This window comes from Xiphophorus couchianus, chromosome 8 (assembly GCF_001444195.1).
Source record: "Xiphophorus couchianus chromosome 8, X_couchianus-1.0, whole genome shotgun sequence".
NCBI lineage: Eukaryota > Metazoa > Chordata > Actinopteri > Cyprinodontiformes > Poeciliidae > Xiphophorus > Xiphophorus couchianus.
This window is the reverse complement of record NC_040235.1, coordinates 4,642,102-4,874,129: the sequence shown is the minus strand read 5'-3', so window position 1 is coordinate 4,874,129 and position 232,028 is coordinate 4,642,102. Positions and strand designations below refer to the sequence as shown.

At 41.0% G+C, this 232,028-nt stretch overlaps 4 protein-coding genes and 2 long non-coding RNA genes across 13 annotated transcripts; 1 reads left to right on the top strand and 5 right to left on the bottom strand.

Moving 5' to 3' along the window:
- Positions 1-1,005: 1,005 nt before the first annotated feature.
- tgfbr1b (transforming growth factor, beta receptor 1 b) lies at positions 1,006-35,096 on the bottom strand. 2 transcript variants are annotated; one of them, XM_028025884.1, is made up of 9 exons: positions 34,977-35,096; positions 21,093-21,341; positions 19,288-19,548; positions 14,907-15,137; positions 14,466-14,633; positions 14,057-14,213; positions 4,615-4,739; positions 4,365-4,495; positions 1,006-1,918 (listed from the first exon to the last, which is right to left on the bottom strand). In XM_028025884.1, exons 1-9 carry the CDS (start codon positions 35,038-35,040, stop codon positions 1,793-1,795), a joined length of 1,512 nt encoding a protein of 503 aa, XP_027881685.1. In that variant the 5' UTR covers positions 35,041-35,096; the 3' UTR covers positions 1,006-1,792. The 2 variants fall into 2 exon arrangements, with proteins under 2 accessions (XP_027881685.1, XP_027881686.1); XM_028025885.1 differs by having other exon boundaries at positions 19,288-19,545.
- Positions 35,097-53,529: 18,433 nt separating this feature from the next.
- On the bottom strand, positions 53,530-126,959 carry reck (reversion-inducing-cysteine-rich protein with kazal motifs). Of its 2 annotated transcripts, XM_028025854.1 has the most exons (21): positions 126,732-126,959; positions 111,340-111,398; positions 100,385-100,459; positions 93,205-93,241; positions 91,287-91,372; positions 91,106-91,153; positions 89,789-89,822; positions 89,320-89,517; positions 88,438-88,702; positions 88,188-88,361; positions 84,649-84,861; positions 83,352-83,488; positions 82,132-82,275; positions 81,865-82,053; positions 80,234-80,344; positions 79,917-80,088; positions 71,080-71,269; positions 67,724-67,934; positions 67,570-67,643; positions 63,522-63,677; positions 53,530-56,295 (listed from the first exon to the last, which is right to left on the bottom strand). In XM_028025854.1, exons 1-21 carry the CDS (start codon positions 126,943-126,945, stop codon positions 56,083-56,085), a joined length of 3,000 nt encoding a protein of 999 aa, XP_027881655.1. In that variant the 5' UTR covers positions 126,946-126,959; the 3' UTR covers positions 53,530-56,082. The 2 variants fall into 2 exon arrangements, with proteins under 2 accessions (XP_027881655.1, XP_027881656.1); XM_028025855.1 differs by lacking the exons at positions 67,570-67,643; positions 67,724-67,934 and having other exon boundaries at positions 126,732-126,939.
- On the top strand, positions 71,281-72,925 carry LOC114149847 (uncharacterized). The gene is made up of 3 exons (XR_003596612.1): positions 71,281-72,177; positions 72,270-72,433; positions 72,502-72,925. It is a non-coding gene; the product is annotated as an uncharacterized LOC114149847 (long non-coding RNA).
- An 18,227-nt stretch (positions 126,960-145,186) lies between the features above and the next one.
- palmdb (palmdelphin b) lies at positions 145,187-179,396 on the bottom strand. Of its 3 annotated transcripts, none has more exons than XM_028025850.1 (8): positions 178,966-179,151; positions 173,354-173,404; positions 171,926-172,006; positions 170,297-170,427; positions 168,343-168,457; positions 146,903-149,180; positions 146,732-146,823; positions 145,187-145,801 (listed from the first exon to the last, which is right to left on the bottom strand). In XM_028025850.1, the coding sequence occupies exons 1-8, from the start codon at positions 179,134-179,136 to the stop codon at positions 145,718-145,720; spliced, it is 3,003 nt and encodes a 1,000-aa protein (XP_027881651.1). In that variant the 5' UTR covers positions 179,137-179,151; the 3' UTR covers positions 145,187-145,717. The 3 variants fall into 3 exon arrangements, with proteins under 3 accessions (XP_027881651.1, XP_027881652.1, XP_027881653.1); XM_028025852.1 differs by lacking the exons at positions 145,187-145,801; positions 146,732-146,823; positions 146,903-149,180 and adding exons at positions 160,539-162,116; positions 163,644-163,751; positions 165,681-165,705 and having other exon boundaries at positions 178,966-179,396; XM_028025851.1 differs by lacking the exons at positions 168,343-168,457; positions 170,297-170,427; positions 171,926-172,006; positions 173,354-173,404; positions 178,966-179,151 and adding an exon at positions 158,597-158,925.
- A 1,958-nt stretch (positions 179,397-181,354) lies between these two features.
- plppr4b (phospholipid phosphatase related 4b) lies at positions 181,355-226,227 on the bottom strand. 4 transcript variants are annotated; one of them, XM_028025865.1, is made up of 9 exons: positions 225,732-226,223; positions 216,178-216,363; positions 214,811-214,940; positions 214,470-214,665; positions 211,307-211,364; positions 210,279-210,452; positions 206,242-206,334; positions 189,089-189,193; positions 187,275-189,017 (listed from the first exon to the last, which is right to left on the bottom strand). In XM_028025865.1, exons 1-8 carry the CDS (start codon positions 225,801-225,803, stop codon positions 189,137-189,139), a joined length of 966 nt encoding a protein of 321 aa, XP_027881666.1. In that variant the 5' UTR covers positions 225,804-226,223; the 3' UTR covers positions 187,275-189,017; positions 189,089-189,136. The 4 variants fall into 4 exon arrangements, with proteins under 4 accessions (XP_027881667.1, XP_027881666.1, XP_027881664.1 ...); XM_028025866.1 differs by lacking the exons at positions 187,275-189,017; positions 189,089-189,193 and adding an exon at positions 181,355-181,889 and having other exon boundaries at positions 225,732-226,222; XM_028025863.1 differs by lacking the exons at positions 187,275-189,017; positions 189,089-189,193 and having other exon boundaries at positions 199,068-206,334; positions 225,732-226,227.
- Positions 226,228-227,814: 1,587 nt separating this feature from the next.
- LOC114149943 (uncharacterized) lies at positions 227,815-229,069 on the bottom strand. The gene is made up of 2 exons (XR_003596634.1): positions 228,549-229,069; positions 227,815-228,044 (listed from the first exon to the last, which is right to left on the bottom strand). It is a non-coding gene; the product is annotated as an uncharacterized LOC114149943 (long non-coding RNA).
- Positions 229,070-232,028: the final 2,959 nt, after the last annotated feature.

The window sequence follows — 232,028 nt, the reverse complement described above, 5'->3', positions numbered from 1 at the left end:
ATCTAACACTAAAAGAGATTATAGTATCAAACACACCCCTAACATCCATCCTTTGTTTACTCTTCATTCAAATGAAAGGAAGTGTATCAAAGCTCAGGATGTTGGCTTCTAAGTGTACAGTGATCCCTTGTTTTTCGCGGGGGTTACGTTCCAAAAAGAACCCGTGATAAGCGAAATCCGCGTAGTAGGAACCTTTATTTTTTTAACAATTATTATACAATGAAATACTCCATAATACATTTAAAACAAAGAACAAAACCTTTTTTACAGGGCCAAGCATTTTTTAACAAATAAAAGTACTGTATAAACGTTTTTCTTTTTTTTTTAATAAATAACTACTATACTGAAAAATAATCCTTTTAATCATCAATACGAAGTGAAGGCTTCAAATTGCGGAGATCAGCACCGCCCCACCGCGACCTGAGTCATTGGATTAGAACGGGAAAAAAATTATTATGAAAAAAAATACAAAGTACAGTGGGACAAATAGTGACTCACATGTATTTCATTGCTCTTCTAACTGAGCCGCTGCATCCTGACTCCGCTCTGTAGCGTTTTTTTTCTTTTTTCTTCTAAAACCCGCGGTGCAGGTGTGTTTTTTTTGAGAGAAGAACATAGTTATCGGTAGCTGTTGTCGCTCTTTTTTCTTCTGGGCAAAATAATTCTTATAAACCGACATGCCACCATCGATTATGTTAAATCTGGCAAGCTGTATTACGTACGTGTACATATTAATTCACAACCTTTTTGACACACAGGTTGAGAAGAAGCGGAGAGACTGTTTAGCCAATCAGAATGCAGAACACAAAGCACGATGCAAATCCACGAAACAGCGAGAACGTGAAAGATGAACCGCGAAATAGCGAGGGTTCACTGTAGCCAACAACCTGCACTTAGGATGTTGCAGGATGTTGTTTGCAGTAAATAAGTTTGTTTACTGCAATAAACTACTATTTATTGCAGTAGTTTATCTGCAATAAATAAAACAATCTAATCTATTGATCAGAGTTGATTGGGTATTTTCAATGTCTGGCTCTTTGACTGGAACATGTGTAATCAAGCTGACCCAAACAGCTGCTGTTCATTCCATTCTTCCCATGATGCATATCATGCATCAAAGCATCATGGCATGGTATGCATCATGGGTCATCATCTGTTTCTCCAGATGATGACCCAGTCATGACCCAGGCACCTTGAGGAACTCCGCCAGTTTGGACACAGGTGCTGTCTGGCTCATTGAGTAAAATAATGCGACATTTCCTGTCCTGTAATGCATCTCAGTGGCCACACAGAGTAGTCCGTGGAGCAGCTGTCACATCCCTTACAAGCTGATGACACTCTAGGCTTCTTGAGAGTTGCTATAGCAACGATATGACACAAGGTCAGTGTCCCAATAAAAAGCACATTCAATGCTACTTAGAAAATCACAAGTTCTTTCCCTAACATCTTCAGAGCTGCAGCCTTACTGAGGGGAAAGGTTTGGATTGTTTAAAGAAAGGTTTATGGTGATGATTGAAGAGGATGCTCTAATGAAACGTCAGTGATAGAAGGCTTCCTTACACATCTCTACCATCCCCCCAGGCACAGACCTCCTCCATCAGATGTCTCCACTAGACATCAACGCACCTGCCCAGCAGGAGACCAGCCTCCTCAGGCGGTGAGTGAGACACAAAATGTCCTCAGCTTCCCTTCAGGACAGGCTGAGGGCTCGTCAGGACACAGATGTGTAATGCTAATGGTATAGATCCCAGTCAGAGATGTGTGTGTGAGTGTGTGTGTTTGGGAGCTGGGTCTACATCTTGATTCCCTCCTGCTGGCTGAGCTGAGACAGTGTCTTCTTGATCCGTAGCGCGGTGAGCCGGGCGGCACCGTTGGCGTACCAACACTCCCTCATGATCTTAGCCATGACCCGCAGAGCCTGCACACAGGTAGAGACACACATCAGCAGCTTGTCCCTCTCCTCACACACACTGAACCTGCTCGGGTTGCTTCCAGGGACCAGAGGGAGGCTAAGGGTGCAGCGACACCCTGAAGGCTTCCACATACACACACTCCAACAACACACCATCAGCTGCTCTACCAGAGGTGGAAATTGGCACCTGCCAGCGGCCAAATACAGGTAAATGTAATATTGTTGTAGTGCACACATTTTCCCTTCTGTGCAGCATCCAGGTCTGTTTACCAGTTCTGAGACTCAACCAAAACCCCTGAGTGTCATCACCTTGAGAAATGAGATTTGGTTCAGTATAAACCAGGTTTTAATGTTGAAAATGATCAAATGTTAAAGTCATATGAATAGAACAGATACAGAGTGACATTCAGCATCCAGCGCTGGGCTTCATTCAGCTCACCTTAGGGTGACACGGAGTGAAGTAAAGATTGTAGCGACTTCTGCTTTTATCTTCTCCTCATTCTGCTACCTCTCTAAGGAGTGTTGGTCTGATTTACCAGCTTTTGTTTATGTGTGACTATCGCCAGTCTTACATGTTATGGTTATGTAATCGTGCAGCAGTGTGCATGTAAGCAGATAAATGAGACAGAGGAAGGACACAGAGTCATTTATCCATAACAGTCTGAGATGTGCAGATTGTGGAAGCGGTCGGGGTACAGTGAGGTCATCATCTGCTGGGAGCAGCTAGCACCACATGGATTCAGCATCTCTACTCAGCTGCACTGTGCTTTCAAATAACATTCAAACATCTGCCCACAATCATCAGCAGCCTGGATCAATCATAGAGGCCGGGTGGAGAAGGTTGTCATGTCTACTAGACATTTTGTGGAGTACAGTTTTCCTGAGCCTATTGTTAGCTTCCTGTTAGCTGACCTGAGTGGAACGTGGTGTGGTCAGCCTCAAGTTTAGTGTGCTTTGTGCCCAGAGATTATGTTCTTAAAATCTTGGTTGTAAGGAGTGAACATTTGAGTTCCTGTTGCCTTTTAATCTTGGCCACATGAACGAAGCCTGAAGTCCACCCAGCTGCTGACAAGACATTCTCTCTGGTAACTCCTGGTTATGATGTTTCTGCACTGGATCATTTCTGATGGACTCAGACAAACCTGTCTGGTATCAACAGTCACCATGTCACTCTGATGCTTGCTTTGAGTAATCTTTTTTTTTTTTTTCTTCCATTTTTTTCTCCGAAGAGTTTTTGCGGCGCTAGTGGCTCGTATTTTTTCTACAGTAGGCAGACAGGAAGGAGGGTGAGGAGAGGGGGGAAGACATGCGGTAAAGGTCGTCGGGACCGGGAGTCGAACCCGTGACGTCCGCGTCGAGGACTAAGGCCTCCAAACGTGGGGCGTGCTAACCCCCTGCGCCACCACAGCACGCCCCTGCTTTGAGTAATCTTAATTAGTCACTACAATCTTACATTTCTCACCTTTCAAGTTGAGAATTGCGAAAACACAGAAATTATTATAATGAGCCAGTGTTTTCCATTTTGCTGTTTATTTGTTACTTTGGTTTAGAATACAGCTGTGGTTGGAGGCTTTGACGTTTGTCATATTTGTACTGTAAGGTCAGGTTTGAATGATTGCCAATCAATATCATCAATGCTTATTTTGCTACCATGTTTTGGTGCAACAAATACATCAGTGACCTTTCACTGACCTGTTCTGTTTACCAGAAACAACAAGCTCCTGTTAGAATTTTAAGCAGTAATTTAAAAAGAGTTTAATAAACGGTTGATCTTTCCTCTAACAAACAGATCATTTGTTAAAAATAAGCTCTGTAAGCCCAGACATCCCAACGATCTGCTGAAAACTGGTCCAGCAATCAGACCAGAGCTGGGGATATAAACAGCAGCTGCTTTCTCTGAGTCAGAGTGTGTGTGTGTGTGTGTGTCAGACTGTCTACTGAGACCATAGTACTACATCCGAGGGCTTCCTTCAGTCCTCATTAACACAGTCTCCATCCATTAGCCACGTTAGAGTCAACAGGCATAACAACACCCACACAACATCTTCACACTTCTACTGCCGGATAACGCATAGATAGATGGAACTGTGGAGCTCTTCTCCTCACAGTTACATATTTTCAGCCATTAATTGAATATAGCTGTTGGATATAAGGGAGCAAAGAAGAAAGGAGAGAAATGTAACCGCTCTGCAAATGGAATGACTAAATTCTGTTGCAGTTTAGGATTTAAAATAGTAATGCGTTAGATTACTCATTACTGAAAAAAGTGATCTGATTGACATCACTGATCACAACATATTTCAAATGAACACAACAGAAACCTGAAAGTCATGTGACAGTTAATCATGGTAGTGTGGTGGTGCGAGGCTGTGTTCCAGCAGAAGTCCAGCACATCACTGGTTCTGGTTCTGTTCAGAAAGCAGTGATTCAGACTCAGCCCCCTCCAGCCTACCTCACAGCTCTGCCAGCGGTTGGGAATATTTGGTCGAAGTTTCTGCTCGCAGACCACCTTTTTCATTTCCTCCACTGATGGATCTGACTGGACCAGGTCATAGTAGGGTAGCTGGTAGTCCTCATGAATGCCTGACAAAAAAAAAAGCATGGAGTCAAAATAATTAGCAATATTCATTCCTGTATCCAAATCTTTCTAAACTTTGAGCGTTTGGGTCCGCTGTAACCAGAATTTTTGGTGCAGTCCTCACCTCCCACAGAGCAGCGGCTGGCAATCTCCCAGAACACCAGGCCCATGGCGTAGATATCGGCCCGTTTGAACGACTCAAAGTGCTTCATGTTGATGGAGTCATCCAGCACCTCTGGAGCCATGTATCTGACAGGGAGCAACATGGACCGTTACCCAACACATTCCTCAGCATGGAATCAGGATACATTTCATACACAATCACCAGATAGTGACTGGTGTCAGTACTTCATTCATCCATAATGCTGCAACCCATAAAGCCAAATATCTGACATATTTCAGCCTGTGTACATTCTGACTGGATGCTTCTCACTTTTAACATTCTAGTAGTGAATGTATTTTAACCAGATTGGACTAGAACTGAATAAATGTCTTCTCTGCAACAGAAACCATGTCCATGAAACACCCGCTGAAGCTCCTGGTTGCTTTAATGTACAGTAATGTTTGGTTACAAACACACTCCGTACTTGGAGTAAACATCTTTCATTCTCAGCCTAAGAAAGGAAACCATTTCAAGACAGCAAATGCCTGCGTTTGGAAAGGATTTGCTGTGAAGTAAATACTCCGGCACAGAGCACACTAGTCATCAGAACTGCTCTTGTTCTTACAGGGCCATGTTTGCACATCATCAAGCGAAGCCAGCAGGAAAGAAGCTAGAGAGCATTCTACCGTTAATAATGTGAACACTGCAACTCTGCAGCTAGAAGCCGTGATTCAGCTCTTTCTGTCATTAAATCATTAAAACAGTATTAGAGTGCTGCTGTTAACTAACAGCTTCCTCCACGTCTGGCTGGATACATGCGCTACTGGCTCAATACCAAAAACATCAACATAGACTGAAACTAGTTCACTAAATGTTTGTTAGATGAAACTAAAGACAATATATATATATATATATATATATATATATATATATATATATATATATATATATAAACACACACACACACACACTTTTAATTTTTGTGTGGTTTCTCCCTTTGAGGAGATATTTCATAAAACAGACGACTGTAACGCAGCTAATTTGGGACTAGCACTCTGGTTTTGGGAGAAGAGGTTATAATCAGGTCAGAGTTATCTAGTCGCGGACCGGCCCTTTTCTATTATTTTTAATAATTCTTTTGAATAAAAAAGATCAAGTCCAGAGATAGTGGTGGTGCTTTTTAATCTCTTCTCAGTATGATCAGGCAAACTTTATCAGATAAAATTTTTTGACCTTTTATTCCATTCCAATTTATTAAATGTGTGATGCGTAACTGCAGCATAGTTTTTCCTGTCAGTCTGAGTCAAATTAAGGAGGGAAGTAAGTAATTAAGTAAACTTTATTTATATAGCACCTTTCCCAGTCAAAGTGCTGCACAGTAAGAAGTAGTAAAAAAAACAGTAAAAGCAATTAAACAGGCAGATTTTAATTTTTGTTTCATCAAACACATACACTGCCTACACGAAGAAAAGAAAGTTAACACCAAAAGCAAACAGATTACAAACGCTAATGTTCTGTTGGACTGCCTTTAGCTTCGATTAAGACACTCATTTGCTGTGGAAATGGTTCAATAAGCTTCTACAAAGTTACAAGATTTATTTCCATCTAGTGCTGCAGCCATTTTTCAGAGGGTGAGACGGCAGAGGGCACAGTGCAGCCTGAGAACGGCCCACCATGAAAAGATGAATGTCCCGTTGGGAGGTGAAAACAGAAAGACCCTCACCTGCTCTGCTATCAAGCATAAATTAGAATGTTAGCTAACTTCATCTGAGAGCAGCACACCCTGCACAACACATGTTCAGTTACATTCTTCTGTCACTTACTGACATTTATCATCTGCATTATAACTTGGCAACAGATGAGACAGTAGGTATTCTTAACAAATGTAATAATGATTACAAAACAACAGAATGAAATCAACAGACAGATAAAGGCAAAAGAAAATAAATACAAAACATACCATTAAATCCCCCCTGAGTTAAGGTGGTCCACACATTCTTAAGCACCATGGTATTTTAGACCGACCCAAGAGAACACACAAGTGCAAAAGGGCAATCCTGTAATTGTGTCACTGAAATAATAACGGTATGACAGAGCTCCACCTTATATTAACAACTGTTATTTGAAGCCTTAAGGAATATGTGATTTCTTCCATCAAATGAATGTCCCAAACTTTTTGTATCCATGTGTGTAGGAGGTCCTGGCTTCAGCCATCTCATAGTTATACATTTCAATGCTGCTGTGAGCAAGATTCTTAGAAGAATCTATCATCCTTCCTGTATTCCATTGGGTATTACTCCCAAAATTGCCACCAAGGGGTTTTTTGGAACATTTCTTCTGAAAATTACCTCGAGAGCTTCAAAAATGTCCTCCCAGAATACACTTAGTTTAGGACAAGCCCAAAAGATATGCGTATGATTTGCATTCTGCGTCCCGCAGTTTCTCCAGCATGGACTGGGTTGTGTTGGATTCATTTTACTGGTTATTGCTGGCATTCTGAAAAACAGGACTATTACCGTATTTTCCACACTATAAAGCGCACCGCATTATAAGGCGCACCTTCAATGAATGGCCTATTTCAAAACTTTTTTCATATATAAGGCGCACCGCATTATAAGGCGCATAGTATAGACGCTACAGTAGAGGCTGGGGTTACGTTATGCATCCATTAGATGGGACTGCACTAAAGGGAATGTCAACAAAACAGTCAGATAGGTCAGTCAAACTTTATTAATAAATTACAAACCAGCGTTCTGAAATCTCCGTTCATTCCCAAAATGAATAAATAGCTGTTTTATTATTTTCCCCGAGGTAAATTAAGTGATGTGGTATTTTCGTGACACAGTTTATCTTTTAACAACAGCAAGGTGTAACATATAGTGGAGGGGAACTTTTCCTTGATTCAATAAACACGTAAAAAAACAGTCTGATACTGTTACGGTAAATCAAACGTTAGTGCAATCACAATATATATCCACTTCTGCACCATTGATTCGTTCATGTTAAATTCTCTCGCTGCTGCTCTATTCCCGTGTTCTACTGCATGACTGATCGCCTTGAGCTTAAACTCTGCGTCTCTTAATAGGAGCCATTTTGGGGTCTTTACACAAAACCCAGCGTGCACCGCGCGCTTCTTCTTCTACGGGGGAAAACGAAGTCGGCGGCTGCTTACCGTAGTTGCGAGACCTGTTGTGGCTCAATATTGGTCCATATATAAGGCGCACCGGATTATAAGGCACACTCTCGGCTTTTGAAAAAATTGAAGGTTTTTTGGTGCGCCTTATAGTGGGAAAACACGGTACTTTCCATTTGAATTCTCTCCATGTATTAGAATTTGCTGTTAATTGTGCTTCAGTACATATTTCTTCCCATGTGTCCCCTGCTACTGACTCCTGCAATTCTGTCTCCCATTTATGCTTTATGTTTGTGGAATCGTGCACATTTATGGACAGAAACAGGTCATATATTTTACTAATTACGCTATTATTTTCCTTTCCCCTTTGTATGTCCATTAGGAAATTTTCTATAGGTGTAGATTCAAGAAGTTTAGTCCAATTGTTGTGTGTCGTCACAAAGGTTCTAATTTGTAAGTATCTCTAGAAGTCCGTCTTAGGGAGGCCAAATTCACTTTTTATCTGCTCAAAGGTTTTGAAATTTCCCTTACTAATTAATTGGTGGATTTGAGATAGTCCATAATTAGACCAGTTTTTGAACCCAGAATCTAAATTGTTCGGTGTAAATGTCTTCATATATCCTATATTTGATAAAAGTGAAATCTGTTTTGATAATTTAAAAGCCGATTGTATTTTGTTCCAAACTTTGAGGTTGTTTTTTGTCCAGATTGTCATTTCCTTTGCAGGAGCATCTAAGAAAGGTAATGTTTGTAGTGGTATTGAGCACCTGCTTTTCTCTATTTCCAGGCAACGAGTATCTGCAATATTTTGTAGCCATACTAATAAGGGTTTAAGTTGTGCAGCCCAGTAATAATATTTTAAGTTTGGGAGTTTGAGGCCCCCTTTGGGGTTAGGTAACTGCAGGGTTTTCAATCTGATTCTAGGTCGTTTTTTGCCAAGTGAATCTAGGTATCATTTTATCTAAAGTGTCAAAAGTAGATTTGGGACTCTCCACCGGTGGCATCTGGAATAGATAGAGTAGTCTTGGTAAAACGTTCATACGGATACTTTCAACACGACCTATCAGAGAGATAGGGAGTGTATCCCAATGCTCCAGGTCATTTTTAATGACTCGTAGAAGTTTGCTATAGTTTGCCTCATAGAGGTCACATAGAAGTGGAGGTATTTGAATACCCAGATATTTGATACCGTTCTTGGGCCACTTAAAGCCACTCTGTACTTTTATGAAGTCTGAAATTGTGCCATTTATATCCATAGCTTCCGTCATTTCTATGTTGATTTTGTAGCCTGAGTAAAATCCATATTGAGAGATGAGCTCTTTCACGTGGGGGATTGTTTATTTAGGTTCCGTCAAATACAATAATACATCATCAGCATATAATGAAATTGTGTGTACTTTCTTGTTAATTTCTATCCCTTTAATATTAGCATCATCTCTAATGATTTGGGCTAACGGTTCAATACTAATGGCGAACATAATGGCGAACAGAAGGGGCACCCCTGTCTTGCACCCACATTCTAATGACAATCTAGCAGACCTATAGCCATTAACTTTAACTGCTGCCTGTGGAGAGGAGTAAAGTGTTTGCACCCAGTCAACAAAATGTGGGCCAAATCCAAAACGTTTCAAAGTATGAATTAAGTATTTTCAGGACACTCTGTCAAACGCCTTTTGGGCATCTAAGGATATGATTGCTGATTCAATCTCTCTCTTTTTGAATGCTTGTTAGGTTTAGTAAGCGCCTTAGATTATCAGCATAGTACCTGCCTACAATAAATCCTGTCTGATCAGGATGTATGATTTGGGTGATGAATTTGTTAAGTCATCTTGCTAGGATTCCTGTGAGTATGCGTGAATCTGTATTCAACAGTGATATAGGTCTATAGGACTGGCAGTTTGTAGGATCCTTACCCTCTCTGTGGATTACTACTATAGTGGCTTCTGTCCAAGATGGTGCCATAGTTTTGGATTTTAAAGCATGGAGATATGCTTTTAATAGCAGTGGAGCCAGAAGTTCTAGAAAGGTTTTATAAAAGTAATTTGTAAATCCATCTGGGCCTGGACTTTTGTTGTTCTTTAGTGATTTAATCATTTGCTTGATCTCCCATTCCTCAATCGGTTGATCTAAGTTCAGTGCCGCCTCATCCGTTAAGTGGTTCAATTTTATATTGTTTAAAAAAATCTGTGAGCTCTTGGTCATTATTACAGGTATTGGTGTTTGTATATAATAATTTGTAAAATTTTGCAAAGGCCTCTGCTATTTTGTCAGGTCTTGTCTCAATAGACTCTTGGGATTTTATTTTGAGTTGGAGGACTGTTGTTTCCTCAATCTAAATGCCAATAACCTACTAGCCTTCTGGCTATATTCATAATATTTTTGGTTAGTGAACCTCAAGTTGCCCTCTACTTTATCTGACAATAGGCTGTTTAGTTGTCTGCAGGTTGCATTTAATTCCTTCAAGATTTTAGCTGAAGCGTGTCTTTTATGTTTAAGCTCTAATTCTTTAATTCTTTAATTTTGTCCTCCAAATCTTTTTGTTTAGCATTCTTCTGTTTTTTCCTCGTAGATGTGAAGGATATTATGCGGCCCCGAAGGAATGCTTTGGCACAGTCCCATAATATCAGAGGTGTTGTTTCTGTAGATGTATTAGTTTCTAGGCATATCTTGAGCTCCTCTGTAATAAATGCAATGAATACTTTGTCGTTAAGCAAGTACGTTTTAAGCCTCCATTGTTTAGATGTTAGCCTATGTCCTATATTCCATTTTAATAAGACAGGTGCATGGTCAGAGATAGTAATAGGTAATATTTCAATATCTACTATTCTGTGCAGTTCTGACTTTGGGGTAAAGAAATAGTCGATCCTAGAGTAGGATGCATGACTGTTTGAGTAGAAAGTGAAGTCTTTAGTTCTGGGAAACCTGCTTCTCCATACGTCTACAATACCCGTCTCTATAATCTGATGTTTAAGCATCCTACTAATTGTAGAGGGGGGGTTTTTGGAGTGGGTAATCTGTCCAATATTTGTGACAGAATACAGTTGAAGTCCCCACCCAGCAACAACAGCCCAGTACTGTGCTGTAATATTACCTTAAACAGTGACTTTATGAAATCAGGCGCATCCGTGTTGGGTGCATACACATTTACAAGCGATACATCTATGCCATCAATTGTACCATTAACTAGTACATATCTTCCCTCTGTGTCTCTATGTAGCAACGTTTGTGTGAAATTAATCTGCCGGTGCACAAGTATGACAACACCCTTTTTTTCCCCGACTGGTGGGATGAGTAGAAAGCCTTATCTGCCCAAGATTTGTTTTAATTTTTCATGGTCTGTATCAGATAGATGGGTTTCTTGCAAAAAAGCAATGTGACAGTTAATTTGTTTTAATTGATTCAATATTTTCTTTCTTTTGGCTGGATTGTGGAGCCCTATTACATTATAAGTTACGATTTTAAGTGGGTCACCCATTATCTCTATGTGGTCTATGTTTAGACATCTCAGAATATATCATAAACGGCAACAAACCCTTTATGCATAACACTGTCTTATCTGTGTGGGGTCTAAGGAATATGTACACAATGTCCACAGAACCAAACAGAGAGGGATAAAGCAAATTTTTGACAACTGTGACCAGCATTTCTAGTCTCACAAAATGAGTATGAGCAAGTAATGAGGCAAAATGATGATAATAACAGAAACAAAATAAGTTTGCAAAAAGAATTTGCGCAGGGTCCCCAGGGAACAGAGGGATCAGAACTAGAAAAACATAGAACAGGTAAATACAATGTTTGAATACTTGGGACATAGTTCCCAGCAGCTAAAATAAGCCGCTAAAATGCACAACCAAGATTGAATATATATGCTGTAGGTGCGCTTAGATATGTACACAAGGTGGGAAGTAAGCCAAAGTCATAATGGGGAAAATAATATAACCACGTAAGCGTCAAATAAAAGCGGGGAAACTCCATACATTTGCGCTTTTTCATGTTGGTGGCGTACTGACAGCCACGCTATCTATCTGATTAAGAACAGGCCTGCCCACACTGACGCGGCTCAGGGATTACGTGACACGCAGCGCCATGCGCAGTGCCCTAGTGCCTGTAAATTTAATGGTCCAATGTAGGAAATAAAAAAAAACAGGACATTTCCTCACTTTCTAAAAAAACCCGGGACGCCCGGGACAGGACGTGAAATACGGACATGTCCCGGGAAATACGGATGTTTGGTCACCCTAGTTTTTCGGCCATTCAGGATGATTATGTTCGGATTGTCCAGCTGTTTATGACCCTAAGGTTTTCTCTCGAGTTTTTCAACAGATATTAACGTGGTTAATGCTGTTTTCTTCTTTTTTTTATGCAATTAAAACAGATTTTGCAGGAGCTCTGAAAAGTACATCCTATGCCATATCTTGCTCACCAGCGCCCCCCCACTAAACCTTCTTTTAATAAAAAAGGACAGTTGAGCATAGTTGAGAGCAAAGCACCAGATTGTAGACTTTTATCATCCAGTTTTTGGTAGAAAGAGAGAAAAGATTCAAATGAAAAATCATGCAAATGGAAATTATTGAGCTCGTTTTAATTTATCATGCAATTAATTGATTTATTGCTTATTGCAACAGGTCTACATGTTCAACAAAACATTCCTAAGGAAAAAACAAATAAAAAGTGTTTTATTCTTTATTGTTTTACTCATCTTCTAGGTGTCAGATAGTGTGCAATGTTGACTGGACCAAAATGTAGCAGTTTCATACGGCTCAGTATGAAATGGAATGAATATTTAATACACCCTGTGCATGCAAAATGATAATAAAGTCAGTCTACGTCTAATGAAGAAACTTCTGGAGCACACAAGGGAAGCGTAGAAAACAATTAACGGAGAAAACAGTGAGGAATACTGCAATCTGAAGAAACCACAAGAGCTAATCACAGGTGAGTAGATGCAGCTGGGGGAGGGAGGTAGAGATACATGGGAAACTGCTGGAAGACCAATTTCTATATCTATTTTCATTTCTATTGTCTATGTTGTTTGTTTGTCTGTCTGTCTCTTTAGCTCAGGGGTCGGGTACCTTTTTGACACAGAGAGCCATGAAAGCAAAATATTTGGAAATTTATTTCAGTGAGAGCCATATAATATATTTTAAGACTGAATTCAACTAAATGTGAGTATAATAAGCCTCTGAATTTATTCTTTTAAATAATGTTGTTATAATACTCACCATTAATGCGACTTCTGGTGCTGCATGAATTTGCTGATGGCTTTGTAGTCTGATTGGTACTTGGTAAGGTTAAGCTTCATGCAAGCGCTGAGGCTTTCATCCGTTAAACGTGATCGTAGGTTGGACTTGATGTTGTTAAGATGTGAGAATGACTGCTCACATGCATACGTAGATCCAAACATGGTCAATACAGCAATACTCACACGCTGCAGTGTGTGGTATGTGACAGGAAGCACGTTCCAAGTTTTGATAATCAGCTGGTCTTCGGGTTGAAGTTTTTTCATTTCTGTCCACATGTGCTTGCTCGCCAACTCCGCTTTCTGTCGTGCAATTCTTTCCAAATCTTCATTCAGTAACTTGAATTTTTTCACCCACATGTCTGAGGCCTTCAAGTCAGCCACTTCTGCTTCAAAATCTCTGACGGAGACACCAGGAATGTAACACAGGTCGACTGTGTTCAGTGAACACTCGTTTGGATGGGTGATGAACTTGAAAAGACGAGTGTGCTCACGAAATTCTCCAAAGCGTGCTTTGAACGACTGTAGGAGACTGGATGTGAAGCCAGCTAGCTGGTGGAGATCAAAGTTTTGAGTGGGCTCACTTGCTGTGCATGCATCTTTAAATTGTCTCAATTTTTCAAAATGTAGTAAACGACCTGTTTCAAGATCCATGATAAAGAGCTCCAGCTTGTTTTCAAAAGCAAACACGGCTTGTTGAAGGGATAAGACTGTATTTCCAGTGCCTTGCATTTTCACGTTGAGCTGGTTCAGATGTTCAGTCATATCCACGAGATAATAAAACTTGAGGAGCCACTCAGTTTCGGCTAGCTCAGGATGCTCGATGCCTTTCATTGCAAGGAAAGTCCAGATTTCGTCCAGGCAAGCCGCAAAACAGCAAAGCACCTTCCCTCTTGATAACCAACACACATTGCTGTGCAAAAGCAGACCGTGATAGTTATTTCCAACTTCATCCAGCAGTGTTCTAAACTGGCGATCATTTAAGGCTCGGGCAACAATAAAGTTGATCACACGAATGACATCACTCTCGGCTTTTGAGAAAATTGAAGGTTTTTAGGTGCGCCTTATAGTGCAGAAAATACGGTACTTACCTTTTGGTTCCCACTCTGTGGTTTGGAGCGATGTCGATGGTGTCGGTGGCGGAGTCGTGTCGAACAGCCAGACCCAGGTCAGCGATGCAGCAGGTCCCGTTCTTCTTCACCAGGATGTTCTTGGACTTTAGATCTCTGTGAGCGATAGCTGGCTTTCCTGCACACACAGTTAGAACGTCAACAGTTGCTAACAAGTTGTGGTCACCACAAGAATCAATCTAGGTTTTAAATACGATACAGAGTTAGTCAAAGATTATTTTAACAGAGCGTTCTGAAACTGGAGGATTTAAATCAGTGAGATAAACTTGAATTTCCACAGCAATTTTAGAGTTTAGATCAATTAAAAAGAAAATATGTTCGTATTAATTGATGTTTGAACGCTATTGTGAAGCTGTGTGTAGCGGCTCACCTTGTGTCCCTACAATCTCCATGTGAAGGTGGGCCAGGCCGCTTGCGGTGGACAGGGACAACTTGATCATGCCCTCCACAGTGACCGTGTAGCGGTTCAGGTAGTCAAACAGGGAGCCGTGTTCATGGTAGTCTGACACCAGCCACAGCTGAGTCCAGGTTCCGTTATCTGTCCACACACACACAACCATCATCCACAGGATGGACTAGACTAGAACACCCTCCCAGCCCCCTTCGCTGTGAGAGGTGCTGTTCTGATTGGAGAAATCAAGGTGAGCTGATAATCCCACACTAATGTGTAGAGAAGATGGGTCTCCATTGTTTATTGTGTAAGTTCTTAAACTTTAATCATTTTCATCTTCACTCAATGTCTTGCTAAACATTCCTTTGACTGAGTTGCTGGTATAGTTTTCTCACAGAGGCTGCTGAGACCTCAGCTCACCTTTGTTATCGGCAGCGATAAAGCCCAGGATGTTCTCGTGGCGCAACATGACTGTCTGGTAGATCTCAGCCTCACGGAACCAGGAGCGCTCTTCTCTGGAGGAGAATATCTTCACCGCCACCTCCTCACCACGCCACTTACCCCTCCACACCTCGCCAAAACGTCCCTTCCCAATGCTCTCCTGCAGGATGATGGTTCTGGCGATGGTCCTCTGGACCAGCAGAGGCAGGCCTGCAAGGAAAACCCACAAAACACAGGAGAGGCTCACAGAGCTGAAAGGCTCTGTTCCTGTTGGACTCAGCATCTTTTCTGAGCTGCCAGATACAGAAAAGAAAGGAAAAACATCCAAGTGTTTGTCTTCTTACATTGAGACTGATCCTCTTTGCTGTTGCTATGTGCACACTGTGGATGCACAACAGCAATGCTAAATGTGCAGAAATCTATAAATGAATGAAAACTACCAAGTACTTCACAGCTTCACCTCTTGAAGTTAAACTTGACATTCTTCTTCCACATGAACATAAACAACTGAAAGTAAAACCTTGTTTTTTTATTGTGATTATTTCCTTTATTTAACCAGGTAAAACCCCAGTGAGATCCAGATCTCATTTTCAAGAGGGGCCTGGGCAGAAACCTGCAACACACAACGACCTGGATACACAAAAGTAAAACTAATTAAAACATACGCACAAGTTTAAAACAAATTAAAAACAGTTTAAAAGCAATGACACTGAATCATGTTGCATGTTTTTAAAACTGCTAGAAAAAGAAATAAGATCCAAAATTTTTAGTTTATTCCGTGCTGTAGGAGTTATTACACTAAATGCTTGCTTCCCTTTTTCTGTGCAAACACATGGAACATGCAAAAGAAAAATGTTATTGGAGCGTAAAGAATGCAAAGTAACAGATCATTGTAGGAGAGAATTTAAGTAGGTTGGAGACAGTAGTAGAGTTTTATAAATTGGTATCATCAAGTGATTGTGTCTCCGTATGCTCAAAGGAGGCCATTCACGTTTTGCATGCAACTCAGTGATTTGCCAGTAATGAGAGATGGTTCAGATGCTCTCAGACCAGCTCTTTAGCATCTCAGTTCTTTAATCTGCCATCTGTAAGGACTAGGCAGCCTAAAAATGAGCAAAAGTTGGACTTAGTCCCAACCGTCTCTAAAAGTGAAACGCTGCTGAATTCAAATGTGGTACTTTCTTATGATTTATATAGGGAAATGTATTACCAATGATTAGACAGACATCTTCTCCCGCTCCGAGACAAACTCTGAGCATGTCTTGGAGTGCCGCATGCGAGTTAAAGTAGGAGGTGATGGGTGGCAGTGGTAACAAAAACACGTAATTAGTAAGTCGCGTTATTGCTTGGATTTGAATCCTTATGTTTTGCATCAACTGAAAACAAGGATGTTGACAAATAAACCAGACAATATGCTGACACTTAGGTGATACACTTGTGGTCTTGAAATAAAATCCAGAGTCCTCAATGTCCTAGACAAGACTGAGACCAAATGCGGCGGAGTCCAAGTCGAGACCATCAAAAAGTGATCTCAAGACTGGTCTCGATTACTACAACACTACAGCATGGAGGACATCTAGCCTGAACGACTGCATGAAAAATGGCAAAATACCAGTGAAACATGCAAACCATTTATAGCTGGTCAGCAGCTATAAATGAGCCAACGAATAGCTTGATATCAGTGAAATCTTTTCTATAATGGGTGGGTGATCGCACTATCTCTGATTGGGTTAGAGTGCTATATGGGCCTAATGCAGGGGTCTCAAACTCGCGGCCCGCGGGCCAACTGCGGCCCTCGGGACGATAGTTTGTGGCCCCCGCCTTAATATGAAAGTTTAATGTTAGTGCGGCCAGCGAGTTTGATATAATTGGCACTTTTCAGTGTTGTGTGCGGAGCTGAACGAACTTACCAGTCACAGTGGAGTATATTGCTCTCGGGGGCGGGACATCAGCCGGGCCTATTTGCATTTTCTATTTGTTATTATTTGCATGCGGTGCATGCGCAATTTCCGCGGCCACTCCCGCTTCACGTGCTTCAGCATCCAGTCTAGACCCGGAAGTTGCTGATCAGTGTAACGTAATTAAGGTTAAGCGCTGTAACGCTTTGGTTGTGTTTAAGGGAGGAGAGGAGGCGGCAGATTCGTCAGGACGGTCAAAAACTCACAACCACACTGGTACTGGGAATTCCACAGTGTTGTCTTTTAATAAACACACTCTTCACCAACCTTACAAAGCTCGGTTGAACGGCTGCTATATTATCAGACATGAAAATTGAGCAGCGTCCAACAACCCGTAACATTACTAAAAAGCAGTGGCGGGCCGTGCATATCACACCTAGGCCTTCAGTAGTGCGCCGTCTGAATCAATCCAACCCTCAATAACTATTTTATGGCTATAAAACTTCTACTGCAGGTACAGCTGCGACACACATAAAAAAAGCATCAAAAATAACCTAATAAAATTGCAATATTATTTAGGAATATAGCAACATTTTACTCACCAAAAATCCTGATTATTTGTACACAAAATCCATCCTCCTTTCTTTCCTCAAGAAGATTTCAATTACTCTGTTGTGCAGATTATCCGTGTGTTTCACTTCCATGAAGAAGTCCTTTTCTATCACCATCGAACCTAATGCTGAAAGTCGAGCCTGCCCTGTCGTATTTCTGGCATAAGTTTTAGTTAGTAGACTGAAAGTGGTGGACAAATCCTTTTCCCGGTTGTGACAGGCTCGCTAGCTTCGGAGTTGCCCGACCTTGCTTAACAATGTCCAGCTTTTCTTAAAAAGTCCGTCTTGAAAATGGCTTTGACAGTAAATCTCCAACCAAATCCATTTCTTCTCCTGCTTCACCCATTGTGGGTTGACAAAACTGCTATTAAATCAACACAACAATATCTTTGCTTGTGCAGCTAGCTACAGATGCAGTTTGCTAGCTCTGGCTAGTACACTCTTTGACTATCCAATCAGAGCGTGTGAATACGCTGACTTTTCCGCACGCCTGCTAGAGGGCCTTGGTGTCGCCAACTCAAAATCTCATTGGTTGAAGCAACAGTTTGATCGACATTTATTTTATGCTACAGGGCCCGCAGAACTGATTGTGAAGGCCTCCAGGCAGACTTCTTTGACCCTGGCAACAAATAGTGGCTGAAATGTGATTGGTTAAATGCTTAAATATGAAAATACACGTCTGGAAGCAGCGCAACCAGGAGACTAGCAATGAAAGGAAGCGGACAGACCATTTGGATTTATTTAATACGTATTCATGGACAAAATATAATTAACATCAGTCTGTGATTCAGATATTTTTAGGCCAGCAAAGAAGGCCTTGCAGGCCCTGATGGCCCACCACTGCTAAAAAGTTAGGGAGCTAACATGTCCGTCTAGCACGTTTCTCCCACGCTCTCTACAGAGAAGCCGTGGCGCATACTTCTGACATCATTAGCAATAGAGTATCTTAAAGAGACACTACACAATTATGGCTGTTACAGCGCCTGACTACGGCCAAATATGGTAATAGGCAATCAGAAAGGTTCGGCTGAGGAGACAGTGTGTGTGAATGCGGCCCAGCCTCACCCAGACTCTACCTCCAGTGGCCCCCGGGTAGATTGAGTTTGAGACCCCTGGCCTAATGTATTCTTGTTGAACCTCAGGGAAGCTTTCTGTGTTCAGAGGGATTTTTATTTCAGAAGAACTTGTTGCATAACTGCAACGTCAGGCTTGTTTCAGCCATATAATTAAGAAACTAGGTCAAGTTTGTGACTAACTTGATGGCACTCTGGAGCTCTGTTCCAGACAGATTTCTCATTAAGTCACCAGATAATAATCACACACAATGAACAGCTGGTCATCAACAAGGCCCAGTTTAGCTGCAACATAAAGCCTGACGTTATGGTGACATCCTGAAGCCTTCCCACTCTGAGGCTTCAGGAGAGGCAGGAAGAGGACAGAATTCCAAACAGTGAGGACATCAGCAGTTATCCTAAACTGGACGCCTTGCAGACGGGTATTTGTTGTGAACTGGTGCCATATTAATAAATAAAAATAAATGAAAAGCAAAAAGCTTTCTGCTCCTCAAATTGAAAAAAAATTGTGATCAACATTCCAACATGGCAATAGAAACATATGTACCTAGTTTTACATCTGCATTCAAAGCCAGAGGGGGAGAGCTATTTGGCCACACCCATTTTTGAAACTTGCACTTCTTTTTCAAGGAAGTGCAATCTTATTAGTTTGACCAATAAGAGGTCAAACTAATAAACACAATGATACAAGGATTCCCCATAGTCGTTTGGGGAAACACATGAGTATTTTTGCGAATAGTTAAAAACTGAAATGTAAGTGCAGATAAGTGAGAAGTACCTGATCCAGAGCCGGATGTGGTCATGTCATAGATGAGGTCTTTGAGTGTTGTTCCAACAGTAATGAAGGGGTGATCCATGGAGGGGTCCTCCTCATTGGGCACACGGTGGTGGAGGGCCCCTGCTCCGCCAGCACCCAGACCTCTTTGGTTGTGGCAGATGTAGAATGCCAAAATGAGCAGCAGACACAGCACACACACTGGGCATGCAATCACCGCAGCGAGGGCCACGGGGCCCAAAGACTGGGGCTTTTCTTCTTCTGCTACAACACACAAAGAAGAAAGCAGAGGAATATGTCATGTCTTGGGCCCAGACATGGCGGAACAAGAAAAACTGAAGAGCAACAGACAGGTAAAAACTCACAGCATTTAAGCTGTTTATGCACAGCTCCCAGAAGGGAGGAGTCACAGCAGGACTTCCTGTGACGTCACAGAAGAACAAAACTCTGCTCTAGTTTTTTGAGTCACTAGAATCCCTGTCAGCAGTTGGATTGTTTTTGGAAGTACTTCCCCACAGCTGAACATATTCAGATCCAAGTGAGATCTCTGAATCCAGTTATTAACATCACACATTGCAGCTGTTTGTGTGCTGCTATTTTAGCAATAGCAACAAGACTGCATCATCTGCATATATGTACATCTGACCATCATTCTGTAAGTCATTAATGAACAACAAGGTGAAAAGCAAAGGTCCCAACACGGACCCCTGTGGCACCCCATAGCTGTTCTGTACCCTCATACACTTTGTTAAACATGAAATTAATGCAGTTTAATCCACCTAAAAGAATAGATCAAATAAGACAATTTATTAAGCAATACATGATGTTGAAAGCTTTCTGGAAATCAATAAAGATAGCACCAACACCAACTGTATCCAAATTTGATTTCAGGTTTTCCACATCACCGTTTCAGTTGAGTGATCTCGATTACTACAACACATATGTTGAGTAATCGAGTATTGTTTCTAAAACATATGAACTATTACTAAAGTGCTTAGCATTAGTTTTGGTGAGCCAGGTAAAGATGAAATCTCTTGTTAACAGGAGATTTTCTTCTTTGTGTCACATTCTTTAAGCATAGTAAGTGTTGTTGACATCTGTGGTGAGAGAGAAATCTTAAGACCGATAATAGACCGATACGCTATGTTCACTTACTCGATGGTAAGTGAACATAGCTGTTCTATTAAACGACACTTTCTATTCCCCCACACAAACACACACACACCCCTCTGTTCTAAAGATATCATGGTGTGGCACATTCACAGGTGGGATATTATTATTAACCAGATCTCAGACAAACAGAGAACTTCAGACATGGACTTCCAAAATAAATTATGGATCTGATCACACTTTGGTGAAATGCAAGCTAGGCCTTCAGGCTTCCATGGTGGGTTGATGGGTTCATTAAGATTAAAGGTGACATACAGATCAGTGAATCAATGTCAGGATTTCTATGCAGGACTCTTTGGTACTCACCCACTTGAATTCTGTTAAAAGTCTGCCTTTATAATTTCATTTCTGTGATTGTGTGTCCTTGGCCCAGCTCTGTTTGAAGAGTCTCAGGTGAAAAATGTTCCATCTTTAAAGAGGTCACAGTCTGAGCTCTTTATCTCCCCAAAGCTGGTTTCACTACAACAGGCCTAAATCCAAGGCAACCAGACATTCAGTCATTTTAATTCAGCCCTTTATTCAAACACATCTGTTTATTCCCAGATGAGTTTGGTCACATCGGCTGGATTATTTTTGTTGAAAAGTCTAGAAGCTGTACGTAAGCAGCTGTTGTGTGAGGTGTTGGTGTGGATACCTACGAAAGACTGTGAAATTCGGCTCCTTGTTGCAGTAGTCAGACGAGCAGCACATGGGGAAGATGCCGGTGTCCGTTCTGGAGTTTGGGGCGCATACAAAGGGTCTGTCTCGAGGGATCAGTTCGCTGTCATGTATGCACTGACGCTGTTCTGAGATCTGCTGGCTCCCCGACTTCTTAATGGCCACAAAGCAGACGCCATCTGTGGTGCAGCTGGAGTTGGAGCTGCAGCGGTCACAGTAACACTGGAGGGCTGCAGAGGGATCCAAGAGCAAGGTTACACCTAAAGTCTGTGCAGCATGGCACAGGAAACATATTCTACAAAGCTCTTCTCTTTTTCAGCCACACAAACTAAAGGAAACCTGAGGAGAGGGAACATATCCATCCAGTCATGACTGGGAACAGCTGAAGGAGCAGGGCAGCTAGAATATGAATAAAACCATAACTCTGATTTATTTATCTAATAGTGATTAAATACAGTTGGAGGGAAGGAGGAGACTGTAAAAAAAATCAAACATTCTTTGCTAAACAAAAATGTAGGAACATGCTAGTGTTTGTGGAAATAAACATTGATGCTAATGGTGGAGCTTATCACAAGATTAGATCGACCAGTTGGAGCTTATCACAAGCTCCAACTTCTTATAGTTGTTATCCAACCAGAGCCAGCACATTAACAACTTCATCCTCATTATCGTCCATCATGGTTGTTGTTTTTCTTCACACCTTCAGTGATGTTTGTCAAGTGTTAACAATGTTCAGGTTGGATGAATGGCTGTACAGACATTGGTCAACTTTGAAAAGGTCAGATACATATCAGACTTAAAACCACATATCAAAGTGGTCTGGGTTGCATTTCTAAAAATCCGAGCTGTATTGTTTAGACTGTTGTAAAAAGATCAGATACAGGTCGCATTATGGTAAAAATGAGATTTGGGTCACTTAAAGCTGCAGTGTGAATCAAGCCTACTACTAGTTCAGTGTCAAACAGGAACAAACTAAATGTCATCTTATTTGCATTAAAGGTTGAGCTGAAGGTTTAATTTGATTTTGCTACCAATTTCTTCTCTTTAGTCACATTTTTCTAGTTACATGTCTGAAAAAGGAAAATAGAAATTTCAATTTGGAAAACTGGTCATTTCTCACCAGCTCAGACCCTCAAATCCAACATGGCTGATGGCTTCAGTTATAACACAGTTCATGTGCTCTTCTGTTAGAATATGAAGTCCCTCCCCATGATCAATGCCCTGGAACAATTCATATTCCTAGTTTGCTTTACAGCACAGCTTGGCTTCTAATCATCCAGTTGCTCATATTTGCCTGGTAAATAGTCAACAGTGACATTTTTTTGAGAACCACTGAACGCAGCACACATCCCAGCAGCGGTCCTCATACCACAGTTTGAGGAGCATAGCAGTTTTCTCTGACCCCCACCAGCAGGCAATGCGGGTGAACCCTAAAAGTGTTCTTGATGCTCAAAGACACGACAGAGCAACCCACTGGCTCCAGGACGAATCCCTGCCACCTGGAAAGCTCTGATTCATGCCTCTTCTCATGCCTGCCTTACATCTGATCAATCACTGATCGACTTCCAGACAGCGTCAGAATATTTCAGTGAGTCTCAGAAAACCATACAATCCTGAAGTCAGAAACTCTTCAGACCATCCAGTGATGCATCAGCTGGGTTGGAGATGGGGATAAAATGCATTCTGGTCTGCGTCTCCAGACAGGGGCCTGGACCGGCCCAGACATGCTTCCAGTATGAAACACAGTGTAGTAGAGCTCACATACTAGAGTGTGTGAGTTTCCATCTGCTACACTCACCGCCCACTCCTTAGTCAGTTAAACCAAGTCTGTTTTGATGAAAAACTGATAGCTTCTCTTAAGGTAGTGCATTAAAGCATCATGTCAGACATGGTCTGCCGGTGCCATTTCTGACATTTGCTACAGAACTGCTGGTTTCTGTCGACAGGATGTATGCAGTGGTTCCAGTATATTAGCCCACCTTTCTGCCAGGTAGCTCAGACTAACGGACTTTCAATTTTATCACTATATTTTGTAGGACTACTCTGATAACGACTAAAATTATTGTCATGAAGCGGTGTGTTGAGGTGATGAGGCAGACGCTGTAGACCCAGGATGTGATAAATGAATGATTTTAATGGGGAATGTCCAGCAAAACACAGTCCAAAATAACGGGCAGCACGGCCAAGCGGAAACCAGGGCTCGACGCCGGTAGCAACCGTAAAAAGGAATGGACAACAGAAACAACACGAACGCACATTAGACGATTGCAAGACAAGGACCCGACAAGGAACAAGGAACACAGGTGGAGTTAAATACACAGGGGGTAATCACAGAACGAGACACACCTGGGAACAATCAAGGGGAAGACAGGACAACACTGAGACACAGGAAACTCAAAATAAACACACAGAAAAACACGGAACATGACAATTATGTTGTTTTTTTTTGTTTTTTTAAACTACCACTTCCATTTTAGCGAACTGCAGGCACAGCATTCACAAAGATAAATGATGGTCTTGGAAAAACATTCCCATTTAAAATGGGTTCCTTTAGGACACTGCACATTTAAAGAAGTGTGATTTATATCACTAATTTGAACACAGAGACTTTATTTCATCATATTTGCAAACAAACTTATTTTTATTGATGATCTTGTAAAAAAAAAAAATATATATATATATATATAAAGAAATTTGGGGAGAAAATAATAAAATTAGCATTTTGGTCAGTGTTTTAAACATTAACTGAAATTTATTGTGACAACAATAAATCAAAATTCTTATCATGACAAGAAATTTTTCAGTATAAAAAATAAAACGATATGATAAATGCCCACCACTAGCTCAGACTCACCTAGTGCTGTTGTTGGTAGAGATACACAAAATATTGGCACATACATCAGTGTTGACATATCGGTATTGGTCCGATAAATAAAAGTGGACCGACATTAAAAACTGATATTTATTTCCAACTTGTTGCCGTTTGGATTGGAGGAGGTTGATCATGTGACAGTTATGTCAGAGCAGCGCTGTGAGGACAGAGAGGTTTGTCCCTGCTAGCTCAGCCAGCTGTGCTGCTCAAATGGCTACTATACAGCCTTCTGCTAATAAAATAAATCCAATATAGAAATCCTGATTTCTTTTCTCTTCTTAGTGCAGACATATTGCTGGTAATTCATGTATAAAGGATTCAGATGAGATGTAAAAACACTTAAGCAGAGCTTTCCGTTGACAGTAATGGCCACAAACTCTTCAGCAGGATCTAAACTGTAAATCCCCCTGTTTCCCTGGCCTAGGCTGCTTTATGTGTTATGGTGAAGGAATGAAATGGATATTGATTTGATCCATGTCAACTCACTGTGTTTGACCATTTCTCTCTGCTTCCTGGCCTCTGCTGAGAGTCCATGGATTAGATTAGATTAGAACAGACTGCATCCCAACTTTTCATTTCAGTCATCTTCTAGGCTCCTTGCACTCCCAAGTACTGCCACATACATTTATCTTGCTTCCCCTTCACTCGCTCCAGCCCACTCATCATAATCAGCTAAATGGTTGCTGCATACTGCCTGCTTCAGGTTGGCCACAAACACATTAGCTGTAGTGGGGGAATGGAGATGCTTCATGACTCCTGGTAATAAACACAAAGCTGCACATGTCCCCTGGAGGACACTTCACACCACATTATGTGGAGGCAGCCCAATCAGATGAAGCTGAGAGCAAATGAAATAGAAGGTGTGGCAGAAATGAGCAAAAGGACGGAGATTAGATTGATTTCATTCAGCTGTTTGCATACTTAACACATCAACTGCTTAGCTGCTGCTTCATCCGCTAAAGTCTTCTGGTTATGACTCAATGTAAATGTGTGTCTCTGTGTGTGCATGAGGCCTTGTTTATGATATAGTGTAAAGGCCATTTTCCTAAAAAATATTCCACATTGTGGGGACCAAACCTGGAGACCCCATAAGAAGAGATGCTGTTTATGGGTTAGGGATTAGGTTTAGGACTAAGGTGTAGGTTGAGGTCTCCACCAGGGGTTTCCACCTCTGGCTCTTAAGGTTAGGGTGAATCGCCAGATATTACAGGGCAGTAGCAAAGGCTTGCAGAAGCAGCGTCCTGGTCTAGAATAGAATAGAATTCAACTTTATTGTCATTGCACTGTCACAAGTACAAGCAACGAGACGTAGTTTGCATCTATCCAGAAGTGCTCTACGAGATATAAATATTTATTTACAGATGTACAAGACTATGTATGTATGGACTATAAGGGGTTATAGCAAAGAGATATAGATATTGTGTATAAATATAAATATGGGAGCTATATGCACAGATTATACAGAATATACAAGAATGTTAGGGAATGGATTATATATGTATATAATATAATACAAGATAAATAATGGCAGAAAAAATTTACAGGTTGTATGTGTGTGTGAAGAAAACAGTCCGTGATGTGTGTGTGTGTGTGAGGATAGTCCATGTGTTATTGTGGTATGAGAAGATAGGGGAGTACAGTCCTTATAGTTTATGTTTTATGTCAGGAGGCGTTCAAAAGCGTGACAGCTGTGGGGAAGAAGCTGTTTCGGTGCCTGGTGGTTCTGGTCCGTAGGCCTCTGTAACGACTCCCAGAGGGCAGGAGGGAAAAGAGTGTGTGTGCTGGGTGAGTGGAGTCCTTTGTGATTTTCCCAGCCCTTTTCAAACATTGCTTCCTGTAGATGTCCTTGATGGCAGGGAGCAGTGCCCCGGCGATATACTGGGCAGTTTTCACCACCCTCTGCAACGCCTGCCGGTCGGATACAGAGCAGTTCCCGTACCAAGCTGTAATACAGTTGGTGAGGATGCTCTCAATGATGCAGTGGTAGACGTTCGTGAGGATCTCTGAGGACAGGTGGTTCTTCCTCAGGGTCCTCATGAAGAAGAGGCGCTGATGCGCCTTCTTAATGAGTTTGGAGCAGCTGGTCGTCCAGGTCAGGTCCTCGGAGATGTGGACTCCCAGGAACTTTAAGGTGTCCACACGCTCCACCACTGTCCCTTTAATGTGGATGGGTGGATGTAGGTCAGCGTTCCTCCTGAAGTCCACGATAAGCTCCTTGGTCTTCTCGGTGTTCAGCTGCAGGTTGTTTTTGTCACACCACTCAGCCAGACGGTCTACCTCCTCCCTGTAAGCGGCCTCGTCATTATCTTTGATGAGGCCGATCACCGTGGTGTCGTCTGCAAACTTGATGATGGCGTTAGAGCCATGGACAGGTCTGCAGTCGTAGGTGAAGAGGGAGTAGAGGAAGGGACTCATCACACAGCCTTGTGGCACTCCAGTGTTTATGATGATGGTGGATGAGAAGTGGTTGTCCGGCCGGACATGTTGAGGTCGACTGGTCAGGAAGTCGAGCAACCAGTTACACATGAGTGAACTGATGCCGAGGTCTGTGAGTTTGGTAATGAGTTGTGATGGGATGACAGTGTTGAATGCTGAACTAAAATCTAAGAACAGCAGTCTGGCGTAAGTGTTCAAACTGCTAATCCAACATTTTCAGAGCAAAAAGCCTCTGATGAAACTCTCATCTTGTCTCTAGAACATTTTCTAACATCTCAGTGAAGAGTCAGAAGAAGCTGGTCCAGACATCTTCCAACACTCTCTGTTGAATGAGTCCCAAGTGCACCAGTCCTCTAATGGGATTGTTATTAGTTCAGCTATGAGGAGCAGAGTGTAACATCAAGTCCTTGAAGCTGCTGTGTGTGTGTGTTCAGAACACACTGTTGTTCCTTTATCTAAAAGCAGAGATGAATGGACTCAGAAATGCTCTGCCTCAAGTTAATGAGGAAGTGAAAGCTGAAATCATGCCACAGTGTTTATATCCTGTGACTGTGTTCTTCACATCATGTGATGCCTGACCACTGACCACTGGTCATATGAAGAGGAAACAGCAATAGCCATCTGGAGAGAAAAACTTTGGGTTTTCAGCGTCTACATTCCCCAAAATAACAAGACTTAAATGACTGACATATTTCACTCTATGTAGGATACATTCATACAAAATATGAGCCCCTTTCTGTAATGAGTGACAAACATGCTAAACTCCATGCTATTCTAATACTGCACTTGTGTTATTTGAGAGTTCACTGCAGAACACATTCTATATCATGTGGAATGTAGAACTAGCTGTTGGTTACATTCCACTGAGTCTGGAGATGTTGTATAATCAGAGCAATACAGAGCCATGGCTTAACCACATCACATCAGAGCAATCTTTCAAACAGCTACGATGGATGTTTGTGTGCTGTGCTGCCTGTGTGTGGGCGTGTGCGTGTGTGTGTGTGTGTGTATGGTCTGGGCTTTCTGAATCAGTCACTTCCTGTCTGTCTGAACGCTGAGCTTTGTCATGACAGAGATTGTGTGACCCAATGCTACTTGCTCAGACAACTGCCCCTCATGCAACTTAGTTTGTCAAAATACAGATACAGATGATGCTTTCAACAACAGACTGAACTGTAGTATCTTGCTGCAAACCATGAACTATCTCAGCTTGCTCCAGTCTGCTCTGTCCCTTCTAGATGAACAAGGATGTCAAGAATCATGTCTCAACATGTAAAAAGGATGGTATTTACCTGTGCCACTTTATTTATAAAAGAACATTGGGTGGTACAATTTGTAAGGCTGTAGTAATTCCTCAAATGATTACAATACTGTGATTATTAAAATTCCTCAAGGCAAATTATCTGCCTCAAAGCTTAAATTATATTTTACGTTTTAGCCACCATATTCCAGACGGATGATCATTTGCATTGTGCCACATTCTCACTTCCGCCTATGAGTTGTTGATGAATAAGTGAATAAAGGGATTTTCATTGATTTCTCACAGGACCAATAGGCGTTCTGTGAAAAACTTAGAAAAATAAATTTCCTACCATCCCGGTCGCAACATATGAGTGGCGGTACATAGCTGGCAGATGTGTTTCTGTGTGACGAAGTTACCAAAGATATGTCGCTCATATGGACACAAAACTATAAATGTCTGGGCAAAGTGAAAGTTCATCTATTAAACTGACAGAAGAGTAAGACATAAATCAAAAGCAGAATTATTAGAAGTCTCTTTGTGACACTTTGTGTGTGCTTTATTATTAAATTTAATATAATTTATGATTTTTGAATAATTTGCGTCCAGGTTAACTTAAAAATTGAGCTATAATTGCTACAAGTTAATTTTCTAAACTACAGAGAAGTAATTATTAGGGATGCACAAATATAAAAAATTGGGCCTATGTTGATATCCAATATTAATACTGCCAATGTGACAGTATGTACCAATATCTAACTTTATAAATTTTTTTATTCGATTACTCGATTACTAAAATAATTGTTTACAACAGTCCTAATTAAAATAATTTACTTTCTAGCTGCTTCAACAGATGATCAAATTAATTAATTTGCATGTCTCACAAGCATCTTGAAAAGATTTGAATTCATCAATTCAAATCTTTACATGAGTTTGATAAAAAAAAAAAGGCCTCAAAGAGGCAATTTACTTGCATACCGTTAGTTCCAGAGGCTCTAATTGCTGTTAAACGTCCAGTGTTACATTCATATTAAATATATGAAACTGAAGTTCTTAATTTGAATCTATTATCTTGTCATAAATCCAACGTGATAATTTTATTAATTCTGATGCCTAAATGTGGACAAATAAATGAGAAACATATTTAAAAGTTTGACATGCACATGGTGCCCTCCCCCCCATCCACACGCGCACACACACACACTCGTGATCATTGTGTTCAAATGAGAGTATCTGTGTGTGCAAAAGAAAGAATACATTTCTCTGCACCAGCCTGCCTTTTATAACCTCAAAAAATTTCCATAGGCCATGACCCCCATCCAACCCCCATCTGCCCATTCTGGTCAGACCTTTGTCTGTACTAGATGTGATCGATTTATGCTGAGAATGGGGGCCCTCAGCCACAGACACGCATGACCCCATCCACCCCTCACTCCCACCGAAACAACTAGTGAAGCGGTAAGGTTGCTATCTGCTCTGCTCAATTGTTTTCTCCTATGTCCAAACTGGAGTGAAAGATGAGCAACACATACCAGATGTTCCTTATAACACACATACTCACACGCAACCCCCCCCCCCCCACACACACACACACACACACACCCCCACTCACCCCCGCCCACACACTGCTTTATTCAGAGTAGAGTGCAGATGAGGAGCCAGACAGGACAACAGTGGGTCTGGTTTTAAAAAGCCCAGACGTTCTACAGTGAGCCTTTACTCTCTAACTTTAATAGCTCACTAATAAACGAGGATATGGAGTTCCTGTACCTGCAGAGAGCTTCAATTGTTCCAACCAATCATTATGAAAACTATTAAATATCACAAATCCAGCCTGTCAAGAGAAACAGCTGAGACCAATGGACAAAGAGAAGGACAGATGGACGGACCAGCCCGGGGAGGACAAGGTAGAGCATCTGTCTCCTCTTATAAATATACAGAAGTCTGACCTAAAGGATAGACAGCTGCTCCAGCCCACACACAACACAGACTTGCATAACTTAGTACTTTATAAGGGAAAAAAGATTCAACAAATAAGGTCAAACAAATTCCAGGCAGCCTCTTTAAAACATCCACCTCATGTTGTCCTAGAGTCTCCAGGTTTGCCAGATCCGGTTTCTGTTACCAGGTTAGTCCTCAAATGGAACACTATAGAAGAACTTCCATTAAGAACTGACCAATCAGAGTCAATCGTCAGCAGCATCTTGTTGGCTTCATCACACCAACTGATACAGGACTGGTTGTTGGGATGTTCAAAGATTATTTCTAAAATGCTGTGCAAATATCCATGTCAGTGACAAATGAAATTAAAGAACACCCCCCCCCCACACACACACATAATTACACATAGAGAGAGAAGTTGGCAGAATTGAGAAGGGAATGTGGGATGTGAGCAGCAGAAGTGGGAATGTTTGAGGCAGATGAGTCGTAGTTCACCCAGGCTGTCTGGGTCCTGCAGCGCCATCCCACTGTCCCACTGTGTCCTCCTCTGTCCTCAGCCAAGTTGTCTCTGTTACACCCACCAGGACCTCCACAGTCAGCCTCTTGTTCAGGTTGACTAAAGGCCCTGAAGTAGCTGCTTCACACTTTGCTGTCAACATTGAAGCTGACTTAAGTTGGTGTTTGTCAAAGGGAACACTGGCGGCCATGCTGTCATTTCCTTCCACGAAGGTTTGGACAACCAGAAACACATACGATACATGTATTCTATTGAACATTAACTAATAGGTTAAAACCCAGTTATGTCCAGATTAACACTAAATGATCAGCTGAGGAGGAGATCTGAAACACACCTAGCAACTCTGTTGTTGCTAGGTGTTACCCCAGCAACAAGGTAAACCACACCTAGCAAATGGGCATATGGTTTCTACAAAAAGCATAATAATAATTATCTTCAGTCTGCATTAAGTCAAGGTAAAACCATTCTAAGGATAATCTGATCTGATGAAAGGTGTCCAGTATGAGAACAATATCTGCTTCTGTAGGAGCAGGCTTACCTGAACTTTTACAAAGAGAGCCCGTCTCTGTGGAGCTCAAACATTCATTTACTCCTGGGCCTCATTATTGCATTTGTCCCTTTGGATCCAGCAGCTACTAGCATCTAGAAAACCCTTCTAATTAGTTGTGGTTCCTGCACTTAGACAACAGGCAGCCGGGGTCGCCCACATGCCTGACATTCCTCCACTCTGAGACACTGAGTGTGCTGACACACACGTACACACACACACACAAGGAAAATGCTATACAACACAAGCATTTGGTAGAATCACATAACACATGCAATGTTGTCTCCCAGGAGAAGAAACTAAAACATCCCAGATAACATGAGAAAAATATTCATCTACTTTCACATGATGCAGTCAGATGAGGTCACAGGTAGTCAACAGGTGACATGAGCAAGCTGGAATCAAACCTACAACCTTGTAACTGCACCATGACTACAATCCCCACTGAGACAGATGAAATGTCCCATGATCACTAAGAGCTATTGCATCACATTACTGATCACCACATCAAATCACTTTTAGTTTTCTTCTTTTATTGCAGAAGACGCATCACATCTGAAAACTGCCTATAACCATAGCAACAACCAGTCCAAAGCACTTTGTTTTGAGCTCAGTTGGAAAAAGAATCCCAAAAAGACTAAAAGAATGAGATAAGGAACAGAAATGGAATAATCCTGGACTCTTTCCATGTTTTTTAAATCCTAAAGTCAGACCTCTAAGGAAACTGAAACCCATTTCAACATAAGACGAGTGGCAAACAGTAGCAGAAATTCACTCGGGGTAAACACGAGAAAAGTGAACAAAAGTTAACATTCTTCAACAGATGTGCCCAGGTAAGCGCATCTACATGCAAAAGCTCAAGGACAAGAAACTGTCACCTCTCCACACAAGTTCCATAGCAGATGAGTGGAGAGGGAGTGGCACTGGTCTCGTGTGCCGAGTCCATAAGGATGAGTGAACTCTGGCATCAGTTACCTGCCAGGCTCATGGTCCAGTACAGAGTGCAGCATTAAGCCCGGTCAGGAGGAGCGAGTCAGAGAAACGCTGGTTTAAAAGCCGAACGTGACAGTCTGAATGAACCTGTGTCGTAAAACTGTAGCAACTGAACACGGCAACACAACAAACATGTATCTGTACCTAAACTGTAATCATCCAATGGATGTTTACCAGCTTGGTGAACAAAACTTCAAACAATGGGCTTTCACCATCTTACTGACAGTCCACAATCACTGAGGTGTTTAATCAACAACTAAATACAAACAATGAAACAGTGTGCACCAAGACAAGTTGCTTAATCCCTGAACAGATGATGCCCTTTAATCTAATTAATAAACCAGATTTTCAAAGGATCCTGCAAACATTTGACACCCAGCACACAGTAAGTTTGCACTTTTTTCCCATTTAAAGTCCTACCTGGCAGTTTAGCCAGTATATTTTATAGGGTAAGTTTGTTTACAGAGACTTCATAATCTATTTTATTTATTTATAGTCTGCTTATGTATTTTGAATATTTAAAATATCTTCCAAGTTCCAGTGTTAAATGTTCTGTAGAAATTAGTTTATTGATCTTTTAGAGAGCGTGCTTGTATTTAGGGCTGTTGCAATTCCTCGAATGATTCGAGTACCTCGATTATTAAAATTCCTCGAGGAAAATTTATCTGCCTCAACGCTTCATTAAATTATGTTTTATTATTTAGCATAAAATGTTCCGGTTTTTAATATGGACACAAGAGCTATAAATGGCTGGGCAAAGTGAGAGTTCATTTATTAAATTGACTGAAGATGAATACATAAACTAAAAGCTGGAGCATTGACATTTTTTATAAGCGTATTTGTAGGCCTGCCTCATGATTATTAAATTGAATATAATTTCAGATTTCTGTATAAATTTTCTTCAGGTTAACTAAGAAAGTGAGCTATTATTGTTAATTTTCTAAACTACAGAAAAGTGATTGTTAGGGATGCTCAAATATGAAAAATTAGACTGATGTTGATAGTAACACTGCTGTTATGCTAGATTTACCGATATTTTATTTCATCAAAAAAAATTTATCCGATTACTCGATTAATTATTCTTTCGATTAATCGTCTGGTCCAGGACAGCAGCTCAGCAGTGAGCTGACTGTGCAGAGGAATGAAGTAATGACATGGTGCAAACAGAGGAAGTCAGCCAGACGTGAGTCATTCTCTGGACATCTACAGGAGCAGTTCCTCTCTGGTAGCTCTAGAAGCAGTCTGTGTTAGCATGAGGAGAATCCCATGTAGCCCACCGATGCTGTGTGTGTGTGTGTGAGTGCTGGTGCTGCTGCAGGGTGTGGTGCTGAGCAGAACGTGACGGTGGGGCCAGCAGAGATCTGATGCTTCAAATAAGGGCAGCATCTCCTGGCTCTGTCCTCATCAGAGACAGCACACTGGGCTCTAGTCAGGTGGAGATGGCTGAGCTCCATGCTGCCACGCACCAACCTGCCGTGACAGTCCTGATGCTGGACAAAGACGAGGAATTCCTTCCCTCCCTCCCTAAATTGAACCAACAATTTGGTTCATTGAAGAGCCAGCCAGCAGCTGCTTTGACTGAGATTGTTCTGCTTGCTGATGGAAAACCTCCCTCCTCCATTCATGCTGACGCTTCCTCGCCCGCCCCGTCTCTTTTTCTCTCTACACAAAGGAAACATGTTAGTCTCCAAATTAGTTAGAGAAAATTTATACTGTCTCTTAGTATACATGTTCATGTGAGGCACGTTGGGTCTGGAGAAGGGAAAACTCCTCAGCATCGTGTAAACCACCCACTGGAATGTGACCAGATTGAGATGCAGACACTTATTTTATCTCCAAGGAAATTAAATGTTGCTCATCTATAACCCAGATAACGCCAGACCCTTCACAGTCTCCATACTCTTCCAGCTAAATTAGAGCAAACCAGGCTCTGCTCTCCATTGTCCACAGAGATCCACGCTTACAGAAATGTGTGTGTTCACTGGGATTACCAACAGGTTCTACTGGGAGGAGATCACTGGTTGGGATCCTACGATCAATACTTACAGTGAAATTAAACCAACATATCTCCAGAGTGCTGATGTAAACATTTGACAGGCAGATCTTGGCCTGTTTCATTGTTTTTTTAGGACACAACAACTGTTTATTCTGGTTTAGATTAAAACCTAGTATATTCTGCAAACAAAAACATGATCTGTGAAACATTACTCTATCCTGTAAAAACATAAAAGGCCTATTTCAAATAGTCTTATGCATTTAACCTAAAGATGCAGGGTCACATATAAGAACCTTCATGAAAACAGTAACATGCTTAAACATTGTTTATCAACCAAGTCAAAACAGTTTTTATCTGCTTAGTACCAAATTACACCAATGTGAAAAAAGTTCCGTATTATTTCATTTTAACAAGCACTATTACCGGTATTTATTAACATTTTAAGTTTGTTAATGGGTTTTATCAATACATTCTGTAATAGCCGGTCCTTTGAGAACATTAAATACCTTGATATGGCTCAAAATGAAGATGAGTTGGAAGCACCTGCTTTAGTCCAATCAGAAGCTAACTTCAACTCAGTGGTTAATAAGCTCAGAGCCGAACTGAACAAGGAAACCTGCTGAAAATCAGCCCTCTGGTGGGTATTAAACAGTAACAACTGGTTCATGTGTAAACAGTAATAATTATTTAATAGCTCGTTGGATATCAAAGAGCACTCAAAGCTTTCTGCAATCTCCACAACAACGCGGCAGGGTGAAATGAAGAGATGTGAAATGAGTAACTGCGGTAAGTTAGAAACAATCGCTTCGCACTGAATTATACACACACACGCAGGTATTCATGTCTCGAGAGCAATATCTGGAGCTGAAATGTCTACCCGAAGCAACGATCCGACCACAAAGTCAATAAGCAACTTCTACCTCACAGAATCAAACATCACATGAGAAATCCAGACAACTTTGTGTTAGCTAAACTGCCGACAACTCCCCTGAACAACAGCGGACCCGAACGCTCTTTGTGGGCGAACTGAGTCCAGACACCGGCCAGTTTAGCCACAGCGCGAACAGCAACACGGCTTTTAACTCCGGGTTTGATTAAAGCTCCCTGCTTGTCCCCCCCCCAATCAGCCAGACAATAAACATTCCTGAGACAGGCGGCAGCGGGCTGGCCACAGACCCTGCGCCATCTTAGTTGCATACACTCCACGTTTTACGGGCTTCTTCAACAAAGAGCTTTACTAGCGAAGCTCTCCGGGCAGAGAGCGAAACCCACAAGTACACTTCAAAGCGGAACGAACAGCTCCAAAATCTCCATGACTCTTACCGTCAATATCATGTAACCTTGTCCAGGACAGAAGGACCATCAGAAAGCATGCTATTGCATCCATCGTGGCTACAGACCAGACTGGCACCCGTCTGCTAACTTCACTAAGCTCAGAGGATGGTTAGCGCCTATTGGCTGACAGAGCATCTAGTCCCGCCTTCACAGCGCCTGTTCCAGTGAAGGCATAGGCTGATTGGTTGAGGGACTAATACCCCGTCCCATTGAATTAGAAGCGTACCACCCCTGTAAACAAACACTTGCAGTTCACTGTAATGGCAACATTTTAATCCAAAAATGTGAGTTATATGACTCATTTCAAAATCCATCCATAAAGTGTCAATTCATAGTAAATTATATTCTGAGTAACTTTACAAGACAAACAGCTCTAATACATTGTTTGTCTTATTACTCAAAAATGCTACAGTAATAACTGTGTGTGGGATGAGAGGAGGTTGTGTGGGCGTGTGTGTAATCTAAAAGAAACGTTTCAAAAACCTAAAATCAAAAGGAACGTTTTGGGATAAAATCTTTATAATTTATTTCCACACAATCAATGTTGAAACTGAAAACATCCAGACTTGTCCTGAGGACACAGGATTGTCACACACGTATTTTCAAGCCAGGAAAAGAGAACTATGTCAGTGTCTCTACAAGTCAACACATAAATAACTGACACAGTCACTGGCTGCCACAGCATTTGCTTGAGAAAATATTTACAAGGACAACCCTATTTTTACTAACACAAAATCTTACCAATTTCTGTACATTTAAATAGATCAATTGACAACTATTATATCACTAATTTAGCAACCTCCCAGATCAATCAGGTATTCTGGTTCTGTATCTCTATTTCCCCAGAACCAAATATAGAAAGCAGCATCCATTCAGTTTTTATGCTCCCCTAATCTAGAAATTCTTTTAAAAAAAAAACATCAGAAATGCTTTAAATCAAGAATAAATTAGCATTTGTTCAGAGCTCCTTCCAATAAATAACTGGAACATCAAAAGGTCTGTTCTTTTAACCTTTCATTTATTTCCCTGGCTTTGTTACTTGTAATGTTTTAGCTTGCTTATTGTTTTATTTTCCTTTTAATCATGTGAAGCACATTGAATTGACTTGTTCCTGAAAATGTGCTATAGGACTAAGATTGCTTTTCCTTGACCTCCTAATAGAAAAAACTATATCTGAATATTATTTAAAATTGATTTCCGAATCTTTTAATGATAAAAAAAAAAAAATTGGGAAACACCTCAAATCATTGGAGATACAGATGTGACTGATAGCCATTCTAATAAACATTTTCTTTTTGTTTAAAAAATCCCATGAAAATCACATGTGATCACATAATCCACAAAAAAAATCACGTGATTCCCATTTCCCACATGTGGGTCATATTTTCCACATGTGGTGAAGTATTTTGTTCATGTGTTCAATGTTCCTTGCATCTTGTGATCACATAATTTTTTTCACATGTCAATATCATTAAATTGCCTGTCATACCCACATTTCTCAATATTTTTAAGTACTTGAATGTATTATAGTTATACATTTAAGATATATTTAATGAATGTACAACATATATATTCACATTTAATATTTTGAAATGTTATATGTCAACAATGGAATACATCTGATAAGTAAACACTCATGTCACGAAGTGGTGCGGTGAGGGTGAGGCAGATGCTGTAGACCCAGGTAAGATGAATAGTTGAATTTAATAAAGAAAAACACAGTCCAAACAACAGGCAGCACGCACATTAGACGCATTGACAAGGACCCGACCAGGAACAAGGAACACAGGTGGAGTTAAATACACAGCGGGTAATCACAGAACGAGACACACCTGGGAACAATCAAGGGGAAGACAGGACAACACGGAGACTGGGGACACAGAAAACTCTAAATAAATACACAGAAAACAGAGAACATGACAACTCACACCCATCTGTAATGTAATTCAATTTTTATTTTTTTAACATTGAAATATTTTTTTTTGTTTATTAAAAATTGAACAATGCATATTAAGACCTTACAAAAAATCTTTAGCATTAGCACAAGCAGATCCGCGGATGCCGTTACTCTCTTGTTCTCCAACGCCAACTTGTTGTGCGGGGCAGAGGTACCGTGTCATTTCGCAAGTATTTTTTTATAAATCCTGCTTCTCTTTCTTGAAGACTCCATTTGATTTTTTTCGGTTCTCCCATAAGATATCAAAACAGTTAAATCAAGTGAAAATGTGTTTGTTGTGAGTTTTGCTGTTAACCAATGTAATAGGGTCAGTACCGCTTCCAATGGTATTTAGCTTATACTTATCTGCATACAATTAATCTGTGATTGGATGAGCTGAAATGCCCATCCAATCATGTTTCATTTTACTGACGTCTCGAATTCCTCATTACATATATGTAAATCTCGCGCAAGTTTATGTAATAGTGATGGGATTTTCGGCTCCTTTTCGAGATGCGGCTCTAATGGCTCTTCTTACTGTGGAGAGCCGGCTCTTTCGGCTCTCAAACGGCTCCCCATATATATTTTTGACATTATTAATTAATTAATAGCTTAAACCTAATTTTGTAATATTTTGTTTCATTATTGACATTGTTAAGCACTTATGATGAGTAAAAATGCCGCATAACAATGCTATAGCAATACCGATGCGTGTGATGTCCGCATGTGCAGGTTGTTTGTCGAGCCTGCACGATAGGAAATGCTGACTTTGCACAGTCTGCACTCTGCCCTGGAGCTTGATGTAGCATTAAAATGAGTCCAAATCTTGCTCCGTTTTCTGTCACTCATTTATTTTCACCTATTCAGTTCTCACACTGACTCCCCTTCTTTCTGTCGTGCTTCTTGACCGCTGAGTGAGTGTCTGTACATAAACACCTGCCAACGAACGCTATACAGCTTGGCCAATTGCCTGCCGTTTCCACAAAAAAAGTGGAGATAAACTTTTTTTTCAGTGTTTTCCCGCCACATTATTAATTGAAACTATGTGTGATTGGTCAGATATGTGGAGCACAGGCTTGACATGAGGGCAGTGGACCGACCGAGGGAAAAAAACTCTCCGCTCTAGCACTGGCAGAAGAGCAAAACGTGCAAGGAGAGGGAGAAGGAGGGGAGAGACAGCGAGGCACCGCGGGACAAAAAAAAAACGATGTGGGGAAAAACTATCGGCTCTGGCACTTGCAGAGCACAAGCACAACGACAGGGAGGCGGAGAGACAGCGATGTACTGTAGAAAAAAACCCGGCTCCCAAATAGGATCCTGAAACGGCTCCCATTGTGGAGCCGGTTCCAATCGTTCAATTCAAAGAGCCGGCTCTTAGAGCCGGATCGTTCGCGACCGACACATCACTATTACGTAGAAAAGAAATCGTACCTGAGGCTGCAAGCTTTTTTGTGGTAGCAGAACTAAAAAGAAAATATGTATGTTTTAATCAGGTGGGTTAAAGAAAATAAGGTCAGTGTGGGCAGTGACACATTTGTGGAAAACAAAAAAATGCTTTTTGACCCGAAGAGGATCGGCTGGGTGGAACATGGGGTCATTGGGAAGAAACCACCTAAGGATGGTTGGAAAGCCTTTCCGGCTCAGATTCTCAAAGTAAATGGTAAGAACATATTTTTAGTAATGTGTCCTTTTTCTCACTAAACACAAATGAATGAAATATATCACTTTTCTTGATTCTTATTCAATACTTGTACTGTTCTTTTGCTTTTATGTATACATATAACAGAAAGTCTCCAGGTCATTCGGGACGCTGAGAAACGCTGGATAGAAAACAAAAAAATCCGTCCACAAAATTCAAAGGTATGTATATATATATATATATATATATATATATATATATATATATATATATATATATATATATATATATATGTGTGTGTGTGTGTGTGTGTTTTATGTTCGAAGATCATTGTTAACAGACTGAATGGTTTGTTCTCTCAGCTCTTAGTAGAGACGACTTAATGCTAGCTTAGCTGAAACAGGTGCTCGCGCTGCTGTTGAGCGACCGTTAACTCAGCAACAGCGCGAGCTCGGTTTTTTTTCTCTAAAGGGAGCGGGCGGGGGGAGCCCCACCCCACCCATCCTTACTCTTCGATCGAAGTTGAAATCTGCCTGACTTCACAAATGAAATAAACCAAGCAAAGCGCACTTCTGAGCTGCTTGTGTGTTCACTGAAAAAACTGTGATCAGGGTTAATTAATATTTACTAAATAAATAAGAGCAAACTATACATAATAAAAAAGACTGTGTGCAGTTTGGAATCTCACTGAGCTGAATTAACCAAATTTGAATATTTTTTAATTGCATTTTACTCTGTTTTTATTTAAATAAAATCAGCAGAAAAACAATAAGTAGAATTTATTTATTTTCATTGGTAAAGTCAAAAGTGCAGAAAATTGATAAATTTTACTTATTGAGAGGCCTTGATTTTTCCCGCCCAAGGCATTTTCATCACAGGAACATCGAATCTGCTTGGCATTTCATGGACTACCGTTTGCTTAAAGGTAAGGCATGTTTTAATTGTTCTTAGTTAAACAATTCAAGTGTCTGTAGCAGTTAAACATTGTCTTAAGTTACTGCAAATTACCAAACATGGCAACTTTACTGTACAGCAAGTCAATTAAGTTATTTGAAGTCAGTCTACAGTCGTCTTTGATTTGACTAAATGCATTGCAATGATTGAAAAAGTAGTCTCAATGTCACAATTTAATGTGACTAACGTAATACCGTTATATAGTGGCCGTAGAATACAAGCTACTCTTTTATTTAATTTAGTTTTTTGGCCTCAGCCCAAGCTCACCCTCCCCCACCTTAACAAGCTAGCTAGCATGTTTGGGCACCATAATGGAGGAACAGACGTTGTTTTCAACGGTGAGGAGGCTAATCGTTTAAAGTTACTGCATTTAGTTTTTACAATTAAAATGTACTCAAGTAACATTTTTACTCAAGTAGCATGTTAAAAGCAGATTTCTAATCAGTTTTTATAACGTTACACATTTCGGAAGAAAAATCAGCCGTTTTGCATAGTTACATTTTGAGACAAAGTGCGCTGTTTCTTCTTTCTTCTTTTAATTTGGCGTTATTTTCATCGAAAGTCTGTTATTGTGTTTTGAGCACAATGGCTGCTGTTTTGCTAAACCCAAGTTCACCGGCTCTCACTGAGGCAATCCATTAACGTTATGTTAGTTACATTCAGATGGCACAAACGGCTTCCTCGTTTTTTCCTATTTTCTCGGAAAAACGTTATGCTTTCAAACTGTGGTTGCAGCTCACACTGACAGATAAACAGTTACAGTGAGATGCTGAATGTTGGGTTGAAATCAGTACGTAGAGCTTCGTACTGACTCTGATCTGCCACAGAGAGAGTGAGAGAAATGTTTCGTTAGTCCGTTTTGGGCATCTTTGATTTTAATATTTATTGTTTTGCATTTGTTGATGTGCATATTACCTTAAAATCTGTTTCATATTTTTGTCTAACATTTTAAAACGATAGTTCATTTTTTGAAGTGGGATTGGATTCATCCATAGTTGGTATATTATAGAGCTGGATGATTTTGAAAAAACACTTAATTGTGATGATCTTTTCAGTGACATTACAGTTGCGACATGATTTGCAATTTCTGAGGGAAATATAATTTTGTATAATTGTTTTCTTATTTTCATTGAAAAAATTAAGATGATTATGGTGCGATTCTTGCAGGGATGTGTAACGGATGTTTGTTTTTTTAAGCCAATCACCCAGTATAGAGGACATCAAAGCCAGATGGCCCGCTCTATTTGGAACATCTCACGTGAGTTATAAGTGCATGCTAATCAGAAATATTCCTAGTCAATGTGAAGGATTGCATTTGTGATTCTGCATTTAGCTATTTGATACAAAATGTGTTACGTTACTGTCATCTATTTTATAGATCAAATTTGATCCATCTTCTTGCTTTTGAAAAATGTCGTAAGAACAGTATGTATGCTTGTAATATTTGAGGCTTTAAAACTGGTTTCATGATTTGTCTTTCAGATCCAGGATGAGTTTCACAGAATCACAATGGTGCATCTTGAATCAAAGTTCATGTCCAAACTGGATGAATATACTCCTCTACTTCTGAACCTCTTCCACTCCAAGGGCGGAAACATGGGGTTGAGATTGCAGGCTGTCCTACTCAAGGTATCCTTCATTGAGCATTATGGTTGCTAATATTTTATTCTCAAAATTTTGTGTTTAAACTTCTGGAATATCATTACTTAAATTTACTGGAGGTTAGCCTGTGATTCTCTTTATAAATGGAATATGAAGTAATCGCATGAGAATTTGTTTCAGTAGTGTTTTATTACACTGGTCCCCAAGGCAGCACAGGAAGGATCCTTGAGCTTATTAACAGTAATATAAACCACCTGCTGTTTATTTTTTTCGTTTCAGACTCCAAGCAATCCTGACATCAACATGACCAGAGATGTTATCATTCGATGTTTGATGCTGTACCTTGGGGAATCTACAGATCAACTCTTAAAAGAGTACGATGTAAGTTGAAGTAGATGTTAAAATATAAAGTAGGTGATTTCTCTCATCTCTTCTACTTGGTATTCGTTGGAAAGTCAAATCACAAAATAGTCATAACTGTATTTCTCCCAGTAGTTCTTGGCAAGCTATATCATTGTCCTCTGTTAAGTGTGTTTAAATTTTTATTTTCCATTAAGGAATTTTTAAGTGCTAGTGCAGAATGCTATCTCAATTTGATTTCACCAACTGGCATAATTTAAAACTTGTCAGTAATTTATGTAATTTTTTTCCTAAGAATGCTTTACCTAGCCATAACTTGATTTTTTTTAAGTCTTTGCAATTTGTCCCTAAAAGCGAGCTAAGAAATGATGGACATGACGCTGCTTTGTGAATACAAAGACATTTTTACAGAAAGACTGAGGCAATGCAGAATAAGATATTCATCAAGACAGTGCCAGGAAGAAATAATAGTGTAATGGATTGATTTAATTTCAGAAACTTCATTTAGAAATATTTGTAACTGTTCAGCTCATCATTGTATAATTGATTATATTATAATAATATAATATATTATTATGATTGATTTATATTTGGGTTTTTTTTCATTTTTAAATTATGTGCGTTTTTTTTAGTGTTATCTCAGATTTGTCTAAAACACTGACATAAATAGAGTGCATTACAAGCAACGTCTGACAAACTCCAGATTTTCTTGTCCAAACAGTTGTAAGCAATTTGGGAAATGGAACCTTCTCCTTTGGCTGTATTGTCTGATATGCACAATGTTCTTGCTATTACAGGATGCTGATGAAGACAGTGTGTCACAGGACCTTGCTGTTCAAAGCCTTGGAGTATAATGAAGCACGAGTCGGACATTTAGAAATTCACCGCGTTAACCCAGTGCGGCCCTCTACAATACCGCTAGTTTGCCGCACATTTATCGTCAACAGAAAGACAATCGAATGAGCGGATCATTGGAAAGGCAAGTCTGGATTCTTCGCTTCTGCTTGGAACAGTTTGGAAGCGGTAATGGAGCACGCAGCACTGCGTCATCAGTTAATTGAATGAGATTCCTTCACTGCAGCTCAATCAAGTTCCCTGGAACTGAGGTATGGACAAATACACTGAATCGCTTTGTCTGAAGAGGAGTTGTTAAAACCAAACAACGGGAAATGGAGTCAGCTGGATCTAAATCGAGTTCCGTTGTAAGCGGTAAAGATGAAAAAAGACAACCAAAATTAACTGTCAAAGCATTACAAAATAAAATTGAGAAGCTTCAAAAGGATCTCAAAACAAAGGTTCATAAAATTAAAGGAGAAATAAACATTATTAAAGAGCTTATGAAAAATGAAGAAAATCTTGAGTGTTCAGTCTCACTGTGATGATTTAAAACTAATGCTTGAAAATGCAAAACAGCTGTATGAGTCTGTTATTCCACTGTTTCCTGCTGAAGAACAAGAAAGACAAAACACTTGGTTTTCAAGCTTGTGTAAATATAATTCTGAATTTATACAAGAAGTTGAAAAATGGCTTTCAGGTGCAGAACAACTCAACAATGCAGCTCAAATGGGTGAAGAAGCTGAATTAAATCAGGCTCAATTGTCCAGTGTTGATCTCTGCGTGAATAAAGAGCATTTAGAGTGTGATGAAAATGCTGATGTTGAGGATGATGTAAAGCCAAGTGACAGTGTTTCTAATGTTGACAGCAGAAGGTCTAGAGGAAGTCGTTCATCAAGAATTAAGTCCTCTGTGTCTTCTACATTTTCAGCTCGTGTTAAAGCAGAAGCAGATATGGCTGCATTAAAGGCACGACACAAACTGTTGAAACAAAAACATGCTTTAGAGGAGCAGGAGGAACAGCTAAGGAAAAAGAAAGAAGAACTGGATTTGGAGATTGAACTTGCAGCCTCAATGGCTAAAGTTAAGGTGTTTCAGGGCTCTGTCTGTTCTCAAGTAACTAGTGCTGCACAGATTAGATCTGATGGCATGAATTCATATTTTGAGCATGAAAATAAAAGATCTCAAATGTTGAATGTGGATGCAGATACATTTGTACATACAGCAGCTGGAACTGACTGTCATGTGTTACATCCCCAAGGCAGTCTAGGGGTTTTGGAGGGGGGGGGGGCTGTAACAATAGATAAGCCAGGAAAAATTAAGAGACAAAAACCAGGAGGGTAAAATTAAAGGGTTTATTCTGGGGGATCCAGAGAAAACTCAAAGATGAAAATGAAAACCTACAAGAAAAGAAAAGGAAGAATAACAATGAAAACCAGGGTTTCTAGTAGACCAAAATCCTCATTTGCAGCACCACAAAGCTGCAGCACACATGCTGCCCAATTGGCCAAGAGGCCCCGAAAGTCAGTTTCCCAGCTAGTTTTATACTCTGCTCATCAAGAGACAGAGTGAAACCAGCTGGGCCTGCTTAACCCGCCGGAGCTCAGCAGCAACCCGAACTGGGAGGAATCCCACATGCAGCCACCACTGCATGTAACACCCCCTCCCATAAAATCCAAGCCCTGGGAAGAAAGAAAACAAATAAAAATTATACCAAATAGCTCACCAGCCTCTATAACTAAGATCAACCATACACACGGGATAAGGCATCTGCCACCACATTCTCCGAACCCTTCTTGTGCTTAATTATGAGGTTAAATCGCTGTACCATCAATGACCAGCGCATCAACCTTTGGTTGTGGTTGTACATCTGTGACAAGAACACAATGGGGTTATGATCAGTAAACACGGTCACTGGAGAAGAAGAACCAACATACACCTCAAAGTGTTGTAAGGCCAACAGCATTCCAAGAGTTTCCTTTTCAATGGTGGAATAATTCATCTGGTGAGTTTTGAACTTAGCAGAAAAGTAACTTACAGGATGGCACACCCCATCCTCACCGTCTTGAAGTAGAACAGCACCAGCACCTTTAGCACACGCATCCACTTCCAGCTTGAATGGCTTAGTGACATTAGGAGCAGCCAGGACTGGAGCACTGCAGAGAAGAGATTTAGCTGCAAGGAAAGCCTCTTCACACTCACTGGTCCACACAAAAGGGACTGCAGGGCTACACAAAGCTGTAAGGGGAGTAACCACAATAGAAAAGTTCTTCCAGAAACATCGATAATAGCCAACCATTCCTAGAAAACGTTTCAAATCACGCCTTGTTAACGGGACAGGATATGCCAGTATCGCATCCACCTTAGCCTCCACTGGACGCACCTGCCCAAGGCCAACTTTCTTGCCAAGGTAGGTAACCATGGCCTTTCCAAATTCACATTTTGCAAGGTTAAGCGTTAGAGATGCTCCACGTAACCTTTGAAACACAGTTTTCAAAATGGAAACATGCTCATCCCAGTCATTGGAAAAGATGACCACATCATCAAGGTATACTTTGCAGTGGGGAACATCTCCCAATACCATCTGCATAAGACGTTGGAAGGTGGCAGGAGCATTTCTCATTCCAAAAGCCATGACAGTATACTGGAGGAAGTGGTCAGGAGTCACAAAGGCAGAGATATCAGAGGCTCTCAGGGTTAAAGGAACTTGCCAATATCTCTTTAACAGATCCAACTTGGTGATAAATGCCGCGGGACCAACACTGTCAATACAGTCTTCCATGCGAGGGAGAGGAAAAGAGTCAGGCACTGTAACCACATTCACATTACGGAAATCAGTACAAAATCGTAGAGTACCATCAGCTTTCGCAGTTAACAAACATGGGGAACTCCATGGACTGTGGCTGGACTTTGCCAGTCCATTCTCCAGCAAAGAAACTTCTTTTTTCATCTGTTCCCGTTTCTCTAGGGAGCAGCGATAAGCATGTTGCTTCACTGGAACTGCAGCACCCACATCAATATCATGTTCGATCACACAAGTTCTAGATGGAACATCACCAAACAGAGAGGGGAAACCTTGAAGCAGGGCACATATGTCATCCTGCTGAGCGGGAGCCAGGTACAACAGCTGAGCTTTAATATCAGCCAGAACCTCAGAGTTCCCCAACCTTCCTGAGTGGGGAACTCTGGGCTTCATCATTTCAGTGATGCAAGCGAGAATGGATATGGAACAGTGAGCTACCTGTTGCAGTGTAATGCTGATGGACAAGTGCATTGTGCATTTGTAATGGGTAAAGCCCGTGTAGCTCCACTGAAACCCATCACCATCCCTCGCATGGAGTTGACTGCTGCAGTGGTTGCAAGCCGTATGGATAAGCTGTTGAAGGAGTTAAGAATGGAACTACAAAACTCAGTATTTTGGACTGATAGTACTTCAGTTTTGAAGTACATCAAGAATGAAAGATTGAGGTTTAAGACTTTTGTGACAAATCGAGTTGGAGAGATACTCAATTTGTCAAACCCCTTACAGTGGAGGTACACTGCTACCAGTATTAATCCAGCAGATTTGGCAACCAGAGGAACAAGTGTGGAGTCTCTTTTGAAGGCTAATACCTGGGTGTCTGGACCAAAGTTTCTTCATGACCCTGAATGGAAATGGCCTGTAAATCCTGAGGACATTAGTCATTTTGCTCTGGAGGATCTAGAAGATCCAGAGGTCAAGACATTCGTTTCTGTTAATGCGACATGCACTAATGAACAAGTGGATCCAATTATGGACTTCATTCATTCATTTTCCTCTTGGGACAAACTGAAAACAATGGTTGGGTGGCTACTCAGGTTTAAACAATTGCTGTCCAAACTGGCTCAGAAGAGAGCACAACTGAAGTTGGACCTTGCAAACTCCAAACTTGATGATGTTAAATTTCAAGAAAGATTGAAGAAAGAAATTAATGTGTTCAAGAAAAAGGTTGCATTGGGAGCCTTATCAGTGGAGGAGTTTGGAAAAGCTGAGAGTGCCATCATCTGCTATTGTCAAAAAAAGCGATATCCAGAGGAAATAACAAGTTTACAGAAACGTAAAGGTGTGAAGAAAACAAGCCAGCTCTATAAGCTTGATCCTATTCTTGAAAGTGGTGTACTAAGAGTTGGCGGAAGGCTAAGCAAAGCAGCTATGCCTGCTGAAGCTAAATACCCAGTTATATTGGCTAAAGACCTTCACATCTCCGAAATTTTACTGCGCCATATACATCGTCAGACAGGCCATGGTGGACGTAATCATATGCTGGCGGAACTGCGTCAAAAGTATTGGATCCCAGGTGCCAGCGTTGCAATCAGAAAGACTCTATCAAAATGCATGACTTGTTGACGACTCCATGCTGCACCAGGAAGTTAAAGGATGGCAGACCTTCCACAGGAGCGAGTGTATCCAGACAAACGCCCATTTACTTGTGTGGGTGTGGATTGTTTTGGTCCCTTTGAAATTAAGCATGGAAGGAGCCTGTTGAAACGATATGGAGTCATCTTTACCTGCATGGCAATAAGAGCAGTTCACCTTGAGATGTTGTCATCACTGGATACTGATTCCTTCATCAATGGTCTCCGAAGATTTATTGCTAGACGTGGTCAAGTGCTGGAGCTGCGTTCTGACAATGGAACCAACTTTATAGGAGCTGAACGCAAGTTAAGAAAAGAAATTGAAAGATGGAATCAAGCTCTAATCAATAACACTCTCCTTCAGAAAGGAATAAAATGGTCTTTCAATCCTCCTACTGGCTCACACCATGGAGGTGCATGGGAAAGTCTTATTAAATCTGTTTGGAAAGTGATAAATTCTGTTTTGAGAACACAGAGTCTTGATGAGGAAAGTCTTCGGACAGTTTTCTGCGAAGTTGAGGCTATCATCAATAGTCGACCTATAACCAAAGCCTCTACTGATGCCCACTACCTGGAAGCACTAACTCCAAATCATCTTCTTCTCTTAAAGACCATGCCTTCATTGCCACCATGAGTGTTTTCCAAGAATGATGTCTACGCTCGGCGAAGATGGAGACAGGTGCAATATATGGCGGATCTCTTCTGGAAGTGTTGGTTAAAGGAATACTTGCCTCAACTACAAGAGCAGCAGAAGTGGCAAAGAACAAGACGGAACCTTCTTCCAGGAGATGTCGTCCTCATCGTGGATGACTCTGCTCCACGCAACTCTTGGTTAATGGGTAAAGTTGTGGACATTGTTCCTGATAAAGGAGGACTTCTGCGGTCAGTTCGCATCAAGACAAAGACGAACTATCTGGAAAGACCCATTACCAAGTTGTGCTTGCTTCAGGAGGCGGAGACGCCTTGAACATTTCATGACCTTTTCTCTCTGTTCTAATCACCAGTGACTTCCTTTTCTCTAGTTGATTGCTTAGTCTAAAAGATAGATTAAAATAAATTTGATACTGAGCAAATTTATGACTATTTGTTTCTTAGGCTTGTCTCTTACAGTGTTAACATTTCAGATAATTATCTTTGTAATAATTAGGGGCTGGAATGTAAGAGCCTTATGGTTGAAATGAGCAATTACTGATGTGGCAGGAGCACACGGCTTGGATACTTGGGTGGTGGGTGTGTCGAGGTGGGCGTGACTGTCACTAAGGTATGAATGGGAGCCATACCGGCGCGCTGATTTTGTATGAATGAGGAAGCGGGTGCGCCGTTGGTGGTCATAATTTCTGTTGACCGTGCTGTAATGTCGTTTATTGTTAGCCACATTGTATGGTTTAGCCTGGTCAGTATGTCTCAGTCCTTGTAAAGTCTGAAGTATGGCTGTCAAAGTGGAATAAATTGATGATTGCAACAACTGAAGCGACTTGGAGTATAATGAAGCATGAGTCGGACAGTTAGAAATTCACCGCGTTAACCCAGTGCGGCCCTCTACAATACCGCTAGTTTGCCGCACATTTAACATGTATAAACATTTGTGATTTTTTTTAAATCACATGTGAATCACATGTGGAAATGTGTGAATCACATGTGATTTTACCACGAAACGTTCCAAAATCACACGTATACATGTGCTTTCACATGTGATTCACATCATTCACATGTAAAAATTTGTATGAACCACATGTGTGGTTTTCATGTGATCACATGTGATTTTCACATGTCATGTCATTTCATGGGATTTTTTTGTAAGGGCACCTCAACCTGAATTCTAGAATCTCGGACTGCATTCCTGGAAAAGAACGTCTTACCAGTAGTGAACCCATGGTTTGGGAAACTTTACTGCATGAGCAACAGGAGAGTTCACTCCTGCAGTCTATTTTACGGTTTTGGAGAAAGAATGAAAGAAAAACCAAAAGCTGACATAGAACTGCACCCTGCAGCATGACAATTACCCAAAACAAACAATAAAATCCAAGAACTGGTGAGTATTAAGTCATGGAAGATGGGGAAAGTCAAAGCTTAGATCTTGATGACCCTAGGGCAGTGCTTCTCAATTCCAGTCCTCAGGCCCCCCTGCTCTGCATGTTTTAGATGTGCCTCTATTCCAGAACAGCTGATTCAAATGATTGCATGACCATCAAGTGCTGCAGAAACCTGTTGATCACCCATAGATTCAATTCAGGTGTGTAACAGAAGGGAAACACCTAAAACATGCAGGGCAGGGGGGCCTGAGGACTGGAATTGAGAAACGCTGCCCTAGGGTGACTTAAAACAGTCGGTACATGCTAGAAACCCCTTTCACCAAAATGGCAAACATTGACACAGTCTCCTGATGTAGAAAAGTCTACATAAAAACAGAAGCCAATGAATTAATCAGCAATATGACTGCAAACAAAACAGTTAATGAAGCTGGATACTGACTGCTTTCAGGCAAGGATAATCTTTTGCATCAAACAAACACATGCGCGCACACACACACCGATTAAGCATTTGAAACAGTTTGGCATTTCTTGTTTCAACAACTTTACCTCCAAGGTGTTGAATGACCCCCCCCCCCCTGTGATCAGGATCATCTGCACTGCTATTTGAGCTAGACATTCATTACAAATCAAACAAAATTAAAACAGGTAAAAATCAATATACACTTGGTCTGTACCATGAGTTCTGCAGGTTTTATACCTTCTTGTAACTCAACAAGTCTGTTTGTCTGTTGTTGAGAAATATTTCATTCCTGTAAACATGCAGAGAGGAGCATAGCTGAGAAATACTAGGAGAGAACTGGGTTGCTTTCAAAAATGGTACTCAGCCATAATGACAGGTAGCATCAGGATCAGTCTTGGTGCTAAATTTCTAAATGTTCTCTCCTTGTTCCATCTAGACATGTACAAAGAATCAGAATCCAGAGTTAAGGTCAGGGAACAGACTGTTTCATCCAGGGACCCTCTGTTACTCCATCATATCTGTATGCTGGAGGAGCTCTGCCTGTTATTCTACTCCTCTGCTTTTTTCTTAGACATAGTTCCATTCTCACAAAGAACTGCAACAGTGCATATTTCAAATCAATGTAAAAACACATAAAATGTGTAACTTCACATTCATCTACCAAGTGGAGACTCGGTGTACAAAGAAAGATCAAAATCAATGATGTTTAAATATTAAACTGCCTTGCCATCTCTATAAAACAAAAATATGTATACACATATATTTACCCACCAAACTTCACATTTCAAATTCTCTTTCTTCTTCGCTGCTGGTTGCCCTCTCTTTACATTTTCTGTTTGAGCCAATTTATCAGTTATTCACAATATGAGATATGGAGACCTTCAAACAACTTGTCACAAATCTTTCTTGTCTTTAATTATTTGGTTAAGGCAGAGAAAAAAAAATACCTAAAGAAATATAATGTCCTTAAAGCAGTTAAAACTTGTCTTACAAACTCTGTGACTATAGACACATCTTTCACATCTTCACATCTTGTGAAATGTCCTGATTATTTTCCCAAAAAAATACTAAAGAACTTTCAGAAAATCTAGAGAAATATGGATAATTTTATATATAAGAAGATTTGACTGCCTTGAATGAAAGGTAGAGATTTAGAGGCGATATAAATCATTTGTACAGCACTGATTATTCACTTAAAACAAAAACTAACTTACCTTAGGCAAATATAGCCACTGTGATTTTTAGCTTGCACACAACTCAGCTATCACCTGTTAGAGAAAAGGAAAAACAAAACACTTGCATCATATTGCATAAAAAATATGTGAACTCTAACAGCTATTGACCTTTAAACAGCCAGATACTTTGACTCCTAAAGAGGACTTTCTCTGGTCATTTCTGTATGTCTATCCACATCCAGAATGCACATTTCTAGGAACAGCAGTGGAGAAGAAGTCAAGGCTGTGAAAGCAAGGCTGCCTCAATCTGAAACAATTTGTTTTCAACCTTCTGATTAGAATTTTAGTGTTAAAAGTTTGACATCAATATAAATGATTCATAAATGTATCACACACACTATCAACATTACAATAAATATGTCATTGACTAATAAATAACTACCAAGCTGGATATAACCACTAAGGATATATTACAACAATGTATAGACCTAAGGTTTCACACATATTAAAGGGGCAGTGTCAGTGGCAGATTCTGATATGGGCAACGTGGTTTGAGCTGACAGAACGGCAACAGTTTCTCAAGTAACCACTCGTTATAACCAAGGTATGCAGAAGAGCATCTCTGAATGCACAACATGTCGAACCTTGAAACAGCAGAAGACCACACTGGGCGCCACTCCTGTCAGCTAAGAACAGGAAACTGAGGCTACAATTCACACAGGGTCACCAAAATTGGACAGTAGAAGACTGGAAAAACATTTCCTGGTCTGATGAGTCTCGATTTCTGCTGCGACATTCGGATTGTAGGATCCCTTGAAGGTTTTCTATGGCAGTAGTGGTATTTATTTACCAGTAACTTGACAGGAAGAGAGGGAGAGAGAACGAGAAGACATGCAGCACATGGTCCCAGGCTAGGAATCAAACTGGGCACAGCAGCCTCAATATGTGGTGCCATTCTGAGTCATGCCAAGAACAGACACTTTGATTTTAAAGGTTTTATCGGCTCTCGTGGCCTTTATTTGAGGGTGGTCCTCTCTCACATCAGAAAAGGTTGTGAGAGAGGAAGGAAAGATGTGGAAAAGGTCAACTGGCTGGGACTCAAACCTGTGACTGGGGGCCTCTGTATGAGGGGTCATGCGCTCTGCCACACTGCCCTCGCAGCGCACCAAACAGACACTTTTAAATGGGAGTCTAAACTCAGAGCTGAAAAAAAAAAACAGCAACCATTTTTACTTTTCTGTAATTATGACTCTATTCTGGATTACAGAATAAATGGTAATTATTTGTTACTGGGATGCATTATAAACTATGTTGGTTACAATGTGGTTGGTTGTAAATTAATTATGTATTTTTAATTAATATTCATGCTTTTAATGCCTGATATATTTTCTTAATTAGCTGAGAACATTAAGGTCTGCAGAGCATTATTAGAATAAGTGCATCACAATCACACAAGCAGTGGCAGAGTATGGGTGCTTTTGACTGAGATAAACTCACTCTGATGGATACTTGATTGGCTCATAAGCATGCTTTTAGAATCAAGATCCCTGCAAAATCTTAACTTACACTGAAAGCAACTGTTTTAGCCCAGTTCCTGTTTAGAAACAAACAGTGACGTTCCAACAGATTTAATCTGCAACTCTGAACAGAAATGACGAAAGAGGAGTGAAAGGAAGCAGACTTTGTCATCAAATACAAGCAGTGGTTGATGTGGCTTATTTCTGCAAACACGGACTGTGCTCTGTTTGCCAAGCTGAAGTCCTTTCTAAAATTAGTGAAACTATTAAATGAGATGATTTGTGTTGCTGTGAAAATGATGATGAAGTTGTGACTTTAAAACAAAAAGAGGAGTATCATTATCAAGTTAAGTCAAGAGCAAGATTCTTTTGGTGAGTGGAATCCAATTCAGTTCACCAAAAAAGATAAATAAATAGGTGAAGTCTGAAGTGCTAAGGTTTTACAAAGCGGTGCTCGTTTCTCTCACTGCAGAGATAGACATCAACAAAGAAAAGCTATTAGGATCAACAGGATAGATGGAAAGAAAGTTCCGAAGTATCCAGTTGAAAATCAAAAAATGAGTAGGGGAGTCAAAGGTGTTGAAGAAATTCAAAAAATGTAAGTGGAGGTGAAATGAAAGAAATCAAATGGTTAAAAACAAGTAATGGAGAAAGATGTGATAGTCTTTCGGCCATGATCAAATTCCAGGGAGAATGTGTATGGAGTAAAGTTTTCACTGGATATATGAGTTATGATGTTAAACATTTGAAATGCTTCAAATGTCAGATATTTTTACATCTAGCAGCAATTTGCAAAGGAAAGCAATGATGTGGAAGGTGTGCTGGTGAGCATGAATATGTGAAATGTGAAAGGGCAGCTAAAGATCGAAGGCTGTAACTGTGGAGAACACACTGCTGCTTATTGTGGGTGTGAAGTAAGTAAAAGAGAACAGGCAATCCAAAGAGTGATGCTTGCTCAAGGGATTACTTATGCTGAAGCTGCAAAAAAACCCAACAATTCAACGAGGAAGGCTGAATGTGAGACCAAAAGCTTGTGATGGATGCTCTAAAATTGTTAATATCTCATTGATAGTAAAAAAAGATTTTGTGCTATTTATGGTGGAAGTGATTCGTTGTCGGCTCAGACAGTAAAGAAAAGCAAACAGATCAAAATTACAGTGAGGGCTGCATAAAAGCATGTTGGTGTTAAAGAGCTGGATAGGAAGCTGTTGAAAGGTAGCTTTCAACAGCTACCTTTTGAAAGTTATTGAAAGCAGAACTTCTGAGTAACACATACTCAGAAGTTCTGCCTGGACATAAGAATATTTCAGTGGAATGTTAGAAGTGTCATCTCGATTGGGCAAGGTTTTAATTATTCCATTTCAAAATTACTATAATACCTCAGGTTACTTATATTCAAGAAACTTGGCTAAAACTAGAGCTAGACAGAGGTAATGGAAGAGGTGGAGGAATGAGGATATTTATACAAAACAATATTTTCTAAAGCCTAGTTAATATGAAAATAACATTTATATATAACTATAAACAAGTATGGATGAAGCAATAAATATAATGCATGTAAAGACTTAAAGAGGTAGCATTATGTTTATTATAGCACAATCAAATAACTATGCTAACTATCATTGAATCCAAAATCATCCAAAGAACAGAGTCAAGATTCAGATTTTAGAACTTTATATAGTAATAATAAAAATGAAAACAATAACAGATGGAGGAAGCATGGCCAGAGTTCCCTGCTACAGAGCTGCCCAACACAATAATACTGATAGAGATAGGAACACATTATGCTGGGCAGGCGGACAAACACGGGAACAAGACAACGTACACTGGAGTACACACCTGGAATTAAGATATTTTCATCATGCAATAATAATAATAATAATAACAATAATAATAATAATACCAGCTGGTTTTACAAACATGAGGCATCATTACAAATCATTATCAAGTCTATTGCAAATACAGACATTTCTAAACAAATACAGATTTATTGCATCTTCAATAATACTTCATGTAAGACTACATGCAAGGCAACCTGTGAAAAACAAAACTTCTCTAGCCCACATGTGCTCCAGGTAGAACTAGCTGATTGTCCTTTTGTTATTTTAATGGCTTCTCATTCTTAATGTCTAAAGAGACAGTCCGTTCTCTTCAGAGATATAGCACCAACAAAGGGACAGGAATTCCAGCCTTTATATGGTCATGGACCATTCACCTGGTGATAGAACACAAGGAGAGGCTTTTGTTTGAGATGGTGCTCATCAACTATAAAACATTCCTTAGTTACAATCAGAATTCACTGATGTAGCTTCACACATTCAGACTGCAGTTTTGTTTTTAAACTTTATGAGCCCCACATCAGATGAGGCGTTCGCTAAAAGCTCAAAGTCACCATGGAAAAATGACCAACTCTCTCTTTATCAGGTGACCTGAAAAATGTTGTAAAGTCTGCAGCAGATCCGGGCCTGCATTCTTCATCAGTTTAGATTAGTATGGAACAACAGCAGTGCCACAAAAAAAAAGATAAAATATGAGGAAATACACTCTGTAAATAAATTAATGTGTAAATAAAAGTAAAAACAATTAAAGAAGAAAATACCTATAAGAGCAAGAGTAAGACATAAGAGAAAATTGAAGACTGTGAAAATATTTATATTTTTTACTACTGTATAAAACAAGCATAGATACACAGCTATGAAGAATGGTGCAACTTGAATGCGAATTTATTAGCCCCGGGAACAGGTATTTCAATGACTTAATACGAGGAGAGCTCTAGAAGAGCAACATAAAGTATTACTCACAAGCTAACCAATAAATTCCCCAAGCAATATGGCTGACATGCTTCATACAAGCCGAGTGATGCTGTTTATTACAACTACCAGGCTTCCTGTGTCTATTGAGCTCTGATATTTTACAAGCAGACACTTCAGCAAAGGCCTGCAATACATCACTCCACTCATCATGCCACGGTTAATGCTTCGGCTCCTTGAAAATTAAATCATTTACAAAATCATTCTGAGTGCCAAGAAATCCTCTGGAAACATGACAAAGCAATGACATTTCTTTTGTCTGTCAGTACAGTTTTTCTTACCATTTTCACAGGAATGAATAAATCTCTTTTGCTGTTTCAAATAATTTTAATTTTAGCTCATTTTTCAAATGAGCCAAAAAAATGTTTAGTTAAATTTTTGTCTTTTTATTTTTCTACATCTTGAGCTCATACATCTTTTTTTAAAATGTCATTGGTCTTTGTTTTTATCATTTGTTTTCTACTGTTCTTTCCATTTTTCTGCAGCACTTTTGTTGATCTGAACAGAAAGGTTTATTTGAGATCAGAAAAGAAAGATAAGACAGTAAACTAAAAAGAGGTAGATCAGGAGAGACTGTGAAAACCTAAAATGTAAAATTGGAAGATAAAATAAAAACAATTAAAAAATATATGTAAAGAATATTCAAAGTACATTAAAATAAAATTATAACATGTTTCTTAAGAAAACTAATAGTTGACATTAAATAAAGTTTTTTTTAACACATCTTTCTGTATCTACATCTATTGATACTATTTATTGCTACTTGCATATTTTGTATTTGTGTGTATATGCTCCCTATATTTTGTGGCACTTTAAGCATTCCATAATTTTAGTTGCACTTTTGTTTGATCAGAAATGGGGTCTGATTTTAAAGGCTGGATCCGTTTGCTGGACCTGAACCGGTCCATAACACTGCTGAGGTTCAAACACTAGGTCCACACAGACGTCACATGCATGGGCGCTGTACATGTGGTCAACATTGAGGTTTCATCACACACATGATGAGGTCACTTTTCCTCTATGGATCCGCGACCAGACATACTCGCACACACATGCACGCAAAGAGTGTGCCATCAACCTTAACACCTTTCAAAGAGTCTGTTCCTGACATAACACTGTTGATATAAAGCTAGGTATTTCTTAGAGGTCAAGCACACGGACACACACGCCCGCACACACCCTCCACTGAGGGGGAAACCCAGTGAGTAACTCATCAATTAATAATACTTTATAGATGGTCTATAATAAGAATTTTTTCCCCAGCTTGATTGTTTAAGACTCAGCAGTCAATAGGAATGATTGTCAGAATGGTCTCCTTGTCCTTTTCCATGGCAACCCAAACAGTCTCAGAAACAGGGCACTTTGGGGAAAAAAACAGGAGGAAGAATCAACACTTAAAGCTACAGGAGTCTAGGAGCCACCATGATAATGAGAACCAGGCAGAAGCAGAGGAGTATGGGTACAGGTGCCAGCAGAGAGCCCCCAGAGTGGATGGACGAAGTCCTGATCTCAGAGCTGAGGAAGGCGGACAATGGAACGTGGGACACCAGAGTGGGGCTAGCGTAGTTGATGAGAGAATCAATCTTCTCGGCCTCCTTACTGCAGGCCTCAACCTGAAAAACACAAGAGTTTTGTTGCTTTCTGTGGGAGTCAGCACTGCACGATTCTTTAACTATTAATGTATTTTTAATTTCACTTGTCTTTAAAAGCACAGGGAGTAAGTAAATAATGGTTCAAAGTAGGTTTGTGTGAAAAATGTTTTCACAATAATAAAAATAAACTTTTCAGAAAAAGTAAGGTTGTTTATTATTATTATTTTATTTTTGCAAAATGCTTTTTAAATGCTGCCACAAAAATAAGAAAGCTTTATGGGTTGAGCAGGATGGTGGAGAGGAGCCGTAAAAACATCCTCTAAAAATATTTATTTCCCTGCAAACATTTCATTCTTTCTCCCAGCAGGTTTGTAAATGAATTTATTTATTTATTTAATAAAGTATTTATGAATTTCAATTTAATTGAATAATGTCCTGTCTTCTGCACACTCGCTTACTATATTTAGAGATTGTTTTTGGATAATTAATATTTTCTTCAATTTTTATAAGCTGCAAGTTTCTGTTTTCTATTACAGAAAAATTTGGAATTACTTTTGAGTGTTTATGCTTGTTTTTATAACGACTCCATTAGCTGCCAGGTTCAAAGCAGTCAGCTTCCTTCTCTCAGAAACAACCCACACTGAGTCCGCAGAGAGTCCTTGGCATTAGAATCAAGCTGTCAATATACACCATCCATATACATCAGGATGGGACTAAGAGAAGTCACTCAGAGCAGGTGAAACCATTTCCTGTGCTCTGCCAATGAGTTGTGCTTCTGAATGACTAAAAGCTTTAATCATCTGGAGCATTTTGTCCAAAGTTTTCCTGTAAAATGAACAGCATTCAAACAAAATTTGAAATGTACAAAGGACGTCCGTTTAGGAATGTTTATCAAATAATTAAAACTAGCAAATGAGGCTGTTGCTTGGCAACAGGCAAAACTAAAAGCTGAGCTGCAGAGGATTGTCTTAACTGTAGAGACTGTTCATGGGCATCAACTTTAAATGCTTACATTTCTTCCTAGGTTTCTCCTGAGCCTTTGTGTTTGTGAAATCCTACTGCTCAAACTGCATCCTCCCAGCATTCATAGTACTGGACACCATTTTTGCTGACATTGTGAAGGTGATAAATGTATCAGGCTTCAGATATTCTGGGTCTTTTCTCAGAACACAGGCCTGATATGAGGCACAGATTTACACATGGATTAGTTTTCTTCTAAACTGGAAGGAAAACTTTCAAAACCTGGATCTGCTGGGGGTGTTAATAATTTCATGCTTAACTCAACATAAACAATTATGACATGATTCAGATCAGAAAAAAAACAACAAAAAAATAAAACTAAGATTCCTGGAAAGCACAAAAGCATTTAATCTTTGATACCGTTGCATAATTGAAAGTCTGGCAGAAATTTGAAAGTTTTACTCCATTCTTAGGAGAGCTAACATTGAGCTAGCAGCTAACACTGGATCCTGATTGGTCCAGCCAACAGGGACAAACAGCACAACTGCTCCTAGAAACAGATGTTGCTCAGCTGGATGGAACAAGACCAAACAAACAATTTCTGTTATGAACTTGAACATTAATATCCACTAATACAGTGTTGTATCCCACTGTTATGTATATTTTACAACTGCAAGAATTTATTTGAATTTGAACAAAGACATAGGATGCCTTTCTACCACAGATTATAGAACAAATAGAACGTTTTCTTACAAATAACTACAGTAAAATAATCATTGCAATCATCAATACAAAGTACAGTAGGAGAAATTGTGACTCGCGTATTTCACTGTTCCTCTGACTGTGACGCTGCAGCCTCACTCCACTCTCCAGTGTCTTTTTCTTCTGAAGCCTGTGGTGCAGGTGTGTTTTTTCGAGAGAAGAACATAGTTATCGGTAGTTGTTGTCGCTCTTATTTCTTCTGGAGAAAAATATTTGCCAAAGTTTGCCAAGCTGTATTACGTATATTTAAATACTGTAACGTTATTGGCACGCAGGTAGAGAAGATGTGCAGAGACTGTTTAGCCGATCAGGATGCAGAACACAATGCATGATTACAATGATTATTTTACTGTAGTTATTTGAAAGAAAACGTTCATAAAACAAGATGGCGGCGCGTGTAGACGCTGCGGCTCGGAGCTCCCGTGTTTTCGTTTTCTTTAGCCTGTTTTTATTGATGTCTTCGCTCAACACACTACTGGAAGCCGTTACAACTTACAGCAGATTAGAACTGTGGGACATAGGAGCACAGTTTGGACTTCACACACCCACCAAGCTGGACTTTATTCCTCCAGAGCTGCTACGAACACCTGGGACTATGATCATTCCCCCCCTGCTGCCAAGGCGACGGAGGAGGCAGCGCAAACAAAAGAGGGGTAAGAGAGCCGGCGTGCGGGCTAGGCTACAAGCTAGTCCTCATAAACCGGCCCTCCCCAGCCTCTTCCTCGCCAATGCCAGGTCCCTCGTCAACAAAATCGACGAGATGCGACTCCGGATTACTTCTCGCCGGATGGACAGCTGTGTGACTGTTGTCACAGAGACCTGGCTGGAGGATAACATCCCGGACGCAGCGGTGGAGATAACGGGGCGCGCTCTGTTCCGGGCGGATCGGACTGCAGCTTCGGGTAAGGGCAGAGGCGGAGGTTTGGCATTGTATGTACACAATGCCTGGTGTACAGCCACACACTCTGTCGGAACATTCTGCTCTCCTGACTTGGAATATCTGGCGGTGAAATGCAGACCCTTCAAGTTGGTGAGAGAACTCTCGTCCATTGTGATCGTGGCCGTCTACATACCACCGAGGGCTAATGCTAAGCTAGCATTAGAGGAGCTGTACTGCCTGATCAGCGTGCAGATGAACTCCAACCCGGAGGCGGCCGTGATTGTGGCGGGGGACTTCAATCACGTGGAACTGAAGGCTGTGTTTCCCAAATTCCACAAATCCATAAACTTTCCCACCAGAGACAATAACATTTTGGACCAGGTCTACTGCAATATCCCCGGAGCCTACAAGGCTGTAGCAGCTCCACATCTGGGCATGTCTGACCACATCTCAGTGGAGCTGATTCCTGTCTACAAGCCTCTGGCCTGCAGAACTAAGCCGACCACCAGAATAGTTCAGGTCTGGACTGAGGAGGCCTCCTCTGCACTTCAGGACTGCTTTGAGCATACAGACTGGAGTGTGTTCAGGGACGGCGCAGACTTGGAGGAATACTCATCGTCTGTTCTGTCCTATGTTCAGTTCTGCACCGACGCTGTCCTCCCTGTTAAGACCATAAAAGTGTTTCCAAACCAGAAACCATGGCTGGACAGCACAGTACGGGCCCTGCTGAAAGCCCGGGATGCTGCCTACAGGTCTGGAGACAGGTTGGCTTATAGCAGGGCCCGGTCGGAGCTGAAAAAAGGTATTAAGCAGGCCAAGCTCCAGTACAAACAGCAGATTGAGGAACATTTCATCAACAACAACCCCCGAAGCATGTGGAGAGGCATCAGAACCATGACGGACTACAAACACAGCACTCAGCTGACCAGCCGCGACCCCACCCTGCCTGACACCTTAAACAGTTTCTTTGCCCGCTTTGACACGGCGGGCAGCAGAGAAGCTGTACATCTACCCCAACTGGAAGAGCAGCACCAGCCCCTCGTCTTACAGAAGCATCAGGTGACGTCCACCCTGAGGAGGATCAACACCCACAAAGCTCCAGGACCGGACAAGGTGTCAGGCCAGACGCTGAAAACCTGCGCCGACCAGCTGGCAGGAGTGTTTCTGGACATTTTCAATCTGTCCCTGCAGCTCGCCATGGTTCCTGAGTGCCTCAAGTCTTCCACCATCATCCCTGTACCGAAGAAGAGGTCCATCACCAGCCTGAACGATTACCGGCCCGTCGCTCTGACCCCGGTGATCATGAAGTGCTTTGAGAGGATTCTTCTGAGGTACATCAGAGACTTCATCCCCGCAAACCTGGACAGCCTTCAGTTCGCCTACAGAGCGAACCGGTCAACAGAGGATGCTGTCTCCATCACTCTGCACACAGCCCTGACCCATCTGCAGCATCCCAACACCTACGTCAGGATGCTATTTGTAGACTTCAGCTCAGCATTTAATACCGTCATCCCAGACAAGCTGGTGCTGAAGCTACTCGAGGTGGGGCTGCCCGCTTCACTGTGCCACTGGATCAGAGACTTCCTCACCAACAGGCCTCAGGTGGTGAGAATAAGTAGCTCAACATCGTCCCCACTGGTCCTCAACACAGGCACGCCGCAGGGCTGTGTGCTCAGCCCAGCTCTCTTCACCCTGTTTACACACGACTGCGTGGCCATCCACCCCACCAACACAGTCGTGAAGTACGCGGACGACACAACAGTAGTGGGTCTCATTTCAGACAACAACGAGACCCACTACAGAGAGGAGATTCTGCAGCTCACTCAGTGGTGTTCAGCCAACAACTTGGTGCTGAACACAGGGAAGACCAAGGAGGTCATTGTGGATTACAGAAGGTCCAGGAGGTCGGCTCACACTCCCCTTCTCATAGATGGAGAAGTGGTGGAACGTGTGGACAACATCAAGTTCCTGGGCCTCCACATCACGTCTGACTTCTCCTGGAACACAAACACCTCCCACCTGGTGAAGAAAGCACAACAAAGGCTCTTCTTCCTCAGGAAACTGAGACGGGCTGGACTTTCCTCACGGCTGCTCGTGAACTTTTACAGGGCGACGATCGAGAGCATCCTCTGCCTCAACATGACTGTGTGGTATGGTAGCTGCACAGCACTGGAGAGGAAACAACCGACACGGGTGGTGAGAACAGCACAAGGCATTGTGGGATGCCCCCTCCCAGACCTGGACTCCATTTACACAGACCGGGTCAAGATGAGAGCTGGATCCATAGCGATGGATTCCAGCCACCCGGGCCACAGACTGTTTTTGCCGCTGCCATCAGGCAAGCGGTACAGGAATATATGGACTACAACAAATAGACTGAGAAACAGTTTCTTCCCCACAGCCGTCAGAGCCATTACTCCCTGCCGCCCCCCCCTCCCACACATATCATAACCTCGCAGTCACACATACATATCCCCCACCCCCACACAGCCACACTGTTCTGACCTTTGCACTGTCACATCATCTGTACTTTGCCATAATTGGACCTGCTGCTACTTCTTTGGTGTGGTTGAGTGCCTTTAGTTAATTTAGTTGTATATATTGTTATTATTATTATTGTGTGTTTGCTTATTTATACTGTATATATTTGACCTTTTGCACGGGAGCTGCAATGGAAATTTCGTTGAATTCTGTTCAATGACAATAAATGCTATCTATCTATCTATCTATCTATCTATCTTCTATTTGTTAAAAAAATTCTTAGGCCTGAAAACAGTTTTTGTTCTTTGGTTTCAATGTAGAGTATTTAATTATGCTGTATAATAATTGTAAAAAATAAAGGTAACTACTTCATTTCGCCTATCACGGGTTCTTTTTGGAACGGAACCCCCGCGAAAAACGAGGGTTCACTGTATATCTACACTGTGATGGACTGCTGACCCGTCCAGGGTGTCCCCGCCTCTCGTCCGTTGACAGCTGGAGATAGGTGCTCATCTCACTGGGATAAGTGTGTTGGATGAGTGTGTAACTGTTATTGTTAAGCTCACATTATTGTTGTTAATACCCAAAATAATTCTTCATATGTATGTTTGTGTGTCACTCAGAAAATGGTAAGGGCACTTATAGAAACATTCATAGCTTTCTATTTTTTCATTGTATTTTTCCTGCATTGGACATTCTCTTCATAAGTCAAATGTATTGATACTGAAATAAATGGATTGTTTATAGGCACAACAACTAGCTGTGCCTATAAATGATTTTTAAAGACCCCAGCTGGCCTTTTTCTTTTTTTAGCTTGGCATCATCAACTTTAATTCATATTAATAGAGGCCTGTTAGTTTTAGACTGTTATGAAAAGCAGATTATGCAGAATTTAAATGTTAGCAGTGGTGCAGTCAGTCTTTTCTAATAATTGCAGAGCACATATTTACAACGCAAAAGACCAAAAATCTGAATAAAAATAGAGAGTTGAGCTGAAAACAGCAATATGCTGTTTGCTTCTCAGCAAATGCCACTAGACATAAATTTATTATTGTTTCACTAATCTCGAAACACAGAGATTAGTTTTTTTTCTCTTAGGATTCAAACACTTTCTGTAGAACAATTCTTTGTTCCAAGTAGAAAGGCAGGAGTGGTATCTGGCTGTGAGAACATGAGAAAGAATTCAATCATATTCAGATAAAGATTGAACTCAAAAGACAAAGGAAGTAGACTTGTTGGGGACGATTCTGAATATAACTTTAACCTAGGATCTCAGATATATTTTGTGATTTAGTAAAAAATAGCTGTGGTTTGAAAATCTTCAAACTTGACTTTAACAGCCATGAAAACCACTTAGTAATGACGAGGAAAGAATGGCAACGAAATGGAGAAAAGGTAAAGAGACAAAGAAGACAGATACGTTCTCATCCCTCCAGCAGCAATCAGTGATCATGAATATTTTTGATGAGAATAATTAACAGTAAACCAGATTGTGTTGGCAAGGTGTTTGAGTTATTGTAAATAAAACAAATTAGACACTGAAAAAGCACCGTTAGGCAAAGCAACAAAAAAACTCTGGTTCCACTCAACTGTCAAAGACATTCATGTTTTGTTTCCACACAGAGTGTTCAATCTTTTCCTGCTTGAGGAAAACCTGCGAATGAGATGCGGCCGCTTGTCTATGTTGTGCACAGGCAGGGTGTGATTACGCTGGATCATGACCGAACCAGTTAAAAGGTAGATCCCACTGGTAGGTATGGGAAGACTGGTGGGTAATCCCAAGGAAAAAGAAAAGATTCACTGTGTGATGCTGCCATGTCCAGATGGAATCCAGTTTTCAGCAGAATGAAAAACCTTGTTAATCCACCAGGGGTCTCAGCAGGAAGTGGGGTGGTTGTCCCATCAGACGGTCAGTTTCCAAAACCACACACACACACACACACACGCACACACACACACACACACACACCCACACACACACACACGCACCCATGCACGCCCACACCCCCCACCCCTCACACACACAAAAAAACCTCATAAAAGCGCACATGGGGTCATGTGACCTAGATTATGATGTGCTGGGTACTCCTTGGAGGAGAAAATGGGAATTTTTTTTTTTAAACACACTGCCATCATTTTGAACAAAACTTTATTTGTGTATCACCTGCAGAAGTGTTGGTTGGTGGTCCACTGGGGCAACAAGAACCACCAGCCTGTTGTCAATGCTCAGGTAGCCAAAGACGTCACACTGCGGTACAGAGATGTGAAGCCGGAGGATCTGCAGGACGTCGTAGACGGCCACCGGCTGGTTCCTGTTCAGCTGCACAAAACACACCATCAAACACTCAAACTGCTACCAAACCCTTTCCTCTCTTTGAAAATGTCAGCTCAGAAGAGCTGTCTGTAAAGTGTGTTCTTGCTCCATATTTATTCACTAAAAGCCTTGTTCAGAGAAAAAAAAGAAGAAAAAAAAAACACTTACTACTCATTCAGCTAAACAAGACCAGGAATGTTAAAAAAATATATTTTCATAAGTCTTTCATGATTTAAACTCTTTAGTCTGCAATCAGAGCAAGCAAAACAAAATCTGAAATCGTTATAAGAAATTATTAATATGAGAAACTGATATGAGAAAAATAGCTTTTCATGTTTTGAGAGTAAATGAAATGATAAGTGGCCAGCATGTGCACGGTGCTGTATTAAGGCTGAGGTCTGCTTCTCTACACAGACGTAGCCAGTCGACCAGCTAAGCTGAACCTTGTTTGCTGGAACTCTCCTCAAGTAAGAGGCGTCCGGGCTGAGATAAAATAGCTTAAACAACTTACGTTTTATGTTTATTGTGCATTTCATTGTACTGGCATTAATGCTTCAAACTGTTCCAAGAGCAGCAGGCTTACAGTATGCTGCAGCTGAGACTAGCAGTGATTCAACAATTTAAACTGAATTTAAGTTTGATCACTGTTTAGGGCCAATGGTCTACACATCTTTTATAAGGGCACTCACTGATGAAGACTCATTTGGTGTTTTTAGTCCATTTTACCAGAGTTTCCCTTCTAGCTGAGTTAGAGGTAGCTAGAGATATTTTAGGACTCCTTTATTCCAAACTGTTTTTTCTGATCGTGCATTCAGCTGTAGATTATTTAAAACAGCAAAATAATAAATAAAAATTTATGCTCATTTAAGACACATTCCTATTGAATTTTCCCAGCATTTTTACAGCTGTGACTGATGAATAGATTAACAATCAATTATCCAAAAGGTTTTTCAATTCTAATTTAGTCAAAAATTAATAAAGCATTACTTTATTAAAGTAATAGGTATTTTTTCACAACACTGTTGTGCATGATTTATGCCACATTAAATTGGGATGAAGTTTGGAACGTATTATTAATCATAAACTAATTGTAAGTCTCAAAAACACTGGAATGAGAAATCATTCCAGGAAGAAGAGAATAACAAATATTGACTCAGGCCCGGCGAGTTTCACAGGTGTGTGCTACAATTTTGGCAGCAAACCAGCAAAATGCAAAAAACTTTGCACAGTTTTTTCCCCCAAACTAACCAAGTGAGTTGAGTAATGCTGTTCAATGCAGGTAATGTTAGCTAAATGATGTCTAGCTAATGCCAATATATCACGTTAAGATTGTTAACATGTACAGACTACTGATTTTATCTATGTTCAAAAGTGGGTACTACAGGCAGGGTCGACCCAAGTCAAGCAAACTAAGCAGCCACTTAGAGCCCCAGGGCCACTAACGACTCCCCTCAGTGGCCCTTTTTTTCACTTTTAGTAATAATTTCTATTGTTGTTGAGGCAAAAACTTGGGCGTGGGAGGAGTTTGGAAAGGCCATAAGGAAAGACTTCCGCACGGCGTCGAGGAGATTCTGGTCCACCATCCTGCGTCGAAGGAGTGCTGGTGCAGTGCAGCATCAACACTGTTTATAGTGGGGATGGTGTGCTGCTGACCTTGACTAGGGACGTTGTGGGCTGGTGGGCAGAGTACTTCGAAGACCTCCTCAATGTCACCAACATGCCATTGAAGAAGCTGAGCCTGTGGACTCTGGGTCAGGCTCTTCAATCTCTGGGGAGATTCGTTCTGGGTTCCTTAAGGCTCTCGATGTTGGAGGGTTGTGTTGGCTGACGCGACTCTGCAATATTGCATGGACATCAGGGGCTGTTCCCCTGTATTGGCAGACTGGGGTGGTGGTCCCCTGTTCAAAAAGGGGGACCGGTGGGTGTGCTCCAATTACAAGGTGGTCACAATAGAATACATCCCTGAATAGACCCTAAACCCCGGAGGAGTGGAGGAGTTCAAGTATCTCGGGATCTTGTTCACAAATGAGGGAAGAAGGGAACGGGATAGTGACAGGTGGATTGGTGCAGCATCTGCAGTGAAGCGGGTGCTGTACCGGTCTGTCGTGGTGAAGAGAGAGCTGAGTCAAAAAGCGAAGCTCTTGATTTACCCGTTGATCTACGTTCCTACCCTCATGTATGGTCATGAGCTATGGGTCATGACCGAAAAAACAAGATCGCGGATACAAGGGGCCGAAATGGATTTTCTCCTTAGGGTGTCTGGGCTCTCCCTTAGGGATAGGGTGAGAACCTCGGTCATCCGGGAGGGACTCAGAGTAGAGCCACTGCTCCTTCACGTTGAGAGGAGTCAGTTGAGGTTGCTCAGGCATCTGGTTAGGATGCCTCCTGGACACCTGTAAGTATGTAAGTATCGACCAATCACAATCCCCCAAAATTAAGGAAATCAGCGCCCAGAAATCAACTGGTCGATAAATCAACTGGCCAATAAATGTATAATATTATACATGTATTTAATGTAGATTGGGCTGCTGATTGCTGCCAGTCCACATTGTTAGCAGAACTAGAGGGCTCCAAAACCAAATTTTGCTTAGGCCCACATTCACTTGAGTAACTTTTTGAGAAAAAAGGGTACTTACAGTATATTAGTAGTTTTACTGCACTGTACAGCACTATTGTTATTTACTTGAGTAATATTATTATTGCTACGTAGATTGATTTTGCATTTAAAGAAACAAACTTCAGCGATTAGAAACATTAGATTCTTAGATTTTTGCATGTTTATGCAAATTTGAACATAATTACTCAACATTTTATACATGTCACTGTTTACATCCTTATTGTTTATTTTGTACTAATTAACATGGTTATTTTATTTGTTACATACAGGTTTGTTTATGTATGTATATTAAAGTAACACCTTGTTTACCCCGCCCGCCTGAAAACAAGCCCCGCCTGCTAAACTCGTCTGGAGACTAGGCTACATTGACTCCTAAAAAATGATGCTTTGGCTAATAACATATAAAACTGATAACATTTTTTAGCTGTTTTTCATTTTTATCACAGGCATGACACAAAATATTGAAGCCAAACAAGCATGACAATTGGCCATGCCAATGGGTTTGACACATTTTGGAGTCATGGCACCCCCAAGTGGATACATTAAGAAATGACAACCTCCAACCTTTGCAGGCACACAATGCAAACACGTTTTGTTCTTTACTGTTCTTTCAGTGAATAAAAATAAAGAAATATTTTTAATAAAAGAAACATACTTGTTGTGAAAAAACTATTTAATCTTTATTTAACCAGAAAGGAAAATGTACAATTTCAACCTTTAGATATTTTACAATAGACTTTGTCCTATTTATTATGCAGTAATACACAGGCACATAGTGTGCATTTTTTTAAACATTATTCTTCTCAGTTGTACATTTCTTTGATTGGAATGTGCTATTTTAATAACTGCACAGTATTTTCTCATGGAGCAAATTTGTATTCTACAGTTTGTTATTTTTTAGATTTGATGTTTTTGTTGTTTTTTTTCTGTGTAAATATATATGATTTGACTTGCCTGACACTTTGCTGTTGATACAACTGAGTTTCCCCATAAACAGTTAATAAAGGCAACTTATACTCTATTCCATAGGTTTTTAAAAAAGTCACAAAAATGTAGATTTTCTTCTTGAAGAAAAAAAAATTATATGCTGTTTATATCAGTCGCAGGTAATTTAAGGTACCTTAATCTTAAATTAAGGTTTAATCTTATTTGCTTACGATTCACTTAGGCAAAAAAGGTCAGGAGCATCCAGATGATTGAGTTTGTGGAGTTATCAGATGGAATATCTATGCTGATATGATAACAGATGGACCCTACAGCTCAGCTGGAAGCCCCTCATACCTTTGAGAAAGTGCTAATCTGCTTCTGGCTCCAGAGGATCTGCAGCATGCTGGCACATATAGGACAACAGGCTCCTGGAAAACAAGTCAAACATCAGGGACCACACTGTCCCTTGTGGACTCTTCTAGCTACTGCTTAGTGTTGCTATGCTCACCAGGTGGGATTAAAGGGTGGCAGCCTGGGCTTGATATCGGTGAACAGGACACCTCACTACACACAGAATCTAGAGCCAAATCGGACAGGGCCCCTACGGCACGACAGGGGCCTTCGTAGTCAACAGCCACCCGGTCAGAGAAGGCCTCACACACCGTGTTGTACGTCTCACCGTTGTGACCACAGACTTCTTTTTTCTTCTTGCAGGCCTCCTGAGGACAGAGTTTGGGTTAGATTTTCTAAGCTCTAAAAAACCAATCATAGCAGCAGCTGTGTAATTTGTTACATCAGTAAGGTTTTTATTATATTCAGAATGTTGCATGTCTGGTAAATTTCTTGGATCTCCACTGGCAACCATTCAGGGTGTCTAAACACCTGGTAAAACAAGGCACAGTTTATTTACCCAAAGCTCCGCTAACTTACCAAAAGGTCCCCCTTGGAGCTGCAGTCAACTCCACAGAAAACTCTTTCCCTACTAAGCTCCTCAGACTAGCAGCAGCAATTAGTAAATACTGATGGAGCTGTCAGTCCCCTGAGCTGACCTAGGATCAATGTTCGGCATGGAGAAAGAAGCATTGTTGTGATGGCTAACTGAAGGGGGAGGGTTGGAAAGGACAAGAGGTTCTTAACCCCTTAACCCGCACCGGAACGCTCAGGTGCTGTTTTTCCATTGTATTTTCAGGGGCTGAGATTTAAGCGTTTCAACTCTGCTGGTGTCCATTATGATGCTTTTATTGGGCAGCCTAGAGCCCTCCCCAGTTTTTGATTGACACCGCATTCGACTAATAATGTTAAGAAATGGCTTTTTCCGAGCCAATAATATCCAGAGAGCGACTTGAGCTCGTTTTGACATGCTTGTATTCTTTCTGGAATATTTCTGACTGATTAACTCGGAGACTAAATCTAAAGCCACTGATGTGTAGCCAACACATGACCTGTCATAAGCATATAAGGCATTTTGGGGTTTGTTTTGACATGAATCCACCAGCTGCATGCGTAATCATGAGTAATCTGTGCACCTGTGCTGTGTAAAAGTCAGGCTCTGTACGCCCTCATGCGTAACGGTGTTTACAGGACTTTTTCTCACCAAAGGAGAGACATGTTGTCAGAACATGTCAAAACTGGATGTATTAATCCAACAGAACTTCACAACTCACGGGAGTGGATGACTATGGCCGTAAGAGCTGACATAGTTTTGGATTTGAGAATACCAGAAACCTTTAGTCGTCCGCTGCTATAGACAGAGTGAGGTGAGTAGAGCGTACGGAAAAGCGAGAATGGGGGACCGAGGGAATGGTGGAGTGGGAAGAACGGGGGCGGGGGCATTTCAAAGAAGGAGAGAAGGTGGGGGGCGGACTGGCGGGGGGACTAACGTATCATTAGAAAAAGGGGGGGCAGGGGCACAGAAGAAGGTGGGGGGGAGGAGAAACATTGAGGGCCCCCTCTCCCAGGCCCCCCAGCCAGATATGCAATTCTATTTATATAATTATAAGTAATTTCCACTATCAGTAATAATGTGTCTATCTGAGGATTCCTCTGGTCATTATCTTTCATTAGAACCCTCATTGATGACTGTATGTTGAAGCACTGTAACTCTACAGTCATTAGAAGTTTATATAGCAGATGTTGTCCAAGTGTGACATTTGGAGATTCCAAATGTCACACTTGGACAACACCTGTATATCCTCATGAATAAACATGTCCAAAATGACATTTCTTTTTGTGCTATTTTGATCAGTCTTGAAATCCACGAGCAGAGTACTTTATTCTACAGATTTATTGTATTTTCCAGTCCATATCGGTACTCAATGCGCATTTACAAGAAATAAAAAAGAAAAATCTGGGTGAAGCAACATTTTTCACATATTTTTGTGTTACAAACGTAATAGCTACAAACTACAATAGACAATTTAGCTTGTCATCTTCATAAAGAGACCAAGCTTTTGCATGTACTCCAAATTGTTCAAGAACAGCAGCTGATTTATTTTGGATATACCTTTTCAGCCGTTTTTGGTGATTTAGGGGGCGAGCGTTAAGGGTTTAAAGCATAGGTGTCAAACTCTGGCCCGCGGGCCAAATTTGGCCCGCAGTGTAATTATATTTGGCCCGTGAGGCAATTTCAAATTAATATTAGAGCCGGCCCACTGGTATTATACAGTGGCAACGCTGTGACGCCGCATTTGCCACTTATACTACAAATCCCATAATGCTCTGCTGTTTTTTTGGCGCGTCAATCAGGACAGAGGCAGACCCGCCTCCTCCTCTGTGTCAGTAGCACTTATGGTAGCGGACATGGATGTATTAGGAAGGTGGTGATCCGTCTTTCACTCCTTCGGTGAAAGCCCCGGCGCACCCCGCATCCCCGGGCCTCTCCCCCAAACCACACTGCGACCTCAAACTACAGCCGTCACTGTGTTACCCTACCAAAAAATGGCGAAAAGAAAGACAGAAAATAGAACTTTTCTGGACAGGTGGGAGGCAGAATATCTGTTTACATATGTATGTGAGCAACTTTTCTCCTCAGTGAAGATGACGAAAATGTCTCACAGGAGACGTTTGACTGACGAACACCTTTGTTCGATAATGAAGGTTTCCTCAGCTCAAACTCTGGGCCCCGACATTGATGAACTGGCATCCAAGAAAAGATGCCAGATATCTGACTTTGGCCGCATCAGAGTAGATCAGTGTGTCGCAAAATGAGCAATAAATACGTTTTCTATGCACCTTTTCTTGTTACTCCAAGGCCTGAATGGTTTATTCATAGTTTAATTAATGATTTATTCATAGTTGTTATGTTATTTTATTTTCTAATTTATTAGCCTGTGTACAAAGCTAATTTTGACATTTACCTCAGACAGGAGGAATTACATTTTTTTTTTATATTCCATTTATATGTTTTATTATTATTTTTAGCAACTCAATTTTGCACGCCTGCATTTTTAAGTTATATAAGCCTTCCTTGTTCAATATTTATTGTTAAATCAAAACTTGTTTGGGTCCATATTAAAAGATTCATTTGTTCAACCTTGGCCCGCGGCTTTGTTCAATTTAAAATTTTGGCCCACTGTGTATTTGAGTTTGACACCCCTGGTTTAAAGAGACGGAGGCCAATTTGAAAGCATCAGATAGCTATGATGTCACGTTAAATTTATTTTTTTTAAATTTCTGATATATACAACATTTTCATAACAACTGAAGTTAACATATCCCTTATGGTCATTAGTGTGAAGGTGAAAGAAAATAACATTTTTACAGATGATCAGGACTTTGTGCTATTACAGGGCCTGTTAAAGTAAATGATCCAGCTGTTTCCTGTAGGATTCCTACAGGAGTCTTCCTCAGTCCTGTGTCTCCTACCTGGCAGTGCCCCATGTAGGCCAGCATCTTTCCGGATTGCTGCAGATGGCACAGGCTGCGATGCACCCGGCCCTCAATGTCACAAGCCGGCTCCATGCTGTTTCTGTCGCAGACTGCTGGCCGACTAACACACTCATACTGCGGACAATCCGAAGAGTCGCTCAGACAAACACGCCGCCTCGGGATGCACCTGACCAAAACACACAAATCCAACGTTTTCATCTTCAGCCATGATAAAGCAAATAAAACATAAGTTTAGTTCTAAGGTTTACATCTTAGTTCATAATAGATATGTTCTGATTTTTTAATCAAGTTTTGAAATAAGATTGCATGTTTTTCCTAAAACTGTATCTTTAACAAAATTATTTTGTATCAACTTAGTTATTAACCAAATCAGTTGATTTTTTTTCTGCTAACTTTAAAATGTCCTTTCCATTTTCACTCCACAGGGTCCTTTGGATACAAGAAAAAATTCTCTTTCAGTGTCTGAGAATATTTTGTATTAACATTTTCTTGTCAAATTCAACTCATAGAAATCAGCACTGCTTCCTGATAACAAAGAAGGAATCCAAAACTATCATCATTTCCCTTTGTATACTTAAAAAATAAATGCAAGGCCTCTTCTGTTATTGCTATCACTGTGGAGACGAATACTAAAAACATTCATATAAACAATAGAACGTGCAGCTTCATCTGAAGCCAGGCTTAGAGGCGTGTAGTAAAAAGGGAGTGTCGTCTTGACCAATGATGAATCACATTGCATGGGCCAGTGACTGCTTCATTTTGTGTGTCGGTTTTCAAAATAAAAGCCGATGAGTCATAACTGACATGCTTCATGGCATGGGTTACTGTATTTGATTGCGCATCAGAGGAGTATTTGTTTTCAGCAGTGGCCAAAATAAAAGGAACGTTTTATAGTTTATGTGTCAGGGTTCCTGTGTGCGTGTGTGCGAGTGCGAGCAACACATCTCTTCCAGCGAGGATCTTGGTGGAGAGCCTGGGCAGCCTTCACAGGTGGAGCTCATCAGCCTCATCAGAGTGCTGGGGATAAAGGAGCAGCAGAGCCTTCACTCAGCGCTGGATGATTAACGTCTACTGGTAGTCACTCTGGCCACCTCTTGTTGTCGGCTATTTTTAGCTTTTGATCAGTCTCTTGAGAAGTTCATAGTTCTTGTTTTTGCTTCCTTTAGGTTTTTGTCACTGGATCTCTCTAGAAGAATCAGTTCAACCGTTTTCTCCTCCTGTGAAACTCCCCAGCAAGTACCTACCTGCCTGCCTGCTTCATCGTTCCCCCTCATCTCCACACAGGACCCCTGGGCAACTTTCTTCCACGCTTCACCAAGTCCATTCAAAAGTAAGCCTTTTTTACATTGCATCTGATCAACTCATTACAGGCCACCATTAACCCAACTCTCATTCCAGACGCCACGGATCGCATGACACTGCCACTCCCTGATACATCAAGGAAACCTGTAAATTGTTGCTTGTTTAAAAGAAATAAAACCTATACCTAATTGAACTTGTTGATTCTGCATGTGGGTCAGAAGATTAAATCCGAACATGTCATTATGTATATTAACAATTTTGATGATGGCACTCATCAAAATGTAATGTTTGTTACCGGTTTTCTCAATTGGTGATCATGGTGTATTTTATTACTTTTTATTTGTGTGTTTTTATTATGTAAAGCACTCTGAAACTGCATTGTTGCTGAAATGTGCTACACAAATAAACTTGATTGAAATGGAGCCAGGAAGAAGAAAAAAATTGACATCTGGGAATACTTCGAGATGATCACTCACAACATTCTTAAATAAAAATAATTAACCCCTTCCCCTCCAAAATTCTCACCTTCTTGAAATGTTCACTATGTGACAATATTGCATTTACAATTTTTTTTTAAGTATGTCTATCTGAGTGACAAGGCTGCCACAGTTTCAACAGTAGATGTCACTAGTGCAGATCACGACCTGATGAAGCCAAAAGGACCACATCGTCTGCAAAAAGCAGAGATGAGATCCTAAGGCCACCAAATCGGATCCCCTCAACACCTTGGCTGCACCTAGAAATTCTGTCCATGAAAGTGATGTACAGAATCGGTGGCAAAGGGCAGCCCTGGCGGAGTCCAACTCTCACCGGAAACGAGCCCGACTTACTGCCGGCAATGCGGACCAGGCTCTGACACCGGTCATACAGGGACCTAACAGCCCGTATCAAAGGGCCCGGTACCCCATACTCCCGGAGAACCCCCCACAGGGCTCCCCGAAGGACACGGTCGAACGCCTTCTCCAAGTCCACAAAACACATGTAGACTGGTTTTGCGAACTCCCATGCATGTTGGTGGGATTGAGGAGGTCTTCGAAGTATTCTGCCCACCGGCCCACAATGTCCCGAGTAGAGGTCAGCAGCACACCATCCCCACTACAAACAGTGTTGGTGCCATACTGCTTCCCCCCCAACCTCCCGAGAAGCCGGATGGTGGACCAGAATCGCCTTGAAGCCGTACAGAAGTCTTTCTCCATGGCCTCTCCAAACTCCTCCCACGCCCGAGCTTTTGCCTCAGCAACCACCCGAGCCACATGCTGCTTCGCCTGCCGGTACCCATCAGCACCTTCCAGAGTCCCACAGGCCAAAAAGGCCAGATAGGACTCCTTCTTGAACCTGACAGCATCCCTCACCGAAGGTCTCCACCAACGGGTTCGAGGGTTGATGCCGCCACAGGCATCGACAACCTTGCGGCCACAGCTCCGATCGGCCGCCTCAACAATGGAGGCACGGAACACGGTCCACTCAGACTCCATGTCCCCCACCTCCCCCGGGACGTGTTCGAAGTTTTGCCGGAGATGGGAGTTAAAGCTCCGTCTCACAGGGGATTCCGCCAGACGTTCCCAACAGACCCTCACAACACGTTTGGGCCTGCTAGGTCTGACCAGCTTCCTCCCCCACCACCGGAGCCAACTCACCACCAGGTAGTGGTCAGTGGACAGCTCCGCACCTCTCTTCACCCGAGTGTCCAAGACATATGGCCGCAGATCCGATGAAACGATGACAAAGTCGATCATTGAACTGCGGCCTAGGGTGTCCTGGTGCCAAGTGCACATATGGACACGCTTATGCTTGAACATTGTGTTCGTTATGGACAATCCATGACGAGCACAGACATCCAACAACAGATCATCGGTTGATTTCAGATCGGGGGGCGTTCCTCCCAACCACGCCCCTCCATGTCTCACTGTCATTGCCCACGTGAGCGTTGAAGTCCCCCAGCAGAACAAGGGAGTCCCCAGTAGGAGCACTCTCCAGTACCCCCTCTAAGGACTCCAAGAAGGGTGGGTAATTTGAACTGTCGTTCGGCCCGTAAGCACAAACAACAGTCAGGACCCGTCCCCCCACCCGTAGGCGGAGGTAGGCTACCCTCTCGTTCACCGGGGTAAACCCCAACATACAAACTCCGAGAAGGGGAGCAACACGTATGCCCACTCCTGCCCGATGCCTCTCACCTTGGGCAACTCTAGAGTGGAAGTATGTATAGCCCCTCTCAAGGAGACTGGTTCCAGAACCAGAGCCATGCGTCGAGGTGAGACCGACTATTTCTAGCCGGAACCTCTCGACCTCACACACTAGCTCCGACTCCTTCCCCACTAGAGAGGTGACATTCCATGTCCCAAGAGCCAGCTTCTGCATCTGGATTAGACTGCCAGGGTCCCCTCCCTCGGCCGTCACCCACCACACAATGCACCCGATCCCTTTGGACCCTCTCACGGGTGGTGGGCCCATGGGAGGGGGGGGGCATGTTTCCTCTTCGGGCTGAGCCCTGTCGGGCTCCATGGGTAAAAGCCCGGCCACCAGGCACTCGTCATTGTGCCCCCCCTCCAGGCCTGGCTCCAGAGTGGGGCCCCAGTGACCCGGGTCCGGGTGAGGAAACACGAAGTCCAATGGTGCCGTTCATCATTGGGGTCTGCTTTTTGCAGACGATGTGGTCCTTTTTGGCTTCATCAGGTTGTGATCTGATCAGCTGAGGGTTTTTTTTTGGCGCTGGCACAGCTGGCTGCTTGCAGACGCTGCTCCCGTCGTGTGTGTTAATCTGTGTATATTTGCTGTAACCGATTAAGGATCCGTGCATAGACCATCAGTTAAGATTTCCACAATGGCTGGATGTGGTTTTGTCACTGTTCTCCGCGTTCTTCTGCTGCTTTTTCTACTCTTTGTCACGGAGAACCTCGCCGAACAGAGTAGCGGCATTGTTTACACGCGTGAACAGCTGATTGCGCTGTGTAAGCCCCAGAGACAGGCCTGTGGTCCCAGAGGAGTTACAGAGGAGACGCCGGGGCTGCAGGTCTGGAGTTAAACGGAGGGAGAAGAGGAGACGGCACAAACCAGCGGTACCGGCGATTATTGTGGGGAACGTGGGGTCTTTGGGGAATAAGACGGACGAACTCACGGAGCTGGTGAGGACCCAGAAGGAGTACAGGGAGTGCAGTATCTTCTGCTTCATGGAAACCTGGCTGCACTCGCTTATTCCGGACTACAGCGTGGAGGTCCCTGGATTTTCCTTGGTGTGGGGGGACAGGGACTTTTCCAAGAGTCGGAAGAAGAAGGGCGGCGGGATTGCACTTTATGTGAGTGAGAGGTGGTGTAATCCCGGTCATGTTAACGTGAAGGAACAGATTTGTAGCCCGGACATTGAACTTCTGGCTGTGGGAATGCGGCCGTATTATTTACCGAGGGAGTTTACGTCCGCCATTTTGATCGCTGTTTACATTCCCCCATCAGCTAATGCCAAAGATGCATACAGCGCCACAGCCCTGCCCCCCTTTGGCAGGTCGGACCACATCTTGGTAAGGATGACTCCCAAGTATGTGCCTCTAGTGAGTAGGCAGCCTGTGCGCATCAGGACGATGAGGAGGTGGACACAGGAGGCAGCTGAGGCACTGCAGGACTGCTTTGGGTCGGTAGACTGGGATGTGCTCTGTGGGCCTCATGGGGAGGACATCAACAACATGTCTGACTGCATCACGGACTACATCAGATTCTGTGAGGACACTGTCATGCCAGCCCGGACAGTGCGCTGCTTCTCCAACAACAAACCCTGGATTACCAGTGACCTGAAGGCACTTCTAAACAAAAAGAAGATGGCTTTCAGGTCTGGAGATAAGGAGGAGCAGAGGAGAGTCCAGCGTGAACTCAGAGTTCACTTGAGAGGGGCTGAGGACATGCAAGGACAACTACAGGAGGAAGCTTGAGTCCAAACTCGAGCAGAACAGTGTGAGAGATGTGTGGAAAGGAATGAAGAACATCGCTGGAATGAAGGGGAAGGACACACAGATATCTGGGGGCCGGGATAGCGCAAACCAGTTTAACCAGTTTTTCAACAGGTTTAGCTCACCTCCTGCTACTCCCATACCACCACCATCCCCCCACACATCCACACTGTCCCAAGTTGTTCAACCCACCTACCAGCATTCTCCTGCACACCATCTCTCCTTCAGCCCCCCCATCTCCACTGCAGACAACAACACCTACCCCCAGCTAACGGTGACTACAGGCCAGGTTAAGAGACAGTTGGAGCGATTACACCAGGGGCAGGCTGCAAGGCCTGATGGCATTACACCACGGATCCTGAAGACCTGCTCCGGCCAGCTGGCCCCTGTACTGGCACACATGTACAACCTGAGCTTGAGGCTGGAGAGAGTCCCGCTGCGGTGGAAGACATCACATGTGGTTCCTGTTCCCAAGAAGCCAAGGCCATCCAACCCAGAGGACTACAGACCAGTTGCTCTCACATCTCATGTGATGAAGGTCATGGAGAGACTGGTCCTGGCCCAGCTGAGGCCTCAGGTGAGGACGTTTCTAGACCCCTGCAATTTGCCTACCAGCTCCACTTAGGAGTTGACGATGCCGTCATCTTCCTGCTGCAACGAGCACCTTCGCACCTGGATGGTGGAGGAGACACTGTGAGAATCACATTCTTTGATTTCTCCAGTGCCTTCAACACCATCCAGCCTCTGCTACTGGGTGAGAAGCTGCGGAGGATGGGTGTCAATGACTCAGTGATCTCCTGGGTTACTGACTACCTGACAAGCAGGCCACAGTTTGTCCGTCTGGGCAGTGTCCTGTCTGGTGTGGTGGTCAGTGACGTAGGAGCTCCACAGGGAACTGTGCTTTCTCCCTTTCTCTTCACCTTGTACACCACTGATTTCCAGTACAACTCTGACTCATGTCACCTACAGAAGTTTTCTGATGACTCAGCGGTTGTCGGGTGTATAGGGGATGGAGGGGAGGGGAGTACAGGACACTGGTGGACAGCTTTGAGGAGTGCTCTGACCAGAATCACCTGAGGCTCAACATTAGTAAGACCAGAGAGATGGTGATTGACTTCAGAAGGAAGAAGACACCTTCACAGCCACTGAAGATCAAAGGGGAAGTGGTGGAGGAGGTGGAGGATTACAAATACCTGGGAGTTGTAATTGGCAACAGACTGGACTGGACATCTAACACTGACGCTATGTGCAAGAAGGGGATGAGCAGACTCTATTTTTTAAGGAAGCTGAGATCCTTCAATGTGTGCAGCAAGATGTTGGAGACCTTTTATCACAGTGTTGTTGCCGGTGCCATCTTCTTTGCTGCTGTGTGTTGGGGAAGCAGCATCAGAGCCAGCGACTCTAATAGACTAGACAAAATCATCAGGAAAGCTGGCTCTGTACTGGGACTAAGGCTGGAGTCCCTGGAAACTGTGGTGGAGAGGAGGACACTGAAGAAGGTTCTGTCTATTATGGACAATAAACAGCACCCTCTCCACCACATAGTGGACAGACAGCGAAACACCTTCTCACATAGGCTGCTCCAGCTCCGCTGTCGTAGGGACAGATACAGGAAATCCTTCCTGCCACATGCCATCTAACTGTACAATAAAAGCTAAATCATTGTTCTGCACTAATCAGTCCAATTTTGCACAGCTCCACTGTGGCACACTTGATGTACATACAGTATATTTACATATACATATCTGCATTTTTTGAATCTTGTAAGGACTGCTCTTAAGTTGCTTTTTATATTAACAGCATTTCATATTTTTACAATTTATAGCATTTTATATCTTATTTTTTATTTTTATTTTATCTACAACTACTACTCAGTGGTAGTTGTTATTGTGTCTTGTCTTTATGCTGTAACTGCAAAGTAATTTCCCTGCTGGGATGAATAAAGTACTTCTATTCTATTCTATATATTCTCGCTGGAGCGGTTCGCAGCCGAGTGTGAAGTGGCCGGGATGAAGATCAGTGCCTCCAAATCCAAGGCCATGGTCTTAAGCCAGAAAAGGGTAGAGTGCCTTCTGCGGGTCAGGGGGGGTGTCCTGCCCCAAGTGGAGGAGTTCAAGTATCTCGGGATCTTGTTCACGAATGGGGGAAGAAGGGAGCGGGAGATCGACAGGCGGAATGGCGCAGCGTCTGCCGTTAAGCGGGCGCTGTACTGGTCCGTCGTGGTGAGGAGAGAGCAGAGCCAAAAAGCAAAGCTCTCGATTTACCGGTCGATTTATGTTCCCACCCTCATCTATGGTCATGAGCTTTGGGTCATGACCGAAAGAACAAGATCGCGGATACAAGTGGCCGAAATGGGTTTTGTCCATAGGGTGGCTGGGCTCTCCCTTAGAGATAGGGTGAGAAGCTCAGTCATCCGGTAGGAACTCAGAGTAGAGCTGCTGCTCCTTCACATTGAGAGGAGCCAGTTGAGGTGGCTTGGGCATCTGATCAGGATGCCTCCTGGACGCCTCCCTGGTGAGGTGTTCCGGGCACGTCCCACTGGGAGGAGGCCCCGAGGAAAACCCAGGATACGGTGGAGGGACTATGTCTCTCGGCTGGCCTGGGAACGCCTCGGGATTCCCCCAGAAGAGCTGGAAGAATGTGGCCAGGGAGAGGGAAGTCTGGGCCTCCCTTCTGAAGCTGCTTACCCCCGCGACCCGACCCTGGATAAGCGGAAGAAGATGGATGGATGGATGGATGTCACTAGTGAGAAATTAATGAACCACCGAGTAATGAACCTTTGGGTGAAGCAATGGGCTGGGATTGCTTCCCACCCATTGATGGGAAGCCAGCAATGACGCGGTTATACAAAAGCCTCAAGGCAAGGAGAACTTTAATTTTTTTAATGAATTTCTGATGACTTTTCAATTTGGCTATCACTACTGGCTGGAGGTTCTCAAGCCACTTGTCACTAGAGAGAGACATCCAGGTAGACCCAGAACTCTGGACCTGGCTCTAGAGTACTGAGGCCTCACCATTAAATTAGCTGCAGTGGTACCAGGGACAGGAAAATCACACACCATTTGTCCTTGTTAAGTGGAAGAAATGTACCCAAGTTCATGAATGGGTGGTGTTATATTGTTTTGTGGTGACAATAATCTGTTAAAGGACCTGTGATTATTTATACAATACATGGTTTTATCTAGAATTGATGGCACTTCAGCTTACATGAAATAAACCCTCAAATGACTCCAGGGAAAAATAAGTGGGTGGTCTCAGTCTAACATAATCAAATTTTTTGGCCTTTTTCATTTGTGGTATCTGAGATCCACAAATCTGTAGAGGCAAGGAAGCTTTGAAAGCCATAGAGCATTTGTTTTTAGGGTGAGGAGGCTAAAGAGAGGAGACCGGGGACATCAGAAGATTTGTGAATGAAATGGGGTCAGTTGGTCTGCTTAGACAAAATCAAGCCACCTGAAATAACAACCAGGATGTCTGTCCAGGGAGGGCTGAGGGACAGAAAAGGTTTGAAAATAGAAGTGCTTTCCTGTGTGTTAAGGAGTTTAAGCATCTGTTCTGGTCGTTTACTGAACCCACCTCTGGTTCCTCTGGCAGGTTATGTCAGAGCAAGGTTTAATGGAATGGCAGGGGCCAAAGACATATTGGTGGTCTTTGAATCCCATACAACGAGCCACACATCCACTGGGATAGGTCCGCCCGTTGGAGGCACACACTGGGATGAAACGATATGGGCAGTTACAGGGAAGATCTGAGAGACAAAGAGGGAGAGAGAGAGTTAAAACTCACAGATCAGGACACATAAACACGTGAGCCAATGAAAAACTGACAGTTTATCTATTTGACAACCTCGTCGAATATTCCCCAACCCAAGTGAAATCATAAAAGACGCCAACCAGTAGAAGTCCAATGGACACTTTCTGTGGGACATTTCCTGGTAGAGCAGATTGTTTCTCCAGCAAAGCAGGAACATGTGTTGCAATCAGTCCTAAAGCTCGTCCCGTGGTCTGAAGGTGGAGTAAGCAACAAAAGACAAAGGAACGACTTATTGAAAGCTTCATTATTTCACAAAAAGATAGTTTAAAGTTTTTGGTCCTCTGACTTTGCATATAAAACCAGGGTACCGTACTGGAGACAGAGTCATTACAGTAATGTTACCAAATGACAAGGGGCTCAAAGTCATACTGCAGAGTTACACAGAATAAATGTTTTTCAGCAGCTATGGCCGCATGATGAAACTTAATTCAATACTGCGCTAGTAGGATCCATATATTGGCACTAATCAGCATCAGTCTTGAAGTTCTAGCCTAGGTGTTGTTCAGTAATAGCTTTGGATAACTAATAAGTGGCAAATTCAATTATTAACAAAGGTAGTCATTATAATCACAATAACCAAGTTGTGGCACCATCTGACTATCATGGTATAGTGAAATAGCTCTCAGTCAATTATTGTTTATGAATACCTGACTTGTGATGTATAGTGTTATAGAAAAATAGATAAGAGTGGGAATTTACACAGTGCCATAATAATTCAATCAATCAACAATTTATTGCTGTAGCCCTTTACACATCATCTATAATGGTCACCAAAGTGCTTCACAAAAAAGAAGACATATCAGTTGGCTAAAAGCTAGCCATCACAAAATTTCCATCACGCATTGGAGAATTAGAAGCCTATCTAAATAAAAAAGCTTTGATGGAAACATGTACACCATAAACACAACGACTTCTCTCCAAAATGTACAAATTAAGTCATAAAATTGTTCAACTTCCAGTTAAAATACTTTTGTCAAGAAACTCTAATGTAGTAACATTTAACTAAACTAAGTAAAAATGAAAAGAATAAGAAAAACAACCTTCTGACAAAACAGAAAACAAAACATTTTAATAAAATAATATTTTCACATTTGGTGTTGTCCTACACTGGGTCTGGAATGGGGGTACTGCAGCTGCCAGAACTGCAGTGGGGGTGGGTCATGGATTGCTGCTGCTGGTTCAGGTTGGTGGACTGTCCTCTGGTCCTCCTGAGTTCCAGATAAGGCAGCTGTCTGGTGCATTGGGTTGGGTGGTCAGGTGGGAGGAGGTCTCTCCTGCTTTGTCACGAACTATCTTGCTACCAGGGGGTTATCCATCCATCTCCCATTATTCTAGCATTTAGCAAAGAGAAAATGCCAAATGCTAATTGTTATGAGTACATAACGTCTCATAACTAACGTTATGTACATAACCGATGTACTGTACATGTACTCATAAACAAAACCATTCCTTTAGTCTGTGTCCTGCATGTTGTTGTTAGCAGATCCTCTGCAGAACCTTGACCTGCTGAGGAGGACGTTGGGCCTTTTGAATTAGCTGTGTTGGAGCAGACACATCTACACCTGGAGGGACATCGGCCCTGGAGGACTGGAGCTGGATACCCAGAATCTAGTTTTTATTCAGTGTTCTATTTACTGCTGACTGAATAGAACTTATATTTAAAACCATAAGTCTTATACCTCTTATGTCTTTTAGAAGACATAAGACTTACTCTTTCGTTGCCCCTCTACAATGCAGCCCTTGTCTGTTTCCACACAGGGTATCTCCACGCAGTTCTCCAGACGCCCACTGGTGCCACAGCTGCACATCTCGTAGCAACTGGGAGCTCCATCACGAGTTGGAACTTGGATGAGAGTGTCCTGCTGCACCAGAAATTCAGAAGCCTCTCCCATTTTACAACCTGAAACACACCAAGATCTCAGACACCAAGGTAGAATGCCTAACAGCTAGCAAACACTGCAACAGCAGTGCCCCCTACCTGGCACACAGAGATATGGTTGACAGTTGATTTCATCAAGACAGCCCTTTCTGTTAACCTGGCATAAGTGGTTGCTTTGACATGGATTAGGGTTGCATGGATGGATGATCTCCTCCACTATGGTGGTGCTCAGTGGACTTTGTGCTGGAGGGATTGAAGACCTGAGTCAATTTGTGTTGACAGATTTCATCCAGCATAAAAGCATATCTGTCTGTCTGTCTATAACACAGTTCTATGCTTCTTCAAGAGTTGCTGTTTTAAAATTTCGTCATGCTTTTTTTTTTGTGAACAATTAAAACATTAAAATGAATTTTTATCTGCGTTTTGATAAAGATAATTATGCCCTAAAATGATAATTAAGAGTAGAAAGGAACATGACAGATGTTTATGCATTACATTAAGAAATAAAGTCATAAAAAAACTCAGAAAGTCAAAAGCAATCTTTTTTATTTATGCTACTAGCAATTCAAAGGAAACATTAACAAGAGATCAGGCAGAACTTACAGAAATTAACAGCAATAACCAAAACAACACAACTAAATATAGATCATGATGCTGGTGTAGTTACTCATGTATTTAAACAGTATTTCATCAATGCAAAAAAATTAATAACTCAAAACGGTTATATCTAATTATTCAAAGAAACTACTAAACATCAACATACACTGAACTTTCAAGACGTGACAAGAGACTAAAACAGAGACATAAAATAAAGTTTATGTGTGGATATTGGTGTACATCTTTTGACTGTGCTACCTAATTCCAAGAGGTTGTTTAAAAAATAAAAATTGTCTAATTTAATTTTATAAAATAGTTTTATGCAGAAAGTAGATGATTTAACTTACTGTCTTAAAGGTGGTGCTTAGTTTACTCATGACCGTATTTGGACTGATGGGATCTTCTTTATTTCCATGACAGGATTTTATTATAGTGACGACTGACAGACTGTGCTGTGCCACTATCACACCACAGAAAAAATACCAAATAACATTTTTTCTTAAAGAACAATTGCAGCCAGTCTGACAATTAAATTTTCAATTAATTTATTGAATCAAATATTGCTGGTACTTTCTCAGTAACTGGCTGGAAAGCAAAGATTGGCAAAGTGGCTAACGCTTGTCAGAATGTTCCTGACTGAAGGAGGCTCCTTTAATAAAACTAGAGCAAAGAATAGCTCATTCCAAACAATGGAAGATAAAATATCATAAACAGCAACTTACTGAGATATCTGTGGAGGGGGATGCAGCGCTCAGGGTCATCGATGGGAGACAGCACCTCACAGAGCCTCTCTGGGGTTTGTCCTTCATGAAAGCGTTTCTTATCCCCACACTTGGTCAGAATGTCCACACAGTCTGACCTGAGAGCAGAAGGAAAGTCAAAAGAAAATACAAGATGACATTCAAATTGTTTAAGTGGGAGTATTATGTATTTTCCAAGCACATAGTGCCATTTTATACAACCAACTATGTCACCTTGAGCTGTTATAAAGATGCTAAGTATATCAAACATCACTTAAAAGAAATTTTGCCGCATGTCTCTGATCGCTGAAGACTAGGGGTGCACCCGTTGCAGTTTTCTGTCCAATTGCCAATCATGATCTTTAAAAAGCCTGATCTGCCAATTTTGGTGGATAAGATCGGCTTCACGTTTAAGTATCAACCGATCACCAATCTGATTTATTATGCACCTCTCCTGGAGACATAAATGTAAATGTTCCGTATCACTGAAAACCAGCTCTGTGTAAACGGAGCCTTAGTCAGAAAAGCTTTAGAACTAATTTGAATTTTGACTAAATGTAACGTTTCATAGCTAAGAATGTAGATGTGGTTAAACCTTTCTGAGACGACCTGTTGTGAAACAATGCTATATAAGTAGACTTAATTGAGCTGAATTAATAAAGGATTCCATCTTAAAATAATGTTTGAAGTTTGTAAAACACTCCCCTGTCAATGATAGCAATTCATTTTCAAAGCAAAACTTATTTACTGTGCACTAGAAAGACTGAAATCAAGTAAGCACAAATGGAGAAAAATACTGAGGTATTTTTGTTTGGTGCAGAGGGCAGAAGCCCTCATGAGATTGCAGCACAGTGGAAGTTAATACCTGACAGCTGTGGGATTTCAGCCATAGTGTTTCTGCCTCTCTGTGTCCTTCTAGTCCTGCAGCCACTTTGTCTGTGCAGCCAGGTCTTAAACTTTCCATGAAAGAATCATGGATTCTCCATATGTCCTATGCCTTTTATTTGCCAGAAATCTCACATTCCCCATTAAGACTAAGGGAAGATAAGTTAAAAGTTTGTTCCAGTTGCTCTTTTGCTCCTCTGCTATAGGAACATTATTTCCTCTTCAAGTTAATCAAGATTCTGGGTCATTTTTCATGCTTTATCCCTGTTAAATAGTCACCAGTTTTAACTAGTTTTTACAAAGTCTTGTAACAACTTTGTAACAACTGCTCCAAGATATATGACATTTGAGATTTTCTCCTGGATTTTGATATTGTAGTGATCAGTAGACCTACTTGCATATGACGCTCCCCCTGGATTTGCTGTGGCAGGGTTTGATCTGCAAAGAGCAGGCCACTGCCTTCCACATGTTTGGCAGACACTTCCTGATGTCCAGGACTGGGATGTTCATGAAGGGCATCTTGATCGTCCCGTTGGACCACAGCTTGATGTCGTTCATGGCACCTTGGTCTGATTGCATGTTACAGCTACGGAACAGCTCTGTGGGCCTATAGATACACCCACCCACCCACAAACACACCTTTTTAGAGTAAGTGAAAATGTCTGTTAAATTTATTTTAAAAGTTTTAAGAAAAAATATGGCAGAACTGCAAAACTGCATCTAAAACATGAAACTTCTGGATAAATGACATTTGGACAACTGGGACCAAGTTAATGTGTGACCATAAAGCATAGCTCTATATTTGGAAAAACAAACATCTTGTCCCAAGTGTCAGATGTGATGATTCTAGCTTATTTTCCGGCCACATGAACACCTTGAAGTCCCAAAAGGCCAAGACACACCACTTGAATCCGACTTCTTCCTGATGCACACGATATGACTTCTGGGTCTAGTGTGTCGTTCATGCATGTATAATTTGTTCACTTCAATGAATGAACTAAAGTGAATGACTTCACTGACTGATTTGTTCATTTCTCAGTTCAGGTTAGGCTAGTGGAAGCATGCCACTTGAATGGAACTTCCACATTTTGTGACTCAGAATAATAAAATAAAGATTCATCCTCTTCAGAAGTGTACTGTGATCTGTACACACAGTGCCGTAATGAGTGACTTGCATGATAAACAAATCAGGATGTTAGTACTCTCTGGTCCCTGAGTCAGTATGTACTGCCTCGCTCTTTTTCTGTCTCCTTTCCTCTCAGTCTCATTATTGATCAAAGAGTGTGCAGACCAGCTAGCCCATGTGCTCACGGACCTCTTCAATACATCACTGTATCAGGCCATTGTCCCCTCATGTTTTAAGTCAGCTATTATTATTCCAGTGCCCAAGAAACCAACTATCGCATGTCTTAATGACTTTCGACCCGTTGCATTAACATCTATCATCATGAAGTGCTTCGAGAGAGTGATTAAGGGTCATATAAGCTCTATATTGCCTCCATCATTTGACCCTTTCCAGTTTGCATACAAACCTAATCGCTTGACTGAGGATGCCATCTCCACTGCTCTTCATCTGAGCCTGGTACACCTAGAGAAAAGAAACACCCACGTACGGATGCTGTTTTTGGACTTCAACTCAGCATTCAATACGATCATCCCCCAGGATTTGGTATACAAACTGGTCCTCCTGGGCTTCAATACTCCACTGTGCAACTGGCTGCTAGGCTTCCTCACGGACAGAACTTAGTCTTGTCCGTGTGGGTAATAACATCTCCATTGTAATTTCTTTAAACACTGGCTCCCCACAGAGCTGTATCCTGAGTCCCCTGCTGTTTACCCCAACCACACACCACTCCTCATCAACGACAGAGCAGCACCTGCACTTTCTGAAACGAATGAGAAGAGCTTCCCTCCCTCCTCCCATCCTCTCCACCTTCTACAGAGGAACCATTGAGAGTCTGCTGACCAGCAGTATCTCCATCTGGTCTGGAAGCCGCAAGGCCTCAGACTGGAAATCTCTGGGAAGACAGGTGAAGACAGCGGAGAGTTTCATTGGAACTCCACTCCTCCCTATCCAGAACATTGCACACAGTCGCCGCGTAGCCAGAGCAAACCAGATCCTCTCTGATTCCACCCATCCTCTCCATGGTCTGTTCATCTGGTTGCCGTCTGGCAGGAGAGTCTGTAGCATCCGCTGAGGAACAGCCAGGCTCAGAAATAGTTGTTTCGCACTGTCTATCAGATTGCTCAACAATCCCATCATGAAGACTGTCTGAGACTGTTTGAAAATAGTAATTATTATTTGTATATTATTTAATTATAGGCACACTTTAGGGTGACCAGACGTCCTCTTTTTCCCGGACATGTCCTACTTTTCAGACCTAAAAAGATGTCCGGGGGGAATTTAAAAATCGTCCGGGATTTTGGTCAACTGCCTCAAAACACATTACATAGCTTACAGTGCATTGTGATTACATTGCCACTCCGTTCCACTACTCCATTCCAGGTTTCTTTGTATGGCAAATTAGTCACGCCCTTCTCCCCAAATCCAATCACGTTGCATTATGTGTGCGAGTGTGTGTGGGAAAAATAAAGATAGCTGAGTTGACTTGTACACCGGCCGCTAGACTAGTTAAACCTTAAGTGTGACAGGCGATAGCACATGTGTGTCTGCCGATTCTACGGCAAAAATCCCTAAACGAAAGTGTACGTTTACGGAGGAATTAAAGAAAAGATTCCCGTGCTTTCGTCAAGGTCGTGATCCCTATGAGGCGGAGTGTTTGACGTGTAAGGCAGGCACTTATGTGTCTGTGGCAAATAAAGGTGCCAACGACCTGCAAGTGCACGTGAATTCAGCAAAGCACGCGAAAGCAGCCAGGGGCGAAAGCTCTTCGGCTAAAGTCACAGATTTCTTGTGACATTTCCGAAATGTCCTGTTTTCTTTAATTTCCTTCATTGAACCATTAAATTTACAGGCACTAGGGCACTGCGCACGGCCCTGCGTGTCACGTAATCCCTGAGCCGAGTCAGTGTGGGCAGCCCTGTTCTTAATCAGAAGGTAGATAGCGTGGCTGTCAGTACGCCAACAACATGCCAAAGCGCAAATGTATGGAGTTTCCCCGCTTTTAGAGCCCCCCCCCTCTGCAGGTTGTCCTGGTTTTCCCAAAGTAAAATATGGTCACCCTAGCACACTTGTGTTTTTGTGTGTGGCCAAAAGCGAGGACATTTCATTGCCAATTTTACTTATGTTTCTTTATTGATATGACAATAAAAATAAATCTAAGTCTCTAAGTCTACTGTTTGTACTTCAGTCTATTAAGATGTGCGTGTGTGCGGGGCTGGGGGCGTGGGGGTGTTTACAATATTAGCCGTTAGCTTGGAGAAACAGAGCATGCTGGACTGTGCGTCATGCAGTACACAGATTGTGCTGAGGGAGGTGCTGTTTTACACACATGTACTGTGTGATCAGTTTGGAAACAAGCTGAAATCAAAGGCAAACCTCTGAAAGTACTATTTAAAGGGATTAGAGTTTCTTCACCACTTCAGCTAGCACATTAGAAAAACATTTGAATAATGATTATCAGAAATTTGTGGTTTTTTGATCGTCTATTTTTGTTTCTGCTCTGGCAATTTGTTCCTGCCTTGTAATTTCTCAAATACATTATTTTAAAATGTGTGTTTGTTTAGCAGAACAACTAGAAAGAAAACATTGAAAATGGAAAAAAAGAAGAAATAACATCACCTCTATTCCTACTTTTTATAAACATAAATATTAACTAAAACAAACAAAACAGCCAGTACTGAGATAATGAGACCGATCCAAAAGAACAAAGAAATCTTTCTGTACAATATTGATGTGTGTAAGGTGTGATGCCATGATAATGCATCAGCTGTGTAAGGTTTCGTGAGCTTGGCAGTGGGAAGGTGTATGACCTGTTGTTGAAGTTGGTGCAGTAAGTCAGGTCCTTGCAGCCCAGCTGGCATGGCTCTCTGACATCTGCCAGGCAGTTGATGAGCTCCATCTCCCTTGGGTTGTACTCACACAGCTGATCAAAGTCTTGCCATGTCTGGCTGCCCCAGTGGGTGCTGATCTGGTGGCACTTTTCCCTGTCATAGCAGAGCACAGAATCTGTTACAACCAGCCAGCAGAAAGCATGGTGTTCTGGTTTCCATGGCACCTCACCTGCAGACCGATGTGTTTGCCTTTGAGCAGCAGTGTAGTTTGGCGCAGTCCATCTTGGCTGGATGGGGGGTCTCCTCCTCGGGTGGGGAAGGAGGGTGAGCTCTGCTCAGGAAACACTGCCACATTGGATCCTGAGGGAGGGGCTGGGTGCCACACTCTTTAATAAGGCCCTCCATGATCTCTTGGTCTGTATTCATGGTGCGGAGGAGATGGCGGCAGGCCGTCTGGCAGTTTGGGGCTTCAGCGCGGTCACAGCAGTACAAACCTGGAGGAGATCATGGCAGAGACTCAGTGGTGCTGCAGTATCTGGGTGACTGACATGGCTGCATACACATGACAGATATGCACTACATCAGGAGTTTGTGGCTGAATTTCCATTTGCAGTTTTTGCTGTCAATTTCAGTTTTATTTTAAAAAACGGTTACAAGAACAGAATTTAAGATATAGCTGTAAAGCCTTTTTGCCATCTCCACTCGGTGTGACTCTGTGTGAGTGACAGAGGAGTCATGATCACACAATAGCCTTGTCCGAATTCAGGGGCTGCATCATTCGAAGGCTGAATTTGTAGGCTGCTTAAATCATAATGCGGCAACAAGGCCCGTCTGTTTGAAGACTCATCCAAATGCAGCTTTCAAATGCGTCCTTCGTTTTCCCAGATTTGAAGGATGGGTCCGGTGTATCCTTCATGGCCCACCATATCCCATAATTCACTGCAGGTCCAAAACAGGCGTTCAGGCAAAGCGTCAATGGCGTGACGAGCGGATAATTATTTTGCTATATTACACTTTAAGCGACACAACAGGTAACACTAAACTTGATTCTATGATGAGAGAATATGAAGCTATGCAGCTCTTCAGGTCTGTTGGATGAAGACAGACATACTGTCAATGGGGCTGCGAGCAGGGTAGGACTCGGTGAAGTTGTTAACGCATTCGACGAGCTTAGGGCTGTGACTCTTGCAGAAGTCTTTGACGGTCTTGATCTGGGATTCTGTTGGCGTCGAGTCCGTCCTGAATATGGCATCGCAGAAGTCCCTGCAGTTGGTGTGACGGCCCACAAAACCACAACATGCCGAGCCCACTGAAAGATAAACCCAAGGGATTGTCTGAGATAATGGATAAAAGCATTTTCTGTAATTCCAACTTCATCATTCTATCATAGACTGTGAAGTATTCTCTGGAGATTTAAGAACTAGGTCCCAGAATACTAGAAACAGGAATACAGATAAACCCATCAACTTAACAAATGTTCTACTGGGGTGTGTGTGTGTTAGGAAAAGATTATGTTCTTAGAATTTGTGTTTTTCACTCTTTATTTGGTCATTATTTAGTGCATGAGACTACAAACTTACTTTCATTTTTGGTGATGCAGCTGTAGAGAGAGTTCTAAAAAGAGAGAAGGGAAAAACATAGCAAGATAATTGCCGCTGACATTCAGATAACTCAAATAATAATCATTCATATATGCACTAAGAAGTTGTCAGCTGAGACGAGTCAGTCAATTTAAAGTTTGACTGATTCTGACTTGTGTCCAGCTGGTGGAAAAGTCAAAAATCTAATCGGATCAGCCAATGCACCAAATTTGAACAATGAAGGTTTTTATTTTTTTAAACAAATATGTTAATGTAATGTTGAAAAAGTACAAAAGACTTTGATCAATAGCTGAAACATCAATAATGTTTTCAATCCTCATTCTAAGGGACCAAATGTTTGTGCACCTCTTAGCTTCTGTGAAATTTGTTCAGGAGTTGTTGCTGGAGAAAATAGAAAATAATTTTGCCACAACTTTGTTCTGCTCCTAGGAGTAAGCTGGTTTCTAAAGACCTGTGGGGTCTGAATGGTTTGTATTTGACAAGTATAACTCAGGGATCTGTTCTTTACAGCACTTTGACTAAATCAAAAAACAAAAACATCTTACACTGCAGCTGTATAAAGCAATGGAAGTTTGCAATAGAGATGAAAATGCTGTTTCAGTTAATATTAGTCTCAATGTTTTAAGGTGTAGCCTAGAAAAAGATGTTTCTGGTAACATCTTTGTGTCCTTGTGTTTTCTTTGGTCAACGGTTTTAAGTTTGTAAATCTCTGATGGATTTTTCTTCTTAATCACATTTACCATGTTGAATAATATAACCCTGATCCCAATCAAGATTTTAAGTACTTTGAATGTTGTTTAGGGTTCTTTTACGCCCTAATGGATGAGTTCGTGTATTTTTTAGAGTAACATTAATACACCAGATACTTTTGGGAAGGTTTGCCACTGTTCTGAGTCTTCTTCTTCGTTGGTTTTCCAATGTCCCATTCAGACTCTTATGTCAATGTCAGCTGTTCCTGAAATGTCCCTGGATTTCAGGAAGATTGGGTTATGATGTGTTGGTTTATATGTTTTCCTGTACTTGTTAATAGGCAAGTATATGCAATAAGTGATAATGATTCCTAAAAATATGTGCTCAATCATAGTTAATTAATAATTTAAACAGGAAGTAATAACTTTTCAAACATTGATTTGGGTAACTTTTATCTGCTTCTTCTATATCTACTCTCATTAAGTAAAAAAGATTTTTCCTCAGATTCTTACTGATAGATTTCAACCAACTACACTGATGCTCGCCTCTTTCAGAGATCTGAATAAGAGTCTGGAAATGTGTGGGTTGCAGAAGGCTTGTCTTTACCTCGGTGACCTTTTTGCATACTTTTGTTATGTCATTTTTAGATGAGGCCTAGAAGAAGAACACAAATGAATCTCTTTAGACAATTTTATGCTGAATTACATTTAGAGTCAAAGAGACGGTTAAATAAAGTCAACAGAAAAACATCATATGATGAGAAACACTTTCACCCTAAGGATCTGACCTGTTTGCATTCTCTACGACACTCTCCTGCGATGGCCAGCTCACAACAACCAAGCCCAACCCAACCATCGGACTTCTTGGAAACACCTGGAAGCAAATCACCAACTATGCAAAATTCTTCAACAAAGACTGAAGCCATGTATCAATAAGAGTTATTAATAAGTTTTGTATCTGTTCTGCTTTTTGTTTTTTTTAATGAAAGCCAAATTATGAAAGATATATTTGTGAGAGCTGTGGTGGAGATGTGAGGGATGTCATTAAGTGAAGCTGGCACATTGAGGAGTCTGAACAGAAACTGCTGTTCCTGTGCAGTGTAAGAGAATCGATCAAATCTCAGAATGAGGAAAGCTTTTGCACATTCCTGAGACTGCCTGGAGGCCAAGTGTTCCACAGGTACAGAAGGAAAGAATAAAGGCTTTCCAATCTGGAGGCCATTAGGACTGTGGATGATTCCCCCCCCCCCATGAGTGGGCAGAAAAATTCAGGCTTTTGATATCTAGCCTGTTTTTTTGCTCAGCGATTCTTGGGCCTGGATACAGCCCTACCAGCTACCATTCAGTGTAATGCAAGCAGACTGAGGTTACCTACATGTAATGATTCATAAAGTCAAAGTTTTACAGATAGTAAATAAGTATCAAAACAAACATGGTTGGGATGGTAATTGCAATGTTCAAATGGTATTTGAACAAAGATCAAAGCATCTTTATCCATCCATTCATTCTTTATCCAGCATGCTCATCCTTTTGGGGTCAGTGAGGTTTGCTGGTGCTCGGCTTTGATGAAGCTGTATCAATCAGGGAATCTATTAATCACAGTGCTTATGCTGTCAGACTCCCATGTCTTGGCTGATGAGGGAAACCTGATCCTGACTTAAAGCCTGTTGATTCTACCACAGGTTTTTTGGTTGTCCTGGTGATATAAGGTATATCACCTTATCAAAGCCAATAAGAAACAGATTCTAGTATTTTTAAAACACATTGTGTAGCTCCCACACATACTACATACTACACATACTCAGGTGTGTGTAGTCTGTGAGCCGTGCAGACTCTGGGTGCATTCTACTGTATATAGTAGCGTACTGATTTCCTACATCTCGATTTCAGCCAACGTGTCGACAGATGAGGGGGAAAAGTACATAAGACTAATCAAACAGACTGGTGATGAAAAAAGGGAACCTAACAGATTGTGCATGTCTGTCTATTACCTGACTGCAGTGTGAGTTGGTGGTGCTGGATGATCTGAAACATCCTGGCTCAGAGGTGCCTTGTTGTGTTTAGTAAGCATGGCGGACAGAAGCCAGCTCTAGATTTTCATTCTCCATGAACTGTCTGGCCGGACATTGTAGTCAGTGAGGTAAAACCCAGTTACAATGCATTCTAGTCTGTAGATGTCTGTTACAGGTACTGGCTTCTCCAGACCCTTTCAGACCTTTTACATGTACTGAGGACAAACCTGCTTTCATTTCTTAAAATCACATGGTATCAATGGATATACTAACTCTGGGATTTGATGGCAATCCCAGTTGAGATTAGTTATTAGGTAGGACTCTGGTTGTGCTCTACCAGGCCAGCAGATGGACAGGAGAGCTGGAAAAGGACTGTAGAATGGGTTATTTCTTTGTCTGCATGTGTCTTGAATTCACCCAATAACTCTTTAGACAGTGCTGGGAGACCCAGCACACATTCTGACAATGGATGTTTTGACGTGCCAACTTGGAGGTTTGACTACCTGTGCAGTTCCCTTCAGGAACCAATTCATATTTAGATCTGTTTTTACCTAATTTATAATTTTCTTGTATTTTCTTAATAAACATACATTTGGGACAAAATGCTTTATGAAACACATCATTAGCAATCTCACACAATTATAACTAATCTTTTTGTTATTCCTGTCAGTGTCTGTCAGCAGTCTTGCCTTACCTGGGAGTGTAGAATTGATGCACATCCAGAGCTCATTCTGTAGAAACAAAGTGAATGTTAGTTTTTCTTTCTTTCTAATTACTCTTGTTAATTGATCTGTGGCTGTAGGTGAGCAGTCCTGGATGAAGTCAATGCACTGCCGTCGATTCTAAGCTGCAAAGAAAAGATTCTGACATTTGGAGCTTGGAACAAAAATATCCTTAATCCATACATGTTGCAATCAGCATGTGCAACATTTGAAAAATATTAGTTTGGATACCCCTACCTCTCCTTGGGCTGCCACCTTATGGTGGTGGAGGGGTTTGAGTGCCCCAATAATCCTAGGAGCTATGCTGTCTGGGGCTTCATGCCCCTGGTAGGGTCACTAAAGGCAGACAGGTCCTAGGTGAGGGACCAGACAAAGCACAGCCCGAAGACCCCGATGACGAACGGCAACTTTGGATTTGGTGTTCCTTCGCCCGGACGCGGGTCACTGGGGCCCCACTCTGGAGCCAGGCCTGGAGGGGAGGCACGATGGCGAGCGCCTGGTGGCAAGGCTTTTTCCCATGGAGCCCGGCCGGGCTCAGCCCGAAAAGGAAACATGGATCCCCTCTCCCATGGGCCCACCACCCATGAGAGGGTGGTGGGCCCATGGGATTGGGTGCAGTGTGTGATGGGTGGCGGCCGAGGGAGGGGACCCTGTATGTCCAATCCTAGGTTGCAGAAGCTAGCTCTTCGGACGTGGAATGTCACCTCTCTGGTGGGGAAGGAGCCGGAGCTAGTGTGTGAGGTTGAAAGGTTCCGGCTAGAAATAGTCGGCCTCACCTCGACGCATGGCTCTGGTTCTGGAACCAGTCTCCTTGAGAGGGACTGGACATACTTCCACTCTGGAGTTGCCCACGGTGAGAGGCATCGAGCAGGAGTGGGGCCTCCTGGGGACTCTCTTGTTCTGCTGGGGTACTTCAACACTCATGTGGGCAATGACAATGATACCTGGAGGGGCGTGGTTGGGAGGAACGGCCCCCCTGATCTGAACTTGGGTGGTGTTCTGTTGCTGGACTTCTGTGCTCGTTACGGATTGTCCATAACGAACACCATATTAATGCATAAGGGTGTCCATATGTGCACTTGGCACCAGGACATCCTAGGCCGCAGTTCAATGATTGAGGTGCGGAGCAGCATGGTTTTCGTCCTGGTTGTGGAACACTGGACCAGCTCTACACCCTCAGTAGGGTGCTGGAGGGTACATGGGAGTTCGCCCAACCGATCCACATGTGTTTTGTGGACTTGGAGAAGGCGTTTGTCCGTGTCCCTCGGGGAGCCCTGTGGGGAGTTCTCCGTTTGTCCTGCCTCAAGTAGAGGAGTTCAAATATCTCAGGATCTTGTTCATGAATGAGGGAAGAAGGGAGCAGGAGATCGACAGGCAGATTGGCGCAGCATCTGCTGTGAAGTGGGCGCTGTACCTGTCTGTTGTGGTGAAGAGAGAGCTAAGTCAAAAAGCAAAGCTCTCGAGTTACCGGTCGATTTACGTTCCCACCCTCATCTATGGTCATGAGCTTTGGGTCATGACCGAAAGAACGAGATCGCGGATACAAGTGGCCGAAATGGGTTTTCTCCGTAGGGTGTCTGGGCTCTCCCTTAGAGATAGGGTGAGAAGCTCAGTCATCTGCGAGGGACTCAGAGTAGAACCGCTGCTCCTTCACATCGAGAGGAGCCAGTTGAGGTGGCTCTGGCATCTGATCAGGATGCCTCCTGGACACCTCCCTGGTGAGGTGTTCCAGGCACATCCCAGCGGGAGGAGGCCTGGGGAAGCCAGAGGGTCATAGTCCCACACTGGAGGGACTATGTCTCTCTGCTGCCCTGGGAATGCCTTGGGATACCCCCGGAGGAGCTGGAACAAGTGGCTGGGGAGAGGGAAGTCTGGCCTCCCTTCTGAAGCTGCTACCCCTGCGACCCGACCCAGGATAAAGCGGAAGAAAATGGATGGATTCCTCTACATTTGCAATAAATATTACTTCCCCCAATGTTGTTTCTATTGCTTTGGAAAATAAACTATTCCACTTGATTGATGAGAAAATTCATATAGGGTTAAAACTCCAGTCGGGGTTTTCCTGGTTGCTTACAACAATGTGCTGCACCACATGCTCCAAGCATTAACACCAGAATGACCCTCTAGTTCAGGCTGCTGAAAACTGGACTGGTGATGTCAGTCCACCCAGTTTACAATGTCCACCTTTTGCTGTACATTGTCTGTAAAACATTGCCTAATAACAGAAATTCCAGATGACACTTTCACAAAGTCTTTATCAATTCTTTGACACCATACAGGAAGTGACCACAACTTCCATCACCATTTAAAATCTACAGGCCTGTAAGTGAGCTGCTGCTGTGCATGTGCATGTGTATGTGCATTATAATCATACCAGAAACGCATAACTCTAAGTTTTACCCCAAAGTAACCGACAGAGTTGAGTAATGCTGTCGGATGCAGGTAATGACAGCTAAATGATGCTCAGCTAATATTACAGCATCTTAAGCCTGTTAACAAGTAGCCCGCGGCTCCCGAGCTGTTACCTACGTTCAGCTACGTAGATTCATTTTGGCCCCCAAAATAAGTCCATGCCCCCTGATAACTTGCTTAACCGTGGCCCGCCAACAGTAAACTGCCTCGTATGCCGACATTTCAAGCTCATGTCCCTGCTGGCGCTTCTAAGCTTCATCTCTCACCAAACAATTGTCCGAATTCGCATGCTATTCCCAGGCCATCCTGTCATTTCTAAGTCTAGAAATCCAGCCTATCCTCTAGCTTTCCCAGGTTTCACTCTCGCGCATTCGTTCCAGTCCCTCTTCCTAGCCAATCATCATAAGGCACCTACAAGCCATCCTTGCTGTCCGTTAGCAACAAACTACCAGACTTGCAAGCTGTTCTGAAGCCACGGCCCCACCCAGAGGAACAGAACCTCCAACATCATTGCTTAGGTCCAAGTCAAGTTAGTTCGCATGGTACGTTTCACAAGTGCAAAAGCTTTACATATCATATGTTTAAGAAAAAAAAAAAGTTCACCATCGCCCATATTCTCAACCCCCATGGGGGTGAAGCCAGCACCTCCTTATCGCTGGGAGTATAGGATGGCACCTCCTCTCTAATTTTCCCTTTCTATTCAGCCTGTCGTGCATGGCCCTTTTGAGGGGGAATCTCCACGCAGCTGGTTCAGCTCCAACCTCCATTTCAGCAGCTCGTGTCCTCAGCATTCTACGAAACCCGTTTCACTTCTGTAACCTGTTTCCTGAGGGGTCATTTCTGCAAGCGTCCCCACATCGCCGCTCTCCACCATAAGCTATCATTTTTGACCCACAAAGCCGAATTTCCACCATTTTCCTTTCCATCATTTGCCATTAATCAATTTAATTGCCACTAATCAATCTAATCACCTCTGCTCATTGCAGATCTGGCCTTCATCTACTAACATCCCGCCATTCGAACACTCTCGCTTCCCCAGCTGGCCTTCATCTACCAGCATCCTGCCATTCTAACACTCTCGAGGATAAGCTATCTCTCCCAGCCTTCGTTCAGTCCAGTCCAGCTACTAGACAAAATAATTTATTTCAAACACTCATCCACGCAACGTAATTTTATTCCCTATAGTTCCTCAGTTTCTCATCCTCATTTCTAATCTTAGTTTCATCTTCATGCTCATCCATCGTTCCAAGCCCCTGCATTTTCGCAACCTTGAGGCTGTAATTTATATACGACATCATTCAACTCTTTAGATCACGTTTAACCAGTATTCAAGGTATTCTCTCGACCTTACGCCAACAGCTTCATAGTCATCTTCAGCATTCTCTTCATATAATTTTACGTATCTCATCTCCGTCTTCATAGCTTCCCTCAGTGTCTGATGAGCACTGCGCAGTTGACTGGTGGTGGTTGGTGAACCTCACGCAAAGTGCATACACTCATCCAGCAAATGTTATGCTCATCTTTCCCCGTTGTCCTTCACTCCCCTATTTTAAGTTTCATTCCAGAATGTCCCCATATCTCGCTCGCATCCTCTAATGTCACCCTGCGGATCTAATCCTAGTTCTAGCATCTCACCTCCAGCAGCAGGCAGCTATCTTCTCATGTTCTAATCTATTCCCTCTCCCATCCTATTCTTGCTATCTCAGTAACATGCAGCTGGCCTCTTTCCTACAGCTAAAACATCATTTCAGCTGGTCTACTCTACAAGCATCCGGCTATTCCACGCCCAACTATGTCTCCAGCTGACCTTCATCCACTGGCTTCATATCATTTTCCCCTACTATCAGTATCGTCACCCTGTATAGACTCCGTAAAGTCCCAGCCCGTAAGCCCCTAGCTGGCGTAGCTTCCCGGCCATTTCTCACTTTCCCAGTCTCTAACTCCCAGCTTCGGCCCCATCCTCAGCTTTCATTTTTGGGGGATATTATTTCTAATAGCATACTATTTCATAGCATCACCACATTACCCCAGTCGGCCTTCATCTACCAGCATTTCGCCATTTCACTCAAAGCGGCGCCCCTAAGCTGGCCTTCATCTACCAGCATCCTGCCATTTCATTCATAGCAGCGCCCCCAAACTGGCCCACATCCACCAGCATCCAGTCATTTCACGCATAGCGGCGTCCCCAGCTGGCCTTCATCTACCAGCATCCAGTCATTTCGTGCATAGCAGCATCCCCAGCTGGCCTACATCTACCAGCATCCAGTCATTTCGTGCATAGCAGCATCCCCAGCTGGTCTTCATCTACCAGCATCCAGTCATTTTGTGCATAGCAGCATCCCCAGCTGGCCTTCATCTACCAGCATTGATTTTGCATCCAGCGTCCCCTGCTGGCCTTCATCTACCAGCATGCCGCTTTTTAATGCCGCGCCGCTTCCCCAGCTGGCCTTCATCTACCAGCATACCGCTCTTTAACGCCGCGCCGCTTCCCCAGCTGGCCTTCATCTAACAGCATCCAGTCATTTCATGCATAGCAGCATCCCCAGCTGGCCTTCATCTACCAGTATTGATTTTACGCACAGCGCCCCCAGCTGGCCTTCATCTACCAGCAACCGGCCATATCATGCACCCGGCGTCCCCAGCTGGCCTTCATCTACCAGCATGCCACTATTTAACGCCGCATCACTTCCCCAGCTGGCCTTCATCTACCAGCACCAAACCATTTCATGCCTCACCGCGTCCCAGGTGGCCTTCATCTACCCACATCCCGTCATTTCATGCCTCGCACCATCCCAGTGTCTTTCATCTACCAGTATCTCGCCAATACACGCCTAGCGGCATCCCCAGCTAACTGTTATCCATCAGCTTCATAATTTACCCCTATCACAGTAACATCACCTACTACAATCTCTTTAAGTCCTAGCCTGTAAGCCCTGAGTTAGCGTAGCTCCGCCACATTACTTTGTGACCCTGATACTAATTCCCCGGCCTCTGCCCCGGCCTCAGCCTCCTTTTCGGGGGATGACATTCCTAACCTACATCGGGAATGCTCATCCGAGCTTATTGCATTTCACAGCTCGATGTCCTCAGCTGGGGCCCGAGCGCCAAAGAACTTTAAATTCATGCATGTCAATAAACCTTTTTAATCGCTGTTTTTTCAGTCTGAGTCTCTCCAGATTGAAATAAAGCCTAGGCGCAAATTCAAACTGGAAGACTCTTTAGCCCCACCTGCATCATCCAATCGGCGCATCCCGCTCATCGCCGCTGACCTATCAACGCTGGACCAAGCCACATCACGTCCAATCACCGACTAAGGCCCAGTTGATAAGGACCTCCATCCATGGCATCTTCTGCTTTCCAGCTGCGCTCAACCCTCCTCCACCCCTTCTCCACCTCCTCTCTTCAGGCTCGCATCCTTTACCGTCTGGTCCCGGGGGATGACATTCCTAACCTACATTGGGAATGCTCATCCGAGCTTATTGCAATTCACAACTCGATGTCCTCAGCCGGGGCCCGTGCGCCAAAGAACTTTAAATTCATGCATGTCAATAAACCTTTTTAATCGCTGTTTTTTCCATCTGAGTCTCTCCAGATTGAAATAATACACCTCCACCAAGCACCCGGTGTGTTCTTAATTACTCAAATTAATGGGAGGGTCTAACAATTACCAACATAATCTAAGCAATTCCAAATATAAAAATTAATTACAAATTTTGGTTCTAAACTAACTTAAATATATTCTAACTGCCCAAAGAAAAAAAGTTAATTGGTAGAAATTACAATCCACAAAATTTAGCATAAATGCCCACAACACGGCCGTACTAGCACATTTTAATTGGAAATCTGTCCTATTTTTAATCAGAAATGTGAATTTTAGAATTTTTGTTTAAAATGGAAGAGGCTTTTTTCCAGCTAAAATCTTAAATCCAGTCTTTGCATCTCAGTAACATGAACATAATTGTCGTGTTTTGAAGAGCAATTTTGGATGGGATGGAGATTGACAGACCAAACCTAATGATCTTTCGATTCAAATAGTTTCTCTTGAAAACAATATTCTGTTGCAGAGGAAACTCAAAGTAAGAAGCTGTCAATTTTTTCCCCATTTTTCAATTCCATAAATTTAAACAGAGTAGAAAAACAAGACTAATCATACTAAACACAAGTTTGTCTGTCTGCTCTTGCTATGTGGAGGGATTGAACTATCCCTCCACATAGCAAGCTTTAGAGCAGTGCAGTGTGTGAAACAATCATGTCATGATCAACACTCTGTCAGTGTCTGCTGGCCGCTGAAGAGAAATTCCCATCAGGATGAATCAGAAAACCCATGATTTAACAAACAATACATGAATTTAAATGACACAGGGGCCAGTGAATGCAGATGAATACATTCCATCTTGAATGAGTCAAAGCTGAAATCCTTTAGGTGTGTGGACAGTAATTTTTCTCAGTAAAACTAATTGTGCTATCCTCTATGAGACATTCCAGGTCTTTCTTCTGGAAAGTATTTTCCAAAGACTAACATTTACTGTGACTTTTCCTTGCATTTTCACCGTCAAAGAGAATCAATACTGAGCAAATATAAATAACTTAAAATGTCCTATTACTTAGGTTTACTGGGAATAATTACAAGAGGATTCAACAGTCTCTTGAGCATTGAGAACTACTGTGGCTCAAAATGTTGATCAAAACAGAAATGTTTTTCCAATGTTAGAGGCGTCCATAAAAAGAAAACTTTCTTACCAGAGACTCAGGACAGTAATTGGGTAACCTCTGGAGGAGATGCTTTAGGCGTGACTCACTTTTGATGGTTGCAAGCTGTGGGATAAAAGTAAAAAAAAAAAAAAAAATTAAAAACCTATCAAATCCAAGAATGTCTACATACCATGTCTGTTTGAATAATATAAAACTGTCTAAGAAAACTTTCCATGTGATTTATCTTTTCTGAAAACTGGGGAAAAAGGGAAACTTGGCTAAAACCATGATTGTGGTTGTAACCAGCAGAGTAAAACACCAGGGTCCGTATTGTCAAAGATTCTCAGAGTCCTCTCAAGAGCGCTCCTATCCTGGCCTAGACATTAGCTTAAGAGTGATTCAGTCAGCTGCTGAGCCACTCTGAGTGAGGAGATGACAGGATTGACTATCTTAAGCTGCTTCTCCATTGTCAACTTTACTCTTACCAGTTGGGTGCCACCCCAGTTTGGAGCATTTCCATTAAGGTCTGTTCCTCACTGCTGTAGACGTGAATATGGTAGGATCGCACACTCACAGCCAATCAAAGCCAAAACTAGACATATTCATTTATTTCAGAAAAGACTCAGAGTAATGTCACACAGTCTTCATCTGGCTGTTCTATCACCATCTTGACTGTATGAAAGCAGATTTCCACTTCAATGATCGAACGTAAGAGATCCATAATGGTTGGACCTAACTAAGTACATCTCTTGAAAGTGAGCAAACTTTGCTTCCAAACATCGAGCATCGATAAGTGAGGTTGGCTAATCTCACAACCCATCAATTTATTAGCAATAAGGAGATTTTCAAATGTTTCTAAAAATAATCAAACTTTGGTACTGTCAGTCAGTGAACAGTGTATTGAACTGATTGCTGTAAAAAGGAATTGTAGTCATATCTGCAGACTTGTGACACATCCGACCCAGATTGAGCCCCTACTTCACCTACTCAGCAATTCCTTCAGGCCTCAAAAAGAGACTCTCTGAAATTACTTTGAAAAGGTACAAGCTTTGTCCATTGCATTATGCATTTGCGATCAGATTGCCAACCAGTGGCAATTTGACGCAATACATTTAGAAATATGTTTTATTAATAGTGTTGAAAATTGATTAATATAACTGTGTGTGTATCACTTTAAGAGCTCAGGAAGCCATCTGAGTAATGTTTGCTGTGATTGGTTCATTGTAATTTCAAGCTGCCAATAGCCGTTGTTGTAGTAAGAGCACATGTTCAGTGTTAGATGAGCAGAAAGTTTATGAAGTAGTCGATAGAGACCATTCAAAGCTGTTTGTTCAAGAGACTGGGAGCGTGTAAATGAATACAAGTAAGTTTCAATCACACCCAAATCCTCTACTGTTTTACTCAGCACAGGACCTAGGACCACAGCTGCTGTCCCTCCACAGACATGTTCTATTTCCACAGAGTCATCCCCAGCCAGTCAGAAATCTAAGTTATACTGCCCATATTGCAATAACAACCAACATCTTCTGAATCAATGCACAAACTTCAGTAACCTCACTAAGGATCAGAGAGAAGTATGGATTCAGAGTAATTGCATTGAGAATACAGGCAATGTATTCTCCATGCATGTATTGGAGATTACATACAAAGGAGAATACAACACCTGACGAAGAAGTAAGGAGGGTTGTGGAGAACAACTTCTACATTGACAACTGCTTGTATAGTCTGAGTTCTAAGGAAAAGGCAAAGGGGTTAGTTGACAGGCTTCAGTCACTACTTCTCTCTGGAGGGTTTGAACTCAGACAACGAGCAAGAAGTGTCCCTGAAGTGTTAGCTCATCTTCCAGATGAAGCCAGAAGTGGCAGCAACGAGCAATGGTTGGCCCAGAACAATCTAGAACAGCAAGAAACGGCACTCGGCCTACGCTGGGATTGTGAGGAAGATGAGCTGGGTTACAGATATAGTTCAGTGCCAGAGAAAAAGCAAACAATGCGCTACATTTACAAAGTTCTGGCAAAACAGTATGATCCACTTGGTTTCATTACACCTTTTACCACAAGAGCGAAGATTAATGTTTGGCACTTATGGGACAAGCGTAGAGAGTGGGATGACCCTCATTTGCCTGAAGACCTTCTTAAGGCATGGTACAAATGGGAAGGAGAGCTGGAACACCTCCACTGACTAACCATCCCACGGTGCTACAATAGCTCTGAAACAGATATGCAGAACTGCAACAAGGCTCTCCACATATTTTGCGATGCATCTGAACAAGCTTACGGCTCTTTCGCATACCTTCGTACAGAGAAAGCTTGCCATCACAGCTTTTGTGATGGCAAGATCCAGAGTGGCTCCCAAATGTCAACAGAGCATTCCAAGAATGGAACTGTGTGCTGCTCTGACTGGTGCACAATTGACAAAACTACTAATCGCTGAGTTGACCATATCAGTACAACAAGTCGTACTTTGGTTTGACTCCACAACTGTACTAAAATAGATCCAATCAGACTATACATAGACTATATACAGACTATATAGATTTAAAATTTTTGTCGAAACCACAGAGGCTGAGATCCAAGAACTCACCGGTTCTATGACCTGGCAATATGTAGAATCACTAAATAACCCGGTTGATGACATCACTCGAGGAAAATCTCTGGAGTCCCTTATCAACTCAAACAGGTGGAGTCAGGGCCCAGCTTTCCTCTTGCTTTCACCAGACCGCTGGTCTAGTCCTCTTAAATTGAGGGATGTGGATGAGTGTGAACTAAAGGTCGTAGCCTTCTGTGGAGCCACAATGCAGATTGCAAATTCCATATCTTTAGCAGACAAAGTATGTTCCTTTCAAGAACTCATTGAACACACTGCAATATCTGCTCACGGGGCGGCTCCTTCCCAACATCACCTCTCAGTGGATGACTACAAGGATGCAGAGTTGACAATTTTACAGCAGACTCAACTGGACTGTTATCCAGATGATTATCAGCTGCTGCAAACAGGGCAAACTGTGCCACCCTCAAGCAGACTTGTTAAACTGGCTTCAGAGTATGAGACAGAGATTAAACTAATCAGAGTTGGTAGACGTCTCCAACATAGTGACTACCTGGTCACAGAAGAAAAGCATCCCATTTTGTTAGATGGCACCCATCCTGTCACTAAACTTATCATTAAACAGTTTGATCATAAGCTCCATCACCCAGGGCAGGAAAGTGTGTTTTCGGAACTACGCAGACACTACTGGGTCATTAAAGGAAGGGAAGCAGTCAAACGGCTTCAACGAGAATGTCCACTCTGTCAAAAATGGCATGCAACACCAGTGCCAATTCCTTGTGAACATTGGCAGGAGAAACAAAAAGAGATGGGGTATTCTTTTTAAGTGTCTCACAACACGAGCAGTTAACATTGATGTCCTCACAAACATGATCTCTGATTCATTCTAATGGCTCTCAGGCGTTTTGTATCAAGGCGAGAAAAACCATCAGAATTACTCTCTGATTGTGGGACAAATTTCAAAGGATGTGAGCGAGAGCAAAATGAAGCCTTTCAAAAGATGTGTCCTACAATTCAAGACCACCTCTCCAAACAACAGATAAGGTTCAGCTTCAACTCACCTGATGAGCCCCATTTCGGGGGAGTTTGGGAGCATGAAGTACGATCAATCAAGTCAGCACTAAGAGTATCCCTTGGAGCTCAGACTGTCACCAAAGAAGTTCTCAGAACATTGCTCATTGAGGTTGAGGGGGTACTACACTGGGTTATATGTTGTCAGATATTGCAGACTTGGATCCCGTAACTCCAAATTACCTACTGATGGGGCGGCGAGATGCTTCATTACCACAGGTAATCTATCCTGAATCAGATCTGTTAACACTGCTAGGAAACATTGGAAGCGCAGTCAGATGATTGCAGAACAGTTTTGGCATAATTTTATAAGAAGTTACTTACCCACCTTGCGTCAGAAATGTTCAACTAAGACAGAAAACCTTCAATTCGGAACAGTGGTAATGATACTTGACAAACAACTACCCAGAGCACTATGGCCTGTTGGAACGGTGGTAAAACTTCTACCAGGACCAGATGGAACTGTTCGAACAGTTACATCAGACCACGACTTGTGCGTCTCCCAGCCATTCCAGAGTCTGATGATAGGAAGTCATAACTTCGTATTTAATGTCAGTATTTTAGCAGGATTTGTATATCTGTGCAACTTAAATATATACTGTATATGTCACTTTAAAGAGTTAAGATTATGATAATATGTTTTGTGGTTTATTTGTGGTCTCTTGCTGCCATCTGATGGACAAATTAGAAATAACTGTTTATAGCGAGTAAAAATAATAGCTTTCATTTTTTTTGTCTTCTGTATTTCTTGTAGACCACTCTCAGCTCTATTAAAGAAAGTTTGGACCTGAAATCTCTCCTCTCAACCTTTACTGTATGCTTGTGGTGGCTCTACCATTTAAAGAACTAACACTACCCATAAAGGGAGCACAACAAATACTAATTATTAACCCATCCATCCATCCATTTTCTGTTCACCCTTGTCCCTAATGGGGTCGGGAGGGTTGCTGGTGCCCATCTCCAGCTACGTTCCAGGCGGGAGGCGGGGTTCACCCTGGACAGGTCGCCAGTCTGTCGCAGGGCAACACAAAGACATACAGGACAAACAACCATGCACACACACACTCACACCTAGGGAGAATTTAGATAGACCAATTAACCTGACAGTCATGTTTTTGGACTGTGGGAGGAAGCCGGAGTACCCGGAGAGAACCCACGCATGCACAGGGAGAACATGCAAACTCCATGCAGAAAGACCCCGGCCGGGAATCGAACCCAGGACCTTCTTGCTGCAAGGCAACAGTGCTACCAACTGCGCCACTGAGCAGCCCCTAATTATTAACACTGAACGTATATTTATCAATCAAGTTTATTTGTAAAGAACACTTCAGCAGGAAGGCAGTTCAATGGTCTTTAAATAACAAAACCACAAAACTACAAAGTTAAAAAGAGAACAAGATACAGTCAACTATTGAACAAACATTACATTTTGATGAGTGCCATGACCAAAATCATGCTTATCAAATATGTTGGTCAATGTTTTATTTTCTAGTTTTCAAAAGCAACTCTAAATAGGTGAGTTTTATATGTATTTATTTTTCATAAATCTTAGTTAGCGTCATGTAAATATGCCATGTACAAAAGACTGTTAATTTATTTTTCTTCAGCCCTCTAGTTTGGGTTTCCTTTATCAAAGTGTTTTATATGTAGTATTTTATTTCCGCCATGGGGTGGCTCCTCAATCATATTTTGTTCATTGATCTAAGTATGGACCTTACCACAGGAGCCGCATTTCATTGGCTGATGCCCATTCTACGTGATAGCGTGGCTACCACGTGCGTGGTGTCAAGAAAATCCGAGCTCATCCCACTTCCCCATGCTGGAGATTTTAGTTTAACAGTAATAATAAATAAAGTTATCTTTAAAATGAATCACTCAAGTGATATCAAGGCCCAACAGTAGACTTAAGTGTCAATAAAATAAATCTGGTTGTGTGTGTTGTTTTTGTCTCATGCAAACTTTGCTTTAATTCTACTTTTTTCTATCTAATCATAAGAAATCATAGTCAGTCAGAGAGATTCATGAAACAAGAAAAGCAGGTTTCCTGGAAAAAGAGGAAGTTTCCAGCCTGCAGATTTATAAAAATAGCTGAGACTATTTTAAAGCATGAAAGTTTTAAAAAATTAAATCTAAACATTTTGAGTAATTTGATAAGATTCAAAGTAAAATACTTATATTAATATTGGTTTACTTGTAATAATACTTACACTTATATTTGTGAGAACACCTACAAGAAAAACAAGTAACTGTAACTTTAGTAGTAAATAGTTAGAATCATGTATTATTCTTGGTTTCTTTTCAGAAAAACATCTGTAATAACTCACATTAAAATCATAAATGAATGATAGATCAGAGAAGCTGAAGAAAATAAATGTGATATAAGTTATGGTTATAAAATTATAAATGAATGCTAAATCAGAGAAGCTAAAGAAAATAAATGTGATATAAATGTGATTTTGACATTGAACTTGAAATGGTGTAAAAGGTTGTAAAACTGCAATTAAACATCACTGATATGTTGGAGGTAGATGGTAGGTGAAAGGTGACAGGAAGGGAAAAAGGGGAACTAACAGGAGAGCAGAGATGATCAGCACCTTATATGGAAACAGGAGGTTGAGCAGCCCTGAGACATTGGCACAGACATCATGACATGATGTCTCTTAAGACAGTGATGGATATGAGATCATCTGTCTAAGCAGACAGATGAACCCTATATAAGGTGGGTGCAAAAGAGGAACCGTTCGTTGGATCCTCCGGGCAGCTTCGAGCCAAGATCGAGATGGACAAAGAACTCTGCAGCTGAAGAAGAGCCGGGGCCACGGAGCCGGAGACTGTCCTGCACATGGAGACCAACCCGTCTGGCCCACAATCTGTGGCTTCGAATCGCACTTCTCTCATCGGCTGGGTTCTGACCCCAAAGACAAAGATGAAGACAAAGACAAGGAAGAAGAACTGGTGCCTTTTTTCCTGCCAGCACCAAGTCCTGTGTGACCTCAGCATCCATGCGGAGAGGAGGCTCATCAGACCTGCGGAGATCCTGGCCTTCGCCGATCAACATCTTCCTCCTGCTGCCACACCTTCTTCATCATCAAGCCAGGTCTGGGGTTCGAAACGCCAAACTCCGTCCGTCTCTCTCAAAGGTTCCCTTTTTTAGTTCTCAGTATCAGCAGTAGGGAAAGATAGACTAGATGACTGATTTTACTTATTTGATTATTTCTGCTACTGAATTAAGCTGTACTGACCCTTGCAAAAATGCCTTACTAATAAAATATTTAGCATAAAGAAAATCTAAAAGATGTTGTGGACATTCAGTTAATGAGTCACCTTAAAGTTCTTTGATGGTTGTAAAATAGCTGTGATGTTTGATTCTGGAGAGGAAGAGGTGGAAAATGTTTTTAGGTTGCTGGTAGCCCATATTTAAAACCTCATCCTTGGGACTCGCCCGAGTCACTAAAACCTACCTGGTTCAATAACAAATGCAAGTTGCAAAATAGAGAACGAGCGACCGTTAACAGGTGTGCTCTGTGAAACTAGTTGGCTGTAGGCTGCTCAGTCTGGCTAATTCACAGGGGGAAGAAGGGTGGGACACCTGGATGTAGGCCGTCAGATAACCAGGCGAATCGTTTCTCGAAACCAGCTTAAACAGAGTTTACTTCAATTCTGGACAGGGTAAATCCCAGCAGATTTAGGAAACTCAACGTACCCGTTAGACGGAGAGCTGGTAGCACATCTCCCCTCTCAGAAGAGGAAGTACGAGAGTGAGAGAGTAGAGACAGAAAGGAGGGGGGGGGGTGTTGCGCAACAACAGTGGGTGTCTCACAAACACATGCTTCCCGTTAGCTAAGTACAGCATAACGGCAGTACTGATATAACTTCTACACTTTGAAGCCTGTCTGCTACATAGTCTTACGTTAGCTAAACAGATCAATATGCAATGTGAACTGTATCTGACATACACCAAAGATTTTATTTTGGCAGAAAAGGCTTTGGACTAAACTGTTACTCGTGTTAGCCACTCTAGCACCAAGTACAGTGTATCAGGCCTAGGCACACTCAAACATTTGCCAACAAACCACAGGAATCACCCACTGATTTCAAAAGTAACCTATAAAACGATGAATACCCGACTTACCCAGGCTTGCAAGAACAATAGGGATCAGTGATCTTGTCCACAGATGTAGAGGGTGTGTGGATCTGCCATTTTCCTCATCAAGCGAAAGCATTTTGCTGTGACGTGCACAATGTTGGAGGCATCGCGTGGCTCAAACACCTTGATCTAACCCAAGAAAGTTCCTCTGTCCATTGTAGTAGTTGATATATTGTGAAAATCTGGTAGAAATGATGCACTAATCGAGTAAGAAATACACTGCAAAGAATCAGTCGAAGTGGAAGACGCCATGTTTACATAGAAACAACTCACCGCGAGGCTCTGTTTGTGAGAGTTGCGGCCACTTGGGATTTTCTAGGTCGGTGAGTGGCGGAGCTTGGTAAGGTCCATTGAATAGTGTGGATATCAATGCAGACTTCGTTTATTACCTATTTCTACTGTGTGTGTCCATTGAATGTAAGTAATACTCTTAGTGGTTTAGTTTGGTTTCATAAGTGCCTAAATCCAATGCCTTTGGTATAGTTTGTTCGTATTGTGGAGAGCTAAAAGCTAGCCTTTTAGCATTAAGCCATTGTTGGAAATATTAGTTTAATTATGATTTAATTTAATTATGCTAGTTTTAATGCTAGCTTTAACTTTAGCGCATGTTTAAATATTGGACAGATCATGATTGTATTGAGTAGGCCTCAATTTAGGCTAGTTTTAGACTCATGGTTTAATCAGTAACTTAATCAGTAGAACATTTTTCTACATATTGAATGTGGCTTATGTGCCAGTAAGCTAATACAAGTAAATGGACCAAACTTCACAAAGTGCCGTTGTACAAAGTATTTTAAGTTAATACCTGTCATTGACACATTCTCTCTCTCTCTCACACACACACTAATATATTTGATAATCAAAGAAAGCACTAAAGACACAGTTTTTAACTTTTGCTGTGATTATTTAATTGTTTTGGGGAATTTCTGAATAAAGAGCACAATGTTTTTATTTGATAGAAATGATTCTGATAAATAGTTTTTATATTGACACTGATGAACAGACACACACTTTTACAGTGTTTTATTAAAGTACATATTTACATGGTTCCATAATTTAATGTACATTTAACGTTCCAAGACTACTACTACCACTATGTGACTACTGCAACATACAAGATGGCGGCAACGTAATGTAGGACTCAGCGCTCAATGAGGCGTCTACGTGTTCATGTCTATGATTAGATACAGCTGTTATTCGCAGTTACCATTTCCAGTTGAAATGCCTTATTTCCCTTGCATGTTATTGTGTGCTGCTATTATTAGCAGGGTTGATTATTATTTATGTGTAAATATTATTTACATTCTCATAGTCAGATATTTATCAGCTGCTAGTTTATAATAATTATCTATAATCCATTCCCTAACATTCTTGTATATTCTGTGCATATAGCTCCCATATTTATATTTATACACAATATCTATATCTCTTGCTATAACCCCTTATAGTCCATACATACATAGTCTTGTACATCTGTAAATAAATATTTATATCTCGTAGAGCACTTCTGGATAGATGCAAACTACATCTCGTTGCTTGTACTTGTGACAGTGCAATGACAATAAAGTTGAATTCTAATTCTAATCTTTATGTGCGTTTATTTAATTTGCGCAAATTTTATTTGTGAAAGTATTTACAGGGAAGTACTTATAATTTGTATTTGTTTATCTTACAGAAAACCACACACCCATAGCTCCACACATGCCCTTATTTGTGTGTATGGAGGCATCTCAAGATTTAATTAAGGTCAAGTAAAGCTCAATTCTGGACTCGGACATTCTCTCATTTCACTAACTCACCTAAACATATATATCATCTGTCCTAACCTGACACCCTAAAATGGCATGGATTGTTAATCCATAAACAAATCAGCTTCAGTCTTCAGCACATGCCAGATTCAGCCAGAGGTTATCTCCAGTATTCTACAGGGGTTACATTTAATTTGTAGTCCTCAGGTAGCATAACTACATACCTGACCTTGCTTATTTGAGTGATATCCTAAAACAGTTTTAATAGTTTTTAGTTCTAATAGTAGTGTATTAAAAGAATTGATAAACTATTTTGCATTATAATTAATAAAAACACCCCAAAATAAACCCTGATCACTCTGTCATGATGATGTAAGGTATTATTTAAGATATTTCACCCATTTATTATTGTGCTTTAATATCTTATTTTTTCCTGTTTCTCTGTTGACTTTAGCACCATTCACTCTTTCTTCTTGCTACAACAGATATGAAAGAAAAGCACTTTGAGCAGCTTTTAGTATGAAGGGTACTTTATAAATAAAATTGATTGATTGAAAGGCAATGGACTAGTCTCATTGTACAATAGCTCAGCTTCAGTCAGATTGGATTAGGAGGGTCTGTGAACATCAATTTTTACATCTTAAAAGTAGTTCCGTGTGAATACTTATGTATAAAGTGTCTCTACGCCCCCTCTAAGTCACATACTCCTGTGTTGGCTTTGATTTGACTTTGGTAGGAAAATGCTTCCAACTAGCATTGTCCAATCAGAAGGTTAACTTTTTACGTAGTCTCAAAAATTTTGTCCCGCCAACATCTTCTAGAATTGTCCTGTATTTAGCTTCATCCATCTTCCAGATGATGGGATGAACAGTGTTCTGTAAGATGTTCAAGCTTCTAAAGTTTTGAGCAAGTTAATCTTGCTCAAAACGTTCTTCACAACCTCGTCTCTGACTTGATCTCTCCATAGTCTTATTAAACTCAACATGCTTTGGCTACTACATTCACTAGGCTGTATTTTAGGACTTGATTTTAAATTTTAGCACAGAGATTGCAAAATGTATGTATCATTTACCTTTAACTTTGCAGTTCTACACTGCAAAGTTATAGAATTGAAACTTTGCAGTGCAGTGTTTAAAAAATGGCATTTTAAAATGGCATTTTATCCCAGTCTGTTTTATAAAATGCCATTAAAATACAGTACATGCTGGTGGTAATGTGATGGGCCAATGAACTGAGTAGTGGGCCAGGGTGTACATACCCATGCTGATGTCAGTGTTTCTCAATTCTGGTCCTCAGGGACCACTGCCCTGCATGTCTTGGGTGTGTCTCTGTTCCAAAACACCTGATTCAAATAATTGCATAACCTCTCTGCACGCCATTAAGTACTGGAGAAGCCTGTTAGAAGGGAAACTCTTAAAGCATGCGGGGCAGTGGTCCTGAGGACCGGAAATAAGAAACACTGTTCTGTGTGCATGAAGGCCTGTTCATACCTGGTCACAAGCTTCTTTACAGGGTGATAACTCAGCAGCATATTGGCAGCAGGAGGGATCTGTAGGGAAACACACACAAAGTTAGCAGAAATGTCACCATTAGAACACTAGCATTGGTGAAGGCAATTATCTCTGAAATGTTAAATATATGTTAAAGATAGAATATGTTTAACTGGCCTCTGGTAGAAAGTCCTGAAATGGTACCCTGGTTTGCTCGCAAGATTTATTTTGTCTAGACTTTCAGATATTTAAAAATTATATATTTCATTGGGTGGCATTTAAGCATATTTCTCTCCCTTTCTTATTCCTTTGCAGCTTGCTTTGTAGAGTTGTGTTCAGCATGTTAAATGCTGTTATTAAAAGTAATAATATTTGTCACAGTATTGTTCTGCATTAGATCATATTTAACCTTTGTGAAGGTTTTTCTGTGTTCAACCAGTAATATCAACAAGGTATTATGTGGAATGTGTCAATGGCCCACCTTAAAGATTGAATCCAACATATTATTAGAACCCTGCTCCGATTTCCTCTATAAGCCCATTAAAGCTGAAGCTGCTACCCCCCACAACCCGACCCTGGATAAAGCGGATAGGATGAATGGAGCCCATTAAATAGCTTCATTAAAGATTGAAACTCAAAGTTCCAAAACTATAAAAGACATACCTTCAAGAATAATCCCACAACATCAAATTACGTTTCAAAAATATATATTTATTGTCAACAGACAAAAATCCAATAAGATAATAGAACAGCAAGCAGTTATCAACAGGTTCCAAGCCTTACCCAGCAAGTTCAACCCCGCCCCCAAATCATACACAATCTTCTCCCTTTGCCCTGTCAGCCCAGGCTTATCATTACAATGAATTCAGCCTTGATGCAGTAGTGTACAAACAAATTCACCCCTGGACCCTCCCCTGCCCCAGAAGGGGAGAATCCATATCATGCCATCATACAGCAAGCAGATGAATACAGATAAGTTTCTCCACGAGATGCATTGGTTCAGATCAGTCGTAATACTTAAATTAGATGGTATTGATTGATTTAGTTACCTCTGAACTGTTCTCTGTGTGTAAAGATGAAAATATCTGCGCATCTGCACCAAGTAGCCAGGTGTTTGTATTGTAATCCACTAGAATAACAAATAGCTTTAAAATTTTTCAGTCACAATTGTTTTTTAAAAAATGGTCAAAGACAAGAAGTAGTCCGTTAACACGACCCCCTATTCTGACAACCCAACTGCCATTAGCAACTTAAATTACCAATCAGTGGTTAGTGCTCCTAGCATTCCCTAAACAATTGTCTTCAAATACATTCCTTAGAAAATTTCACCTGAATTTAAGACTTCTAAAAGACTACCAACATTTCCAAATCCAGCATGTCTCATGACAAGGGGAGAAAGCCCAAAATAATAAAAGAGAAACAATATTCTGTTCAGGTTTTCTGTGATACACAGACATTTAACTCTGTCACTTACTCACAGACTCAGTGAAATGCATACAGATAATAGATTTTTTCTATAACGTCTTATGTCCTCTTAAACACATTGCTTTACTGAAAATGCTTAATTAAAAGTTTTTCTTCATTCAGTAAAAGCATCCACAGGAAAGTGTTGTTACATTGCTAAGATATGGGGGATTTACTTTCGCATCAAATGAACAGCTGTAAATCTGCCAGTTCAGGTGACGTATTAGTGGATGTCTACAGAAAATATTTAATTTTTCTATAATGTTCTTGTTATTGAAAACTCATATCATGTCATGAATCTGAAGCTACAATACCCCAAATTACCAAAAGTCAGAAATTGAAACTTCCTGATGCAGCAGCCATCAGAGATTCTCTATACAAGCATCAAACTGAGTATAAACTAATAACAGTATTTTAAAGTCTATTCTCTCAGTGGAAGGACTTTAAATCTGGGGTGATGTGTTTTATCTTCCTGGTTGTAGTCGGAACTCCAGCAGCAGCATTCTGGATCAGCTGCAGCTGGAGGATTGATTTTTTAGGCAGAGCTCTGAATACAATGTTGCAGTAATCAATGCGACTAAAGATAAATGCTAGTTTCTCTAGATCTTGCTGAGACATTAGTCCTCTATTCATGGAGATGTTCTTCAAGCGATAGAAGGCTGACTTTGTAACTGTCTTAATGTGGCTATGAAAGTTCAGGTCAGAGTTCATCACTATACCCAAGTTTTAGGCCTGATCGCTAGTTTCTAGCTCTAATAACTGAAGCTGTGCATTGACTCTAGATAGTTCCTCCTTAGGTCCAAAGATAATAACTTCATTTTGTTTGGATGGTTTCAGAGTCACCTAATGACATCATAATGTAGCGCTGTGTATCATCTGCATAGTTAATCTTATTTCCTGAGCTAGTGGGTGCAAATAGATTTTGGATTAGAGGGGTCCTAGGATTGAAATTTTGGGGTACTCCACATGGGACTTCTGTCCACTCTGATGAGAAGTTTCCTATTGAAACAAAGAAATCCCTGTTTTTTATGTAAGATTCAAGCCAACTGATTACTGAACCAGAGAGTCTGACCCAACTCTCCAGTCATTTCAGTAAAATGCCATGAACAACACTGAGGTCCAACAGAACCAGCACTGTGGTAGTCTTACCTCAAGGACCCACTTTTCTTTACAATACTGCTTTAGTTTCTTAAGGTTTGAAAACATTTATCTCTGCACAGCTTCCTCGATGTCCAACCTAGAATATACATCAAAATGAGCTATAGACTTTGACTTGACCATTGAAAAACCTTTATTCTCTATTCCAGCCTTTAAGTTATAGATTTGCCAGTTTTTGGGATTATTGCCCTAGTAATGACCCTATTTTCTGAAAAGATGGCATCACATTTGACTGGAGGACATTATGTTCTAATGAGGAATTCATGGTTAACTTGAGCTCAAAACTTTGCCCCCTAACTAAGCTTTGCCCTCTGCTAAGGTGGAAAAAAATAGTCTTTTAAGATAGCTACAAATACTTTATAGGTACCGTTTTAAGATGTCAAAGTCAGTGTCAATGCTGGTGAAACAGTTTAATGCTGGACTAGATCATCATTCACTGACCACAATGTAAACATCCACGACTTATTTCACACACACACCTGCGGTTTATGCATACATCCATAGATACACACAGATGGAGCATAGACAACTCATTGGTTGTCTCATAGGCCTGCAATAACAGGTAACATCTTATACCCTGAAGGAAACTTCCTAATTTTACTAACATTTTTCTTAAATTAGATTTTCTTATTGAGGAATATACTTTTGATTACAAAAGCATAAAAGATATGGTAAAGAATATTTGCTATTGTCCATACACCTATTTGGTGATGATGTAGCCCATTAAAATAGATGTTATTTTTACTGGGTTTATGTATTTTTATAACATTTACCAATGCTGACAAAATAAAGTGTATAAGGTCAATGACAAACGTTAGCCATTGTGTAAAATTTGAAACCTCAATACAGGCCACGCCTCCAGGAAGCAACTGTTTCTCAACAGCAGAGAGCCCAGAATCTCTGAATGAAGCAAACCATCGTCCAGAGATGGATGATGAGGGACTGTTTTTTTACTAAAGATATTCTGATCAGATATTAATGTCTGTATCCGTCCCGATATTGAAAAAAAATTCTAGATCAGCTACTGGTGAAAATGCGCCTGATCCATAAGGGCCGATCCATTCAATCTAATTTAATGCTTTGTGCTCTGAGCAAGTGTTATTGCTGGTGGCACACCACCACACAAAATGAAAGCCCCACACCTTCATAATTAAGTTTTTATTATTATTATTATTTATGTTAAATCATGTGAAATATGCAGCCTATTGTGCACTTATACTAGTCATAATCAGAGTTTGAAATTAATTTAAACGTCATAAAATGTTAAATTTTACTTTATTTCAAAACCAACACCAGGTACAGTAGATCGTCTAGCTGAGCCATTTCAAGGGAAAACCTAGAGCTGATTATTATACTGGGCTTTATCGACTTTTCACATGCTTTATTTTGGTCTTGGACAATAAGTTGCGAGTTTGAAGTAAGCACATGGCTCAAAAACATCTCCAACACATCACTCAATCCACACTGGTAACAGGAGTTACAAAAAAAGATACTTCAGTGATGACAACATCATCCACCATAAAGGTGTCGTTGGAAAGAAAACAATGCCAAGATTACTTCTATGGTTGCGGGAATTTATGTCTGGAGGAATATTTTCCAGTTTCTTGGGGTGAGTTGCATAACACAGTGTGTCACTGGCCTGGCCTGAGCCTGTGGCTAAGCTGAGTGCCAAAAGTTGGTGACGAGGTAGTGTGCGCTGCGCTGCATATCTTCAAATAAAATCTGTAACACCTTAAAATGAATGGATTATTTACATCTTGACTTACTTCGGGCTGAAAACCCGTCTCAGATATCTGTATCAGTTTCGAAGGTGAAAAAAGTTGATCCCTAGTTGTTGTTTTTTTAAAGGTTTTTTTGGCTCTAGTGGCCTTTATTTTAAAGTGGTCAGAGATGAAAGTGGGTAATGAGAGAGAGAAAACACATGCGACAAAGGTCACCAGGCCAGGACTCAAATCTGTGACAGCAACATCCAGGACTAAGGCCTCGTTACGTGGCGCCACCACAGCATCCAGCCTACCTAGTTATTACCAGGCTACCACTTCTATAGACTTACTGTAAAAAGAGCATGAGCTCATCAAGGTTTTATAAACAATATCTGATTAACCCACTGAGCTACAAAGCCGTTTTTCTGCAACAGTATAGATTGCATGTGAGCAGATCAATCTTTAGCTCTTAGTCTACCTTAGAAATTACACTCAGATTATCTTTAGCCTGCAGTGCTGATGTTAAGAGAGAGGTAAGGAATGACATGTTGATTAAATAAAAACTGTGATATGTACAAAGAGCACAGAGGCTGTTACCAGACCCTGGAATTCTTCTCAACAACTGCAAACACTGGGGGTAGAGTTTAATGCAAAGAGGTCAGAGTTCATTTCCTGGGTACTGATCAAGTGACATTTGGTATAAAGATCAGCTTTGTAAAATGTCATGTAAGAAATTCAGGTTTTATAGGCAGTTTCCTTCAGACACTGCTAGGTCTGGTCCTTGAAAAGAGCACAGTAGTTAGAGGAATTAGGTTGAGCTCATAAGCAGATGTGACTGGGACTCCTGCCCAACAGACCCGATCAGCATGAACTGACAGGATGTTTTATATTTAGTAACACAAACAGCAAACAATGAAACACATCTTTCTATGAAGTTTTTAAAGTTTTTGGTTATTTTTTTCAGTTTTTGCTGTTATGTCCTACTGGGAAATTTTGGCTGTCATGTGATAAATTCTTATTTTTGAGGACTGAACTGAATCTGAGATATTTCACTGATGTTTAACCTTATTACCAAATAATAACATAAAAAACTAAAGTGTGGGAGCTCTGCTGCCCCACATGAAGAGGAGCCTGTTGAGGTGGCTGAGTGTCTAGCTGGGATGCTTCCTGAACCTCCCTGGTGAGGTTGTTCAGGAACCTCCCACTCAGGTGAGACCTAGAGGAAGATCAGGACACACTGCATGCTAGCTGGGCTGATAATGCCAGGGTTAGTGTCTCTAACCCTGGTCCTCTGGACCCGCTATCCTGCATGTTTTTTCCTGCTGCTGGATATCTGGTTTAAATGACTGGGTGATTAACAGGCTTCTGCAGCCATTGGAGGCATGCAGGATGCAATGGTAGAATTTGAATCAGCTGGGCTGGAGGGGGAACAAGTAGAACATTAGAACATGCAGGATGGTGGGTCCAGGGCTGAAGACCTATGCTTTACTACATCCCAAGCAGGGCCGCCTTCATCCGTACCTCACCCAGACCTTATTAGATCTGAAGACATGCTGACCAAAAGAAAAGAAAAAGCCCCACACACATCTATCCATATTCTGTAGTATAAAGAAACAACAAAGAGGAAGAAGACAATAAGCTACAGCATGCCAGCCAGGCCAGCTGGCCCACTTCTAATACCACAACTTCATGGTCACCACTCTCGCTGTTCCAGCTCTTTTTTAGTCCACATGCAGTTCGTTCTCTCATTGACAACAGCAATGCATCATAATTTTCACTAGTCTTGTGAGTGTGTGTAATATCCCTTCCCCAGTTTGATAACATAGGTTTATTTTGAAGCCATGTAGTAGCCACCATACTTCAGCAACCCTGAGGAAGATGAGGATAATGGGAGAAAGACAAACACAGCAGACTATGAGAGGCCCATGTACACAGAGATGGTGACTGGCTGCCAGGGCCACTTCAACCTGCTATTTCTCAAGTGGATGGACACATGAAGTGACCAGGAGTTGCCAGGAAGCTGATATCAGATAAGCAGTTACTTCAGGAGGTGTGGGGTTCCTCTGCGCCTCACTTAAAAGAGCTGCTTGAGGGAGTGGCATGGTAATGTAAATATGTAAATAAAGTTGCAATGTGTTCTAAACAATTGTAAATTTTAACTGTTTTCACAGTGAGGATGCTCAGGGTGGTCCATAGACTTCTTCAACTAAAACTATATGCTTCTCTCTTCACTTTTTTTGCATGAATCTTACTACAGTAGGTTGCCAGATCCTGTAACTGTTGCTTGCTAGATGTTTTGGATAGCAACTGCATGCTTTTAAAGGGACATTCACATCACAAGCTACTTTTTTGGGTGGAAATTATTTCTTAATTTTCTGCGGTGTGCTGTATTCATTTCATCTCATTAAGTAACATGACAGTAGGTATTTAATCCTTCTAGAGTATATTCTACAGTCTTACCTTTATTTTGACATCAAAACAATCCAAATAAATCTTGTAGATATTTTCACTTCATTCTGGAAATGTCATTTTTGATTATATTTCTCAAAATGTGTTAGGCATTAAGGGACTAAGTTGTATTTCTGTTCTAGATGAAGCTGCTAAAAGAGCTACTGCTTCTATTAACTATTCTCTGGGAACTCCTGGACCAGCACTGCTGAGGTTTTTTAGATGTTGTCATGGCAGAAAGCCTCTCATTCTGAGTCAGGTTCAGCTGGAGGTTTCCTCTTCCAGCTTCACATCATGTAGATTCAGTAAGTTAACAACTCAATACAATCAGCCACAAAAAATTACTAATTGACATAACAAACCGAAATTAAGTGAAGTGCCATAAAACTATGATCAGACTGGAATTTATGCAGCTGAATTTGAATCTGCTGAGTGCCTATATTATTAGATTGAACTGACTCTAATAATAGATTAGATTCTAGTTGGATTTCTTTGTCTTGTAATGTAAATGACAAATGTAAACGAGTAAACAATTGTTTTGAACCTGAACTATATAAATAATCAAATCTGAACTGAAAAACAGAGAAGATGGAGAAGGTTTGTAAGGAACACTCTACAGGAATACTGCTTCCACAGAATTTAAGACAGAAAGCAGCTTAGTGTAGCTTATTAGATAAGTTGACTGATTATCACTGAGGATTTTTGGAAGTTTGCTGTTTTGCAGATGTGATTGAGAAGCTACTTTCTATCAATTCAGGAAGGGTTATGTTACCATTAGCAAAAAAAATGAAGTTCTCAATTCTGCAGAGAGAATGATTATTCATGGTGGGAAAGATTTTAAGTGGTCATTTTTCCCATTAATGCACATCCCAGCAAACTGTTCATTCTCTGGAAATGCTCCAACAACTAACAACCCCCCCAAAAAACCTCACTTTTGCATGTTTAATATTAAAGCTCTTGTCACAACAAGAAGTCTAATGAAATCTGACTTGTTTGAAAGCGCTGCCAGAAGCAAACCTCTCTCTGTAAGAACAGAGAGAGGTTCTTACAGAACAGCTGCACACTGTAGATGTGAAGAGCTGGATCAGAGTGGAAGCTGTCTAGAACAGATGAGGCCAAAGTAGAAATGTTTGTAATAATAACCAGCATGTTTGAGAAGGACTAAGCAAAGTATACAAGTGCAAAGATTTTATAGACAGGCATAGTATGCAGACTTCATAATCTGCACTCTTTTGGTTGAATGCAGTATTTATTTCCACTTTGGCTTTATGTTGTTTAGTTTTTATTCAAGTATATTTTTTTGTAAATGGAGACTAAGAATCCCCTGGATGGGTCACCCAAGGCAGACAGGTCCTAGGTGAGGGACCAGACAAAGCGCAGCCCGAAGACCCCAATGATGAGAAATAATGTTGGACTTTGTGCTCCCTCGCCCGGACGCGGGTCACCGGGGCCCCACTCTGGAGCCAGGCCTGGAGGGGGGGCATGATGGCGAGCGCCTGGTGGCCGGGTTTTTTCCCATGGAGCCCAGCCGGGCTTAGCCTGAAGAGGAAACATGGGCCCCCCCCTCCCATGGGCCCACCACCCGTGAGAGGGGCCAAAGGAGTCGGGTGCATTGTGTGATGGGTGGCGGCCAAGGGAGGGGACCCTGGCGGTCCGATCCTTGGCTGCAGAAGCTGGCTCTTGGGATGTGGAATGTCACCTCTCTAGTGGGGAAGGAGCCGGAGCTAGTGTGTGAGGTCAAGAGGTTTCGGCTAGAAATAGTCGGCCACACCTCGACGCATGGCTCTGGTTCTGGAACCAGTCTCCTTGAGAGGGGCTATACATACTTCCACTCTGGAGTTGCCCAAGGTGAGAGGCGTCGGGCAGGAGCGGGCATACTTGTTGCTCCCCATCTCGGCGCTTGTACATTGGGGTTTACCCCGGTGAACGAGAGGGTAGCCTCCCTCCACCTACGGGTGGGGGGACGGGTCCTGACTGTTGTTTGTGCTTACGGGCCGAACGACAGTTCAGATTACCCACCCTTCTTGGAGTCCTTAGAGGGGGTACGGGAGAGTGCTCCTACTGGGGACTCCCTTGTTCTGCTGGGGGACTTCAACGCTCACGTGGGCAATGACAGTGAGACATGGAGGGGCGTGGTTGGGAGGAACGGCCCCCCCAATCTGAACTCAAGCGGTGTTCTGTTGTTGGACGTCTGTGCTCGTCATGGATTGTCGATAATGAACACAATGTTCAAGCATAAGAGTGTCCATATGTGCACTTGGCACCAGGACATCCTAGGCCGCAGTTCGATGATCGACTTTGTCATCGTTTCATCGGATCTGCGGCCGTATGTCTTGGACACTTGGGTGAAGAGAGGTGCGGAGCTGTCCACTGACCACTAACTGGTGGTGAGTTGGGTCCGGCAGTGGGGGAAGAAGCCGGTCAGACCTGGCAGGCCCAAATGTGTTGTGAGGGTCTGCTGGGAACGTCTGGCTGAATCCCCTGTGAGGCGGGGCTTTAACTCCCATCTCCGACAAATCTTCGAACACGTCCCGGGGGAGGTGGGGGACATGGAGTCTGAGTGGATCATGTTCCGTGCCTCCATTGTCGAGGCGGCTGATCGGAGCTGTGGCCGCAAGGTTGTCGGTGCCTGTCATGGCTGCAACCCTCAAACCCGTTGGTGGACACCTTCGGTGAGGGTTTCCATCAGGCTGAAGAAGGAGTCCTATCGGGCCTTTTTGGCCTGTGGGACTCGGGAAGCAGCTGATGGGTACCGGCAGGTGAAGCGGCATGTGGCTCAGGTGGTTGCTGAGGCAAAAACTCGGGCGTGGGAGGAGTTTGGAGAGGCCATGGAGAAAGACTTCCGTATGGCTTCAAGGCGATTCTGGTCCACCATCCGGCATCTCAGGGGGGGGAAGCAGTACGGCACCAACACTGTTTATAGTGGGGATGGTGTGCTGCTGACCTCTACTCAGGACATTGTGGGCCGGTGGGCAGAATACTTTGAAGACCTCCTCAATCCCACCAACATGCCTTCCATTGAGAAAGCTGAGCCTGGGGACTCTGGGTTGGGCTCTCCAATCTCTGGGGATGAGGTCGCCGAGGTGGTTAAAAAGCTCCTCGGTGGCAAGGCCCCAGGGTGGATGAAATCCGCCCCAAGTTCCTTAAGGCTCTGGATGTTGTAGGGTTGTGTTGGCTGACGCGACTCTGCAATATCGCATGGACATCGGGGGCTGTTCCCCTGGATTGGCAGACTGGGGTGGTGGTTCCACTGTTCAAAAAGGGGGACCGGAGGGTGTGCTCCAATTATAGGGGGGGTTACACTCTTAAGTCTCCCTGGCAAGGTCTATTCAGGGGTCCTGGAGAGGAGGGTCCGTCGGATAGTCGAACCTCAGATTCAGGAAGAGCAGTGTGGTTTTCGTCCTGGTCGTGGAACACTGGACAAGCTCTACACCCTCGGCTGGGTCCTGGAGGGTACATGGGAGTTCGCCCAACCGATCCACATGTGTTTTGTGGACTTGGAGAAGGCATTTGTCCGTGTCCCTCGGGGAGCCCTGTGGGGAGTTCTCCGGGAGTATGGGGTACCGGGCCTTTTGATCAGGGCTGTCAGGTCCCTGTATGACCGGTGTCAGAACCTGGTCTGCATTGCTGTTGAGGATCACAAAGTCTGATCAGGATGCCTCCTGGACACCTCCCTGGTGAGGTGTTCCGGGCACGTCCCACCGGGAGGTGGCCCCGGGGAAGACCCAGGACACGCTGGAGGGACTATGTCTCTCGGCTGGCCTGGGAACGCCTCGGGATTCCCCCGGAAGAGCTGGAAGAAGTGGCCGGGAAGAGGGAAGTCTGGGCCTCCCTTCTGAAGCTGCTACCCCCGCAACCCGACCCCGGATAAGCAGAAGAAGATGGATGGATGGATGGATGGAGACTGAGAATCCATTTTATTTTTGTTTTTGGTTGTTTTGTTTAGTTTGTTTATCAGTTCTCGTGTTAAGTGTTCTTTTGAAAATAAATTGTATCTATCTTTGGCAGGAAATCGCATGCATTATTACGTCATTTCCATTAAATCAGTGCAAAAAGGTCTTCAAACAATATTATCGTTTATCGCAATAATTTTTGAGACAATTAATCGCACAGCCAAATTTGTTATCGTGACAGGCCTACGTGTAACAGCACATGCATCGATTCATTCATGTTGAATCAGTCAGTAACAATAAGCCAACAGAGTTTTACGCCAATTCTATTTATTTTACATTTAAGGTAACAAAGTCTTAGAATATTTACTAGAAGAACAGTTTAGATGTGTCTTTGAGACTAAAGTTTGTCATAATATTAATTTTGTGTCATTTATGGCAACTTGGAACTTTGAACTAAAGTGTTTGAGTCTAAAATTGGCTGTAGGAAACAATGCGTCATTTCACTTCAAACAATAATGGACAGTGTATGCTTACAATGTGTATCATGGACATATACAGTGATGTCCAGATTGTGTTGAGGCTTGTGTGTTGGGTTTATCGGTGCTTCCAGCTGTTGAGGCTTGTGTTAAAACAGAGAGACGTGACATTTGAAGCTTATTGTTTTTGGTGAGATGTCCTATGAAAATCATGATTGTTTTTGTCTCAATGGCTGGAGACAGGGACACACACAGGAGAAAACAGGAACACTGACTGCAAAATATCACTGCCCAAGAGGCTCATCTTGTCAGAACAGTGTTGGCCTAAAACTTCCCTCTCAGTTTCAGTCACTCAGCAGTGGTCAGCACTGAAATGAAAGCCTTTTGGAAAACCCTTCCAGTTATCCTGATCTGAAGGTGTTAATGAACCTGTGCAGAAAAGTTGTTCATAGGATCAGGAAGCCTGATAGTGGGTGCAGAACAGCCTCTTTATGGGATGATGTGTGTGATCGCTGATTTATCATTAAGGTAAGCAGGTGATTATGTTATTGTCGGCCTGCTTAAGGGAAATAAAAGTAGCATGTGCACATTATTGAGGATTTTGTTCAATGGAGCAAGGACTCTTTCCTCAAACTAAACAAAAGAGACAATCGATTTTAGGAGGCACAAAGTCACTTTAATCAAAGGTTTAGAGAGGTCAAGCTTACAAATATCTTGGGACAGTCATAGATGATAACTAAACTTTTAACCAAGTGTTGTGTTCCAGTTCCCTTGGAAATGTTTCCTTCCTAATGTGAGGCTGTGCTATGAGGAGACTTCTGATTGAATGTGGCTGATCTCTAAGTAACAGCCCATCGGTCAAAGTGCCAATGGCACAATGAAAGTCAGCCTTTCAGGATGAAACAAATTACTTCTACTCATATGACATTTAGATACATGATATTTTTGGTTCTACTTGTGAAAGACAATGTGAAGATCAAACTATTACGCTGTTATTGTGAAATATTTAAGAAAACAAAATTTTGGAATTTGACTGCTAGTGAGTTCAAGATTTGCTCCACCCAGCTGTAGCCCAAACCCTCAGCTGTGTATTCCACACTTTAATCGTGTGCTCACCACACTATAATTAGGTTTGTGGGACTCTGGGCCCGTCTGCTCACAGTGGACATGGAGAGCTAAGAGCTGCTGCTCTCTCCCTCCTCATCCCCTTCTGCTCTGCACAGCCAAATAGGTTCCAGATGCATTCTCTCCCTGCTAGCCTCAAGAAGCCGACTGCGCCATGAAAGGAACTAAAAACAAAACGCTCTACACAAGTCCTCCATAGGCTAAACGTGTGGAATTTCAGCATAAAATGGAGGAAAAATGGGATAATGTGCTTCTACTTTCTAAAGAAAAAAAGTGCTCATATTTTCTTATGGAGGATGTTTAATAATCTAGAGAAAATATATTTTTTGCTTCTTTATGAGTAATAAAAAGGCTCTTAGAGACAACATGCAGCACAAATGAAGATCTAAGAGTTTTGCTTCTTTCATGTCTGGGACAGATGTGTGAGGGAGAAAAAAACACAGGCTGAACAAAGTTATACTTAATCAGAGCAAATCCACATCCTGCGCCCATGTGCACTGAACTTCAAAGACCGCCCGACCAGTGTTAGAGCAGTTTTTAACACTGCACAGGCCCGCTGGATAGAACGTCAGCGAGAGAGGCGGTGGAACACAAAGGAAGCTGTCAGCAGCTGGACGTCTCCTGAAGAGACGCCTGGACAAACAAAAATGGCTCAAAAATCCAACAATAGAGAACAACCGAGCAACTCCAGGCTGACTCTGCCAACAAACAAGTGAAAACCAAATCATCAGCTGTTGTTTTACTGCCCTCTTGGTAGGCACATCTGTTTGGTTTAAATAGATAGCATGCCTAATGAATTCATTAGCACACAGAAAAGCTATTCTCTTTGCTTTCTGACTTCAAAACCTAGATTTCACTGAATGTCTGGGCTCCAGTTCTTTTCCTTAAAAAAAATAAAATAAAATTTTGAAAAAACCAGCGTTCTTTTTCCTACAATATGTTGAGCTTCTGAGAATTTCTGCTGATCATTTGAAAGAAACTTACCCAAACCACACCAGGGGTTCAGTGCTTGGTTCAACAAGCTGTCTGAAAATTAGGAGAAATAATTTACAAACAGCCAAATAGTGAAAGTGTGCTTCCAAGTAAGAAAATGACCAGTATCAAGTAATGCCAATGTTTTAAAAGGTTAGCTGCAATCTGATTACATTTTTAAAGCTTTCTGCTGTCCTTGCGGTGGGCCTCAGGGCTCCCATCTCCTCCAGATCTGCTCACACCTGCTACTGAACATTTACATAGAGAAACTTTTTACAAATGAGATTATTATAGTATTAAATATCTCGTGGCCCATATGTAGTGAGCACATGCTCAATAACATAAAGATTCCATGAGAATGTTATGAATAATATTTTAATTTCAGGATTTAACTTCAGTGTTTGAAAAGAATGCAAACTTAATGTTTGTTCATTTCAAGACAAAATATTCTCTGTCACTGTTTTAGTGATGACAGTTATTCTACAGTAACAATAAACATGACCATTTTTATCAAAATGAAAGATTATTGCAAGTCAATTGACTGACATCTTTTACAATCCCTAACAGACATATCATTTGTCAAAGATTGTGTGTCAAATATTTCAATCTACAACTTTAATTCTGGACATTAAGCCTTGTTTTTTATCTGTTCTTAGGTTTAACTTATGACTGCCTCTGAGATGTGTTTCTTGGTATGACTGAACAACTCTTAGATTTCTACAGATTAAATTTATTGTTTTTACATAAAATGCACTAGAAAAATTGCTGAGAATTTTATTTAGATTTTGATTCAGAAACGCTCAAATGCAGTTGTGGTTCTTTAAGAAGTTACGGAATGGCCCTTTACTAATGCTGCGGGTCGGATGGTAACTTAATGCCCATTTTTCAATTTAATCGCGTTTCCGGACTGCTTTTACTGAGACTCCGCATCTAATCTAACCTCCAAGCATTCACACACTGCAACACAGACTTCTATTGGAATTGTTTGCTCCTTTATCCCTTCAAATTCAGTGTTGCTTCTCTGGAGCGGAATGCAGACCTAATAACGGTCTGAGCTCTACAAAAACACTGTCAGTAGCGCTGAAAGAGAGCAGAGAGGCCCCTTTACTTTCACTCCTAGTTACAAACTATAAAAAGTTACAAACACGGTTACAAGTTTTTCCCGAAAGTTGTTTTGCCAATTATCCAGTCTAAGTACCAGACAATGTGGTGGGCGGTGCGTACGCAGTGGAACGTAACCCTACGTCACTTAAAGAGCTATTTCACCGTTTCCCACAAATCTTAACATTTAATCAGCTCTGGAAAACGCAGTAATACTGAGAACATTAAAATCTTTGGTGAATTATCCACTGATTACAAGCTCTTTAAGACACCGTTTGTGATTCCTCCAGCCTTCATTCTATTTGTGAAAACACAAAAGAGCTACATTTATAATTTTGACGCATGTTAATGCTTAAATTAGACAAACCTTTCGAAATGAGAATAAAGGTTTTTGTGTTTTTTAGAGTTTTTGAAGGAAAGCTTTTTTTCAAAGATCATCAGGAGTTAGAATGTGTTTTAGATAAAGTTAAGCAAATATTCTATATGTAAATTAAGATTTTTGTTGAATCACAAACTGAATAAAGGCTCTACAAAGCAATGTGTATATTTAAGAATATCTGTGCTGGAGAATATTTCTGTTCAAGTTTGGCTTATTACAATACAACTTTTATGATGACCTCCTGAAAAGCAGACGGAAGTCTCCGTTAATATCACCCTAATTATAGATCCCCAGATCATAACGTGTATTAATCCACGAGAGACAAGAGTCCAAATGTTCTTTAAAGATAGAGAAATACGGAAGCGCAGAATCCGAAGCTGTGAATCAGATGCCAACTTCAGCGTCTTTAACCTCAAACTTAAATCAAAAAAGATTTACAGTCAATTCCAACTATAACTGCACAGCTCACCAAGGCCCATAGCGGCATTAAACGGTAAGGTCACAAACGGAGTTTTGGTTGGCTTTAGGAAAGGAAATATAGCTACCACTGGACTAACAAACCAGTCCGAAGCAGTGAAGCAGTCATGTTTCTCTAAGCAGACCCAGAAAAGACTAAACAGAACCAGTGGATGAAGTTCGGGAAGTTTCAGATCGAAATCAGGGGCAGACTCACCCTGAGCTCGCAGCAGCTGACAGTATAAGTTGACGGCGAGGAGAAAGATGCTTATCGGGAAACACACACGCATCTTATTAAAATCCCAAAGAACATCGTGAAGAAGAAGAGCCAGGAAAAAGTTGCGGTGCTGTAACATGCCACTTCTTGGATCCCCGTTAACTCTCTCTTTATTTCCACTGCCCTCTATACAGGCAGGGAGCGAACAGAGCATGCGCGGAACGGAGAAGTGGCCGGTTTCAGGAGATTAGAACTGGATCCGAAAAACAATCCAGTTCGAAACAAAACTGGCATAATCGGTGTGATTCCCCCCCAATGCTAAATAAATAGTTATTCTGCTTTGTTTTAAATTTTATCCTTGCAAGCTGGAGTAAAAAGCCACTCAGGAAAGCTTCACAGCATAAAGTCCAGTCTTTATCTCTACTTCCAGTTGTTTTTAACACGTTTCAGGATTTATGTAGTTCCACACACTCCTCAGAGGTAAACCAACACTTTCAAAATAGTAAAATATTTAACTCTCTGCCAGAGAAGTAAAATTAGCACTGAGATAATGGAAAACAAAAAATAACTACTTCATTAGTGTTAGTTTAGCACAATCAGGTGTTGGATTTGAAAAAAAGTAACTTCCTGATTCTTGTTATACTTATGATGACCAATAATTACTACAAGCAAATCAATTTTAAATATTTATTTTATTCTATTTTGAAGCTGGGGTTCCAACAGTGTGAATGATGGGTCAATGTACAATCAGTTATTTAACTCCACAAATATATATCAATATTAATATCAAATAGCTCATTAAATTGAAGTGCAGGAACTTGAATAAGATGCCTTTCATCACTTTGAGCAACTCTGAAAAATGAAAATGATAATCAAAAGTATCAGCAAAAAGTTGTTTATTCAAAGCAAAATTAGTGTCAACTACAGGTACAGTATGTTACTTATTAAATGCAAAACCCTGGCATTTGATCTTGCATTGCACTACAAACAAATCCAGCTCTATAGTCAATATTATCAACTCTAATATATGTAGTTGAATAAATATCTTATGACAAAATCATCTGCAGGCCATCTGTTACGACTGGCTCAAGGTCATAACAACGGGAGACCATGCAGGGATTAAAGTGCATAAAAAGAAATATTTATTAACACAAACAACAATGGATTGAGGATGTCAGTATCAGTGGTGTAATGCAAATGCTTGGATGTGGTGTATGAGTGCATATGGAGTTGTTGAAGTGCAAAAACAAAGACAAACTCAAATGTGCAAAAGGAGGGGAGCTGAAGCCTGGCAACAAAACACCGCAAGCATCAAGGCAGAGTGGACGCCGATGGTGACCCAGAAGGTGGAGACAGCCAGGTTTAAATGCTCTGTGCTCCAAATGAATAAAATCAGCAGCACCTGTAAAGGGGAGGAGCACAAAGACAGACAACAAGACACCTGCAACCCAGCCCATAAGGCCCAGGGCCGTAACACCATCACTGACATCTTCACCGATAAGGGAAAATTATTTGAGAAGCTCCTGCTCCGTCTGTTTAATGGCTATTGTTACCCAGTAATGAGATTTCCAGAATTTTTATACTGTTTATCGGAGGCTCCAGAATAGCATTAAACCATAACTGTGAACATCTTCTACATGAAACAGGATATCAAATATCCTGTTTCATGATAAATCTTCATCAAAACTGAATTAAATTTAGGAGATAAGTTTCTAAGAACAAAATAAAGAGAGCTAAATTTGTGACTTCCACGATTAAAGCTCAGGTTTTTTCTGCTTCAAAGTCATCATAGAATATTTAAATCTGAGAAGTTAAAATAGGAAATGTATGTTTTCTATTTTGAATTTTCATCAGGATTCTTGCAGCAGCATTTTGGATCATCTGGAGGCCTATAGCTTTATTCTGTGGACCTCATGATAGTAAAGAATTACAGTAGTTTGAAGTTCACTTCTGAAAGTGACTGAAAAACAGAAGTGACTTGTTTTTCAATGTCACTTCTGGACAATATATTTCTAATCTTGGCAATATTCCAGAGATGAAAAATGAAAGTCCTAGAAACTTGTTTAATATAACATTTAAATTGCATATCCTGGTCAAAAGTAACGCAGATATTCTTCACTTTATGTTGGACGCCAATTTAATGCCATCCAGATCAAGTGATTAACTGAGCAGTTTTTTATTTAAGAGGTTCTGGTCCAAAAACAACAACTTCTGTCTTGTCAGAATTTAAAGGAAGAAAGTTGAAGTTGAAGGCTAACAATTAAAGTTTGATTTAATTTCATAGGATAGAATTTTGATTCTGATGAACATTATAGTTCATCAGAATCAAAATTCTGATACAATACAAAAATATTCTTCACATTTTTGTGCATAAGCAATTTTGTGCATTGACCAATCATTACCATATTGATAACACAGTCTCATGATTGTGACCCAAGGTTTTATGAAAGGTCAATTACGTCACAATGATGAAATGATGAAGTGCGTCTCAGTTCAAAGCCTCCTCCAATGTAAAATGCAGCCCACAAATTCCTCTTGCTTTCAATTACGGGTCTAGTGTATCCTTCTCAACCCACCTGATGAAGAGGAAGACGCAGCAGGAGAGAAGCTTTAAATATAAGTATATTAAAATCTAAAGCTTAAATTGGTTGTGTTGTTAGAATTGTTGTTTGCATAGACATGTGTTTTAATTTTATCTTTATAAAAAATCGTCCCTCAGCAACAAGCATGCATGGTGGTTCTGTCCTTCTTTAGACATTATGTACAGCTAAATTTGATAATTGCAAATTTTTTTATCCATGTTTCGGGCCCCTATTCCTGGGTAACCCCTGGAGAATGGTCGTACCCCGGACGGGTGCGGGTCTTGTGTAAACACACACCCTGGCCGTTCGGTGTACTGGTTCTTAGACAGTTTACCCACGTTTCAGGCATCTTTTCCTGTATAACCTTTTGACATTTACTCTGCACATTTCCCAATTATAAAGTATGACAATTGGCACATATCAGCATTTGCAACTTATTAACACGGTGAGCCTTGTTAATAGGTTTAATGGTCGTCTACATTAAACAAGCAAAGAAAAATTGAAATATGACCTTGGACAGGGATTCTAATTTTATCAGGCAGAATTTCATCTAGTTTATTTACCAGCTGTATCACAGCTTGCAGGCTCTATGATTTGATTTCAACTTAGACTGCCAGACAAAGATTTTTTTTTTCCAAGCTTGCATAATGTCACCATTTCAATGCAACATAACGTTTCCAGATGGATTAGGAAATGCTGATAGAACTGAACAGCTGCGTTTGACCAATGTACAATTTGTAGACCACAGAACCTCAGTAGTTGGTTTATTGTGGTGTTGGAGCGTTGAACTCAGTAGTCAACACAGAACCCCATTCACAATGCTACATTCTGGTTTGCAAATATATGTTTATTACATAATCAGTATGGCTGTATTTTGGTATTAACTAGTTATTTATGTTAAACATACTTCACAAAATAAAACTTTTCATTTCTGGCCTCCTTAGGTTTAATAGAAAGAATATCTTTTTGAGATGTAAGAGATCAAACAAGCACTTGGAATGGACATAGCACCTCTAATCCAGCAGGGAGACGGTCCATGTCTCTCTGCCAGCCTGTGCCATCAATCGACGGGTGCTACCAGCTTCCATCACTTTTATTAGATTTTCTGGCTTTAGCTCAAAGATGCCCCAAATATTCAGTAACCACAGAACCCCTGCAGGTGTACAGGAGGATGCCGGCTGACTGTAGGACGATACGGAGGCATTTCTACATAACCAGTCATTAACAGTCTCTTACTTGAGGGTGTACATGCTGTGTGTTGGTTTTGCTAAACATGTGCGGTTATTGCTGTGCCATGCAACTCCTCTGTCATAACATGACATCCATTATCTTTCACACATCATTAATGTTGTCTCTATTTTCAACAAAAATTAATAAAAATATATCTTTGTTGTAGTACAGGCAATTGAAAATAAATGTATTTTTACTATGGCGAGGTCAGCGTCACATTTCAGTGTGGCATGTTGTAGCACTACGTTGTAGTCTGTTGTTCCTGATCATCACAAAAGCAACAAGAATAAAAACTAGTCAACATTCTTCACATACATTTTATTTATTGTTTCACAAACTTCATCAAAACACAGAAGGAGAAATCCACAGTGAATAGTCCCTGCATATTTCTTCATGGAGAACCCAGTTAGCTCTAAAAACCACAACAGGGACTATTCACGCATTTTAGCAACATCAACAAGCACTGCTTGAGACTTAAAAGCTGCACTTCTAACAACTAAGCATACAAACATAAAATGTATAGCAAATCTTTTTGAGACAGACAACTGTAAAGTCCAATAAGGATTTTGCTTGTCAGAGGAGCTGGAAACATCAAGAATTAATAAGACAGATTTTTCTTTCAGCAAGTTTCTTTCCTCCTTTCTTGGAAATGCAGTAGAAAAGTAACAATGGAAAAAACAAGTATTTTTTTAATGGGTCCCAAATATCCCCAAAAAACGAGTTGCAGTTAAGATATTTGGAACTCTCCTAATTATTCAAATGAATTTAAGGAACAGTGATCAGCAGGACATGCCCAGATTGGAGCATATACCACAGAAGCTGATATAAAATGCCTCATAATTCCTTGTTATCTACATCTTACACTCTGCTCCCAGACTTGGGTTTCTACTGTTCCCACAAGTACAGTACAGACACAACCTTCTGATTTCTTATATGTATAACCAGCTCCAAGTTTGGACTTGGGCATTGACACCCTCTGAACCTTTGATTTATATTTTCAAACAAAGTCTCTAGATTGTCCTGACTTACCCTGAGCTTCATGTTTTTTCTCTCACTATCTACTCTTCCACTGACTGTGTCTGCTATTATTGCTCCAGGTTTATGTGCATTTCTCAGTCCATTATTCCCACTAATGCACAACCTGATGTTTTCGTATTTATCTGTGTCTTTGCTGTATCAGTTCACATATTATGTTTCTCATGAGTCCTGGTTTGCTGGAGCTGTTGCCATGGGAGCATCCTTTGCTCACTCTGATAAGGAAGTTAAATTGTTGGAATCTGGGATTTTCCTTAAGTAGGAAACAGACAACTTGAATATACAGTAGATATATAAAACTGAATTGCATTTAAATTGAAGTCATCTATGTTTGTTTCATCTTGAAGGTAACTTGTTTAAAGTGCTTGAAAGTGATCTTTATCATAAATTTGTGCTTTTTAGATAAACTAAACAGAATTGTTCTGCATAAATAATTATCTTTTTAAAATGTTAATCTAGTTAAGTAACTATAAGATCTGTTCCGTAGATTTTCAATTCTCCGAACTTTTGCACTGTTTCTTATGTCCGCCCAACTGAAGCATTGTACAAAAAATACAGATAATTTACAGTGAAAAACATAATGTAGCATTTCTTTTATCAAGACACAAAGTGACATCAAAATATGTTTCTAAAACTGAGCTTAGTAAGAATAAATCTACATTACATTTAAATACATTCAGGAATCTGTGTAAAAGCCACCAAATGTTTCCAGCCTGATTCTAGATTAGTGGTCAAATATAGCTGAGGGGGGAAAAAGGCAGTTTCAAATCTGTCAGCTCAGTCATGGGGAAAGCTAAGTAACATGCAGAGTGGAGAACAACCATATCCCACCATTACTAGAAGTAGAGCTTTGGTATACACCTGTAACAGTCCCGCAGGGCATTCAGAAGGAAATTGAACCCACACTGCTTCAGTTCATTGAGTTCTGGACTTTGACTAGATCAGAGATCTCCATCTCCAGTCCTCAGGAACAACTCGCCCTGCAACCTTTCAATAATTCTCCACACCAACATAGCTGAATCAAATGATTGAATGACTTATTTAGCATGTCATCAAGTTTGGCAAAGATCTGGTAATTAGTCATTCATTTAATTTAGTTATTTTGGAGCAGGGTAACATCGCAAATCTGCAGGACACTAACTTTCAAGTACTAGGGTTGTACTAGGTAGATCCCTGGACCAGACAGATTATTGTAACACCTTGATTTTGTTTATTTAGATATCAGCAGTGATTTTGCAGCTTGTGGATCATTGGTCTGTTTATGATCAAAATTTTGACTGTTGGACTGCTGGACAGAATTCCTCAACTGTTTGAAATATTGACCTTATTTGTAAATAAGAAACATTATTGACCTTACTTGTAAATAAGGTCAATAACAGACGATGATGTACTGTATTGTAAGACAATACAGAATGTTTCCATGTTGAGATTTTTTATCTCATCATAGGGATCAAGAACTCTTTCAGGACAGATTTATGTTATTTACATCAAATATTCAAATTACATTCAGTTTGTGCTTTTTGTTTTGTTTTAATGTTTCTGGCTTTAATCTTTTCAAGTTTATTGACAATCAGCAGGCAAAAAATAACAGAGGTCACATTGGGATATGCTGAAATGTATTGCATTACACGAAAGCAGAGCACCCTTGTCCTTTTTAAAGTGACTCGTCTTGACATTATGCTTTTTGAGTCCAAGTCCGCATAGCAGTGTTTTCTTCATATTATTTGAAAGGAAAGTGCATGTTTGGAATGTCTGCCAGTCTGAATATCACCACTTTAATAAGAGCTGATGTTGTTTATAAGCAGAAGCTGAAACCAGCAGCTTTCCCATCTATGACTGCTGATTCACAGAGGAGAAAGAGAACTAACTCTAACTCACTAACATCCCATAAATTTAGGTTTCACTTTTTAAAAGCATTGGTTTCTTTTTAGCCAAGTAATTTTCAAGTCTTGGACAGTGACTCTTTAAATCATATTTATTTGTTGTTAAGTCCAAGCAGAAAGGCTGTACCACAGAAACTGATTGGCAGATTACAATGAACTGAAATCAAAGACAAGCTGGAAAGGCATATGGGTATGATATGACTGAAACCTGCAACAGGCTCAGTGGTGTGTAAGTCTCATGTTAGACCACAGGGTGGCGCCTCCTTCCTATTTCATGTAATAATTCTGTGTAAGCACTGGAGTCACGTTGCTCAAAGAGAAGATCAGAACTTATTGATTATAATATGCACCCACTACCCACAATGCATCCTGAGACACTGGTGGAGGTGCAAGCTATGGCAAACATAACATGGCTGAACTAGAACTGCGCACTGTAGCTATTAATAAAGTTAGACAAGGTTTTTAATAAACAGGACATTAGTCATGTGGGATGGTGACATGGAAGAAGCCTGGTGGACACACAAATCATTATTTATGAGAGGTTATGATGGAAAATCCCATTTTTACAACTATCTAGGGATGCTTGATTATTGACGATATCATTTGGGCATAATTTACCTGTAGGATATTCCAAAATAACAGCGGCTCTATGTCAGCTCATAGACATGCAGTGCCTACAGTTACGTTCCACTAATTTGGGCTTTTTATATGGAAATGTAACAGTGGACCACAGACACTGTAAAAGATTACAGTGTTCAGTTTGTCTGACTGGGTCATTCACAGTGGAATGAAAGGCTTGAGATGCAGTCTGATAAAACTGATGAACAACAATGCTCTGCTGTGTGTTTCCACTTCCAACATCATGGTATTAAGTGGAAAAAATTCTCCAAAAGTCAAAGTCCCTGATAAGTACGTTGATCTATTGTTGGCACGTGTTGCTCTGTCATGCTGTTTATATATAATATACAGGTAAAAGCCAGTAAATTAGAATATTTTGAAAAACTTGATTTATTTCAGTAATTGCATTCAAAAGGTGTAACTTGTACATCATATTTATTCATTGCACACAGACTGATGCATTCAAATGTTTATTTCATTTAATTTTGATGATTTGAAGTGGCAACAAATGAAAATCCAAAATTCCGTGTGTCACAAAATTAGAATATTGTGTAAGGGTTACATTTTGAAGACACCTGGTGCCTCAAACTAATCAGCTGATTAACTCAAAACACCTGCAAAGGGCTTTAAATGGTCTCTCAGTCCAGTTCTGAGGCCTACACAAACATGGGGAAGACTTCAGATTTGACAGCTGTCCAAAAGGCGACCATCGACACATTGCACAAGGAGGGAAAGACACAAAAGGTTATTGCTCCCCCACATTTTTGAATGGGGTTTTTTTCACAATCTTGACTAGGGCGCGGTGATCCCTATCGCTTGTACACTTTTTATGACCACAGTTTTTCCTTCCCTTTGCCTCTCTATTAATGTGTTTGGACACAGAGCTCTGAGAACAGCCAGCCTCTTTAGCAATAACCTTTTGTGTCTTTCCCTCCTTGTGCAATGTGTCGATGGTCGCCTTTTGGACAGCTGTCAAATCTGAAGTCTTCCCCATGTTTGTGTAGGCCTCAGAACTGGACTGAGAGACCATTTAAAGCCCTTTGCAGGTGTTTTGAGTTAATCAGCTGATTAGTTTGAGGCACCAGGTGTCTTCAAAATGTAACCCTTACACAATATTCTAATTTTGTGACACACGGAATTTTGGATTTTCATTTGTTGCCACTTCAAATCATCAAAATTAAATGAAATAAACATTTGAATGCATCAGTCTGTGTGCAATGAATAAATATGATGTACAAGTTACACCTTTTGAATGCAATTACTGAAATAAATCAAGTTTTTCAAAATATTCTAATTTACTGGCTTTTACCTGTATATACAGAAGCTCACTGCCTGGTGCTAGCTCTCTATCGATGCACCACACTGTTCACTGTTCAGACTCCTTCAACTTCCAGAAAGAATCAACTAAATGCTTTATGAGATACAGACCTCACTAAAGCTACACAGAATTTTTCATTCTTTTTATTTACTTATTTGTTTACTGTTTAATTTGTGTTTTTGATGTTGTAAAGTGTTCTTGGGTGTTTTGAAAGGAGCTGACAAATAAAATGCATTATTATTATTGGGGCCTGCCATGCAAAGCAATGGCAGGAACCTATTACTATTGTCGGAGAAAAGCGTCTCTTTATTGGGGCCTGCCCATAGCAATGCATAAGGAGAGCAGTACTGACTTGCTTCGCAAGTCAGTACTGCCTCCATGCATTGCATGGCAGGCACTTATTATTCTACACCCAATAGAATGTCTCTTTATATCTTTATTTTTCTTCCATCACCGTTAATGCGGCTCGTACCGCTGCGTGCACCCCCACAAAAGTGGTATCAAAACGTGCGGCTCGATGCCGAGAAGGGAGCTATTATTTTTATAAGGAATCGGACTTACGATGGCGACGTAAAAAGCGTCAAACGAGCCAAATTTCCAACTGCCGAAACGCAGAGCCTAACTGACACCAACTGCTGCTTTTTTAGAGTGAGAAATGAAGAGAATTTTTGACCCCAAAATGATTTTGAAATCGCCCTCATGCCCACAAATATTGCCCAATTGGTATCAAACTCGGTCATGACATCGATACGCATGCCTGCTCCGGTAAAATGTTTTCGAAATTTCTCTAGGGCTTACGGTTTTCTGTCGAGGTGCTTCAGAGTGAAATTATGTGCCAGGGTAACTGACGCTCTCCCAGATTCACTTCCATGTATTTCTGAAAAATTTCTGAGCTCTGCATACACCATTTTTGTCTCATCACTGCAATTACTGTGAGTGAGCTACAAATATGAATCGCGGTACTATGGGAGACGACAAATAGCCCTCTCATATGCTTCAAACGGTTTTACAATACGTCTCTCGGTTCCTGAACGGCAAGGAGTTGTTCAGGCTGCTTTTTCCATGAATGGAGTAATACCATTATAGAAAACATCCTAGTGATGTCCCACATGCTAGTGACAGCAATCACGCTAACATTAGCATTTTTGCTAATTTTAGCTGATACACTTACTTTATCCGACTGAATGGTGCAAGTCCATGTTAGTAAACATTCTTGTCAATCTCCACATGCTATTGATTACGTTGCAGCTTTCTTTAGCATCGATGCTAATTTCTAGCATCAGAACGCTGGGTCCAAACCGACGGGCACACTTTGGCAGGCCCCGGTTAAATTTCTTCAGGAATTTTCTAGTTGGGGCCTGCCATGCAAAGCAATGGCAGGAACCTATTACTATTGTCGGAGAAAAGCGTCTCGGAACCTATTACTATTGTCGGAGAAAAGCGTCTCTTTAATCTTTATTTTTCATCCGTAACCGTTAATGCGGCTCATACCGCTGGGTGCACACCTACAAATGAGGTATCAAAACGTGCAGAAAATTCACGCCATTGGAGCTATTATTTTTGGTGGGATTTGGGCTTAACGTGGCGACATAATTCGCAAAAAACTATGAAAAAAAACCCATTATAAGTCAATGGGAAAAATCCTAGAAATACCCTATTTTTGAGGATTTGCTGTGTCGTCACAAATTCACCTAGAAATGCCATTCAAATTTCATTTTGTAGATACGTCTGTGATCTCTTCGAAAGTGAAGACGGCTCGTCGATACCAGTTACGGTTTGTCCACAATTTGCCTCTAAGCGACCCAAAGTTTCTCATTTTTCCTCAAATTAGAGTGAGAGCCGACCTCGGTTCAGATCTGGGCACAACATTTCTTTCTCTCATCGCTGTAAATGCTCTGAGTGAGGTACAGATATGAATCTCGGGACTATCGCAGAAGACACATAGGCCTCTCATACACTCCAAACGCTTTTCGAATATGTATTACGGTTCCCGAACAGGAAGGATTTGTTTCCAATGCTGTTTTTCAGTAAAACGTGTTTGCTCAAACACACAATTGTGTGTTTGAGAGCTCAGAGCTCAGAGCTCACACCCTGCTGAGACCATTATTTACCATAGCAACGGAACTCAAGAGGCTATTGGCTGCTGATTAGGACTACAAATACGCATCGCTGTAGTTCTATCTATCCTCAGTTGAAACAGATCAGGACTGAACTGGCCTTTACAACTAATTGCTGCTATGGGCTGTATATAACTGATTAAACTCAGTAACTGTTACACATGGGATTAGTTTGGCCCTTTGAAATGAAGCTTAACATTTCAAAATAAAAGCCTTGAATATTTTTACATCAACTACTTGTGTTTTGAGCATTATATAACTGATTTAAGCCAATGACTATTATACATGGGATTAGGTTGGCCCTTTGAAATGAAGTTTAACAAAAATTCCAAAATAAAAGCCTTGAATATTTTTACATCAACTACTTGTATTTTGCGCATTATATAACTGTTTTAACCCAATGACTATTACACATGGGATTAGTTCGGAACTTTAAAATGGAGCATAATAATAATTTCAAAATAAAAGCCTTTAATATTTTTACATCAACTACTTGCATTTTCAGCATTATATAACTGATTTAAGCCAATGACTATTACACATGGGATTAGTTTGGCCCTTTGAAATGAAGTTTAACAAAAATTCCAAAATAAAAGCCTTGAATATTTTTACATCAACTACTTGTGTTTTACGCATTATATAACTATTTTAACCCAATGACTATTACACATGGGATTAGTTCGGAACTTTAAAATGGAGCATAATAATAATTTCAAAATAAAAGCCTTGAATATTTTTACATCAACTACTTGCGTTTTCAGCATTATATAACTGATTTAAGCCAATGACTATTACACATGGGATTAGTTTGGCCCTTTGAAATGAAGTTTAACAAAAATTCCAAAATAAAAGCCTTGAATATTTTTACATCAACTACTTGTGTTTTGCGCATTATATAACTATTTTAACCCAATGACTATTACACATGGGATTAGTTCGGAACTTTAAAATGGAGCATAATAATAATTTCAAAATAAAAGCCTTGAATATTTTTACATCAACTACTTGTGTTTTGAGCATTATATAACTGATTTTATCCAATGACTGTTATTCATGGGATTAGGTTAGCCCTTTGAAATGAAGGTTAACAAAAATTCCAAAATAAAAGCCTTGAATATTTTTACATCAACTACTTGTATTTTGCGCATTATATAACTGTTTTAACCCAATGACTATTACACATGGGATTAGTTTGGCCCTTTGAAATGAAGTTTAACAAAAATTCCAAAATAAAAGCCTTGAATATTTTTACATCAACTACTTGTGTTTTGAGCATTATATAACTGATTTTATCCAATGACCGTTATTCATGGGGTTAGGTTGGCCCTTTGAAATGAAGTTTAACAAAAATTCCAAAATAAAAGCCTTGAATATTTTTACATCAACTACTTGCATTTTCAGCATTATATAACTGATTTAACCCAATGACTATTACACATGGGATTAGTTTGGCCCTTTGAAATGAAGCTTAACATTTCAAAATAAAAGCCTTGAATATTTTTACATCAACTACTTGTGTTTTGAGCATTATATAACTGATTTTATCCAATGACTGTTATTCATGGGATTAGGTTAGCCCTTTGAAATGAAGTTTAACAAAAATTCCAAAATAAAAGCCTTGAATATTTTTACATCAACTACTTGTATTTTGTGCATTATATAACTGTTTTAACCCAATGACTATCACGCAGGGGATTAGTTTGGCCCTTTGAAATGAAGTTTAACAAACATTTCAAATTAAAAGCCTTTAATATTTTTACATCAACTACTTGCGTTTTCAGCATTATATAACTGATTTAACCCAATGACTGTTGTACATGGGATTAGTTCGGAACTTTAAAATGAAGCATACTGAAAATTTCAAAATAAAAGCCTTGAATATTTTTAAATCAGATAATTGCTCTGTTGAGCATTATATAACTGATTTAACCCAACGACTGTTATACATGGGATTAGTTTGGACCTTTGAAATGAAGTTTAACAAAAATTCCAAAATAAAAGCCTTTAATATTTTTACATCAACTACTTAAGTTTTCAGCATTATATAACTATTTTAACCCAATGACTATTACGCAGCGGATTAGTTTGGCCCTTTGAAATGAAGTTTAACAAACATTTCAAATTAAAAGCCTTTAATATTTTTACATCAACTACTTGCGTTTTCAGCATTGTATAACTGATTAAACCCAATGACTATTAAACATGGGATTAGTTTGGCCCTTTGAAATGAAGCTTAACATTTCAAAATAAAAGCCTTGAATATTTTTACATCAACTACTTGTGTTTTGCGCATTATATAACTATTTTAACCCAATGACTATTACGCAGGGGATTAGTTTGGCCCTTTGAAATGAAGTTTAACAAACATTTCAAATTAAAAGCCTTTAATATTTTTACATCAACTACTTGCGTTTTCAGCATTGTATAACTGATTTAACCCAATGACTATTACACATGGGATTAGTTTGGCCCTTTGAAATGAAGCTTAACATTTCAAAATAAAAGCCTTGAATATTTTTACATCAACTACTTGTGTTTTGCACATTATATAACTATTTTAACCCAATGACTATTACGCATGGGATTAGTTTGGCCCTTTCAAATGAGGTTTAACAAAACTTCCAAAATAAATGCCTTGACAAAATTTTAAATCATACTGAATGGTGCACGTCCACCTTACTTAACGTTCTTGTGATTCTCCGCATGCCATTGATTACGTTGCGGCGTTCTTTAGCATCGATGCCAATTTTTAGCGTGACAACGCCTGGCCCAAACCGACGGGCGCCCAAACCGACGCCTTGACAAAATTTTAAATCGTACTGAATGGTGCACGTCCGCCTTACTTAACGTTCTTGTGGTTCTCCGCATGCCATTGATTACGTTGCAGGGTTCTTTAGCATCGATGCTAATATGTAGCGTGACGACGCCGGGCCCAAACCGACAGGCGCGCCTTGGCAGGCCCCGGCTAAATTTCTTCCGAAATTTTCTAGTTGGGGCCTGCCATGCAAAGCAATGGCAGGAACCTATTACTCTACACCCAACAAGCGTCTCTTTAATATTATTGGGGCCTGCCATGCAAAGCAATGGCAGGAACCTATTACTATTGTCGGAGAGAAGCGTCTCTTTAATATTCTTTATTTTTCTTCCGTAACCGTTAATGCGGCTCATACCGCTGGGTGCACACCTACAAATGAGGTATCAAAATGTGCAGAAAATTCACGCCATTGGAGCTATTACTTCTGGTGGGATTTGGGCTTAACGTGGCGACATAATTCGCAAAAAACTATGAAAAAAAACCCATTATAAGTCAATGGGAAAAATCCTAGAAATACCCTATTTTTGAGGATTTGCTGTGTCGTCACACATTCACCTAGAAATGCCATTCAAATTTCATTTTGTAGATACGTCTGTGATCTCTTCGAAAGTGAAGACGGCTCGTCGATACCAGTTACGGTTTGTCCACAATTTGCCTCTAAGCGACCCAAAGTTTCTCATTTTTCCTCAAATTAGAGTGAGTGCCGACCTCGGTTCAGATCTGGGCACAACATTTCTTTCTCTCATCGCTATAAATGCTCTGAGTGAGGTACAGATATGAATCTCGAGACTATCGCAGAAGACCCATAGGCCTCTCATACGCTCCAAACGCTTTTCGAATATGTATTACGGTTCCCGAGCAGGAAGGATTTGTTTCCAATGCTGTTTTTCAGTAAAACGTGTTTGCTCAAACACACATTTGTGTGTTTCAGAGCTCAGAGCTCACACCTGCTGAGACCATTATTTACCATAGCAACGGAATTCAAGAGGCTATTGGCTGGTGGTTTGGACTACAAATACGCATCGTTGTAGTTCTATCTATCCTCAGTTGAAACAGATCAGGACTGAACTGGCCTTTAGAACTAATTGCTGCTATGGGCTGTATATAACTGATTTAACTCAGTAACTATTACACATGGGATTAGTTTGGCCCTTTGAAATGAAGTTTAACAAACATTTCAAATTAAAAGCCTTGAATATTTTTACATCAACTACTTGTGTTTTGAGCATTAAATAACTGATTTTATCCAATGACTGTTATTCATGGGATTAGGTTGGCCCTTTGAAATGAAGTTTAACAAAAATTCCATAATAAAAGCCTTGAATATTTTTACATCAACTACTTTTGTTTTGAGCATTATATAACTGATTTTATCCAATGACTGTTATTCATGGGATTAGGTTGGCCCTTTGAAATGAAGTTTAACAAAAATTCCAAAATAAAAGCCTTTAATATTTTTACATCAACTACTTCCGTTTTCAGCATTATATAACTGATTTAACCCAATGACTATTACACATGGGATTAGTTTGGCCCTTTGAAATGAAGCTTAACATTTCAAAATAAAAGCCTTGAATATTTTTACATCAACTACTTGTGTTTTGCGCATTATATAACTATTTTAACCCAATGACTATTACACATGGGATTAGTTTGGCCCTTTGAAATGAAGTTTAACAAAAATTCCAAAATAAAAGCCTTGAATATTTTTACATCAACTACTTGTGTTTTGAGCATTATATAACTGATTTTATCCAATGACTATTACACATGGGATTAGTTTGGCACTTTGAAATGAAGTTTAACAAAAATTCCAAAATAAAAGCATTGAATATTTTTACATCAACTACTTGTGTTTTGAGCATTATATAACTGATTTTATCCAATGACTGTTATTCATGGGATTAGGTTGGCCCTTTGAAATGAAGCATACTGGAAATTTCAAAATAAAAGCCTTGAATATTTTTACATCATGTAATTGCTCTTTTTGGCTATATTTGACTTTTTCATCCAAAGCACTGTTACACATGGTATTAGTTTGGCCCTTTGAAATGAAGCATACTGAAAATTTCAAAATAAAAGCCTTGCATATTTTTACATGACGTAATTGCTCTTTTTGGCTTTATTTGACTTTTTCATCCAAAGCACTCTTACACGTGGTATTAGTTCAGAACTTTAAAATGAAGCATACTGAAAATTTCAAAATAAAAGCCTTGAATATTTTTACATCATGTAATTGCTCTTTTTGGCTTTATTTGACTTTTTCATCCAAAGCACTGTTACACATGGTATTAGTTTGGCCCTTTGAAATGAAGCATACTGAAAATTTCAAAATAAAAGCCTTGAATTTTTTTCCATCATGTAATTGCTCTTTTTGGCTTTATTTGACTTTTTCATCCAAAGCACTGTTACACGTGGTATTAGTTTGGCCCTTTGAAATGAAGCATACTGAAAATTTCAAAATAAAAGCCTTGAATATTTTTACATGACGTAATTGCTCTTTTTGGCTTTATTTGACTTTTTCATCCAAAGCACTCTTACACGTGGTATTAGTTCGGAACTGTAAAATGAAGCATACTGAAAATTTCAAAATAAAAGCCTTGAATATTTTTACATCAGCTACTTGCGTTTTGAGCATTATATAACTATTTTAACCCAAGGACTATTACGCATGGGATTAGTTTGGCCCTTTGAAATGAAGTTTAACAAAACTTCCAAAATAAAAGCCTTGACAACATTTTAAATCATACCAAATGGTGCGCGTCCGCCTCGTTTAACGTTCTTGCGGTTCTCCGCGTGCCACTGATTACGTCGCGGCGTTCTTTAGCGTCGATGCCGATTTGTAGCGTGACGACGCCAGGCCCAAACCACCGGGGCGCGCCTTGGCAGGCCCCGGCTAAATTTCTTCCGAAATTTTCTAGTTATAATTCTTTATTTTTCATCCGTAACCGTTAATGCGGCTCATACCGCTGGGTGCACACCTACAAATGAGGTATCAAAACGTGCAGAAAATTCACGCCATTGGAGCTATTAGTTTTGGTGGGATTTGGGCTTAACGTGGCGACATAATTCGCAAAAAACTATGAAAAAAAACCCATTATAAGTCAATGGGAAAAATCCTAGAAATACCCTATTTTTGAGGATTTGCTGTGTCGTCACAAATTCACCTAGAAATGCCATTCAAATTTCATTTTGTAGATACGTCTGTGATCTCTTCGAAAGTGAAGACGGCTCGTCGATACCAGTTACGGTTTGTCCACAATTTGCCTCTAAGCGACCCAAGGTTTCTCATTTTTCCTCAAATTAGAGTGAGAGCCGACCTCGGTTCAGATCTGGGCACAACATTTCTTTCTCTCATCGCTGTAAATGCTCTGAGTGAGGTACAGATATGAATCTCGGGACTATCGCAGAAGACACATAGGCCTCTCATACGCTCCAAACGCTTTTCGAATATGTATTACGGTTCCCGAACAGGAAGGATTTGTTTCCAATGCTGTTTTTCAGTAAAACGTGTTTGCTCAAACACACAATTGTGTGTTTGAGAGCTCAGAGCTCAGAGCTCACACCCTGCTGAGACCATTATTTACCATAGCAACGGAACTCAAGAGGCTATGGCCTGGTGGTTAGGACTACAAATACGCATCGCTGTAGTTCTATCTATCCTCAGTTGAAACAGATCAGGACTGAACTGGCCTTTACAACTAATTGCTGCTATGGGCTGTATATAACTGATTTAACTCAGTAACTGTTACACATGGGATTAGTTTGGCCCTTTGAAATGAAGTTTAACAAAAATTCCATAATAAAAGCCTTGAATATTTTTACATCAACTACTTGTGTTGTGAGCATTATATAACTGATTTTATCCAATGACTGTTATTCATGGGATTAGGTTGGCCCTTTGAAATGAAGTTTAACAAACATTTCAAATTAAAAGCCTTTAATATTTTTACATCAACTACTTGCGTTTTCAGCATTATATAACTATTGTAACCCAATGACTATTACGCAGGGGATTAGTTTGGCCCTTTCAAATGAAGTTTAACAAAAATTCCAAAATAAAAGCCTTGAATATTTTTACATCAACTACTTGCATTTTCCGCATTATATAACTGATTTAACCCAATGACTGTTACACATGGGATTAGTTTGGCCCTTTGAAATGAAGTTTAACAAAACTTCCAAAATAAAAGCCTTGACAAAATTTAAAATCATACTGAATGGTGCGCGTCCACCTTACTTAACGTTCTTGTGATCCTCAGCATGCTATTGATTACGTTGCAGCGTTCTTTAGCATCGATGCCAATTTGTAGCGTGACACCGCCGGGCCCAAACCGACGGGCATGCCTTGGCAGGCCCTGGCTAAATTTTTTCCGAAATTTTCTAGTTGTTATTGTTATTATTATTATTATTAGTTTCATGCTTAGTTAAAATAAATTGTGTAAGGCAAATCACCACTGTTAAGTAACATGTCACCCGGGTAACAGTGGTGGCAAAGACACATTGGTATAAAACAACTTGGAAAGTGGAACCATGCTTCATCTCAGTTGCTAACTGGCTTTGGTCTGAAAGTAAAATTTGTATATTGATTAAATAATTACAAATATTTTTTTCTGTTTAAATGCAGCAGGATATTACAATAATCTAATCAGTTTATAGTTCATAAATATAATTAACATAGGAAACGTTCTGGCGCTTTTGACACTTCTGCTCTTAACTGTCATAGAGGATGAAAAGAAGGTTCTCAGGTTTTTTTTCTAACCATCTGACAGTGTTGACAAAACATGGGACAAATACTAAATATAGCCATAAAAAAATCACCATTGTTTTTCTTTCTTCTCATTTGATTTAAGATTCTTTTTTTTATCAAATCAAAATGTTGCCCTCCTGACTAAAGAGAAGTAATCTAGTGGGTGCTTAACCATCACAAAATAACATAATTTATTGTGGCCTGTACGTGTTGAAGAAATTATACTCTCCAAAATGTTTAGAATATGTTTGTTACCCCTTTATTTTGTAAACTGAATATTAGTTGGAAATAATTAGATTTTTGTGCTCAAGTAATTTAATAAATGATTTTAGTCCTCTTTCCACCTCTGTTGATTCAGAAGTTATTGGAAAATGCTAGAACTGTCATTTTAAATGAAAATAATGTACAAGCTTTAACCAAAACCTTGTTTTTCTAACGCATTTGATATAGTGCACAAAACTGGTGCTGAAATTAAAAAGGGACCTTTCCTGACATTCTCACTGTTTTTCCAAAGCGTCACAAAAGCAGAGCTTAGATTATGTCACAACATGAAACAAATAACGATAATAAATGCATCTAACTTGAATGAAAATATCAACCGTTGCACCTCCAATGGCAAAATTGCAACTTGTTCCACTTCAGTTGTTTTTTGTAAACTCGCCTGCCTCCCAGCGCTGAGCCATGGCGCTCTTCCGTCTTCCTCCGGTGTAAGCCTCAGGAAACTGAAAGGCAGGTAAAGATTTCCTTCTGTTATTACACAGTTATTACTATCATCTGTCTGCTCTCTCCAATTATTTGACCTCCAGCCATCCCACACATGGAAATCAGCAAAAGCCGTCTGTTGGAATGCACTACGGTCAGCTATGTGTTTTGTTTTTTTCTGCGACTGAAACATTTGGATGACTGCTCCTCTGCTGTTAGAAGGATCACCACTGATGTTGATCTCCTCATGCAGTATTTGCATTGATCTCAGCTACTGTTGTTTTTTGAGAACATTCAGGGTCAGCACTCTTAGTCACAGGATTTTGGTCATTTTATTAAGAAAATAACTTAGCCGATATTTGATTCTGCATTGAGTACATTATTTTCCCTTTATCACAGAATACTGCATCACTTTAGGTGAAGGTTGGGTGACATCCATTCTTCCCATCATCATGCCTTCCTCACACCATTGTATCTTGTTTGGGTTACAGGCTGCTGAGACAGGCTTATGATAAGTTTTTCCTCAGCATGTTTTTTAATGTGTTTCAAGAGTGTCAGATATGATGCACAGGTTCTTCCTATAGTTTTTCACTGCTTCAACATCACCAATCTACATGTTTCAAAAAATAAATAAAGCATGACCATAATAAACTGAAAACTTTCAAATAGGAAGGTGTTGTCATGTTTTTTTTTTTTTTTTTTTTTTACCAGTTAAACAAATTAAATCAACTTTCATGCATCTGGCATGAGTCTTTTTTAGAAGCTTTTCTTCTCTTTGATCAGTATGATCACACAAGCATTAAGGAGAATAGCCCTAACTTTAGATTAATGTGAAGTTGTTCATCTTACAGCTAGTAAACAGAGATGACAAAGACTGAATCTGAGTAGAATCAGAATCAGTGTAGCTAAAAGAGAGAGAAGAAGGATGGTTTTCTTTCTTGGAAACTCACCCTGTGATCACAGGATAAGGCAGAGCGATCCATCCTGTGGGTTGCTTTCATTGGAGATGATGGGGAGGACTTGCATTTAACTGGTACAATACCTATTAATGAGATTGAATTATAAATAAACATATAAAATGTTGTGAGTGATGTAATGTATTGAGTATTTTACTATTATACCTGAGGTATCAAATGTCAAAGTGTCCATGCGATTTGACAGGCCAGTTTCTGTGCTGAACATGTCTTTACCATACAGGGTTGCCCTCTCCTTTCTGAGCTCCTCCTCCCTCTGCTTCACCATCCTTATCTCTTCATCTACCAGGGAGATTGTGCTTCTTGACCGCAGTTTGAAGAAGGGGTTGTTGAGGAACATTTTTTCTTGGGGCTCTTCACAGGTTTTATTAAGGGAGAACTCAGAGGCACTTCGAATGATCAAATTAGATGTTTCAAGGATGATTAGATTGGGACTACTTTCCTCAGAGCACCATTCTACAGGCCCAGAAGTTGTGCTGTCGTTGCCACTTTTGGAGCTGGATGTGAAATCATTTTGTGGGTCTACAATTATAACATTGTTGGCAGACACTTCATGCTTTACTGGTTCTTTTGTTGGTGAGGAGGTTATAATAAATGATGGAGTCAGAGGAGTACTTGTGGATCGAGGGATACTTCGTGATGGAGCACAATCTGTTGATTTTCCCATCCTGGCCAGTCCCCTCTCTCTTTTCAAGTTTTCCTCCCTCTCCATTGAAGTACGAATTTCCCTTTCAATGGGTGTTTCAGCATCATCATAGGGGGACCTGTAACTGGAATCATCCAGGCCAGAGTCTTCTGAGCAAGGGCTGAATTGGGTGTGAGAATAATCTGTGACCAGGTTTAAACTCTCCAGATCCCGCGCTTTCTTGGGAGTTCTTTCAATATTGCGGACTGGTGTATACATGAAGCTGTGGCTTTGGTGGTGTGACTGCTTTGTTGCAGGTAAGACAGTCTTATTTTTCATTTGCGCCTCCATTTCTCTCCATTGCTTGCGAGCTAGCTGGAAGTCTACGTGTTCTGTACTGACATTTTCACTCTTTGTCTCCTGAATTACACAGAAGTCTTTGGGTAGCTTCTTGATTGTGTCCACACTGGTGTTCTCTTGGAGTTTAGAGTGGTCATGATTAGCATCTCTGTAGCTTTCACTTTCATCTTCAGATATTTTTGACAAACCTTGAAGACTGTAAGGATTGTACTTAACCTCTTGAGGGAGCATCGGAGAGGAAGGCACTACCTCAGGTTGCTCCAAAACGTCTGGTACTTTTGGGACCTCAAAGCTAACCTCTTCAAAGTTGCTGCTCTCCTGATCATTATAGTCTGTCTCCTCAACTTTCTGGACAAAGAGCTCCTGAGCACTCAGCTGAAGACTATCCAAATATGAGTCATCGTCTTCTTTATTTATGGAAGAAGAGAAAATTGCTCTCCATTTTTCATCTGTATCACTGTCAGAAGAAGCTGCTGCAATCTCAACTCTCAAACATTCATCTATCGCTTCGGGGTTATGGTAGGACTCATTTGACACATCTGACATCGCCTCTTCTCTTATACACTGCTCTAATGGAGACTCTTCATGAAAAGATGGTTCAAATAGGATTTCATCTGGCTCTGGGCCTTCATCTGGATATTCTGCTAGATTTTGATAGGGCTCATCATCTAAATTGATGATATCTCCTCCCTCAGGGTCAAGTTCACTGTACAAATCCAGCTGGGGGTCATTGTCAAGTTTAGAGTATTGCTCAAGCTCAGTGCCTTGTTCAGGTTGAAGGTCTTGTTCGTGATCAGGGTAATCTGGCATCTCAAAATCGTCTTTAGTTTCTTGGTCAGTTTCTTGGTCTGACATGTTCACCAGACCACCATCTTCCTCTGGCTCTGGGTGCTGTTCTGATTCTGGCACCATTTCAGGCTTGACACACTGCTCCGACTCATGTCCCTGATCAGGATCTGGCTCTCGTGTGTCTTGCCTCCTACTGCGGGCCTCATTCTCACAAACACTGTCAGCACTGGAAAGGGTATCAGACACAGATGAGTTGACTGACTCATGCCTATTGAGCTCCTCGTGCCCTTGCTCTAGTTTTAATGTGTCTTTTTCCTCTTGACAGGGATTCAAGATGCAAAGACTGCATTCAGGGGAGTTACTGTTGTCAGCCAGACTTGTGCTGCTAGGAACATAAGTTAATAAGGAGCTAACAAATGCTTCCTGAGAGTTTGATAAATCTGCTGTTAACCCAGTTAGCTCATCACTAACGCTGCAATCCATTTCATGCACAGGTGAATCACACACAGCACCCTCCATTTCACAGTCCATCACCAGCTTTGATTGTTCGGCTGTTTCCATGGTGACAGAAATGAAGTTGTGATTCTCAGTTGTGCTGCAAGGCTCTTTCAGCACTTCTTCATCTGCCTCTTTATCCACAGAGGTAGCTTTCTGTGTAAAAACAAAGAACAGAAAGGAGAATGGTAAAATGATTAACTTTGTGTTCCTTTAACTGCAAATGCAATGCTCAGACGTTTTTCTTCCGTCCGTACCTCAAATGTCTTGTTACACTTAATGTAATTTTTGATTTCATAAAAAGTGAAATGAGATTTTTATTTTTTGTCTGTAAATAAGAAACAAACAGCAGATCAAGTTTACAGAATTAAGGAGGCAAATTCCCTATTATTATGTCCTTTGTGGTTTAGTATTTGTCAGCAATGGCACACTGTCAGGCATCAACAGCACCGCCACAGGAACAGCACTGGATAGTGTCATAGCATTATGACAATCTGAATTTCAGTCTAACTTTCCTTTAGTTCTCTCTGTGTTCATTAATGTGTGTGTTGTGTTCAGGGCTTGGCAGCAGGAGGCTGTGCTTGCTGTTGCTATGCTTTCTGAATGCTTTCCTAAATCAGTTCTGTAAAAACTGAGGAAGTTAGGAAATGCAGCTGAATTAGATCGTTTGATGTGTGTTCTTATGTAAGGCTGCTGGACTGGGTCAGCCTCCCACACACACTCCCAGATGAGTAAGTGTCCCTGCACGATGACAAGCTGTTCTCATCCCTCCTCATTTTTCACACAAACACACTTGCTTTACTAGATCCCGTGTCAAATGTCACTGATTCATTTATTTCCCCTGAATGTGACTACATGTAAACAAGTCATAAATAAATTGACTTGAGGTAGATTTCTCAGTGGTCCTACTCAATTGTAAACAGCGGTGGGGATTCACATGATGTAGCTGCTGTCAAGACAACTGCATCTGGTTTATTGTTTTGATGTTTGGTTTAAGGTGGCAGTAGTTAAAGTTTATTTAATATTAAACATTAAGTTTAATATGTGTGGTAGTTTTAGTAAATTTGTGTTGATGCTCATTAAGTTTGGATAAGTGTACATTCAAATGTGGGGGGACCTTTTATTTTGTCCACGGATCATGTGTTGCCCGGGGAAGCATTAGCGGGCGCACTTAGAGCCACATGGGGCATTCAAGCTCAAGAAGCTGAAACTTTATTCCTCTGGAGTCAATGAGGTACGGTTTTGTTTATTTGTATCTTTTATTTATGTAAATACTCCATTTATTGTGAACTGATTTGGGTTTATGTTATCTTTTGTTTTTAGTTCTGACAGCATTTTTGGGGACTTTGTAAGATGTGTCCACAATAAATGGCTGTAGAAACCAAGAACTGCGTTAAGCCTTGATTAAACTCGAGAGGAGTAACACATGACCTGTTCAATTCCTTCCTTCCTTTCTTCCTTCCTTCCTTCCTGTAACATTAAAAAACTAAAATAAAGAGAAAATGTTTATATCATAACGCATTCTAAACAGTGTCATATCTCATGTAGTGTTTCTGGAAAGCCACCAATGGGTGCTTGAATCTACAGTAAATCTCTTTGCAGCAAAGACACAATTGTTCCAGCAGAATGTGTTCAGAGCCATTTCTTACTTTATGAACATAATGTGCTGTTATCTCAAGGCTGACACTCCCACAACTCCTGAATGTCAAAACATTAGCTTTAACTCGTCACAATGCAGATTTAACAATGGCAGTGTCATTATTAATTATGAGTTTAGGAGAGCCATTTATTTCCTGCATAAAGGTTGACTAAAACCAAAAATATACTACACACTTAGATACAACCACTTCCCATGTGTGCCTCTAACATGAACCTATAAGTGCTGGCTCCACACAGGACATATTGCTGGTCCTTATCACATGTCATCAGTTTTTAAGATCTTGGAAATGAGTACATTGATACATTCTCACAAGCTCTGTCAGGGACACGTGCCTGCAACAGACTGAGTGTCATGGTAACCATCAGCATGCCTGACACTCACTGCTCAGCTGTCACCTCCTCCCCCTCAGCACTTCATCAGCAGACTGCTAAATGTGACAGGAAGCAGGGCTGCACTGAAATGCCAGCGGGAATAATGGAAATCAGTATAAACACAACAAATTCAAGCTGATGCAACTATTCAATGTATAATTATGAACATCCACTTTCAGTCTGTCCAGCTAATTAAATGATGATGTAGAGCAACTACTCAGTGCAGCAGAGCGACATCAGGAAGTCTAAAAAGACAGAGGATCAGATATAACTCCAGCAAAAGCTGAAGAAAGTAATAACTTTAATGTCTTGTTCTGCTGCATGACGCTGTTAACACAAGGTTGTCAGTATTTACACATCTCTTCCTCTTCTGTTTCTGTTTAATCCTGTTCAGGGCCGTGGGAGGGCTGGAGCCTATCCAGACAACCAGGAACCAACACCACCACACCTGAGGACAACCTGGAGCTAATGACCCTCACCAGTATGGGGTACGATTATTGCTGGGGAAGACTGGATTGCTGAATAGATAACTGAAGCAAATACAACTTGTGCATGAAATGGACACAAGAATGTGCACAAAGAAATGTGCATGAATTCAAAATTCATGTATATTAATATATATATGTCTATATTTCCTGTTTGACTTAAATATTACATCTTTGGAAATTATATTCAAGGAATCTGACCAAACAAAGTACATTTTTCTCATTGTTTTATATAGACAGTGGCAGGATCTAAGGAAGCAGCCAAAACAAGACATGTTTTATTTCCGTTATCTGAACTGGGTTCATCATATTGCATCAAACAAGTGATGTGGTGTAGAATGATTCATTGACATAGATGTCATCTATGCTGGTTTGAACCATTAGCTGTCCCAAACACTCTTCTCTTCTTCTAAGAAAGACTGAGCAGTAATGGGCAAAATACATAAACCCCATCAAGGAAAGGTACTTGTAAGTCACCCGTTATTTTGACTGCTGGAAAAAAAAACATAACATAAATATCAAATTTCATGAACTGCAAAAGTTTGTTGTGTTATTAACCTATTTAGCAAAATGTTCAGTTTTCAAGATGTCTTCAGAAAACAGCTAAAGGCAAATTTAATAAATCAATAACCTGAAAGATCTTAATCTCCTATCAACAAGTGAGAGATTGTCCACATAGTAACAATATCTTAGAACATAATGCTGCACTGGCAGGGGAAATCTCTGAACCAACATTTAATACAACAAATACACACACATGTATTTTACAGAAATGTTATCAACCCTTTCATGCATGAATTATGATCCTTTATGTTAGGTTTTTCTCCCCAAATGTTTTGATTTTCTCAAGGCATAAAAAGTTGGGAAACATTTTTGTAAAAAGAAAAAACAAATCTTGGATTTTTTTCTAGGTGATCAGTTGTAATTTTTTCTAAATACAAATTTGTTATATGGAAAATACATCAGTAGTATTAGTCTTTAGGGGTTACTAATTTTTTTTTACCTGCAAGAGTCATCTACAATAGAATAGAAAGATGGCGGCGCACGCAGTTGCAGCGATTTGTGTTCCATACTCGTCATGTCGGACAAACAAAATATACAGTCGGGACGATCTCCTGACGAACTAGATGTTACAGCTGATTTTCAACGCTTGTTCATTATTCCGGGGGACATAGCGAGGAGCCCCGGTGCGCCGTGGATTACCATCCCAGCAGAGAGGAAGCGTCGGCGGCGTAGAGAGAGAAGGCAGAAGCGGGGCTGCAGGGCCGGCGTGCTAGCTAGGCTACGGAGGCAACCACACAAACCACCGCTCCCCAGCCTGTTTCTCTCGAACGCCAGATCCTTTGCAAACAAGATGGATGAACTGAGACTACAGGCTGCATCTCACAGCGCAGTGAAGGACAGCTGTATTCTTCTGATCACGGAGACCTGGCTGCATCCAGACATAGCGGACTCTGCCATCGAGCTAGTGTAGCATGTAATGTAATTATGTAGCAGAATTAATTTTATTTATTTATTTTATTTTTCTTTATGAACCTTCTCAAAACTAATTTTCTTTGAATTGACATGTCTGTAATATATTATTTCTGTTTTATCTTGCTTTCATTTTTGGTCCCTAGTGTGTAAAAAGCCATCCTCATTTATGAATATTGGTTTTCCTTTGTTTTCTAATTGTATTTTGTTTTGGTGGGGAAGCTTTTATTTTCTTACTTCCTGTTTGTGCGTTATATCCTGGGTGTTCCCGCTGCCCTCCTCAGTTCGCGCCAAGCTGCGCTGGGGAGAGGTAAGTGTACAGAGTTGTCTTTCATTTGAGTATTAAAATATTGAAAGCGTTCTAAAAATATGTTGTAAACTCACATATATATATATATTCATGTTTAGCGCAGCACTATGCTGGGCATTTGTCTCCCACATTGGTGACACCCATCAAGTTTTCTGTATCAACGTGGTTATTTTTTTTCCTTTTGGTTGATTAGGGTGTTTGTGGAGAATCCGGAGCCCAGGAGATGCTGTGTCTAAAATGTTCTTGTTTTGAACAGGTATGTGGGTTGTTTCAGATTTTATTCGGATGTTAAATTAATGTATTTAGTATATTTCTATGTTATGGTGGAAAATTGTAATTGTAGGGCAGATTATTTCTGTTAAGGTTTTATTTTAATTGCTTTGTATGTCAGAGAATTTTAGTTTTGTTTAATGCATTTCTGTCAGTTCGTGCCAAGCTGCGCTGGAGAGAGGGTGTTTGTGGAGAATCCGAAGCCCAGGAGCTGCTGTGCTTAAAATGTTCTTGTTTTGAACAGGAATAAAATTATCCTGAATCCTGATTCCGATGTGGTTCTGACTTCCTGTTTCACGACCGTTACACTAGCAGGCTACACAGTACAGCGCCACGACAGAACGAAAGACTCCGGTAAGAGCAGAGGAGGAGGGCTCTGTGTGTACGTGAACAACACCTGGTGTACTAACACAGCGACTGTCATCAGCTGTTGCTCCCCAGACCTGGAGTATGTGACTGTTAGACGCAGACCAATATACCTCCCCAGAGATTTCACCATAGTCATGGTAACCGCTGTTTACATACCACCGGATGCTAATGCTAAAACAGCTATTGGACTTTTGCATGGCAGCATTAGCCATCTGCAGAGCATCTATCCAGATGCTGTGCACATCATAGCGGGGGACTTCAACCATGCAGACTTGAAGACAGCGCTCCCCAAATTCCACCAGATGTAAAGTGTGCTACAAGAGAGGCTAGCACTCTGGACAAAGTCTACTCCAACATCAAGCTAGGCTACAGGGCAAGACCACTTCCTCATCTGGGTCAGTCCGATCACCTGTCCCTGCATTTAATTCCTGCTTATGCCCCGCTCAGGAAAACTGCTCCAACCATCACCAAAACTCATCAAATCCTGGCCCGAGGATGCAACACAGCAGCTGCAGGACTGTTTCGACAAACTGGGATGTTTTTGAACATCAGGACCTGGAGGTTTTTACGGACAGTGTACTGTGCTATATCAAGAACTGTATTGACACTGTAGCTGTGAATAAACGCATCCGGGTATTCCCAAACCAGAAGCCCTGAATGACTCAGGAGTTCCAGCGACTGCTAAAGACCAGGAGTAGCGCCTTCAGGTCTGGGGACAGGACCGTCTACAGTAGAGCCCGAGTTAACTTGAAGAGCGGCATCAGAATGGCCAAGTCCGACTAGAGGAGAAGGATAGAGTGCTATCTTGATAGCAACAACAGCAGGCAGGTGTGGCAGGGAATCCAGCATCTCACCAACTACAGGACCAACCTCGCAGCTACGGAAGGCGACGCCACGCTGGCAGAGGAGCTGAACCTCTTCTTTGCCCGCTTTGAGGTGAAGCCAACAGAGGCAGCCACACTACACCAAGCGATCCATAACACCATACTCCTCGTTGTAGACGAGCACGAGGTGAGGCGCACACTGCGAGCCGTCAACCCAAGGAAGGCTGCTGGACCTGATGGCGTCCCTGGACGTGTCCTGAAAGACTGCGCCGATCAGCTGGCTGGAGTCTTCACCAGGATCTTCAACCAGTCCCTAGCCCTGTCTACAGTCCCATTCTGCCTGAAATCTTCCACCATAGTCCCCATACCCAAGAAACCTCACATCTCCTGCCTCAACGACTACCGGCCTGTGGCACTAACCCCTGTGGTGACGAAGTGTTTTGAAAAACTGGTCCAGGGTCACATCACAGCACTTCTCCCTCCTGGCTTTGACCACCACCAATTCGCCTACAGAGCCAACAGATCCACAGAGGACGCTGTGATCACGGCCCTCCATGCTGCTCTGTCACATCTGGAGCAGCAGCGGAGCTATGTGCGGATGCTCTTTGTAGACTACAGCTCTGCTTTTAATACCATCCTCCCTCACAGACTGGTGGACAAATTGGGGGACCTGGGCCTCCCTCACTCCACCTGCATGTTGATTCTGAACTTACTGACCAACCAACAGCAGAGAGTTAGGGTGGGAAAACATACATCCAGTGCCCTCAGCCTTAGTACTGGCTCTCCACAGGGCTGCGTGCTGAGCCCCCTGCTCTATTGTCTGTACACATACGACTGCACCTCTGCCCACCACAGCAACACCATCATCAAGTTTGCTGATGACACCACAGTGGTGGGGCTCATCTCAGGAGGCGACGAGTCCGCCTACAGGGGTGAGGTGGAGCGGCTGTTGGTGTGGTGCAGGGAGAACAATCTGCTCCTCAACAACTCAAAGACAAAAGAACTCATAATAGATTACAGGAGGATTAAAACGGACATTACACCACTAACCATTGGGGGAAAATGTGTGGAGAGGGTAGCTGATTTCCGTTTCCTGGGGGTCCACATTGAGCAGGGCCTCACATGGAACATGAACACCTTCGAGCTGATAAAAAAGGCCCAGCAAAGACTGTACTTCCTGAGGGTTCTCAGGAGGAACAGCATCAAGGAGAAGCTGCTGGTGTCCTTCTACAAGTGCTCCATAGAGAGCATACTGACCTACTGTATCTGCGTATGGTATAACAGCAGCACTACGGCTCAAAGGAAAGCTCTCCAAAGGGTTGTGAATACAGCCCAAAAAATCATTGGCTGCCCTCTCCCCTCACTGGAGGACCTGCACAGCGACCGCTGTCTAAGAAAAGCACAACACATCACAAAGGACACTTCTCACCCCGGACATTCTCTGTTCACACTGCTGCCTTCAGGCAGAAGATACAGAGCAACCAGAACAAGAACCAACCGTCTCAGAGACAGTTTTTACCCGATAGCAATAACAAAACTAAATGCAATCAAAAACAACCATTAAGCATCATAAATGATGTATGTGAGAATGTGGCTGTTCTTATTTATTAGGTTTTTTGTTTTCTTCCAGTTATTTGTTATTTCTTACATTGAGTGTGAATTGTGAGACAGTTATTTTTTGTTTTTAAGCATATGCACTGACTGATGGCGCTTTTTAAATTTCGTTGTTCTTGTGACAATGATAATAAAGATTTATCTTATAAGGAGGGACAGGATATTGCTTTTTCATTTTTCTGCCATTTTGGATTTAACAAACATTTTCTTGCTATTGCCGAAATGCAAGAAAATGCAGTGTATAGTATGATGCACTAGAGTCCACTTTAGTGGTCAGTGTGCATTTATAACATAAAAATCCACAAGAAACATAAGAAAATGGCTTTTAGATACTGTAGCTTCCACTGTAGTAACCTCTATGCATGAAAGGGTTAAGATGAGGCTAAGGAGAAATGACGCCCTCCTGTGGCTCATGTGGTAGCAGTGATTAGAGAGCAACAACTTAAAGTGAAACTCACCCCCAATTAACTCTTTTTGGTGATAAATTGTCTAAATAGATTATTTATGGTTCTATCTGCGTGTTTCTGTGCAATTCTTTTGGTTTGGCATTGTTTTGCCTGAAACCGTCTCACTACGGGCCTCTCCGGTCAAACAGTTCTTAGGCAGTTGAATTTTAGTATTGGTTGCGGCGATACGCCTTGATACAACTTGGTCACTTCCACTTTTGGTGTAAAAGCACAGCGAACCCCCCCTGCGCCTCTCCAGTATTTATGGTCTTCTTGTATGTCTTTTCAAAAGCCCCAGTGGATGTTGGCAGACGACCGTTCACACTGAGCCAGGTTCTGGTTCTGTTAGAAGTTTTTACTTTCCACTGTTACCACATGCCTGTTTAAGAAGAGTGAATGCTGCAAGTCAATGACTCCATGCAGTCTGTTGGGTTTCCATAGATGAAAACTTTTTAAACATTGTGAATCTGTAAAGTAAAGTAGTTTCTATTTATTCTACGATCAATTTCTGATGCTGTCAACTTTATCAATGATGACAAACTTTTCCATATTTTTCCAGCAGCTTAATAGTTAGGTTTTTTTTACTGAGTGTTTATTTTCCGTAAAGATGTTTATGAAAAATATGAAATACTTCAATTGTGTTAGAAAAGCATCCAAACAACAGCAATATCATGATTCTCCTAAAGTATTCCCCAGCATAAATAAGCATTATTTTTTGAATCATGCTGTTCACAGTGGGGGCTGCCAGAACTTTTGTCTTCAAAGACACCACAAGTGCAAAATCACAATAACTCTGTCATTATAATGACTACTCACCCCCCCCACACACACACGCACGCACGCACATGCCCACACACATGGCAAGACCTGCACAGAAAGCACTGAGTCTGCTCCTGTCTGTTCCTTCATCTCAGAGTGGAAAGCTCCAACAGATCAAAATCATGTGGAGCTGCTGGATGTTTGTGCTCCTGTGTTATAAGGACTGATTGCACTATCACAATACACAAACATGCACCTAATGGCAGCAAAAAGCATGAATAAAGACAGTATGGAGGCAAGTTTCAGTAAAAGTTCTACAGTTAGAAACAGACGAAAAACCCTCTTATATTCACTATGACTCTGAACTAACTGTCTGTACTAGGTAAGATGGGCAGTGATATAACAGGCAGAATGTCTGGTTGTTAATCAGTGGAATAGACTTTCAGAACCCTGGACAGCAACAAAATGATCATTGAACTGATGAAACATTTAAAAATCAAAATCTGCCCTAAAACACACATCAGAGAAATGCAATTTAAAGGCAGAACATGGAATCTGGATGAACAGTATGAAGCATTCATAATTAATGTGTGGAGAATATCTATGTAACCATGGCGAGCATCTAATGATTGGACAATATGAGTGTTTAGTATTGATTGCTTTATCAGCTGATTACCTTTAGCAAGTTTTTATTTTTATTTTTATCAGCAACAATGTATCTTACCCCATATGAGAAGTGAACTACAGTAATGATCCATGGAGACAAATTGACGCTGCACATAAACGACACACAGCCTACTCTCAGTCCAGGACTCTGCTCTGCTCTGAGGTTTGCTGCATCCCTCCGTGCACATCCACTCAAGACACATGACGTGATTCCCGTTTTAGCAGCTGAAGCCAACAATGCTGAAAGCACCGAGGCACTACCAAAAACATTCTGCTCAAGTTCTGAATGGGGTGTGTTTGTGTGTGTTTGTTTAAATGAACCTACCTGAGCCCAAGTGGTGGAGTAATGCAGAAGGATCTGCTCTGTTTCTAAGTGCCACCGTGCACTGACAGCTCTGACTGGAAGCTGCTGCCTCTGATTGGACGGCTGCTGAAGGGGAGGTAATGCACAGGAGGCAGCCAATACTGGGGCTTTCTCTGATAAACACACACTGAAGAGGAGGAGAGCTAACCTTGTACTCAATGCCATAGCTCATTCAGTTAAATCACCTGCTCACACTTCTCTGCAAATGAGTTGGGAAATTATGGAAAATTGCAGGATGTTTGTACAATTTGTTACAAATGTACTTAAATTGTTTGATTTGCCTTTAAGATCTTCACTTTATTTTCGAATATGTAAGAAAATGACCTAGAAGGAATAGTCTGACTATTCTCAACTGACTATTCTGACTATTAGTCAAACTATTCTCCCCACAAACTGGATTTGTTAGCTTTACTGTTTTCTCCTCTGTTTGTTCAATGAGAGCATCAATAGATATCAATAAATTTTAAAATACGATTCATTGTACAGTAGTTACTGTGTGCAGTGTTGTGATACAAAACACACTATGTGAATGGTGTCCTAAAGAAATGCATTTCTCATGGTTGTGCATTTGTGTGTGTGAGGTTCTACTGTAATGACTGCCATACAGTTACCTTAAAAACAAGTAATAGTTCTTATAATCACCTTTATTATCACAACAGCCACACAAAATATCAAAATAAGACTCCATAATGTCCACCTCTAACAACATAAAAACAACCCAAATGCACACAAAAATTAAGATTTCATTTATTGTGGGTAGGGAGATTGCTGATTGGCCTTTACATACACGTGAAGCCGATCTGATATTGATTTTTCTTCCTCAACAAAGGTTTAAATATCAGCGACTGCCCACTGTTGCTATGCTGTGACAGAGATTTGACTAACAGACCTCCCACCAGGTCATGTCTGCAGTTGATAGTTACACCACTCTTGCTAAATATATATTGCTATATTTAGTGACATTTCAGACAAAGAAAAGTCAGTATCGGCCAAAATTGTCATCAGCAGATCAGGCATTTTAAAGATTGATGATCGGCCAGAAAACTGCAATAGTTGCAGCCCTAATTACAGGGAAAAGATATGAAAAGCCATGCTGAGTGAAAAATCATCTGAATCTAATAACTGGTTTTTCCAGTCCACCATCAACAGCAGCCATTACCAGTTGCTGGTTGCAACTCGTAGTGCAACTGGTCTCTTACGTCACAGGAGAAATTTTGACCTTTGCTTTAATTCAGCCACATTGGAAGGTTTTAGGGTAAACAGCCATGGCTAAAATGCTACATAGTTTATACCAGACATAACAGGATGCATGCCTTTCCAAAATGACCACTTCTGTGTTATCAGTCACACCACCCAGCATGAGGGGCCAGACTGACAGCCAATACACAACCCCAAGTAGGAAGGGACCAAACACACACTGATTGAACGTTTTACAGAAATGAAGATTTTTTGGTGCGGTTTGCTTCAAGTCAGCACAACATGCGAAAACAGGAAGACATGTTCTATTTTAATGGTTGTTTATAGTATCTGAAAAGTGATAAGCACTTTTGCCAAGGAGATGGAGGAAGGGGGGAAGACGGGGTATTAGTCAGGACAGCCTGAATGTCCTTGTATTAACTGGATGTATTTAATCAGGCATGAGCCACAGCGGAGGAGGTGTGATCATTTTCTACCATTTTTTCCATCCTAATAGTAAAGAAATGAAGCAATTTAGTCATAAAATGAAACAAACTCTCATTACTTCCATCTGTCTAGTGATGGAACTGTTTCAGAGTAAATTCTTCTGTATCAAGGGGTGAAGTGTGAACAAACAAGCAAATGAACTTTAGAATCAGTAAAAAGTTTTTCTTCTTCCTGTATGCAGGTTGGATTAGAAACAAAATACTAAAACAATACCACCAACATGTTTTTATCCTGCAGGAAAGCAACTTTATTGAGGTTGAAAAAGAGATTATATCTGACAACATTTTTACCACTACAGATTTTGACATCAGCTGGAATCAGGAGCTTCTACACTTAACATCTTCTACTGGATTTAAGGGAAATCCTGAGTTTGCCATGTCGGCTTCACCATCTAACATTTTCATTTAAAACATGAAAAACCTAACATTAGTTAAATAGCATCTTATTAATAAGCAGTGGCCTACTATAAATACACTTAGACCAGGTAAGCGCCAGCTGGTTAAAAATGACTCCAGTTGACACTTAGGTTGGATATTTTAAGATTATGTAATGACAAGTCTTTGCCAGGAGGTGGCAATGACGCAGTTTGCATCTATAATTAACCAATTCCAATGAAAGAAGAAGAAACCTAGTCAAACTCTGTCTCATCTTGTTGTTAAGCAGAGCTGCTGCGGTCTGATGCAGCATGAGTCTGCAGGCTGCGCCTCGCCCTGGTCCTGTGTGGAGCGGCTGCGTTTTCCTGGCTTGTGGATGAATGTTGGCTTGTGGAGCTCCAGATCCCTGCAGTGTGTGTAGCTGTCTCCACCTGGCTGTCCTCCTCCAGCAGCCCTGGCTAACCCCACTTTGGGTTGGAAGATTTTACTGGTGCATCCTTCTGGGTGGTAGGACAGAAGTTCTTCTCTGTAGTGCAAATTATCGAGACACTTGTGGTGATCATTGTAATCCTCTTCACCATCACTGTCGCCTATGATCACCAGCTCAGCTTGAATGTCTTCCTCCTCTTCATCTAGAGCATTTTCATAGCCAATGAAAATCATTGTGACTGGTTCCTCCTCTTCCTCTGGCAGTGTGTTGAAGAGCTTCACAGTGTTTTCTGTGGCTGGGTGGATGTCGAAGTCACTCCGTGTCTCATCAGCTGTGGTTGAGTCTCTGATGACTTTGGGTAGAAGTTGATCTAACCCCCAGTGAATTGGCTGGGTTGCAGGCATTACGTCAGACCTCACAGTAAGTGGCACCGGACCACCAGGCTCTGCACTGGTGGCGTCTGCCTGACTGCAGGAAAATCCTGGTGAGGTTTTGGCACCAGGGTCTGATCTTCCTGTTAGATTCATGTTATTTTTGAATTGTCCTGCAGTGTTACAACAGCGCCGCTTTGCTTCCTCATTAGGCTGGAAGGCTCCTGAAGTGAAGTGCTTGTGAGGTTTAAGTGGAGGTTGCTGCTCTTGAATAAAGGCTGATTTTTCTTTATGTATTTGACTTGGTGCCCTTGGCGTTGCTGGCCTGCTGTTTCCTGTGTATGGTACAGAGAACACCGGCTGATGGGACTGAACCTCAGCAGACACTGTTTGGTCTGTGGCCTGATGCAGAAGCTCTTCCACTTCAGTACTGGACATCTCTCCCAGCACGCCATCAGGGACTGTGTCCTCCATCGGCGGCAGCGCGTGCACAGACTTGCGTCCATCATCGTATACCTTTAACCCTCTCTTGTGAATGGTGTCTGGGCTTACGGTTGCTGAAGAAACCACCTGATTTCTGCCCATTCTGTTATGTTCTACGCTGATTTGAATTGCAAAGGTTGCTGAAACAGAGAAAAAGACATTTGTACAGTGAGAACAGAAACATTACAGAGTAATAGTGAAGAAAATGAAGCTGACTTAGTTTATTGGTTTCTTAGATGAAGCAATAAAATTATTTTCTTTTTCTTCTACCCAACAGAATATACAGGATCTGTTACTGGATTATAAACAGCCAGATTAATGACTCTTCACAGGATTCTGTTTTTATTTACTACTTTCTCATTAATGATTCTATGATGTTTACGACTTCTTATTCTCATGTTTTTATGACGTAGAGCACTTTGAACGGCCTTGTTGCTGGAATGTGCAAGTCAACATGATTTATTGGTTTTGTTCATACATTGATGCATACAAAACTTTGACACTGTAGAACAAGTATAAGACACGTTAGCTAGATTGCAGCTTGTGATTTTTATTTAGTAGCTATATTTATAAGTTTTTTTATTAGGTAAACAATGAGTTGATCCACTCTTCTGAAAGATTTACAAAACATTGTGCTGTGTGTTGTTAAGGAAATATGGATATTGTTGAGTGTTTAATATGGCTAATCTCATGCCATGTGCGTTTAAGAGATAAACATTCCTATTTGGACAAATGTTAAGCAGAGATAAACATTCTCCTGGCAAGGCTGTAACTTAGAGCAGCCATAAAATACTATGCTCTTGAAAGGCTTTAAATTAGTAGGCCATAAAGAACATCTTCCCCTGCCTAGAGGTCGGAGGTTGGGGGGCTTCCCAGGGGCTCTGAGCTGCATCTGGAGTTGATCACAGATTTCGAATCTTGGAAACATCTATGTTTAATTTCGGATACACCTTTTAAATATTGTTTGTGATAAGGCAAAGATTCAAATCTTTGGAGAAGCTGACTGCAGAGGAGCAAGATAGGTTTTGTGAAATTAACTTATAACTTTAACAACTAAAATGACTCTTGAGTTTTGTCATTAAAACTTAGGGGAAGGTTTACGTTTTTCCAAGGTGGCTCTCTGATTGGTTGAACAACGGAACGCCTTCGTTGCATAAATTAAAATACGGAAACACCTCTTTGTATAAGATGACGTGTAAAGAGAAAGAGAGAGAGTTTTTTCCATCTTTTCTCCACGTGGGCGCCTTTGTCTGTCTTTGTGTTCGTTTGTCTTCCCCTTGTGTGTTTTTATTTTATTTTTATGAGAAAATGCATATCTCTGTACCTCTGCAGCTTTGTTAACTGATTCGTGTGTGGTTTTGTATGAATTAAACTCTGTGATCTGTGACGTCAACACGCCTTGTTTAGTTTCGTTTTACAGCTGGCCGCTGCTCGCCGAGAAGAACCCGGCTGTGTTAAGGAAGAGACGAGCCAAACGTTTTGTTCAAAGTTTTAGTTTAATTTCTTCCTTTACAGTGTTTAACTGTTTTAATATTTGTCACCAGATTCTGCATCTGTTATTTGTGCCTACCCAGTTTCCACCTGAATATTCTGCCAGTAGTGGGATTATTTTGCTAAACAGAAAAAATCTTTAAGCATGTTCAATGCCTGGACTCCAGGCATCAGACCTTGTTTTGTTTCAGCACTGTTAGCTTCTTTAACTTCAGGGATTTCTGCTTTGCTTTGAGGAAACAACAATGGGATGTTTTGGGTCTTGAGGGGAGAATATGACACATCTGAAAACAAAAGAAAAATTAGTAAAATTAAACACTTTAAAAGTGAAAACTTCCTTTTCAGTTTGATCAAAATGACTTTAAGAACATGGTTTCATGGCGTTAATATCGTGCTCATGTTCATGTTTTTATGCCCATTATGCTGTCCTCCATGTTCACTGATCCCCTTGCTACAGATGTGTAAAAGGCCTCAGAGTTAGTTTGGATTTTGGAAGCGAGCTTCTGTTTAGTTGTTCTCAATAGTTTCCTTACATGTTGTATGACCAGGAGCTTGTTGGAAAACAAGGTAGATCCGTTTAGGTGGTAGAAGCCTAATCGGTGGACAGATAGATCCCCAATTTACCTCATCAACTACTTCAGTGAATCACCCAAATGCAATGGGTGTTTTATTTTCTCTCTCCAATTAAAAAAAAAAATTTAATTGGGGAGGTTGAACAAATTAATCTTTTAATATGGACCCAAACAAGTTTTGATTTAACAATAAATATTGAACAAGGAAGGCTTATATAACTTAAAAGTGCAGGCGTGCAAAATGGAGTTGCTAAAAATAATAATAAAACATATAAATGGAATATTAAATACAAATTGAATGCCTCCTGTCTGAGGTAAATGTCAAAATTAGCTTTGTACACAGGCTAATAAATTAGAAAATAAAATAACATAACAACTATGAATAAATCATTAATTAAACTATGAATAAACCATTCAGGCCTTGGAGTAACAAGAAAAGGTGCATAGAAAACGAATTTATTGCTCATTTTGCGACACACTGATCTACTCTGATGCGGCCAAAGTCAGATATCTGGCATCTTTTCTTGGATGCCAGTTCATCAATGTCGGGGCCTAGAGTTTGAGCTGAGGAAACCTTCATTATCGAACAAAGGTGTTCGTCAGTCAAACGTCTCCTGTGAGACATTTTCGTCATCTTCACTGAGGAGAAAAGTTGCTCACATACATATGTAAACAGATATTCTGTCTCCCACCTGTCCAGAAAAGTTCTATTTTCTGTCTTTCTTTTCGCCATTTTTTGGTAGGGTAACACAGTGACGGCTGTAGTTTGAGGTCGCAGTGTGGTTTGGGGGAGAGGCCCGGGGATGTGGGGTGCGCCGGGGCTTTCACCGAAGGAGTGAAAGACGGATCACCACCTTCCTAATACATCCATGTCCGCTACCATAAGTGCTACTGACACAGAGGAGGAGGCGGGTCTGCCTCTGTCCTGATTGACGCGCCAAAAAAAACAGCAGAGCATTATGGGATTTGTAGTATAAGTGGTGAATACGGCGTCACAGCGTTGCCACTGTATAATACCAGTGGGCCGGCTCTAATATTAATTTGAAATTGCCTCACGGGCCAAATATAATTACACTGCGGGCCAAATTTGGCCCGCGGGCCAGAGTTTGACACCTATGATATAAACCATCTGTCCACAGATTGTTTATAAGATTTATAACAATTAACATTAGTTGATCAGAACCTGAAGAGCTCACTGCCCTAGAAACGTCCCGGCTTTTATACAAGAGACTTTTTCATGTGAAATAGATTCAACATGTCTCAGTACCCTCAACCCACAGCCATCTCAGGAAAGAACCAATTTCTGTTTTGTGATTACTGTGCTATAAACAGAAAAGGTGCTTTGTATTTGGAAAGGAGAGCTGTGCATTTGATGAAACATAGGAGATAGGAGCTGAAAATAATGGAGCTAAAACAACGAGCTTACCCTGAAACAGCAAATATATCCATCAAAATATGAAAAGGTCATGTTGGTAATAATAGATGACCACAATGATACATCTTATTGCTTATCACAAAAATCTTCATGATCCAAAATTAATCTATATAAAGCATTATAGCTTTTACACAATAAGTATCCTAAACATATTCTGAGTTGAATTTGAAATAAATCATAAGCTAAAAGAGTGAATTTTTTTTTACCTGGCTGGAACTCTGTGTTTAGGTCCTATACATAAAGACAGAGAAGTTGCGAGTGAAAATTTGAAGGTGAGAAGCCAGTTATTCACTGTGAAGCAGAATACAGGATTCCATAAACATTTAATCTAGAAGTTAACGTGTTAGTGAGTCTGAGGGACCCTGAGTAGAACCAAGGCCAAGTCATGCATATCAGAACTGTGTGAGTAATCCATTTACCTGGAAGTTGAATGTGTGAGGGATCCTCTCAGGAGACGAAACATGACCACGCAGTCAGTTCATCCCGTTAGAAACAAGCAGAGATTAGAGGAGGAGCCACAGGCGGGAAGCAGGAAAGTGGAAGGTGGTCAGATTCAAGCTTTATGATAGGCAGCTCCAAATGTTCAGCATGAAACCCTATGAGCCCAATTTAGGCTACATTTACACAGCAGGAAAATGCAATCCAAATCCCAGTTTTTGGCCCATATGCGACCTATACGCAATGTTTTCAAAGCAGTCTGAATGGCCCAAATCCAATCTTTTCACCTCAAAAACAGAGCCTTCTAAACAGATGCTGCTGTTCCAGAAGAGGCCATTGCTATTGGTTGTGCTTTTTTTTTTTTTTAGAATAAATAAATGCTCCATTAGCAAGATGTGAAATAAGCCTTTTTCATAGAGCTGAACATAAATGGCGTAAAAGTCGATTTCATACTCACTATGAAATCTATGAAGAGAGACTGTGAAGCTATCTCCACACTAAAACATGCAACATGAAACATTCTTTGTGGAAATCATAAACAAAAATAACAATGCTCGTTCCTTTATTTGCAAAAGTTAACAGGGTCACAATCCCTTCATTGTCTGTTCCACCTGAACTCCACTCTGACACGGCCTGCAGTAAATTTGCAAACTTCTTTGCACAGAAAATTTAAAAAATTGAAGGGTTAATTTGCACATAAATCCGAAATCAAATATTAATGCTGTGCTCAAACATAACAAATGTAGAAAATGGTTACATTTCACCATTAGCCACGAAAACTTTGCAGAAATTATAAATCTTCTAAGCTCAGGTGGCTGCTGTCTTGGTGTTATACTCACAACTTTCCTTAAGAGAGTTCAGTCGGTCATTACAAATGATCTGATCCAAATAGTGAACTCATTGCTCCATCAGGTGTTTCCCGCTTCAGGTTTTAAAACCATTAGTTATCAAAACCGCTAATTAAAAAGAACAATCTGGACAAATCACCACAGCAGAACTACAAGCCGATCTCCAACCTTCCATTCAACAGCAAAATTATTTTAAAAAAACTGTTCTGACAGTTAAATAGCTTCCTAAAGATGACCAACCACTTTGATGTCTTTCAGTGTGGATTCCATGGTTACCGCAGTTCCAACACCCTCATTAAACTGCTCAATAACCGATATAAATATGGGCTGTTCGACCTCAGTGTTGATCATGATATATGTGTCAGTAATACATGTTAGTACCAATGATTGGAGACTTGAGTGTGTTTTTATGCTCCTTTAATCTGGAACAAACTTCCAGAAAACTACAAAACAGCTGAAACTCTGAGCTCCTTTAACTCAAGGCTAACATCCCACCTATTTAGAGCTGATTTTGATTCATTTGGGACATTTATATATATGTGTTCATTCTTGAATATTTTGATGATGGGATTTGACTAAATATAATGATGTCTTTAGCTGTTTCGAATTGGTCATTGTGTTATGTTTTTATCATGTAAAGCACTTTGTTGCTGAAATGTGCTTCACAAATAAACTTGATTTTAGTTGACTTGAAAACAGCTTTCACAGTGGTTTACATTACATTTCTGTATCAAAAATGTTTTATTGATCTGATGTAATATTCTAATCTTTTTCATTTGCTGTAAGAAGAAAACCATCATAAATAACAGACATGAAAGGATTAAAAACATCAGTTAATATGTAGTTAATCTACATGATATGCTTCTGTTGGTGATTTAATTTATTCTGTTGGAATAAATTAGCTTTTCAGTGATATTCTAATTTATTGAATATAGCTGTTTATGAAGAATACAGCCTTAAACTGCAGCTTTACTGTTATTCAAATGTAATGACCTACACAAGTAAATTTAATTAGCCCTTAGAGTCAATTTGAACATTTTACTGTCTCCACCTGTCTGATTTAACATCAGGCTGCTTCTGCTTAAACCATGTTTGAAAGCAGCTTCACATGCAACTAGACAGATATATTTGCATTCACCCAAGGAAAGAAATGCCATCAAACTGTGAGTCCTAAAGGCGAGCCTTTATGTTGTTCATAAATGGTAATATGCATGATAAGACTGACAAGAGTGTCACTTGCCCTCATAACATCAGTAAGTCAGCTCCCATTTCATCATGAATGTCATCAGTGTAGATACAAACTACTGAAAGCAGATCGTCTTGTTCGTAGCATGTATGCAATTAAAGTTGGGTTAACAAACGCGAATGTTTGACAAATCCATGTTTTGGCATCTCCAACATCTGGGAATAAATCCAACAACATGGTACTACTTAAGATTAAAAATGTTAGTTCTTATAGTTTTTGCAGTTTATTCAAGCAGTGAGACAGAAATAAACTAGTAGTTTAAGAACTAAGCATCAGTGTGGCCAAAAACAAGACATTAAGCTTTTTGTTAAAGGTAGCGGTCTAATTAAAACCTACCTTAATGATGTCTTCAGGTGTCCTCTCCACCTCTTTCAACCGCTTCAGGACTATCTCTTCATTGAATGAGATGTTGAGCTCTTTTTGTTCCAACTCCTCGATCTCTTGTTCTATTCTGTGTGTGGGAACAACAAACTTTGTCAGTAGTTGAAGAGGACCCCTTCAGCAACCAAATGAGATGGAGGATTTTGACTTTACCTATTCCTAACACCAACTGCAGTAATATAAAGGTCAAGGTGTGTGACTATGTAAACTGTGTATGCTGTAGCATCAGGCTACCATCAGACATGACACTTTTAGTTTCCCCTTTCGTCTGTACAACCATTCAGATTTAATTTTCCTATTCCAGTTGGTGAGGAGATTTTATTCTACAAAGCTCAGACCTTCAGCTGCTGGAGCCCTCCACCCTCTCGTTCTTTACTTCCTTCCTTCAGGTTTTCCACCATCTCACAACCTCAGAAACACATAATTAGCTTCTTCTCTGACATCACCAACATCAGGGTCTAAACAGCAGTGAATGTGCTAGACCAGAATCAAAATCAAAGTAAATCATCATAACTAACCTGGTGCCTTTGTGATGGCCAAATCCATGGCCACACTCCTATGTCTGTAACTCTTTTTATGCACAATTTATTTTTTTCATACAAACAACAACATTTTAGTTTCAATAAAAACATTTATTAGTTGATTTGAATGCATTTGTTCTATTTGTTAGCTCGCACATTTAGTTAGCATGTGTATTTATATCAACTTAAAGTTGATTTTGTTTGCTTAAGATTAATTCTGTTTGTTTTCCCGCCGGTACTTACCTGCGTTGGAGTTGCCAGACAAAAGATGGGGGCCAGAGCTCAGCAGGCTTAAATGCTGATTGGACTGCAGCACTAGTACCTGCTGGCAGGGGGAATTTATAGTTTCTTTGTTTAGATAAGTTTTCTATTTAAGTAAATAATAGTATTTAAAGTTTAATATTTTTGATTTTCATTTTTGGGTTTTTAGTTTAGCCAAACTTAGCTGTATTGTTATTTGTTTTTGTGTTATTTGTAATTGTATTCTGTTTAGTTACCCTATTGTGTCTTAATTGGTCTGATCAGCCAGTATATAAACCCCTGTGTGTCATTTCTTTGTTAGGTCAGTTATGTTTGTTTGTTCAGCCAGTTTGTTTATGTATTTTTTGCCTGAGGTCATTTTTGTTTCTTTGGCCTCTCTTATGAGCTCAATTTATCTTTTGTCAATTATAATCTTTGGGTTAAAATAATAATAATAATAATAATAATAATAAAAGCAATTTTTCTAATATGTCCTGTGACTCCTCTTGTTTTTAACTTGGCCCATCACAGCCTTATAGCTTTGTTAAGGTACAGGAAGAGATCTCTGGAACCTTGAAAATCTAGTTTTGAATTACTGATCTCACTCATTACAGCTTGGAGCAATCAGAGCAAGTGTTTCTGGAGTAAAACAGCACATGTGGTCTTCTCCATTGGTGGGATTCAGCAGCATATACGAGATCTGCTGAGAGCAACCCACTCTTCTAGAGAAGAACAGTAAAGACAGTAAAGGACGTCTTACTAACAAGTTTGCACAGAAACCAATTTGCCATGGGACAAAACTGTTCAATAAGGTCAAACCTTCTGAAAAAAGAAGAGAGACAAAGTCCCATCTGCTCTTCTATCCCTAATCAGAATAAAGCAATTGTTGGCAAAAATGAAATGAGATTTTTGTTTTCAGAAGCTGCTGATCTATACTTGACCACTTGGGACTGCCATTAAAGTGAATTCCTCCCCAATGATAAAAGAATCATACCAACAGCAGTTCTAAACACACTCATGACTTTCATTTCTAGTAGTTGGTTTTCCTAACGTTCATCAGTACACTAGAAACTATCATGAACACCAACACTAACTCCAGCTGTGTGTTCTCTAGCATCTGTGTCCAGATGTTTCCAGGATGGGATTACCTGAGGATGTTGCTCTGCAGCTGATCACTCTGTTGCTGCTCATCCTGAGCCTGGAGCCTCATGGCCTGCTGCTCCTCCTCCGACTGCTGACTCAGCCCATCCATCAGCCACTGCTCCCGCAGGGATTTTTTCTGCCAGTCAAACACACCAACACAGTTTCACCACCTTCTACATATTCAGTTTTTTACTTTTTACCTTCTGTGACTCTTGACTCACTCAATTCAACAAGTTTCCCTTCCTGTCTATTAAATAAATTAAACTACCTTTTTTAAAAATCAATTTACCATTAACCAAAGCAAATTCACATGCAAACTTAAATCTAAACTTCCAGCTGAATAAGCTCTGATCAGAGCAGCCAAGAGGCCCATGGTCGCTCTAGATCCAACAACCACCCTAAACATAAAGCCAAGGCTGGTAGAAAGAAACCCTAAAGACTAGCAGCTGGAACTGCAGCAAAAGGTGGTTCCACAGAGTATTAACATAGGGGGGCTGAATACTCTTGCACACCACACTTTTCAGTCTTTTATTTGTGAAAAATGTTTTGAATCATATATAATTTTATTTCCACTTCACAATTGTTGATTAATTTATGTTTATCTTTCACATAAAATTCCAATGAAATACATTCACTGGCCACTTTATTAGGTACACCTGTCCACCTGTGTATGCGCCATGTCATAAAGCCTGAATTGTCTCAGACTGGTTTCTTGAACACAACAATGAGTTCAATGAACTTGAATGACCTACACAGTCACCAGATCTCAATCCAATAGAAAATCTTTGCGATGTGGTGGAACAGAAGATTTGCATCATGGATCTGCAGCCGACAAATCTGTAGCAATTGTATCATGTCAATATGGACCAGACTCTCTGAGGAATGTTTCCAGTACCTTGTTGAATCTATGCCATGAAGGATTAAGGCAGTTCTCAAGGCAAAAGGGGGTCCAACCCAGTACTAGCAAGGTGTACCTAATAAAGTAGCCGGTGAGTGTATAGTCATGTTTGTGGTTGTAATGTGACAAAATGTGGAAAAGTTCAAGGGATATGAATACTTTTGCAAGCAACTGTAGACTGTTGTAGGAGATGAATACTCAGTGTGTCATGTCTGGCATCAATAATTGTTGGATCAATGATACACTGGAAGAACACTTGGTGGAAACAGAATAAACATGAAATCTCACTGAAGACAAAATCTTCCCTGCTTGTCCTTGCAGAGTTCCATCTCTAATTCCCAATACTTTAGCTTCTTTTGCTTTGTATCAGGCAGATTTTGGCTGCTGCCTGACTGCCAGGTGGAGCAGACAGATGACTGCACCACCCCAGTCTGCTCCTATTGGAGGTCTCTCCTCATGGGAGGGGGCTTTACTGTGTGCAAGATGGGGGAGAATAGGAACATTCTGTAGATCATTACATCAGAATGTGATCTGCTAAAGGTGAGAAGATCCTTATGGGAAGAAATGATCTTCCAAATCAGTATTTACTGCTTAGATACTGTACCAACAATGCTGCACAAGCATTTTGTTGAGGGATTGTGCCACCTGTTGTTCCAGTGAGGTACTGCATATTACTGGGACCTGGCATTCAATCTTTGAGCATTTCTTCAGAAGTACACTGTAAAGCATTAAATACCTTGATGTACTGGAGTTTTAGTTTCTCCTCTTCAATTTGTCTTCTTTTCTTGGCAATGTCTTCTTGGATTCTTCTTTTGTCCTGTGGACAAAAAGGACATGTCTGCAGCATGAGTGCATTTTATGCACTCATGGAAACTATTCCACCTGTTGCATCCCAGTGCTGACTCTTCACCCTAGGCCTGACAGCTGGAGAGAAGAAGTCAGAAATGCCTAAAGGCACAGAGCTCCTGCTCTCTACCTGTTGTTTCATGCCAACCTGTCCTTCAGTCTGCTTCTTGTGTCTAAAAGATGATCTCCTCACATGTCTCTGATTGAAACAAGATAAAGAGGAACAAAAGACTTTCTTCCAGCAACACATTGTTGTGACTCTGTAAGGAAACAAGATTCTGAATGTCACAATGAGTCGGTTACTGATGGCTAATATTAGCTCTTGGACCCAGGATCAGTGTAACTCTTGGTCACAGTGAAAAGGGATCCCCTCGTGACATCTGCTGGTATTTATATCTCTGCCTCTATTTGATGAGCACCTTCTCACATAGGCTGCTCCAGCTCCGCTGTCGTAGGGACAGATACAGGAAATCCTTCCTGCCACATGCCATCTCACTGTACAATAAAAGCTAAATCATTGTTCTGCACTAATCAGTCCGATTTCACACAACTGCACTGTGACACACTTGCTGTACATATATTTACATATACATACTGTATCTGCATTTTTTGAATCTTCACAAGGACTGCTCTAAGTTGCTTTTTATATTGACAGCATGTTATATTTTATTTTTATTTTTTATTTTGTCTACAATTGCTACTCAGTGGTGGTTGTTGTGTGTCTTGTCTCTATGCTGTAACTGCGAAGTAATTTCCCTGCTGGGATGAATAAAGTAATTCTATTCTATTCTATTGTATGAAGCTGCATCAGTCTGTAGAGCAGAGTTGCCTCCACCAGGAGACACAGAGATCAGCTGATCCAGAATGCTGCTGCTGGAGTTCTCTCTAAAACCAAGAAGCTAGAGCACATCACGCAGTTCTGAACTCACCTACACTGAGAGGATAGACTTTAAAATTTTGTTGTTAGTTGAACTGCCTTGCTGCTAAAATGTGCTGTATAAATAAACTTAATGATGGATGGATGGATGGATGGACTAATTATGATTGATTGATTGATTGATTGGATGAACATGTGGAAAAGTATAATGTTAAAAATGTGCGGTTGGGGATTGGTGATGCAGTGGGCCAAAAACAAGCTCCTGGTCTAGAACACATAGACACCCTGATGATGGGTTATCAGGTCTTCAGATCTAAATTACTCAGGATGGATCAACAGAAGCTAAATCAAAGTTAATCCCAGTCCTCAGGCATACAGGGAACCAACAGGGAGAGCAGAGGAAGAGAAGGTGTGACCTGGAGAACATGATGAGTTTCTTACTGTGATTGCCTGGAGCCTCTCCTTCAGCAGGTCCGCCTCTTCCATGGTGGGCTGGAAGAAAATTAAAGGCCATGAAGCAAATAAATAGAACCGCGGCTCAGTTTAGTTCTACTGGAAACACCTGAATGTCTAAATGCAAAATAAGATTCGAGACACAAATATACCATCTCTACTTCCAACCCAACAGAAGCTAATAGGTCATGTTGTATGATCATCAGACAGGGTCTTATTCTGCCTGATCTCTATCTAAATCAACATTCTCATTTGTAAAATCAGTAGCATGCATTTCTGATGAGCTGTGTATCGTTCTTCTGTTTTTACACCAGTACGTTAATAGTGCATGTCTGTTAGTGAGAACACAGAAGGGAACCATTCAATTCAGGCAGAAAACAAACCAGCTCTTAAAAATTAACTGTTGTTTTTAATCAAAGTCTTTTTTAATTATTAGACAATAAAAACAAAAGTTCTTGGAATGATGTAAAGTCCATTCTAAGAATAAAAACATGACATGATCATGAGACTACTCATGGTTTTTTTCCCCCAATCATAATTGATTGAGGAAAAAAATGTATGGCTTTGAATTTGTTACTGAAAGGTGTGGCTTGCATATGAATTTCAGCCACCGCTTTTCTCTGATACCCATGAATAAAATCAACTGCACCAAATCGTGTGGAAGCCAGAGGCCCTGTTTCTGCTTCCTATGAAGGAGACACTGGGAACATGGAAGGTGATCATTTATCAAACATCATCCTCACATATGTGAAGATGTATCCATCCTTTACAAAAGTTTAATGCTTTTCATTAATTTAAAACTACATGGAGATAAAATGCTCAAAAAATAAATATTCCTGGATTAGAAATTGATCATTAATCATCAGGTCACTGATGACTGCAGCTCTAAATGAGTTTGATTGAGCTGAACTAGGTTGTGGCTCTTTGTACTGTGAATGTTGAAGGCCCCTGGTCCAGTGAGGTGTCAGCCCACCTGCCAGTCCCACCCTGCATGACTGATGACTGCAGTCATTTCTCCAGTACCTAACTGACTGCTGGACCTAATGAACAGTGTTTGTTCCCTTCCTGGGATTTATTGCAGTACATACCAACACACACATGTGTAGTGGATGACTGACATGTTTAGAGTCAGAGAGAGAAGCAACATGTCAGTGTTACAGGCCAGAGAGGTGGAACATAATATACTGAGAAGCAGAACTCTCAACAGCTAGTCTGTGATGCTAACGTCTTCAGAGGTGAGCCGCTTCGCCTCGGTTCTGACTGCAATGCATCATCATTAAATAATGATGATAACTGCTTTAGTTCCTGATCTGTCAAAGAAACTGGGACCACAATGTACTCATTGATAGAGCAAACCCGCCACTCCGAAGCCCTGGTTCTCTTAATCTCTCGATCCCAGTCAGAGGGGCGGTCAAACATTGGCGTCTGTATTCCTCCATTTGGGTTGGAGCCACTGACAAGGTCCCCTTTAGATTGATGATATCTTAGATCAGTGGTCCCCAACCCTCGGGCCGCGGACCGTATACGTGGACCAATTGGTACCGGGCCGCACAAGAAATAATAAAATTTTTCCGTTTTATGTATTATTTGAATCTGGAGGATCTTTGAAAATCCTTTAACTGGATTCTCTCGGTTACATCTTGCACGCCAACATTGAGCCCACAAGCAGCAAAATGAGTAAGAAACAGATCAGATGTCTTTGGAAAGCTTCTTTGTGAAGGGGAAAAGGAAGAAGGGGAAGAAGAGACAGGAGAATGAACAGGAGAGCAGCCGCTCTATTTGCTGCACTATGATTTGGAGGTGAGTTATTTTTTTTCGTAGTATTTTTAACTGAATAAACATAACCACATATAATAAACATATATGAAAATGACCTTTACGTATAGTAATAAACATTTCCACATATCACCTCCGATGTCCACCGGACTTTCAGTTGCGCCATGTCAACTGTTTGGGATTCCACTCTGTTCTTACGTCACCGCGCTTTCTGATTGGCTACTTGTCACATTCAACAGGCTGAGTTTTGCTCCCAGTCAGGGAAAACCCCACAGGCTTCGATAATCTGGCCAAGAATATGCCTGATTTTGGATCGGGCATATTCAACACACCACCATGTCACACACCGCACACTGCAGGGAAAATCGGGGCAAAAAACAAACAAACAACAACAAAAAAAGGCTTATCTGACTTATTATTTTTTATTATTTCACTTTTGACCTTTATGGATTTCTTTATGGATAAAGAAATCTATAAAGCTTCCACCTCATGGCATCAATATTCTTTCCCAATAAAATCATTTGAAAAGATCTTGTCTCAGAATGACATATGGTTGAATGTACTTGATCTCAACAATTTGAGCAGTGTTCACCAACAGGTTCAGCAGAGCACTGCTCACATTCTAGCGATCATTAGCAAGACTGCAGCTAAAGGACTTTCACTTCCTCCAGGGTTGCTGTGGCAACCGTCTAATCACTCTCTGAGCCAGTGTCCCTGCTGACCCAAATGCGGGTCCTGGGATGATATCTGGGCAAAAACTGCCAGGAATTAAACGAGTGAAGTCTTGGTTGAGATAACATCCTGGAAGGTGAGTTGACACCAGTCTTTTCACACTTTAGAAAAAGATGTGCGAAGTTTACATTTAACATGACTGTACATTGAGCTGAACAGTGAGCTGCTTGGTCTACAGTGACTCCACACTTTGAGGTTCATCTCAGCAACACAATCATGCAGACTTCTCCGACTGACTCTTGCAGATGTCCTGGTTGAGTTTTTTAACAACTTTGAGCTACTGGTGGGTCCTCAGGAGAAAAGTCTATTAAAAACATTGCTCCACAGCTGGGCTTTTCTATTTCATGTACTGTATTTTGCATGAAAATTGAACAATTCTGTTGCAAAATGAGAGGCTTAAATTCCGGGGAGTATGATTAGTGACAGAGTGCAGCTAGGAGAGAAGGTGAATGTGGAGATGGAGGGAAGATGGAAAACTAAAAACAGCGAGCAGGAAATAAGGATCCAGAACTCATTTGTTAGCAGTGACTCGGTGGTGTCAGGTTTGGGTTCTGTGTGGTTTTCCTCTCTCTCTCTCCACTTCTCACAGATTCCCACTATCCTGCAGCTTTCTTCAGGTTCCTCGCTCCAATGTTCCTCTGGATTCCCCCCACACACTCACACCCCAGACTACACTCGCCTCTCCCTGTTGGACTTTTCGTCATCATCGGTAAGATCTCAGTTCATCATTTGCATTCAGTTTTCAATCTCCAAGTTTTCACCGCTCTACTACTCTGTTCCAGTGTTCTTCATTTCCCACGCCTCCAAAGACCAGCATTTATTATTATTGCTTGTTCAAAAAGAACCTCATTAACTTTCACCTTTTTTTTGCCTCCATGTCATGTGAGCCAGAAATATAACCAACAGCATGAGAGGTGGGAAATATTCATAAATAAAATGTCAGAAAATCACTGAAAACCAGGCTGGATTCAACCTGAAGAACAAGACAAACCTTTTAGTCAGATTCTCCAACACCAAAGAAGAAGAGGGGAAAGTCTACTTTGTAAAAGTTTACACATCCACTCATTATCTGTAATTTTTATGTGTCGTTTAGTTTTGAATGAAAATCAGCATCGTATTGGTTCATGTATGAAGCTGGAGCAAACTCCTGATTGTTCAGAAAGTTTTTTGGAACATTGGATAGTAAAGTTTGACTTAGTGTATAAGCTGGTTATAATCACTTATTTTCTAATAGTTATATGAGTCCTATTGTTTCCACTGGAGGTGTGCTATTGTGAGTTTGGCCGTGGTCATTGCCATGTCTGCTCTCCATGGCAACCCTTAGTCCCAGAGGCGTGACCTATTCCCTCTGTCTGGCCATTCGACCTACACTCTCCAGACTTCCAATCCCAGTTTCTCCTTCTTAATCTGATCTCTGGTGGATTAATTGTACACTCACTGCCAGCCTGCTCTTCAGCACTCAGTCTGCTGCTCACTTCGTCCAGGTGATTAGCTTCAGATTGATGCTCACTTGTGATTTTCACAAGTGAGCACTATACATACAGTATCTATATATATATATATATATATATATATATATATTTACAGAGGGAGAGAGAAGAGAGATAGGAAGAGAGAGAGAGAGAGAGATATGTGTATGTCTTCAAACCCCTTGAACTTTTTCATATTCTGTTACATTACATCCAGAAACATGAAAAGTAGTTGTCTCCAATTGTGAAGTAGAAATAAAATTTTACTTGATTCAAAACATGTTTTACATATAAATAACTGAACAGTGTGGTGTGCAAAACTACTCACCCCCTGAGTCAATACTCTGTGGAACCACCTTTTGCTGCAGTTCCAGCTGCCGGTCTTTAGGGTTTCTCTCTACCAGCTTTGCACATCTAATGACTGAAAATTTTGCCCATTCTTCTTTGTGAAACAGCTCAAGCTCAGTCAGATTACATGGAGAGCTTTTGTGAACAGCAGTTTTCAGATCTTGCCACAGATTCTAGATTGGGCTTAGGTGTGGACTTTGACAGGGCCATTCTAACTCATGGATATTTTTTTCTTTTAAACCAGAGTCCTAGCTTTATACCTCCAGATGATGGATTGAACAGTGAGACGTTCAAATCTTTTTCCAGCCTCAGCTTGCTTTAAGCCGCTCCACAATTTTCTCCCTGACCTATCCACTGTGTTCCTTGGACTTCATGATGCTGTCTGCTCTCCAATATTCTCTGAGCCTCTGAGGCGTCAAAGAGCAGCTGGATGTCTACTGAGATTAGATTACACACAGCTGGACTCTGTTTAGTCATTAGCAGTAATCTGGAAACTTCTGAAGGAAATTGGTTGCACTCAGAGAAAAGGGGGTTGAATACTTTCACCCTACAGTTTTCAGTTTTTTAATGTGACAAAATATGTAAAAGTTCAGCTTGGGGTCGACAGACTTAGCCTAATATATTTCTCTGGAATTTTTTCCTCAAACTTTCTCCTGACTGATATGTTTAAGCTGTGAGCTCTTGTCTGTAAATGTAATAAAGAACATCATTTTTTGCTCTGTCCTCAGCTCTGCAAATGTGTTAAAAAGGAATGAAGAAGAGGCTGACTGACTGGTTAACTGACTTATTTACTGACTCTCTGAAGGCAGTGAGAATCGGCTGAGTGGGAGGGTAACAGTCCTACTTTGCACATGCCCACATTCATGATGGCTGCTGTCAGTTTTGGTGAGTATTTGATCACCCGTTGTGATACAGAGAAAGTTTCTGAAACGACAACATGATTCCATGCAGTGATTCCATATATCTGTGCTCATGTGAATATTAATAGTTAGTTAAAAGCAGAACCCTGCTGGGATGCTGCAAACAGCTGATAGCTTAAAGGAATTAAGAGATTAGGGATCAAAAGACCCTTGGTCTTCCTTTTATTTCCAGATCAACAACAACTTGTGTCCTGATGACTGCAGATTGTTCAGCCTACGCAGTAGCAGAGCAGCAGTAGTTTGGTCTACGGTCTCATACATAACAAGATGTTTTTACTGTGGAATTCTCCATTGCTTATATTACAGGCATCAAGGCAAGCAGGACAAGCCAGAAGGATTAGAAAGGTGTACTCACAGGTTTTAGCTTTGTCTTTCCTCCAACAGCAGAATGTTTCAGAGAGGTAGAACTCACTCTCACAGCGTACTTAACATTACTGGGGCTGAGGCTGCTGGGAGAATGTGTAGGCTGGGAGCGAGTCAGATCTCCCCCTCCACCTCTCTCTCTCTCTGTGTCTTTATCTGTCATAGAGCCGTGCTGTGTGCCTGAAATACCAGCACCCAGCAACTTCCTTCCGCTTGGCTCTTGAGGAGGTGTGTGGAACCTTGGTATGGTCTTTGCCTAATCGTCTCAAGGTGTGTTAGAAAATAACAATAAATATTACACCCTGTGTGTTGTTGCTGTGTGTTCCATTTTAGTAAGTCTCTGTAGGCGAGAGGATCTATTAGATCTGGAATCATAAAAGTGGCAGTGCATCAGTGCATGCTGCCTTTCAGGCTGCAGTAACCTGGCTGCTTCCTCAGATGATGGAAGCCTGCAGAGTTTACAGCAAACTTTAAGATCTGGAGTTCTCATGACAAAAGAATGTCCTTTTTTCAAAAACAATTGTGTTGTAAGGGGAACCGCAGTAAAGTTAGCTTAGCGTGATATCTCTCATTAGCCCAGCCAGCTATTAAAAGCTAGCCACCTGTGCAGCTCTGGACATGGATTAGTCCAGGGCTTCTGCAGCGCTGCATGCTGGAGGCACAGTCTGACAAACTGTACTTTCTTTTCATTAATAAAGGCTTCAATGCATGTAAATGATCTCAGTAATGTTTCACAAAATAAAATAATTATAAGATTATTAATGAAATTGTGTCTGTGAACAAATTCAGCTGTTCATTCCAATGACTGTGATCTTACATCCAACTATCACCACCATGTCAGAGTGTGAGCAGCGCATTATGGAGAGGCATGCCTCCATCTGCATCCATTGTGACTCAGCTGCAGTTATCCCAGAGCCAAACACACACCCTCAACACACACTCAGTGTGAGCTGTCAGCTTCACACAGCCTCAGAAATAATGCCAGAACAGACCTGACAGCCAATATTAGGAAATTGTTGCTTGCCTATTATGTTCCCTCTGTGATGCTTTACATGAAGGCTTTAATTTGAGAGGTTGCTGTTGCTATAGCAACACAGTCTTTCCAAATTTCAGAGAGCCTTTTAAGAAAATTGCAGATTGGTTCTTTTTATTGAACTCTGATTAAACCTAGATGTTATTGTGCCATGTGGTGACCTTCTCCCTACTGAATGTCAGAGTTGAAGACACATCACACTCAAGAGACAACAATCAGATCAATGTAAACCTCGGAAAGTTAAATACTCTAAATAAATAAAGCATATTTTACCCTGTTTATTGTCTTTACAGATCAATCTTTCATGACTTTCTGAAAATTGTAACATAGAGTAGAAAGTGGAATTTCTTTTTCCTACATTCAGTGGGTGGCACCAGAGGAGGAAATGCAGCTATATATTGTAGCCACACAATCACACACAGATTCTCTTCCCAGAGGAACACTGTCATCCTATTGGTTGGAATGGTTGCTAGGCAACAAAACTCCTTGATTTGTGACAGCAAAAAACATTAGCAAGCAGAGCAGAGACCTGTAATTGCAGATTAGATCCATGCAGAGAGAAAGTTTGTGCAAGTGGAGAAGAAATTTGTTTGAGATGCTTCAAATCTGAGTGAAGAAATAAAGTTTTGAGAGTGTAGAGTATCTGAAAGAGAGATAAAATCCTGCTCTTCAATTAAAATGCCAGCTGTTGATTTTTGCCATTAAATTTCTCCACACAAAGAGGAGAGAAGCAAAATTGTGGTAACTAACTCCAACTAAAACCAACCTGACTTCAGCTTTCCAGTAAAGCTTGAGCCACCTAGTAGCTACTAAGCTGACTTTTGTTTGATTATCAGATATTTATTTCATTGCTGTGTTTTCTGTCTCCCTATTAAAAAGCTACTATAAAAGTTATTGTGTGTTAATTTTTTAGGGTGGAAAACTTATGTGATGGCATAATGATTTCCCGCACTGTAACTTGCATAATACTCTTTGGAAAGTGAGGCGGCCGTGTCATGGTTTTACTCACCCCATTGTTCATTTGTTCACTCATGAACAATCCTTCCATTTTTAATAATTTCATCACTGTTTCCACCTCCATCACCAGTACATCACTTTTACTCTTGTGCTTTTAGTCTTGCAGTCTTGTTACTATGGCAACACATGAAGTGATTTAGCTTCTACAGTCTAAAGATAGAGCCCTCACAAAATCGACAGCTGGCACACCAAGTTATCATTTCCAGCAACAAATACGGAAGTACAGCTTAGAGCAGTAGTCCCCAACTCCCGGGCCGCAGACCGGTACCGGTCCGTGTACCAATTGGTACCGGGCCGAGCAAAAAATAATTAAATATTTCCGTGTTATGTATTGAGTCTGGAGGATTTTTTATTTTGAAAATCCTTTAATCGGATTCTGTTGGTTACGTCTTGCGTGACAACATTGAGCCCACAAACAGCAGCAAACATGCATGAAAGGATCAAAGATACACTCCAGCTATGTTTTTGATTGAATGATTAGTGAAAAATATTATAACATGATTTTAAGCTAAAAAAAATCAATTTTACATGATGCAGCCCCTTTACATACTTGAAATTCCAACATTGTTCATTTACTAAATTAATTCATACTCTAATCAGCTTAATATGCGGCTATCCTCTTATTGTTATGGGTTCCACACACTGTGTCCTGCAGGAGGCGTTGTTGAACCACAAGTGGATAGATAAATCATTTGAAGGCTGTTGCAGTCCGTGCAGTTTAGAATTTCATTGCTTTGACTGAAAACATGAGTGTCTTCATTGTTGTTGATCCCATAAACGTTTCACAGATTTGGCCGTACATGGAGTTGTTTTCACTGCTGTCTGACCTTGAGCTTGTGTGAGCTTTTATTGGTCCACTGGCTTCCCTGGAAAGAAGATTATAGAGCAGCATGTTAAAGGCAAGGGCTGTAGGGTCAGATCAGACCAACCATTGTTTGAGCCAAAGTGGACTTCACAGGAAATGAACACGGAGGAAACAAAGCATTACAAAGTGAGACAGCATATTAATAAGCCACAAAGTTTAAGGGAGAATGTCTTTTGGACAGATGAGACTCACAGCAAATTCTGCAGTGTTAAATCAACACTATGCCAAGTCTATTTGGTTCTCATCAGAATGTGTTAAAATAACTCTGTAAGAGTTAAATTAACAAGAAATTTAGTAATTTTAACACTTGAAATTGTTATACCTAACTATAACTGTTTAATGGAAATTAATTTATGAAAAGGAATTCATTGGTATGAATTCCTTTTCAGGATTAATGCCAATTCTGAAAAGAGACTCGGCATAGTGTTGATTTAACTCTGCAAAATTTGTTGTGAGCCTTTTTTTGGCAATGCTCATCTGCTCTAAGCTCACATTCACAAAAAAGAAGCCCAGCAAGAAAAGATTGCTGTCCCTACTGTGAAACATGGAAGAGACTGGGTTATGCTCTGGGCTGCTTTGCTCCATCTGGCACAGGGATTCTGTTCAGGATATGATGAAATCCCCAGAGTAACACGGCATTCTGGAGAGAAATGTGCTGCCTGGTCTCAGTGGCAGGTCGTGGGTCTTTCAGCAGGATAATGACCTCAGACTCTAAAATAATGGCTGAGAGCAGAACAGTGGGATCTTCAGCAGCCACAGGTTGAGTGAGGGGTCAGCTCTCCACATCCCCTCTTCATCAGGGTCATATGAGGAAACAGTTCCCTGGGAGCAATTCAGACTGCTTGCATGTCTTGGAGTGTGGAAGTTAACTGGAGTACATTGAGAAGAATCTCTCTTGTACAGGTAAAAACCAAACTGCACACAGACAGGCTCCTGTCTGTGTGCAGACACAGCCTGTCCTGTGAGGAAGGTCCCAGGACCTTCCTCACAGCAGGAAGGTCCTGGGATTTGAACCTAGGACAAATATACAGCACATCCTTCCAACTCAGACACAACTATGTTCATGAGACGCTGAAACGCTGCCAGTGCATTTCGCAATCCGAAACTCATTACAGAGTAAAAGAACAGACCAAAGGGAGTTAAAAAGGCAGAAATCTCTCTAGCTCTCTCAGACAATGGAACTTGCCAATAACCCTTAAATAAATCAAATTTGCTGACAAACTGAGCTGAACCCACCTGATCAACACAGTCTTCCATGCATGGCATAGGGTAAGCATCAGATTTTGTAACCGTGTTCACTTTCTGGTAATCAGTACAAAATCTAAAACTTTTGTCGGCCTTCTCTTTCCAGGAAGAAATCTCCATGGAAAAATGCACAAACAGTTAGATCTGCAAGACAACTCTGCTGTAGGGCAGAACGAAAATGGCATAAAACTCAACTTCACGTTCATTATGACATCTATAAAGAAAGACTACGTACTGTTACTATCTATTAACACTAAAACATGCAAGGGAGGCTTTCTTTGCAGATGTCATAAACAAAAACATTAACAATGCTCGAGCTTTATTTGCAACAGTTGACAGGCTCACAAACCCTCCTATGACGTTATCGCCTGAATTTCAATGTATTGCTGCCTGCAACCAGTTTTCCAGCTTCTTTTCAGAGAAAATGTAAAAAATCAGAGGATTAATCTGTACATCCACTTTAAAGCCAGTACCAATGCTATGCCCAAACAAAACAAATACAGGAAAAATGACCCAATTTCAAATACTTAATTATAAAACCCTAGAGGAAATTATAAGTCCACTAAGCTCAAGTTCCTGCTGTCTGGATGTTTTACCCACACATTTCTTTAAGAAAGTCCTGCCTGTTATTGCTACTGATCTGATCCAAATAGTAAACTTAATGCTCTCATCAGGCGTTTTCCCCCAGGCTTTGAAAACAGCAGTAATCAAACCACTGATAAAAAAGAACAATCTGGACAAATCTCTACTGCAGAACTACAGGCCGATCTCCAACCTCCCATTCATCAGCAAAGTTATTGAAAAAGCTGTGTATAAACAATTAAATAGTTTCCTAACGATAACCAACTGCTTTGACTCCTTCCAGTCTGGTTGCCGGTCTCACCAACCACAGCACATAGACCGCCCTTGTAAAAATGTTCAGTGATATCCATATAAATACGGACTGTGGGAGAACCACAGTGCTGGTTCTGTTGGACCTCAGTGCAGCTTTTGACACTGTTGACCATGACATATTACTGAATCGACTGGAGAGTTGGGTCAGACTCTCTGGTCCAGTGCTTAACTGGTTTGAATCTTACATAAAGAACAGGGATTTCTTTGTTTCAACTAGAAACTTCTCATCAAAGAGGTCAAAGGTCACATGTGGGGTACCCCAAGGTTCAATCCTAGGACCCCTCTTGTTCAATATTTCTATGCTCCCACTAGCTCAGATTATAACAGGAATCTGTTATAACCTGAGCCAGAACCAGAACCAAACGAGGAGAAGCAGCATTCAGCATCTATGCACCACAAATTTGGAACAATGCAGATGATACACAGCACTACATCACGATGTCACCAGGTGACTCTGAACTCATCCAACCACTGAACAGATGCTTAGAACAGATATATGTGTGGATGTGCCAAAACTTTCTCCAGCTGAACAGAAACAAAACTGAAGTTATTATTTTTGGACCTAAAGAGGAACGATCTGGAGTCAATGTACAGCTTCAGTTATTATAACTAAAAACTAGCGATCAGGCCCGAAACCTGGGAGTAGTTATGGACTCTAACCGGAACCTTCAGAGCCACATAAAGACAGTCACAAAGTCGGCCTTCTATCACCTGAAGAACATTTCCAGGATTAAAGGACTAATGTCTCAGCCAGATCTAGAGAAACTCATCCATTCGTTTATCTTCAGTCGTATTGATTATTGCAACAACGTCTTCACAGGTCTGCCAACAAATTAATCAAACAGCTGCAGCTGATCCAGAATGCTGCTGCTTGCGTTCTCACTAAAACCAGGAAGATAGAGCACATCACACGTTTTAAAGTCCCTCCACTGGCTCCCTGTAGCTCAGAGAATAGACTTTAAAATACTGTTGTTAGTTTATAAATCACTGAACGGCTTAGCACCACAATACATTCAAGATCTGCTGTTGTTGTATCAACCTTCCAGACCTCTCAGGTCTTCCGGTTCTGGTCTGCTCTGTATCCCCAGAACCAGAACCAAACGAGGAGAAGAAGCTTTCAGCTTCTATGCACCACAAATTTGGAACAAACTTCAAGAAAACTGTAAAACAGCTGAAACGCTGTCTTCCTTTAAATCTCGACTAAAAACCCACCTGTTTAGGATTGTGTTTGAAACGTAATCAATTACAAATTTAATTATGGTGTCGTGATCTGTGATTTCTGTGTGTTAATTTCGAGTTTTCTGTGTCTCTGTGTTGTCCTGTTCTCCCCTCGATTACTCACAGGTGTTTCTCGTTCCCTAATTACCCCGTGTGTATTTAGTGTCACCTGTGTCTCTGTCGGGTTCTTGTCTTGCAGTCGTCTAATGTGCGTTCTGTCCTCCGTGTTATCCAGTCGTTTTAACGGTTGCTACCGGCGTCGAGCACCGGCTTCCGCTCGGCCGTGCTGCCCGTTGCTGGACTGTGTTTTTCTTTATTAAAATCACTTATTCATCTTACCTAGGTCTACAGCGTCTGCCTCACCACCTCAACACCCGCTATTCATGACAGTAGGACCCGACCAGACCGAGGTGAGGAAGCAGCTCATGGCTCAGCAGTACCAAGAGGTATGGATCCAGCAGCAATTGGAGTTGACTCAACGGGATCTCTACAGGGACGTAGAGATCCTGCCATCTCCGCTGCTGCTGGAAGAGATGGGTCTCCATTCGGACTATGATCTGTGGAAGCACCAGTGTCACACCCCACCAGTCACCAATCATGAACCCCCACCAACCCAGACCGATTTATTTAATTTGGATTCAGAGGAGGACTTTACACATGTGTTCAACCAGTTCAGGAGAAACTCTGTTTTGGAGATTCTATTTGAACTCTATGAAGAGTTTGTTCAGAAAAAGTGCTCTGTTCCCAGGCCTGTTCCAGTCTCCGCTCCCAAGTCCGAGCCTGCAGCAGCCTCTCCTCCTCGTCCGGAGCTTGCTGCGGCCGCCGCTGCAGCCTCCATTCCTGCCTTCACTCTCGTTGCTGCTCCGGATCTTCCGCCTCTCTTCGCTGCACCCGTTCCCGCCGGCGCACCCGCCGGCACACATGAGCCTCACGCCCACGCTCCTGAGACTGCTGCAGCCACTGTTCACATGGTGATGGGATTCCAGGCGGCCCGCCTGGCACCTGGCTGACAGGCGGCGCGGCTGAGGGCATTTCTGGCCCCAGTTAGTGGGTTATCTGTTCTCTCGTTGTTGTCCAGTGCTTCTTCCAAGCTCCCTAGTCTCCTCCCTGAATCCTTTAGGGCTCCCTGTGTTCCCTCGTTGTCCCTTAGTGTTCCCTCTGAGTTCCCTAGTGTTTCTTCATTGTTTCCTAGTCCCTTCTCCGAGTACCTTTGTGCATCTTCCTCGCTCCCTAGTGTTAGAGTTCCCTTGTCGCCCCCTACCCTTAGTGTTCCAGAGTCTCCGCCCCTTAATGTTCCAGGGTCTCCGACTCTCAGTGCTCCTCCCGAGACCCTGACTCTCAGTGCTCCGCCCGAGACCCCGCCCCTCAGTGCTCATCGTCGCCGTGTCTGGGCGGCCCCCGGAACTCCTCGTCTTGGTCGTTGCCGCCTCTGGGCAGCCCTGGAGACTCTTCATCGCTGCCTCCAGCGCCGCGGACGGCCGCCGGACCACCTCCGTGGTTCCCGCCTCCAGTGCTGCGGACAGCCACCGGACCACCTCCGCGGGTTCCGCCTCCTTTGTTTCCGCCCACGATGGTGGGTTGTTTTTGGTTTGTTTTGGACTCTGGCCCCCCGTCCAGTGCCCCTCCACCCTCCCTTGTTGTGTTTATTGGTTTTTGGGCGTCTGGTAGCCGCCCTTGGGGGGGGGGGGGGGGGGTACTGTCGTGATCTGTGTTTTCTGTGTGTTAATTTCGAGTTTTCTGTGTCTCTGCGTCTCCGTCGGGTCCTTGTCTTGCAGTCGTCTAATGTGCGTTCTGTCCTCCGTGTTATCCAGTCAATTTAACGGTTGCTACCGGCGTCGAGCCCTGGCTTCCGCTCGGCCGTGCTGCCCATTGCTGGACTGTGTTTTTCTTTATTAAAACCACTTATTCATCTTACCTGGGTCTACAGCGTCTGCCTCACCACCTCAACACCCGCAATTCATGACAGATGGAACTTGACTTAATGTCATGTTTTGATTGTTGATTCTACTGTATGCTGCATTGTGTTTGATATGATGTAAAGCACTTTGAAATGCCTTGCTGCTGAAATGTACTATACAAATAAAATTTGATTTTGATTTGATTCTCCACCAACAAACAAGGTAATGCCCAGCTAGATGCAGAGGGTACAGCAATACAATTATCAAGCATGTACCAAATCTCCCCGTCCATGACCTTCCGCTTCTCTTCAGCTATTCTGTAAAAGAACTGCCGAATTGGTTGTGCCTCACCTACATCGATATCATGTTGAATTAAATGAGTTCGGCTGGGCACATCATCAAACAAACAATAATATTCATTAAACATAGCAGTCAACTCAGTGCCCCCCTCCTAAGACAAGTGTGCAAATAAAGAATCCAGATTCCTCAGTGCATCAGAATTCTTCAGCCTGCCAGTCAACAAACTCATTAGGTGGAATTACCCCATCGTTTTCAAGTGCAGACAAGAAACCCACACCACCCACTGTAGTAACCACAGAGTCTGTCTTATCAACCTGCGCCTCCTCACCTTTAATGGCAGACACCTGTGAATCCTGTGTGTAATATGGTTTTAATAAATTTACATGGTAAAGTTGTGTTGACTTCCTCCACCTTGGTGTTGACAGCAGATAGTTTTGATCTGACAGCTTGCGCAGAACTGTAAATGAGCCTGTAAATTTAGCTTGAAAGGGGGAGCTGACAACTGGTAATAATGCAAGTACCTGATCACCAGGACTAAAACAATAACTTTCCACCTTACGGATATAGATGCGTTTCATTTTCTCCTGAGAAGAGGTCAACTTCTCCCTATCCATTTCCACCCCCACATACAAACGATGCCTAAAATCATTGGCATAGTCAATTAACTTACTTGGAGGTTGTGAAGTTCTCATAGCATCATGCAACAGTTTAAGCGGCCCACGCACTGCATGTCCAAAAGCAAGCTAATTTGGACTAAAACCAGTGCTCTCCTGCACCACCTCACGAGCAGCCAGCAGAAGCCATGGTAAACCATCCTCCCAATCCTCGTTTAACTCCACACAGTAACTATGCAACAAGGACTAGAGGGTCTGGTGGAACCTCTCGAGAGCATCTTGACTCTGGGCATGGTATGCAGAAGCCTGATTATGTTTTACCTGTAACAGTTTCAAAACTTGAGCAAACATAAGAAAACTTTGAACCTTGATCAGACTGGATAACTTTTGGAATACCAAAAATAGAAATAAACTGGTTCAGAGCCTTCACCACAGACCTAGCAGTAATAGTACGGAGTGGATACTCAGCTGGATTTCTTATTGTCTGACACATTACTGTCAACAAATAATTACTCCCAGCCTTAGACTGAGGCAAAGGACCAACACAATCAATAATGAGATGTTCAAAGGATTGCATAATTACCGGAATTGGATACAAGGGAACGGCTTAATGTTCTGGTTTGGCTTCCCTGCCATCTGACATGTATGGCAGGTTTTGATATATTCAGACACATCTTTTTTTAACCGAGGCCAGAAAAAATAAAGCAGGATATAATTATAAGTCTTGTGGACCCCCAACTGCCCTGATTGATCATGGGAAGCCCGCAACACTTCACTGTGAAAGCTGGAGGGAAGAACAGTCTGCCAGAGTGGACCACCAACAAAATCCTCCCCATGTACCAACCATTTCCATACCAACAATCCATCCTTCAACACGTACCCACTGGCCACACTCTCTTCCTCAGTGACAATCTGATCAAACAGATGACAAAGAGAAGAATCTGCTCCGCCATCAGGTCACTATGATAAAGACAAAAGAGAATCAGGGACATATACAGAGAAAAAAAAATCACTTTCCTCTGCTCCCTCACCTTCATGGTCAGGGACAGATGCAGATTCAGCACGGCACATAGTCTGTGTCACTGCACAAGCTGTAAAAACCCCAGGAAAACACTGAGCACTCTCATCCAACTTCCCTAAAACAGGAGAAGAAGTTACTATTATTGAGGATTTTAAAGGTGCCTAAACTCATAGAGTATATTAATAAAGGTTAAATAAGACTCGGAACTCCATCTGCTCATAGTCAAAACGAGAAGAGATTTTAATGCACATCTGCGGAACTAAACATCACATACACATCGTTACAGTAGTCCCAAAATCTCTTGCCTTCTACTTCTGGTATCAGTTTTTTATAGGGTCCGAGCTGTACTGGTGTGTATTGGAAAGCCTCGACCAATGGCGTTGCTTTCCTCCATTTACGTAGTTCATTTGGCTCCGTCTTACACTGGATGTGTATTGGAAGTTCCTTGGAAATATTAAGACCTATTGACCTCCAACATCTGCTCCATTTCAAAGGTGCAAAACAAGTCAATTATTATTCTTATCTATCCAAACAGTTCTTTCCCACGTCTTGAGCTCCGGCCCAGTTCCTTTGCTGGCGAGCAGGAGAAATGTCTGGCGCCAGAACTTTCTTGCACAACAGCGTAACTAACAACTTTCCTCTCTTTAATGATTGTTATTCCATATCTTCTCCAAATCTGAATTCCTTCCTGACTTCTAGGTCAGATTGACCCAGTCCATTTGACACAATACATTTATTTTAGGTTAAAACATATCTTAGTGCGAACCAACCAACAAACATAATTTTTAACTATTAATATAATTATATTCCTCTACACTATGGGTGCAGGTAACGGAAAATCAGCCCACACCCAGCCACCAGCAAGATCATTGCCTAGGATTACATCCACTCCCTCAAGAGGAAGTGCAGGGCGCATCCCCATGATAACCTCTCCCTGAACCAATCCACAAGTCAATGTCAGTTTATGCAGTGGAACTGGTTCCACCAAAAGCCCCATTCCCCGCATCAAAACATGGTCCCCAGTGTTGGTTTCCTCAGAAAAGGGTAATACAGAGCTCACAATATATGAATTAAAAGCCCCAGTATCCCTCAAATCTTTTACCGGCCCTGTAGCATCACTCCCCACTAAGGACACATGGCCATCAGAAACAAAAGGTGAAAAATCCCCCTGGTCCAAAGTGTACTTCCGTCCTACTTCCACCTGCTTAGAGGAAACAAAACCAGCATGTTTTTCAGAGGCAGTAAAAGCAGCAGATTTCACTTGAGCACCCCGTTTAGGGCATTCACGCTTCCAATGGCCCCTGGCTTTGCAATAATGACATATGTCAGTCGGATCCAAATAAACATGCCCACCTGAAATCCGTTCTGTCTTACTGTTCATATCACGACCAATGCCTTCCTCCTTTGCATGATTCCCCACAAAAGATTGACTGCCGCTTCTGTAACCAAAATCATTGCAAGTTTGATACCCACAGCCACCCCTGTGTATAAGAACATACTCATCATCTAGCTTAGCAGATTCAGCAGCTGTCTTCACATTATGTTCACTGATGTATACAGCAATGTGACTCAAAACAGAGTTTTTAAACTGTTCCAGGACAACCAAACTACAGAGGTCAACAAAAGTGCTAATTTTTAAGGAAGCACACCACCTATTGAAATTGATTCCCAGCTCCCTGGCAAATTCTACATGGGTTTGTTTACCACACTTCTGCCATGTCCGAAACCTCTGTCTGTAAGCCTCTGGTACTAACTCATATGCTGTTAAAACAGCCTTCTTCACAGTGGCATAAACTTTACTGTCATCCACTGTGAGAGCAGAGTATGCTTCTTGCGCTTTGCCTGTGAACACACACTGTAAAAGCAGTGTCCGGTTCAGATCAGACCAACCTCTACCATCAGCAACACGTTCAAACAGGGAGAAAAATGTATCTGGATCCCATTCAGCAAACTGAGGAACTAAACGCAGATTATTGCCAACATCAAACGAGCTAGAAGTTCCAATAGCGGAAGCATCGAGGGGGGTGTGGCCCTCACTAGTTGAACTCAATCTACGTTCTTCCAACTCCAGTTTTTTCACATCTAATATGTTCTGTTCTATCCCAGCCTGCAGCAAAAGCAGCTCCTGCTTCTGTTCAAACGTCAAGCTACTGTCAAAAACGTCAGTGTCCAACCACGTCCCGGTAGCCTGCAACTTAGCTGGTCCTAACACACCGGAGTCAGTTAGATTAGCTTTAATGATAGCTCTAATACTGTCCTTAGACCGCTTATCACTGACCTCCAATTTAAAATGTTCAGCGATCTTTAACAATTGTTCGCGTGTGCAGCGCTCCAACCCCTCTTCAGACGGATCTCGCAAAAACCCGTCAACATTAGCCATAACATTAACAATTATTCACACAACACCTGAATTCCAACCCTACCAGTAGCACTCTGAGCTCCCACAATCCCAAAACAGCCACAACATCACAGTGACCCCGTCCCTCTAACTGCCTAACCAGAATCTAACTAATCTCCCCCATAGTCTTCAGGTGTTACCGTGATGGGTTTTTATGCACTAATGCCCGAGAGTCCGGAAAAGCAACCAATAAATGGCGACCCCACTGCAACTCCGGATGTGCTCCCGAGACAACTGCTCTACCCACGTGTGACGGTACCTATGCTTTCCCGATTGGCAACTTGAATTTTAAGATAACTAATTTAATAATACTGTAAAGTTACCTTTAAGGCACACAGGCCCGCTACATATGAGGCACGAGACAATTCCACTCAATCCAATCAGTTCATTTATTTCAATTTTCTAGTCAGAAATATATTAATCTAAAATCACTCACACATTAAAATGACATTTATGGCTCAACTCGAAGCTGGCAGGGACCTACAAAGGAAACACAGCAAACCAAATAAAAGAAAATCGTGCACCAAACCAAAGAAAGTACCACCACCCAGAAAGTCCACCACCGACACCACGAGCTGGCCGTTCCTGTCAAAAAGAAGAAAAGACATTCAAATTACACACATTTCTTGGTTATACAGTTCAGTCCTCACAAATCAAGCAATAGCAGTCCAAGTTAGGAGTCCGTCCTGAGACGAACCGCCGCGCCACAGCAAACGCCAGCCAGAGCGGCACCAGAGGGATCAGGACGAGCTGGTCGTAAACCAGCCTGAATCAGCCACACTGGACGAGAGTCAAAAGCCAGCTTACGCCGACCAGGACAGCGGGTATGAAGCCGACAACCAGGGCGACAGGTAGGCCGCCGTCAGCCGACGACGAATAACCAGGTCACAGGCGGACGGACCGTCAACCAGGGACAACAGAGTACGGGCAAGCAGCCGGCCAAGGACAAACAGCAGCGTCTATCAAACATACATGTCAAAAATAGAATCTGGAAGCATACGTAAAATGAGCTTTCGCTTACCACTGAGCTTGATGCGTTATGCCTCTGGCAGGGAGAAGAAGCAGTCAGCTGGTAGAAGTCACCTAGATGTTACAAGTAAAGCTGAGCTAAGGCTAAACTTACAGATATTAAAAGTGTGAGAAGCTTCTTACCAGAAGAAGGCTTGAACAGCAATTAATGTATTAAGCGCGTCAGTCGTATAGTGCCAGTAAACAGTGAAGTCTGAACCGGAAGGAGAACGTGTTGTCTACCAGGTGAGGGAGGGTCCTTTATATACAGACAGCGCTACAACCAATTAAAGTCAGGCACTTGTGTGGTGCGTTCAGAGCCCACAGGGCATACTGCCACATTCCACCCCCCCAAACTGCATCAACGTCCCGACGATGATCCAACTTAACACCAAGGTCGAAATACCGCAGACATGGTACTGGATGACGGTGTTTCTCTTACTGCTGGCCTTGGAAGATGATGGAGATTATGATGCTGGCCAGCAGTTGATCGTACAGATTTACGCACCGACACCCCGCTGGGACCAGACTCTGCAGCTGGTACAACTGGTAATGAGGTAGGTTGATTTGTGGCCACGCTAGGAGCCACAGCAGATCCTGAAGCCCTAGGAACCGCATCAGAAGCCACAGCAGCAGGTGGTGCAGATGTTACTTGCTCCTCAGGCCATGGCCTCAAGAACAAATCACCCTCAAATGACAGCTCACCATCTGAAATGGAATAATGTTCAGGAGATGCAACTTCAACAGAAACTGGAATAGGTGCATCAGCACCAATTAAAACCTTCAACAAAGAGCGATGTACCCTTCTTACCCTGGTCTGGTCATGAACTGGTGCCACTGAATACACTACCCCACCCTCTCTTGGGACTTGAACAACTATGTGTTTCACTGAACTCCACAAATCCTGAGTTTTCTGACGACCTTTACTCCCCAGATTTCGGATCAACACAAGCTGGCCCTCCTTAAGAGGAGCTTCTCTGATGTTTTTATCATGATTAGCTTTTCTGCGTCCTGTAGAAGTCCTCAGTTTTTCTCTAGCACCTTCAAATGCTATTTGCAGGCGGGTCTGATGTTCTTTGACCCACTCATGAACAGTTCCAGCAACTGGATTTTGAACTCTTCCCAACAAGAAATCAACTGGAAGACGTGGTTCTTGACCAAATATCAGAAAAAATGGTGACTCACCAGTTGATTGATGAGGAGTGATGTTATATGCATAAAGCAACTGGGGCAAACAAACAGTCCAGTTTCGTTTCCGGGACGTGGGCAAAGTTCTCAACAGGTTGTGAAGCGCCTGTTAAAACGTTCACATTGACCATTACCAGCTGGATGGTAAGGCGTGGTACGAGATTTAATGATACCGTACAGACTGCAAAGCTGTTGGATCAAATTGCTTTCAAAGTTGCGGCCCTGATCTGAATGGATGCGTGCTGGTACTCCAAATTTTGCAAACCATTCAGTGACCAGGACCTGCGCTACAGTGGAAGCGCGCTGATCCCTGGTTGGGACAGCCAATGTATACTTAGAAAAAACATCGGTCATTACCAGTACATTCTCTAGCCCAGATGGAGTTGGCTCTAACAAAGTAAAATCCATTGCCAAAATTTCATTTGGTTTTGATGCAAGCAAATGGCCCAAGAAGCCACGAGCAGGTGGTTGGCTATCCTTGGCAACCTGGCACCGCTCGCAGATTTTACACCAGTCTGCTACCTCTTGTGACATACCTGGCCAATAACAGCGAGACCGTAGCAACGCTAAAGTCCGATCCACTCCCTGGTGTCCATGCTCCTGATGGACCTGAGTCAGTACGTCCTTTGTCAGGGCCTTTGGCAGGAGAAGTTGGTACACTGCCCCACCACCATCGGAACGAAACACCTGCCGATATATTAGGCCATCCAACTCAGTCAGGCGATCCCACTGGCTGAGCAATGCAAGGGCAGATTGTCAAAGCCCTTGCCGCACAGTACGATTTGGCCGCTCTTTTCTCAGCCAGAAGGAAAGAACCTCTTGAAGAACTGGATCAGCCTGCTGGAAAACACGGAAATCACCAGGGTCAAAAGAGGGAAAGACAGTTACAGAGGACTGGAAGATCTGTATTTGCTCACTTTTCACAGCTTGCTGTAGTGGCTGAGGCACAAGAGTACCTGGACCCAAAGAAGTCACTTCCGGGGGAGCCGGCCAAGGCCGGCGAGACAAAGCATCAGCATTTTGATTGGACTTAGCAGGCCTATATTTTAACTCAAAGTTAAAGGAAGCAAGCTGGGCTGCCCAGCGCTGCTCTACTGCTCCAAGCTTGGCCGAGTCCAAATGGCTCAGAGGATTGTTGTCTGTATAGACAATACACCTGTGGCCCAAAAGGTAATCTCTAAATTTTCCTGTCATTGCCCATTTCAGGCCCAACAGCTCCAATTTCATTGAGCTGTAATTTGACATATTTCGCTCGCTAGGTCTTAACCCACGGCTAGCAAAAGCAATGGGTCTTATCTTACCATCTTGCTCTTGTGACAAAACTGCTCCCAACCCACTGTGACTTGCGTCCACCTCTAAAATGAAAGGGAGGGAAAAATCTGCATAAGCAAGGACTGGAGTAGAAGTGAGCTTGGCTTTAAGAGCCTCAAAACTCTGTTGACACTCCTCAGTCCAGGCTCCAACAATACTCTGGGTAGCCTTCCTTTTAGGCCCTTTACTAGTTAGCTCTGCTGCTCTACGATGCAAGGGGGCAGCCATCTTAGCAAAACCTTCTACAAACCTACAGTAGTAGCTAGCGAATCCCAAAAAGGAACGCAACTCAGTGGCTGTGGTGGACACAGGCCAATTTGCTACCACCTTGATTTTAGCAGGGTCAGTGGCTACTCCCTGGTCAGAAATTACATGGCCCAGGTAGTGCACCTCCTTCTGGAAAAAGTGGCATTTGCTCAGTTTGGCTTTAAGGCCCTCCTTCTGCAGCCGTCCCAACACCACATCCAGCCTCTCAAGATGTTGCTGTATAGAGGATGAAAACACAACAATGTCATCTAAATACAGTAAAAGGGATTGGCATTGCTGGTCACCAAAAATGCGCTGCATTAAGCGTTGGAACGTGCTCGGGGCATTGCATAGGTCGAAAGGCATGCGATTCCACTCAAAAAGCCCAAAAGGTGTACAAAAAGCGGTTTTATGGCGATCACTTGCTGTGACAGGAACCTGATTATAACCACTAGCCAAGTCCATAGTGGAAAACCACTGAGCCCCTGTCAAAGCATCAAGGGACTCCTCAATGCGAGGGAGTGGAAAAGCATCCTTCCGTGTCTTGATGTTAAGTTGACGATAATCAACACAAAGCCTGATGCTGCCATCCTTTTTGCGCACAAGCACAATTGGTGATGCATAGGGGCTAGAGCTTTCCCTAATGACATTTGCTGCCAAAAGCTGATTTATGTGGTCCTTCACAAGTTCATACTCTGATGGAGGAATTCGACGGTAACGCTGCCGAACGGGAGCGTCATCAAGAAGGGGAATGTCATGACTGATCAGGTTGGTGCAACCCAAGTCCTGATCATTAGTGGCAAACACGGAAGTGTATTTACCCAAAAGTGCTCTCACCCGACCCTGTTCCTCCGCAGGCAAAGATGATAAATCAATTGCCTCGATCCCATCTGCGGCAGGAGCAGCAGCTGTTTGGGAAGACACATTTACAAATAATGGGACTTCAGTTACGCCCGCTGGAAGACTCACCACACCAACACTATTTAAAGTTCCCACAGTGGTACGAGGGTAAAGCAACACATCCGTGTGGCCCACATTTACCACTGGAACATAAGCAGTGCCCCGGACAACCTGAACTAGCGCAGGGGATGCTAACAAACCAGCTGGTAAGCCAGATTCCGATGGTTCAAACAAGACAGTAGTGCCTGAGTATTTCTCACAGCAGGTGGTAGGCACAATCTTCATTACACCTCCTGGAATGCGGCAGGCCCTCCCACCACGCACCCTAACCTTACTAGGCTGCTTAGGAGTCTGTTGCATTTCAGCTGCATGACATTTCTGTAAAGCATTAACCAAGGGTTTGGGAGATGCCACAACCGGAGTCGTATTAAACAAAGCATGATCATGCTGTCCAAATAGCTCTTGGTAACACTTATTTATGACGTTCATCCCCAACACACCAGGAACAGAAGCTGACCCACTATCTGGAGGGTTTCTCACCACCAACACCCCACAGTGGGGCACCAACTTGCCACACAGTTCAATAGATACTTCCAAATAGCCGATGTAAGGAATAGGGAGACAATTGGCTGCTTTTAGCTGTAGCCAGTGGCAAGCTCTCAAACGCTCTTCGCCCCAGGGCTCAAAGAATTCAATAAAAAAGCTCTCTGTAATAGTGGACACCATTGAACCAGTGTCAACCAGGCACGGTACCTTTACCCCAGTCATGTCCACTTCAATGTGTGGGCAAGAAGCAATTAATTTAGGTGCATCTGCTGAATACAAACCATTAGTTGAGCCGTAAATGTCATTTTGGCGCTGTGAGCAGGATTCTTTTTTTTACAATCTTGAGGCTGAGACTTTTCCATTACTTCATTGTATTTTGTGCTATTTAATGGTCAAGCAGTAGTTTTTATTTATTTTTTTTGGTTCTAAGGACAAACAGCAGCGGTTAGTTTATTTTCTTGAGCTGGTTATTTGTAGTAATGGAGGAAGAACTACTGGAATTGAAGACCCTGATTGCTCAATTAAAGGCTGACAATGAGAAGCTGCATGCAGAGCGTTCGCCTTCCACATCTAGCTCCAGGGCTGGGCCATCTTCAGCTTCTGCACCCCCTGCTGCCCAAGTAACAGACATGTTAGTGCTTGTCCCACGTGATCGTAAGTGTCCTATGTTTAGGGGACGGATGGGGATTAGTGTGAGCGAGTGGGTTGAGGAGGTACAGGCGTGTATGCGGGCACAAAATTTGTCAGCAGCAGATCAGGCCTTCTTTTTGTACGACCATTTAGAAGGAGAGGCTAGGGATGAAATCAAATATCGCTCTAGTCAGGAACGAGGGGATCCAGCTAAAATTATTTCTATCCTCGAGGAACTCTATGGATGTAATGAGTCACATGTTGCATTACAGGAGGCCTTTTTCTCCAGAAAGCAATTAGAAGGGGAAACATTGCAAGAGTTCTCCCTTGCTTTGATGAGCCTCATGGAGAAAGTAAAAGCACAGGCTCCTAGGGATATGCCTAATACTGAAGTTCTCCTGCGTGACCAGTTCATAGAATATGTCCTTGATGGTGCGCTCAGTCGTGCGCTGCAACAGAGCTATTTGGACAGCATGGTCATGCTTTGTTTAATACGACTCCGGTTGTGGCATCTCCCAAACCCTTGGTTAATGCTTTACAGAAATGTCATGCAGCTGAAATGCAGCAGACTCCTAAGCAGCCTAGTAAGGTTAGGGTGCGTGGTGGGAGGGCCTGCCGCATTCCAGGAGGTGTAATGAAGACAGTAGTGCCTGAGTATTTCTCACAGCAGGTGGTAGGCACAATTAGTTATCTTAAAATTTAATAATACTGTAAAGTTACCTTTAAGGCACACAGGCCCACTACACACGTTCACACCACACTAAAATCCCCCCACAACAAACTCCATAAGGGAAATCGTTTTTAAGCCTAACAGGGACAGAACCACCGCGACTTACTACGATTGTATGGGAGCGATCACTCAAACTGCTACACAAACACACTCTCTCAAAACAGATGTATAATGGCTGCTTCACTCACCAAATCAAGCACGATTGTCAACTTCCCCCAACAAGCCAAAGTTCACAACTCAAAACATACTACCTGACAGCTGATCTCCAATCCGGATTCAAACTGAAGAGCCCCCCATTTGTCACACCCCACTCATAGGTGATGACAAAAATGGGAGACAGACGAGCAGATCCATAGAAACAATAATTTATTTTATCCAAAATATGCTCTGCGAGAACTGCTCAGCCAGTCAGAGAGAAGCGTGGACCAATGCTGCTTGTTCCGGTCTGGTCTGGAGGCCAATCAAGCAGGGGCCTGGTGACTGGATGTCAGTATTTATCAGCCACCCGGTGCGTTCAATTAACAGCCCATCTACCTGCTTCCTGAAAAGAACAAAACAAACAAATAGTGAACTAGAGACACCTACTGGACAGGAGGAGATCGTCACAATGGTAACTATCTTGAGCATTCATGACAGACTATATTGTGGCATATAGCTGCAGCATAGAACAGAGCAATAGGGAGAGTGTGAGCAGAATGTACACAAAGTGATTGACAGCGCTAAGGCCCTCCTCTTGACTCTGATTGGTTGTTTCTGATGGAGCGGTGTATTTCTGCAGACGGCTCAGGTAGGAGGTGGAGGAGCATGATGTTTTCACAGACTATCTGTCTCATACGATAATGATACAACAAGGTGACAGTTTTAAAAAAACATAATTTTAAAAATGTTACATACTCTTAATTCTTCATTTCAAGAACTTTAGGATATTAGTAATTATTTTTTGTGATATTTTTACCACTTCCTTCCAATCATTCTTTTATATCCTCCAGCCCTTTCTTTTTTCCCTTGATGAATAGAAACCATACATCAGACGACAGAATCAGAAAACATTTATTGTTCATCCAGAGACGGCACATTAGTCTACACATGCAAAGATCCTCCATCCACAGTTTGGATGGAGGATCCAAACTGTGGATGGCGTGACTGGTCCAGTGTCACGCTACACTTTGGATTCCACTGACTTTTAGGAAGTACAGAAAATCAGATCTGTTGTTTTTTTCTTCTAACTGTAAAACAAGGTGTGCTTTTTCAGTGAACATCATGCTGTACGGAGTGTTTAGAACATTAAGGCTTGGATCCAAATAATTTTTTTTCAAGATGACAAGAGTATCAAAGTTTGTAGGAAATATACTTTTTAAGAATAACACATTTATAGATTTTTCACATCATAAAATCTACTCCAGTAAATATCAAAAGCCACACCATCAATTACTATTGAGGCTGGTGCTGGCAGCAACAAACAGGATAAGTTTGTGGCCTTTGTGGCCATAAGACAGAACCTCATTTACTTATTATCTGCTACTCTGTAACCTTTTTCCCTTTTCATCACATATTATATGTACCCGAACAATCCCAAGTGACATAAGAGAAAAGAAAGAGTTGAAAGATGCTGTTCTAATTTAGTTTTTTATAAAAGCTGAACTTCTGCCAGCTTTGTGTGTTTCACATTGCAGACAGGCAGAGAGACTTCTCTTGGCACTTTTCAAAAATGAGAAGTAAAATGATTCTGAGGTGAACTCTAACAGCCAATTCACCACCTGAGCAGCCAAACCATTAAATTAAATAATAAATTAACATGACATAAAGTTTCATATGTAAACTATTTTGGACTGCTTAGTAAATAATTATTTCCTTACTGAAAATTTGTCTTGGCTTTTGAGACTACTTCCTGCAATTTTCTTGAGTATTTCACATTTCACATTGTCATCATGTACAGTGGCAACTGTAAAAGCAATAATCGGAGTACCTAGATACAAAGCTAGCCTTATGACAGTCAGACAGAGACAAAGAAAGACATGATGATATATGGTTATAGTATAACTAAATTCTACTGTTTTATATTATACAAAACATGCTTATAATGTTTCTGGGGTTACAAAATTTGCTACACAAATGTTCTGATGTGAGAAAAAACAGACTTTGGTACATCTTGCCATATCACAATATGACAAGAAACAGTTGTCCCAGTTTCTTTTTGTAACTTCTAAAATACCAAAAGTGTGTGTGGGGGTGTGCGCGTGTGTGTTTTTTATTACATAAACATTTAATAACAAACATGAATTTTGTCAGAAAATTCACAAAATACCTTTTGACACAAAACAAAACCAAAACATCAAACTAGCACAGTCTAAAACAAATTTGAGATTCTTTGTTTTTGTACTGTACAACCAGGAACTTGAATAGAATTTAGTTATAAGTAATGCATCTACAAAAATGTTCTAAATATTACTAAAGTAAATGTGAAAAGCAATAATACAAAACTTAAAAGTGGTGTTTTATGTATTTTCCCCCAAAAAACTTAGCTTCAAATAAGAGGGTCCATAAAAAGCTGGTATTGACAGTAAAATTAAGGTAATAATTAAGAATTTGTCAATTTGTAAATGTATACTTGCATAAGTGTAATAAGATGCTGGGGTCACCAGAAAAGGTAAACATCAAAGTAATCTCTGGCATGCTGAAAAAGCTTTGCTACTGTGGAACATGGTGGATCACTCTGGGCGGTTTCTATTGGAAGTGACTGAAAATATACAAAAATTAAAAATGGTGCCAGACAATAATTAAAAACTGTTCATAGGGAAATTAACAGACGTATACCAGTGATGTAAGGCTGAGACAGAAGGTGATGATTTAGCAGGTCAACAACCCAGAGCATGCTCTAGTCTGATTGACAGCCCATGGTACAAGTTATACGCTGCTGGACACACGACTTTATTAGTTCTAAAGGATAATTAAAAAAATCTTACCAACAGTGATACTTGACACATCACTGGCTGGTAATTGCAAAGCAGCCAATCCAGGAGTGCAAAAAATTTTATGCATGGTAAGGTATATTTGGCGTTCTATCTAGTAAATTAGGCAGTTCTAAGCTTTTTTAGAGGGGGTTTCAAGTTTTCACAGATTTTAAGCAGTGATGTTTCCTAAACCCCCACAAATATAGGGGGCCGCTTTATCCCTAAAATGATTTGGTCAGCTTGATTGATTTTTTTTTTCTTCTTAGGGTTATGGTTAACCCCTGTTTCTTACATAGAGTATTCAAGAGTTTCTGTTGAAGTCCAATTATCTTGGAGCAATCTTTCTCTACGTCAGTCTGCACAAACCTGCTGTAGTTTGTAAAAATAATAATAATAGTAATTAAATAAACAAATTTTAACAAAGCTGCTCTTGTGATTTAAAATAAGACAAATGATCAGTTAAAAGGTGAGGCTGCATTTCGCTAAAAGCAAAAAAAAATCAACAAAAAAACTTTGCATGAGACATGATTGTAGAGTCTACTGGAAACGGAACACTAAAGTGTGAAGGTAAAGAGTTAGAGAACTACCATGTCCTTTAACTCTTATAAGGAATTTTCAGAACCAGAGAACCTGAAGGCATCAGAGCTGTTTCACCCTGAAGAATGATGAACAATGCCAGTGTTCAGCTCACTAACACATAAAGGAGAAAACAATGATTTTTCTCAACAATGCTCAGGTTTCTGTTACCTGTCTTATTTCTTTTTGACAGTAATATTCCACTTTACTCCAAAAAGTTCATTTAAATTCCTGGTTGTCAAGCAAGAAAACAGAGAGTACTCCATATAGCTATACACAAACAAAAACCAACAGAATGCATTTTAATTGAAATTGACACTTTATGTCTAAATCTTTTAGGAAACCTTTGTTGAGCTCTGCTACACAAGCAACATTAGGTTGTTTAAAACAATCTGTGCTTTTGCTACATTGGTGTACACAGAGGAATACAGCATTTAGATATTGTGAACAAAAAAATCCCTTTTTCTAAAACACTATATATTGAAGTACTGCAGCCTCAGTAATAGGTATTGCAGTTGCTCCCTTAAACTCTTTTAAGGGAGCAACTGCTCCCTTTTCCTTTAAAGGAGTTTTTCTCATATGTAATTGCTATAGATGATTATACAGTTTTTGGAATTAGAAAATCAAACCTGAGTGAATAAAAAAGCAGTTTTCAAACAAGGATTTATTTTACCTATAAAGAAAAACAAGCTATGCAATCCAAGTTTGCCTTATGTGAAGCCATAGATGCTCCTAAGCATGATAGCTGCTTGTAACTTTCCTTTACAGAATTATTCTAATTCAACCACTGGAGGATTTTCAATACTTTCATACTTTATCTAGGCCACTCCAAAGCCATCATGTTATATTAAGAGGTGGTGTTGCCTGGTGCATAACCCGCCACAAGCTGATGGCTGCCTAATCTCTTTCTGAGGTTTAATGGAAGGCTATTTAGGTCCAACAGTAGCTGGACTGGAGAAACAAACATAAAACATGGTGAATCATAGCGACTGTATGATTTAAGAAAGCACAATTTCTTTTTCACATATTGCTGGTTTGCAAAGCTTTTGGTCCTTTAAAAAGATATTCATCTCATAACGCTTTTTGTATTTACACTGACTGAAGTAGGTCTTCTTTTTTATTCACTCTTACTGACTCAGGTAATTCATGCGCACAAAATGGATTTCACTGGAATACTTCAAATACTTAAAAAAAAAAAAAAACATACAAAATGGAGTCAGAAAAATCCTGACGTTTTGTCAATCTTTCAACACATTTAGAAGTTGTAAAACTGGTGAAATAGTGCACTTTTTGCTGATGTATGTGCTCTAAGAATTGATTGCCATTCATTTACAAATGTACTCACAAAAAATTAGGGATATTAGGCTATCAGATGAAGTGTCGGGATGCATTATCACCTTTACAGCTGAACTTAATGTGACTTTCGCTAAATCTTTGAATACACATATCCAACTGTTCAATGTTTCAATACATTTTGAACAACGTACTGTTTTTTAATGGCAAAATTCAGAACAGGCATTTGACCCCTGAATCAACCAATACTTTTCCTACCTCAATTGTTTTTTTCTTGTATTAAAACAGTTCTCCTCAACATGTTCTCAGGCGGAATTGGCCACTGAGCTTACAGAGTCACAGTATCTTCAGCAGGTTGCAATGTAGATATACAGTAGAAAGACTGGAAGAGTCACAGAAAGGTATAACAGTGGACTTTCTTTGGCCACGTCTGCTGTGAAGTGAACAATGCCCAGCACAACTGGATGATGAATGTCATTCAACTCCTGGTACATTTAAGGGAGGTGAGAGGCTCCCAGATGCCACATCAGATCATTAGGAATCATTAACATCAGTGTGGTCTGTGTACTGGACGGCCTGCAACCATAACTGATCACACCAACAGGCTGAGTGACCTGGCCTTATATGGGCCAGGGAACGTTTCTCTGATGTAAGTTCATTCACGTTTAGCAGAAATGATACAACCTAAATAACATCATTAATCCAGTCATGGATTAATGATAAAAAACAAAGGGATGACAATGCTCCAGGTCATCAAGGCTGCAATCTTGAGGAACACCTGCTTGAACACCAGGATACCATGACTGGAGTGGCCAAAATTTTCAACAGAACTGGTTCTCATGGAGAACCTGTGGGGTCAGCTGAGTCGCTGTACAGGGACTTGTAACTTCATATTCCAGAAACTCAATGATTTGAGGGCCACCCTTCAACAATAGAGGGACATCATGCCACAACAGACTATAAGTTGACTTGTGAACAATTGGAGACATTGTTGTCAAGTTGTAATTAATGCTCAAGTCACATGACACATTATGGAGACATTGACATTAATTATTGTTGCATGCCCACAACTCTTGGCTTTTCTTTTAATACACTGTGTGAGGTAGGGAAATCACTGTAGGATATTTCTAAACTTCCCTACTTTCATGCCATGATATCATTGTTGTGTGAACTTTTTAAGTTTTCCACAAATTTGACCAAAAGCAAAATATCCCTAACACTTTGTGAGTAGTATATGTATACAGATGTATAAAACAGTATGATGCAGCGTACAGTAAACGCTTACTTTAGTGCAAGTTACGTCTAATTTGTCTTTGTAGCTACATGATAAATGCTAAGCTCACTTATGGTTCCAACAGTATTCTGTTAAAGATGGGTTACCTGTACAGAACAGAAGCATTACATAATCCTTCTTGCCATAGTGGAAATTCTTTGTAAAATAATTATTGGTGTATTTGGAGAATACAGAATATTTTATACAAAGTAAATAGTTTTGGCTGGTGTAGCACCACTTTCAAGTATACACAGTATTTACAATGTAGGGAAGTAAACATTGGTTTCACAGCTATGGAAAAACAATTTTGTCTTAACGTGACTGGCACATTGTTTTTTGTTGGGTTTTTTTTAGTCCAAAACATATGACTCTATAAAAAGGATTCCCATAGGAGTGACCACAAAGAAATACACAGTGATTATTTTAACAACACACAAACTGTTGCGCTTCAGTGTAAGCGTGTACAAGAACCATGCTACATATAAACTTCTTTAGAATTAGAATTTTCTGAAAATACGCTTGTTGTATTTGCTTTCTTCAAATGGCAGTCCGGTCACATCGTGTTTTATTCCTTGAAAGTAGGAGTAATTGAGGTTCCCTTGTAGAAAACATTCCTAGCATTATCAGGACTGTTGGCTCTCTCTGGGATCATAATGATATTATTGCTTTTTCTTCGCAGCGTTGACTCACGACTGGAAGCAACTGAGGGGATTTCGGAAGCTGCCTCTCCCCCTAAGTTACCACCTCCTCCAGCCCCAGAACCACATCCATCTCCTGGAGTGACCCTTATGGTGGAAAGGCCCTGAGGATGGAGCCTCTGCTCTGACTGGCCAGTGTTCTGGGTGTGAACAGTAACTATGGATGGGGTTCCAACAGTTGAGGTGGTGATAATAATATGTTTGCCACGTTTCTGGTCAATGGACCCTTCACGAGCTGAGTCTGAACTCTCCGAGTCGACGCTTTGATCATTGTGCTCAACAGTCTGCCTGAGACCTGACCCACTACCAACACAGCTAGTCCCTGTACTTCCACCGACACTGTTGCCATGATCCAGCGATCGCCACCTCCAAGATCCACTTCCATCTGTAGATGGAGCTTGAATAACTGGTTTGTTATTTTCAGGGTGGGCCTCTACTCTGACAATTGCTCCAGTGCTTCCTGAAATGCTACCAGTGGTGCTGCCCAGTGAGCTGGGCCCTGTGGTGCTGATAGGGTCTTGATCGGTGAGTGCTCTGTATCGCGTATTACCGTGGCAACTTCCATTATCATTAAAACCCATGCTGCTTTCATCTAAGCTTTTGGAATGGGTTTGAAGTAGACCCTGCTGCTTGGACATAGCAATCACTTGCATGATTCGTGGCTGGGTGCTCTGCATGTTTCCAGTCTTCTCAGCTGCTCTTTGCCAGTTAGCTTGAACTGTACTGTTGACTGTTATGTCACTTGCTCCTGTCCTTTGGGAAAAGGTATTGTAATTTTCATGTGCTTCCTCTGGTATGTGCACTAGCTGTGAAGACCCAGGTCTAGATTGCATTGATATCCTGGTGCCTCCAGTGATTCCACTGCAGTTACTGGGTAGTGTGGTACTAGCACCAGTGGGTAGCTTGGACAAGTATGTGCTGGCATCAAGGCCTCCATTTATGCCCACAGTTGATGGTTCAGAGCTGGATCGTAGCTCAATGCTGCCATGATGTGGAAGGTGTCCAGAAGATGAGTCGACAGAGGAGGAAAAGGAGTCTGGGGACATCATGGAGCATTTATGGTTGTTGTTCTTGCTTTTCCATTGAGACAGAAGCTGCTTTGAGCGACTGGAGTCCATGGACGCATGGTGGAGAGTGGCAGCATGGCGTCTGGCGGCTTCTTCATATGCTGCTATGGCCTGAGGGGTGTGAACCCGAGGGAGTGTATGGCTAAAACTCATCATGGCATCTTTGCTCTGGGGGCTGCAGGGCGACATCACTTCCACATTAGCATCGGAGCGCTTTAGGCTGTCTTCAGGTCTCTGCTGCTGAAGGCCTCGGTGAAGCAGGCTTTCAGAGTGGGAGGTGGGGATACCAGCCTCACTAGACATACTAGCTTTCATCTGAAGGTGATGGAGAACAGCCTCCTGACTTACATGTGGCAATGTGCAAGAAGGGTGGTGCAAAAGAACAGGAGGACTGCTGTTGGGCTCCTCACTTGACTGGAAATTTCCAACTGCATACACCCCCTGGAAACAAATCAAACACAAGTACGTACTTTACTTGATAATGCATAAATCATTGACATGACTGTGACACCTTTTATTTTATACAGTTTTAATAGGTTCTTATAGCTTAAGTGTTTCACTAATCATAAAGGTAAAAACAGAGAACCACAGGTGGAAACATAGTCTATGGAGCAGTGATATTTCATTTAGGTTCCTGCCAAGGCCTTTCTGCATTGGTGTGTTGGAGTGCTTCACTTTCGGACTGCAGGAACTCTAAGAATTTGTAATTCCTAGAGTGTATAAATGAGCATATAGTTAATCTATTATGATCTTGCCACTTCCGATACAACAGATCTAGTCCATTAATCCCTCTCTTCAGATCCCATCAGATCCTTGTTGTAGTCATCTGATCATCTGCTCCTCTCAAAGTCTTTTAAAATCGGACTTATGACATCAACTCTGTGGCACTTGAGCGATGTGAACTGTCATTCATTCTTATTTCAAGGATTATCTAGTACTTAGTAGTTTTGTTCTGTTCCATGTTCAATATTTCTTAATGTATGTATGTATGTATGTATGTATGTATGTATGTATGTATGTATGTATGTATGTATGTATGTATGTATGTATGTATGTATGTATGTATTTATTTATGTCTTTTTGTTTTAGAATGTGCTTCATAAATAAATATGAGGTTCAGTTTGGTTATCAGGTTTTTCTCCCAGCTTTATTTTTTGGTAAGGCAGACACCCTGTCTTCTTTTAGTAGTTTAAGGACTGGCATCAAAACATTGGTAACAGTGAGCTCCAATGTACTTCCAAAAGAATGTCATAACTCATTCAAATAACTGAATCAAGGTCTCCTAATCCATTCATGTCAATGGGTATAATGAACAGAATGCCACTCATGGAACAAGTTTAATTATGAAATTTCCTCACTGCTTATGTATTTCAAACAAGGCCAGACCAAAGCATAAGCAAACTAAGTGGATCCTTAGGGCCCTAGGGCTACTAGGGAGTCCCCTAAGTGGAACTTTTTTTTGTTTAGTAATGATTCTATGTGATTATATTAACAAAAACACATAATTTTATTATAGAGTTCTGATTTTTACAATAATATATATTTGATAATTAATGTAGAAATCATTCTTTATATGGGAAATAAACATGAATTGCTCTTGGTGGTCCCCTGGTGGCCGCGGTAGGTCACGCTTCACCAGTACTGAGCTGCTATTTGCAGAGTTCATGCAAACCTCAAAAGCTACGATAGAAGATAAGTTAGCAAAACAATGTCGCAAAAGAGGACTTATCCGTCAGGGAGAGAGAAAAGAAAGAGGAAGAATAGAGAAAAAGCCAAGCTAAGTTTGTATGTCTCTTGAAAATGTAATGTTTATCAAAAAGATTTGTGGAGTTGCTAATAGAAAATTAGTTTGATAGCGACCTTGAATGGTCCAATTCAATAGCCAAACATTTATGCTACCATCTTTGTATCCTTCCTCTGGTGTTAGCTTTCTGCTGCCATCTGTAGTGTTAGCGGGTCATTTCGGACCCGTGTATTAAATCAGCCATAAAATACCCTAAAAACAATCTTTTATCATCCAATGTTTTTCTTAACTCTTGTTTAGCTGGTTGGGCTCCCTCATCCATGAAAAGATTGATTTTATTATTTTTTTGTGGCCCCCTGGGCCTTTGTTTTAACAGCATACCCCTCGTTTTCAATGTCTAAAAAGTGGTCAAATGAACCTTAAGAGAAGAAGGCAACAAAATAATCAGTTAAAAAATTGTCACAAGTGATGTTGTGACCCTGCAGTCCAGTAGTCAAATCGAGGACTACACGTTTTCCTTGGTTCTTTTCAGGGATGCCGCTTGCAGATTTGCCTGTGTAAATCTGTAGGTTCCACGCATAGCTTGTTTTAGCATCACAGGCTGCCCAGATTTTTATGCCATATTTGCCTGGCTTGCTGGGCATGTATTGCCAGAACGGGCATTTTCCTTGGAAAGGGAGAAAACGTTCATCCACTGTCACCTCTAGCCCTGGATTGAACATCAGTGGAAGGAGTTGCACCCATCTCTCCCAAGCATCCCTGATGGGAGCAAGCTTGTCAGATTTTGCTCTGGTGTCTGGATTGTCAAATCTGAGGACTCTTGAGATCATCTGAAAGGTCCGAAGAGACATTGTTGCCCGGAAAATATTTCTGCCTGTTGATGCATCCCAGAGACTCTCAGTTGCCTCATTGCTGGATCTGTAAACTCCAGCAAGGTGGAGAACACCAATGTAGGCATCCAGGTACGTCTCATCAATGTCTTTCCACGTGTTGCCATGGACTTTTTCCCCCTCAAGGTTTGTCATAGCAATTATGACTTTTTTTAGTGACAATGGCAAAAAAAGATCAAAGCACGTCTTGATGTCACTTACTCTTGTCACAGCAAACCTCATGACCCCAGGGGTCATTTTGATGATGTTTGCAGCAGCTGTCCTTCCATGCACATCAGGAGGAACTGTGCTCCAATGGATGTTGCCACGTTTGGATTGGAATGATTCAGCAGGAGCAGCTTCAGCACCAGTGACCTCCTCTTCAGACTGATCAGTTGTGTCTGTTTGTTCCAAATGGTACTCCACATCATCTTCGTTCTCAGAGGCCTGCTCATCTCCATCGCTAAAATCCTGTGTGTCCTCTGCCTCATTTGCAGCAAAGATGTGATCCAAAGCTTCATTTACACTGAATCTTCTCCTCATTGTTGCATCCTGTGAATTGGAGATGTGTACTCTGCAAGTCACCACCTCTACACTCAAATGGCTTGACAAGCCTGGACATGTCTCCCTTTGTTTGTTCTCGCAAAAAGGCAAAGAGAAAAGCCCCCAAATGAAGCTCAAGTGGTTGGAGGAAGAGGCTGTTGGTTGATTGTGTGTTCATGATTTAATTTTTGGCAGTTTTTATTGTTTTATAATCAAAAATTTTAACCGGGTCACAAATGACCTGAACACCACAAAAGTCATTTTTTTCACCAGAGCACTTTATAATTTAGTAAAAAAAAAAAATTGATTTTACTTTGTTCAAATGGAAGTCCCTGACAAAGTCAAAAAGTTTCAACGCAAAAAACAAATGTATGAAGTACTTTTATGCATGCTAAAACTCAAAACGGAGTGGCCTAGCCAGTCTCCAGACCTAAACCCAATAGAAAATCTTTGGAGGAGCTCAAATGCCGTGTTTTTCAGCAACAGCCCAAAAACCTGGCAGATCTAGAAAAGATCTGCGTGGAGAAATGGGCCAAAATTCCTGCTGCAGTGTGTGCAAACCTGGAGAAAAACTACAGGAAATGATTGACCTCTGTAACTGCAAAGGCTACTCTACCAAATATTAACAATGATTTTCACAAGTATTCAAATACTTATTTGCAGAAGTAACACACAAATAAATTATTAAAAAATAACACATTGTGATTTCCAGATTTTTTTTAAGATTATGTCTTTCATAGTGGACATGTACCTAAGATGAAAATTTCAGACCCCTCCATGATTTCGAAGTGGAAGAACTTGCAAAGTCGCAGGGTGTTCAAATACTTAATCCTACTGATTCCCGACTTTGGATAATCATCTCAGTTATCCAATATGTATCTATGAGTTGCATGTGTGGGCTTGTGATACATGTACATGTAAGTGAGACAGTTTGTCCAGATAGTCCCATATCTGTTCATTTTAACGATATATATTTGATACAAGATTATGGTATAGTTGTAAAATATCGATTAATTACTCTAGTGCTCTCCAAAGGTCTGGATTAGTATTATTTAATCTAATTAACTGAAGTGAATTCAGCCCAAAGAAGTATTGAAGTGAAAAATCGATAGTTGTTTATGATGAAATGCTGTTTTCAAGACTTCAAAGTTACAAGTAAATTGTTTTCTTGGTAGCTAATTTCACCATATAAAAGATGCTAGCAAGAGAGCAATTTTTGACAAACTTACCAGGTACACGGCGATACCACCTCCAATTAGGAATCCCAGATAAACGTCAGCAGCGTGGTTCTTGTACTGAATGATTCTAGTCAAACCACAAATGATGGCACTTATAATAAAAGAGAAGACCAGCAGAGGCTTAAGCAGCTTGGACGAGTCTGTGAGAGTGCTGTTGAAATACATCTGTCAACACAAAAACACATATCATTTCTGATGAGTGGCTCTGCAGGCTTTCTAAAGATCATTCAAAGTCCATCCATCCATATAGGGCTGCAGAGAAGGCCTATACAGCAAATAAGCACATAGTTCACTTTGCACTTAGCTAAATCAGTCACCTGAAACATCATCAGAGTGAATCTAAACATTTTTAGTAGTAGAGAAAAATCAGCTTAACTCCAAATACAGCAGCCTGCAGTTTTCAGCTGATCTAAAGTATTGTAGGACTACAGGATGTGACAACACACTGTTGATACCACGGGGAGCATATCTGATACACCGAACTAAGTATCAAAACTAAAATATTACTTAAACATTTTTTTATTACTAAATATCTTATTAAAAACTTCCAAACAACAGCATTGACAAATTTTAAGTGCTTTCATTATTATATCATCCATCCATCCATCCATCCATCCATCCATCCATCCATCCATCCATCCATCCAACCATCCATTTATCCATTGGCTACACATCCTTATTCTTTATTAATAAAATTGGCAGTCAGTTACAAAGTGGTCACTTTTTGTTTTTCTTTTTGCAAATCCCATTTAAAGGGAACTAACAATGGAATGAGTGTGTACCGCTAACACACCGCTATCTGTTTAATGACATGCTATTTAAGCTTGACTAATAAGAAAACAAGTCTTTAAATACTTTTTTACAGCAGTCTATACTGAAGCTCCAGGAACTGAACCAGCTGCCAGGCATATGAACGAAGCACATAGAGCAGATAATAAAATACTATTTTCCTCAACTAAAAAGTGTAATTAAATCTGTCCATGGTATCTGTGTGTTTTTAGAAAGGCTCAATTACTCACTGATATGTAGACAGCAGCAAAGGATGCTAGTGTGGCATGCTGGGATGGGAAGGATTTTCTGTAACAGAACAAAACAAAAAAGAGAACAAGGGAGTCATCACTAAGGCCAAAGAAAACCAAGTATGATGCCAGGGTGTTTTGTTTCCATGGGTTCTCTCATCATTCATATTAGATATCTCCCGTCTGAGTTTCTACCTACTGTAACAACCCATCACAGACCCATAAAAAAATATCTAAGCGTGCAGCCTGTGTCTGATCCAGCCTTGTTATGGTGCATTTCAGCAGGAGCTGAGCTGGGAGCTGCAGAGGGAACGTGAACCTGTGGCCCACTTTCTCAGTGAGCTGCGTCCATGTGACCTATTTCTACCAGCTCCTCACATTTCGTCCTCTAACCAGCTTAGCTGTGTGTGCATGTGCATGTGTGTGTGGGCGTGAGTGGGCGTGGGTGGGCGTATGTGTGTGGATCCCAGCATCTTGGTGCATTCAAGCAGTTGAGTATATCCACGTGTGCCTTCATGTAATTTCCATCTGAAACATCTGTGGAATCATTAAAAATTAATACAGATGTGAAAACTGACTGCGCTGCTTCTCACAGAACTGACCTAAATTTAGAGCTGAAATCAGTCCAGCAGATTTCTTTACTACGACTCTGGTGGATGAGTCTCTGGTCTTCCGGTGAAGTATCTCTGAAGTCGATGCCTGATGGCTAACGAGCGCCTCTGGTGGCTAACAGTTAGTTTAGTACAGACAGATTTTCCTTCTCTTTCCTGTTTCTTTTAACTGAATATTGTCTAAGAGCAGTAATTCAATAATTAAAAGTGAAAAACAAATCTGCACACAAATTTACTTATTGTAAATCTCCAAATACAAGTATTTGAACTTCGTATTTAAAATAAAGATTATTTAGACTGGCATATAAAATAAGCCAACATACTGTTTAACATGACTTCTAATATAAAATAAATTATTTAAAAATCAGTCTGTCTAAAAATCTGTACTTAGTGAGGATTAACTCCGTTCAGGTTTGCCCTCCCTTAAGCAATATAGAATTGGAATTAGAGCTAACAAAGAAGGGGAAAAAAACCCTGTAAATTCACCTCATTCTAAGCTACAGTGAGAATTCCATCATGATCTAGAGGCATCAGGGTGAAATCAACAGATGTGCAGTGCAGACTGGAGAAGCTGTTGTGAAAGATGGAAATGATAAAGATGTGGCCCTCAGAAAGCTAGTTAAGACATATACTGACTAGGCAACTGAGCTAAAAAAGTGACAGATGAGTCAGCAACCACAATAATTTATTGCAGCAATAGCCATACCATACCATACCATGGTAATATATACTTGGCGTTGCTAATATACATCTATCCATCAAAAAGCAAACTTGATTTATAAAAGATAAAAAAATAAATCTAACAGGCAAATATTCCTTTCACTAAAATACATCCAGTAATAATACTATGACAGCAGTAAGCCTGGTTCTAGTTTTCCTCAGTCCATGGTTCATACCAAGCATGGTTCTGGTTCTGGTTCAAGCAGCATTCAATTTCTGGAACAAACTTCCAGAAAACTGTAAAGCTGCTGAAATACTGAATTCCTTTAAATCAAGGCTAAAAACCAATTTATTTAAAGCCTTCCATCAATAAGAACAGGAAAAAAGTTCAACTCTCCCCTCAACATGTCGTTCTTTAACACCTCTTGAATTATGAGATGTGTGTGGGTCAATGGAAGAATTATGGGCAACCATATCCCAAAATACTCTGCTGTCATGATCCCATTTAGCTGTTGCTATGGCAACTAGGATGATGCACAGATATTTGATTGGAAAATTGACTGATAAAGTAATCCAACTAAAATGGGCTGGCTTATTGGTTAAATTATTATTATCTAAACTCAGGACTATGTAATAATAATAATCAAGAAGCGCCATTCATTTCCTTTGCAGTGATTGGCTGTGGAGGTAAGGAAGATTGTAGACCTCAGCTTCTGCTGTAGAGCTAAGACGTTTCCATTGTCCGATTCAATGAACATTGAGGTATATTTGGTGTTTGAACTATTGAAAAAGACAGAAGGATTTTTAGAGGGAGTCTCAAGGAATCAATGCTCTGGTCCCCAACATACTCGACTGCCAAGTGGTCAGATGAAATACCTGTTGTTTGATCTACTTCAGCTGCTGAAATAGATCAACCAATAGAAATCCTTCCACTTTATCAAAACATTAAGTGCACTGAACTAATGAATGTGTGACATTTCTTTTGAGGAAAACTAGGGTCTGGGCATTCGGATCAGTGATGAAAAACAGAATGAAGTTAGTCAGGAGAAACATTCCAGCAGAGCTGTCACCACATCAGGTCAGTGTTAGGCATCACATCAGATCTCACCTCAATATTTTCCATCTACAAAACTGTCCCTAAATGCTCTTATGAAATGGAAAACACTGCGAAGCCAGAGCTCAGAGTATCAAAGCACAAACGTCGTCATCATTTGCAGCATGCAGCTTGAGAACCGCTGTGTTCTCTCTAAATGATGTAGGTAGGTGTGTTTCTGCATGTTTACATTAGTTTCTCATCCAATATCTCCAGCTTTTCACTTTTATCTACTCTGCTAAATGTTGCTCAGAATAACTTAAAAAAACCCCCAACAAAAACAGAGACCGTGGGTTTAACAGTAATAACATGCTCACGTCCACGCCTGGAGGGTTGATGTCCTGTTACTACTAAATGTCTCCCTGATCCAACACACCTGAATCAGATGTTTATGACCTGCTCAGTCTGCAGTGAAGTTCTCCAGGGACTTGCTGATGAACTCATGGTTTGACTCAGGTGTGTCGAAGCAAAGACACATTCAAAAGTTGCAGGACATTGGCCCTCAAGACCTCTGAGGGCCCCTTGCTCTGGATGCTTTTCTGTAACAGTTTAAACATTTATTTCATGCGTTTAATAAAAATTCTGAACTGCTGATTAATCGTGTGAGACTGATGTATTCAGAACTCAAACTGTCCCCACACGTCGGTTGATCAGTTCTTATTTAACACATTTTTTTAAAACTGTTGCAAAGGAACAAAATACATACTCCTTAATTACAGTGTCTTATAGATTTCTTTTGTCACTGAGATGTTCTTAGTTCTAGAGGTAAGTGAAAGAGATGAATGATTTTCCTCCTCACCTCCCCTGGTTTATGGCTGCAGGGTCTGCTCCTGAGCAGATATCCTCTGTCACATAGGGGTTTTTATCACAGCTGACATTCAGTGTGGTGTAGTTGGGTTTGCACACAGTGAGGAAGTAGGGTGTTGGATAGCCAGTCATTAGCTGCAGAATGTCGGTAATAAGGGCGGTCGCACAGAGGCCAAACACATGAACACCTGAGGATGAAAGGTTTGATGTGAGACAACTGTACAAGAGGTCCAAAAATCATACCTGGGATGATATTGTGAGAAAATGCAACATGAATTAGGAAGAACCAAGCGTTTATTGGTCTTAAACCAAAAACTAAGAAAGTGAGCATACCAACAAAGCGGATGGCTCGGCGAATGAAAGAGTTGAAATTGCAGCCAGCTGCGTTGATGCTAGCCTCCGTTCCACCGCCAGTCTTCCTCCGAGAAAGGCAGCAGAACAAGATGGCCTCTCCAATCATGATCTGGAGAACAATCGCTCATTTATTGCATGTTCTTCCATGTAGATGTGGTGGGTAAAGATTTTACTGAGGATGATAGCAGACTCAACATTTAGTCTTCAATGTGTTTTTTGTTACTTACTTGCTAGGCTTAATCTTTACTGTACACATTGTGGTTGGTACTGAATCATTGTTGCCTTTAATAATGTTTACATAATTTCATATCTAATCCAATTCAATAAAACTTTTGATATGGCGTCAATTCACATCATGTGCAATTATATCAAGCAACTTACAAGACAGACAGACACAACATATGATTCAATCAATCCAAGATGTTACAGTTTCATTCAAGTTATAAAACAAAGCAACTTTCATTCATTATTCCAACTGATAGAATGTTTTCTAAGTAATCCAAGCCAGTTGCATTAACTTCCCAGTGATCCGCCTCCAGAGCAAGGATGTGGGGAAAGTCAACAGTTGATTGCATCGAGCCATTAACTTAATTGAATTCTGGGCATGGTGGTGGCGCAGGGGTAAAGCGCACGACCCACGTACGAAGGACTTAGCCTATGGCCGTCATGGGTTTGGCCTGGACCGATGACCTTTGCTGCATGTCATCCACTGTTCTGTCAGATCACTATTAAAAAGAAATTTCTTGTCTTTCCATGCTTGGTGCTTGGCTGTCTGACGTGCAGTCATGGGGTGGAGGGAACTGGTTGTGTGACTGGGTGGGGGGGGGGATTGACCCCCTATATCTCCTGTGTCTCTATGGCTGACACTCCTGTGCCTTGATGACTGTCTACCAGTGTGTGGGGCGTTCACATTGCCCTGGGTCAGTGCCATATGTCTGTCTGCCTGGGGCGCTCAATGATGAGGTTCAGAGGCAAAAAGTAAGAATAAGTTCATCTAAATGTCCATTCATTCATTCATTCATAGCTCACTCTGTCTATCATTGCAATTTCAAAACACTTTATTAAAATGTGATGAACCTTTGAACTGCCACCCTCAGCCTCAGGTCATGTGAATGTCAGCTCAGTCTACAGATTCCATTTCACTTTGGAGCCCCAGCTGAGGTTGCATGTGAACTTCTGGCTGTATTATTGTGCAGTTTATGAGAGTTTATACTTCTAACTGTACCTTATAGAGTGAAATATTCTGAATAAAATAATTGTTTTAATACTGATATTTTCCCATATTCAACCATTTGGTTTTCCAAAGAAACAGGAACTCTGTGCATGTTTATGGTCTTAATACTCACAGTGATGGCTGGTCCAGCGAAGGCCAGGCTAAGCAGCATCAGCAGTGGGATGACCTCATGGTTGGGGTCAATGTAGGGCAGGCTCAGGCTGCGGTCGTGGCAGTTATACCCAGAATTCACTGGCTTGAACACATCGGTCCACTCCAGGAAGTAGAGACTGACCACAGATGAGACCAGGATGGGCAGCTATGGAGACCAGAGCCACACAGAGTTACCACACTTCCAGGTCATAAAAGCTGAAGCTTATGTAGATTTCCAGTCAATACTTTTTTTTAAGGCTGTAGCTGCTGTAATGGCCTTTTGGATCAATGAGCATGTTAATTTGATTCAATGATGCATGGAAGATTATGGATGTGACCTATGTAAAGAAAAATGGAAGATGTTGAACGGAATTAACAACTAACTTGAAATGTACCCACTGATCCTAAATATGACCACTAAACTATAATGAAAGTATATCCCTCTGATGCATGAATTATGATCCTTTGTGTCAGAATTTTTTTTCCAATTTTTAAAATTCTTTTCTTAAGGCATAAAAAAGGTAGGAAATTTTCTTTGTAAAAATAATTTTTTTGAATTTTTTTATTTTTATGTGATCAATTGTAATTTTGTCCAAATACAAAGTTGTTATTTGAAAAATACATCAGTAGTATTGTTCCTTAGGGGTTATCTGATGTCACAATATTTTTTTTACTTACAAGAGTCGTCTACAGTAGAAGGAGGGACCGGGTCGGTTCTCATGCTTTTTTGTCTGTCGGCCATATTGTATTTAACAAAAATAATTTCTTGCATTTGCAGCTGATGGCCAGTAGTTGATGGTATATTTTATGATGCATTAGTGTCCACTTCAGTGGTCTGTGTGCATTTATAACATAAAAATCCACAGGAAGCACAAGAAAATGGCTTTTAGATAGCTGTCCACTGTAGTGACCACTATGCATGAAAGGGATATTTTACATATTTAGGATTTAGAAACAACAGAGGACGAACAGTGAGACATCTGGTCAGACGTGTGGGATTAAAGCTCATCTTAACGTCTCAACACTGCACAGTTCTGTGGAGGCTATTGGAGCCAGGCATTCACACAGCTCAGCTGAGCTGCAGACAGCCTGAGAGACTATCTGCAGCTCAAAAACATCATCACACCTAACCTGTCACAGAATAAGTGGACAGGACTTTGGGAGCTGAACAGGTCGGAGGTGGTGATGGCTGTTGGCAGGAAAGATCTTCTGCAGTGGTCTGTACTGCGCTGAATCTGAAGAAACCTCTGACTGAAGATGCTCTGCCTTCCCAAGACAGTGTCAAGAACAGGATGGTCAGGGTTGTCCATTATTTTCTTGATCCTATGAAGAATCCTTTTTTGCATAAGAAGGATGGAAAGAAGACAGTCATCCTCAGAACAGAACCAGACTTCTTTATCAGGCTGTTGAGCCTTCTAATGTCCTTGGCTCTGATGCTGCTGCCCCAATAGATGAAGGCAGCAGAGATGATGCTTTCAACAACAGACTGACAGAAGATCTGCAACATTTTGCTGCAAACCTTGTACGATCTTAGCTTCCTACAGTCTGCTCTGTTCCTTCTTCTAGATGCTTCACTGTTGCGTCTCCAGTCCAGTCTGTTTTCTAGATGAACACCAAGGTATTTATATTCCTTAACCACCTCCACTTATTCTGCCATGATGGAAATAGGGTTTGATCTAACCCTGTTCCTACTGAAATCAGCAATCATCTGCTTTGTTTTGTTCACATTTAAGATGAGATGCTTGTTCCCATACCATGACACAAAGCAGTCCATCAGCTCTCTGTACTCAACCTCTTGTTCATCTCTGATTCACCCAACAACTGCAGAGTCATCAGAGTATTTCTGTAGATGACAGAAGTCGGACTTGTGCTGGGAGTCAAAATGACTCCAGCTGTGTCTAATATTAAACATAACCTTTTGTTGTAATGATAAAAGTTATACAGTAAAATATACTGTATTTTATAGTACATGTCCTTTAGTCAAACAACACACACTGCAACCAACAATATTTAATCATGTTTTCTTCATGTCAATGTCAATGTCAAATTTATTTATATAGCACCTTACAGCAGACAAGACTGCACCAAAGTGCTGTACAAAACAACAACACAAAAACAACAACACAAATGACAAAACAGAACACACATCATTTAAATGCCAGAGAGTAAAAGTGAGTTTTAAGAAGCGATTTAAAATGGTCCAGGCTGTGGGCAGATCTAATCTGGAAAGGTAAGTTATTCCATAAAACAGGAGCAGCAACAGAAAAAGCTCGATCTCCTTTCCTCTTAAGTCGAGTTCGAGGAACTGTAAGTAATAACTGATTATTTGATCGTAGCGTTCTGGACACAGACTGGAGATTTAAAAGGTCCCGAAGATAAGGGGGGGCTAACCCATTTAAAACTTTAAAAGTTAACAAAAGAATCTTAAAATCTATTCGATAAAAGACAGGCAACCAGTGTAAAGATGCCAGAGTTGGCCTTATGTGGTCATGCTTCCTGGTTCCTGTGAGAAGCCGTGCTGCTGCGTTATGGATCATTTGAAGTCGCTGAATCTGTGATTTTTCCATCCCTCTATATAAAGAGTTGCAGTAATCCAGTCGAGTTGTTATGAAGGCATGGATAAGTCTTTCAAAGTCCTTAAAACCGAAATAAGATTTAACTTTTGCTAAAAGCCGAAGGTGGTAAAAACTCGATTTAACGACAGAACTAACTTGTTTATGTAGCTTTAGAGAGCTGTCAAAAGTGAAACCAAGATTCCTAGCAGAGGTCTGATAAGAGCGAGCTAAAGAACCAAGAATCTGATCTGGATTTGTAGTCTGAAGTTTCTGACCAAATAATAGAACTTGAGTTTTGCTTTCATTGAGGTGAAGAAAGTTTTTTTCCATCCATAATTTAACTTCAGCTAAACAGTTTAGCAACAGCTGAAGAGAATCAGTTGTACCATTTTGCAATTTAAGGGGCAAATAAATCTGGATATCATCTGCAAAACAATGAAAGGAAATATTAAATTTTTGGAAAATTTTACCAAGAGGCAGTAAATACAAGATAAACAAAATGGGCCCTAAAATTGACCCTTGGGGAACACCATACTTTAATGGTCTGGCCCCAGAACAGGATTGGTCAAGATGAACAGAAAAGGTTCTGTTTTCTAAATAAGACTTGAACCATTGGAATACTGAGCCTCGCAGGCCAACACAGTGTTGTAATCTATGTAAAAGAATTTGATGATCTACAGTATCAAATGCAGAGCTCAAATCTAGAAGTAATAAAACTGCAATGTTGCCTGAATCAACTGTTAATAGGAGATCATTATACACTCGGAGCAAGGCAGATTCAGTGCTATGAGCAACTTTAAACCCAGACTGGAACTTCTCAGTTATATTATTGTCTTTTAAAAACATTTCAAGCTGAATAAAAACTAATTTCTCAAGAATTTTAGATAAGAAAGGCAATTTAGAAATGGGCCTGAAGTTTGCTAGGTCACTGGGGTCTAGATTGGATTTTTTAAGAAGAGGTTTGACCACAGCATGTTTGAGAGTAGATGGTACACAACCTGACTGCAATGAGGTATTTATCACCTTAAGAATGTAGCTGCCAAAAATCAGAAAAATGTCTTTTATCAGACGAGTAGGAAGACAGTCCAGTGGATAATTTGAAGGCCGCAGATGGTTTATAACCAACTTCAGTTCATCCATGGAAACTGGCTGAAAGTGCTCTAGAGTTGCTGGGCATTGTGGCATTCCAAGGGAATCTAAGTCTACCAGCTTATTCAAGCCTCTAAGAGCTTCAATCTTTCCTATAAAGAACATAGAGAAAGCCTCACAACGTTCAACAGAGTCTAAAGGACTTGATATAATCGAGGGATTGACCATCCTATCCAGGACATTAAAAAGGACCTGCGGCCTATGCCTATTTGAAGCTACAAAAGTAATAAAATATTTCGATTTTGCTAATTTGACAGCATTCTGATAATTAATTAAACTGTCTCTCAAAATTTGAAAGGAAACCTGAAGCTTATCTTTTTTCCACCTCCTCTCAGCGCGCCTACATTCTCGTCTAAGCGCGCGTGTGGTTTCATTAAGCCACGGCTCCAAAACTTTCTTTCTTGTAGTTGATTTAATTTTCAAAGGAGCTACAGTATTTAGAGCATTAGAGCAGATGTTGTTAAAATTTGTAACAAGAGCTTCAATATCAAGGTTATCAGTAGGGAATGTAGTAGGAGCTAAGATTGCATTCAGTTGAAGAGCAGTATCAGAGTTAATGGTACGACAAAGTAGAGGTTTAACATTGCTTGTAACCACAGGAGGTGAAATCTTGATAGAGAATAATACAGGGAAATGATCTGAAATACAAGTCTGAAAGATTTCAATGGTATCCAAACAAAGCCCATGTGATAACACCAAATCCAGAGTATGGCCCTTTGAATGTGTTGGTCCAACCACAGATTGTATAAAATCAAATGAGTCAATCAAGTCCAAAAAGTCCTTCACCAGAGGTTTATCTGGGCAGCATATGTGTATATTAAAATCACCTATAATTAAAATACGATCGTGCTCTACGACAATCCCTGCCAAAAGTTCAGAGAATTCATGAATGAAGTCCTTGTTGAACTTTGGCGGACGATAGATCACCACACACAAAATTGGTTCAGTTAATTTTAGTTCAAAAGCTTGGAGTTCAAAACTGCAAAATGATTGTATGTGTGATTGTTGACAATAAAAACTGGATTTAAAAATTGTAGCCAGACCTCCGCCTTTTCCAGTCAGTCGGGGAGAGTTTATAAAAGTACAGTTCTGAGGTAGAAGTTCAGAGAACGGGGACAACTGACCTTCTTGTAGCCAAGTTTCTGTGATGAATAAAAAATCCAAATCCCGAGAAGTGAACAGATCGTGTAGCATGAAGGTCTTGTTAGCTAGTGACCTAGCATTAAGCAACGCCAAGGAGACGGTTGATGATCCAGCTTCACAAGTTGGGGTGGAGACATCGTTCAACCGCTTGAGATTAGCCCAGTCCACATTCCTCCATTTATCCCGCCGTCGTCTGTAATAGAAAATCCTCTCCACATCCATCTGAGAGGCGCACAGACCCGGAAAGACGTGACAAATCCAACGGCGTCTTACATCCAGGAAACGAGGACACCATCCAAGTCGAGGAGAGCCGCCTCGACAGCGAAGAGATGCTAAATAAGCTTTAATCCTCACCGCCAGTCCTCCACGTTTGCCACGTCTTCTGCGGGGACGCCTTTCCGGAATGAGATGTGGACAGCTCAGCAGCTCAGCGGGGATGTCTGAGAGGAACTCGAAGCCTCGGTTTCTCGGACCCAGACCACATCCAAATTGTAAATCTACCGATGTTTTAATGTCCATGACATATTACATCCAGGATAGCCAGTCTGCATAATGAAGCCCTGAGTGAATGGTGCTGTGCTCTACAGCTGGTTCTGTCTCTAGCATACACAGCTCTCACAGACCAAACACACAGCACCACTGCTTCAGAAACAATGCACAATGATTCAAATATCAGCAGTGACCAATAATAAGGATTCAAGAATTTTTTTAAATTTTTATTTTATCGTTATTTTATTATTAATATCACTTGGAGTCACACTGCTGTGTAAGTAAACTGCCGCTAATACAGCCTGTGATAAATGTGTCAGATAAAGGCTTGTAAAGCAATCAGGTGAGTCCAAAAGGGTCACACAGCGTATGCCATACCTGTCTGAATAAAGCCCAGTCTCTTCTGGGAGAGTTCTGCTTAGCCAGGGTCAGTTTTTATTTTAATGACTGAAACTATTACAAAGATATTTCATCAGTGGCTGTTTTTATTTATAAAATCTAAAGTTGGAATGAATTCTGACTGAACACAAGTGAAACTAATTCTGACAGGGTCGCCTGGACTGAGTCACTGCCTGAGAGGAACCAAAGAGCAGAGAGAAGAAGGAAGTTCAAACCATCTCATAATAATTGGACAAGAATCATATCCCAGGCTCCAGCATCTCTATGCTGACTCTCTAACCGTGCATCCAGACAGAGGTTTAAAGACGAGCGGCAAAAGCAGAGGAGGCGGATTAGCACAGCGCCTAACTGATTAAATCATCCAGGACAGTCTCTGCTACATGGATGCTACTATTTTTTTTTATCTTACATTTCAATTTTTTTTCAATGAGTGATCTTTATAATTGAACTTGAGACACGGATTCTGTTGTGGGTCAAATTGAATCACTGATTAAAATCAAGACTAATGAGTCATGCACAGAGTATTTATGTTTACCCATCACTTCTGCTGAGTGTCCACTTAGAGTGGATGGAGTTTGTCCACGGGAACAGAAAAGGTTCCTGTCAAAAGTTGCATGAACAGCTGCTTTCTCACAGTTTCCTAGTGAAGTAAAGAGAATAGTGAGAAAGTGTGTGCGTGTGTGCATGTATATGTGTTGCGTGTGTGTGTGTGTGTGTGTGTGTGTGTGTGGTGAAATATGGTTCATAGTTGCAAGGAAACAAATAGAATTTGACATTTTTGAACTTTTTTACCCTTCAACTTGACTGCCGGTGTTCGGTTTATCTGTGCTACCCATAAATTCGTCCTACCTTGTGGTGATGCGCACATCGATGCTATGTCACATACTGTTTACTCAGCAGATTTCTTATAAATACGTCCTACCTGTGGAAGTATCATTTCATGTGTTTTATTTCATCAAAAATTACAGTAAGCTTTATTTAATTTATTTTATATATGACTTTCATTAAGCTGCTGTATTACTTCATGTTTTTAATTTACATGACATCAGCTTGTAAACATATTTATGGCTTTAGTTTGCCATCTGCAAAGTCGTAAGTCATTGTTTGGTGGTTAATCAGGACAAGTTACGTTGTTTTATGGGCTATTTTGTCCCTATATTTTAAAAATATTTTAGTTTAATTACAGTCTTTTTTTATTAAACTTTTCTAAACAGATGTTGGTAGCAATACTATGTGGGAATGAAGCTGTGTAATACTGTAGTGTAATATTAGTGTATATTAATCATATCCTATCATTTCAGGAGTGACTTGCGCATCGGTGGACACATTGTGGCTGCGCTGCATCTGAAACAGACATACAGTGTATTAATGCACAAAAAAGATCTGCGGTGATCTGTGTTTAATTTAGTTCCAATAAAACGTGTTTCCCCTGTCTTATACTGTTTTATTCTTACAAACACCTCTGTATTTAAAATATTTTTTAACAGGTAGGAAATTCTAGTAAAAGGAATTATGTAGCTTTTCATTTTAAACGGGTAGGATATTCAGATGAAGGAAGTGATCTTGTGGTTTCGTCTTGTATATAAATTCTTCCAATGCTAAGCTAAGTATAACTCCTAAGCTTCTCCCACTTCAGTCCCATCACTCAGGTAATGTTATCCAATATATTTAACATTCACACAACCCTCTATAGTTTTCTATTTGTAAACATGACGGTAGCAGTTTTGGACCAGTATCACTGACAGACTTAGCTATCTATCCGTGCTATAGGAACATCTGACAAGGTAGAACTGATAGTCAGAACACCTGTGCAAATTGACCCGAGTAGTATCTATTTAATATGTAGACGCGTGAGGGGGGAGGGGGGAGGGGGCGTTGCAAATGTGTAAAATGAACCATTTTTAATTTATATTTAGAGTGTACCTATTAAGACAAATAGAAAAAGTTTCATGCAAAAAAATATATTTTAACAATTTTTTTTTATTTGACCCGCAACATAGCAGGAGGGTTAACGCCACATTGTCAATCAAATAGTTTTCTGAAGAAAAACTCAATGTTTTCAAGTTTCAACCCACATGTGGGTTAGGATAACAGAAAGAATACCTCTGATTTCAGCAGAAACTTTCTGCAAAGCAGAAACTGTGCTGCAAATCACTGATTTTTCTAGATGTCAATCACAGAACCTTATCATAAGGCAGAAGGTGAAACCATTAACTTCCAGCTTTGACCTACTCTTAATTGCAGATTGTAAAGATATAAACAGCTTTAGTTTGCCGTCTGCAATGTCATTACTCTTGTAAATGTTTGGCTGTTAATCAGGACAAAATATGTTGTTTTGTGGGCTATTTTGTCCCTATACTTCAAAATATTTTAGTATAATTACTCTTTTTTTTTATTAAACCATGCTAAATAGATGTTGGTAGCGACACTATGTGAGATTGAATCTGTGTAATAACCATGTAATATTAGTGTATATTAATCATATCCTATCATTTCAGGAGCACAGTGACCTGCGCAGTTCAGTTCAGCCACTTTATCAAATGGCTGCATTTGAGAAAGTCTGTCATACAATGCATTAATGCGCAAAAAAGAGTTGCAGTGATTTGTCTGTGTTTAATTTAGTTCCAATAAAAACCTGTTTCCTCTGATACTGTTTTATTCTTACAAACACCTATGTATTTAAAATATTTTTTAACATGTAGAATATTCTAGTAAAAGGATTAGTGCATACATCTATAGCTTTTCATCTTGTGGTTTCGTCGTGTACATAAATTATTCCAATGCTAAGCTAAGCATAACTCCTAAGCTTCTACTTCAGTCCCGTCAGTCAAATAATGTTATCCAATATATTTAACATTAACACAACCCGCTATAGTTTTCTATTCGTAAACATGACGGTAGCAGGTTTGGACGAGTAGCACTGACAGATAGACTTAGTTATCTATCCGTGCTATGGTAGGAAAATCTGACGAAGTAGCACTGATAGTCAGAACACATGATGCCAGTTTGACTAGAGAGCTACAGGCCAGCGGTGAACTGGAGCATGAAAGCGTGTACAACGGGAGGAGGAGTGACAGTTACCACAAGCTGCATGGGATCTTTAATCCTTTTCCACTCTAATGTAAATGAAAACCCAAACTTGTCCTGCATAGAACTCATTTCCTTCATGCTTTCAGCATTCTGCAAAGATTTTTGCCTCATAGTAGGTTTGATGGCCGACGTGCTTTACTTCGTATCCCTAATGAGAGTTACAAGCACAGAACGATATTTCTTTTCTGACCTACTTTCCCTGAATTCATGCATAGAAACAGATATAGATAGGGCTGCACTGTTGCTCTATAAGGCAACCTCTGGTTATTTTAGTTGCATTTTTTAATCTCTGTTGTTTACTAAAGGTGCACAGATTATAAAGGAGACATGTTTACCATCTAACATACGTTATTGTTGTTGATTCGCTGCATGTGTTAGCCAGCCAATCTTGTATCATAATACGTCCTGAGAGCATGATGCAGTGTATTTGCAGGATAAAACAGATACCTGCACTGTGCACATCGCCATAAATATCCTGCATATTTTGTTTTGGAGGAACATCCCAGATGAAAGCAGCACGCTGAAAGAAGATATAATTGAACTCATGTTCAAAATGAATCGATTCTTTAATTACATTCTTATTAAACGGGATGTTTTTCAGCTGATATTGGAGCGCAACTAATGGATCTTTGATGCCAGTTACACAACCACGTCCCCCCTCTTTCTGCGCGGGTTAGTGGGCCACCGGTGGGTGGAAAGCAGGACTCACCTCCACAAAATAGAAGCAGGGCAACAGGCTGACGCTGTCTTTGGTCAGGACCCCCTTCTCTCTAACAGACATGATCAGGCCTCCGGATGTCCAAACGGATCCAAAATGTAACAGGGGAAAGGAAGGCGTTCTGCCGGGATCAGGAGCCCGTCATGCCGACTGGGATCCAGAAGCTCAACCCGACAGCTGCTCGGACTCCACTCCAGCGGCTCGGTTTCCGCTCGGACCAGAACCGAATCTGCGCTGGTGGGGAGCTCCGGGTCTGGTTCTGAGCATGTCGCGCTGCCAGCTGTCAGATGGAGAGCGGGGCCGCGTCGATGTATGGAGGGAGGAGAGGAGAAGCATGCGCACTGAAGAGCAGCTATGACAGCAGTCAGACTAACTCCAGGCTCACATCCTCCTGCTTTACATTACGTTTTAGCATCTTCAGATTAAAATGTAACTTTAGTAAAACATTCCATTAATTAGACAGAACGTTCAGTTATGTGTTTGCGACAGACTGGCGATCTGTCCAGTGTGTACCTTGCCTCTCGCCCGAAACGTTCGCTGGAGATAAGCACCAGTACCCCTCCCGACCCCACTAGGGACAAGGGTGTACAGAAAATGGATGGACGGATGCTGTGTTGTAAAAAAGTGTTTGCTGCCATATAGTAGCTTCTGTTTTTGTTATTCTATCACAGGGCATATATTTCATATGAATTACATTTTAACTTAGCCTGAAAATAGAAAGTTGTTTTCAAATAACACTTTTGTTCATGATTAGAAAAAAACTCTCCAAAACAACCAGTTCTGAAAGAAAGAGAAAGAAAAATAACTGTTTTAATTCAATTTACTGGGTCATTCAATGGTGCTGCGCAACAAAATCCAAAACTTTATTCCTTTTTAGGCAGAGCCAGAGCTCACTGGTAAATCACATCTAATCCATCAGATTTGTACTAAGGTGACAGAACAAACCTGAGTTGTTAGAAACTGCTTAGTTAGTTCTGGATCTTGTGCTGCTACATATCACCATACAGAACAAACTATCGCAGGCTGACGATGGCTGTTGTTTGTTATTTTAGTATTAGTCGTTATTTTCATCTGATATGAGCTCATTTTGCTCTCAGTGTTCACTTTCAGCTTCCTGTGCAGCCCAGAGTTCCATCTTCATGTCCTATCCCTAATCTTGAACGACAGGCCCACTACAGGCTGGTTTAGCGTCTTCTTCCTGGTGCATAAAGCCATCAGCTTTCTGCATTGAATCTGCAACTCTGCCATCAGGGCTATATGAGTGAGAAAACCTCCACATGTCTGTCTTCATCTTCTATCTCCACATCAGAGTGCAGAAGCTGTTTTATGTGGAGTAATGATTCTACTTTGCTTTTGATTATTTTTCTTTTCAGTCGAGACAAAGAAACACATTAGCTTGACTAGCAACAGTTGTCTGCAGAGTCTCTCCATCTCAGCAGAGTTTGTAACTACTTCAGCATAGTCATGGTAACGTTGTCCTCTTTCACTAGTCTCCCAGGTCTCTCAGGGTATGAGAACGGCCTGATCAAGGCAGATTTACTCATGGACCAGATTCCTCCCATGTCTTGATGATTTAACTGAACTCAAGGGGATGGTCAGGGCCTTAGAAGTTTTTTTTCCTCCATCCCCCAACTCTTTCTTTTTAAAACATTTTCTCTGATTGGTTGGAGTCTTTAGTTTTCATGCTATAATTGTAGCCAGGAATACCAATGAACCAGTGAATGGATTTCCAGAACCAGCTGCTGTTACACCACAATCACTGGAGACACTGACTGCACTCAGCTGATCTGTATTCTGCTCGATGTGAGGTCAGTCACCTTTAAGAGGAGTAAACATTTATGCAATTTCTTATTTTATGTTAAATATTTTTACTTTATTTTAATTTTCAAGAAATCAGTTTTCACTTTGGCATTAAATATGTTTTTTGTCAAAAAATCAAAATTTTGTTGTTTATCTTCCCTATGTAAAAAAAAAGATTCAAACTGGTAAATAGTTGTGAGAGGCATTGTGTCAGTGGAGGAGGATTAGGACCTCCAAAAAAAAAAAAAGAATTCTGAGATTAAAGTCAGAATTCTTTTTTTTTTTCGGTGGCCCTAATCCTCTTCCATAGTGGACAAACGTCTGACCATGACTGAAGGTGTTGTGACAGTAGCAACATGTGTCACTTTGCAACTTTTAACAGCTCAGCTTTCAGACTGCTAAAGGTAAAGAGACACCGCATGGCGGGAGTCCTGTTACTGCTGCTGCCATGGAGACGGGGCTGGAAACACTTCTGCCCTCTGCAAGCTCCTGCTCTATGAAATCCTAAAAGCAAAAACACCATGAGGTTATAGAAGCTTCTAATATCAGATAATTAGTTCAATAGTAAAGGTCAACTTTTAAATATTTAAAAATGTGTTTGTGTAAACTGTTATGCACTTGGAATCAATAAAAAGTACTTGGCTTATCAAATGTAAATCCTAGTTTAACAACCATATAAGAATACAACCAATAAATACATACAAGAGAGGGCCTCCTTAATGAAACATATCCATAAGCTTAAATATAAAATTAAAGCCTCCAACACACGAATGCTAAGGACTGCATGTGTAAAGAGAAAAGAATGTTCTCTCACCTTTCTACCTGTCCATAACTTCCCATTAGTTAGAATTATACATAAACTGGAGTTTAACATAAGATAATAAGTGTAGCTTTATTAAACTTTAATGTGTGGCTTGTTGAGAGATGGACTATACTCCAACATGTTGGGTTTTATTTTTGGGGTTATTGTTGTCCTTGGGTTGGGTGCAGGGTTTATTTTACACTTACATCACAGGAACCCTCCAGACAGACGTGATGGACATGCGCATGCGCTGTAGCAGCAAAGCTCCCTTCCACATGAGCAGGTGCAGGGCAGCTGAAAGGCAGAGGAAGGGGGCTCAGAGTGATGGAGCAGGCTGAACACTGCTGACTCTGTGTCCGTGTGCGCGCGCGTGTGTGTGTGTGTGTGTGAGACTGACTAGATGGTGAAGCAGCAGAAAACCACTGGCTGCTGTCTGGCTTCGGGAAGGCTGAACAGCACTGGGAGCAGACTCTTCTGCTCTGCTCTGTGTCTGAAGTAATATCACCCAGGCAGCGGAGCTACAGGAAGGTAACGAACCATCTAACTCCTGGAATGTAGATTTTACTGTGAGGCTCACAAACCTGAACTTATCTCACTGTTAGTTAAACTACTGTAGCTCCTTCTTCAGTTCAACAACTGCAGCCACATAATGCTCTTCTGTTTCTTTAAATAAGTGGGCAAAGATTCACAATGTAATCTAAAATCCAAAATATGGATCAAAACCTTAATGATTCAAGTTTTGAGATTGTTGATTCTAAAGGATCTTAAGATAAGATAAGATAAGATAAGATAAGATAAGATAAGATAAGATAAGATAAGAGCCATGGGGTGAGATAATGATGTCTCAGTGCTGACAAATTTCTGCAAAGTGAAACAGCTGTACTAACAAGTGACATCTGAAATGAGGGACAAAAGAACATGACATCAAAGTGTAAATAAATAGAAACTGTTTCACATTCTAAGACAATACAACTTCATGGGTGTCGTGTGAAATAAAGCAACTAAACAATCAAAACTAGGTAGATGGAGCAAATGATAAAATAGGAAAAAAAGAACCTTTAACCCGTCAAAGAAATTAATGTTTATCATGATTTCATAAGAAAGATTTTCTTAAAACAGTTGCTTTCCCAACAAATATACATTGTTGGGAATGTATGTTGGTATAAAGTATGTATACTTTATACATAATTTGTAAACAGTACATGAGACAGGCCCTGCAGGATCATTTATGCCTCTTTCATTACGCTGCCGTTATAAACTGCAAGAAGATGGGCTGAATATTCAACACAGTTATCTTCAAGGACATTTTCACTGTGTTTACAAGTCTACTTTTATATTCCTATAGCAAGGCTCTAACAGAAGCAGTAGTAACTAGAAGTAGTTAAAAGTTTGAACATGCTGAGGCAGGTATTCCAGCCTCAGCATGTTTAGATTTTCATACAATAGTAGCAGAATCTTCAAGTTGTTAATAAGTGAATTAAACATCTATGTTTAACTGTCCAAACACAGTCATGACATGCTTTCAGGCTTCAGTGTTGATGACTGACCACAGTTTTAATGAGAGTTGTATGACCAAGATCCAACATCTAGGATTCTGGTGCTTAGTAAGGTTGAATTGAGAAATGCTTTCGTAAATCAGTCAGTCCTGAAACTAAACATGGAACATTAGGCAGAGTAGAATGCCATCATATGCTCATCCTACAATCTGCACTTTTGATTCTGATTGTGTTTGTGAGGAAAACAGGGCTGTGATGCAAGATGCACTCTCACTAGTTCTCACTGTAAAGGAATATTGCATCATACTCGCATCATATTATATTGTATTGCATTGCATCCTATCACATCATATTGTATCATAAAGATTGACTTTGTTTTCATTGTTCAGCTACTGATTTTAACTTTTTCTAATCCATTATCCTCTCTTAATGTTGCTATCTTTAATTCCTTAAATTCTCCCTGTCAGTCCTCATTTGATTCATTCTTCATTAGTTTTAAAGATTTTTCTTTCCACTAATGTGCCATTTGAGTAGCCTAGTAAACCCAGTTCTTTTTTTACACAAGTCCAGACGGTCTGGACCCTCAGTTGGTGGCAAACGATTACTTTCTGGATACGTGACCTGTGTTGAGGTTTTACCCAATTACGAACGTTTGTCTGCGACGTATGTAATGCGCCATTTCACCACTATGAAGCTAACTGGAAATTGCCTGCACTGTGTGGCAAGCCGTTTTAACATAAATTTGGTTTCGTCTGACTATCCGTAATTACACTCTAGATATCTAAAAATGTATTTTGACTAGACAAAATTACATTTTGAATATCCAGAATGGTAATTTAAGATATCTGTATTTACATTCTGACTAGTAATAATAATAATTCAAGATATCTTCAATTACATTTTGACGAATCAAAATCCCTTTCAAGATATCTCAAACCCGTTATTTGACGGGACACATCCGTAATTACAATTTAAGATATCTTGAACTTAATTATGACTAGTCAAAATTACAATTTTAGATATCTGAATTAAGAATTGGTGGAAGGCCCTTTGTGCTGTCCAAACAGTTACCTGCAGAATATTTCTGTTTCCTGCACAAAATTGTCAGTAAATGCCACAACGTAGAAAGAACTTGGTAATGTTGGATATGCAGAGAACGCAAAACTTCATCAACTATAAGACTGCTTCTCAAATCTGCAAAGAATTTCCTGTTTATTCATTTCCAACAAACCGAATGCACTTAAAAACAACTTTGAAACTTTAAAATTGCTATTGTCAAAGCATTTTCAACATGAAAGTTGTGCATTTTCAAACATCTGTTTTCGTTTTTGTATTTGTCATTGTTTTATTAAACTTTCAAATTGCCACGTAAATCAGATACGTTTTGACTATACAGAATACATATTCAAGATATCAGTAATGTCATTCTGATTATTATGATTTAAACTTGTGAGTGTGTGTCCTTGATAAGCGTCTCAACACTATTCAGAATGTTAATTTAATATATCTTAAATAGAAAAGCTGTGTAATTCAAGATATGTCTAATTAATTTATAATTCATCTCCTATCCAAAAATACATTTAAGATATCATGTATTATGTTGTCATTCGAGATATCGTTGGTTAGAATTATGACTAGTCAAAACTAAAATTGCGATATCTTGAATTTACTTTATGACTAGTCATAATTTAATTGTAGATATCTGAAATGCGTATTTCAGATAGTCAGTAATTCATTGTTGATATCTTGAATTGAAGTCTCCATACAAGTCAATGGTAAATCTGACGTCATTTCGACTAGTCAGAATGTAGTTAGAGATATCTTAAATCGCTAAAACGTCTAGTCATAAAACAATTTGAGATATGTGGAATGTAAGGGCGGTACAATCAAATTTATGTTAAAACGGCTTGCCATAGCTCCAGTGTCGTAATTTTAGGAAAGGAATTTTGACTCGTCAAAATATAATTGAAGATATCTTGAATTATTATTCCTACTAGTCAGAATGTAAATGCTGATATCTTAAATTACCATTCCAGATATTCAAAAGGTAATTTTGTCTAGTCAAAATGCATTTTTAGATATCTAGAATGTAATTACGGATAGTCAGACGAAACCAAATTTATGTTAAAACGGCTTGCCACAGTCCTCCAGCGTGAAGACAGAAGAGCTGATCTGAACCAGGTGGCTGTT

Excerpts from the sequence above, each read along its gene's own strand:
- tgfbr1b (XM_028025884.1), bottom strand. The coding sequence starts at position 35,040 with ATGGATGCAATAGCATGCTTTCTGATGGTCCTTCTGTCCTGGACAAGG. Across the intron at positions 14,634-14,906 it reads TATCGCTGCCGATAACAAAG|ATAACGGAACCTGGACTCAG; the intron begins GTGAGCTGAGGT and ends GTGTGTGGACAG. Across the intron at positions 1,919-4,364 it reads ACCGCTGGCAGAGCTGTGAG|GCTCTGCGGGTCATGGCTAA; the intron begins GTAGGCTGGAGG and ends ACCTGTGTGCAG.
- reck (XM_028025854.1), bottom strand. The coding sequence starts at position 126,945 with ATGCTCTGTTCGCTCCCTGCCTGTATAGAGGGCAGTGGAAATAAAGAG. Across the intron at positions 100,460-111,339 it reads GTAAAGAAGCTTGTGACCAG|CTTGCAACCATCAAAAGTGA; the intron begins GTATGAACAGGC and ends TTTATCCCACAG. Across the intron at positions 91,154-91,286 it reads GTCGTAGAGAATGCAAACAG|GCCTCATCTAAAAATGACAT; the intron begins GTCAGATCCTTA and ends TTCTTCTTCTAG.
- palmdb (XM_028025850.1), bottom strand. The coding sequence starts at position 179,136 with ATGACAGATAAAGACACAGAGAGAGAGAGAGGTGGAGGGGGAGATCTG. Across the intron at positions 149,181-168,342 it reads CACCTGAAGACATCATTAAG|AAAGCTACCTCTGTGGATAA; the intron begins GTAGGTTTTAAT and ends GTTTTTACACAG. Across the intron at positions 145,802-146,731 it reads CCTTATCCTGTGATCACAGG|TTTCCTGAGGCTTACACCGG; the intron begins GTGAGTTTCCAA and ends CCTGCCTTTCAG.
- plppr4b (XM_028025863.1), bottom strand. The coding sequence starts at position 225,803 with ATGTCTGTTAGAGAGAAGGGGGTCCTGACCAAAGACAGCGTCAGCCTG. Across the intron at positions 214,941-216,177 it reads TCGCTGGACCAGCCATCACT|ATCATGATTGGAGAGGCCAT; the intron begins GTGAGTATTAAG and ends ATTGTTCTCCAG. Across the intron at positions 206,335-210,278 it reads GTGGTATCGCCGTGTACCTG|GGGGTGTATGCAGTTGGAAA; the intron begins GTAAGTTTGTCA and ends ATTTGTTTCCAG.